The sequence below is a fragment of the Amblyomma maculatum genome, chromosome 4, assembly GCF_055883805.1.
Source record: "Amblyomma maculatum isolate TAMU_Amacu chromosome 4, ASM5588380v1, whole genome shotgun sequence".
Lineage (NCBI taxonomy): Eukaryota > Metazoa > Arthropoda > Arachnida > Ixodida > Ixodidae > Amblyomma > Amblyomma maculatum.
The window spans coordinates 115,375,707-115,662,150 of record NC_139347.1 but is presented as its reverse complement, the minus strand read 5'-3'; the positions used below and the strand labels follow the sequence as shown (position 1 = coordinate 115,662,150).

General features: G+C 45.9%; 2 protein-coding genes and 1 pseudogene across 2 annotated transcripts; 1 reads left to right on the top strand and 2 right to left on the bottom strand.

The window, feature by feature from the left end:
* Positions 1 to 42,999: 42,999 nt before the first annotated feature.
* On the bottom strand, positions 43,000 to 140,172 carry LOC146192192 (uncharacterized). The gene is made up of 7 exons (XM_084600423.1): positions 140,010 to 140,172; positions 125,108 to 125,211; positions 104,007 to 104,199; positions 73,568 to 73,741; positions 61,578 to 61,684; positions 52,843 to 53,056; positions 43,000 to 43,041 (listed from the first exon to the last, which is right to left on the bottom strand). The coding sequence occupies exons 1-7, from the start codon at positions 140,109 to 140,111 to the stop codon at positions 43,000 to 43,002; spliced, it is 936 nt and encodes a 311-aa protein (XP_084456549.1). The 5' UTR covers positions 140,112 to 140,172.
* LOC146192193 (uncharacterized) lies at positions 127,234 to 128,366 on the top strand (annotated as a pseudogene).
* Positions 140,173 to 152,743: 12,571 nt separating the features above from the next.
* LOC146192191 (uncharacterized) lies at positions 152,744 to 190,867 on the bottom strand. The gene is made up of 4 exons (XM_084600421.1): positions 190,817 to 190,867; positions 185,202 to 185,408; positions 164,470 to 164,586; positions 152,744 to 152,950 (listed from the first exon to the last, which is right to left on the bottom strand). The coding sequence occupies exons 1-4, from the start codon at positions 190,865 to 190,867 to the stop codon at positions 152,744 to 152,746; spliced, it is 582 nt and encodes a 193-aa protein (XP_084456547.1).
* Positions 190,868 to 286,444: the final 95,577 nt, after the last annotated feature.

Below are 286,444 nucleotides of genomic sequence, written 5' to 3'. Positions count from 1 at the left end.
CCATGAACGTTTATTCTCCTGTCAAAAAGCGTTGTATCAGCTATTTGATTTCGTGGCATTTTTGACTGCTTCGTGCGAGGGAAGACACAGTTTAAAAGACAGATTTCGCGTCAGAACATTGGACAAGCTCCTTCACTATTAGATAACGGTATCCTACTATATTGAACTGTAACCTCAGAACTTAGGTTGATATTCGTCAAACATGTCTTGTTATAGAAAACGCAAGCTTAGCGTAATGCTGCTGTCATTTACATAATGAAACGTAATACGCTTTATTCCCGTGTTTTCTTTTAACTTTTCGCTTTTCGCTAATTTATGTACGGACAGTAAATATTACATTTCTTGAGCTGACTTCGCGGTGTTTCGTCTTCTTGTATTGTGATGTTTCACCGATTTAAAATGCTTTGCCTTAGCAAGGTCGTTTAGTTGTCTAAAATATGAAATATGAATGCTATAATGTGAAATGCTATTTTGCGCATGCAGATGAACTTAAATTTCGGTGTATAGCTCTGCTTCATGGACATAAAGGTAACAACAATGCAACTAAAATTTCGCTCAGGCAGGGGGAACTTTATGCCAGCATACTCCTCGTAGGCGCTTCTTGCATGCACATTTCTGAGGCGGTCCAATAATGATGTGTGAAGTGCCGCCTACTTGCAGCGAGATTTACATGCGGCTGCAAAATATAGCAATAATATTTGGAAGCAACAAGATTAATGCTATCGGCACATTATGAAAGTCAAGTCTGAAATCATTACGCGATGGAAAGAATGTGTAGCTTTCTGCTGCGATTTTATTATAATGGCGCGCACACCAGCTTAGGCCAGCTAATCGCCAGCTAAACAAAATGGCGACACATTTTTAACGTGTCTAACCACAAATTTTAAACCTCTCTATTGACATAAAAAGCGGACAGTCGAAATCTTCCACTAAGAACGAAGGCCCTCCAGAAACTCAGGGATCACAAAGTATTTTCGAAGCAGCACCTTTGCACGCTCATACCAACAAAACTGCGATTTTCAGTTCCTTCCACGGGAGGCCAGCGCAAAATCAGCATGTCTTTAGAGGGGACTTTCATCTGGACATCTGGGCATCATTTATATTTTCTTGTTTTTAGAATCTCGTGGTACACTCGAACAGGCTCGAACAGGGCTTCATGTGTCACTTTTCGAAAGTCTAGTTGCAAGGTAACAATAGCAGGGGAACGTTAACACTGTACTGGTTGAAATGCAATGCTACCCGGCATCATGGCTATAGAGATGACAATATATGAGAGAGGACACTATGATTCCATGACCCAAACAGTGTTTTGGCCTACGAGCACGCCATCACCTCTGTCGTTTTATTTAAGCAACCTTTACTAGCCTCTTCAAACCAAACAGACCATCGCGTATCATCGCATCAATTATTCCAAGCGATTCTGAGAGTGGCTTTGAAAATTGCGCCAAGAAATCAGCAAGCGGGCTTGCAACGAGAATTTTGAGGATCTGATTTTTCGATCACATATAAATTTCAAATGGGTGCCGGCTCGCGCGGGGAACTGCGAAATTTAGGGGTTGATCGTCTAGTCCAAGGCTATCCACCACGGGCTAAGGGAGACCTCTGGAGAACGGACGTGCCCGCATTCCTCCTCCGATGTCACTCTTGCCAACTCCTACGGTGGAGGAATGGGACAAGCTTTTGGCCAGTTCAAGGAAAACCAAGCAACTGGCCCTCATCACACTAGCTCAACAGATTGAACCCGTGTGGAGGCCACCTTGCATGAACTCGTCCAGCCACACCTAATCACTTTCCTTTTGTGGCAATAAACTTGCCAATACCCGCAAGGTCGTCGGCGCAGTACATTTCACCTCTGGGTTGGCGCGAAGAGCCGGCGCTGCCCGCTTCTTTTGCTTCTTCGCACTTGCAGCGTGTGGAGCCGGCGGCGCTCGCTTGTCCTACTTCACGTACTGCTGCTGCTTGTTCACACACCTGACAAACTTTATTTGTATCGGTATATGCCTCCACAAATGTCCTCCTGACACAATTCCACACAGCCTTGCAGTCCCCTTGCCTACCCTTTCCATCGCCCGCCACCTGTGCCCATGGCTCGCCTCCTGGAATCTCACTTTCTATATTGTCCTCGATACCTTCGTGTCATCTAGAGCCGGCTGTGGTGTCCTTGAGGTCCACAGACAGCCATGGAGGAGTCGCCGACTGGAACCAGTACTTCGGCTGCCTTTCTTGACGTTCGCACACAGCCGTGCATTAATTATACCACAGCAAACTATGTCTGACAATGGTTAATCGAGCTACTGCTCTGTAATCGAGGTTATGTCCTATATGAGTCCTACCTGGCTCAGCAACACAGCGTAACCGAGGTTAACAAAGCTTCCGCTTGCATAAGCGAGCTAAGCTTGAGCGAAGCCGCATCCATTTTGCACCCCTAAAATATCGTTCGCAGGCAAACAATAATCATGCTGTTCGATGAAAAAACAAGGTACTAATATTACGACGGTGAGTCAAAACGGCAAATTATAGAAAAAAAACCTTCAAACCCCGATATTTTTGTTTGCGACTGCGATGAAGGATGACATAATTGATTCGTTCATGGGTAAATCATTTGGTGCGACGCATGACTGGACGTTTCGCCCACACAGCTGAGGGCGCTTATCACTTTTCGCTGGCCCAGTACGGCACAGGAGCGGTCAGGAGCACTAAGGATCCGCATCCAACTTGTTCACGTTACCAATGGCAGAAACATGCTATCCCGCTATGAAATAGTTTGTCACCTCCCTTTTGAGTGAAGGTAAGAAATCTTGTAGTCAGATGTAAGCGAAAATAGGTTCGGAATGTAGATCACACTGTCATCTCAAAACCTTTGCTACGTGTGCACGCTTCCACCTGATTACGGCGTTCATTGCTCTTCGTACGGCGGCAGTCGCTTTTGTGAACCCTGTCGGTATCTCTAGAGAGTGCCGACGCTCTTTCCGCGATGCACATGCACATATTTTCTATCTTGAATTTGCTGTATTCTATTGCAACGTCTAATTTTAACATCCCAGAAATAAAGTACGCCCTTGTTGCGGTGTCAATTCATCGCATACTTTTACAGGAAGCGTACTGAGCGCTTTCTTCGAAGAAGCCATCGTCGGGAGCTTTCGAAGATGAGCCAGAAACGGGCAGGCGAAAATATCTGAGTAGTGCCGTCATGCGGCGGACATCGCATGTCCAGATATGATACATCTTTGCCGGGATAGATGGCACGTTCTCGTTCTCCGCGCGCTGAAAAAAAATATGATGGAGGCCTAGTGCGGAGTGTATGACATAGGGTTGGTTGGTCAGCTTACTGCTCGCAGAATTTGAACCTATCCGTGAATGTCGGGTCCCTGTGTTTTAGTAGGGCGGGATTTAGAAAACACCCGGTTTGGAGCCGTCTAAAATGGCACTCCTCAGATCTGTCGAGACCTTTGGCGGGTCCCGGGAGTGCCCTCCTGCAGAGGCGTAAATAATTTGTAATGTCCGCATAAGTTATGAGCGGGATTGGTATGGTTGCCTCGGTAGAACCGGAGGATTGAGTGGAACCCCGGTGGAGGAACGCTTGGGCAGCTGCGTGAGAGGTCTCGTTCCCCTCCACCCCCTGGTGACCGGGCACCCATATGACCTGTTTTTTACTAGTAGCCGAACCTGAATTTTTCGTATGTGCCAATAATATTCTGCGGGCGAGTGGCGCTATCCTACCCCGCACGTAATTTCGGCAGGCCTGTTGCGAGTCCGACATTATGTAGGCTGTGAGGAGAAAGCCGAGCTCGTCAGAAAACTGTTGAATATAGTAAACCCAGGACCGGTTTCGTCTGTAAAGCGAAATATGCGTAGCTGAAACGTCAGCATCGCCGCGTCAGAAAAGACCTATCGACGATCATGTACACATGATTAAAACAAAATTGAGTCATAAAGCCGAATATGCTAAGCTGAAATGTCAGCGGCGTTTAATAATAGGCAAAGAGAAGGTGTAATCAAAGTAGCACCAGAGTAGGAACAAAGAGGCAATGAGTTCGCTCGCGATCGCACCTACGGCTAAGGTGAAACTTAAGCGTCCTCCTAATTTTATTTGGGGGTCGTGCTCGTGTTCACGCCGGTGTGTAGCGCAGCGACATTGCCAACATTAGTGCCTCTCTTGACTATTCCGGGTTTCTGTCCTATCTCTTTGACACGGGTACGCTCATGTTCTTTCATCTCTGGACTGCAGCCTGGAATACAGACCACGCGTACATGCAAATCTACAATTTTCTCTCTTCACCGTCTCTCGCCTGTTGCAGCGTTTTCTTTTCGGCTCAACAGCTCGATCCTCACCTGCTGTGCTCGTTTCGCTTCTTACTTCCATTGCTTACTCTTGTTCCCTTCCCCCTTTTGGGCCTTCGAGGCGAACTTTGGCAACGCCTTTCATTATCTCACTGCCTGCCCACTAACTTAAGACATAGCTCAATCCTTTCCAATCTATGGAACATATCCGCCTTCTTACCTTCCACAGTTATTGTCCACGTGTCCCGCCGTGCAGTTTTAACTAGTTTTGTGGCACACATTTCTGGATCCATTCCACCATGTGTCTGTTATCAACCTTTCTGGATGCACAACAGGTCCTTTCTCACTCATGGAACATCGTCCTGTCATAACGGCGGTAGCCGTTGGCACCATATCGTCAATATTGACGGGCTTTTGCCCTGCTCCTGCTGTCCTGGAATATTATTTTATTCCTCTGTTTAAGGGCAACTTGGCGGTTTTTTCATCGTTTTGTGTTTTTAGTTGAATGACATTCCTCGGCACGTCCTGACTCCAACACAAAAACAGTTTTTCGAAATTTCAATTAAAAGTATTTTTAAAAAGGAAAAACTGCAAACCGAAACCGAAGCTGCTTTCACTGCCAGAAACGACGTCCCAGTTGAAGAAATGGTGACGTCACACTCAGTATTAGAAAAACACTCGTACGTGCGTCGGATGGTGAAAATAAAGTATGGAAATCATGACGCACTGCATAAAATATCTGAGACAGTTCAATAACAGCCACACTATTTCATAATCACGCGGGAAGTGGACAGTAACACCGGTATACGTTTGTGACGTCAGAAATTCAGTGTTGCCCGCAGAAATAGTCTCAACTTAAAGGGCCAATATCCAGGGAAGGATCTTCTGAGCAAAGAAGCCCAGTGTTTCGATCAGGTACCGGAGGTAGTCTGTGCAAAATACTACAGCGATACGCGCGCCGCAATAGCAGCAAAAATGCAAATCAAAGCTTTCATCCTCCCCGTCGGGAAACCAGCTTCCTCCTTTCTCTACGAGCCGCAAGGATGACGTCGTAGTCGAAAACGATATCCATTGGTCCGTCTCATTGTCTGAGGGTGAAGGATGGGTGTCTTACACTCGCTGCGCGCTTTTCCCTCGCCACGGCTGGACTGAATCCAGCAGCGCGTGCTCCCTCGCACGCTCTTTTTTCTTTCGCGCACGCGGAGTGCCACGCCCCACCTCCCGCCAAAAGCGGAGGAGGAAAGCGAATTTGTCTTGAGGAGGCTAGACGACCGGGCAGGAGAGTGAAAAACCTTTGCGAGGGTAGGTCTACATGGCACTTGGGTGCTCCCTCACTGTGAGGAGGGCACCCTTACAAAGCGGAGGATAGCCCTTGGAGCGCTATCCTTCTCATAGCGCTGGAGATGATCCGGCGCTGGTCTTGAGCAGAAGTGCTGGTCAGTAGAGTTTCCCAGTAAGACTCCGCCACGGTCGGTGATGGGGGATGAGGGAAGGTGGGGCATGTGAGGAGGGTGTGTAGGAAATCTCCTGGTTTGCCGCAAAGTTTGCATGAGGAGGGAAATTGGTCTGGGTATCTGGCATGTAGTAGTATGGGGTATGGAGCAGTGCGAGTTTGTAGTCGTCGCCGGTGTGCGGCCTGCGCTATGGTAAGGGCCGGGGCTGGGGGTGCGTATTCTCTTCGTTTGTCCCGGTAATATGAGAGAATATCGCGGAAGGAGAGCAGACGCTCCTCGGCCTGTAGAAGGGGCTCATCTCCTCTTGCCCGGAATGTGAAACCTCGGGCTAGAGAATGAGCCTCTTCGTTGTCAGGGAGGCCGGCATGTGCTGGCGTCCAGATAAGGGTTACAGGGTGCCGGGGCTGCCAGAAGCGTAGTAAGCGAGCAGCGGTGCAAGATATGTAGCCATTGGCATAGTTGAGAATGGCAGATTTGGAGTCAGATATAATTATGTTGGCAGATGTAGAGGTCAGAGCAAGCGCGATGGCTGCCTCTTCTGCCTCTATGGCCGAATTGGTGATGATTGAGCTGGAGATTAGAAGTTTTGCTTGATTGTCGGCTACCGCAAGGGCCATACGGTGGCCTGACGTATATTCCGCTGCGTCCACATAGACCACCTCATGGTCCTCGCTATACTGTTTGCGGAGGGCCCGAGCCCTTGCTATTCTGCGGTTCCCATCTCGCTCAGGGTGCATGTTCTTGGGGAGGGGGGGTATATTGAGGTTAGAGCGGAAGATAGAAGAAAGGGGGACACCCTTGGTAGGGTGTGTAATTGGGTTTAGGTTTAATTTGAATAATAGAGCACGGCCAGCCTCTGAGTTCGATAGACGGTATATTTGTGCCGTAAAGGTGGCTTCTGTAAGTTCCTCAAAGGTGTTGTGGACACCGAGTTTGAGAAGCCGATCGTTGGATGTGCTGGGGGGAAGGCGTAGAGCCATCTTCGTGCAACTCCGCAGGAGCGCGTTTACCCGGTCTCTCTTCTTCTGTCGGAGGGGTAGGTATGGAAGGGCATATACGGTGCGGCTTATGATGTAAGCCTGTGTGAGGCGAAGGGTGTTTCCCTCGCGTAGGCCAGCCCGGCGGTTCGCTATGCGGCGAATCAGTCGGGTGGCCTGTTGAGCGTGTGTTTGGGGAGCCTTTATGACTTCTCCGTGCGCGCCATGGGAGTGGAGCATTAGCCCTAGCACTCGGATTTTGGATACTAGTGGGATGGAATGGGTACCTAGCGTGAGGAAGATGAGAGGATTGACGTTGTCCTGTTGCTTGGGGCGGTAGAGAAAGAGCTCTGATTTTGAAGGGGAGCAGGTCAGGCCACGCTCCCGTACGTATGTGTCGATGGTAGTTAGTGCCAATTGTAGGTGCTCTTCTATTTCGGCGTCACTGCCGTGGTTTGTCCAGACAGTGATGTCATCGGCGTAAAGGCTGAAATGGATGTTGGGGATTTGAGCTAGTTTTTGGGGTAGGTGAAGAAGTGCTATATTGAATAAAATAGAGGAGAGGACGGCACCCTGGGGCGTACCTCGTGCTCCCAGCGTGATGCTTGGGAGGCGGTGGTCGCCGAAGGTAAGTGTGGCTGTGCGGTGGCTGAGGAAATCTCGGATGTAGTTGTACATCCTGGCGCCGACTCCCAGGGTTCTAAGGTTCTGTAGGATAGCTGAGTGCGTAACGTTATCGAATGCCTTAGTGAGGTCCACACCTAGGATAGCTTTGGTGTCGTAGGTTTGGGAGTCGAGAATGTGCTGTTTGAGCTGTAGAAAGACGTCCTGTGTGGAAAGCCCAGGACGAAATCCAAACATACAAGTGGGCGTTGCCTTCTTGGTACTGGCACAGCCTAGTCTGGAGTACATGCTCCATGAGCTTTCCAACAGAAGAAGTAATGGAGATGGGTCTGAGGTTAGAGGTGAGCAGAGGTTTCCCATGTTTGGGTATGAAGGCGATTTTGGCCTCTTTTCATTGCGGTGGGAGGGTGCCCGTTTGCCAGCACTCGTTAAAGTATTCAGTAAGGGCGGCAACAGATTGAGCGTCGAGATTCCGGAGTGCCTTGTTATGAACCCCGTCTGGACCGGGGGCTGAGGATGTGTTAAGTTGCTGGAGTTCAGCCTGAACCTCTGCTTCTGTAATGGGTTGGTCGAGGAGGTCGTTAGGGGGGCCAGCATAATCGGGGTGCTTCACAGGAGGGTATGTAGGGAAGTACTGATGTCTAAGTTTTTGGAGAAGTTCCAGTGGAGGTGTATCGGAAGAATGCATGAGTTTGGTGAGGTTATGTCTTTGGGTAGTCTTTGACTGCGTGGAGTTGCGAGGGAACGGGAGGAGAGAAACACGACCTAATCGGGTGATTGCAGTGGCTGTAACTGCGTTATTAGCTACTCTTTTCAAAAACATTTTGCTGCCCTGCGTTCTGAGGGTGTATAGCGGGCCTTTAAGCCATAAAAACGGCATATCTTAAAGTCATGTTGCTCGCGAACGGATGATCGTATGGCGCCCAAATTTTGTGGAATGCATTAGGACGGAGAGGAGAACGTACAGTAAAATGCTTATTGGAGTATTCGAATGTGAAAAAACCTTCGGAGTTGCCGTTTAAGCACCGGTCGTTCTAGCCACATTTTCTTCTCCAGCTCCGCTATCTTCCAACCAGCGTAGGTTTTGTCTTGAAATGGACACTTCCCTACTGTTTTTTACTGACATTGGTTTTCCGCTACGTGCTATATCTAATAATAACTCTTTTACTCCATTTTTCTCTTTTTTGTTCAATGCTGTCCTCATCATCCAAGCAATAATTTGTATTTTGTTGCCCTCTTGTTTCCTTATTTGCTGCCGTTCACTATTGTTTTTTCTTCCTCCGATTTACAATGATCTTGAAGTACTTCGGCACAATAGACCACTTCGCGACTCAACATAGTTAGGAACGCATGCTATAAGAGGGGCTCTTCTGCCCAGACCTCTTCGCTTTTGGACAACTTTTATTTTCTCGTCTCTCTGCATTTTCTTTATTCATTTTTATTTTAAAAATTTCTTTACACATTTTTCTTCTTTTGCTTCGCTTCACTTGGTTTATGTCTAGAGCGGAAGCGTTCTCTCACTTTCTTTTCTGTTAATACTTTCTATGGTAGAAGTTTAATACGAAAGCTTGCCATTACGTCACATGTTCTATAGAGGTAAAATTGAAAATAAAAATTGTTAAATATTGGAAAGTGGGTAACAAACCCGAGTCCCATATATCGCGAACAGATGCGATACCTGTACAGCACGGCGGCATACGCATTACGCAGCCATAAAGGGAGGCGATGGCGTGTCGAAACACTGCCTATCATGATTAGAATTATGAATGTACAGGTATTTCTTCGCATCGGCCGTGCACCACCTGTGCGGCTGTGAAAGCGAAGGATGAGTGAAGTAAGCGGTTCTGCTCGCATGTGATGGGTCCTTGCCATCCCGTGACCATCAAGATGTACCAATAGACAGTTACTTGGAGGATTAGCGAAGGCGCCTAATCATCTAGATCTTGTCTGATTAAATGCGAAGAGCAAGTATAATAAAAAAAACCCTAATGTAAGCAATCGAAATGGCTATTCTCGCCATACTTACTTATCGTCCTCTTTTTCAGCTGAAACACAGAGGTGAATTTGTTATTACTGTTTGGTGGTGCTTTCAATACTTCATTACGTTAACAGGATTGGTGCTTTGACCAAAGGAGAGATGTGAAGAAACAATTTTGCGAGATGTGTTTTAGTACAGCTTTATTCGTCATATCGATGATAAGGCTAACGTGAACGTATGGTCAATCTTCTGCAGATGCCAAGTTTTAAACTTGATCGATCAACTTGCTTTCGGCTTGTGATATACATTACAGTAACAGGTGGGTTGTCCATTCCGTTTCACCTATTCGAATATAAGGTTGAGATTCTTGTTCTCAAGAGCGCACCATTTCTGATACGGTTCTCCATAACGGGGCTCAGTCATAGCATTGCTGAGATTTTGTACTCATACAGATGGACATGTGTTCATCTGACCACTGACGGACTGATTAGTACAACTATTCCAGGCTGGTAAAAATAAAGCAATACCTCTTTTGACCTTAGGTAAGAGGGAAAAGATGATTACATGAAAAACAGGATGCAAACGAACCAAGAAAGCGTGCGAAGAATAGTGAGCCGTCAGAAGTTGGTAATATTTATTAACAGTAACTTTATTATAAAGATATGTGCTTTTTTCGACGGGAGCACTCGGAACTTTAAATTGTATCTTCATCGACAAAACAGAAATGTTGCAGCTAGCCCAGAGAGCGAAAGGGCTTGAACAACGCCTGAGTAGGAACCGTAGAAGGTTACTGCTGAGAATTACATTTGGCGCGATTTTACTTTTTGCAGGTGACATGCGCGCACTGAGTTGACAAGGGTCAAAGAAGATGGGTATCGATGATTTTAACACATCATTTTCATTAGAAGGGTTCTTAGTGCATTTAAGCCAAATGGAAGTACGCCGTACACTCTCCGGTGTAGTACTTCGATGCCAGTGTGGCCGAAGGCAGCGCATAAAGCTCACCGTTTCGAAGGTGACATATAGTAATTGAGCGCTTCAAAACTTTTACCTCTGCACAAAAAAGATCAGAGCAGCAACTTACCAATGTCGCTCACTTTGGAGGATTCCACTGAAGACATCTCCATGGAAGATTGCTCCATGGCGATAGCAGTAGCGGTGTTCCAACCAGGCCAGAAAGGACACCTCGTAATGTACAGGACTGTAGTGAAAACAAGAGGTAAGTAACTGGCGATCGGTTATTGCAAAGCCATGATTCAACAAACAATATCGAGACGATGATAATATACTGAATCGTAATGGTACATAACCATGGCAGGGTGTTGGTCAGGGTGCATTCCTGATACACACTCATAGCGAAGGGATAGATAGGTTTGTCTTAGACTAGAACTTGAACAAGAATAAAAAAGGAAAAAAAAAGAAAGTAGTGCATTCTCACCATAGAAGAAGGCTCTAGCTGATGTAATTATATAGACGAGTATAGAATTGCACACTGGTTTCAGGGCATATTCCTTGGCGCGAAAGGGAGAATCAGAATAGATAGAGGAGTTTATTTGGGAAAATGTACCAAATTTGTTCTGGTTGAGAAGGCTAAATGCATTTCCTCCTGACGAGGCCATCTCGCCTTGACAGCAGTGACAACTACATATAGACCACATGTGAACGCACGTATCGCACAGCAAACAAATTTGGAAACCCAGTATCTCTACCAGTAAATTATGCCAAGAGAAGCAAACGGTCCAGAGGAGATTAAAAAGTGCACATCTATTGATTCAATTTCGCGACAAAGCTCGCACAGTTGGTACTAGATAACATCGATAGACATAGAGAGAGATTCAGTGACTGTATTCAGCAGTGCGAGATGATCATGGTCAACTCACATTGCCATGGCCTTCACATCCTCAAACTACATAAAAATACCAGTAAGACAATTTTTGGGAAGAAACGGGGCAATGAATGCACTAAGGGCGGGCTTTGCTAAAAATTCAGCCGTATAATTAGGTGCAATGCCACAGTGTCCAGCGTGCTTCTGTGAGATGTACTAGAATAAAGAATAGAAATGAACAGCTCATAGGAGTACTCCTCAATTTTTTTAGCGCTCTCAGCACGAAAAAGCTATCTGAAAATATAATAACCTGAGAAAAACTGCAGTGAATATTTAGTTAGGCCAATTGAATCGCAGAAATTTCTGTGAGAAAGCGGCAAGGTGACGGGCTTGAAACGAATAACTCCTATCAAGTTCCTTTCAGTAAATGCGAATAGCCGCCTTTTAATTTTGTTGGGAAGCATATTGATGGGAACGCAGTATGGTTGGGAAAATTACACAGATACTTCTGTTCGTTTAATACAACGGCCGGCGAATTCTTTGCATTCTCTGGGAGAGTGTCCTCAAAGGAGATGCAATATCAGCCAGCAGATGGTTAACCTTTACTAATTAGTTTATTGATACGAAAACTTTCGACAGCAAGAAATTAGTGGCCACACAGTGTGGAAGCTCACGCCTAGGCTACATATTACCAAGGAAGAGAGTTGGGCTCGTTGTAAACATGGGGTTAGCCCCACCTGAAACAGGCTCCAAAGACCTCGCGCTCCTACGGTGAGATGCTGGAACTGGAGATTTAGATCATGTATCCGTGCCTTAAAATACAGCACAACATTAGCTACTGTTTTATGTAGACTTAAACAAAGGCGCAGAGCAGAATGATCTAACGGAAGCAGAGCACCAAGTTTGTATCTTGGTCACCCAGAAATAGAACGCAGTCAATGCAGCGATTGCCCGCACATAGGTCTTATATAGGAATAGCAGTGTCCCGACGCATACCATATTGCTTTTGTTGCTGATTCTCACAAACCTCTTAAGGGCACGCTCACCTTAAGCATAACGCTAACAATTTAGAGCAGCCAGTCTAATTGCAGGTCGCAAATTATGCCCAAGTGTTTATTAAAAGCAACCTTTGCGATTAGGATGAAGTGACATGTCCAAGAAATCTAAAGCGCCGATGCCTGATGGAAAACGTGGACGGGACACATGTCGATATCTGCTGTTATGATTTCAGGCTGCCCAGGAAGACTATAAACATTTAGATACTATTGCAAAAATTGATACAGACTGTGATAGTTTTGACAGTTACTATGAATGCCTGGTTAATAGCTATATTATAAGACAAAAACAGGAGGCTTCTGGTACACCTCGACCGAGCGAGACGTTAGAACTTAAAGTACCCGTTAGTAAAAAAAAATCCGTAAGGACTTTCTTATCATCACAGGCATACTTTTAGCGCAAAACGTCGGGACGACAGATACACGACACGAATAAGGGCGCTACTAAAACTGCTTTACTGAAGAGGGAATGAGGCATATAAATATGCTTCAGGCCGGCGCTAGAACCACCTAACAAGGAACTTATATTCGCTTCAGAGATTACAGAACGCGCTATAGGAAATTTATGCCTGCCTTGTATGTACAATACGATAGATGTGTTACTTACACAGCATGTCTCTCCTTCCTGACAAAAAAAGCTTCCAAGGTTTCACGGGCAGTGTTTTGGTAACTTCTGCGAAGGACTGATACGCAACAGAAATATGGTTCACAAATGGTAAACAAAATTCGTGCGTTCCTTGGTGTAGAGATTGTTATCATGCTCCCGGAGTCGGTCGTTCGCGCAGCGACCTGTCTGGCCGATGCACACTTTACCACATGACAGAGGAAGTTTGCACACGACTTTCCAAGTGCACTGCGCAGAATACTTTTTATTGTTCTTTTGATAGCCCTTATTTATCTTCGGAAGTAATGCGATGGCTAAGTTGAGCAAGTCTCGTAGGGGTGGAAAAACCATCGGCACGTCAAACAAATGAGCCACCTTTTAAAGGTTGTTGGATACCTTTTACAAGTTTTTTTTACTTCTGGCTTTTGCTCACCATCCAATTCCTCAGCAATCGTGCGCTTACCGGAATTCATTTTCTTGACGAGCGTTTCCGTAACTGCCAGTGAGACCAACCCAGGGAAGCTAGCTGAAAATAGCCTACCCAGCTGGTGCTCAAGACGTGCTTGCATCTCGTGGACAAATGATTTCCGTAGCAGTAAATTCAAGCCGAGAGTTTAATTGCCCCTCTTTACGATCTTGAAATGAGAAGAGTCATACGGCAAGACCTCTTTATGTGCTCAACGTGAAATATTGGAATCTCTTTTGATCATGAAAGGTGGACAGACTGCGTTAGTGACCAATCCACATCCATGTGAAATGCAGACATACATTTTCTGTCTCGACTTCTGTCATTTCTACATCGAAACCAAGTTGTTCTTGTTAGACTGCGCTGGCCCAGGCTTGATGCATATTTATACGCCTCGTTTTCTTTTCAATAAAACAGTTGTCAGTAGCGGCCGCATTCGTCTTGTCTGTCTGTCGTATTGTCGTTTTGAACTAAAATATGCTTATGAAGAAGTGTGAACACTATCTGGCTTACAATTTCACCAATTTGACTCTCTTATCCACACGAAGAGTCATCAAAAAGGTTGTACGAGAGCTAGCTTGAGAAGCAAAATACTGTGTTCTAGACGGTCGTACGCTTTTGTAAAATACCCATGCACAAACTTCAAGGGTTCCGGGGCATGTCTTGGGTTAGTATTTTCAGCCTACCAACTGCTCCTTAAAGTCCACGGGAAGCGAATGGCAGGCAATTAACTACAGACACTAATTCAGATATAGCGACTTCAGTGAGGTTGAGCCCAAATGCAATGGGGCAGAAGGAAAGGCACAGCGTGCTTGAAAATGGGTGGCAAGGCCTTAAACTGGAAAATAGAGCTGTCTATTTCCATCTCTAGAGCACTATACTGTGAACTGGGCGACATGTCCAGACGAAGGCAACACGTAACTACGTTTTGTGTATCTGTAGAGAGGCTTCCGATTGAATAGGTTTTAGTTTAGTTGTCTTAGTTGTCCACTGTATTCTTGCTAGCCTTAGATATTCTTTTCAATTAGGCTGCAAAGAATTTGTAATTTATCCTTGTAATTTATCCTATTGTTTTGGCCCCACTTACGCTCTGGGCGCAAACACGTGGAATTTTTCGGTCGACAGGCTTTTTCGAATTCCTAATTCCACCAGCTCGATGGACTAATGGTTTTCAAGGCTTACTGAACTTAAACCTGATCACTGAGTGGCATCTAACACTGTAGTTAACTTGTGAGGATCGCGATCCGATTTATCAGAGAGGGCAGTGGACGAAAAGGCCTCACCTTTTTTAGAGAGTGTAGTATTGACAAATATTTGTGATGAACTAGTTGCTCTAAGCAGACTGCACGGAATGGTGAAAGTTATTAGGTAGAACCTCATCTAACGTACCGCTGTCAGTTGTAGACCACGAAGATACTACAATACCATTAGCAGCTAACCTTAACTCAGTAGCTGAATGAAAGTTCGCCCACATATAAGTCATCGCGCGACTGTTGCAACAGCAAATATCATTTTTGGACGTCCAAGACTAAAGTAACTGTCCACTGTTGGCTGTTCGCAGCCAAACCTACAATCTTACTTATTACGTAGTAAATAGTTAAACTAATCTGTCCTGCAATCACCTGCGAGGAAGTACGCATATTTGTCTATAAAAGGAGAACAGTGCGAAACAAGGATTTCAATTAAATATATCACAACCAGGTCACATAAATTCACGAGACACTTTCTTGCGAGGACAGAATTTTATTCAAAATAATGTCAACAATCGCCCTGACCTGCAGTTTGGACAATAAGATCTAAAATACGGTACATTTAACTTTGAAATCACTATTAGCAGTGAGCGATGTTTTGTGGAGTAAGATAAAATCGGGAGTAAGTTTAAGAATAAGCTGCTGTAGGTTGTGGAAAGTAGACGAGATAGAGCGACAATTCCACTGGAGTTTAGAGGTTTGAGCTATGATTATGCTTTAAAACTAAGACAGAAACAGCCTCTTTCAACACATCTGATTTCATTGAGAGGAGCAGCGCGAGGAAACACGGAGACAAGAACACACGGAAAAACTGGACTACGTATTATCTGATTTCTTTGTAATTCCTAGTGAACTCTTTTTAGACTTGACATGCTGTTCATCTATTTAGAAGAGGAGGAGGAAGCCGCTGAGATAGACTCGTCATCTCAATGTCTTACTGACAAGCGTTAGAGAGGGAGCCTGGATCCAGTAGTTTACCGCCACAAGCGTTGACGCAGAAGAGATGGTTGGCTGATTATACTGTACAATTAGAAGGGTGAATAGGCAGACTGAGTTAGTGCACCTAAAGTAGACTGCGCAGACTTCGTGGAAATAAGCTGTACTGGTCATGCAGTGCTGATCATACGGTCAGGTACACCAGCTACAGTCTGCTTTGCTGCAGCAAGGTCCGAGTTTGGTAAGCTTGCTTCAGCATAGGTAGCCATCGGGCAAACGGTATTTGCGTACAATCACTATCGTCTGTCCAGAAAACCAAAAGCACCCGCGCACAAGCCCGCTTCGCTCAGTAATGCCTAATACAATCTTATTATGGAGATGCTTCAGACAGGCGTGATCGTCAGTTGAGCGATCACAGTGGCAAATACAGCAGTTAGTCGACTCCAAAGGGCGAACATCTGATGAATGATCACCAGAGGTGCGTTGTTGATTTACAAGATTGGTTACTGTGACCAAGCCCCCTCAATTCTTACGACGGTAATGGTCGGGCTGCAGTATGTCTATACGGCATACTAAACCAAACCATGTTCTCAAACGGTCAAGAGGACCATGCATGCAATATCTAGTTCAGATGGTATACGAGAGCTCCTGCCTATCTTGTGCAGCGGTAAACTGAAAAAATGCAGACACCAGCAACATGGAAAGCTTCAAGAATTTCTCCTGTCGTAGCGGTGGAATACATAGCGTGGCTCAATCCTTTTACGCAGACAAGTTGCTCAGAAATAAAGGCTTTCGGTAGGAATGATGCGAAAACGGTACGCTGCAGCAACTCTTCAACATAATCCAGCCAAATGGGCGCACCTCAGAAATCTCAAGATAGAGACTGGTTGCAGCTTTAAGCTGTTCCGAGATCACACAAAGAGTTTGATTTAAATAACAACATCGCCTACAGAACCCGCGCTACAGCGCTAAGTTTGACACCATATTCCCCTTTTCCAGGTTTCACTACCTGTGGTCGGGGAAGACAAAGCCATGGTCGTAAACATGAACCCTACATCCAAAGCACAAATGCCTGGCCAAACCAACCACTCACGTAATGGCCTTACCAGGAGGTAATCAAGCCAGGAGACGCAGAGGCGGGCAGTGGATCAGCAGTACCAAGCCACACCTCAGCACCGAGATGCGGGCAGCGTAGCGAACAACAGACCGAACTCCAGGCGGACGCTTCTTCTTCTTATTTGATAAATAGTACATATCAAAGAAGGAGGATTGTCCAGGGCTCAGTGTGGACTGCCATATGTACTATATATATATTGGATCAGTGTAATAAATCAATTACCAACTAAACAAAATCTTAACATTTAAGATCAGAGAATTGATTGAAAGAAAATAAATACGGAGATGCTTACAAAATATCTTGTACTTCTTCCTCTTCGGTTACCTCTATCTAGTACGCGCTACTATCATGTCACATGAAGGTAACCTGTGTCAGGAACGACAATGCAAAATTAGCTCAATAAGTGAAGTAAAGCCAGCCAGAAATCTGCCAGGATATACATCGTCTGGCGGCTCGCATCTCGCAAATCATTCGAATTGAGTGGGTCCAACGTGACCTACTCAGTTCACAAACCTCTGCAGATTCCGCAACAACCCCAGGTGACTCTGCCTTCATCAATGTCACGATTCCACAATCCGGATAATGCCACTCTGCTTCCCACAAGAAAGGAGCACCTCCGGCACCGCACATGTGCTCTTGTCCCACCATGTGCGGTAACCCTCCCCAGCGGCCTTACCCGCGCAGAGGAGGCTGCGCTACGGATTGGATTGGAAAATATTTATACATCAAAATGCAGATGCAGACGGTCCGCTCTAGATGGCCTCCAGTCCATGGCTGGCGGCGACCTTAGTGGCCTACTCGGTGGCCAAGGCTTGAATGCCCGGGTCCGAGCTGACCAGAACGGCCTCCCATCGCTCAAGAGAAGGAATTTGTACTAGATCCACCTGTGGAGGTTCTTCTTTACATTGCCATAGTATGTGATCATACGTGGCTGTTTCGCCAAAAAACCTGCACGCGGAATTAAAGTCATCCGGGTACATTTTTGCTAATAGGTAAGGGCTAAGAAAGGATCTCGTCTGGAGTCTCCTCCAAGCGGTCTCCTGTGCCTTATCCAACGTTTTGTCAGGTGGTGGAAATTTGTGCCGTTCCAAACTGTAATGACTTGTGATAACGGGAAAAGATGCCAGCCCCTCCTTGGAGTAGCCCATGGATACGAAGGACCCACCGACTCGGTTGACGAAACCTCGAGCCATGTTGTGGGCCGCCTCATTTCCCGGATTCCCCGAGTGAGCCGGCACCCATATCACCTCAATTTTTCTGTATGGTTGCCTGGTCAGTTTCAGTATTTTCTGCGCTGCAGTTGAGATTCTGCCCCCCGCAAAGCTACGGACAGCAAATTTAGAATCGGAGAAGATTGTATCCGCGTCGTTGCTAGCTATGGCTAGTGCCACAGCTGCCTCTTCCGCGGTTTCCGAAGATTTTGTCACTACCGACCCTGATGCCTGCAGCCGCCCGTGCACGTCCACCACCGCCAGTGCGAACGCTCCTCTTGTGGAGGATCCGGGTCGGGGTTGCTCTCACACCTGCTTTAACATGAACAATGCCTCAATATTGATATCTATATCAACGTCCAGGATGTCCTGTCTGCAAGTAAAAAAATTATGAGGCAGTGTTGTTGTGGGTTTGCCCGGCACTGAAGCCGACGAGAATTCGGCACCTGACGGCAGTGGGATTTTCGCCGAACAACTCATCATCGTACATTGCTTGGACAAAACGGCCTCATCATCGCTCTCTTTTCAACTTTATTAGAACAGCCAACCTTTTCTTTCATTTATTAACCCCCCAAAATATTTATATATGCCGTTATGCCCTGATGCAATAACGTTATTAAAAAACCTGCTCGGCAGAATCTGCAATGGAGCAATGCGAAAGCACGGATACTGCTGTGGGTTGCTTCTCGTTGCTTCTAGTTGCCTAATTCAGTTTTAGTTTGCCGATTTTAGTCTTTCGTACTTTCAAATTGCGCTCCAATCCCTTCGTATGCCCTTTTTCGGCTCTACGTCCGGTTGCGTGACATCACGTGCTCTACCTCGCAATAATTCACTTATTTTTACCCATTTTAGTCTGGTACTTTCAAACTGCACGCCAGTCCCTTCCTATGCCCTTTTTTGGCTCTACTTCCGGTTGCGTGAAGTCACATCCTTGACGTCATATCCACTAGGGCACCCCTTTATTTCCGATTTCACTTCCACCTTCCTCTCTTACGCACGGTTCAGGTGTCTACAGAATAAGTGTGGCAGATACTGCGCCTTTCCTTTCCTGTGAACCAGGTATTGTAATTCATTACCTAATAAATTTATTGGCTTAATTATTTTTTCGGAAACCACATTACGTAACCCTCTATCGATTGACACCACTCATTAACCTCTACCACCTCTCAATTGCAACCACAATGGACACAATTTTGCGGACACGTTCAGCGGACACAGCCATGCGGGCACGGTCTGCGAACAGAAATTTGTGAACATAGCGAAGTAATGCGGACACAATTTTGCGGACACGTTCTGCGAACACAGCCATGCGGGCACGGTCTGCGAACAGAAATTTGTGAACATAGCGAAGTAATGCGGACACAATTTTGCGGACACGTTCTGCGAACACAGCCATGCGGGCACGGTCTGCGAACAGAAATTTGTGAACATGGCGAAGTAATGCGGACACAATTTTGCGGACACGTTCTGCGAACACAGCCATGCGGGCACGGTCTGCGAACAGAAATTTGTGAACATAGCGAAGTAATGCGGACACAATTTTGCGGACACGTTCTGCGAACACAGCCATGCGGGCACGGTCTGCGAACAGAAATTTGTGAACATAGCGAAGTAATGCGGACACAATTTTGCGGACACGTTCTGCGAACACAGCCATGCGGGCACGGTCTGCGAACAGAAATTTGTGAACATGGCGAAGTAATGCGGACACAATTTTGCGGACACGTTCTGCGAACACAGCCATGCGGGCACGGTCTGCGAACAGAAATTTGTGAACATAGCGAAGTAATGCGGACACAATTTTGCGGACACGTTCTGCGAACACAGCCATGCGGGCACGGTCTGCGAACAGAAATTTGTGAACATAGCGAAGTAATGCGGACACAATTTTGCGGACACGTTCAGCGGACACAGCCATGCGGGCACGGTCTGCGAACAGAAATTTGTGAACATAGCGAAGTAATGCGGACACAATTTTGCGGACACGTTCTGCGAACACAGCCATGCGGGCACGGTCTGCGAACAGAAATTTGTGAACATGGCGAAGTAATGCGGACACAATTTTGCGGACACGTTCTGCGAACACAGCCATGCGGGCACGGTCTGCGAACAGAAATTTGTGAACATAGCGAAGTAATGCGGACACAATTTTGCGGACACGTTCTGCGAACACAGCCATGCGGGCACGGTCTGCGAACAGAAATTTGTGAACATAGCGAAGTAATGCGGACACAATTTTGCGGACACGTTCTGCGAACACAGCCATGCGGGCACGGTCTGCGAACAGAAATTTGTGAACATAGCGAAGTAATGCGGACACAATTTTGCGGACACGTTCTGCGAACACAGCCATGCGGGCACGGTCTGCGAACAGAAATTTGTGAACATGGCGAAGTAATGCGGACACAATTTTGCGGACACGTTCTGCGAACACAGCCATGCGGGCACGGTCTGCGAACAGAAATTTGTGAACATAGCGAAGTAATGCGGACACAATTTTGCGGACACGTTCTGCGAACACAGCCATGCGGGCACGGTCTGCGAACAGAAATTTGTGAACATAGCGAAGTAATGCGGACACAATTTTGCGGACACGTTCTGCGAACACAGCCATGCGGGCACGGTCTGCGAACAGAAATTTGTGAACATGGCGAAGTAATGCGGACACAATTTTGCGGACACGTTCTGCGAACACAGCCATGCGGGCACGGTCTGCGAACAGAAATTTGTGAACATAGCGAAGTAATGCGGACACAATTTTGCGGACACGTTCTGCGAACACAGCCATGCGGGCACGGTCTGCGAACAGAAATTTGTGAACATAGCGAAGTAATGCGGACACAATTTTGCGGACACGTTCTGCGAACACAGCCATGCGGGCACGGTCTGCGAACAGAAATTTGTGAACATGGCGAAGTAATGCGGACACAATTTTGCGGACACGTTCTGCGAACACAGCCATGCGGGCACGGTCTGCGAACAGAAATTTGTGAACATAGCGAAGTAATGCGGACACAATTTTGCGGACACGTTCTGCGAACACAGCCATGCGGGCACGGTCTGCGAACAGAAATTTGTGAACATAGCGAAGTAATGCGGACACAATTTTGCGGACACGTTCTGCGAACACAGCCATGCGGGCACGGTCTGCGAACAGAAATTTGTGAACATAGCGAAGTAATGCGGACACAATTTTGCGGACACGTTCTGCGAACACAGCCATGCGGGCACGGTCTGCGAACAGAAATTTGTGAACATAGCGAAGTAATGCGGACACAATTTTGCGGACACGTTCTGCGAACACAGCCATGCGGGCACGGTCTGCGAACAGAAATTTGTGAACATGGCGAAGTAATGCGGACACAATTTTGCGGACACGTTCTGCGAACACAGCCATGCGGGCACGGTCTGCGAACAGAAATTTGTGAACATAGCGAAGTAATGCGGACACAATTTTGCGGACACGTTCTGCGAACACAGCCATGCGGGCACGGTCTGCGAACAGAAATTTGTGAACATAGCGAAGTAATGCGGACACAATTTTGCGGACACGTTCTGCGAACACAGCCATGCGGGCACGGTCTGCGAACAGAAATTTGTGAACATAGCGAAGTAATGCGGACACAATTTTGCGGACACGTTCTGCGAACACAGCCATGCGGGCACGGTCTGCGAACAGAAATTTGTGAACATAGCGAAGTAATGCGGACACAATTTTGCGGACACGTTCTGCGAACACAGCCATGCGGGCACGGTCTGCGAACAGAAATTTGTGAACATGGCGAAGTAATGCGGACACAATTTTGCGGACACGTTCTGCGAACACAGCCATGCGGGCACGGTCTGCGAACAGAAATTTGTGAACATAGCGAAGTAATGTGCCCCGCCGGGGTGGTTCGAAATACCCGGGTTCGAACCCGACCTCGGCGGCTGCGTTTCGATGGAGGCGAAACGAAGAGGCGTCCGTGTGCTGTGCGATGTCAGCGCACGTTAAAGATCCCCTGATTGGCTGCGGGTTAATTTCTTATCCGGGAGGGGAAATGCTCGTCTGCCTAGATAAAAGTGCTTAGTGAGCTCGTTGTACGTGAATAATTGATCTCTGTACTCGATATGTGGAGTAGCAGGGGAAACCGGAGGGACGCGGTCGATGAGTCCTCGCGCCGCCTCGTGTGCGATCTCATTGAGATTCCGCAGGCCGCCCCCTAAGCTGCCCCTGTGTGCCGGGAACCATACGATGGAGTGATCGGTGATGTTACTTTCGCCTAAGATCCCTAGCGTCGTCGTGTCTATCCCGCCCTTGGCGAAAGCTCGAGTGGCTGCTCTAGAGTCGCTGTATACAGTTGTGAAGTTCGAGTCTTTTAGAGCTAGTGCTATCGCTGCTTGTTCAGCTACCTCTGGCTTCTTGGCGTAAAATGTGAGTGAGTTGCGCGTACGCCCGTGTCCGTCGACTACTGCTACCGAGTAGTCATGCTTTCCCGGTATGTACGCTGCATCCACGAAAGCTGTCTGGTCGGGAAACTGTGCCGCGTCCGCAGCGAGGGCTTTGTCGCGGGCGAGCCTTCTTCCTTGATTGTGGATCGGGTGTACGTTTCTTGGGAAGGGGGACACTTTGCTTCTCGCACGACTGCAGGACGTTGTCCCTTTCTACTATGGTGTTCAGGCCGAGCTTAACGAGAATCTCTCTGCCCGTTTTGGTGCTTGATAGGCGTGCAATCTGTGCCGTGTGCTGTGCCTCGATGATTTCGGCAAGGGTATTGTGCACTCCTAGCTGTAAGAGTAGTTCAGTGGAGGCATTATCGGGGAGCCCCAACGCTGTCTTGAATGCTCGGCGTATGTGTACTTCAAGCCTTCTCTGATGTTCATTTTTCCAGTTGAGCATTGCAGCCACGTATGTGATGTGACAGAGTACAAAAGCATGGACCATTTGAAAAGCGTTGTCCTCACTCAGTCCCCTGTGCCTATTCATGATGCGCCGAAACATCCGGATCGCGTTTGCAATCTTGATCGTGATGCTGTCAAGCATCGCCCAGTTGGACCCGTTGCTTTGGATGATTAATCCTAGAATTCGTATTTTATCGACCGTAGGTATGCGATTTCCATCCCTGTCATGTAACTCTAAGCAAGGTGTGTGGTGTCGGCGCCAGTCGTTGGACGGGCGCCCTGGTCTTGGGTGGTGGTAGATGACAATAATAGACATTTAGTTTACGACTACCCCTCACCGCTACCGTCTACCGCTACTGCGCGAGCCCCAGTACGCATGCGCAGATAACACCAAGGCCGATAGATATCACCACGTTCCTGTCAAATTTCGCCGGACTCCGCACGCAGGGACCATGGCGCGCGGTAGCGGCAGATGTCCGCAGTAAGAGGCAGCGGTAAACTAAAAGTTCGCAATGTGGTTTGGTTTGTGTGGTTTAACGTCCCAAAGCGACTGAGGCTATGAGAGACGCCGTAGTGGAGGACTCCGGAAATTGCGACCACCTGGGGTTCTTTAACGTGCGCTGACATCGCATAGCACACGGACGCCTGGCTTTTCGCCTCCATCGAAAAACGGCCGCCGAGGTCGGGTTCGAACCCGGGTATTCGCACTGTGTTTTTTAACTGGCTGCCGCTGTAAACGTGGCGAATGGCGTAGTTAGTAATAATTACCTTAACCTTAAAAGCAATAATTACCTTATCTTAAAAGTAATAATTACCTTAACGTTCTTGTTGCTTCCAAATGCAATTACCGCATTTGTTATTAGCCAAAACTGCTTTAGCACATAACTGCCTTCAAAAGTAAGTATGAGTTAAAAGTTTGAGCCCTTTTTAGCTCGTTGTCAGTACAACGTTTTACATTCCGCTGTAACTCGCATGTATATGTCATCATTCTCAATATTCAAATAACAAAAACGTTATTTGCAGCAGCGCTTTGAGTGGATGCATGAAGCTGCGCAAGCCATATATGTGGGCCGAAAGTGCAGCGACCTTCACTGATGCCACATAAAAGCTAAGACAGACACAAGAAAGTGCTATTAAGCATGTTTGCGGGCTAGCTGCGATGTGTATGTGACTGAAGACTTGTCTCAGAAATATTGGAAGGCGTAGAACGCCGCTAAAATAAACAAGACATACCTGACCTAAATAAAGAACAAACCACCAAACACAATATGTGCATTGGTTGAAAAGATTATTTGCAACTACATTCAGCAGCAGGTGAGAGGAGGGGTGCTGCTAAACATCAGATCATACATATCACTGATATCCTAATGAATACGAATTGAAAAATATTAAAACTGTAGCTGTTAATCATAAAAAGGGCGGTAATAAACATTGGAGACAAATCTATTTTATTGTCTATAAGTTTCTTGCGTAGAAGCAGTGTAGAAGCAAATGTTGGCGCGTGTGTGTGACACCATATTTTAGGGTTTCCATGTCGTGTTTACGATAATTGCCTTGGCAGCTGCCGCTGGCTACCATTCCGGGCCGGCGAACGTCGTTGCACAATGTTCGGGGTATTGTAATGTGAGAGGCTGGAGGAATGGACCATCAACACAAATTATCAGTAGGATCTGCTGACGTCACTACGAAGACTTGCTTTCCGTTAGAGGGAAAAGGATTCTGCGTTCCTCGACAGTGCCAGTGCTTATAAAAAAAAAAACAACAACAGTTGTTTTAGAAGATCTTGAAGCAAAGAGCTTTGGCAGTTGCGATGAGCGCATCAGAAACGTTCTAATCAACATCTGCCTACATCGCATTAGTGCACGGAGTACATTGGTGAGACGCATAATTATTAGTCGCTTGCCGCAGCTGCCAAGTTCTTTGCCAATTTATGTTGCTTTAATTTTGTTTGCCTATTTTTAGCAAGTGTACAGTCGGCTTGTAGTGTGCTACACGTTCACAGATAACTAGAACAGAAGTAGCAAAATGAAAGCGGACATTGCAAAATCGAAAGAGGAAACCGAAGGTGAAATGAAGCACCTTCGTCCCAAATAGCACAACAGCATTGGACCAATACCGGCTCAGCATTGTAAAAAATTGGCACAAATATTGTACTTTCGACCCAAATATTCGACCCAAATATTCGACCGAAATGCAACCCGAGCGAATGTATAACCGGGCTTCAAAACAGATGTAGGACCTATATTTACACATTGAAAAACTTGGCATACCTACGATGCTGGTTTGCCAGTTTAAAACCGATATTTATATATATTCTTATTGAATGGATGTTCTATATTGGCAACCCAGCCGTAATTGTCGGCTGTCGTAATATTTGCCTTCGCATATTGTTCACTGGCTTCTAAATATTTGCATACTCTCGAATTGATTGACGCCGCAAAATTTGTAAGCCAAGCCTACATGCTGAAATGCATAATGTAAGTATTGGGATTGATATATTGGTTTCATGAATTTTTTCCAATCGGTTGCTTGGAGCCATTCACATGCATAGAGCTGTTTATGCAACTCATTGGAAAAGTGCCTTGATGCAAAACCAGAAATATGTATTGTTAATGAGATTTCTTTATTTAGTAATAAAAGAGCGCGCATGTCGCCCAGAGGTTTCTTGAGTAAGATCGGGTGCAGGAGTTCTGACCGGCGCCAGGCTCCAGGCTCAATGGAAGGGGAAGCAGCATTTGTATTTAGGTGGCTGGTGAGTGGGGAGTTTCTGAAAGGCGGCGCAATATTGTTCAAGTGCAGGGCAAAGAGTTAAATGGTGGGAATTTCTAGATGCCACCTGAGAAAACTCAACCAGATGTCTCATTCATTCTCTCCCACGGTAGATTGCTCTGGGATGCCATCTGATGATGAACACCTGTATTTCAGCGATGTCGATGTCGCCCTTGTAATAGATATGGTATCTGCAGAAACAGAGAAAATAAAATCAAATATACTGTTAGCGCGGCTTCACACGCACAGTTATCGTACGTCACTGCTCCGTCAGGGAAATCTCAGCAGCACCTGTCACTACCTTGCAGGACTGGTAATGTATACGCTTAATTATTTTAATTTGCAGCGAAGTTTCTAAGTTTATAGTCACGCTACCAGGGATTTTTTTCGGCGTTTCGGCGTTAAAAGCCAGCAATGCACGGAAACAATAATCGAGATATGGGAAGCCCGCAGTACAGTAAGCATCAAGGAAAGCTCTTTTTCTGCAAAAAAATGGCCTCTTGTACTGCATATGAAAGTTATGCGAGTGCGAATTTAGTAAAAATGTGGCAGGTTACATTCCTGCATTATTTCCGCTAACCCAAAAAGCGGAGCGCTTTCCGGCTCGAGAACGAGCCATATCGGACGTCGCGAAACCGCAGACGATTAGCAGGAAAAAAAATGCAGGACACGTTGACGTAATTTATTTCAGGCGCATAACCAAGTTCCTGTGCAGGAATGGAGTTTACGGCAAAAAAACACGCGAAGAGGTCCATGGAGGAATAATTATTATGTAGTTTCATGGAAAAGAAATGCACTGAGACAGCTCGACTGCTAAGAGGCATTGGACACCTGTTGTGCGTTAAAGATACTAAGCACTGGCCAATAAAAAAAGCAGGACTGTTATAAGCTGCAGTTAAGTACGAGTAGCTTATATAAAGCATCACCTACAACCGCTCCACACAGCTTCCAAGTGCCTAAATGCTTGTTTTCTTTCTTCTTCATGCTTCATTACGACATCAATGCTGATGATACTCAAGGTATTGTACAGCAGTCGCCGAAGGGATGGACAGCACAACAGGAAATGGTGCTAACCCTGAAACCAGAATTTAAGATCAGATGGGCATTGCAAGCAAAAAGAAATGAAACCTGCATGCAGAAACCGATCAGTATAAATATTTCCGGTCATACGAAATGTGGGAGCTAACAGCATTGTATGCGTATATCAAATACTGATTGATCAAGAGTGCAAAGCAGCAACACATCACTGCGTAATTGTACGCTCGAGTCTGATTAGAATTGTTAGAGTAATGTTCTTTTGCAAAGGAGACGTGAAAACAAATGTCATACAGAACAACCTTGAGGTTGGGAAATTCTCGTCACACTACAGCATTTTATTTCAGAAAATCATAATGTTCACTCAATAACATCTGCGCATTTTCGGACCAAACTGCATCTGTGAAGAACGCAAATTATTACAACAAACAATACTATTGTTTTCAGTTAATAAAGACCTAATTTTGGGAAATACTCAGAACTTGAGTAGGCTGAGGCTGAGCGAAAAGAAACTCTGTCGACAATCGTTAATGATGACCTGTGCGGTAATGGCGTAAAAAAGAAAAACTGCTTCATGTTAACTTAGGATAGCTTGCTTTTGTATGCGGTCCCTCAGGCATAGTGTACAAGAGCGTGCAGCACGAACACTTAGTAGAAGCAAATTTTTATGACCATGTTCCCTGGGAAAATTGTGGTAGAGCATCCGCCTCGCATTCGGGAGGTACCGGGTTCGATCCCTGGTGCCGCCGGTTACCCACCGGTTTTTCAATGGGTTCAAGCTTTCCCCCGGCCTGGTGCTCGGCTCTTCTGGGGTGAAATGCTTGGGAAAAGGTGTCACGGCCTAAATAGTTGCGCCGATGTGGCAGTGATCAGTTCCGCCATCGGACAACAATAAGCCCGCCTCGCGCGGCAAAAGCCCAGTATGTGGCCTTTTTTTTTTCAGCAAGGCCTTTGCAGGCCATGGTTGTTCGAAACTAAGCCCCCGAGGGAGCACAGCAGGGTTAGCAGAGCGTCTTCCAAACGCACACCCCTGAAAGAGCCGGGCGCCGGGCCGGGGGACGCTTGTACCCAATTTTACCGGTGGGTGTCCGGCGGCGGGTTTCGAACTGACCACCTCCCGCAGCCGAGACGGGCGCCCAAACCACTCAGCTATTTTAGCTTAAGAGCATATCTACCCATACACGCAAAAAAAAAACAAAAACAAGATAATCTCAGGATCTAAAAAAAAAAATAAAAACCTGTTCGAATCACGTAAAGAGCTTGGTGAATTGCAGAATTAAATGATTAGAAATTAGAATTTCATCTGCTGAAATAATAAGCGAACATTTAGGTGCCCTTGGAGACTAAGGAGCGAAAAATTATTATTAATGTTTTTTGCATTCTCCATTCTGTAGCTCGCAACACTTTAGGTCACGAATGTGTGCACAAAATATAACATTTAAAATAGAACTAAGAAATATAATCACTCATTTGACAGCTATAGCTGATAAGCGTATTGATGGAATGTAAAGATTTGGTTGCGCTCAGAGAGGAGAGTCTTGGACGAAAAGGCACAAACGTGTTCTACCGTCTATTTTTTCAGTCGGCCCTGGCGTGCACAAGTGCTGGCGCGTAGCATAGAGGGAGAGCGCAGTTTGGGGATCGTTCGTAGAGGATTAGAGGGTGAAAGGAGCAAAGAATGTAGCAAGGGTCAGTAAACGGTCGAACAAGGCAAGCGCGTTCCGTGCGTGAACAGTAACATGGAAAAAGCAGGGGGGTTTCGGCGAGCCAGCACTGCTGTCAGGTGTCATCATTCCCTCAACATTCAATAACTTGAGGTTATACTTCGTCTTACAAGAGGTTTGCAGCACTGCGAAAGGCAGAGGCACCACGGTCCAATCAGGATCACGCGCACTACAATAGGGAATTGTGTTCCTACGCGCCTCTCATCCCCCAAATCGGTGAAGGGGGGGGGGGGGGGCAGTTGGATTCGTTCGTGAGAGCAAAAATGATAAAACTATTACCGAATCTGTGTAACGCAGTTCGGTTAAAATGTTATCATGCATATCGTATAAATAGTGATTCTTTCCTTGAAAACACTTGCGACCTTGAGTTGAAAAAGACATGTGACACACGAAGCAGCCAGGCTTGGGACAGTGCCTTTTAACAGTGCCAACGGTGGCTGACAAATGTAAGTTGATGTACATGCTACGAAAAGGTCGTAGTTCCTCCATTAACATGCCAAAATAATCTATACGACAGTATATGTATAATTACTCAAAATATTGTTAACACACGCAATTATGTTATACTCAAATTTGTCCTATTATCTAAACTGACTCTCTTATATATTTGAAAGCCATCGGTATGCTCATAATGCATTTTCTCTGTTGCATTTTTGTCCACTGCTGTACTGCTCTGTAACTGGGGTGCTAGCCTTTGTCAAGCTATCGCAGGCGTTTTGATAGCGCCTGTAGTAACCCGAGTATTATGTAATCAGTTTTGATGCTAAATAAAATTATTTGTATTCGTATTCGTTTGCCGTAAACTGAGACGCTTCCAGATTGTATGCAAGCATGGAGGGTAAGGTGCTGAATATAGACAAGCGAGTTGTTCTATATGAACAGTAATTAAGAATATCTAACCATGAATTTCTGACGGTGCTGAAGAATGACAGCAAGACTGCGATTTAAATTGTTACAGACTTTGGAGACACAATTACTGAGAAAATTCAAGAATCTGACATTCAAGTGTGCCATCGTGTACAGAGGCTGGAAGCATATAAGTATAAAAATATGGTTCAATTGCCACATACAATCAAACATGACACTGCCCCATAAGGCCAAAAAAAAATTAATTTCACAGACAAGGATTTTGGCCTGGAGAAATGACCTAATGTTCGTGAGTGAACAGCTCATTTTGACATCAAAACGCTTCTTGCCTTCGTTTTTAAAATAGCATGGCCATCAGTGGAAGTCTGTGCGGTCACAGAACGGAAAGATTTTCATGAGGCAATCGAATGTCTCGGCGGTTGTGCCGATAGCTTGCGAGAAAGACCTTGACACGCGCTTCTCACTGGATAAGCATTAATCCTAGTTCACCATGACAAAGAAACAAGTGCTCCTGCTAGGCAATCGAAACTCCGGAAGCGCTGTTGACTATACTCATTAGAAATGCGAAAGCCTGAGCGTTGCTTGTGTACACGGTGCATCACGTTTGCTCACATTATCTACATAAACTAAATGCACCGTTATTATCATTGCTAATGCAATCATTGTCATTATCACTAATCACTTTGTCATTTTCATCGCTACATTATCCTCAATGTAGACAAGGAGCATTATGATGTGTGTTCACTGTCCTATATTCACATTGATAAAAGTTTGTTCGACAAGTACATTCATTTTTGTGACATGTTGTATCGCACTTTATTCTCTTTCAAGATCAATAGGATGTATCTTTAAGGGCATTCAATTACGGTTGGGCCTTCTGATACCCGAAATTGTTCACTCGTCGGAAACCATGAGCAGCACAGTAAAGGGGCACCTGCGAGAAGTTTTACTCACTTAGAGGATGCTGCATGTACGGTTGTCCATAGGAAAAAAATGGTACACAGACTTAGTGGACATAATGCTTCCAGTGCCGATGTACCGTTCGATGCACTGTGGAAGCACAGGAGGAGACGTCCTCAAGAAAGGTAAACAAATGCCAATCTCACCATCATTAAAAGCATTTTTCTTCAACCTTCACACTAATAGATTATCTGTAAAAACATCGATGCATGACAAAGGTCTTTTTGTACCTTGGTCGGCTACCTGTTTCATCCGCAAAAAATCGGAAACAATAGAACACGCGCTTTTGGATTGTTGGGATGCGATTTTTTTTTTTTTTGGGGGGGGGGGGGGGGGGGGGGGGAGTTATACTTCAAAGAACATTAAAGAGAGAGTTTCCGTTACATCTCTATGGCATCAGGTTCATATCTTTACAAACACATTACATTCCTGCTGTTGCTAATATGCTCCTGGGCCCCCACAGTGGGTGGAAAACAAGCTACACCTCGACGGAGCCGTTCCTTCGTTTGCACCAGCCAAATCTCGCGTGCCCGAACTTGACAACGTTCTAACTGCGGATGCCAGCTTGTATATGAGTGACCTCGGCCCCCACAGAGTGTGCGATGGTGTTACGGTGAAAGACTTTTGTGTATGCTTGTCAGTACCGACAGGATTCGTGCGTCCGCGGAGCGTTTCACACAGTCATTGTCGGTAAATGAACTAAATGATGTGTAAAAGGATGGTTGGGAGAGGCGAAGTACTCCATTGAGATTATTTTGCGACGTCGACTTCAGAGATGTTTCACATTAACATGGTGATTATGGGGAGCTCTGCTTGTGAAGGCGCGGATATGTCGATAGCTGAAAATAATATTCTGTTAACATAGGCTGGCCACTGTGTTTTGTGTAAAAGCCAGAGACTACAAAGCGGGATACTGTTTTATTTTTTTTGTGATGTCGTATAGTGAAATTTGCACGAAAAAGCTTTTCTTTCAAACCCTCGTGGATGTCGGGTTTCATCTGCTGAGAATGATGGCAAAGTTCCGTTCGGTATGATAATTCTATCAGTTTTGCATAGGATGTTGAAACGCCGAATAGCTGTCCGCCAATGCTGATTTTGTCAAAGTCCTCCGAGAGTACGTTAGGTATTCTGCCCGACAGGTAACTGATGTGAAACGTCAGTCATGTATACCTGGGTTGATCAGTGCATTGGTGAAAGTAAGGTAGTACTTGCATCTTTCATAAAGGGATGTGTAGCCTCTAAACTGGCTCATTTGTGACAATTCGACTAGTCTGTTTTTCGTTTTTAAATGAAGGCAATAAAGAACAAAATGTCGGAGTTTTTAGGTAGGTAAAACATTCGAGTAATGTTCTGAATGGCTGACTTTCAAATTGTTTTAGGTGGAAGGGGTTTATAGCATTTTATTTTCTTAATAAGCACCCATGCAATTTTAAATCTTGTCTCGTTTTTTCTGCCTCCCTTATTTCCCCCTGGAACTAGGGCTTGCATGTAAACAAGGTCAGCCTCACGGACAGGTACACGCGGCTTTGTGTAAGTGTTTCCGGCACAATAACCCGATAGACTTAATCCTAATTTTGTACCAGATGTTTTTATAGAAAAACGCTTACCGGGACATGAACGCCGTCCGATAACAAATTTATATTCTTCCCCCCGCTTGTAAACGGATGCGTGTGAAAAACAAAACAGCGTGGCTTGAAAGTCGATAGGTATGATTGCAAAGCGCCCAAACAGAAACATTACGAAAGGAAACTAGTCGCGTGTGGCGACACCAGGTTCTCTTGGTCTTCCAACATTTAGGCTGTCTGTTTGACGTCTTCGTTGAGTTATAAAAGTGCACACGCAGTTTACAAAAACTTCATAGTTGAGACATGCAAGCGTAACGAACATTAGTTAGCCTCAGGAAAGCCTTGTACGAAGTTGTGCTTGTCCGTACGAAAATGGGCTATGGTAGTGAAGTCTGTTTCATCGCGAAAGCAGTACAACGCCACGTCTAACCGCCCGTCGCTGTGTGTTGTGTCCGTGACCGCGGTCCCCGAGCCGGCGTTGCGCCTAACAGAAGAAGATGAAGGAGAAAAAGAAGAAGGAGGAGAAGAAGAACGATTGGCCACCCGCACCTAATGCTTTCGCTCCATAATCGGTTTAGCAGCGTTGAAACCTTTTATTTTTTTCGGATCGTGCTCTTTGCTACCTTATAAAAGCTTTAGTATCCCTAAAGAAGTTTTTGTTTTCTTATTAGGAGCGGATATAGTATCCATACGATGCTTCTTTATTTTTCTCTTCATTGCACTTTTAAATGCAGACGTGGTATTGCCGTTAAAACCGGTTTTGCATCGCGTAAAATTTCGACATTGAGAGGCTGGCGCACATTGTGGCCCACTCTTGAACGTCTTTGGTTGGTTTTGAGTCTGGGGAGAAAGAAGAGACAATATCCATCTCACTTCTCGATGAACACCTGCACTTACAATTAACGTCATAAACTTGCATCGATGCATGCCGTCAGTTCGAATCCGTATCGCCAATAAGACTTGAACTTCAGTACCAGACAGATGATAAACGGAAGGCGAAATGGTATGACACCACGTTGAACGCTGCAAAAAAACATCTGAGTCACAGTTTTGATCAGAAATGTGTACCTACAGCGGTGGCGTAGAGGTAGAACATCCACCTCGTGTGCAAGAGGGCCGTGGTTCGAATCGAGGTGCCGCGCGATCCCCCACCGGAATAAATAAAATAAAGCACGCGACGATAGAATTGCTTAAACAGGTTTGGGGCGCGACCTATCGGGTGAAAACCTCCGGAAATGCACTCCCTCACCAGGGCAGGATTTGGCCACTGTGGTGTAGTATTCGGCCACAAGGTCCTATGAATACTCTAACAAGCCCACGACCCCCCCAGCGGCTGCGAAGCAACTGACCACGGCGGCGGTCAAAACTGCAATGCAGCAAAGGGTGCTAATGATCTCTGGCTCCAGACAGGTCAGCGTTTAGCGCTAGAATCTTAGCTATTGTGAGGTTACGTGGCGTCTGCAGGCGCAGCCTGTGCTGTCCCTGCAACACACGCGAACCCTCTTCCGTGAGGCGCGAGAGTACTTTGTCTCTACCCGGCTGCCCGGTCCGCACTCCGGGGTGCCGCTCTGTGCCGGCCCTCTTATTGGGTACCGCGAACGGGACGTACGCACGGAGTTGCGTCCTAGAGGCCGGGTTGCGGAGCGCGGGGGAGTTCGGATGTGGAGGCGACGAGCGCGGGTCACGGGAAACGGGAGCCAGCCGCAACGACAAGGTACGTGAGCAACCGTTTCCGCTGTTCCGAAGGCCTGTGCTGACGGACATTCTCATATCTGCCGTGTGGCCTCCACTGCTGAACGGCCCGGCGACGGGGTTTTCCCGCCGCACCAGCCTGCATTCTCCAACCGTTGTCGGGGCGCGCTGCCGCGGTGGTCTGTTTTCGGGCTGTGGTGGACGCCTGGGACCAGCGGCATATGAGTGTGTTACCGCTCAGTGTCTTTGTGACGTAGCCCTGGGCGATTAAATGTCTGTGCAGTGAGTGTCGCTGATTCCCTTAGGGCAAGAGTGCACTGGCGCGGCGAGAGCAGACCGGACCCCTTCCAGCTCGGTGCTTGAACCCTGCGGTGGGTCTCCCTCTCCGCACAGCGTCGGGATACGCAGAGACCCAGTGTTGGGCTGCATGCGAACGCCGGACGCGGAGGGATCTAATTAGATGCCCACACTATTGAGGGTAGTTTAGAACTACTGTTATAGAAATTAGAGGGTATGAAACAGAATGTGATAGGGCTTAGTGAGGATAGGATGCAAGAGAGGCATATATATAAATATTACCGCATACGTTATCAAGCACTGCCGCACTTTTGAAGCTCTTATACTTCGTCGTATTGTCCCTAAATTCAGCCGACTGGCCAACGTCACTTCCGTAGCAAGTGTAGATGTTGATGCTTCCGAGTCAATGGCTGGCCTGATACGCCGGATCGACCGAGAACTGCTTCGAACCCAGGACTCTATCTGCAGAGATGAAGATCAATATGAAGGTTGCACGCTACAGCCAGAGCCCATAACCCTATCTGCTGTTTGCACTTCAGCTCGCACTGCACCCAACTTCGACAACCGCGGAAAGTATGGCACTCTCTCTCCTCAGCAGCGCTTGGGACGAATGACCACCGGTACAGGTAGAGTCTTTCGCCAGCAACGCTGGCCTGGCTACGATTCCCGCCCTGATCAAGTTGGTACCTACGTCCCCGCTGACCGGTGTCACCCGACACCTGTGTGCTACAGCTGTGGAATGACCGGATATACTCCTCGCTACTGCCGTCGACGGCGCATACCGCTCCAAGCCTACCGCCCCTGGCCCAACGATTTTCATCGGATCGACACTGAAATGAATGACCCCGCACCTCCACCAAACTGTTACGTACTGAGTACGTAACCATATATATATCTTTTCTGGAGAGACGAGAAATAGGGGTAGGGTACCTTGACAATAATGATATAGCTGGTAATATAGAGAAATTCTACAGAATTAATGAGAAGGTGGCAGGCATCGTGATTAAGTTTAATACGCGGTATAAGCTGAAGGTTGTACATTTCTACCTGCCTACATGTAGTCATGATCGTCAAGCAGCCGAATCTTCTGCGAAGATGTAGAATTGGCAATAGGGAAAATAAAGACGCAGTACTCTTTACTAATGGGTGACTTTAATGCCAAGGTAAGGAAAAAGTAGGTAGGAGACCAGGTAGTGGTTTACTATGACATTAGTTGTAGGAGTAACAGGGGGGAGGTACTAGTTGATCTTGCACAGCGCAATAACTTAAGAATCATGAATACCTGCTTCAGCAAACGGAAGAACCAGCAGTGGACAAGGCAGTCTTAATGGGGAGACTAAAAATGAAATTGACTTTATGCTGTTTTCTAACCACGGCATTATGCAGGATGTAAACATAATCAGAATGGAACGATGCAGTGACCGCAGTATAGTAAGATCTCGAATTAGTCTAGATTTGCAGCTAGAATGAAACAGATTAGTAGGAAAGAAGTCTATCAGCGAATTAGCTGTGACGGGGAGGGCAGAAGAATTCAGTATCTAACTACAGAATAGATATTCAGCTTTAACGGATGATGATGACCTTAGCGCGGAAGTAATGAACAATAATTTCAGAGATATCGTTACCCAGTTCGCGGTGGAAGTAGATTGTAGGATAGTTAGGGTTAGAGAGGAGCAGGCACTCAAGAACGGGGGCAGACATAAAGCGGTGTAGAGAAATTGGACATAGGCAAAATCAGATGTATGCGCTAAGGGATAAGGCGGGGAAGGCCAAAATGAATATAGACAAGATAGTCGAAGTAGCCGAGGAGGTCTATACTGATTTATAAGTAGCCAAAGTAATCCGGACAATAATGAGATAGAAAATTGTGAATTACAGTCACAAGTATCCCTAGTGACGAAGAACGAGGTTAAGCAAGCTTTAGGAACTATGAAAAGGGAGAAAACAGCTGGGGAAGAAAAGGCAATTACATATTTGTTGAAGGGCGGGGAGGGGGGGTGGATATCGTGCTACAAAAACTGGCCCCCCTGTATATACGATGCCTGGCGTCATCGACGGTACTGGAGATATTGAAGAACGTCAACATTATTATAATTCATAAAGGGGACAGTAAGGTCTTGAAAAATTACTGGCTGATAAGCTTACTTTCAGTGATGTCAAGGTGTCGCCTTCCGAAGGTTCGGAAGGGTGATTCGGCAGACAAAGGAATATACCAAGTCAGGCATGTATGAAGAAGGAAGATATATTTACAGATTATATACAAAAGACAACTAAATATACACTGGTGGCCTCACACAGAGCTGCCACCGTCCTAGCAAAATGATACACCACATGCACAAAACATATCTCACACAGAGAACCGCTAACTCACACACAGGAAAACTTAGGGGCTGATTACAGAGTAGCCAGTTCTGCTCGGCTGGACAGAACTACTCAACCGGGCGTGATGGCTGCTTTTTCATGGCAGCGACAAAGCCATGAGAGCGGTCACTTCAACATGATCCGCGTGAAAATTACGCAGCGAATAAATCCGTTGTTTAAGGAGACCCAACCCTGGTGGGTTGGCATTAATCTAGGACACAGGTCCTTAATTATTTAAAATACAAACGCAGCATACACGCTGCACGCTCTCTCGACTCGAGGCTCTCAACCTCTCCCCGCAAACCTCATCCTCCTTTCTCTACCTCACGGTCCACATGGGGAACCAGTGGTGCCGCTCGCTGCCGTATTTCTCGAAGATGCGCGGCGGGGGCATTGAGACGAGCATGCTATCCCATTAGCCATAGGGGACCAGTGTGACAATTCAGTCAGTGGCCATTAGCGGGAGGGGCTCGTCGCCGTCGCAGCAGGAGAGGCATAGCGGGGGGGGGGGGGGGGGGGGGGGTACTCGAACCCGCTCTATTAACAGCATCGTCCTTGTGTTAGCCGCGCCGCGGGAGGCCATCAATGGAGAACTACTGTAAAGTGTTCCGAGGCGTGAACCCGATTTCCAATCTGAATAGAGTGCAGCTGGAGTGCGTTCGAGACGCTATGTGTCGAACAGTTTCATTAACAGTCAGTTCCTTCGTTAGCGGTGCCACGTGGGGGACCGCCGAGAAAGCTGCTGCACAGCGTGTCCGGGAAACGAGTCCTCCCAATCAGAGTGGAACGCATCTATCAGAGAGATTTAGATCAGGGGGCGGCAATAATTAGGGCCCCCTATTCTAAAGCTAATACATGCGCTCCCCTTTGCTGGGTGGGGCCCCCAAAGAGCTTGGGGCATCGAAATGCGCATGCGGAGAACGTAAGGCGCGCTTAGTATATTGGGTTAACGCTTGCGGAGGCCCCTATTTTTCGAAAATAGCTTTCTCCCCAAGCCACCGTTGGGTCGCTTGGATTGCGGCAGCGTGGCGGCGTCCGGCCTAACGGCGGCCGCTCGCTTCGGCGTACATTCGTCGTACCGCTCTATGGTGTGACGTGTTCACGGCAAACGAAAGACCAACAAAGCTTCTGCTATGTCGCATGATGCCCGCACCACCAAATTTTAGCGATAAAACGTACCACATTCTCTGATTGCTTCCGGATTTACCGAGCTTCTTGGCTTAGCAAGTTCGCCTCGTTTGGTTGCCGTGGGGACCAGACGGTGGAAAGCGCGGAAGGTTCAAATGAGGTTTCCCGACTCAGCCTGGATTGACTATGGGCCGATTTCGTCTTGTCTGAAGAAAACTACTTATTTAACTGGTAGTTTTAATATAGTTTTGTACAATAATAGCACTGTTTCATAAAAAAATGTATTGCTGGCTTTAATATATTTAAATGCCTTTTCATAGTTTACCCACTTTACTCTTGAGGTTCTGCAATAGACGAACGCAAGCCCGGCTCTTCTGCGTCGGGAAAATCCTTATTCTAAAATTCGCCGCTCGGCTAAAACTTAGCGCCGCGGCACGCTATATTCCTGGGGGCCCCAAGCCAGGGTTCTCCTATTCTAAAACACCCTATTGTCGCGTCTTCAAAGTTTTCCAAACGCCGGGGAGGTGATAAAAACAAGAAGTTCCCACATTCCAAGCGGGCTCGCGGCGCGGGCGGTGCCGGAGCGAAACAAAAAACGAAAACAAAATGCTGTTGTCCTGGTTCTGAGGAACAAGGTCCAGCTTCCCTTTTGTCGCGCGCGGGCTACGCATGTAAGCGCCAATAAAAAAAAAAAAAGAAGCTGCTGTTTATCGCGGCTTTACACTATCTGTTACATATAAGGTGTCTAGTAAGAGAATCGCGAACAGAATCCGGGAAATCTTAGACTTCATTCAAGCAAAAGATCAAGCAGGTTTTCGGAAAGGGTACTCTACAATTGATGATATCGACACCATCAACCAGGTAATATAAAAATGGTCGTATTATAACCAGCCCTTAGGCGTAGCATTCATTGATTACTCAAAAGCGCTTTACTCAGTAGAAACCTCAGCAGTCCTCAGGCATTGCGAAATCAGGGGGTAGACGAGCCGTATGTGTAAGTATTGGAAGATATCTGGAGTGGCTGTACTGCAACTATAACTCTGCATAAATAAAGTAATAAAATTTCCATAAGGAAAGGCACGATCCAAGGAGGCACGATCTCCCCAAAACTATTCTCATCTTTCTTATGGAAATACTCAGAAACTTGGAATGGGAGCAATTAGCAGTAATGGTCGAAGGAAACGACCTCGGTAATCTACAATTCGCTCATGAAATTGCCTTGCTATGCAACTTAGGGGATGAACTGCAAAGAATGATTGATGATCGAGGCAGGAATAGTGGAACGGTAGGTCTAAAAATCAGTATGCACAAGACTAAGGTAATGTTCAATTGCCTCAGGAAGGAACAACATTTCAAAATAGGTAGCGAAGCACCGGTAGGGGTAGGCGAATATGCCTACTTAGGACAATTAATAACAGCAGATCCAGACAGACTATGAAAGGGAGATAACTAGGAGAGTATGATTGAGATTGAGCGCATCTGGCAAGTATTAGCAAAGATGACTAGCGGCTTATAGCTATCGCTCAAGAGTATACAACAGTTGCTTAATACCTGTGCTCAACTACGACACTGAAACGTGGAGGCTAACAAAAAGGATCTTACGTAAGTTGAGGACCACACAGAGGGCTATGGAACGAAAAATTGTAGGTGTATACGTTAAGAGATAGGAAGCGCGCAGAGTGGGTCAGATAAATACCTTGAGTTAATGAGATTCTAGTGGAAATCAAGAATAAGAAATGGGCATGGACAGGGAATGTAGTGTGTAGAGACGACAGCCGATGGTCGCTTAGGGTAACAAACTGGATTCTAAGGGAAGGAAAGCGTAGCAGGGGCGGCAGAAAATTAGGTGGGCGGATGAGGTTAAGGGTTCTTAGGGGTCAATTGGATGCAGCTAGCACAGCACCGGGTTAAGTGGAGGAGTATGGGAGAGGCCGTTGCTCTGCAGTGGGTATAGTCCAGCTGCTGCTTATGAGGATGATGATGTGTGCAGTTTTTTCGGCAAGTTTCTTAGTTCTGGGTTACTACAACAGCGACGCTTTCTTTATCGAATGATAAAGATTCAAAAACGTTGTGTCATATTGCGTTACTAATTATGTGCCTACCAAGACTAAGAGAACACGCAGACGTAATCCATGGATAAATCGAACCGTAATCCACGCCAAGCGAAACGTTCGACGGCGAAAAACAAGTGCAGAAACGCCCTCCGTCACCAAAAACAGTTGAAAAATTAACCTCAGCCATCACTGATTTAAAATACAAAATAAAAACAGCTAAAACATTTTACTTTACTAATACGCTGACTCGTTTCTTAAACGATGCTCCCCAAAAGTTCTGGCGTCACCTGAACATTAAATCCCGAAAAGAAAACCAAGCTTTTCCAGAGGAAAACAGAAATATTGCAACCACGCTGAACAACTACTTTGCTTCTAAATTTTCACCACAGACAGCGGATGTAAGCCTCGTACTAGTTTTTGTTCAGGAAATAACTTGGAACCTCTTACTGCTACACAAGCAGTATTATTATACTTCTTATTAAACTTTGACACAAAGAAAGGATCAGGGCCTGATGGAATCTAACATTTTCTTCCGTAGATATGCCGCATTAGTAGCAAAATTTTAGTGATATTTTTACAAGTTATCGTCATCTCGTACCCTCCCGAAAGAATGAAAAATAGCTAAAGTGACACCTATACACAAAACAGGAAGCAAATCAGATACCTCAAATTTCAGACCGATTTCACTAACGAGCACAGTGTGCAAGTTACTAAAGCACATTATCTTAAAGCACATAACCACCTACTTACAGGAAAATCAAATTTTAATACCTTATCAGCACGGCTTTCGGAAAGGTGTTTTCACAGTCACACAACTAATCGAACTTACACATGACATATTCTTCGCTATTGATCAGCAGAAACAAATTGATATCATTTTCTTAGACTTTTCGAAAGCTTTCGACCGCGTATCACATTCCAAAGTTATTGTGCAATTTAATGAATCCTTTGGAGCTGGCCCTATAGTAGATTGGATTGTTGATTATTTGCCTGGCCGTACTCAATTCGTCGAAACTAACAATACCAAGTCCGAAAAAGCTAATGTTACATCCGGTGCACCACAAGGAAGTGTTCTAGCCCCAGTAGTATTTTTAATTTTTATAAACGACTTCTCTACTGGTATTTCTCACAATATTAAACTTTTTGCTAATGACTGTGAGGAAATTAACTGCGTCAATGACCATACAGCTTTAAGTAACGCTTTAACAGTAGTAACCAAATGGTGTGAAGAATGACAGATGACTACTAATGTTATAAAATCAGTTTCATTATCCGTAACCAAAAAGATACACCAATCAATTTTTCAGTACACATTAAACAACATTCCTCTTGAATCAGTATCCGAATATAAATATTTAGGCATAACACTGACCTCTGATCGCAGATGGGATTCTCATGTTTGCAATGTCACATCAACCGCCTTAAAACAGTTATTTTTCATTTACAGACGCCTCAAACTAGCACCATCGGAAACAAAGATCCTTGCGTGCAAAACATATGGCAGACCAATTCTAGAATATGCTAATGCTGTTTGGTTTAATTTCACTAACAAGCTTATTAAATAATAGAAGCAGTGCAGAGGAAGGCGGTCAGATGTATATTTAATAAACACAGGTTGGCAGACTCACCAACAGAACTACTCAAACACGCAGGACTACTAACCCTTCAAAACAGAGCAAACCTAGCGCACATTAAAACCATATACCAGCTCATACATAGTCAATTAATAGTCGCCACTTCACGATACATATCAAAATCACAAACGCGACAAACACGTAATAATCACATGCACACTCTAAACAAGTTTTCATTCCGTACTGACACTTTCAAATATTCATACTTTTCTCGTGCTACACGCGAATGGAACACCTTGAACACATTATTTGTTAGTAATCCATCATTAAATGCCTTGGGCACACGTGTGGAAAACGAGCTACTTAAATCTCAGTAATTATTGAGTTCTTATGTCATTACGAAGTCAATCCTTTCGTTCGTGTTTTCGCTTGTGGTATTATTTGTCCGCCAAAATCTTGTCATATGGTCCTCATTCCGGTTTAATTGCTATACGTATCTTCTTATGTATAATCTCGTGTCATATTTTTTATGTACTTCGATTAATTACCATTGTAATTTTTTGTGCCTCTCTACCTTTGAATACCCTGCCTGTTACCATCCCTGATGGGATTGACAGTATAGAATAAATGAATAAAATAAAACATAATATAACTGCGTACACTACTGCGTAAAACCTCGCCTTGAAGTCGGCAGTCAGCACAGGGGCGGCGTTAGTGCCCTCATCCGCCTTTGTTTTGGGTAAAACAATAATTTTCGCAATGTATATTTATGAAACTGGAGTATTGAACAAACAAAGATTGCCTTAAACTTCTCTACAGATTCTGAAGGAGTTCACACCTACGCGAGTCGATATCAGTGTTAATAAGGTCGTCTCAGAATTAATTTTAAAATCGCTCTTGCGTTTCTAAGTAGTAGTGCTAGGTGGATGAAGTCTCGGGGAGAAACTGTTTGTGGGAACTTGCGACATGCAAAATAGTTCAAAACGAAACGCTTACCTTTCTCAGCTCTGGAATCTTGTGACAATTGTGAGTCACCGCTGGCGCTAGGAAATGGTGTTCAAACGCTTAATCAGGTTTGTTTTCCATTGTTTTTGTGTTGATTTTCATGCTTGAAGATAGTGTTAGTATTCTCCGCAAGGAGGTGTTCACGTCGAGCAAGTCGTCATCTAGGTTCACACCATGAATGATGCTATCTAAAGCAGAGATTTCTTGCTTGGCAAGCACACTATGCAACTTAAAGTCTAAAGATACATGTTTGCGTTTTATTCATTCGCCCACGAGATAGGTGTTTGTCTGACAGCTTGCAGCTGTCAGAGAGGACATCCAGTCATTTCGTGTACAGTTGCGGAACGCTAACGCATAGAATCTTCAGAAAGGACACTCCATTACCCGCGTAAGCATTGGTGGTCATTCGGTTGCATTGTTTAGAAATGCTTGGAGAAAATATTATTGTCGCCTTGAAGCGACCAGAAGATGCCTGTAAAATCAATGGCTGAGGTAAAGAGAAAAGTAGGCGACTCCTGCGTTAGAAGGCAAGGAAAAGAGAAGTACTTGCCTTTCGCATTTGGAACTATGTTTGATGCCATCGTATACTAATTGTAAAAAACATAGCATACAGCAATCGTGCTTCAATGTATCATGTCTTAAAATGCCACAGCCTACTCATCGGTAGAAAATATTTTCTTCTCCGGTGAGTGTCACGCTTAGCCCCTGAGAAGCAAAGGAGTAAACATTTTTTGAAGAGAGCAATCATTACCGCACTTACAGCCACCGCTATCAACCGATTCTGCCGTGTTTCGGTACTCCTGTTACCTCGTAGGTTTTTTCTCCCTGCCTGACCGTCTAGCCTCCGCCATGCCTCTTCAAGACAACTTCCTCTTCCTTCATCCACCGCTTTTGGCGGGAGGCGTGGTGCCTATTGGAGGGCTTTAGAAACGGTGCAACCCATCCAAAGGTCTTCGTTCCTAAAGCCCTCCAACAGGCACCACGCCTCCCGCCAAGAGCGGTGGAGGAAGAGTGGTGGAGGAAGAGGAAGTTTTCTTGCGGAGGCATGGCGGAGGCAACACATCCAAAGGTCTCGGATAGCTGACCGGGTTTCTGACACCGGCCTCTAATTTTCGGCGTTGTTTCGAAGTTTTATAGTATTCAGTGTTCTTGTGGCTTGTGTCCTCAACGTGCGACAACCTGGGGGTCCCTGGCCACCCGCAGAAGCACGTAAAGCGACCTCCTAGGCGCTCTGCGCCGTATCCACGTCAACACGAAGTACCACCATGAGCTGAATTCCATGCTGTACTGATGGCAGCAGAGCCATCGGCTAGTCAAGCGGCATCTGCAGTGGCGGCAGTAGATCGCGGCCCTGCGAACAAGAGACCACGCAAAGAACAAGACAGCGATGCGCCTTTGGGTGACCACGCATCCTTCAAGGCTGTCCACTACAAGAAAAAGAGAGCTACTAGTGTTCCGGTTGTCTTCAAGCCCACCGAGGTAGGAGGCAATCTATTGAAAGCGAACCCTAACATCGTGGCTTCAGCAGTTGTAGCATCGGCTCAAGAAAAAGTTTTTAGTCATCGTCTTAACACGGACGGGAGCTTGATGTTTACAGTATCGACATTGCCTGCCGCCAATCTTTTCTCACGGTAACTAAGCTAGCTGGAGGGGCTGTAGAGGCCCGGGTACAGTACTCTTACACAGCCAGCTTCGGCAACATTCAGGACAACCTACTCAAATGAAGATCTACAGGATCTGCTACGTGACCAAGGTGTTCTTTCAGCAAGGAGGCTAAAAAGCTACATTCCTGAGGACGGTGGCAAGTTCAAAGAGGTACGCCGTCGCTCTGTTAATTTAGACACAATGCTACAAATGCCAGAGGCACAGTAGTACTTGCGAGCTGGCTAGTTGTCTATATGACTCCGACGACCTCCGGCGCTGTTTTAACGCCCTGGTTTAATTCTCTTGTGTGTGCATTGTTTTTTGTGTATAATTATGAAGCGCCGGAGGTCGTCGGAGCCAGAGGAACGGCCTCATATTGAAACATTGTACCGGTACCGTGTGATGCAAAGTGTGTGCGGGCCCCCATTCGCACAAAGAGTGTACCTCGAGAGTGCAACCTAAATGCGCAAACTGCGATGACCCACAGCCTGCTGCATGCGGAGGGTGTGTTAAAAAAAAAGCTGCTACACTTGCACGCACATTGGAGCAACCACAAGGAAAACCGCCAAAGCTTCATTATCCACCACCTAACCCCGACGTGATTTTTACGAATGCGATAGATCTATCTCAAAATCAACCACCACAACGTGAAAAAAAAATCTGATGACACATACGCGGCTGCAGCCAAAAAGAAGCGTGGGAAGTCCATGGGCTGTTCGTCATCAAAACAGCACTAGCACTCCGCCCAAGACGCAAAAAACAACCCCACTAGTTCTAAGCCTAAGGCAGTGAAACGTAACAAGATCAGCGAAAATTAGCTAAGGGGAATCACCGAACAAGAAATCACATGCCTATTAATCCTTACGCTGTTTGCCGCTATCAAGGCTTTTGTCCGCGCTAACCCCTCGTCTCGAAGACGCCCAGAAGTAGAAGCTGTCCTAGCAATGAAACCGTTGTTGTCTGCCTCTAACGCTTCGCAGGGAGTAATATCAAACACCTGTAGTCCTGATCTCGACAGGAATAGCTTCACCACAGCTGACGATCTATAACATCTTTCGCACATGCACCATTTTCCAGTGGAACGCTCGTGACTTACGTCCGAAACTCGGATTTTCGGCATCTTGTGCGAGATTACCACTTCCCTTTCATAGTCATCTCTAAATTGCGCGTGGGGAAATTTTCAGACTAAACGGATACTATTTTCATCATTCACAACGACCACATGACTTGAGCAGATTGTTTATAGGCTTTCGCAAAGATATCCCGGCCTTTCACAGTAATTGGGAGACAAGAGTACACTCTTATTGGAGTATACTTAGAGCCAGACAGACCTTTCGACACACTGAGGCTTGAAAACTTGATAAGGACGCCCAGTCCACATATTATGTGCGGAGACTTCAATGCTCACAACGAAATTTGGGGAAGCTAACGCACGTGTGCCCGAGATGCCAAGCTTGCAAAACTTCTCCCAAAACATTCAATTGAACCGCTAAATGACGGCCGCATAACCTATCTCCGAGGCCTGACGACTGCTAGCAGCATTGACGTGACTTTTGTAACAAGTTCAGCTGCCCACAAATTTGGCTGGTGCACCATCTGGAAACACGTGGAAGTGACCATTACCAAGTTCTCTGATCAGCTGTCTGTGCGCAGAGGGCACCAAAAACATTTCTCATAAAATCTACAAATTGGGATGCATACAAAGATGCTGCAAGCTGAGGAATTACGGCTGCAACTCGAAATGGCTTATTGCCTGAGAAAAAGCACACAAACCAGAGCTAAAAACGATAGCTTACCCTCTAATGAAGAGACATTTCAAAGGCTCTGTGCTATTCGCAGGCTAGCCGAAAGGAAAGCTTTGCGCACAGAAAACCTTGAAGACCTTCGCGCCTGCCGACGGACACAACGTCACATTCAACGATACCTGGATAAGCTTAGCCGGTAAAGATGGCGCGACTTTTGTTCTACGCTTGATGTGCGCCAACGAGTAGCCAAAATTTGGTGGATAGTTCGCGGTATGCCCTCGTCCCACCAACAGCTTCATTCTTTCACAGCAATACCTCTGCATGAACTAAAATATACTAAAGAAGTCTCAGAAGAATACTGCAGACTACTACGAACGGGGTCAGGGCCTTCCGCACACTCCACAGATGGTCTGTCAGACATCCCCCAGACGGCAGTGCCAGCGATGGACCTACCTTTCACATTTGAAGAGCTATCTTCAGCTATCGCGGAATTCAACAGACGGACGTCTCCGGGTCATGATGAAGTGACCTATGATGCAATCGCAGAGCTACCTCGCAATTCCCGCCTTCGACTTCTGGAATATTAAAATTCTTGCTGAATATCTGCTAGGTCCCCACGGAATGGAAGTTGGCGAAAATTGTGCCTGTTTTGAAATCTTCTAAACAACCAACAAGTTACGCATCCTTCCCACCCATTGCCCTACTGAGCTGCGTGTTTAGGCTTATGGAGCGAATGATCTGCAAACACGTCACCTGGTTCCTCGAGAGCCGAAAAGAGTATCTTCAAGAAATGAACGGGTTTCGCCCTGCGACTGATAATGTCATCGCACTTGTCTCATTACTTGAAGAATACCTTCACGCCGGGTATATCCTGACAGCCGTTTTCCTTGACATCGAGGCTGCGTTTGACTCAGTGTATCGTCATGCTATTCTCGCAGCCTTGGCCTCGGTGGAAAGCTTTACAACTGGATTGCGCACTGTTTACATGAGCGGCAAATCTTTATGGCCGCTGCACATGGTCCAGCTCCCTTTCAGGCGCTGAAGAGGGGCGTACCTTAGGGAGCTCTCCTCAGCCATCTCCTGTTCAATATTGCCCTTATGCATATAACACTAAACCTTCCACGAGGAGCACGCATACCAATTTTTGCGGATGATATTTGCATCTCGAGTGCATCACGCTCGCGTTATACTACGCAATAGCGAATTCAGAGAGCGTTACTGCACATCTCAATGTACCTGACTTCGCGTGGTCTTCTTCTCTCATCAGAAAAGTGTGTGGATATAGCTTTCGCACGAAAAATAATGACTCGATACCAGCTCCTTTTGGGTGGACGGTCACTATCGTAAGTATGATCACACCAATTTCTAGGCGTCATGATTGAGAGTAACCTCTCTTGGGCACCTCAGATTAAAAACCTCCGCGAGAAAATTTCTGCAGCGACACAGGTTTTCAGATTCATGGCGGGAACAAATTGGGACAGCAGCTGCCGGTTGATGGTACCGCTTGAAAAGGTCTACGTTGAAGGAGCGTTGCGCTACTATTTACCGATGCTTCAAACATTACGTCCAACACGCCAGAAGATCCTTGAAGCCGGGCGGAACAACTGCTTGCTAATATGCCTTGGCCTTCCAAAGGGATCCTCTACATCAGGAACAATTGCAGAGGCAGATGTCTCCCACTAGAGGTAATTTCTACCCAAGAAACTATGCGCGCCCGTCCCCGGCATGTCCTTCAAGAGAAAAAGCACGTGTCCGCATTACTCAATGTAACTCTGGCTTTGGTCAAGCTGTACAGCTTCTGTCTCTCCGTACTGTTACTCAGCCACGAAATCTACTACCACTAACCTTTCCCTCATGGACAATATTGTCTCTTAAGGTGAGTATGTACGTTCGTGGCGTGGATGCGAATAGCCGCATGTCACACACAGCACTTCTGAAAGCCGCTCTTGCCTACGTATCAAAGTAATGTACACAGTACACCCACATGTTCACAGATGGTTCAACTATTCAAGACACGTCCTCCTGTGGCCATTATGTGCCCTCATCAAACCATGTCCTGTCTTACCGGATGCAGCGGATACAACAGCTCAGCGGATACAACAGCTCAGCTCCACGGCATCAAAGAAGCTGTTTCCTATATCCTACGCCAGGCTCCCGGCCGATGGGGTTTTTTCACGGTTTTCAGAGCATGTCGGCAAATCATGTATAATCTGCTGAAGAAAAGCAACCATCAGCCTGTTTCCCTTGACATCGGCTCTGCATCATGTGGCTACTGCTGCAAGACACTGCATAAGATTTTAGTGGATACCAGCCCATTGTGGCATTAAGGCCAATGGAAAAGCTGATGAAGCGGCTCGTAAAGGCCACCAACATGAAAGATACACTGGGACCTACATCATGAAATCTGATGCATCCCAACTGGCTGCAAAATTTGTATCCGATTCAAAGTATCGGCTCTGGAGCTTGCCGACAAATCACTATTAATTTCTTTACTCGACTGACCCACATCTAAGGTTAAGACTCCCTCCAGAATTTCCTCGCCAACTAGAAACTTCACCACCGACTCCGCCTGAACTGTGCATATACAAATAGATTGCGACACCGTTTTGGGCAAATGAACAGTCCGCTTTGTGACAACTGTGTTTCGGTTGAAACTGTGCAACATATCCTGCTTGAGTGTTCAGTATACGCTGACGAGCATGCGTACTACGAACACAGCATGAAACTACGAACACAGTGCCTTTAACAATGGACATTGTTTTAGGTCCCTTTGCCTGCCCTAGGCAACAGAGACTCGCAATGAACTTTTAGTTACGTATATAAAAGACATTGGACTTTTAGACAAACTTTAAGTTCACCTTGAATGTTACCCTTCGGCATTTTGCACGCTGGGAACCCTAAAGGGCACATTTATCAGACTATGCATTTCATCATTTCATTTTATACCATTACTCCACGGTGCACCTTAGAACACACTTAATGGCCGCATTTTATCTCCCCTTCATTTTCTTTTGTTCTTCTCACGATTCTTTTTCCATCTTTTCCTCCCGAATTCCCCTTCCTACACCGAATAGCATGTCAGCGAAATTTAAACGAAAGCTAAAATCTCTGTTCTCCATCAAATGGTCTCTCTCTCACTCTCTCTCCAAATGTCTCGAAGCAGTAACACCGCGCGTGCGACAACGAAACAAGCGACACAGAAGCGCACAACGAGCGGCTCACAGAATTAGTGGTGACCACTTACCTTTCACCGCCAGCGAGAGAGACAGACCAGTGGATGCCGTCTTGGGTTTCGGTTTCTCTCGGTGGCCAGAGTACAGAGCAGGGAAACTGGTTTTCAAATGGGGGGCATGACAGAGCTCTGATTTGTATTTTTGTGCCTTCCGGCGAGCGCTTCGCTGTAGTATTTTGCAGAGATTGTCTCCGATAGCTGATCCAAGCTTTGGGCGTGTTTGTTTAAAACGACATTAAAATAAAATTGGCCCTTGAGGAACAAGTTGATAATGGCTAATTTCAGCTGTCGCTGTTTCTATTATTCATGAGCTCAAACGAATAGTCGAAGAATAACAATCGTGAATGAATATTTTATTTTAAGAAGTTTAATAAAGCAAGAAATGAAGCCTGCTTTTGGCCATACGTAAAGCATTGCAAGTGCGTTCTCATTTATCAAAGTCACCAATAACCTGGAAAGTATAAAGTAAAAGCAAATCATGCTACTAGAATATAGCATACTTATAAAAAAGCACAGAGGCTTATATATGTCTACACGTCTTCGCGTCTAGGACAAAGTGATCAACTGGCTGTGTAGAGCTCCTGCGAGAGCTCTGCGAAGGGACAAAGAGCGTAGACGTGGACAGCCTGACTCAAGAGCGATATCGGTATAGTGCGTCACTATCTCTCTCCTGTTCGCACTGGCCGCACTACGTTATTAAGGCGAAAGCCTTTAATGGCTCATGATGCCTTAGACAAAATGGGGCCCCTTTTGCGGCGTTCTAATTGGCCGAAGCGGGATGACATCATAGAGGTCTCGACCAATCACAGAGCACCACAACAGTATGCGCGAATGCGTGCCTTATATGGCCATGTGTAAATGAATGATCAATGACTAATAACTAATTATTACCAATTGACTAAACAAGTAGGGCATTAAATAAATAATTACCGAATAATCAATTGCATAAGTTATGAATTACCTGCTTAATTACTAATCAGTAAATAAATAATAATTAGTGCCAGTAGCGAAGCAAAATGCGGCATTCAGGCTTTCGCCTTTCACTGCTTTATTGGCTAAAGTTCCTCGTAATTGTTTTGCTTCGGATCAAATAAGTTTGGCATACTTTGTGCCTAGCACAGCGCAGTAGGAGTCCTTAATAATTGCGCAAGCATATGCGTGTCCTTGACATGTCTAAACAAAGGATGCATTGACGATATAGTGAGGCTCAGAGTGCTTTAGGCATGAATGGCGCGGTATTTGAGAGGGCTCCGGAAGCTTTGGCGCAGGCATCGCGTGTGTCACAGAGGTTGAATAAGCACGAGTGTGGTGATGGAGGGTGGCATTAAGCAAAGCTACAGGTACCTAATTATAAGAGCGAAAAGTCTGTTAAAGGGGGCATGAAACGGCTAGAAAGGTCACTGACAAACGTGTTCAATGTGTAGAACAAATGCTTCCGAGCATTCGTTCAAAGTAAAACTCATCGAAAAAAATCCAGCGATTTATTATTAATTTTTAAAAACAGCGCTTTTTGAAATTCGCGGGCTGCGCTATTTCCGCGTGGCGGCGAGATTTGGGACTACTCTGCCGTGATTTCCTACGTCACCAGTCACAGAGTGACAGGCAACGACAGGCTGCCATTGGCTGCAGCCGCGACGCCCTCTACGTCACTGACACACTTCCGGTAGCTGCGAAAGTCGTCTGCTCGAGTGCTGCAATGCATGCGTGAACCCGAGCTTGGCGCTTCGGTTCGCGATGTTAACCGAAAAGGTGGTGGCGTCCGACTGAAAGTGCGCGTCGGTGCAGGAGTGCGAAAAGAGCACTAGCTGATTCGATTTAACACCGTACCGATTAAATAGGCACCGACCGACGGCGCAGCAGCGTACTGTAGTCCCGTCTCGTCTTTGCCGCATCGACCATTTGTGCGGCGTGTTAATAATTAAATGGAACGTGCGTCAAAAAAAAAAAAAAAGGTGTACCCTCAGCTTCATCGCGAAAGTACACAAATTCGCACCGCTTAAGTGCAGCACCCGATGCCGCCAGGCGCGGGCGCTGCGGCCGACGGCACTCCGGTCGTGCGCTGCTCCCTGCTCGTCGCTAGGCCTTGTTTCTTTTTCATCGCAGTCACGGCGGACGGCATTTTGGACTCGTCCGCTTCGCTGCGTCTCTAGTGTAGTTGCTCGCGTGCTCCTGTGCACGATTCTTGCGTGTAGCTTCGGAAAACAGTGACAACCTGCGCTGCCGAACTGCATGTGGCGAGCTGCTTTGCTCATGTTTTGCGCCGTTGTTTCTGGATCGGCCGATGCGTACACATGAGATAAAACACGCGTGCACGTTACGCATTGACACTTCCTAAACTATGTGCGTCCGACTGAAAGTGCGCGTCGGTGCAGCAGTGCGAAAAGAGCACGCAAGTCCGATTCAACACCGTACCGATTAAAAAGGCAGGCAGCATCAACCTTCGTGTAAATGAAACGTGCGTCAAAAAAGGTCTGTCCTCAGCTTCATCGCGAAAGTACACAAATTCGCACCGCTTATGTGCAGCACTGGATGTCGCCAGCAGAGATGCCGTCCGCGGGCGCTGCGACCGACGGCACTCAGATCGTGCGCTGCTCCCTGGTCGTCGCTAGGCCTTATTTGCGTCGAAGCCACGGCGGACGGCGTTTTGGAATCACCCGCTTCGCTGCGTCTCTGGCGTAGCCGCTCGCATGCCCATGTGCGCGATTCTTGCGTGTCGGTGCAAAAATCAGTGACAACCTGCGCTGCCGAACTGAATGTGCCGAGCTGCTTTGCTGATGTTTTGCGCCGTCGATTCTGGCTATGCGTACACATGAAATAAACACGCGTGCACGTTGCGCATTGGCACTTCCTAAACGATGTGCGAAAGGACGTCAAAAAAAAAAACACTACACTGTCCTTTTTGTTAATCTCAATTTTAAGATTCGCGGACGAATAATTTGTGCTCACCTGTCACCTGTCATCCGATATCCAAACTCTGTAGCGATCATCAGTCCGTGCTCTCGTCGGTGATACGTACGCGTATACATTCCATTCGTTATGCACAAGAGATGCCTCTTGCCGACCATAATGAAAGCAGCTCCGGACTAAAAGCGACGACGGCATATGTTTGCACCACTGTTTGCACGCGGGCAACTCGCAAGCTCGATCGTCTGCCAGCATCCATGCAGAGTCGATGCTATATCGCTTCAACTCCGCGAGGGGTCACCGGCCGCCGTTGGTCAAACCGCAGAAGACGGTACCAAAGTGACTGACCCAGGCAGCGCGAGAGAAGAAAGCGGTCTTGTAGAAAGCCGTGCTCGGCAGGAGTGCACGCTAATTTGCGCTGAATGGGACAGGGATATGAAGGAAAGTGCTCCCTCCGCGGCGGCCGCCGGTATGTGTGGACTCCCACCTGCAGGTATGCGCTCGCGAACGACCCGAGTCGTTCGGGCTGCTGTCGCACACAATTCCGAGAGGTCAAGAAACTGAAGACACCGGCGGCCGAGGAAGACAGCAGACAAGGTTGAAAGCTATGCAAACGCAGACGGGACGGGAAAGGCAGACCGTGAATGCATGGGCGACGCTCGGGGGAAAACAGGCGCGACGACCGGAAGTCTGAGAACCGAGCGTCACCCGATGACGCTTCGTGGGCGGGGCTAGCGGGGCGGAGTTCCCGAGCTGACTTCTTCGTTTTTTTTTTCTGGTGTCTCGGAGTGTTGAGTTGAGGGGAGCGAGGAGGAGCGCCATTTTTAATCGCCGATATCTCTGGTGTTAATGAAGCTAGCTAAAAAATTCTTGCGGTGAATTGACCTGTGAGGGAGTACCTATCTCTCGACCGATTTGCTTTACCCCGTTTTAGGCATTGCATGACCCCTTTAAGAAGGGCTTTGCATCTTTATGCAAGATTGTACCCGGTTTCACGGCTTCAGATAAGGGGTGACTTAAGCTTCGCCTTCCGAGGAAACGCAATTGGTCAGTTAACATTACATTTTCGTTTCGTAAATTTTAAATTTTTTTAGTCAGTTTTTGAGAGAAGGAAGGTGCACTATCCGCCTCACATTTTGGTGGGTGCTTATAAGCTCGTTTTGTTTGTACACGAGTTTATACGAAAGAAAAGGCGCAGTATTTGTAAGAGTTTTGGCTTGAAATCTGAAGCGTGCTGCAAGCGCAAGAAAAGGGTTTGAGGTCTAAGGTCAAGCTCACCAAGACAAAGTGTTGCGTGATTAGAAGTTGCAACGCGAGTAGTAGAGCTTATGCTCTAACAGCGTTGTTGCAGATGACGCGTGTTTGATAAGGCATTCCACAATGTGTCAATGTGTTTGCGTATCAGCTTGAATGGGCTTCTCTTGCCCTCCTGAGTGACATTCAACTAAAAATTCAAAACAAAACAAAAAACAAAGCAGCTAGAGCATAAAGCTATCTCGTAGGATTTCAGCGATATTTACAGTACTTTTTCCCGGCAACACCATCCGTGGCTTTGAAACATAGCTGTAATGATGCTAACAGCACGAAATTCGCTCCTTTCATTGACGTCTTTGAGTGTTGTGCTCACCAGTTTGTATTCAAATATCTTCTGGAAGTCGGCAACCAAGATCCTAGGAAGCTGACCCATAAGGTAATTCACAAACACCTCGGGATTGCTTCCACCGTCTAGGAAGATGATGTTGATGCCGTTGTAGTAATAGCCTTTCAACAAAATGGCCATACGACCATCTGGTGGCGCGGTGTGTGTCGCGAGCGTCTTTCTGCCGTATCTCACATCGACACTGGGCGGAAAGGTAAAAAAAAGGAAAGAGAGCAGAAGTTTAGTCGTCACATATCCCCAATTCAACGAAGTAGAATAAAGACGAACAAATATTTATTTTTTATTTGTTATAAATAAAAATTTGTTAAAAATGCTACGAAGTAGAGTAACGATGAACAAATGACTGTGAAAGAAAATGCAACGTGAAGCCACAGTGAAGTTAGTTGCTGGAAGAGTGCCCATAGGTATACATTATTTTTTTCATTAGGTACGGTAATAACATGGCTGACCACTCCCATTGTTGGTGGTAAGGTGAAGATCTTGGCGAATGCTTGTTGCATCCAGGGTAAGAAGGCGTAGGCTTCAAGAAAAAGCTTTATTACCAGTGCTGCCGACGGGCAGCACGAAAGCAACTTATTCCAATACAACACATGACAAGTTCATCAATACGCATTTAGCTACGCTGACACATGCGCAAAAAAACAGAAATGAAAGTGATGTCACTTTATCAGACAGCGGTAAATGCACGTGTCGCATTTTAGATACCGACTCAACATTCTCTCCCCTGCTATTTGAAAAACGGTCATAGCACCAATTCTAAGGAGGCCCAGTGCTCTAGCTTTCAAGGTGCTCCACCTTAACGGAATCGGTACTTTACCAGGTGGCAACTCGTCTAGTAGACTGGGTTTAACCTGAGGCCCTGGCAGCGGTGAAGGCAGCAGTGGAGAGGCGAACTCTGATTCAAGTGGCAGGTACTATTTCCTGTTAGTGTTTCATCGTGAAAAGGTATGTCGCAAATGATCTGCGCGCATCAAACGCAGTTTGTTTACAATAACAAATAAGCCCGTAGTGGGGGACTTTACACACATAGCTTTTGCGGGACGCTACTTCACCGAATATCCACTCACGGAATACACATAGCACCCAGTCAATTGTTATAAAAGACCGCGGCTTCGCTCAACGCTTATTTGTAGCCTGTTCCAGCTTTTCGATTTTATCTCTCACTGCACTTGTCAGCATTGGTCTTAATAAAAAAAATCTGGTTCGCATCTTTCGTAAGAACGATTCATCTTTCCGGTGAATACGTGCGGTGTTTGACAACAAAGAATGGTGACGTTGCCTATGCTGCGCTTCAAGGTTCTTGTAGTTACTTTTTATCTTTGATTTAGCAAGTGTTTGAACAATGCTGCTTTTTTAGTCTGTTGTTAGCTGAGAGACTAGCAACATCTACCGAGAAGCGGACGAAATGACAACGGAGAGGGTGTATTGGCGAGAAGAAAGGAGGGACGGAGGAGAGCGTCCATGACGGACGGACGTAACGTCGGAAGATCCATTATGTAACCTGTTCAAATTCAATTCAATCGTCATTAAATTTCGTTTCTTTGAGAAAATCGATCGTGTCATCATGGGTGGTAGTGGTGGTGAAAACATTTATTATTATAATACATATAGGTATGTACACTAGGTGGGATGCCTAGACAGGCACTCCATTGGCGTTTGCCGCAGCCCGGGCGCGCTGCGTTAAGACCTTTTGGGCCTCTAGGGTGCAGCAGCCGGACAGGGTCGCCTCCCAGTTCTCTCGGGTGGGGTTGGGGATAGGGGGCAAAGATGGGGTTTTCTGGCAGGCCCACACCATGTGGTAGATGTCAGACACCTCCCCACAGTGCGAGCACAGCCCGTCGAATTGCGGATCAAAATGTTTTAGAATAGCCGGGCACAACATTGTATTGGTGAGCAGGCGCAGGAGCACCCGCTCGTTAGCCTTCCCCAGCCCTTTGCACGGGGTGGGAAGAGTTTGGTGCGTAGATCTGTAATATTCACATATTTCTTTAAATTTGTACACTGGGCTGAAATCAAAATCCCGGTCCGCGTCGGGTCCCGTGGGAAATGCCCGGAGAGAAAGCGCGCGGGCGGCGGCGTCGGCTGCCTCATTCCCTTGGAGACCTTGGTGACCTGGAGCCCAAACGAGAGATCGGTACGCGGGATCCGAATCTCGACTGCAATTTTTGTATATGCGGTAAGCTAGAGGAGCAGTCCACCCTTGCTGGACGTTCCGACAAGCCCCTCGCGAGTCGGTTATGATGTATTTGGAGGAGGAGTCAGAGGCTGCGAGGGCGATGGCAACCTCTTCTGCGTGTGTTGGTGGTGTCATCATGAGCTGCAAAGGCTGACATGGCGACGACGATCATTCATGAAAGAAAACCGACGCGGACAAGCAACGAGAAAAACTACGAATCGTCAACGGCAAGCAACGCCACTTGCAGCAGAACCACGAAGACGCAAAGGCTGACATGATGACGAGGACCCATTAACTAAACCAGTGGAGATAAGCAACCAGAAAATACGATTCAACAACGGCTGGAATGAAGGCGTCACGTGCTTCGGACTTGCGTCAAAGTTGGGAACGACGCGGAAAGAGATCGTACAGTTCTCGGCCTCCACGGTTTCAGCGAACGAAAATGCAAAAAAAAAGGGTACTCATGGACCAACGTCAAAGCTGAACGAAGTAAACGACGCGGCACGACATCGTACTGTTCCCGGCCTCCACTGTGTCAGCGAATGAAGACGCAAAAGAGTACTCACGGGCCTGCGTCAAAGCTGAACGAGGTAAACGACGCGGAACGACATTGTACAGTTTCTCGGCCTCCACGGTTTCAGCGAACGAAGATGCAAAAGGGTACTCATGGACCGACGTCAAAGCTGAACGAGGTAAACGACGCGGAACGACATGGTACTGTTCCCGGCCTCCATGGTGTCAGCGAACGATGACGCAAAACAGTACTCACGGACCTGCGTGAAAGCTGAACGAGGTAAACGACGCGAAACGACATCATACTGTTCTCGGCCACCACAGTGTCAGCGAACGACGTCCAGGTTCTCAAGAACGGGAACGCACGTAACGAGCAAGCAAGCGTCATGGCTAACTACGTGGCGAAGCACTCAACGCTCAACCAGGAATACGAAAGCGAAGAGGACCTAAATCGAGGCCCACAACCAAACGTGCTTTTCGATGAAACTTCCACGACCTCACGAATCAGTACTTCGAACGACACAACAGAGCTCACGATGCTCGCGACAACGATGCTGATGATGGCACGACTCCTGGAAAGACAATTGGTATCGGCTGGAAACTCATTCAACGCAACAGACAGCAGCACCGATGCCACACGACAGGCTAACAGTGCTGCAATCCAAATCACAACAATGCATGTTCTCACGCAAGTCTCCCAGCGTTCTCCGGGACAGACAACGAAAGTGTAGGCGAATGGGTTACACCCGTAGAAAACATGCGCGAAAGATGTGCATGGAGCGAAATAGCTATGCTCAACGCCGCGATTTCCAGACTTCGCGGACGCGCATCAGCTTTTGCACGGAACGGATGGCGTAAGTCCCAAAGACTTGACCAGCTAGATAACGGCGTTACCAAAAGAATTAGACAAACAGCCACTTTTCTGCGAGTGGGTCGACGACGTTAACGCCCGACGACAAAAAGAAGACGAACCCCTTACCGACTACATGTACAGCCGACTGCAACGCATAAAACTCGGCAAGTACGCACTAATCGACGACGACATCGTGGGTTGGTTAGTTCAAGGTGTACGCTCGGATAACGCGAGACTCATGCTAACGGCATTTTATGACCTGCGAAAAGGAAGCGTGTCTGAATTCATCAACTACGCCCGACAATTCGACAGGCGCACGATTGCGATGAACAGCGAAGGCACAAGCGCGAACCCATTTCCACGGAACGAGTAACCGAAGAACGCATTGAAAGACGATCACGGGCCACGTAATCACACGAGACTTCCGACGGACACCTTCACTCGGTGCCTGCCAAAAGGGAACCGCGCTCTGGATTGCACGAAACCTGACATACGCACCGAAGAGAAGGTAACCGCGCGTCGAAAAGAAAAGGCTACGCAAGAGCAACGAACTGCATCGTGACAGCGCATTCAGAGGGTTAGTGATCCTTGTACCTGCAAACATCAACGGCATAGAGACCCCGATTTATTAGGACATAGGTTCGACTACATCTCTACTATCGGCAAAAACATAATTTCAATATTGTGCCAGACATGGACTGTGTACTGAAAGGGCCATTCGGCAAATCAACGGCACCGTTTGGAGTATCACAAAGACATATCGCCATCTGGGATGCAAGCGCAACTGTAGATGTGAAAGTTGTCAAAGCCGTGCGACATGAAGCTGTCATAAGCACAGACTGGTGACAGTGCATCAAGTTCGACTACATTCAACGCTACACGAATGGAAGTCATACACTTGAGGGGATAGCGAAGAACAGCTCGCAAGAACTGCAGATGGAAGTCGGCCGACATCACGACCTTCCGCAACAATCGCAATGCAACACTCGGTACGGAGAAACCACTACAACAGTGTGTAGAACTATTAAGAACAACCTGGAGAACCAAGAGAGTCCCAACTCCAATCATGGGAAGAAATCGTGCAGCTTGTCAAGCAAGCGAAGTCATGAGACTTCACAGAATACGAAACAGGCAAGCTCCAATCCGCACTTTTCGACAACATGGATGTTTTCACGAGTCCTCAAAATGATCTTGGACTATGCATACATGTGGAGCACACAGTTGAGCTCAATGATGACAAACCCATCCGCATGCCGCCATATAACGCCAGTGAAGCAAACAGAAAGGTAACGCGAGTGGAAACAGAATAATGACCGAAGAAAGGGATCATAACGACCGTAAAAAGCACCGTATGCATCACCTGTAATTGTTGTCGAGCAACCGCATCACGAGTCCACACCGAAGCGGTGTGTAGACTACCGTTGCTTGAATGCGAAAACTGTGAAAAACGCGTACTCGATGCCGAAAGGCGGCACGGCAATCCGCAAAGTTTTGGGATTACGTTATTTCACAAAAATGACGTAAAAAAGGCCTTTTTAAAGATACCTCTACGCGAGGAAGAACGAGAAAAGGCAGCCTTCGTGACAGAAGACGGTCACTGTGAACCTAGCCGCATGATTTGTGGGCTATGCACCCTCAACCATGCAGAGAGTGATTAATGAAGACCTACAAACGCTGATAGACTAGGGCCAAGTATATGGACGACGTACGCATTTTCACGGACACAACGGAAAAGCACATCGACACTGTCACTGAAGTGCTCAAAACTTTGCAAAATCTAGGGCTGAGGGCAGACTTCAAAAAATGCCAGTTTGGAATGCAGTCCATTCCTTTCCTTGGTGCCAAATCTCGCGATGGAGTGGTAATCGACCCAGAACGGAATGCCGCTATATTAAGATATGGCAAGCCAAGCACAAAGAAAGAAGTGCGATCGCCAAACCCCCCACAGAACTGATGAAAAAGGACGCCTTGATAACGTGGACTATAGAAAGTCAGGCAGCAATGGACAAGCGTAAAGAATGTTTGACGCAAGTGCCGATACTCGCTAGCTTTGACCCATTTCCTGGCTCTGAGGTTCACGTTGACACCTCGTACACAGCATATGGCGCCGTCTTGCCGCAGAAATACGAAAGCGAAACACGCATCATCGAATACGGAAGCCAGAAAGTTCTAGAATCGGACAAGCACAAACACACAATGAAGCTCGAAGCAATCGCAGTGTACTGGGCCGTTACAGAGAGATTCCGTCATTACCTACAAGGACTCGACCACTTCGTCGTCTATACAGAAACGTGGGCAGTCTCGCACATATAGTCCAAGAAAAATCCGAATAGACGTTTAGCCCGCATCGTGCTAGACTTCATATCTTACAACTTCAGCATCCACCATACATCAGGGAAGACATATGTAGTTTCAGACGCCTTGTCAAGAATGCCTGAAAACGTGCACGGAGTCTTCAGCTTCAGAGCCGAAGACGGCAGACTAAATAACGCACAGCGAGCGGATCTAAACCTTGCGACAATCATTCAGAAAACGCAACAGCCGCAGGTAAAGGAGACACCATACAAACTTGTCAATGACAAACTCGTGATTGTGACGAAGAGCGGAGGAAAGGAGATGCATTTTATTGTAATACCAGAAGCTGTGAAACCAAAACCTGTTATAATTGTACCACATCAACGACGGTCATGGCGACGTTACCCGGACATTATCGAAAATTCAACGATTACATTTATGGGAAGACATGAAGAAAGAGGTGGAAAGATACGTGAGAGGATGTGACACATGCGAAAGGTTCAACACGCGAACAGTTGTGCAGACTGGCTCGTTGAACCCGCTGACGGCATCCTCTAACACATTCGAAACCATTGCTTTGCTCCACGTTAGGCCCATCAATTCCCAGCACTACAACAAATATTTTATAACAGCTGTTGACGTGAAAACACAATTCATCGTCACGCGTGCCGTACCCGATAAGTCTACAGAACGCGTACTTCGTTTCGTCGAAGGAGATATTGTTCCCACGTTTGGCACACCGAAGAACGGGATAACGGACGACAGAGTATTGACATCGAGGGCAGCAAAGAGGTACTTTGCAGAGAAAAAACATTATGCGCAGTGTCACAGTACCCTACGCTCCTGACACAAATGGTCTTGTCGAAAGAGCAAACGGCAAAATCCTATCCGCATTGCGAAAAAACTTGGACGGCGACATTGACCACAGGAGTAAGTATATGAAAGAGACGACATTATAACCAGCTCCACATCGGGTTGCAGACTTCACCATTCGAGCTGCTGTACAACTACGGGCCTCGCCGATCTGTCGACAACGAGCTGTCAGTGGCTGCGAATCCGCAAACCCCAGTCGAAAGCTAACGTGAAGAAGCACTCGCTACGCTCACCGACTATTTGCCTGACATCAAGCGCAAATACGATGCCAAACGCAATCCACCATGCTTTAACGTGGGTGATGAAGTCTGGTGTCACAAATATTCACGGCCAACGAAACTAGGGCGCCCCGCCGATGTGGTGCAGTGGTAAGACGTCCGACTACTGTGCCGGAGTACACGGGTTCGATCCCGACCAGAGGAGTACTCCCCTGATGGGACTGGGACAGGTAGGTCACCGCCGCTTGCGGCGGGGGTCAGCCTGTCACAGAATTTTTATCTGTTGTAGGCCGTCATTGCACCCCCCACCGTTTCGGTAGTGGCCGACGGCTGTTGTTGAGGCGAGCGTCTTTCTCTCCCTCCTTTTCTTTCTTCTCTATTTTCTCTTCTGTCTGCACGAGGCAGCGCACGTTAAAGATCCCCAGGTGGTCTAAATTACGCCGTAGCCCTCCACTACGGCTCCTCTTTCTCTCTTTCCACTTTCACTCCCACCTTCCTCCCTTCCCTTACGGCGCGGTTGCAGTGTCCACAGAAAACAAGTTACCGCGCCTTTCCCTTCCTATAAATAAATAAATAAATAAATAAATAAATAAATAAATAAATAAATAAATAAATAAATAAATAAATCAGGCAGCGAAGGTGGCTCAGCTACAGAGCCAGTAGCAGGCCCGTGAATTTTCTTTTCGTTTTTCCTACAGCCACAACAACAACAACAACAACAGCTCGCTAGCCAGAAGCTCTTTACCATTATACAGTACGTCGTGCTCTTTAAAATCCATAAAATCATTGCCCCATTGCCATACAATTTCATTGCGCAAAAAGGCGCGCAGGGGTCCCAGAACTGTAGCCAGATAGGCAAGCATGCCGATGAAAGAATAATGAATGCCAAAAATACTTTCGGCTGCGTTACTTAGCCTGGTTTTCGCGCCTTCATTATGGTCGCCACTTTATCCGCAGTAGGATTAAACCGACTGTGCCCAGACACCCTCATGATACCCGACTGTGTCATCACTTGCCTTTAACACAGACAGCTCGGCAGACATGTCTCCTCTTTTTCTTGTTTTACCCTGTTAATTAGTGTTTCTGCAATAGAAGTAGCCCTCGTTTCTGAGACCTCCAGTAGGAGAATTTGGCTGCTTGGAAGCGATCGAATGCTTTTGAAAACAGACTCTAATATAATCGTCAATTTTTACCAAGTAAGGGCTTCCTGCACTTTGAACAATGCCTAATTATTGATCTGAAAGCAAGGTACCTGTAACTTCTCTGGAAGCTTGGTGGTTCTTATGCATGGTTGAAGGGAGTAAATATAAGTTACGCTAAGAAATATAACCAGTGCAAATGGCTCAGCTAAGAAAAGGTCACACAAAAGCTCACCTAAGGGCACGAAAGTAGGATTATTAAAACAACAGTATTTACAAATATAATAGCAATGTGATTTGTGAACGTTAATGTACATAAAAAGTCTTTCTTGGTTCGTTTATTTTCATTTTTTGTTATGGCAAGAGTCAGAGTAGGATGATCGCTGCAATGATTGTGTGACAAAAGCGCTCGGCCCCATTTCGGTTATTTAGAATATTGCTGTAACACCACGTTGGAGTAAGAACTTAGCAAAAATAGCAAATATAGCAAAAAACTAAGGAGATCTCGCAGAAAACCCTTCAGGAAATGTCACATGTTATTCTAATTAAATCGACGCATTATTTAGATAAATATCACATTTTCATTTCACTCAGTTTTTTTTTATTTCAATTACGTGCTATGCAACCCTACTTACTCTGTGCCAGGAGTCCACTCTCCGTCGAAGAGAATGAATCCTCCTCTGCCGAGGCGAATCCACTGGAAGAAGCAGAATTTTGGCGCGTAGTCCTGGATTTTCATTTCCTGCAAATGATCGCATGCATGAGTTCTGCACTGAATATGCCACCTCCCCGTAGCGATACCCACGAACAACGGCGCAAAGAAGATAGCGCCGAGTGCGGTCTTTGTTGCGCAGCTATTCCTGGGTGCCATGAACAATCTGTCACTCTGAGGTTCCATGGACTCTTAGTCATTGCATTTGTTCGTATTGATTCTAGATAACTTCCAGTTAAACTATTTGAGTGGGCGTGGGAGCAGCTACGTGATGCGGCTCTTCAATTTTGTCCGTTTTTTTGCCCAGGTTACTTCCTATCTACAGCTTGGCGCCCAGTGTACTTCGGATGCGTGGAATTGCAGTGACGCGCCTGTGCGTTTCGTCGGCCTTCACGATGAAAATTTTGACGACCAACACTGGCAACCCTGCTGGATAACCTCTCCGTGGATCAAGGCGTCCGGATCGACTATGCCATCAACACCCGTCGTCGATAAGAACTGCTGGCGTGCTCCGGAACTGTTCAGTGGGCGTGGGAGCAGCTACGTGATGCGGCTCTTCAATTTTGTCCGTTTTTTTGCCCAGGTTACTTCCTATCTACAGCTTGGCGCCCAGTGTACTTCGGATGCGTGGAATTGCAGTGACGCGCCTGTGCGTTTCGTCGGCCTTCACGATGAAAATTTTGACGACCAACACTGGCAACCCTGCTGGATAACCTCTCCGTGGATCAAGGCGTCCGGATCGACTATGCCATCAACACCCGTCGTCGATAAGAACTGCTGGCGTGCTCCGGAACTGTTCAGTGGGCGTGGGAGCAGCTACGTGATGCGGCTCTTCAATTTTGTCCGTTTTTTTGCCCAGGTTACTTCCTATCTACAGCTTGGCGCCCAGTGTACTTCGGATGCGTGGAATTGCAGTGACGCGCCTGTGCGTTTCGTCGGCCTTCACGATGAAAATTTTGACGACCAACACTGGCAACCCTGCTGGATAACCTCTCCGTGGATCAAGGCGTCCGGATCGACTATGCCATCAACACCCGTCGTCGATAAGAACTGCTGGCGTGCTCCGGAACTGTTCAGTGGGCGTGGGAGCAGCTACGTGATGCGGCTCTTCAATTTTGTCCGTTTTTTTGCCCAGGTTACTTCCTATCTACAGCTTGGCGCCCAGTGTACTTCGGATGCGTGGAATTGCAGTGACGCGCCTGTGCGTTTCGTCGGCCTTCACGATGAAAATTTTGACGACCAACACTGGCAACCCTGCTGGATAACCTCTCCGTGGATCAAGGCGTCCGGATCGACTATGCCATCAACACCCGTCGTCGATAAGAACTGCTGGCGTGCTCCGGAACTGTTCAGTGGGCGTGGGAGCAGCTACGTGATGCGGCTCTTCAATTTTGTCCGTTTTTTTGCCCAGGTCAGTAACGACTCTTGTCTATACGCTAGTAAATCGGACAATGCCTGTTTGTTGCTGTTCCCACACCCGGGAATACTTTTGTCTTTGCTACGCGAGTGTGTGATGGTTGTTAAAGAGTTGCTTTTGCTGTCTGGTGACGTGGAAGAAAACCCAGGACCCGGACGCAATACGCGTTCCCAAGAACCAGGAGCTAATGACGATACACAGCAGAAACAGTTAAGTGATCTGTTTTCATTGCTACAAGATATGAATACTCGAACCGCCAAAATGGAGAAAGACCAAGTTGACTTAATCAGTACTGTAAATGAAATCAAGAAGAGCCAGGAGGCTATTCAGAATCATCTATCAGATATTGACAGAAGGCTAACTGTAGTCGAAGGCAAAGCTGCCGCTAGTGAATCTTTGCAGAAGGAATGTCAACGACTGCAAAGTTTTGCTGATAACCTAGCTTGCGAAAATTTGAAACTGAGGGCTAGTCAGGCAGAGCTCGAAGATAGGCAGCGCCGTGATAATCTTCTGTTTTTTGGCCTTTCTGACAGCGATTCTGAGTCCTGGGATGACACTGAAGTAAAGCTTCTGAATGTACTTTCATCCGCCTTGAACTTGACACCATCGGAGCTATCAATTGAACGGGCTCATAGACTTGGTACTTTTTCTGAGGATAAAAGCAGGCCGGTTATTGTGAAGTTCTCACCTTTTAAAACTAGGCAAAAAATTATCTCTTCAAGTTCTAAACTGAAAGATAAAGACATTAAGGTAAGCGAAGATTATTCTCTCATGACTCGGCAGGCACGGAAAAAACTCGTAGAATTTGGTATCGCTCAAAAGTCTAAATTCAAACTGCGCTATAATAAGCTTTACATGAACGGCAAGTGTTACTGTTACGACCAGCTTAATGACAGCGTTTCTGAAGTTCGCAGTACTACAAGCTTTTCACCGGAAACTACTGTACAATAACGATGCGTGAGGGGTAGTGGGCGCTCCTCGGTGTCTGAGCGTTCATTATCGTTCCTTTACACAAATATTAGAAGTGTCGTGCCTAAACGTGATGAGCTATGCGCGACTATCGATGCATGCGATGCTGATATTGTTTGCCTTACTGAAACGTGGCTTTCAGCAAAAGTTGATAGCTCTGAAATCTTTCATTGCAATAAGCATTTTACCACTTATCGGTGTGATAGGGGTGACAGAAATGGTGGTGGCGTTTTGATAGCTGTTGCCGACACACTTTTTTCTTCTCCTGTTCATGTCGTCACCAGTTTAGAACTTGTCTGGGTTGAACTGCGCACGCGCTTTAAAAAACTGATCTTGGGAGTTTGCTATCGCCCTCCCTCGTACAGTGCCACGTTTGTTGAAGAACTTCATGATGCTATTTGCGCCATTACCGTTCGTTTTCCAAACGTTCCTACTGTTTTGGTAGGTGACTTCAATTTTCCAACTATATTTTGGTCCAATGAACGTTCTTATGTTGATCCTTTTTCTACAGAGTGCGATGGTTTTTTGCGCATGTGTGCCGACTTTAATTTCTCCCAACTTGTTACCCAGCCTACCCGTGTTACATCTTCTTCGTCAAACTTGTTAGACCTTGTTCTCACCACGTCGCCTGATATCGTTGCTCCAATATCTTGTTTGCCAGGTTTAAGTGATCATTACATTCTCCATTTTTCAGTAAATGTCGCGATACCACACCGATATAACACTTCTAAATATATCCGTGACTACCAAAAGGCAAACTTTGATGCAATTAATCGTGAACTCGCTGCTTTTATCGATGAATACTTGCCCTCTTTTCATGACCGCCCAATTGAAATTAACTGGACCCTTTATAAGGATAAAATATCCTCCCTGACTAATTCTTACGTTCCGCTGCGAAAAATATTAACTAACAACTGTTCGCCCTGGTATAATTCTTCACTAAAACGGCTATCAAACAAAAAGAAACGTCTGTTTCGCTCCGCCAAAGTGTCTAATTCTATGCCCCGATGGGACGCTTACTATTCTGCTGCGTCTGCATATAAATCGGCACTAAAACAAGCTAAGGAGTCATTTTTTAGTCATACTCTTCCATCGATGCTAATAAATAACCCAAAACAATTTTGGAACGTGGTTAAGAAAACTGACCCATCTACAATCAATCTGAAAACTACAGATGAACAATTAATTCCTAGTGAAATGTGTGCTGATGTTCTTAATGATGTGTTTACTGCTTCTTTTACGAACAATTTAATTACCGAAATTCCTCATTACCCACCGCGTGACTTCTTTGTTATGGACCCCGTTATAATGGATCCTGTGGGCGTAGAAAAAATAATTGAACAACTGAAGATGTCATCATCATGCGGAGTGGACAACATTAACTCAAAATTTTTGAAAAATACTAAAGTGTATAGTGCCATTATTTTTGCCGAACTGTTTAAACAATCTCTTGAGTGTAGCTGTGTTCCTAGCGACTGGAAGGTGGGCAAGGTGGTTCCCCTGCACAAGTCTGGGGACAAACATTCTCCTAATAACTACCGACCCATTTCACTTACTAGCATCCCATGTAAGATCATGGAACATGTCATCTGCTCTCATCTCGCCAATTTTCTTGAATCGAATTCTTTCTTCAGTCGTTCCCAACACGGGTTTCGTAAAACATTCTCATGCGAGACTCAGCTTCTATGCTTTTCACAAGACCTTCATTTCATTCTTGACCGGGGTTCCATAGCAGACTGTATATTCCTCGATTTCTCCAAAGCTTTCGATAAAGTTTCTCACCAATTACTACTTTTCAAATTAAGTAACCTCAAACTTGACCCTAACATCGTTTCGTGGCTTCAGTCTTTTCTCACTAACCGTTCTCAATACGTGACAGCAAATAAATCGAACTCTCGTTCCTCTCCAGTGGGCTCAGGCGTTCCCCAGGGCTCCGTACTTGGGCCCCTACTTTTTCTCATTTATATTAATGATTTGCCTAACAGCATTGCTTCTTCTGTGTGTCTCTTTGCTGATGATTGTGTTATTTACCGTGAAATTAACAGTGACTCTGACATTTCTGTTCTTCAGTCTGATATTAACCAAGTTTCAGAGTGGTGTAAATTATGGCAAATGGAGCTTAACATTAACAAGTGCAAACATATGCGTATTTCTCGTCGTAACAATGAAGTAGCTAATTACAACCTCAATAATACTCCTCTTGAAACTGTGTCTTCGTATAAATACCTTGGTGTGCACATAACTTCCAATCTTTCTTGGAATCTGCATGTAGAATCTATTACTAACAATGCTAACCGCATGTTGGGGTACCTGCGCCGAAACTTTAACCTTTCTTCTAGTTCAATAAAATTGCTTCTTTATAAAACCCTTGTTCGTCCTAAATTGGAATATGCAGCCTCTGTCTGGGACCCTGGCCTTGCATCTCTAGAATCTGAAATCGAATCTGTTCAAAACCGCGCGTCACGTTTTATACTTTCCAACTATCACCGTAACTCCAGTGTTACCGTTATGAAAACAACATTATCATTACCACCGCTTTCACTACGCAGAAAAATTTCTCGCTTATTCCTATTTCACAAAATCTATTACCACAATCCTGTCCTTAAGAGCCAGCTACTAACTACCCCCACATATGTTTCAGGTCGCATTGATCATCTTCACAAAGTAGGTGTTCCGTCATGTCGTACTAAACACGCCTCTTATTCTTTTGTTCCAAACACTTCTGTCAGTTGGAACCACCTTCCTAGGCACATTGCTGATATTACGGACCCAAATTCTTTTAAGACTGCCGTATGTAATCTATATTTATAGATGGTAGTCAATTGTTTTTGTTCGTTTTCGGTGACATTGTTGACTGTCGGAAATGTTTTTTTTGCCTCAACTGCTTTTCCGCTTTTTTTTTTTTTTTTTTTTGCGCCAATCCTCTTTTTTTTTTTATCACTTTTCGCCGTGTTATTGTTTCTTCTATGTTGTTTTATGCTGCACTGTACCCTGTACCAATGTATCTTTCCCACTCCCCTCTTTAATGCCTTCGGGCCCTGAGGGTATATGAATGAATGAATGAATGAATGAATGAATATCTTGTATGCGTAACGTAAACATTTACGCCTCCTTTTCGCTCACGTTTCTAAATAGAATCCGAGTCAAAGGTGGTGATTTTGACTGCAACAGCGGTCTTTCTGCTTTTTATTTGATTTAATTAATCAAGTTTAACGTGTCAAAGCGACTTATCAGATTATAGTAGACGCTGTAATGGAGGGCTCCAGAAATTTCGTCCACCCGGTGTTCTGACAACGTGCACTGACATCGCACAGTACATGATCCCGTTGTCATACTCCTCCATAAAAAGCGGCTGGCGCAGCCCGGATTCCATCTCGAGTACCTTGGTTTCACCTGTCGAATGCCCTAACTCTTCAACCACAGCGGCGGGGCCTTGCTGTTTTTCAAACACAAAAGCTCGTTTATGGGGCGGTTTGTGTCCTCTTACTGCAGGAAATATATTCTCGTAGGTCAATAAGTTTCATGCGGCCTATACACGAGAGCATTATAGCATGCTACATGAGTAGGTTATTGCGTATATAAAGAAATGACAGAGAGAATAATTCTGTATACTGCATTATGCGTGGCACGATAATAAGTTAGGTGACTTTCCCCATATGAGATGTCTCGTAGCCGTCGAAGTTTCTTTCAAGTCGATCATTCGATCTCAGTCAATGATTCGATCATCTTTCACCAGAAATCGAACACTGGCCTTTTGATCTATAACCAAACAGCGGTAACTAACTACGTCTCGCCGGGAACGAGAGGAACATATCTTAATTTTCATCGTCGAGTGTTCCTGTGTCGTCGCTATGGCAACATAGGTGGTGCGGCGACATCTCCCTACCCCCTCCCCCCCCCTCCCGCATGTCTTCAGGAAGGAGCGTGGCCAGCCGCAGCCGCGCGTCGAACAGCGCCGCAAGCCATTTGCGGGCAGCTCCCAAGACAAAGCGGCGAAACGGGCGCGCGATATCACCGCCGAGTGAAGCTACTGGTTGAGGTACCGAAGCAGCTCCCCGGTGTCATCGGCAGGGCTCTGTCAAAGACACACTACGGTAGAACTAGTCCCAATGATTTCCGCCTAGTCACTCTTAAATGGCCACTGTATTGGGTATGACCTTGTAAGCAAAGCAGCCCAATACTTCGGTCAGGCACTGGATATAGTCTGCAAAATGATATAGCGATAAGCGTGTCGCAAGACAGAAAAAATACAATTCAAAGCTCTCTCATACTCTCTTTCGTATACCAGCTTCCCCGTTCTCTACGCTGACCCGTCGAGCCGCGAGGCTGTCGTCAAGATCCCAACGACATTCATATATCCGTCTCACTGACTGACGGATGAAGGATGGACGTACTACACCGATAATTGTGTCCTTCGCTCACTGCGCGCTTTTCACTCGGCAGTTTCGTTCCCTCGCTTTCGTACGATGCGACCTCGTTTTGTCTCCGCTCCAACACCCGCTGGGACGCCATTTCTATTTCCCCGAAACTTTAATCGCTTGTCTTCTGATGCGATAATTTGTGCAGATTTTAACTCTCGTCATGTAGTGTGGGGATGTGCCACCACCAGTCGCCGGGGTAAATAACTACTAGACTCCACCCTCGCGGCAGGATTTCTTTATATCAATGAAAGTCAATTAACTGTGGCAGTGCACACGGAGCGTCCAGTGCAGTTGACCCCACTTCGCTGCCGAATCCTATGCTCGTGAATTTCTGTGTAAACCTTTCCCCGGCAGACTCAAGTGGGTCGGACCATTACTCCATCGATATGTGTCCTCGTATGTCTCATCCCAATGTGCACACATGTATGTAAGGTTTCTGGCCCCATTTTCGTGAATTGTGCGCCGGTTATCGCAGGGCGGCAGACTTCTTCGTCCACACAAGCCAATACGCGAAAACGGCTACAACCAAGTGTACAGTGGCCGAGGCTTCTCCGATGCAGGATATTAAACTACTAAACCTTCGGGCTGCTCACCGTGTTGCCCAGCGTCGCGCCATCCGCACTCGGCGACGAGAACTGTGGACAATCTATAATCGTCTTGACGCGGCTTGCCGTCGCCATGCAAAGCGCCTTCGCCGACGAAGCTTGGCCAACTGCGCAGCCCTTTCGTACGGAGCATCACCAGCATCGATAATGGCGCATAATGCGCTCCTTTGTAGAATCTGACACCCCACGGTGTCCGGTTGTGGCAGTGGACCTTCATCTGGGTATCACCAAACATGAACTTACGGAGCAGCTGGACAACAGTTTGCACCACCCTTGACAGCCACCAGCGCTTCTGCTCCTCCTCCTTCTGCAGTTCGGGTTTATGCCCTTTGTCTCACTGCTAATGTTGTAAGCCAAGTGTCTGCCTCGTGTGGTGCGGACTTTACCACATGCGAGTTTCTTCGTGACCTAGACGGCCGCAAAAAGCATAGCGTCCCTAGGCTAGATGGCGCCTCGTATCAAATGTTCCGTAAGTAACAGTAACTACCTATGACCCACCTATGATCGCTACCACTGTGGACGGTAGCGACGGGGCGTCCACTGCGGATATCAAGCCTGTTGTACGGGGTAGGTTATTTCACCTCTACCAAAGATGTTACGAGTGGAAATCACGCACCGATGGGCCACGCCACTTAACCGCACACCTCAACACTCACCGTCATCTTCGTCCACACACCCAGACACTTCGTTATTCACTTGCTTAATGCCAGCATGATACGCCACATAACAATATGTTGTGTTTGAGCATTTCGTGTCTGCCAGGAAACTACTTGTTAAATATGTGTGGTGTGTCATCATCATCATCAGCCTGATTATATCCACTGCAGGGCGAAGGCCTCTCTCATGTTTCGTCAGTTAACTCGGTTCCAGGCTAGCTGCACCCACTTGACCTCTGCGAACTTCTTAACCTCATCCGCCCACCTTATTCTCTGCCACCTCCTGCTAGGCTTTCCTTCCTTGGAATCCAGTTTGTTACCATAAGCGAACATTAGTTATCCTCTCTTCGCACTGCATGTCCTGCCCATGCCCATTTCTTCTTGATTTCCACTAGAATGTCACTAACTTGAGTTATTTCTCTGACCCACACTGCACGTTTTCTATCTCTTAATGTTACCACTAACATTTTTCGATCCATAGCAATCTGCGTTGTCCTCAACTTAAGTAGAACCCTCTTGGTTAGCCTCCAGGTTTCAGCCCCATAGGTGAGTACAGGCAAGATGCAACTGTTGTATACTTTCCTCTTGAGTGATACCGGAAAGCTGCGAGTGCTTGCCAAATGCTCTCCATTCGAATCTTATTCTTCTTGTTATTTCTTTTTCATGGTCTGGATCTGCGGCTACTACCCGTCCTAAGTAGACATATTCGCCTAATACTTCCAACGCTTCGCTACCTAACGTAAACTGCTGTTCCTTCCCGAGGCTGTTGAGCATTACCTTAGTCTTCTGCATAATGATTTTTAAGTCTACCTTTCTACTTTTTCTGTCTAGGACACTAATCATTCTTTGCAGTTCATCCCCTGAGTTACTTAGCAAGGCAATGTCCTCAGCAAATCGCAGATTACTGAGGTATTTTCCATCTACTCTTATCCCTAACTGCGCCCATTCCAAGTCTCTGAATACTTCCTCTAAGCAAGCTGTTAGTAGTACTGGAATAGCAAATATACACTGAAAATTGAAAGGCTGTTTACATTGTAATGAAATAGCCAGTAGCTCTATATTCCCGTCCCATGCGTGTTATGCCAGCAGGCGAAGGCATGCATCTAAGAATGGAGAAACACTTTTTTTCAGCGCTCTGGTTGCTTTCGGGTAAACAGGTTCATTGCACAAGTTGCCACAAGAAGATAGAAATGACACTATATATCATTGTGTGGGGATTTAACTGTGTGCGCTTCTTACACTCTAAAGTAGGAAAATGTAGTCGCATAACGAAGTAGGATATAGTGCTGCAAAGGTTTGCAATGCCTTTGAAATTCGCAGGTTTATCATGGGACATGAAAAGCCATTCATATGGTTGTATAGAGAAACCATTGTTTTCGCGGCATTGGGAATGCCATTGAATTAGAGAGGTCATAATAATGGACGCGCCAATAGCAAATTCATATAGGCAGTGCCATCCTGGATACCAGTAAAGGCATGAACAATGGTCATATGTAAGAAAAAGTAATTTCTGCTAGAGCCAATGTGGGCCTGATATTTTCTGGTTTTCTCTGGTTTCCAACATCGGACCACCGGCGCTCCACTGATGTTGTGCTGCTTTTGCGAGGGACAGATATTGCGCCTTTCCTTCCCTGTAAATCAATTATAGAAGCAGGTGAACCTTGATACCTTCAACGGAGGACTGGTTATGTTCGACAAGGGGCTGTGCCGCAGCCACGCTCAGCCTTTTGTCCTGCTTCACTACAGATTCAGCAGTGGTCTCGGAATTGTTCACAACAGTAATCTTCACCACCAAATACTACTTTGTGATCCGTGCTGAGAAAACAGGTGCATTTCGCGGATGCAAGAAATATGCTGTGTGGTCGGCTTGAAACCCTGCGAAGCCTGTCTTTTTGAGTTTCCTAAGCTCAGCGTGTTAGCCTTCGGAAGCATGTGCAATAACAAGCCCAGTTGTCCACTTGTTCTAAATCTAGCTCGGCTTGCGAATTGAGGCTCCCCTGGAATCCTTCCTCAGTGGTCTTATATATCATGGCTTCACTCCGTCGCTCGAAGGTTGTCTTAGAGAATACAATTCGCGACACTGGAACAGAAGTAACCTTTCAGCAATAGTACAGTAGATCTTTTATCTATGGTCGGATACAGGTCAACAAAAAAGCAAGAAACAGCCCTCAAAAAACTCCCTCCAGCCAGTGGCACCGGTTGTGCGACATCGCGGCACACACGAAAAAACAAACAGAAAAACGTGTTCTTCCCCGCTCACGGGCTCGCGGACTTTAACGAAACGGCCATCTCCGGCTGTCGCGTTCGTCCGTCGGTGCAGGCGCTGGTCGGCGTCGTCAGCGGTGTCAGCTCGTAGGGCTGAACAACGCAGAACAACGAAGCGGTTTCGTAAAAACTCGACATCTCTGGCATTCATAATCAGAATTCGTAGTTTTACGTGTTTTACTGTGATGAGCAAACGACTAGCCATTGAAATGAGTACTGGTATGAATGTTGCTGGTAGTTACGAAGCATTTAGAAACTATTTGCCTGAACCGACTCACTAGTAGAAACTATGTTCTAAGCGCTACTTGTAGATGAAAGGCAGCCGGCTGTGACCTCATGGTATAGCTCGACAGCTATTGGTTGAAGGGGGGTGCTTTGATAACGGGATGCTGCCTTTTATCTTGACCTGTATCCGACTATGGCTTGTTTTTACACATGAGGAAACGCGCGGTTGAATAGACGACGATGAAGAGAAGAAACACACAAACACATACGCGTAGACAAGGACGATGCTGCACGGACAACAAACGATTTATACCCGCACACATTCTTTCTCAACATCTTCCATGCACACCTCACTTCGCCTTTACTGTACTCTCAGTAATCTACGAGGACAGTGAGGCTTTCAACAATCATTTCAAATCAGTATTTGCGTAGGCTGAGGAGGATCGTCTTTTTACGCCTTCCGTTCTCTTATTGAAGAAAGAGAAATAACTCCTTGATTACTGGGAGGACATTGAAGGGCGAAGTGAGATGTGCATCGAAGTTGAGAAAGAAGGTGTGGGAATAAAACATTGTTGCCAGTGCAGCATCTTCCTTGTCTGTACATGTGTTTGTGTGTCTCTTGTGCATTGTCGTCTATTCAGCTGTGTACTGCATCCAAGCAGCCACGCAGATCCCAATCTAATACATTTCGTGTGCCCTGTGTTTTTAAGACCATGGCGTTCATTTAATGTCAATTCCCTTACTAACGCCCATGATATTTTTTATTGATAAAATTTCTTTTTAGTAAAAAAAAAAACGTGTTGTACAACTGTCAACTAGGTCCGTGGAGAGTGTGCGCGTGTTTCTCCGCACTAGACTTGAAAACCCCTACACATCACCCTGAACAGTGAATAATTTGCGTTGTGTTTGGTGTCAGTTTCCCATTTAAACCACTGTTTCTGAATTTAGCAGTAGAATGGTCCACACGTCCTTCACTTCAGAAAAACAGGGGACATTAGGAGATGAACCGGTACCGATTTACGGACACCCACGTTTCCAGTTAAGGCCCACGGCTTTGAGCTCTATTACAGTCCACGGCTGACAACTGAAATCATGGTCCTACATGTAATGCAAATGAACATTGTACAAAAAACGCGTGCTTCCAAGTCGTTTCGAGGCTGTGGACGTCTTTATGTTTGCATGCATAAGGTGACAGTAGGTGACAGTAGAAGAGTACACCCAAGACATGATCTTCGTAAATCATTTTGCTTTGAAGGGCAAAAAGGCTAAAGAAAATTATTTCGAATGGCAGCTGATAAACATGAATATTTTAAACTCGAAGTGCTTAAGGGCTACCTTTAATAAAAGTCGCTTACCGCAGATCTTCTTACGCTGTCTCCAGGATCCGCCATTGTGTAGTGTAGCTCGTGGAAGACGAAAGGACCAGTTTTCTTTTTTGAATCTCCTGGGCCAAGAGAGAAAACGATGTGCTCGCTGATTTTAACTTTTATGCTGTCGGCAGGCACCAGCAGAACGCCGTCTAAATATACCTGCAATTAGGAACAAATTCCAGCTCAGCATCGGAAGTAGAAAATAGTATGCTTTCATATAGCAATCGATATAGTGTTTTTTGGTTGTGCATTTCAACAATTAACAGATTTTTACATGGTTCACTAACTATTTTGCTTATTTTTTGCAGAGGTCCCAGTGAAAGCGAGGAATGGCTTTTTTTTTGCGGTTCTTGTAGAAGCAACGTCTTCTTCTACGCTGGTGATCTGGAACATGGACAGCAACGCTGTGCTCTGTGACGTTTAACGGCACAGAAGAATCTCCGCGATATATCCACTTGAGCATTCTTGTACCACGTACGACCTTCTCTGCCCTTCCTCCGTTACGCTTGTAATTTAGAAAAATCGTTCTCCAACGTTATTGCCACCGCATTTCACGGCTTTCAAGGATAAATTCAAATCTCTGCGCAGGACGAAAGCTCAATATGTAATTATTCCACGAATTATCGCGCCATTCAAGGGATTATGATGCAATCCTGAAGCTTCACGTAAACACCTTCCGGGCCAGATGACATTCACAATGCTTTTAAGCAGCGTTATGCAAGGTGGTGTGCCAAGAGTCTATGCATCTTGCGTAGCAAGCTATTAAACCAATGCTCATTACTGGACGATTGGGGAACGCCCAGAATTTATATCAATTCATAAGACTGGACAAAGTGTCTATTCTGATGTAATTACCATCTGGTATCATTACCCTCCCCACAGCATTCAAATATATAGAACACATCATTCATAAACACGCAGCAAATTCATTTGACGGAACGAGTTTATACTAATGCACATCAAGAACGTATTCAAGGATTTTCCTTCGCCAATTCAATTTTACGCATAAATAATGAATAACAGTTACTCTATGTTTATGGACTCAAAAACATTTGACAGGTTCCCATAACAAGCCTGATCACAAAGCTAGGTAATGAAATATAATGGCAAAGTAATGGCATGAACTGTAATGTGGCGGCACGTTTAAGGCGAAAGCCTTCAGTGGTTCATTGACGTCGTCAGCAAAGGTGCCACGTTTTTACGGCGGCTCTCCAATAATAAATAAATTAATAAACCTTGCCTCCCACCGGGCATTCGAACCTCTATTCCTTGGAGCGCTTTACTATTGCGCCACGCCCTGGATGTTTATTTTATTTAATGCCTGGATTTGTCACACAACATAACACGAAACTCAGAGCAAAACTTGAAAAAACACACACAAGGCAATGTACCATCTTTGCCAAAAGTAACCAGGCGGCATGTTTTGCTTCTCAATTCTATTATAAAGCCAATAAGGATTCCCACCTTATCACAACTAGCTAAGAAGTGAGGACTAGTGCTTACCTTTACATTGTACAGATTTAGAGCATCAGAAGTTGTATGAATCTGCTACCACATGGTTCAGAAGCATATCCTGCAGCCTGGTCACTTTTGGCAAAGACAGTACATAAATTAATGTCATGATCAGCCAGTATTAGACTGGCCGCGTCGCATTAAAACCTGCCGCAGTGACAACAAAGGCTCTACCCTTGAGAGCCATCGGGAGGTTCTGCACTCCCTTTTTGGATAGCAATAAATAACTGCGTACGCTCTCGAAAATAAATTCCAGCAGGTTTGGCATCCCTGTCACAGTGTTAGCCTGCCATTCTGGAGCGCCATATACAGCAGAGGCCAGCTATGTTCTCTTCTGTTTTAGGGTGTCCGCTCGTGAATGACAGCGGCCTCCAAGAAGGTACTCAGCAGACGGTGCCGATCAATGTAGCACAAGAGGCGTGTATTTGCTTGCGTTCAACACAATATAAGACACACAAAAAACACTCCAGCTATTAGGCAGTATGCCGCAATGTATTAGTCGTATCGCGCACGGTACACTCACGGCTGCCGTCAAATACGCGGAGGCCTCGGGCGACCGCGGGAGCTTCAAACCACGCGACTGCTCACCGTCGCGGCTCCGTTCAAACTCGAGTTCCCTCCCCGCCAGAGCGTAGCCCCCAACGCACAGCGCGCCCTCTCTGTTTTACGAGCCGTGTCACTCGTGTACGTTTTACTTTCACGCGGCAGACAGTAGAGATCATCGCCTCTACCTGCGGGGGCACTGCCCGCCGTTAGCAATGTTTAGTCTGGTGGTTTCTTCTGATAAGTTCCGCTCTTTGCAGACACACGCGAAACCGGAGAGCGATGCATTCCTACCGTCCCGGTGCTCTATCGCTGGGAAATACGGCTGTTCTATATGGGCTTCGAGTGCGTGCATCGGGGCCCGCCCGGTGGGGGAGAATCTCCCATTGCCGAGACGCCGACATCACTACAAGGCCCATAAGCATTATTACGTCAAAAGGAACCCCATTCTTATTTCCTTTGCTTAAATATCGAATGCCGTGAGAGTCTAGCGAAAAACCATTCTTTATGGTCCACTGTAATACAGCCCATAATTATACCGCTTCCCAGCAATATAAAAAAAACATTATCTATTTTCCCGGCTGCTTACAGAATAAACAATGTGCTCCACACGGTAAAAAAGCCCCTGCTTGCCCGACACGGCCAGACTTTCTGCCACATTGAAAGCGGCTATCGTTGACCGAGGCATTCTCGAGGCATTGCATATGAAGCTATGTGATGTTAAGAAGATAGTGAAAGACCGGAAAGCGTGGCGTGACATGGTCCATAGGGTCACGAAGAGTCGGACACGACTGAACGCCTGAACTGAACTGATCGTTGACCGCAAATCAGCATCCGAGCGCAGTCGACTCTAGCAGCTCCTTACCGGTACACAACTCGGTGACAGCCGTCCCACGCAGCTCCTCCATCGCATGCGACAGCTGCTCGGAGATCCCCTCGAGCCCGGACAGTTTACTACGCGAGTTGTTTGTCCAGTGACTTTCCCAGACCAGGGCCCTCGTCCTCGTGGCTGCTGGTGATGTCACTCTGAGCAAGCTCGCTGAACTCGCGGACCGTGTTGCGGATTACTCAAGGCACGCCAGCGTCAGCGCCGTGATCGCTCCGCCTTCCACTACTAACACAGCATCCCAGCTTGCCAGCATAGACGAGCAACTGGATGCTTTAGCCGGGCGGCTTGATGACCTCGCGCCCCTGCCACGCCGTTCTCCGCTGAGTTTCCAGTCCGGAGCTAAGACGAAGAATAACCAGCTCCGACCGCAGTCGAGTTCAAACTGTTTTTCCTATTGCGCTGCTCGCGCTGAGGCGCCTAGTGCCAACCTCTTCTCTGTGCCGTGGCTTGCGATAAGAGGGCAGCGCGAGGGGCGCTGCATTTCGAGGTGTTTTAAGCTGGCCGAATAATCAATAGCATTTTAAATCGAGCTCTCAAGTCCCCTGAAGCAACGACACGCGGTAACACCGGCGACGCTGGCCTGACATAGCGAGCTTGACGTCATGATGGGCGCGGCTAATTACAGTCAACAGCGGCGGTTGTTTGGAAGGCGGTCCCGCTGGGGCTCGTTTGCTTGTAAAAACTGCCGTTTGCTATCGTTTCTGCCATTTTTAAATATGATAGGGTTTTTCAGCGGATAAGAAGCTATAAAATGTCACACAAAACGTTTTTTTTTGCTAAAAATGTTTCAGTTTACCTTCAATGCCGTAACCAAAAAAGATGTGTATCCGCTTCAACGTATTGACGATGCAGTCGACTGTTTTCATTTAGCGTCATATTTCTCCTGGATAGACTTGAGATCAGGGTACTGGCAGCTACCGATGCACCCGAGCGACAAAGAAAAGATGGCATTGTGGACACACGACGGTCTTTACGAGTTTAACGTAATGGCATTGGATTGTGCAAGGCGCCCGTCACGTTTTAATGATTCATGGAGAGCATTCTGGGTGGACTGAAGTGGACAATTTGCGTGGGCTGTTTGCAAGACGTTTTGATCTTAGGCAAGACTCTTTAGGTGCACGATAGCTGCCTCGCCATTGTTATTCACTGTATTAAAAGAGCAGGCCTCATCCTCAACTCTAAAACATGCCGCTTTGGCAAAAGCCAGACAATGTCCTTGGGCACTTGGAAGATAAAGATTGTGTTGTGCCGGATCCTGAGAAAAGTTAGGTGTGTAATCAAATTCACGGAGCCGAAATTGGTGAAGGAGCTTAGGGGCGTTTGAGAACTATGTTCCCGTTTTCGGCGTTTTGTGCCTAGAGTCGCTGACATCGCCTACCCACTCACGCACATTTTGCACAAAAATGCATCGTTCAATTGAACTGCTGACTGCGATTCTCCCTTCCACCATGTCAAATTTATTCTGACATCGGGAGCTATTCTACGACACTTCTCCCCTCGTGGCTCCATTGAAATTCACACCGACGCTAGCGTTGTGGGCGTTGGCGCTGTGCAAATTCAGCGCCATGGTTTTCGCGGTGCAACGATTTTATTTCTACCTCTATGAAAATGTTTTTACCACCTTCACCGATCATCCTTGATTCTGTTGGCTTGCAAATCTCCATGGTCGACCCTTGCGGCCAGCTTGCCCGATGGGCTTTGCGCTTGCGAGAGTAACTGCACGGTGGCACACAAAAGCGGTCAACACGCCGACAGTGACTTGATTCCACGCTTGCAGCTTTCTTCAACTGGCAATGACAGAGACAACTTTGATGACTACCTGGCGCCTATCTCAGCAACGTTTCCTGATCCTGAGCTGTTTCAGACAGAACCAACAGCGATCAGTCTTTGGCGCCACTCTTCGCTGCCGCTCATTCTTCAAGAGATGAGCGTTTCTACCTTCGTGTCGACCTACTTTGCAAGTTTTGTTTCCGAAGATGCGCGCTTTCTTCTCGTCGTGCCGAAAAATTTCCGCATTCTTGTTCTCGAAATGAGGCACGACAATACCACGTATGGGGTGTCGCCCCGACCCTTCACCGCATGCAGGAACAATTTTGCTCCCCAAAATGTGTTAAATCATGCAGCGCTATGTAGCCAGTTGTGTCAAGTGCCGACACGCTCCACACGATTTAAGCCGAACGCGCCGGTAAGATCAAAGACGTCACCGCAGTCCAACAGGGCCACCTCCATGACATCCGCTCATTCTTCAGCCCTGAAGAATCCACTGTCAGCTAGTACACCACTATCCGCGGCATTTCCTTAAGAACTTGTTGAACTGCGCAACGACATGCGTAATTTACAAGATCAAGTTGTTGGCGTACTGGGGTGCTCCAGGCAAAGTATTTCTAGTCTCTGAGCTCGTCTCTATCAGAGTCCTAACAGCAACAACTGCTTCCGTTCCTCCTCTTCGCTCATCTTTTGGCACCCTGAGGAGCGTCACGATGAGCCACCCCGCTGGCTTCACTGGTGTTTTTGGCCCTGCAGCGGAGCATTGCACAGGCCTCTGTGAACGGCAGGGAAACGCGCCTAGAAATCAGTATAATAGCGACAAGTGGTTCACCGGGCTATCAAGGTCGCCTCTTCTACACTGCTGACCTTATCAGGGGACTCAGTTTTCTGGTGGACACCGCTGCCGAGGTCAATGTACTTTTTTGCCAATGCTATCGACTGTACTGCTCAGCCGCTGTGCCATCTCCACGCCGTGAACAGCTTACGGATTCCAGTATAGAGGAAACGATAGCTCCTCGGCAACGTTAGTCTGCGCCGGTTATTTCGTTAGATTTTCTCGGTTGTAGTTGTTAGAGTCGAGACGCCGGTGGGAATGACCTTATTCTCGACGGCTTCTCGGTACACACACTGAACATCAAAGAACGCGTCTCCCTGCCTGGGCAAGCTATTTACCGCTGAGGTACAGATGACCGTGACCCTTGCTGATTATAATAAGCAAGACTTTTCCTCCTCTTATTTTTGATCGCTACCAATCGATAATTGGTACCCATACGTTTCGTGCACTCGCTGGTTCCTAGTGATCGCCGCAAGGGCAGCGGATCCTACTGGCTACTTTGTGGAAGTCTGTAGCGATGCCACGGACAACTGCACAAACGTGCCCCTTTCTAATGCACCTTCACTCGGTACAATTTCGGGTCCCTTCTTGCTTCTAGGCTCTGTGTTCATAGACAGCGGCATCTCGGACCAAAGAACCCTTGACGATTCTACTTTACTTCTGATGGAATATGCATGACAAGACCGAAGAACTCCGCTTAACCGTACTAGGAAAGTCACTTTTGACACCTTCTTAACAATGTTTTCAAGCCACTAGTTCATCCTTTCGCTGCGAACGGTGCGTACATATATCTCTTCGCCTAGAGTAAACTCGCGTCCATTTCCCCTTCTCGCATCTGCCATGAGGTTATTTTGCTCACTTCTGTTTTTCCTCACTATCATTTTGCATGGTTTCAGCAAGGACAGTCTGGTTCGAATTTTTCGTCCGAGAAACAATTCGCAGGGCAGTGATTCTGTCAATAAATGAGGCGTTGTCCTGTATAAAAACAGAAAATTATGATTTGGTGCTGTAAGGACCGCCTTCGGCCGGCTCTCTCATTTGAGCTGCAGTTTCAAGATACCCCTACTTGTGGTTTGCACAAGTTTTTCCACTACACCATTGGATTGAGTGTGATATGGGGACGTGAGAATTGACATTACACCATTGCGCTCTAAGAAGTGTTGAAATTCACGAGATCTGAATTGCGGGCCGTTGTCTGTCACCACATTCATAGGTAGGCCATACACCTCAAAACTACTCCTGTTTGCCTCCACCGTAGCCAAGGCTGACGTGCCATGCATTACTTTTATTTCGAGCCATTTTAGAAGGCGTCTACCAGAAGCAGCAAGAATTTCCCTTCTACTTGCGCAAATTCCAAATGAACCCTTTTCCAAGGATTTGCAATTATTGACCAAGGTTGAATTTGTACTCACTGAGCAGAATTTCGCACACTTCGACAGACCTCACATGTTCGTACTATATCCTCAAAATCTGTATAAATATTTGGCCACCAAATCCAACTTCAGGCCAGCATTTTTATTTTTGTTATTCCTGAATGGCTCTCATGAATAAAGACAGAACACTTCGCCTGAGGGCTGTCGGGATAACAACTCAATTGTTCCACAACAAGCAACCCTGCTCTATCGACAGCTCATGTCGACGATTAAAATAAGGGTGGTATTGCTGTGCTGTTTCTTGCGGCCAACCCCGCCACGTCATATAGACTATTGCTCTGAAACCTCACCCTTGCTTGTTTCTTCAGCTACTTCCGCGGCTCGGAAGGGAGCCTCCGATACTGACGAGAAAAGTTTTATTTCTTGTTTGTCGCCAGCAGTTGTATCCAGCGGAAGCCTTGATAAACCGTCTGCGTGGCCTACTTGTTGACCCATCTTGTACTTGATCACATACTGATAAGAGGCCAAGAAATTTTTTCATCGCTGCACTTCTGCAATCGCTACTTGACAGCTGTGTCTCCTCGGATCGAATATGTGCGTCGGCGGCTGATGATCAGACACTATTTCGAACTGCCTACCGAGCAAGTATTTGTGAAACTTTTTAATTCAAAAGAATATGGCTAATGCCTCGCGCTCAATTTATGCATAGTTTCTTTCGGTCGCTGTAAGCGTGCGCGACGCGAAGGCTTCTCGTCGTGACCCTCAGTATGTGCGAGCACCGCTCCAAAGCCATGGCAGATGCGTCACACGTCCGGCGTGGCGGTTTCTTTCTATCGTAAAACTCTGGCACTGACTCCTCGCTTAGAAGTAACTTGCATTTCTGAAAGCTGCTCTCACAGTCGTCTGTCCACTCCCGCGAACAATGTTTTCTGAGCAGCTTCTAGAGTGGTTCTAAGATCAAATCGTTGCTGTTTGAGAAAGGAACCTAGCGCAAAAATTTAACAGTCCTAGGAAAGCCTTTAGCTCGGAGATGCTAGTCGGGGTTGGAGCCTTCAATATGGCTTCTACTATATCCTTCGTGGGATGAATGCCGGCTGCATTGATTTCGTGACATAGATATAGAACGCAGTGTTTCATAAATTGGATTTTATCGGCGTTGGCACGTATGCCATGCATTCGTAGTCTCTGTAGTACGTGTTCAGTATGTCCCAGGCACTCGTGTTTGGTATTTCTTGCTGTGAGAACATCATCGAGGTAGCACACTGTGCCCTCCAAGCCAACCAATATCCGTTCTATTACCGATTGAAAAGTGGTAGGGACGGCCGCGACCCCAAACGGTAAACGCGTGAAGCGAAAAAGGCCGCAGTGTGTTTATCGTTAGCAGCTGTTGCGAAGGGCTATCCATTTCAAGTTGCAAGCACGCCTTCGATAAATCCAGTACACTGAAACAAGTCCCCCTGCCAATGACGCAAACACATCTTCTAGCAACGGCAGTGGGTAATGAGCTACTGTTATACACGGGTTCAGAGACACATGGTAGTCGCCACATAGCCTGAAGGCTTCTCCGTCACTCTTCCGAAATGCTGCAACAGGCGTTGCCCATTCGCTTTCGCGTACTGGGTGCAACACACCTGTCGCTTCCAATTACTTCACCTCTTTTTCAGCTTTGTCTTTCAGGGCGTACGGCACTGGCCAGGCTTTACAGAATACAGATTGTGCTCCCTGCTTCCCAACAACAGAGTCCACGAGTCCTTTTATTGTTCCGATTGGGCCCGTGAATACGTCCTTGTACTTGTCTAGCAGCCCTTCCTGTTTAGTGATTTCGTTCATTCGGAAGATCTGTGACTTGGGCGAATGCGATTCAACCAGTCTCGGCCAAGCATTGCCGCTACTGTGCGCCCTTGTTCATTTGCAGCTACCACTAGCGGCAGTCTAAAAGAAGTGCTCTCATGAGTTACAGTGACCCTGTCCTTCAATAGCACACTTGAGCCGTTGTATGTCCGTAATTGAAATGGCACGCGCTGATATGCAAGATGTCCAAAATGATTCACAAATTCATTTTCAGGAATAATAGATACCGCTGAGCCTGTATCTATTTCCACAGCAATGGTTTTCCCATTTACGTTCATGCCAGCTTTGTACGGATGAATTTTTTCTCCTAGCGCGTACAACTCAAAACTAGACACCTCCTCTCCTGTGAAATTGATTTGCCTTGTAGCACACATGCTAGCTAAATGTCCTGTTCGAAAGCAATTGCAGCACCTTGTATTGATGTGCCGACAGTCGTGCGTGTGGTGGTGGCCCCCACAACGAAAGCACGACGGTATCCTGTCCTTGTCAGCGGACACTTTCCTTGCGCCCGGCGTCCCACGTCGGCGATTGTGGTTTGTCGACTGTATCGTACCAGCACTGTCGCCACGTTGGCACCTGACCTCCTCGTCCGATTCTGGAGTCAAGCTGGGTCCTGGTAGCATCTCCCTCACGTGGCTCTCAGTGGCTCATAGCGACTTCCATAGACGTTGCTATAAAGCACGCTTTATGCTACGTTAAGACTTTGTCGTCTTCAGCGACTTCCACCGAGTAGCCTCGCTGCGCACACCCACGACAAGCTGGTCCCTGAGTTATAGAGAAAGAGAGTGGTAAAGAGCGGACACTCAGCGAAGCCTGGCCCCAGGAAATGATGCGCGAATTGTTGCGCTGCAACCGATTGATGACAGGCGGCACCAGCGCGGACGCGCGCGGGGCGGCACTCGATGCAGCGGTAGCCCGCTGGAGCAGACGACAGAAAGTTGTCGATGGGGCTGGTTATCTGCGCGTGCCTCGCCTGTGCGGCCAGACTGCATATTTTTCTCTCGCGGGCTGCTACGCGGAACAACTGTGGTTTCGAGCGACGGAAAGGTGAGCAATGGTTTCTGCTGAACTACGCTGCATTTCAGGTAGTTTACGCTGACCGCGCCGGCCGGTGTCGATAAGGTTTCGCAGCTCGTGAACAGGCGCACCGGCTTTTCAGGCATACAGAAGTTCAGGCGTGGTTCGTGACGCTCCGGCAGTTTCCAACCGCGGCGGGGTGTAATATGTTTTGTTCCTGCAAAACTGCGCTGCATTTCGAACAGTTTAGCTCAGCACGCTGGACAAAGTGGCATGTGAAGCCACCAAAGCACGCCGTTGCGCCAGCATGGCGTATTCGCGGCCGGTGCGGCGAGGCCTTAGGCGGTTTGCCAAACTGCTAGTTTTGCCTAGTGTCGCGTTTTGCCTAGTGTCGCTTATGGCGCTGGCCGAAAGTCATGCGGTATGGACCTGGCTACAATCCATCTGATGACCGAAACGCAGTGCCAACAATTGAGGGGTCGGAGGCTGCTCTATACACCTCTGGATTAGGGCCCTCGTGACATGCGCGCGGACAGCAGCGGCAGCCTTTGAAGTCCCGGACTAGGTACCCCTCCTTTATCCCTGTCAATAATGTTTTTTAATCAGTCACGCTCTCGTGAAATTACGAACAAGTGACAAAAGACACATGTAGCTGTTGTATACCATCACAGCTATGCGGTGCATCGACAACTACCTACCAGGTGTTGCCTAGGTGCTCACCCTGGTCGCCAGCCTCCTCGTTTTCTACAGCGTTGACCGGACCATGGGGTGGCGGTCTTGGTGACGGGCTCGCCAGCGGGTCAAACCTGTAATGGTTGTGTGGGCCCGCATTGGCGGCAAAATGTTCATCCCATGCATCTTCGACGTCGCTTGATGACGGCGAGGATGGCCATGAAGAAAACGACGATGACGACGATGAAGGCGAAGACGACGATAAAGACGACGACGACGATGCCGTTATCAACGCGGACGTATGTTGTGTATCACGCACATGGTCGCACACGTGTTTGTTAAAGCAGAGGAGTGCTTACGCCTCCGCGTCACACGTTTTGGAGGTCACGTGATCACTAACTTGTTGCGTTCGCGCATCGTCGACGTCACGTGGCAGTGCCTGCTGCTGGGACTGGAAACCGAAACTGACTGTTCTATATAGCTTCGTAATTAATTATTAAATGGCGCGCTGGAACTTGTTATGCCACATATTATGATCAGTGGGTACCAAGGCATAGTAAAACCATAAAACCAGAACTCGAAACGTTGGTGTCTCTACTCCTCTAAGCGTAATGCGCTCGAAGCGCCCATTACTCTTAAGTCATCAATATGATAATTTAATAAAACCCTAATTGAGCTTTCTCCACCTAATATTCCTTACTCGATCAATATTCCAACTTTATGCACGCTTTATCCGACTGAACACGCTATCACGGTTCACGACATACGACGTCGCTGCCTCACAAGCACCGCACAAGGCCTCCGTAATGTTTCTGACACGTTTTTCACAATGTTGCGGCATAGCGGCTTTATGACCGAAATATCAGCATACGCTTCCCGTAATAGAAGCGCGCAGATACATCAGCCATCCACTATTTATTACAGCGAAGAAACTGTGCTAAACATATAATTATTTATTTATAACAATGCTGCAGAGCCACATGACTCAAAGAATTACTGGCGCTTGAAGCCGTTCAGGGAACAAAGCCGGTACAAAGCGTATGCTCAATGATGCCCTTTGTATAGTCCAGTCAAAAATTCTAGAGCAAATTGAACTGAACACAAGCAGTCTGCCTTTTTCGTGCCAGACCTCGCGGCGAACAGTTCGTTTCGAAATAGTTTGCACCTCAGGATATTTTGGAATCATAGCAGAAAAGAAACAGCCGCTATATGCCCATACGTACACGCCTCAGTGCAAGGAGCACAGTGAGTTCGAAATGAACTTTAATGAGCGAATTTTTGAAATATGACTCCAGGGGTAGTTTTCATATGATTCGTGCGGCCATAAGCCACGCATAAGCCAACAATGTTTGTCTTTATCGTGTTACATGCCGCACACTTGAACAACTTCCTTTTCTCCGTGCGCTCAGCGGGCGCGCAACCGGTTCGCTGTTCTGTCCCAAGACGGCGTCATGGAGGCTTCACTCGACGGACGCTCCTTCAACTCCAGCAGGTTTTTATAGCCTCCTTGAACATGGCCAGCGCGAGAACGTTTAAAGCGGATCGGTCGGTCACCTGGAGTGCGCAATTCGTCAGGATTGCGGTAACGTTGAGGACAGTAATAGGAAGGCTAGAAAACAGGGCGACGAGGTTGATGAAGTGGTTGACTGCTGAAAACTCACACTGTGGAAGGTAGGTCTCCTGCACTACGGGTTGAATCAGCCGCATGACGGGGATAGTGGTATTTGTAGTGGTCTGTGACAGTGTCACAGGTGCCAGGGCTCCCAATATTCCAGTGACGTTTCTTGCCACTGTGTCCGTGACGTTGCGTGGTTCCAAAGGCTTTCGAGATGATGGTCGCTGTCCCTTGCAGCAAAACGCCACTGCTGCGTTCAGCAGCCAGAAAAACTGCTGAGAAATACGACGGCTTTTCACCTGCTCAAAACGGCGGCGCCCTTCAATGGTGCGTCGATAGTGGAGGAACCCTTGCGGACGAGCAAATGAAAAGCACCGCCGGCGATTTCTTTGAGTACGTGGCCAACCTTGTCGAAATCAATCACGGTACAGTCGACCTTGTAGCTAAACGCCAAGACTTATTCAATGTAGGCCACATAACTCTCCGCCGAAGATTGGCTGCGACATAACAGCTGCTACATTGTGGTGAGCTGCCGATAATTCTGAAAAGCGCTCGCAGTCTTTCTTTGCAGATTTCCCAACCAGTAAGTTATTATATATGGGCTTCATACCATACCCTTGGCGTCACATTGAGATCAAATATTACATTGGCGAGCATAACTGAGGATTTCAGCGTTTGTAAGTGCTTACTGTTTTGTACAGGCTCAACAAACCCTCGATGTCGGTGCAGTGAGTGGTAGAAAAAGTGCTATAGGTCGCGAGGTCGCGCCATTATCACAAAACGAGCGGTATTCTAGCTCCATGAATCGCCGTGTTTAGTTATTTTGGCGGTCTCGGTCTGCCGACCAATGGAGGGGTCCTTGGTGCGAAGATCGCACTACGCACCTCCACCAAAGATGTTACGTGCTTCGACGCTAGGTCTAGGGCACAAGACAAGACGCACAGCGGAAGGTGACTGTCCACCAATGCACAGATATAAAGACACGAGCCAGCACTTCGTCCTCTTCGCTCGCCTTCTCCGCAGTAATATATTATCAGCATAGTTAAACGAATCAGGATTCGTTTGTAGTTTACGTATGAACACTGTATTATAATTAACACATTAGTCGCATTATTTTATTTTATTAGCGAAATCTTTAAATTTGTGAGTGGACGTATTCACATGTGCTCATTTTTTGTACTTGATACAACCGTAAGCGCAAAATTTAGTACAGACTGATATGTTGTCGACCATATCATAAAAAATTCCGAGAACAGTGCAGAATATGCACTGGAGAAATACTAAAGCCTGAGTGTTGCTGGGCTGTCCACTACGTTTGCAGCGACATGCCAACTTTTGAATTGACACGCAACTTTCATAATTGTTGAGCGTTGCCAAAACAGCAACGCTCAGGCATACACATTTCTTCAGCGCAGATTCTGCAGTGTTCTCGGAAAGGGTTTGCAGCGAATTGCCAATTCTTTTTTGTGATATCACACCCTACGATATATTACACGACGTCGAGATAACACTTTCCACACTTCAGGTCCGCTGAGACACGTGACAGGAAGCTCAGAATCAAACCGAAAGTGAGCTGGCGGCATTCGTTGATCCCAATTACACAAATTGGTTTAATATTGACCTAATTAGCCCACATTACCGATTTTGCATTTGCATATCATTTCTTTAGGCTCTGTTTGATGTCACCACTCTTTTTTGACATACCAAGTAGTTCAATTTTTTCCTCCCCGAAACGGTCATGCCGATGAGAAATTCGAGTACATATCCATACATTGCTTACGCATTAATAAAAACAAAGCAAAGATGCGGGCGAAGAAATAAGCGTACGAGATCGCCGGAATGAACAGGAACTAGGAGGGAAGAAGGATTGTCTATTACCGCATACCGAATAAAGTTTTTGAAGTGAATTGTCACTACACCATGTAAAGCCAAGGTCGCCGTGCACGGCACGAGCTGGTACTTCGCATGCCCCGTAACCAGGTAACCAGCTGCTCCGTTCCCAGGTTTTCCGCCTCTGTGCTCACGGCAGAGAGGACAAAGAAGGTTGCAGCATCGAAGTAGATGCGCGCGCTGGCGCCGAGTAACTGCATTGCACATACGCACGTCCCCGCCAAAACCTGAACGAATGGAGCAGAAAAGCATCTTTGGCATCGCATGCGGAGGGCATGAAACCAGATTCTGCCTATAACCGAGTAATTTCGACCAACTATGTCTTAAACTTGCGCTGGCACCGCACAGCACATGGACGCCTCACCTTTTCGCCTCCATCGAAACGCAGTTGCTGGCGTTCCGCTTCGAAACTGGGTACACATTCGGTTCAGAAGCATTGAATCCGTCGTGTTGTTTGTTTTTCATTTACAATCTTTGCTAGTAAATTTCCCTTTTCAGTTCATTACCTGGTTCGCGAAGAAATGTGTTTGTGAAACGTTTTTAATTGTTTTTAAAGGTCATAAATATAGCGTCAGTCACCTTGGCTTCATTGATTACCCTCATAATATTGAATAGCTCGTACTACATGATTCGCAGAGAAAAGCATCAAAAGTCGTGCTGTTTATCAGTTAAGTTGTACATAACTGTGCATAAATTATAAGAGAAACGGCTCCATGTTAATAAACAATTAGTTCGAAATGATTACATGGTGTGGGACAAAGATATGGGACGGCAATTCACAACAGATATTGCAGCGAATCATTCATATTGTTACCGAAAAATGCGTAACCGACGAAGTGGTGTGCTCGCAGACGACGACGATGACCGAGGATCGCGTGAGCGCTGAAATGTTGTGTAGATGGCGATGACGCAGACAGTGGAGATGCTTAACTGCCCCTGAAGACAATGCGCCAAGTTCCGCCCGTTACAGTGCAAGTCTGAATAAATACTTCCCCGTAACATCTTGGTGGAGGACAGTGGTTCGAGACGAACTCACTCTGGATCTCCGCAGCGACCTTCACTAGGTACAGTCGCGATAACAACCAGCGCGGCTCCATCTACCGCTGCAAAACTAACTGCCATCGTGGCCCTCCCCCGTGATCTTGGCGCATTCTGCGGTACAGATGAGGTGGATGTCGAGGACTGGCTCTCGCGTTGAGCGTGTTAGCCAGCACAACAGGGGAGACGCCACACTGATGCTGGGCAATGTTATTTTCTACCTCACCGGAACCGCACGCTTGTGGTTCGTAAAACACGACGAAGATATTCCCTCCTGGGATGTTCTCAAAGTAAAACATCTTGACCTGTTCGGAAAGCCTGTTAGCCGTCAGCTCGCTGCCGAGAGTGACCTTGCCCATCGCGGCCAAGAATTCTACCGAGGTTTAAATCACCTACCTCCAAGACGTTTTGGCACTGTCCCGTAAGGTTGATAAAGACATGATGGGGCATATCCTCAATGGCATAGCCGGCGATGCCGTTGATCTTCTGCTCAGTCGGGACTGCTCTACGGTTAGCTCCGTTCTACAGGTTTGTCTACGCTTCGAGAAGGCCAAGCACAGATGCATTGCGCACCGCTTCGATCGGCTTACTAACTCCACCGGTGCTCCATGTGCAAGTATCTGCCGACCCTATCCCAGCCATCAAAACCTGAAAACGTGACTCGCATCGTGCGCCAAGAACTTGAAGCACTTGCTCCAGGTACATCCAACGCGCCCTTCTCGGACATTAACCTGGAGGCTATATTTTTTTTATTCAGGCCATCGTCCATCAGCAGGTTGCCAATTTAGGCATTCCTTGTGCAGGTAGCATACTCTACTGCCCATTGTTTCACCCTGTAATCTCTTCTCTCTCTTTGTGGACGGTGCTTCTGTCGCTGCCCTCATTGATACTGGCGCCCAAGTCTCGGTCATGAGCCCATCCCTTTGCCGCCTTATCAAAAAGTGCAGACCCCGCTGCTTAGCACACCGCTCGTGTTGCCGATTACAGTACAATTGCCGTCACTAGCCTGTGAACCACTCGAGTGACCCTTGCCGGTTATCAGATCCCTGTTTTGTTCACCATCCTCAACTAGTGCCCTCACAATGAGATCCTCGGTGTTGACTTTTTAACGGCCCACTCTGCCTATATCGGCTGCTCCAGCGACCTTCTTCCTATGGACCTACCTGTCTGCTTAAAAGATCCTCAATCTACACCTCGCCTTTTTTCTACCGAGTTCACTCGCCTGCCTCCCGTTGCTGCGGTTTACCTACCTCTGTCACCATTCCCGCCTGCGCCTCAAGGTGACTATATTGCTTGCCCTATCATCGACGTCTTCACTGCAAATTTGTTCTTTCCCACCTCATAGTACGCTTTAACCACAATAGCACCTACCTTCCTAACCTGAACTTCAGTCTGTCACCCAAGTGCTGCCCGAAGGAATATCCCTTGCTACCTTGTTACCTCTACCCTTTCAGCTCTCACGCCTGGCCCACCTTCAAGCTGCACCCGCATTCCCAATCACCATTACCGGCCCTCTTTTCCAGGATGCTAGCCTCCGGCCTCAGCCACGAGCAAGTTCGGGACCTGCACAACCTTTTGCTGTCCTTCGCCCCATTTTTTACTTTTCCACCGGTTCTCTGGGTCAAACACCAGATGTGACTCACTGCACTGACACTAGTGATGCAAGACCTGAACATTGGAGGCCTGATAGTTTGCCCCTTTCTAAGTGCGAAGTCCTCCAGGAGGAGGTCGACAAGGTGTTGGCCAACGATATCATCGAATCTTAGAACAGCCCTTGGGCATCTCCTGTCATGCTAGTTAAAAAAAAACAGTCGGCGCATTTGCGTCGACTATTGCTATCTGAACAAGATCACAGAAAAGGATATCTACCCGCTACCGCGAATAGAAGATGCTTTGAATCGTTTACATGGAACACGATACTTTTCCTCCATCGATCATTGTAGCGGCTACTTGCAAATCTCTGTTGACGAACAAGACCGCGAGAAGACAGCTTTCGTCGCACCCGATGGACTTTCCCATTTTAAGGTCATGCCTTTTGGACTTTATAACACCCCTGCCACGTTTGAACGGATGATTGACTCCTTACTCCACGGCTTTAAGTGGGCGACTTGTCTATGTTACTTGGATGACGTGATTGTTCTCTCACCTTCGTCTGAAAGCCACCTCCGTAGCCTTTCGCCCATATTGCCATTTTCCGCCGTGCCGGATTTGAGCTGAACTCGTATAAGTGCAGTTTTGGTCGTCGCGAACTTAAAGTGCTTGGCCATTTAGACAACGTCACCAGCGTGCAACCCGATTCCGGCAAAGGTCCCACTGTCAGTGCTCTTACGTCCTATCGTTCACCCCGTTAAATCCGCAGTTTTACAGTACCGTGTTCCTATTTTCACCAATTCATCCCGAAGTTTGAAGCTGTTGCTTGCCCTCTCACCTATCTGCTGAGGAAATGTATTATTTATTTTGGGGACCGATCAGGCTAACGGATTCTCCAGCCTCATCGCTGTTCTCTACAAGCCTCCTGCGTTGGCCCATTTCAACCTGTTTACCCCGACGGAACTTTGCACCTACGCCAGCGTTCACGGGATTGGTGCCATTCTTGCACATCGACGATGCGGCCAACACTGCGTGATCGCTTCGCCAGCCAGCTCCTGTTTTCAGCGGATCAGAAATACTCCGGAACAGGAGTGCCTGGCTCTCTTTGGAACATTGGAAAATTCCGACTCTGCTTCTTTGGCCTACCCTTCAGAGTTATTACAGACCACCACGCCTTATGTCGACTGTCTTCCCTCAAGGATACTGCTAGCCGCCTCGGCAGCTGGGCACTACGCTTGCAGTATACATTTTCAGTTGTACACAGATCCGGCCGGTTTTACCAGGATGCAGGCCGCATGTCACGTTATCCCGTCGACTCCCCTTCCCCTAGAGACCATAAGTCGAAGCCCTGTGCCTCCTCTATATCTGACTTCTCCCACATCGCCTACGAACACATTTCCACTCCTTATTCTTGGATGGGTGACGGCATCAGGATTGACGCCTATAATGACAGCATCACAGGAAAGCATCTTCTTTTGTCTCGGAGAGGACGCTGGGCAACAGACGTTCATCATGCATCTTTTCTTTGCTGTACAAGTTTGTAACAGCTCTTCAATCCGTAGCGACGACAGATTCTTTGTTGTCCTCCTTTGCCCACAGAAGTGTGTGAGTATTGCCTTTAACTCCTTTTAGGCTGGTAGGCTGGTGCTGTGTGGGAATATTGAGTTTAACCCTGGTCCCTGGTAGGACGAACGTTTTCACAGAATTATGAAGTGGCAATAGGCAGTTAGGATTGACATCACGGATATTAAAACAACTTAGAAAGCACAAAACAAACTCTGTCTAGCCTTGATATACGACTGAATAATCTTGAATTAAGCATTACAAAGTTGCAAATAATTGTAAGGGAGACAGAACAACTATCCGCATTGACAGCTATGGTAAAATATATGATGAGGAAGCAGCACAAAAATGTTCGAGTTTAAAGACACCAATCAGAAGTCTAATTCCTTTTTATTTTGGGAATTTCAGAGCTTAAAAGCGAGTCTGAACTTATATTGCGTAAAAAAGATAGTAAACGAATTTATTTCACAAATTGTACGTGTCTTGTTTGTCTGTTGTAAATATTCGAAGAATAGGAAAGTGGTCACTAAAAAGCCCGGTAATTTTACGTTTTTAGAATTACGCAGAAACGAGCAGTTTTGCGAAATGCCGAAATGCTAGGAAGCTGAAAGGAATTGGAATATCTTTGCAGCAGTAGTACAGTGCCGACACACAGTACAAAAGGAAGCAGCAGTGGGATTGTGCCAGAGCGGATAAGGCAGGTGGAAAAAAGATGTTACTTGTACATGATGAGCTTCGCATTGATGGAAAAGTTTACACGTGGGATGAAATTCCAAAGACTCGCGGCTTAGTATCTGATCTGCGCCCGGCGCTTTCGCGCCGCTAGCAATTAAGGTCGCACCAGCGTTTTTAGTATATCTGAATGCCCGAAGCTTAGTTAATAAAGTGGATGAACTTGAACGTGTGTTACTACAGTGTGATTCACACATCGGCATCCCAACTGAAACTTTGATACACAATTTGATTAGAGATGATGAATATAAACCACCAAGGTATCAAATACAGAGAAGAGCGCGGGGCCCTCATGAAGGAGAGAGCGATTATTAAAAAAAAAAGCTGTATCGATGTTTCCGAAATTGATCATATACTAGACCATGAAGCTTTGTGTTTGAAGGTGTCTGTTTTTAGAAGATTTAGCTCCTTTGGGCATTGCATCGAGCATCGGACTCAGATGATTTGTTTTTGAGCAAGTTGTATGGTTACTTGAAGAAATTTCGTGGCAAGAATGTACTCAAAGCCGCCTATTTGTATCGGTCATCTGTTAACTGTCATGAATTGAACTATGGCCTCTCTTCGTCTATTCATTTTATCCTAGGCATGGTGTTTTCTCTTAGCCTAGAGCAGGTTGTTATTGACTATACGTGGAGTGGCCACCTTGGACCTGTTTGTGAGTGATTTGTTCAATGAGGGAACGGTTCCTGTTGAGAGTGGCATCTCCAACCACAAAATTATATGCTTGTGCTGATAGCATACTGGTGGGAACACTGATAACACCGTGAAAATATTCATTTTCAGAGACTTCAGTAGAGCTGACGAGTTGCGATTATGGATGATTTGGAATCACATCTTGGCTCGAATACCGGAGATATTCAGGGTTGCTGTTCCGCAATGCAGTTAATTTCTGTATTGATAAATGTTTTCCTTTGAAGAAGGTCGTTCAAGGCAGTGAAAAGCCCTGGATCTTATAGGAAGATTATCGAAGATAAATGTAAAATGAAAATGCTTAGGAAGCAGCACAAAATAGGACCTCTGCTGTTTGTTTATATAAAAACAACTCTTGGCAGAAAAAATTAGAGAGGCCAGGAATGGCTTTGAAAAAGGCTTGAAGGTGTCATGAGGACGGACCCGCAAAAATTCTGGCGCCACTTGAATCATTAAAGGCAGGGATTGACTACGATCAAAATTGAGGATACAAGTATAACAGACGCAAGTACGATCCCAACGCGTTTCAACAATTACTTTCAGAGTGTGTTCAGAATGCATGGTGAATGCAAATCAAAGATCCTTTCCACTTTAAAAAGGGATTTAGTAAATAGTAGCGCTGGAGTTACAGCAATGGTACTGAATTTTAACACTAAAAGGTCTCCGGGACCAGATGGGGCTCCGAATACGTTTTTGAACCGCTAAGCTGAAAAAATAGCCCAATACTTGAGTGACATGTTTAACTTGTCCCTGACCATAGGTATTATACCATATGTTTGGCGTAAGGCTCGTGTTGTCCCAGTTTTTAAAAAAGCAAACTGTGACCAATAATTGCCCAGTTTCTTTAACCAACAATTAGTGAATATTGTTAGAGTATGCTATTTTTTGTTATATGGTAATTTGTTGAAGACCATACAATTTTGTCACCTTATCAGCATGGGTTTAGCAGAGCAATGTCAACTATTACACAAATTGTATCAGCGGTGCATGAATTTTTAAGAATACTGGATGCTTCTGGACAAACAGACGTCTTAATTTTTGATTGCAGTGGGGCCTTTGACAAGGTGCCTCACTAAAGTTGTTTAACCTCGACACATTAGGGTTTCCTTCTTTTATTATTCAATGAATCCGCGCCTATCTCACAGACAAGCAGTAATTCTCGTCTATCCGAGATTGCTGTCCTGACATACTACATGTGAGTTCAGGGGTTCCACAAGGCAGTGTCTTGGGGCCCCTGTTATTTTTTATCTTTGTCGATGACCTAGTGGATGTTGTTGAAAGGATGTTTCTTTGAGGTTATTTGCCGGTGACTGTGTTGTGTTCAAGGAAATAGTGGGTGATTATGACTACCAGTCGCTGCAGAAAACCATAGTACAATCGAAGACTGGCGTGCGCTTTGGGTGGGGTTATCAACCAAGAAAAACCGTTTTGTTACGAATCAGAAGCAAAAAAAAGTATTCAGGCAACATAGTTACATACCTGACGACTTTCCTATTTTAGAAGTAGAGAGCTATAAATACCTCAGAGTTACCGTCACTAACAAGCTTATTTGGAACTCGCATATCTCGGACGTGTCTACGTCTGCAATGAAGAAATTATGTTTTAATAAAAGGAAACTCAGAAATACCCCATCAATACTAGAATCACCGTATACAAGGCGTGTGTTAGGCCCCAACTTGAATATGCGGCAGCAGTCTGGGATCCGTCTAAAAAAGATATCGCCCAACTGGAGCGTGTAGACAGAAAAGTAGATCGTCTTATTTATGGTAAATACAGAAGGAGAGATTCACCGAGTTCATTAATCTAAAAGGTAATTTGCAATTTTAACAGTAAAAATAATGTTTAGGCGCCTAGTATTGCTTGACGGTTATATCTCAAGTAACCTGAAGGCAGATATTTCAGACTGTGTGAAATTAGCAGCCTGGGAACAACTCGACATGTACCGTCTATGCCAAAAGCAACCAGGCTGCGTGTTCTGCTTCTCATACGGGTAGCAGAAAATTCGTAACACTTCTGAAGCGGTAAATATGTGCAATATAAAGGCGAGCTCCTGTCCTCACTTCTTAGCAAGTTTTGATCCTCTAGGAGTTAATATTGCCTTTATAATACACGCGAGAAGCGACACATGCAGCCTGGTTACTTTTAGCAAAGACGGTACTTACATGACCATTCTATGGCGCCAAGTTTCGCAAGAACGAATGGGTTTCCGCTCAGTTGTTTCCCGAATATTGTCGCGGATTGGAATCAACCTTTTTCAGGTTTAGGTCGATCTAATGTTTTGTGAAGGAATTGAAGGATTTTTTGTATGGCTCCTAGTGGTGAGGTTTTGGTGAATGTAGGATTTTTTAATCTTAAAGTGACTTCCATCTGTTGCGGCTAATGGTTTTATGGCTTGTATAGTTTTGCAGTATGCCCCTCTTGCTTTGACCAGTATGTATAAATAATAAATTTTTATTGTCAGTCATAATTCACCGAGATGTATATGAAATGATTCCAGACAACACATCTCTTTCCACAATGACCCAGGTTTGTATGGTCATCATTGGAGTCTTAACTAGATGCGTCTTTGCAGATTATAAATTGCGCTGCTAACTAGTGCAACATGTATTCTCAATTCGACAACCGATGTGCACGGTTGTTCATAATGCCGCAGCCGTGTTGCTTAGTTCTACTGTGGGCGCAAGGCAGCCCAATAAATAGTTCATTAAAGTGAAACTCCTGCCTCCTCGTCGGTTGCCTTCGGCATCGTCCCAACCACGTAATATTTGGTGGAGTTGATAGATTGCGTCAACCAGGAATACCAACATCCTCGCTCGCGAAATCTCGCTTTCTTGCCGGTAATCTTCTTCCCCCTCGCTTACGGTGTGAGAAGAGCAGTGCTAAAGATTTACCAACAACCACGGTACCAGAACCCTGGAAGAATACTAACATCGCCTTAATCCATGAGAAAGGGGAAGCTAAGGATTTGGAACATTAAAGACCAATCAGCTTATTATCTTAAATGTACAAGGTAATTACTAAGGAAACTAACAGATTAAGGACGATTTCAGACTTCAGAAAACCTAAGTACTAGGCCAGCTTCGCTTTCGGAAAAGACGCTCTACTATCGATCATATCCATACTATATACCAGGTGATAGAAATGTGCTCGGAATATAAGCAGCCCGTATATAGTAGTCATTGACAACGAGAAAGCATTTGACTGAGTAAAAACGTCCGCAGACATGCAGACATTGTGAAATCACGGTGTAGGTTAACCATATCACAAAGACTACTTTGAAGTAATTAGACACATTCAAGCAGGCGCCTTTGAGGACCATCAGCAATGACTTCATGAAAGAAAAACCACAGTGCCTCTTCCATTCAAGGATTCAGCTCATCAACAAACCGATCCTGGCTTATGTTAAGGAAATGAAGCGCCTCCTTCGCAGTATCGACCCTCGCTCGACTAAAGTAGAGAAAGCGAAATTTTTGATGTGAGGTGTTAAAGAGCTGCTTTTAGCCAGACTTGTCAGAAATCAGCGAAATGTCATGGCTGAACCGGAATACGAAGCGTCCAGCATCGAGAAGACGTTGGACACCCGGATGCGTAACTACAATTGACCTCTTTAACCATCCTGCGCAAGTCACCACAACAGCGCATCTGCAATCGCTGACAGCCTTCGGGACCTTATCTTTGAGCCTCTGCTCCTCACTTTCGATGTTACAGTAAGTTATGAGTAATGTGCTGATAGGCTTGAAGTGGCATATTTATCTGATACACTTAGACGACGTTGTTGCATTATTTTCGAAGCTTGAAGGTCAATTGGAAACGCTTCGATAGTTCTGAAAGCAGTGAAGTCTGAAAGGCTAACACTGAAGCCAAATCAGTGCCATTTAGTCTACAACGAGGTGCAGCTCCTTGGTCCCATTGTAATGAAGCAGAAGTTCACCCGGACCAGAGAATACACCTGCGATCGCAGTTTCCACCGCCTGCTTCTAATGCTTCACGCAGATCTCTTAGACTATGGGATTGCCACCAACGATTTGTCAGGAACGTTTTCCGCAATACCGAACCTTTGATCCAACTTATGAATGCTGACGCGCATTTAAAGTTGAAGCGCCGCAAATAAAATCTCCCAAGGGGTCTCAAGCCCCGCCTAGAGTCGCCTCCTGTTCTCAAGCTCTATGATGAAAACCCCGAGACTGAAATTCATACGAACGGGAGCAGCTTGTGCTTAGGAGCAGCACTCATCGAGAAAAGTGGCAAGAGAGTAGAAAGTTACGGCGTACGCTAGTCATTGTATATCGAACGCCTAAGCCAAATATTCGACGACCGAAAAAGAATGCCTCGCCATCAACTTGGCCTCATTGATATTTCTCCCCTACTTGTATGGACAATTCAAGGTTGTGAGCGATCACCATGCTTTATGCTGGCCCGCCAATTTGATATATTCATCCTACCGCTTTGTTGGATGGAGCCTGCGTCTTCAAGAATTTGCAATCTCTGTTGTCTACAAGTCTGGTCACAACCATTCCGACTCAGACTGCTTATCACAAGCCCCCGTTGTAGCGCTTCCGAATGAAGACAATGACAAGGCCTTCTTAGGAGCGCTGAGTCCTAGTGATTTCGCACAACTGCAGAGCACGAACTTTAGGTGGAGAGATCTGGTCGATTATATGAAAGGCCCGAGGGCGTCTCCTCCTGCTGTGTTCAGACGTCAATATTCGTCCTTCGCTTCGCTCAGTGACGTTCTCGTGAAGAATTTCGCCTCCAATAAGACCGCACACATTCTTGTGCGTGTAAATCTCAGAGAGGAAAATCTACAGGTGTTCAACGATACGCCTCCCACCGAGAATAGCGAGTTTATAGACACGTAGCACCAAATCCGGAAGAAGTGCTATTGTCTACGTTCAACTGCAGACGTCGCCCATCACGTCAAAAGGTGCGGCAAGTATAAACGACCCAAGACATCTCCTATGAGACCTGCTGGGCTACTGAATCCCACACCATTCCCAACTAAGTTATTTTAAGCAATAAGGAATGAACCGATGAACCTCCTCGGCTTCTTTCCAACTTCATCGATGGGCAACAATTGGGGTATCGTGGGCTCCGATTACATGATGAGCTACGCTGGTGCAAAGCCCTGCCTAATGATAGAGCAACAGAAGTTGTCAATTCTGTTGCCAATTTCATAATTTTTTTTTCTGGCGATTCTCCAGTCATTTGGTAATCAGCGTTCGTTTAATGGCTTGTTACGCAAGATGCATAATTATTTGAAACACCACTGTGCATAACGCTTCAGACATTCATTGGGAATGTCATCTGGTGGGGGTTTTACGCCAAGCTTCAGAAATAAATTGAGAGCATCTGCCTCAGAAATTAAAGCATCTGAAATTCAGGAAAATTTTATGCAATAGGTAGGAAGAAAGCTATCTTCCAGCGTAAATGATAATTTGAAATAATTTTGTCACACGTGCGCACCAAAGCATCATCAAACTGGAACATGGAATTTTGTTTAAATATATTTTATGATCGTGAAGCTGGAGTTATTTGCCTCCAGATTTTCTTAAGGTAGGCTTTAATGAAATCGGAGGGGAGCTAAGTAGAAAAAGTATCTTTCATTGTGATGCGGAATCTGGAGATTTAGTTTTCCCGATTTTGCATCAGGGTTTATTAGGGAACAGTTTCTTACTGTTAATCTTTTTTTTTTCTTTTCTTTTATTTTTTTCCGAGCTTAATGACTGTTCTGTTATCGTCATGCTACATTTAAAAATCATTTTTGCAAGTTTTGGCACAAAAAGTTCTATTCTTTGATGTTAGTACAATAATAAATACCGCTATTTACATGCTATTCAACTTTAAGGTTGCGAACACCATTACAGAAAAATGAATCAATAATGGAACTTGTACCATTGCGAACAATAATAAAGCAGTTAAGGGACGATTAAAATATTATGCATAATTTGCAGTGTAGTGTAAGTAGAATATAAAAATCCCATTCATTCTGTGATGGGGTAATTAAAATCACCAAGGTCACCAGGCTATAATTCAGTTTCACAAGGTGCTTTCAGTATATTTGTCTACTTAGCGGTTCCGTGGAGAAGTTAGGCTGAAATGTCGCGAACATTTTTTTTTTGTAAATCACACAGAGAGAGTTCAGTGTAGCGGCTAATGTGTTCATGAGGCAACGTTGCGAAATCAGTGACGACAGCCTTTAAAAACATCTCCTGTTAAAAATTGACTGCTTGTTAAATAATTCAAACAGGTCGCACTAGTTGATTGCAGTTAGAGCAAGTTTGAGTCATTGCAATGAAATTGGAAGCTAAATCATGCAATAATAATCGATTGCTGTTCAGCAATCTTTCTTTGCTTTTCTAAGGCTGGATGACCACTCTGATCGGGTACATGTGACATGGATTACTTTAGCATTATTCGGTTACTTGTTTTCTGTATACGTATATTACAACCCCTGCTGTAGGGGCCCTGGTCATATATTCGGGCTTCCGCACGTATGGAGATCACTCCAAACCACACTGGATTTGAAATTATTTCGATATTACACATTGAACTTCGACTAGTAGGCCCCAGCGGAAGCGTATCGCTATTGGTTACCCTTGTTCTGCGGTATCTGCGAGATATTGCGATGAAAAGTAGCACCACAATATTCACGGAGGCTTTTTTCGCTTTTGCACCTTAAAGAACTAAATTTTGCAGAACTTTGATCCTGTAAATAAATCGGGCGAATAACCAATTAGAGACAAGGAGCTCTATACCAATTTTTTATTGAGCAATTGTGCCAACCGTCCTCAATGCAGCCCAAGAAAATGAAACAATATCAACTTGCGAACATATGCTGTCCAAGCCAACTGCGCACCATCACTATCACTGTATATGACGTAACTCTATGTGGTTCGCAGCACAAGGTCACGCCCTACCACTTTGAAGAAGGAAAAGCTTAGAGAAACGACGAAGCGAGAAATGTATTAGCTGAAGATAAACATGTTGTTGTTGGAGGTTGAAAACGGGGAAAAGTGGCTACGAATTTGACATGAATCGCGTCAATTCACGTCGCATCAATTCACATTAATTTGTTAACAAGGCTATACATTGGTTTTGTAAAAAGTGCGCATTTTATGTTTTTACACTTTTTCCGCAACCTGTTGCATTTAATGTGATTACACAAGCTAGTCGACATTCGCTTTTTATATTCTTGTTGTTTCGAAGTAATATGCGTCGGGTTGTGCGACTTGTTCTGTTGTTGCTTTGCAGTATGCGGGCATGTCAAACTGCTGCCGTAGCTTTTTGTCTCGCCTCCCCCGTTATTGATGGAAATAAATGGAATAATGATAAATCGTAGATTCGATTCGGACAAGCGATGGCGTAATGTGCATTGAACCATGACGCAAAGCACCTGCTTTGCTCTTTGCATGTCAAAGAGCCTGCAGTGACGGAAATTAAGCGTAGCCCTCCGCAAAAGTGTTGCGATATTTTGAATAATTTTGGCACATTAAATGTTATAAGCAAAGCAACGCACATCATGAATAAGCGATGCTGCTTTGGTTTCGAATGAATCCAGGTGCTTCTAGCAACCTGTGGTGTTGCACAAGAAAGCAATATTAATCTCGTTTTCCATTACCTAATAGGCCACGCAGAGTGCAAGTGCCCCCAATACTTATGAGCCTTAAAATCAGGTGATGAAACGATTCAAGATAAAATTCTACACGCACCATACATTGTATAAGCTGAATCGTGTGAAAGCCTAGTACGAGTCGGGTGAGTTACGGGCCAAATTGTTAAAGTTTTGGTAAAGATGACAGAAGTAGCCAGCGGAAAAAGGAAGTACTTCAAAAGCCGAAACTACCGCTTTGGTTTTCACAAGCATCTCACGTCAACCTCAAAAGGCCGCCGCGACCACCTTGGCATGAGTTTAAACTCATATTGATTGAGTGATTGAGAAGACTTGTCAGGCAATGCTAACTTAATGTGCTCGGCGTCATGTAAAACTATGACTAAGCATATCAGACAGGCAGCAAGCACTGTTTTCAAACCGCCAATCCTTCTGCCCTCTTTTCCGAACGGGAATGTTTATTTATTTACAATACCATCCAGGCCTCTAGGGAGGCATTGTGTAAGGGGGGGGGGGGGGAGGGGGTACGGAAGATGTATATATACATATAACAGTGCCTAAAAAGCAGCAAAATCCGCAGTAATGAACAGGTGTAAGTACAAAAATACAAAAAGCAATTATTACAAATACAACAACAACGCAAACAAAAAAAAACCCATAATGAACAAAATATTTAAATAGGAAATCATACATAAAAAGTAGCCTGGCACAAAAACACGCGCATATCTTACAGATGCGGAACTATAAATAGCAATACATAGCAACCACATGCGATAAGACAGGGAAAAATAAAATGAAACAGTCATAACTTCCTGATACAGTTGGGAACGTCCTAATGCAATTGTGGATAAAATGTTTGAATAGATCATGGAAAATTTCACTATTGGCCTGAGAGGCGATGTGGTTTGGAAGGTAATTCCACGGGCGTAGAGCACATGCGAGCGCGGAAAAGGTAAAGGCATGAGTGCTGCCATAAATGCGTGTAAAAGTGTAATTATTGTGGGATCTGGTTGAGGAATAAGAGGGTCGTTGCAGGTGCGATAACGGTGAATGAGTGGCATGGATTAATTTGTGAAGTAGAAATAGAAGGGCAATATCTCGACGCACGCCTAACGGAGGGAGCGAAACTTTCAGCTTTATTTGTGTTGCGGTTGAATGATAACAATAATGGAATTGAACGGCGGCACAACACAGAAACGGACACAGACAAGAAGGGAACACCACATGCGCAGTGTGCGCATGTGATGTTCCCTTCTTGTCTGTGTTCGTTTCTGTGTTGCGCCGCCGTTCAATTCCATCATGCACCAACTCGCCCCCCAGGCCGTTATTCTGATAACTATAATTTCGTGTATTAAAATGACTGGCCCTGTTTTGGATTGATTCCAGCACATCGACTAAGTATTTCTGATGCAAATGAAAATGCAAACCAAATGCAAAAGGAGGTCTAAAAAGTGTTAAATAGGCTTGTTTACGCAAATTGGAAGGAGCTTTATGTAAGTTGCGGCGCCGGAAGGCGAATGACCGGGAAGCATTAGCTGGAATTGTAATTTTGTGATTCGCCCACGAGAAATTTTGTGTTAGGTGAACGCCTAAGTATCTATATTCAATTTTCCGTGCCAGTATGTTGTTACTAATGGTGTAAGGAAAGTGAGAAGTAGGTTGCTTTCGGTTAAAAGAGATTATGTTACACTTGGAGGCATTCAAGGTCTTTATCCATGTGTTATAACAATTGTTAAGAATATCCAAGTCATACTGAAGTGTACTGTGGTAGCCAGTACTCTTTATTATTCGATATATAATGCATTAATCAGGAAATATTCGCATTTTAGATGAAATGTTGTTCGGTAAGTTGTTAATATAAATTAAGAAGAGTAACGGACCAAGGACGCTTCCTAGCGGTACACCCGATGTAACATGAGACAGAGGAGAGGAGTAATTATTAACAATTGTGAATTGAAGAATGGAAGTTGCAAATCCATGACAAAGTTAGAGTCTAAGCTAACAGCAGAAAGCTTTGATATTATGCGCCAGTGTTCTACGCGACCAAATGCTTTGAGTAGTCAAGAAAGGCGCAGTCAGTTTGTAAGTTGCAGTTCATACTGGAGTGAAGGTCGGTAGTGAAATCTAAAAGCTGTGACTAGCAGGAAAAGCCTTTCCTAACGCCATGTTGATTGGAAAAGAAGAAATTATTAGATTTAAGGTGACCATAAATATTAGACGCAATAGTGTGCTCAAGCATCTTGCAGCAGATGCATGTTAGTGAAATGGGGCGGTAGTTTTCGCAGGAATGTTTAACGCCACTTTTGTAAACTGATACCAATTTTGATACTTTCCAAATGTCAGGGAGCATGCCCGGTAATAATGATTGTCGAAATATATGAAGTCAGAGAGTACCAGACACGGAGATAGAATTTTTTTAGTATTTTGGAATTGATCTCATCAATGCCACTTGAAGGCTATTGATAAAATGGACTATGCCATCGAATGTGATGTCAATCGAAGCCATATACGGGTAGTCAAAATCAGATACGTGGGGAACATTAGAACTGTCTTCTGTAGTCAATACTGATGTAAAAAAGAGTTATATGCTATTGGACAGTCAACATCAGACTAAGGAATGTTATTGATGTCGTGTATTGAAATGTCGTTATTCATGCTACGCTGACCGGTTATCTTCCAGATTTTTTTTCTCGGATTATTCTTTGGAAGAGAAGGAAGCTCTTGTAAAAAATATTTATCCTTAGCGTCACAAAGAACACAGCTGTATGCTTCCAAGTAGTTTTTATACTTATTCCAAGCAATCGGAGAATTCAGGCGTTTTTTCATATTTGTACAGCCGTGTTTTATTATTCCTCATTCGATGATAATTTTTTGTAAACCGAGGGTTGGATGTAATATGGGTTATAGTGACTAGGGGAACATGGGTTTGCACCAAGCTTGCCAGCTTCTCTCTAAATAGCACTCAGTTGTCATTGATATACCGGTCATAGTAACCAGGAAGTAGTATCTTGTCTGAAAATTCCTGAAGTTCTGTGTTGAAAGCATTGTAATCAGCTTGTAAATTACAGCTCATGTTGGAATCAATGTCAGTAGTGCAACCAAATGGTAGCGGAATTTTAATAGTCATCTGAAACAAATTGTGGTCACTAAATCCATCTAAAAAAATTATGTTACTTTGTAAAGGTGAGGTCCAATATGTAGATATTCATGCGACAATCAATAAAAAAGAATTTCTTACCTCAATTTTATCTTTAGCACCAAAGTACTGAAGTACGTGTGTTCCTTTTACAGGTGTGGAAACCTTGGAGACTGCAACGTGTTCCACCGGCGGCGTGTCAGACACTCTGAAGCCATAGCGGTCTGTCAAGTCTAGCGCTGCGTACGTTACTGTGCTGTGGTTGATCCTTCCAAGGCAGAGTCCTGCATTATTGCTTAGAAAACAAAATAAAAAGGCCCTTATAATCACCATAAAGCACAGCGTAAGGGACTGTATTTAGCCTAGAGGCGCGCTTTTTATATAAATTTAAGGCCTCAGGGTATCCGAGGGGTATGTGAGGAAGGATGAAGAAATTATTGAACTTATAGAAAAATGTTTGCCTATTTCATGCAGTCCATGAGCGAGCGTTGGTGTGTCCCGGCGTTCAGGCAATATCTGACGCAGAATTTCTCAGTGAAGGATGCGCTACCGTCAGGTCTTTTGTAGGCTTGAGTGGTGGGCAGCCGCACAGCTACTGATAAAGTCGGCTTCAATATTTTCGCATGTGCATATCAGACAATCCGGGCGAGAAATGCCTTTCCTCCTCCTCCTCCTCCTCCTCCTCCTCCTCCTCCTCCTCCTCCTCCTCCTCCTCCTCCTCCTCCTCCTCCTCCTCCTCCTCCTCCTCCTCCTCCGGGTGGGCTTATGAATGTCGGAAAGGAGTCCAAGTCTGTGTGACGGTAGGAGTGCGGAAAATCCTGACCCGGATGCTCTGAAGTACAGCCACATCGGAGGAATAAGAGCACGCGTGCTGCGTCAGAAGTGTTTCTTGATGAAAGGAAAGTAGCGTTGTCCACTTTACCGGGCCGAGGCAGTATGAGCCTTTGGTCATGTGGCGGCTAGCTAAATTTGTGTGGCTCTGAGAAGGCCGTTCGTCCCATAGAATGCACTCAATGCGCATAGACATTTCAAACTTCGCTCATGAATGTCGCCAAGTGCAACGCGCGCGACGCCATTCTGGCGGCCAGGCTGAACTGTGAAATGATTTTTGGCGGGATCGCGTCGGTATGCTCAATACCCCCAAAGCTTCAGTCCTGCGCCCTATGGGAGTGAAGTCACGTCCGGTAGGTGGGCGGCAGCTTCGCAAAGCCAGATTGTCCTTGCCGCCGCGCTCGGTGCCGGCACGAGACTGCGGTCGCATGCGAGCAAGACAATATTACTCGAGCGCTCTTTTATAAAGGGAAGCGCAGGTAACCTGCTTTGCAAGAGACATTGAGCTAGGTGCAGTTTGTTAGTTCTCAACGTAATACGAGTCAATAACTGCACTACAAAAATGCGGTGATAGCTTTGCAGCTACTACGTCGGATTCGACGCCTCCCGCGTGCATCAGATGATTAATCCACGGTGATCGAAGCCACAACAGTCAGTCGTCGCCGTCGTGCTAAATGCATAGTCCATGCTACTGCAGATTTCAAAGGCTATTTTTCCCAAGTGAATGAAACAGAATCAGTACACTAGGAAAATGGACTGTACTGAATCCGTGACCTGTTTATTACTTGCAGCAAAATAATGAGTAGAGTAACTATAAGCTCATCATACAAAATACAGGCTGCCTAAATGGGAGTTTATTGATAATGAATATTCAACGACGCAAAAAAATAACCATGGAGAAACAAAAATACAGATTCAAAAAATACAAAACGTGAAGAAGCACGAAGGTAGTGAATTTTTATTGGCAGGTAAACACCACAGCATTTTTTAACCGACACAAACACAGCCCTTAAATGTAATTAAAAAAAGCTCGACACATGAACGCTAGTGCAGCTGACGAGAATCTCACAAATGGTGACAAGAGAAAGAAATACACGTTGAAAGGAACCGCTTTAAAGTAATGAAGCAATGTACAGCATTCATATACTCAAAATATGCGATTTGTATGCATAATTAGTGCAAGCTGCATATACTGTAGGGACACAGATATTGACATCTTCCGACATCATGTAGCACAGTCTACAAACACTAAATACAATTGCAATAGCTGTTGCAAAACGATAGCAAATAACCGAACTATAAAATCTTGAACTCATTGTACTACGTATGAAATTGCAAAACCAAAACAGTGAAATAAACGCTCAAATTACCATTAAATGCATCCATAGTGAATTGGAAAGAAATATACTAAGTGACAACTTTTTAAACTGCTATTACAACAAAATACTCATGGACTTCCATAAATAAAGCATTACTAAAGATGCAAGAACTAGTGCACTAACGTTTTGAAAGAACCGTTAGTTTTCTCTTAGCTTCTGAACTTTGAGATGCTGGCGACATAATATCATTCTTCCTTTTGCATGTTATTGGGAAAAATATTTGCTACTGAATGCAGCAATGGGTCCAAGACTGTCAGGACTATGGACATTCATGCATGTGTCAACATAATCCAATTCGGGCGTGATTCTCGCTGTAAGTTATTTGGGAACCACTCGCTGGTCTGTCAACAAGATGTTCAATGAGTGTCGTTCAGGTAGACGTTGTTCTATAACAGCGTGTACATACATGACCACACGTACGACACATACAGCTGGAAAGCAAAGACCGCCTCGTTTAAGGGCGTCAATGAGGCTATTGTCTCCTGGTGTTCCCTCCATACTTCTTGCCAAAACTAGAATGTTTCTCCATTATTCTCACCTCAGTGACTTGGAAGCTGCATGAGTACAATACGGGGCTACGTAAGTCATGACTGAAATTTGAAAATACAAAGCTTCAAGGTCGGATCCTATTGCTTCAATGTTGAAATCTTAATGAAAGTTTTGCTTCTTTCGTACACTCGTATCAGGAGTCCAGATGGCTTCTGTTGGTAGAACTGGCAACGAATTTCCCAAACGGAGTTTAGCCTCAAACTCAGACACTTGCCTAAAGGAAACGCGGCACTGACCACCCGCCAGTTGCCTATAATGGCCGAACTTCGCTTCGAGCGGGTCCGACTGAGCTTTTCCCAGAAGGACGTAGCGCAGCTTAAGCTCATCAGTGCAATTCCTAGAGAATTCTGTAAGCCCGCAGAATGCAAGTCGCAAGGCAGTAACTGTTTCAGGAATGAAACCTCCATTGCCAAAACGTAGTACGATTCATAAATCTAACAGTCAGCAAACCTATCAAGCAATTGAATTCTTTCGTTGTTGACAACTCCTCTGACCGGTTCTGGAAAGGATCACGCTTCTCAAAACTCTTTGAAAGTGTTTTTACATTCACTACCAGCCACCAAGAGACAATAGTGTTCATAGCCGGCCGCAGTTCCTGCTACTCGCTAAATGTCCCAGGAATGCGCCAGAATCCCTTCTGCGATAGATTGACTGAAGACTTGTAGAGCGATCTTCACATTTTGGTGCTATAACGTTGACATATTCGAAATCTTTGAGGTGAGTTGGTTGCCGTATTTAGCAAGCGCTCTTCTTCCAGCCTGTCAAACTTGCGCAGTGCCTGAAACGAAGCCCACATGCTATGGCCGCGGTGAATTTAATAATTGACCATCTCAAACATAGGGTAGTAGAAACTCGTGCCGTGATTTTCTTTTATTCATCGAAGTATTTCGCAGACATTTTAGGAGGTGCACCGGGTCAACAATGTAAAACAATGGTCCTGTTGGGTCACAAGGATGTGGATACACAAAGTGTAGTTTTGGTGGACTGGAAAAGCTTGAAAATTTGTCTTTCTATTGATAGCATTATTGTCAGTGACAATACATACTACTTGGTATCTGAGTGACTCCAGACCAGTGACCTCTCTTCGGGTGACATTGTTGCGATACAGTAGCGTACATGTTTTTAACAGGAAGGATGTGAGCGACCTCTTTGATAGAAGGAACCAAACTTTGTATCAAGACAACATGGGATCTTGTGCCATCCTCAAAGCCGTTATAGTCAGCTCCGCAAACATTTCCTGCGTTATTATCGAAGAAGGCCTTTAGGTGAATTTTGTACAAGCGTTAGAGTCACTATGAATTCATGTGGCTGCAGATACTTCACACATTTCACCATGGAAGATAAAATGTTGTCATCAGTCTCTCTTTGAGGTCAGAGCTCACATGATGACCAAATCTTTGTTATGGTTGAGGGGTGAGGAAGTGTAATAACACCTCCGTGTCGCAGGAACTTGTAGGCATGCGGCGATATAGTGAAAATGAGACTTTTAATAACCATGGAATGTGGTCAATATCTGGGCGTTTTCATAGTGGTTATTTGGAACTGTTCCTTTACACTTTCAGTACGCTACGGCTCTGTAATGGTAGGTGTTCCAAAATCTGAAGCAGGTAGTCTACAACTTTCACCGCATCTTCAGCAACTTTTCATTTTGCCTCGGATTTCGACACATCCCAGGCAGGACAGAATGTGGGTCCCCACTAGGTTGGTTCGATGTAGACAAGTAGGGCTGGGGCAAACCATCATAAAACCTGCAAGCCCCATTTGGACTTTACCCTGTTCCTACATGGGCCTTATAACGGCTTTGCGCGGGCTATTGCAGAATATATTCCTGCACCCAGACCACAAGGATCCTTTGTATGATATGTGGGGGCAAATCTAATCTAAATGCAAAAGGCCGTATAGATCTGAAAGGAGAGCGTCCCCATTAAATTTCTGCGGGACCTACATAGGCCGTAGTGGAGCCGCAATGGGCATGCCCACATGCTTCCCCACTCGGCCCCTTCTAGGTTACTTAGGGCAGGTGGAATATGAACTAGAGCTCTATTTGGGCGAGCCCTCGTAAAGCCCAAATGAGGCAGCCTTAGGTAAATCACTTCAGGTCCCACATCGGCAATAATGGGGCTGGAAGGCGGGCGTGCCCGCCTGAAATCGAAATCGTTTTTTTTTTTGGAATTCGAAGGCATGTGGAATATCAAGTGGTCTCTTGGTTCAAAAACAACACCCATCACAACTGGGGCTGGCCACACAAAACCTCGGAAGATCCCACATTTTCCTTGGTGGAGATAGAAACTCGAGCTTTCGCCTGTTCGTCAGATTTGTTAAGAATACTGACGCAAGGTAAATGCGGGCTCTTGTCGCGAGAAATAGCGCTAGCCTAAATGGGGCTGCCGAATCAGTCACGCTGTGGGTCTGGCCGTAGCGGAGCGGAAAACACCGGAGTGTCCGCATACTGTTATGCGCACAATCTTTCCATCATTTACTTATATTAGACGTTGTCCTAAATTACTATTAAAATGAATCATATAACAATTGTAGCGTATTCATTTGGTTAGAAATGTTACATGGCTTTAGTTCTCGCGCTCACGCAAATTGCCCTAAAAAGACTGAAACATATTGATTGCTAACTGTTACTCCTTATGTGGCTGCTGTGGACAGCCTGCAACTCTCATTACAATATGACTGGTGGCGAAGGGTTGTTGCTCCTGACCCTATGGGACTAGGGCTACAGTGAACTAGAATACTTTCTAGTGGCGCGACCGGCGGCTGCTGGGGCACGGCCGCTCAATGGAGGCGCACTTGGTGCGGCCCGTCGCGTCGCGCCTCAATGGCTGGGGAAGCGCGTATTGGGAGAAGTTACAGTTTCCGCCGTCATTCTCCGCGGGGGCGCCACCACTCCAGGACAAAGCGCCGCCGGCACACCGGGCACGGACGAGCAGACGACGCGGAAGGAGCGCGCTGTCTGGGTTGGCGCGTGTTATCGTTTTGACTACTCATCATAACCGCGTGGTTCTGATAGTTCTGCATGCGTGTCATCGGTGCCTGTGTCAACAGCGTCCTAAGCGTAGGCCGCACCATGCCAGGCAACTGCTGTGTGCCGCTGTGCACCACGAAAACAAGAAAAGATCGGTTATCATGAGTTCCCGAGCGATTCACAACGTCGAGCAGCATGGCTGGAAAACATATCTCGGGAGGGCTACGATGGAAAAGGAAGCCGGTGGGAGCCGAGTGACAAGTCACTGCACTTCACTCACTGCAAGTATACTCACTGCACTTCACAGATGACGATTACAGGAAGAACATAAAATTGAAGATCCTGCTTCCTTCAGCTGTCCCCTCCGTATTCCCGAACTGCCTACATTACAAGTTAAGTTACTCACGCGGGCTCATGTTGAGCCAAATAATCTTGAAAAAATTAATGTGCGCAGGTCAATAGCTTTATTTTCCCCACTTGTTATAGCTAGATTTCATTTCCTCCTGGACAACCCCCCCGTGTCATCCTGAAGCATGTGTGTTTCAAGATAGCTGCGCCACGATCACTTTTATGACGATGATATCAAAACGGTATGCCTTGCCCAACATCGCATAAGTGAAGCCATGGAGACACCAAGAGGAGCCGCTCTATTTATAAGATGACGAGCGGCTCTCTTGGTTAGAGTTGGACTTTGCCATATCGAAAACATCAGGTCCAAAGAGGCACGTCGAAGCAAAGGCTATCCAAACAAACGTACGAAGTGACAATCATGACAACCAGATCCACAGTGGCGCAAATTAAGGACCTTCTTGATCACATCAAGTATCTTACAACAATGTTTTCTGAGTGCCTTACTAGTGCATTGCATTTACCCGAATCTTATTTTCAGCTTCCGATACGCCCTAAAGCAGGCTCTGAAAGCGGGTCTATAGTATTGCTTTTTAGCAGCCTAAGGCAAGTCAAAGGCGGGAACGACAAAGTTGACGCAAGGCCTGCAGTTTTCACCTCGGAGAAAATACTGAAAGTACCACTAGCAAAAAAAAAAAGAATATATCGACTGAGATTATACACATTTTGCCATGCTTTGTGCAGGTTGGCATCTTGCAAGCATCAGTCTGCAAATGCATCTATCAACAATAGACAGCTATAAAACTTGGCATTCGTGATTATGAAAGTACCTTGCCAACTGCCATATCACGTCTTCTGCGAGAGAGTTTTCGAGTCAGCTTGGATTCATTCATGTGTGGTGTGACATAGAGTTAGCACCGATTGCATTCTTGGCTGGTTACTTTGCACGTTCATTTGAAGAGAAATTATACGAATAGTTTTACAGAATCTCACGAAACATTTTTATTTGTTCTGTTTTCAGTGCCTGCCCGTGTTTTCATTATTTATATATTCATCATCATCATCATCAGCCTGACTATACTCACTGCAGGGCGAAGGCCTCTCCCATATTTCTCCACTTAACCCGGTTCTGTGCTAGCTGCATCCACTTGACCCTTGCGAACTTCTTAATCTCATCCGCCCACCTAACTTTCTGCCGCCCCCTGCTACGCTTTCCTTCCCTTGGAATCCAGTTTGTTACTCTAAGCGACCATCGGTTATCCTCTCTTCGCACTACATGTTCTGCCCATGTCCTTTTCTTCTTCTTAATTTCCACTAGAATATCGGTAACTTGAGTTATTTCTCTGACCCACTCTGTACGCTTCCTATCTCTTAAAGTTAATGTTGGGGGGGGGGGTATTTATATATTACCAAAGTTTAAAAAACTTCTAGCGCTTACTTTAGAGTGTCAATAATTTTATTTTATTAGCCCTATCCATTTATTAACTTTGTGCCTTGTGATTCCTGCAAAACCCTGGACTTATCAAAATTCTTGATGATGGACGCCTAAGGTATCTGAAAATCACCATGCACCTTTGTTAGCAAGGTGATGAAGTGCCCGCAGGTCATAAGAAGCAGCAAGCTATGCCACATGTCAGTTTCATTCCTTCTTCCCTATTTTGTGCAATTTCCGGAGTTGATTTGCGAGAGAAAAGACCGCAGTCACACTAAGGACCTAACCAAACTAATGAGACCACTGCTGACCAACTGGACAGGCAACATCAATTAGACAGTGGAAAAAATCACGCTTGCACGTAAACCTTTTTCGAGAAAAGTTCTTCGCTTGTAAAATAAGCTTGCGTGTCTTCTGTGCATCACGCGGCTTCATAATATCAAACGAGAAAAAAAATTGCCTGAGCCTGCGGGCGTGTCGTCGAACTGGCTGTCTTGTGTTGTTTCTTTTGCAACAGTTTGTGTTAGCTAGTATGTTTTGGTGATGGTACCCACTTGAATATTATTTCCAGTGAAAAGGGAGGAACAGGCTGAACAATAATAATGTTGAACGCTACGTCCTGAATTGTAAGTTTCCAGAAAAGTGCACGCTGAATAAATGGCCCCAGACCATGTCCCGATTTCAGGATTGCAATATCTAATACGTTATTACAGTGGTTGAAACGCAACTAAATGGGTGCGCACTCAGCGAAGCACACGACTGCCTCGTTCTCGTTGTAAACGGAAGACCACGAATGACTTGGAAAAGCCTATTGATGATGACTTGCCTCTATCACCTTATCAATAGCAAACTTGCACATAGCATCACATAATGTGTGAAACGCCGCTCATAATCCTAAATTGAGCAAGCGCCGACCACGCGGACGCCGAAACGAAAGCACAGCCACGGCCGCTGCGCGCTGCTCTCCGCCCGGACTCGTCCCGGAGCGGTGGCGCCGCAGCGGTGGCGATGAGAACTAGGCGCAATACGGCTCTTCTGGGCGACGCGACGGGCCGCACCCAAGTGCGCCTCCATTGAGCGGCCGTGGCTGGGGCCAGCTCGCGTGAAGCGAGTTGACACTGACGGCCGGCAGGGACGCTGCTGCGCCTTCTCCTAGCCTCCGACGGGCGCGTTGGCAGCACATGGCCATGCGGAGTGTGAGTTAGCTCGCTTTGTGCGTGCGCTGTCACGCAGTTAATTTCACTTTAGCGTTTGTATCTTGTTGTTAAGTGTTGACAGCAGTGAGCGATGACCACGTAGAACCTGTGACAAATAATTTATCGGAGCTATGGCGAAAAGAAGAACTGATTCCCACTGCTTTACGCAGGCTGCCGCACCGGCTACCCGGAAGCGACAAAAGCATCTTTGTTTGCCGCACCAAGAGACGACGAGTTGCGAGGAAAGTGGGAGCGGAACATACGAGGGATTACAAGAGACTCACGGAACTGTCAGCCGTGTGTGAGCATCATTTTGAAGCCCATCTCATATTGCGCGATTAGGTTCATGTAATCGACGGCACTGAAGTGCGTATATCCAGAGGAAAGCCATCGTTAACTCCCGGCGCCATACCGACGTTGCTGCCGGAGAGCCCAGCCTACCGCTCTGTTAAAACTCCTAAACAGAGGACCGAAAGGAAAAGATCTGCTTGCGAAACGATCCCACTACGAAGCAAGAAGCCGTGTCAGGATGTGAGCAGCGCTGACAGCGAACATCAAGAGCCGGGAGAGCTGGCTGCTACAGAATCCTCGCCTTTCTCCTTTTGGGCGCTCCGTGTACTTGCGCATTCGCCGAGCTGGTGCAGCTTCGAGGATGAACGTTTTGACTTAGTTTTCGCAACGTCGTCTTTGAAAATGGAAGCAAAGCTTGTGATAGCGCATGAGCGAGCTGTGGTTTTCAAGCCTGTCGGAGGCAATGTTTCTGCTGCCATTTATTACCAAGGAGTTATGTGCACCGAAAGAACAGCTGCCTCTGCGGGATACTGCGGGATACCAAAGCAGATTTTGTTTGCAAGAGAGCAATGATGGATGATGAATATAGGCAAATGTTACCGAACATGATGGTGAAACCCAAGACAGCATTGGCCGACTGCTGACCTATGGCCGGTCATTGGCAGCTGGTCGGCAGCCGACCTACCGGCATTCGGTGCTCGGTCGAATGACGGCCCATGGTTGGCCATGTACTAGGTAGGGCGGAAGTCGGCCATCAATCAAGGCTCGGGCACTCGACTGAACGCCGACCAATTCGGCCATGGTAGCTCGGCCATTGGGCGGCCGATGATCGGGCTTGTACTTGGTTGGGCAGAAGTCGGCCAGCATTCACGGCCCGAGCTTGTAATCCCGACTGAACGCCGCCTGTTTGGCAACGGTTGCACGGGCATTTGGCGGCCCACGGCCGGCAGCGTGCCATGTTGGCCAGGAAGCCGGCTAGCACTCACGACCCAATATGCCTGTATTGGACGTGAATTACATCCTTGGATCCACTTAACCTCTAGTACAAAGGGAGTAATTACTCATTGCATCCACCCAAGCGCACCCATACGGCTACAAAGGAAAGCTATACAGCCTTCTCAAAAACTTCGTAGTTAAAGAAAAATTCGTCCTGATCCGGGAATCGAACCCGGCACCACCGCCTTTCCGGGGCAGTCGCTCTACCGACTGTGCTAACCAGGACGGTCAGCAGATCAGATGGCAGGGCGAGAGCGAATTAATCTATAACTCGAAGTGGGAATGGTGTTGGTCAAATATTTAGGGGAATCCCCCAAGGTGGAGTAGATTTGTAATAAGGGAGTAATTACTCATTGCATCCACCCAAGCGCAGCCATACGGCTACAAAGGAAAGCTATACAGCCTTCTCAGAAACTTCGTAGTTAAAGAAAAATTCGTCCTGACGAATTTTTCTTTAACTACGAAGTTTCTGAGAAGGCTGTATAGCTTTCCTTTGTAGCCGTATGGCTGCGCTTGGGTGGATGCAATGAGTAATTACTCCCTTATTACAAATCTACTCCACCTTGGGGGATTCCCCTAAATATTTGACCAACCTCTAGTACAAATATAGTTGTCAGTGAGAATGCGCATACAAAACGAAACCGTGTGGTCATAGCACGATCATGTGACAATAAATTAGTGATTAGAAGGCAGCTTTTTTATTGCCGAGAAAGAAAACGTTGCCTTAAGTTGATCGAACAAAGGACCATTTTCTCGGCCGTTTTTTTGTCCTAGTGCTTTTGCATTATTTATAAGGAACTACGCGCAGCATCGTCTGTTTATATGGGGAAAGGACCGAATACAATGTGTGTACTTTCTAGACGCAATCCCTAGAAAATGAAAAGCTGGAAGACTCGAGTTTGCCATTCTAGTTTTAGGCATTCACACGGTGATAAAAAAGAAAAAAAAATGGCAACTTTTTGCGCATACTGCGAGCATGACAAGCCTCGGTACATTTATATGGCGCACAACATATATATCGAAAATAAAAAAGAAACTAGTTTGTTCCGCCTATTAATTTAGAGTCCGATCATTCCAACCGCGCTAGGCGGTGTCAAAGGACTAAAAAAATAGTAGTCTGTTTCCACGTAAGATGAAAAAAAAAGATTTTCGGTCGACCTTTTACATTAATTTCAAAACTTTATATAATATTGTTGGATTACTGGAAAGAAGAGATCTGCAATTGATTTTGCTGCCAAAAAATTCTTTCGGCCACACAAAATTAATAATGAATTACGCAAAATAGGTTACAGTTAATTGAAAATTATGGGACTAAATATATGCATGTTTTTATTTGTATTCAGTTATTTTTCGCTTTTCAAGGTAGTGTAGATGTTTTTATAAAATTTCACAAATCGGCCCTAGAAACGAAATTTTCCTACTTTGAAGTCCTAATTATTTCAAAAAGGTTTATGGCAGAGCAGTAATAATGCCACACTATGTTCTCAGCATAGTTAGGTATTAAACAGCTAAAGCTTATATTTATATAACGTTTCAATACACAGATAAGATCGCGCAAATTTAAAGAAAACAGCGAACCTCAAACATTTCTTAGAAAAGTAAAAAATAAAGTTTAAACATTGTTTAAACTTTTTCCATGTATTCTCCACTACCCCAGCTTTCGAAATCATTACAACACCTTACATAATTTTGTTGCGCGAGTAATTACGGCCACTTCAATAAGGCCCTGGTGCAAGGCGTAGCGCACCACGCAGATCTGAAGATTCTACGGCATTTGCGAATTGCCCACGATCTTGAAATTGTGGCATATTATTGTAACAGGGAGAAATATATTTACAAAAGAGGATTAAAGATATATACAATGAGAGACAGCCAAGGAGCTAGGCCGTTCGACGCACTTCTTTTTCTTAATCTTACGCAAACGAGCGCGCCACATCGTCCTCATCGTTCTCGTCATCATCCAGTAACTTTTTGTCTCGACATTGCAAATTAGCTGTGACAGACACAGCAATGAATGGTTCGGAGTCAGGGCAACTGCACAGTGCAGCACAACAGAGCCAGCACGCGTGCGAGTCACGGCAGCAGCGTCGTCGTCTTTGTCGAAGCGATCGCGCTTCTTTTTTGCAGGACTATATGCATTTAATTGCTGTCAAGAAGAAACACAACGTAAAAATACGCTTAAAGAAATTCATAAAAGTAATATGACAACAGTTCAAACTCCGAAACGCGAAAAGGAGGAAAAATACAAACTCGACCAAATAAGCGAATAAGCATCAATATCTATATACTACAAGCAGTAATAGCCAGATTATATATCGAGACAAAATCGAAAGTGAAAAGAAAAAAAAAACGCACTCGGAGAATCAACATAAAGGGACCACAGCGAAATGTTCGGCGATTATCGACATCGTGCGAGCTCGAAAGCAGCAGGCCCAGCACGATGAAACGCGCTCCTCGGCGCCTGTAATCTGGCCTCAACGCGCCCGCAGAGTAAACATCCACCCTCGTCCTCCGCCTGTTTCCCACCGACTGTGCTGGCGCGTCTCACATGCGCTGTTGGCTTGCGCACGCTCTGCGCAGACTACCGGTGAACAGCAGGGAGGCGAGAGAGGCTGATGAGAGGCTAGAGGCAAGAACCTCCTTCGGTTTCACGTTCCAGCTTTAGCACGCAGCATTGAATCAACACGTACAGCTTCGAGCAAATCGCCACGATTGCGTTTTTTTAATTTTATACAAAACGATGCGCCCGACAAAATTGTTTGGGCAAGATGGCAAGTACATTTAGGAGAGTACCTCAAACAGAAATAACCGCTTCACCGTCAGAAAAAGCGGACGTGAAGACTTTTCAAAGCGCGTGGCCTCTCCACTTTGTCTCGCAGGTGTGCATACCTCGCTAACACACGTCTCAAAAGGAAGGTCGTTTTTGTCGTCCTGTGACCAGAAAAGTCTAAATTGCCTCTGCCCAACATTTTTTAATGTCTATGCTCAGTTGTTTCGTCGCTTCCAGAGTGAGGCCTATTGAGCCTTAGGAAGAACGGCGAGAAATTCAGCCGATGCATGCGCGCTGTCGCTTTCGGGACCCATCATAAGTAGAACATTCGCCCACACTTCACAACGATTCCGCGACATGTCTACAAAATTGATATCCTAATCTGAAGCGTAGAAGGCGTGATGGCTCAGTGGTTGCGCTCGAGTTCTGAATACAAGTGCGAAGGTAGTTGTATTCAGCCAAGGAGCCAAGGAGCCAGGCAATGAGTTCGACGCAATTGTTTTTTTTTTATTCTTCCACAAACGAGCGCGCCACTTCGTCCTCATCATCCTCTGTCATTTTTTGTCTAGACGTTGCAAACTAGCTGTGACAGAGAAAGCAATTAATGATTCGGAGTCAGTTTTGTTTGCGTAGAGTTCCTGATGCGCTGTAGCATAGGGCAGCCCACAGACGTTTTTCGCAATCACCTTCACCATTATTACAATGAAAAGTTCTGAGGACAATAAAAAAAAACCGTATTTGATATCTTTTTAAGCTTTGTTCACGTATTCTTCTCTACATCAATTTTCAATATCAATAAAAACATATTGCACATTATTGATGCCACTAGTAGTTACGACCAGTCCAATAAGACCCTTAAACAGGAATTTGCAATTGGTGTAGGCCTGACTTCTTGGCCACTAGGCGAATAAAATGCAAGCAGGATTGGATATCAGGTTCTAAAAATATGTCTAACAGTAGGAATGTCGACGGAAAAGAGGACAGTAATGTTGAGATGACCGGAACGGCCTTGAGCGCAGGGGTGTGCTCAACCCAGGCGTTCGTTTTAAGAGGCGGAGCAGTGAGAGCTCGTTTTTGCGTCTTCAGACCGACAGACTTCGGTATATATATTATGGTGAGGCTACCCAAAACTAATAAAAAATAATATGCCTCAAAAACGGCTTATAGTAACTCCCTTGTAGCAGTTCAACGCACCTGCACTAGAGCTTCACTATTCTATCCGCCTGTTTTTCGCACCGCAACCGGACGCCAATAACATGGGGGGAAGTAAATGAGATGCGACCCCTTTCGGGGAGTCCGATTCACCAGCGTGGGTGACAGGGGTCTTTTGTGGTGTTATGTTTAGCCATAAAAGTGGAGTTGATAAGCTGCGTTCGGGGTGGTTCCTTGAAAATGTTTGAGCTAGAAGCGCCACAAATCATGATGTATCTAACAAGACAGCTGCGCGCAATAATTTTTAGGCAGCATGTCACCCAAATGAGCTATGCCAGTCTTCCCGCATTGCGTATGTGTATTCATAGATTTTATCATTACCAGTATGGTTGTTCGCACAGTGGTCGAGTGTCCTAACCACTGCGCGGCCCCGGCGGGGCTTCACAACGTTTAAGATTCTCTGGACGACACAGGCAAGTAGATTAATATGGGTTAGTTAAACATTGCAGAGTATTTATTATAATAAAGATATGCGACTTTCGGCAGGTCTTCAATTGCAAGGCATTCGACACGTGTAAGTTCCTAACCTGTCTGGGTGGGTGGGTAATGTTTCACCCGTAAAGTAAACAATAAGGCGATATTTTTAAAAGCGGCGTGACACCATTTTAAGCTACCAGTTACAAGTTGCATCGTATATGGGAATCAGGGAGGCCAACCGCGTGCGTACTCACTGGTCGTAACAAAGACGACCGGATGACCGAGGCTATAACCTTTGAGCCGAGACCGAGCATGTGTACTGCGTTCATCTCGTTGTTCGCACACCAACAAAGTTACGCGAACACACACACACACACACACACACACACACACACACACACACACACACACACACACACACACACACACACACACACACACACACACACACACACACACACACACACACACACACACACACACACACACACACACACACACACACACACACACACACACACACACACACACACACACACACGCGCACGCACGCACGCGCACGCACGCACGCACGCACGCACACACACACACACACACACACACACACACACACACACACACACACACACACACACACACACACACACACACACACACACACACACACACACACACACACACACACACACACACACACACACACACACACACACACACACACACACACACACACACACACACACACACACACACACACACACACACACACACACACACACACACACACACACACACACACACGCACGCACACACACACACACACACACACACACACACACAAAGATGGTGAAACGGTCTAAGTGTTTTCGTTTGAAGCTAGAAATTCACTATAAGCGCAGTTTGGCCGGTGCGGATAACCGGTGGAGCGTAAACATATCAGACTGACATGTATACCTGGCGCAATGCCGAGCTGGTGACACAGAATGATGCCTAAACAAATCCTTCCGTGTTGATTTATATGGCAGCCGTACATATAGCTATGCCGGTCAGATGATGTGAGGTGCAAGGCATGGCTGCGCATAGCAAACGCTAACACTACAGGCGAGTCAAAGGATGCTTCCCTGATGTAGCAGCCCAGGTAGGATTGGCAACTCTGACATGATACTCTCCGCGCCAGGCGCGTCACTACAGGCGTGCCTGATGAATGGTTTCTCCATGAAAACACCTATAGATCGCGGGATGTGTGCCCCAAACTCGTGGATGCCCTAACATATTACTGGGCAGAGAATTACACATCTGAGTAAACGTACTCGTTCAAGGGCGTCAGCGCGGTGGAGAACGTGGACCACAGATGGCATAGATTTGAGGGCCACGGTGCAGAGCACCTCTGAAATTTACAAGCTCAGCGAAAAAAGATGAATCGATGAGGTCCCGTAGTTGAAACGTGGATGTCTGATTTAGGACAAGCCAACTATTATTCTGCGCTACCTTGGAGGCTTGTATCTACATACACAACTCTAGACCCTTGAAGCAGGTCTGTAATTACCTGTTGGCTTGTCGCTTAGCTGTACAAACATCCATGCAGGAAGATCTGGCGCTGGCGGCTGAAGAATGGAGTATGTAGTTACATAGGCCATCAGTGCTTGCGCGGAGGGCGATGGACTGGCCTTACGTCTATGAGCATCACTGCACTACTTAATGAGCTCATCGATGGGGTTGATCTGCGGACTGTCCTTTACACTACGATCACTGTTATGCGTCAAAGGCAAGTAATGGTCCTAGCAGTCAGCGCCAACTATTTAGGAGTAGTTCTAATCAAACCCAAATTAGAATAGCTGCATTTTTACCAGATAAAGCCAAGCAGTCGCTGACTCTGACTGGTGAATCATCAAACCCAGAATTTTCAATCTTTGGCTTTCTTGTAGTGGGGTCCCTAATTAATAATTAATTGGATTTGCTGCAAGTTTACGGCATCCCTAGAGGTGGGCGATAACAGAAAGTAATCCCGTGAAACGCTAATGCCAATTGATGAAGCGCTATTGCAGGTAATATATCAGGCTGATGAAGGGTACCCTCCTAGAGAAGGAGGTCTTGCTGAGTGCTCCGCATGCGTGATATCATCCTCGTAGTTTAAAACATAATCTCAGGGATGTCACCTGAGCGCTATGCCAGCAGGATGGAAGCTATAATAAATTACGTCTTTGGCATTACCGATTCCTCCTCAGAATTTACAGGGGCACTCAATTATCATCATGAGAATAAAATTCACCATCTATATGGTTTCTTGCTTTCAAAAGCTTGATTTTTATATAATCTATAACCTTTTTTTGTTCTCAAAAACGATCTGCCCAACTACGCTAGGAAAATGTTGTAGCAACTGTTCTGTCATGTTTGAAGGGCACCTCGTAGTCATCACCAGTTCTGCTGTGTAATTCGTAGTCTTCCTGCTGACTATCAATTTCGCAATATCTCGTGTAGAGGCAGCTTCCTATGGAATCCACGTTCAGGCCTCTCCCTCCTCTTTCCTAGAGAGGAAAAAGGGCCTTTCCGTCTCTACATTTTGCCATCTGCCAGTCGTAGAAGACGACTCTTCGGCGTAACAAACATGCCTGGTGACAGGTGGCAAACGTGGCAAAGCGAACATCGACTGTTTTCCCTATGGACTTTCTAATGCAGCCACGTTGCAATAATGGAAGAATAGACAATGGCAACGACAGTGTGGAACAGTTCAATGCTGGCAGCAGAGAAGGAATAATGGGCAAATGTTTAAGCGTGCGAAAGCCGGCGGGCAACTTGAAGCTTCACCGAGTGCTGGAGGACAGATGCAGCGAGGAGGGTAAAGAGAAGAGTAAACAAGTTTCTAATTACCTTTTGCAAGTGGAATACGACATAGGTGCGGAAAAATGGTTTACAGTTGAATCCCGCCACAACGAATACCGCCACAACGAAATTTCCGCGACAACGAATAATTTTTTATTCCCGCGAGTATCCTATAAGAATTAATGGCCTAAATTTCTCTGCACAACGAACCATTTTTGCAGAGCGTTTCCGCTTCAACGAAATTTTCGCGTTCAAAATCGAAACCGAAACTAGTTTTATTGGCGAGAAGTCCAAGTCAAATCCAAAGCCACATTAAGCATGAAATCACGTGATTGCAGTTCCGCCACTTTGGCTTTGTGTCGTGGTCGCGTTGTTCACGTCGCTGCCTTTGCTCTTCGACAACGACGAGTTTTCATCCGCAGGACACGATGGCAACGCAAGTGAAAAAACGCAAAACTCTTTCCCTTGAGCAAAAAGCTCAAATAATCGCCCAAGCAGAAAGCGGAAGGAAGAAAGCGGCAATTGCTGAAGACTTCGGAATTCCTGCAAGTTCGCTGTCAACGATTCTAGGCAATAAGGACGGCGTGAGAATGGCACTTGCTTCAGGCACATCCTCGAAGCACAAAAAGGTGACGCGGCCCCTCCATGAAGAGTTGGACAAAGCAGTGCATGCGTGGTTTGTGGAAGCACGAGCCAGCAACGTCCCCCTGTCCGGAAGCATCGTCCAGCAGAAAGCCTTGAACTATGCATGCCTACTTGGCATTGATGATTTTAAAGCCAGCATTGGCTGGCTAAACCGTTTCAAGGCCCGCCATAACATCGTTGGAAAAGTGTTGTGCGGCGAGTCAATGTCAGCAGACGTGGACGGAGCAGCTGCTTGGAAGGCGAGTAACATGGCCGGAATTTTAAGCAACTTCGCGCCTGCAGACATTTACAACGCCGACGAGACCGGGCTATTCTACGAGATGTTGCCGGCTAGGACGCTCGACTTCAAGGGGCAGCGCTGTCACGGCGGCAAACACAGCAAAAAACGCATCACAGTGCTGCTTTGCACAAACATGGATGGCTCGGACAAGCGTCCGCCGTTAGCCATAGGCAAAAGTGCCAAGCCGCGCTGTTTTAAGGGAACTCGTAGCCTACCTGTGCAGTACAAGGCGAACAACAAGTCATGGATGACCCGCGCTATTTTCACCGAGTGGATGATGGCATTCGACCGCGACATGAAGCGGCAGGGCCGTAAAGTTTGCTTGTTTTTGGACAATTGTTCAGCGCATCACTCCGACGAAGTCAAGCTCACTAACACGGAGCTGAGGTTTTTCCCTCCCAATTGCACGTCTGTCTTACAGCCTCTCGATGAGGGCGTGATTCTTAGCCTGAAGCGCGCTTACCGCGGGAGGTTAATTCAGCGGCTGCTTTTTAACACTGAAACCGGCCGAGACACGAAGGTGGACTTGTACGTGGCACTGCAGATTATGTCTGCTGCCTGGAGCACACTGGGGCGCTCAGTAATTGTGAACTGTTTCAGGCACGCCGGATTTGCCGAAGGTCGACCCGTACACTCTGCTGGCCTAACACCAGGCGTTACAGACGACGACGAAGAGGCGTCACCGGCTCCGGGGATCGCGGCCGCCTGGAAAACGCTGGGAGAAATAGGAACCGTGCCGCCTAATCTCGAGCTCGACGAATACATCGGCGCTGACGCTTGTGTTGTTGTTCACGAAGATGTGAGTGATGAGCAGATCATAAAAGCTGCCCGGAATGATAAGGACTCTTCCGATGAAGAAGACGACGACGTACAGGAAGCGCCGGCTGCGGCAACCGCCGTACAGGTGATGGACGCTTTTGATGTCATCAGGAATTTCGTTGCTGTCCGAGACGACGATGTTGCAATGGGTTTGCTGACCGAGTGCGAAAATCGCGTGACGGCGTTGCTCGCCGTGAAGCGTAAGCAAACCAAGCTTACAGATTTTTGGCATTAAACGCCTTTGCTGCTGCTTGGGCAATTCTTTCTGCGTTTCACGTCAAATTTTTGCGATAACGAAGTTCCGCGAGAACGAATTTTTTTTCGTGCACCGTGAATTTCGTTATAGCGGGATTCAACTGTACTTTTTTAACTTGAATACCTTGGGTTTCCTAAGTTTACCTTGGTTAGCCGTTCTTTATCTGGCTTTTAGTTAACCCAATAGAGCTTCACGTAACGGCGTCTGCGTAACTGATGAACCAGGGATTTTATGGGCCTGGCCAAGACGGCAGAAAGCCTAAGCGTCGACGATTAGCTGGAGAAACGCGTCTGCATGTTTAGAACAGAGATGCGCTGGGCGCACGAGTTACGTCAATAGTGTGAGGCCTTTGTTGACGCCTGCCCTAAAAAGACCTGTGTGGGCTAGGCTTAGTATATATACCTCAGGTTTTGGGGGGTTACGGGTCAATTTCTGTTTCACTGTAACTTCTCTTCAGTGCAATAATTTTCTCTCCGAACTAATATAACCTAAACAATTCGCCTCGAGAAGTGGCTGAATACAAGACACGAGCGTGGTGGGTGAGGTTTGTTGCTCGTAGAACGGACGTCTGTGCGATTACAGATTTTTCGTTAATGACCACCTTGGAGTGGCGCACTTCGAAATTATATTAGCATATACTGGCAATCCAACCGCAAATGATGAAGATTTTTTAGGCGAAACTACTGAATGAACGAATGCTTTTACTGTGAGCGGAAGTAAGCTCTTTGTTCAATATGACTACTGGGGTTCTAGCTCAGAGACACACTCCTGCCTACGTTAACGGGTGTCTTGTCCCTAAGCATATTTAAGGCTATTAGTGCATGAAATAGCAAGGTTTCATTAGGCGAAATATTGTTTAGCGAATTATATACCACTAGTGACATGCGCGTTCATTCATGTGTCCGGTCGTCAGGCGTATTTCGCCCGGGTAACTTCGGACAGGTGCCATGGCGGGGCATAGATCATAGCACCCGGCTTTTCCAGATTTTTATCGAGGAGCTTGGATTACAAAGTCTAAAATGAAGGCCAAAGAGGAAAGTAAACAGCAGTTGCATTTTACCTGTACTCACCTATGAGGCTGAAACATGGAAGCTAACGAAGAGGGTTCTACTTAATTTGAGGTCAACGCAGATATCCATGGAACAGAAAATTGAAGAGGTAAGTTTAGGAGGTAGGAAGCATGCAGACTAGGTCAGAGAAATAATTCAAGTTTCTGACATTCTAGTGGAAATCAAGAAAAAGAAATGGGCATGGCCAGGACATGTAGTGCAAGAGAGAATAACCGATGGTCGCTTAGGGTAACAAACTGGAGCTCAAGGGAAGGAAAGCGTATAGCAGGGGGCGGCGGAAAGTTCGGTGGGCGGATGAGGTTAATAAGTTTGTCAAGTGGATGCAGGTAGCACAGGACCGGTGTAATTGGAGGAATATGGGAGAGGCCTTTGCTCTGCAGTGGGTATAGTCAAGCTGACGATGATGATGAAAGGAAGACATTTCCCCTGGTGAGTCTATGGGATTCTGGAAGGATCGCCCAGGCAGGCGGAGCCTTGATTTCGCCTAAGACTCCTCATAAGAACTGCAGGCTAACTGCCCCTGCCGAACAGGGCCTGTTTTTTTTCTCGAATGGCCTTTGCAGTCACATAACACACCGCGCCGTTATAAATGTCAGCCTTGTCACGCGCGGCGCCGACGAACTGTGGCGCTAACGTCTGCGAACGAAAGATTGCGAATCATTACGCATCGGCATCGTTCCTCGTCTTTTTGTGTCCGCGAGGGCAATTTGCCGCACAGTTCCTACCTGCTTGAAAATCAATTTCATCTTTTGGAAGGACATACTAGCTGTTCAACGTATTGCGTGGATGTTTCAATATGAAAACATTTTAGGAACAAATAGTAATAAGGATGATATAAAAGACGTTGCAAATGCGTTGCGGGCAGCCCAGTTGAGGCCGCGCTTCTGAAAAAAAAGGCCAGGAGAAATTGCCTCGACTCACTTTTCGTCACCAATGAACTCGAAGAGCACCGTGAGCATGTTCCCGTTTTCCATGAGCGCAGGCAGAATGACATAGAAACCATTTTTTCGTGCATCAAATCCTCCCTGCGCAGAGTGCAACATAGCGCGGCAAATGAAAAAAAAAAAGCAAACCGAATTTTTGGCTAGTGAGCGATAATCTTCCCAATACCTTAACAACATGATTATCTCTGTCACCCAGAATTGATTAAAAGTCCTGGACAGACGTGCAGCTATCTGCTAATCCGCTTTCATTTTTGCTCTGGAAAAAGCGTCGTAGAAGCCCTGGTGGTTGTGTTAGTAGTGGTTATTTATTGCATATACAAAACGAAAGAAAAGATGTTTGCCGGCCCCGGTATCTGCTATCTGATATCTGAAGCACCTGAACTGGGGCGGCGGAAATAAAGGGATAGCGAGGAAGACGTAGAGGAAATCAAAGAGGTGCGCGATAGGGAGAAATAAAAGGGTAGGTAAAAATGAAAGAAATATATGCACTATGGTACAGTATGCAGTAGTTTGCTTGAGGTCCGCCCGCAAATGTCTTAGGTCACTGAGCACTCGGCACATCGTTCGGGTCTCCGCAATAGCTCTTCGTCCAGGCAACTGTTCACTACGCACGCAGTTGAGCACTGTACACAGCCGTCAGTGTTTTATATAGTGTGCAAGTGCGTGCGTAATGAACAGTTTGGACGCAGAGCTATTGCGGAGACCCGCCCGATGTGCCGAGTGCTCAGTGACCTAAGACATTTGCGGGGGGGCCTCAAGCAAGCTACTGTATACTGCACCATAGTGTATATAAGCCCTGAGTGTTTGAATAAATGGAGAGGAATTTTCTCATTCGTGATAATAAAATGAACATAAAAGTTTTTCGCGACAAAGTTTCAGTAAGAATTTGCATCGCGTAGGAGAATTCCATCCATATAGACAAATGTAGTATTCTGGCTTGAAATTCATAGGGGTTTGCATATATTTTCTCTATATGATGAAGGCCATACTGACGGAGAGTGTTAGATGCCAGAAACAATAAGCACGTTTTAATACTAACCGCGCTGTTTTTCTCGGTGGTGAGGCTTCTAATCCTGTGGAATTATAGAAAACCTGGTCAGCAAGTGTCTTAGGCTGAGAGAGACGATCTGACCGGTACTGACCTCCAAGACTTTAGAGGAATGTCGAGATTTAGCAGATGTACGAAAACAAATTCAATTAAAAATTTAATACTTCGATAATCAGTGATTTGTTGGCGCCATTGCCTTGTTAAGTATCTCATGACGGGTTTACAGTGTGAGATCGTGGACCTAAACTAGCAAGGCAGAATGGTGCATCCGATCTTGATACGCAGAAAACAAGGCTTTCGTCACTAGTCTCAAAACAGCAGTTTTTCTTAGGCGCTCGAGCTTTGGCAGCACAAAGAAGATGCCCTTGATTTAGGAAACCAGTAATTGCTGGTAATTAAAGTATCAGTGAAATATCTATAATAATAGGAATAAACACGTGCGAATTTGGGCAGGTATTCTCATATGCTCTGATATGCAATATCGTCAAACATCTTCCGAGATCTTTGATGAGGTCTTTAGTTTTTTTGCATATTAAAATCGGGCTTTGACTTGTGCTTTCCTTGCATGGGTCCTCAATTCAAAATCATAATCATGAGCCAGACTATACCCACTGCAGGGCGAAGGCCTGTCCTATATTCCTCCAGTTAAACCGGTCCTGTGCTAGCTGCATCCACTTGACCCCTGCGAACTTCTTACCCTCATCCGCCCACCTAACGTTCTGTCGCCCCTGCTACGCTTTCATTCCTTTGGAATCCAGTTTGTTACCCTAAGCGACCATCGGTTATCCGGTCTGCGTACTATATGTCCTGTACATGGTGTAAGATAGGGGAGGTGCCTGAACGCGCGGCGCTACTCTCTTTGGAAGGGGCGTGCGCAGTAGACGTCCGCGGTTCGCGCGCGTCCCGACAGATGGTAGTTGCACGCTGCGGGCCATCGTAGTGCGGGCCTGCGGAACCTCCTACAGCTCTTTCTCACTTTTGTTGCTGGCAGTGCTGCGTCGTGTGTGGTTAATGGTGTCGTACTTACGATTGTTCAGCGAGCGTGTCTTCAAACAATGGGAAGAAAGTGCTTTGTACCGCGTTGTAGCACCGGCTACAAGTCATGCAAGCAAAAGGTTTCACTATTTTCGGCACCGAAAGACGAAGCCGGCCTGAAACTGGAGGCACGCCATTCCGCGGAAGTATCGGGTTCTCCCACCGTCGGATTATGTCTGTGAGAGATATTTCGACCCTCGTTTTGTCTCGAAAACCTGGACTCCTGAATACAACGGCAACGTCCTGGCAAGTACTGCACGTAGAGCATGTTTGGCTGAAGACGCTGTGCCGTTGAATTTTACAGATTGTCCAGCGCCCTTATCGAAACTAACCAAACAGCGGAAAAGACCAGTGGTCAGGCAGCTCGTCGACGTTCCTAACAAAAGGCGCGTTCGTCGCACTCATGAGGACGAGAGTGCTCAAGAGGCAGGCGATTTGAGTGAGGGCGACCGTGATCGTTTGGGACGTCCATACTGTGAAATATCCGATGCTGCTCCAGTAGAGGTTGATGCCACGGAAGTCACACAGCTAGCTGAACGGCCCCGGGAACACGTTTTCAAGGACTTGTTTGAGCTCTCACCACCCTCGATTCTTCCGTCGATATCGTAGGGCTATCACAGGCGACACACGAACTGCGTCCGCAACGTAGCGTTTACGGAAATGCAGTGGAGCACAAGCCCAAAGGTGCCTGGAATGACGACAAACTGCTGGAGAAAAAAGTCACTTTCACCTCAAATATTGTTGACATTGACCAGACCGTGCAGGTGTCAGTGGTAGTGATGGGAAGGCGCTTATCCCCTCCAGTGACGACAGTGCTTTGCTTCAATTGAAGATGTCAAGATGTCTTTGTAAAGCTTGCGTGAAATGCCCATCTCTGGGAGAGGACCAAAGACGAATGTGTATCCACTGGCGCATCCAGAAAGTGCATTTGTCCATGGTTGCAACCGGTGGCGCCACAAAAATTGTCCCCTTCTTGTCCCACTAAACAACAGCACATGCAAATGGTGCTCCAGTTTTTCTGACAAGCTTCGTATTTGTTGGAAGAGGGTGATTGACATCAAAAATAGAACCAGGCTGATCAGGCGTTTTAGTTTCACATCTGTAATAAATCAGGACGGCATGCTTGCTTTCCGTAAAGCAAAGAATGCACTGAAAAGGTCGAAGAACCGCTTAATGAAACGTGTGAATATTCTGAGCGGAAAACTGAAGCAGGCCCAAGCAAAGATGCAAGACATGTCTACTGAAGTGCTGAACGAAAAACTGGAGGCACTAATGCTGCCTGCAGCTCAGTTGGAATGAATTAAGGAATGTGTGTCAGCTGCTAGATGCCGAAATAAAAAGAACAGGCGGTACACGGAGCACTGGATTTTGATATGTTTGCTTTTGTATATTTGAAGTCTATCTGGTTATTCATTTCTGGGAGACAATGAGATCTTGCCACTGCCTTATGTGCCCACGGTACGAAAGTACCTGTCAATGGTTCGAATCAAATGCAGATTGGATTCTCGTTTCTTTGCGGCCTTCATGACTATTCAGAACAATTCAGTTGGTTGTCAAGCGGACAGTTCGTGTAATGCAGAGCGACATTTGATTATGGTGCGCCCTTCAATAAAGTCATATGTCCCCCTTTTTAATGAAACCAAAATTCTGTACAAACACAAAGATAAACTAACCAGAGAAATCAGTGAAGCGTTTCATATTCATAATAATCATGACTCGTGTGTAAGCACTCCTTCTATATCGGTTCATGACTGTGAATTAATATATCTTGATTGAAAAGACTGAGGTATATGTTTGGCGGTTGGTGTTGCACATGCGCTTTTGGTTGCGAAGAGAGTATATTTTGCGCGTTTCTTACTAATAAACTGTAGTTGTTAGTCAGCGCAGGTACGTGTTGTCTTCTTCCTTGTCCTTTGTTCTTCATCTCCGCGCTGTTATTCCTTAAAAATGTACCAACTAGCTCAGCTCTCCGTTTTATTGAAATTTAAGTTAGGAAGGAGATGAGAGTAAACTCTAAGACAATGACGTATGCTAGCTTTGCGGACTTTGGTGAACCGGCAAGCCCTTCGAACGAACTTGCAGACCATGGGCTTGTGTTCATGTTACGTGAGTTTCGTCACAGCTACTCTCAGCTGATTGCCGTCTTCGCAAGCATAGGGCCTACAAAAGGGACAGTGCTCGCACAACTAGTACTGCAAGCTATTTTGTTGCTTGAGGTTGCGGGAGTGTTTCTTGACACCATTGTTTGCGATGGGGCAACAGCTAACAGAGTCATGTGGAAGCGTTTTTTGTAAGTGGCTGACTAACATGTGCAAAACACTCATTTATTCACTCTTTTCACAATAAGCGCAGTGATTATGGTTTTTCTGATGCACCACATCTGGCGAAATGTGTAAGAAACCACCTGCTGAAACAGAAAGTGTTGTTAACTAAGGTAGGCCGCGTATTGTGGGTGCATAACGACAAGCTGTACGTTGAAGACAGCAAGCTTCCTGGCTAACTTAGGGGTTGTCCAAAACTGACTCTTGCTCATCTGTGCCCATCTAATACGGAAAAAATGCGGGTTAAATTGTCTACGCAAGTATTCAGCAGGAGTGTTGCTAAAGGTCTGGAATACTACTAAAGCAGAGGAGTGTCAGGTCTAGAAAATGCGAAAGCCACTGTGGAGTTTACACTCAAACTGAATGACCTCTTTCATGCGCTCAACCGATGTCATTCGAAAGAGGGCCTGAAGCTAGGTGGGGAAGATCTGAGGGTGCTAGCGTCCTCTCTGCAATGGCTGAACACATGGGTGAGGGAGGTTGTTTCGGGCAGAATATCCCGCGATTGCTTTCTAACAGAATGAACTGCTGAGGGCTTGCGTGTAACAATCCTGTTCGCAATCGAAATATCTAAATATTTGCTTGGGGTCTGAGGTTTTAAATACGTGCTCACTGGGAACTTTAATGAGGATGTCCTTAAGGGGTTTGTTTGCAGAATTCGCCAGGCAGGTGGTCAGAACGAGACCCATCGATGTCAACATTCCTTCAGCTCTATAACATGCTGTCCATAGATGGCCTGATCAAGCCACACAAATTTGGTAACTGTCAGATCTAGAATGTAAGTGAGTTAAACTTTTTATGCTGTCAGATTTTACATCAGCATTTCAAGATGATTCGGACCAGGAAAGTAAACTTCAGAAGCTGAAGCGAACCCTTGATGGCCTTGTGGACGCAGAAGTAGAATGTGAGGATGTGTTTGATCATGTTTAACAATCTGCAAATGTGGAAGACTGTATTATAAACTACGTTGCTGAGTTTTCGTGCCGAGAACTTCTGAGGCATATGACATGTTCAGAATGCAAGCAGGGGCTTGTCGCACCAATAAAGCTATCAGAAAAGCCTGAACAACCTTTGTAAACTGCAAGACCCATGAAAAACTGCTGCATTCCATTACCAATACAATTAACCTCGTTTATGCCACAAAAACGACCTTTCAGAAGCACTCTGAAAGCAATTTCGCTTACGAGCAAACTCTGGATGAGGTCATGGACACCGTCTATTTCGCGTTCCCCGGCCTGCACCACTGATAAGATTGACATAACTGCAAAGATCCTGTACTCTATATCTCAATGAGAATGCGTCAATACTGCAAGCAAAAAACCCGTGACATGACTATGAAAACAAGAGAGCTGAGGAAGCAATCTAAATTGGTCTAGTGTGATCAATTTTTGCAGAGATGACTCATTGTGTAGCCAGAGATAAGCACTCTTTCAAATGCAAGTAATGATGTGTATTTTGACGGAAGAGTAGATGCGCAGTATTTAATGTCATTTGGGCACCTTTCATATGTTTCATAGCGTATTAGGAGATGAATTGGTGATTGCATCCAAACACTGAAAAGAGAAAAAGAAGCGAGATACTTTTCTGATGCATTGTGAATTTTTTCGTATTTAAACGAATTCTTTTTTGCGTTAGCATTGTCACTTAAAAGCATATTTCTATGTTGCATATGATACATTATACGAAAGTGGTTCCAGTTTTGTCACAGTTTTGCCCATAGTGTTCATGCCTGTTTTATCCCTTTGGTTTTATTTCTCTATGCTTTCGACTACTCTTAATTGTGCCATAAATCTGAGCACACCGCTGTGTGTATCAAATAAAAGTTGTGTTCTTTCGTTTCAACCTCTTTTGAAATTGCATAGTAATTAGAGCAAGAACAAGGAACTGTATTACCCGGATTCTTTATCTGAAAAAGGCAAGCCAAGAAAGTGCATAGCAACGATATCTGGTTGCAGTAAATAATAACGGCGGGTTGCTTTGTTTCTGAGTTTTCTACTAAACTGCAATACGTCTTGGAGACATTAGCATCCGCGACGCTAACGTATTTGGTGTGCAGGAATCCCAACTTCGCATTGCTATACGACCACGGCACATCGCGACTTATTGTGCCTTGCCTTATAGCCGCTTTACTTTCCCCAAAACACAGAAGTATTGAAATATATTCAGTTGCAAATTTAGCACTGTTGTTTTTCTGCCCATCTACACGAATGAAGTTTAATAAGCGGGCCTGTCGATGGAAAATGTGTATTCTTCAAACACTTTCACATGCGCCGCTCCTTCGTCTCTGAGCTCGCAGTCCGCTGCCATGGGCCGCAGTGCTTCAGTGTCATTACCTGGTAAACCGAGAACACCGAGCGAGAACTCGCCACGCTGCCGCCTCCGTCGACACAATGCCAAATGCGTGCCATCCCAGTCTTATTCTCCTTGTTATTTCCCTTTTATGGTCTGGATCTGCGGTTACTACCCGTCCTAAGTAGACAAATTTGCCTACTACTTTCATTGCTTCGTTACCTAACGTAACCTCTGTTCCTTCCCGATGCTGTTGAACATCACCTTAGTCTTCTGCATAGTGGCTTTCAAGCCTACCTTTTTACTTTTCTATTCTATTTCATCAACTATTCTTTGCAGCTCATCCCCTGAGTTACTTAGCAAGGCATTGTCACCAGCGAATCTCATATTACTGAGGAATTCTCCATCTACCACTATTCCTAACTGCTCCCATTCTGTCTCTCAATACTTCTTTTAAGCAAGCTGTGATTATTAGTGGGTATATCGTGTCTCCATGACTAACACCTTCTTTTATAGGATTTTTTTTTACTTTATGCAGGACTACGATTGCTGTGCAGTCAGTATAGGTATATATCTTCCAGCACTTTCACGTACGACGCGTCTACACCCTGCATTGGCAATGCCTGCATGACCACCAAGGTTTCTGCTCAGTCAAATGGTATTTCGTAATCAATAAATGCAATGCCTAAGGACTGATTATATTCCGAGCAGTTTTCGATTACCTGGGTGATGATATGCATATGATCGATAGTAGAGTACCCTTTCCGAAAACCTGCTTGATCCAATGGTTAGTTGCTGTCTAAGGTTGGCCTGTTTCTATTAGCGGTTACCTTGGTAAATACCTTTTACATAACAGACAGTAAGCAGAATGGTCTGCAAGTTTTCAAGTCCTTAGCATCCCCTTTCTTATGATTTAAGATAATATTTGTGTTCTTCAATTATAAGGGTACCGACGACACCTGGCACTGCATATACAGGGTGGCTAGTTTTTACAGCACGATATCTCCCCTCTCACCATTATTCAACACATTTATGGCTACCTGATCCTCTCCTGCCGCTTTCCTCCTTCTCATGGTTTCTAATGCTTCCTTAACTTCGTCCTTCATCACTGGAGGAACGTCTGACTGTATATTTGATTTCTCTATGCCCAATTTCGTCTTCATCGCTTTAAGGCTCCCCCGTTCTTCAATGCATGCTTATTTTTCTCCATGTTCTACCTCCTTATATCGGCCACTTTGCGCTCATTGATCAACTTTGATATCTCTGCCAATTCTATCTGGTCTGTTGGATTGGAAGCGTTCATACTTAGGCGTTTCCTGTTCAAATATTTTGTCTCCATAGACAGCTTACCGGTATCCTGTCACGCTACCCTGCTGCCAACTTCTACAGCCTACTTAGTAATGACATCTGTGAAGTTATTGTTAATGGCTTTTAGGCTATAATGTCATCATCTTCGGTTAGAGCTGGATATCTATTCTGTATCGAGATCATGAACTCTTCGGTCCTCCTTCTGACCTCTTCAGATTTAGACTACTTCAAGACCTTACCATCCTGTCGTCACTGCATCGCACTTTCCAGATTACCTCTACATCCTGCATAATGACCAGTTTAGAACACATTATGAAGACAATTTTCTTTTCAATCTCTCCGTTATGACTTTTCCATGTCCACTGCAGGTTCTTTCGTTTGCTGAAGAAGGTGTTCATGATTCATCAGTAATTGAGTTCTTGCAAACTCAACTACTAACTCCCCCTACTATTCCTAGAACCAATGCCATAGTCACCCACTGCTTGGTGTCCTGCCTGCTTTCTCCCTACCATGGCACTGAATTCACCCATTAGTACTGTATACTACATCTTTCGTTTAGGCATTTCCAATTCTACATCTTTTTAGATGCTTTAAACTGCCCGGTCGATATGACTACATGTAGGTGCGTTGGCGTGTACAACCTTAAGTTTATGCCACTTATTATGCTTAATTACGAGGCCTGCCACACTCTCAATAATTCTATAGAATTAATCCATATTATCAGCTATTTACTTATTGATAACGAGACTTACTCTTAGTTCTCGCTACTGCGGTAGACCTCGATAACCCATGCCCGTACTTCAGTACAGTATATGCCTCATTCGGCCTCCTAACCTCACTAAGCCCTATGACTTCCTATTTTGTAACCTTTAGTTCCTCTAACAGCACTGCTAAACAAGCTTCACTAGTTAGAGTTGTAGTGTTAAACGTTGCCAGGGTCAGTTTCCAATGGCGGCCTGTCCAGCGGAGCCAAATATTATTAGCACTCACCACTGCGTCCCAGGTCTGACCGCCACTGTGGTCAGTTGCTCCGGAGCCGCTGGTGACTGAGGGCTGGGGTTTTATAGAACTAATCATCGGAGGTGGCGGCCAGTTACTGCACCAGGGTGGCCAACTCCTGTTCTGGTGAGGGAGTGCGTTGTCGGAGGTGCTCGCCGGCATACATCGCACCCCACACCAGTATATGCAATTCTCTTGACACGCAGATTTTTTATTTTTTTTCCGGTGGAGAATTGCGTGCCACCGGGATTCGAATCTTGGTGCTCTTGCATGCGTGGCGGATGTTCTACCTCTACGCCACCACTGCACACTACGAGGCACATATGGACGCCGAACGTTGGACACGCGACCACTGTGCACTCGACTTTGGCATCGCAAAAACCAGGTAGAGCTTTTATTGGGCCTTCTTTTGAGCAACGTTCTGTGTGCTGTGGAAATCGATAAACCTTGCGGTTGAACTTCAAACCCTGTAACTCTTTGCGAGCATCCTTTCGGCTGCCTTTCTGGCCATGTTCACGATGAATAGACGTCATACAGAACACTGTGTTCTCCCATTAGTTACTTAGGCAGACAATATTATCAGCGCATCGTAGATTGCTGAAGTAATAAATTTCTAAATCAGCCACACTTGTGCTCATCTGTAGATAAGGAGGGGAAAAAGTTAACGCAGTATTAATTATCAAGAACTTCATTGATTGTAACGAAATGGTTTAAACTTAAACTGAGGGATGCGCAGCGACCTGTGGACAGGTGGTGGATGTATCGCAAGTGGAGAAGAAAAAGTAGAATGGGGGAGGAATAAGTGAGAGGTAATGGTAGTGTAGCGAAATATTAGAAAATATAGGTGTGCGCCGGGCGGGATGCGAAAGTAAGATAACAATAGTTGCCAATGGTAACGAACTGGATTTCGCAGTCTGGCAGGCAGAGCAAGGAGGGCCGAAAGTCAGGTGGAGGGAGAAGATCAGGAAGTGTCAAGACGCCGCTTTAGTCCGCTCCTTCGATGGTTTATCCACGTCGCCGTTGGTGGCCCTGCTGTTGTAACAGAGAAAAAGAGTAGCTAGAGACGAGGGAGGCACGAAGTTAAGAGACTTTCTGACAAGAGGAAGAGCAAACACCTCTGCGGCGCTAGATCGTGGCTCTTATTTTTCTTCTTTTATGAAGTTTTTTTTTGATTCGCGAGAAAATGCAGATGCATTGTAACGGGACATAGATACATACGAGTATTTTTGACATTCTTTGCCTCAATCTATATCCCAAAAACGCTTAAATAGCTGCGCTCAAATTTCACCACAGGCAGTACAGAAACCTTGATTGGACTGTTTTACTTTTTAGATAGAATCGGCACAGCTGGCACATGATCATGATGAGGAGGTGTCTTTTGGCAGTGTAGTGTAATCATAGTTATGATATACGTAATATAGAATCATTCATATGTTGCCTAATATTGTGAGCGGTGTCGATGCATCCTTTGACACTTGCTCACCCATTTAACTCTTGCGCTGTCAATCTGTCGCCATTCATTGATGGAGGGTAGTTCATTAAAAGACTAGCTTTGCGGACCACTTTGAGACTGTTTCCGAGGCGCTCGAGTGCTGAGCATGCGCTTCCCAACTTTGAATTTAGCCATGTCAGCTGCATTTAGAGTGGCAGAAGAATGAAATACGAGTGTGCTGGTCGTAAGTTACTAGGGAGGCGCCAAAATAATGCTGACTCTCTATTGCCACGTGAAGCATGAGTTTGCGCAAATGTTTCTTGTAACAACGATTTAACATATTGATATGCATGTGGCAGAAGGCTAGTTCAGGGAAAACCACCACAGCTGATGACAGACGTAAATGTTCTTGCAAGCACCAACCGTGGCTTCAACTTCATCGTCTCTCACTCGGTTTTTTTACATTGTCGTCCTCTTCCGTGGCATATACGTAACGATATTTTCCGGCATTTTCCAAGTGCGCCTTGGTGTCATCACTAATAGATTGCATATCTACGCTTTCTTCAAGTGTTGAATAACTTCAGAGTCAATGTAATCTTGAGCGATAACCATAATACTTCAGGTACAAATCCAAAAAAAGCCATCTTTCGTCAGTCTCCTCCAAGGTCAAACTGAGACTATGCCTCTAGCCACAAGTTTAGCTTAGCATAGTGTTCTATGGTAAACTGGTGCATGGCAGCGTGACTTATAAAGCGATTACAAGCACATGTCTAATTAACCTGTGCTCAAATTACCGTAGCTAATTATATTTAAATAGCTTTTTGTTAATCAACAATAAACTTTGGAGTAAATGCAATGAATCGCTGGCTAGCTTTAGTCGAGTATATTTGCACTGTAGTCATTTAGGTCCTGAAATTAAATGTACTCTTATTAGTTAGATTGAAACTAGAAGTTTGCTCCATTAAACCAAGCCATATTCTGTTGGTTAGCTTATAATACGTGCTATTGCACTGCACTAATTGACCACTTAAAATAGTGCTAATAATTTATTTCAATAAAAAATTTAACTTATAATTAAAACTTTGAGTCACATAATGTTAAATATATTTCGAAGAATGGTATCCGAAATCGAACACTAAATCACGAAATACAAATAAAAGCCAGTTAATTACGCTCGCTTAACTAGCCTTAATCGTGGTAAAGCCACTATGACTTTTTTTAACCCTGTCCACTGCGGCTATATCTTGAGATTTGAAAAACATATCGACTGCTTTTCAACATAGCCAGGCACTCCTTACTGAGCGGTACGTAATTAATTAATAATGGTGATCGATTACGTCTGCCTAAATAAATTGTGAGTAATTTCGTGACATATTTGATTAGTCTTGGTAAAAGTAACGCTTTGGCGATATAAAGTTTATTTCATTAATTGATTACCAGTTATCAACTACTTCTGTGCAGAAAGGCTACAGGGCAAAACGTCGGTGACGATGTCATTGCTTCAAAATTTTCGGCTCCGCGATAGAGCGCATGGCTTCCTGGCAAGTTGGACCCTACGTGGCCTTCGTGCTTATGTAGCTTCTGTTGGCATCTGTTGCAATTGCTCGCGTTAAGCCAAATAAATGTGCAGAGAATTGCGCCGTGAGGAGCCATTGGAGCGCTTGGTCGAAGAATCCAACTGGCCTTGCTATGTCTCTAGCAAGAAGCCTCCTCCGATGTTCAAAAAAAAAAAAAAAGCAGCCTCACATTTTTTGTCACCGATTTAATGATCTTACCTCCACTGCCTTTTCCACGCGCCAACTGAGCATGGCTCTTCTTATGGGACTCTTGTCTGTAGTGTTTAAGGTATAAAAGCAACTTAAGCTACCAGCGACATCGAAGTGGAGGGCTCCAATAGCCTCTTCATAAACGACAAAGACATACATGAAGCCGAATTTGCTGACGGTTTTAACAATTTCTTTGTCAAAATAGGTGAATACATCCGGCATAGCAGATCTACAACGCAAATATCGATAAATCGTAACAACATATTTCTTCAGCCAACCTGCGCTAACGAAGTCAGTACTGTGTTCCAAAGCTTTAACAATAGTCGTAGCACAGACGCAGATGGTTTGGAGATAAGGCTTATTAAACATGTAATTGATCACATTGCACCTTGTTAGCGCATATATTTAATTCAGCACTCTCAGCAGATGTGTTCCCAAAGGATATGCAACTGGCGCGCGTTATCGTAATTCATATGGAAGTGACAGAAATAATATAAATAACTACCAACCATTATCTATTCTACGAATATTTTCTAAAGGGCTAGAAAAATTAATTATCGAATGAATAATTTTTCTCAAAAACACAGTCTCAAAACTGAATGTCAATTTGGATTCAGGAAAAAGCGTTTCACAGAAATTGCTTTGCTCACCCAAAAAGACATAATCTTGAAAACATAGAAAAGAAACTAATGACTTTGGAAATATATATTGACTTCAGCAAAGCCTTTGATCGTGTTAATCACAATCGGTTAATAGACAAGCTGAAAAAATATGGTTTCCATGGTAAGGGCACTCGACTAATTTGTTCATACTTCTATAATCACGCTCACAGTTCGTTGAAATTAATGACCATAAGTCACAAATACGACCATACATAGCGGTGTGCCTCAAGGCAGCATTCTTGGTCACGTCCGTTTCTTCTTTTATATAGATGATATAGTGCTAATTGACAATTTGTCAAAATTTATAATTTACGCTGATGATTGTGACATAATTTTTAGTGGAAAAAATGTGACTGATATTCTACCACTCGCAAGCTCAGTTTGTTTTCGGCCGCAGGAGTGGGCTGAGAAAAACTACCTCTTATTAACTGAATCGAAAACAAAATGTGTTTTGTTCCACGCACCCGGTACATGTCTGGAAATGCCTGAATCCATCATTGGTTCATATATATTTAATCGAGAGACATCTATGAAAACACTTGGAGTTATTTTCTCTGAACACATGCTTTGGAACGACCATGTCGATCATCTTTGCTCAAAAGCGCGAAAGGTATTTGGCATTCTCAATAGAAATCAACATTTATTTGTATAATTCCTTATTTGTATAATTTGTATAAGCCAAACTTCTGTATAATTACTTATTCAATACCGTCACCAGTTACTGCGCACCTGTGTGGGGAAACACTAGGGCGCATAATTTAAACAAACTGATCTTACTACAAAAGAAAAAAAACGCTGTTAGGGCAATAGAAAATGTTTCATTCAACGAGCACACTAAACCTCTATTTTACAAGTGCAAAATAATAAAAGCCGATAACATATACAAGTAAAAACTAATAAAAAGTCACAATGCAGCAATGCAGGGCAACTTAGATACATTCCTCTCATTCGCCAATCTGCATAAACAAGAATTCCTCTCATTGCCATAAACTACTATGGAAAGTTCCCGCCACGCTCACAGGTTATGGCCGCCAACGCGTTGAATACACACTCCCCCGTACACTCAATGACCTTGCGAAGCAAGACATATACATTACGACAATTAATAAAGGTTACATAGAACAGGTATTTATAAAAGAGCATTAGTGTAACTAGAGGTTTCTTTTTACTTTCTTTTTGTGCAGTTCTTAGTACACTGAACAAAAATCTGAAATGGTACTGTGCTGTCATTGTTGTCAGTGTGGTTAGAGCTTTGTCAAGCGGCTATTCTGCAGCATTTTCTTTCACCCCGTTTTTTCACCATGTATATTTTATTTCGGTGAAAATAAAAAATTGATTGATTTATTCTTTGATATTGCCCCCCTTTGGTACTTATTTTCCGATGATATCTTAGCTTCAGTAGTAGAGCGCCTTAACTAATCACTGTGTCACTGCAGTGTGTCATATAGGATGTAGAAATTGCCATGGAACCACTGTTTCATCATCATCATCATCATCATCCGCCTGATTATACCCACTGCAGGGCGAAGGCCTCTCCCATAATTCTCCACTTAATCCGGTTTAACAATGTGTGAATGTTTAACAATGAGTGAATGTTGAAGTTAGTCGTAAGGTGTAATTCTGCCGTACGTATTAGGGCTTATTGGTGATGAGTGTTCATTGTAGTCAATTATGACTTCTCAATTAAAGATTGCAGAATCAGCGACAACAATTTGGAAAACCCACTCGTGTTTAAAATTAACTGCGCGTAAAGGAAGTTTTCGAAAACCACACAAGATTTAGTAGCACTTTGTTCAAGTTTGTTTTATGGCAATAAATTTATATGACAAGCAACGTATTTGTATTCGATTACTGTTGAGTATTATCAATTACGTTTATCAGACTGTGTTTGACTACTAAAATTACTTACATTTCAGACTAATTAATTGCATTTGTAACCAGTTACTCATTTTATTTCCCGTGTACAAGTTTGCGCCTGATGTCGCAGAATATCAGGGAAAATATATTCAAATTACTTACAGTGTAATAGCAGTGGAAGCCTAATTTGGCCCTTTCCTGCGACAGCCGGTCTATCTGTTCGGTGGTGCATTTATCTAAGGATGGCGCCAATGCGAAAGCCATGCCGAAGGGTTCAATACTAGTAATATGGTAAAGCGATCAATGCAGTAACTCGGTTGTTACGTTTAGGAACAGTCAAAGCGGATACTGAAATTTCCTTTGAAAGCTCTCAGATCTCCTTCGTCGATGATGGAGAATCTACATGGCCTGATATTTCTGACGCTCAAAATGCCCCACAGCAGAAGAGCAGAGCTTGATATTACGTCCACCAGGTGCATGCAGTGACAAGGAATATAACTCACTGGCGTTGATTTTGTGCCTCTCTTCGCATAGTTGTGGCGTCACGAGTCATGATCTTGAAGAGGATATTTTCAAAGTCCTTTTTCCAGCTTGAAAAGCAACGGAAGGGAAAGCTAACCACGGCGTTGGGAGTTTATATTCAAACGGAGGTGAGAAATAGTGGTAAATAGCAGGTATAATTAACATGTAACCTTAAAATTGTTCATGTGGAAGGAAGCACGAGTCAAGAGCCTTTCTTATAGGTGGACACAATCGCCGAACATTGAGGGAAGTAATGATTGCCAGTATGAGAGAGGAAAGAGGCGCCATACTGTACAACTGGGAATGTTATACAGCACAAGAATACTTTAAAAGGCACTGCTATCACACAGCACAGGGGCGTTTTTGTGTATCAATTACACAAAAATGCGGCGCCGACGGTGCGATCCAGTATTAAGATCACTAAGTCAGGCAGGAGGAACACAGAATTCTTAGGATGCACTTATCCCGCAACATTGCGCCCTATATACTCTTTAGAAGAATCGATTTATTCAGCCTCTTTAGTTCGGCAGGGGGCAGTTGAGAGAAGCTGCGCGTTGTCTCCGGCAGAGGTCTGAAATGGTGTATTATTTTCAACCATGACAAGGCGTCACGGCGGGTCCGCTGTCGCGAGCTATCAATAAGCTAGAGATATAGCTGCTGTCTTCATTTTAAAAAAGCTGCAGCAAGAATGTTAAAATGATTCCGGTAGGAACTAAACAACCATTTTTCGTAACGGCAATATTTCCTGTCCCAGTGGTCCTTTAAACAGCCTATATATTTTGCTTTCTGTGCTGGCCTTAATAGAAACATGAAAGTGAAAATGAAAGGATAATATCCGTACAAAATATCCTTAGAGGCAAAAGACGATTGTGGTGAAATATCCAAATCCAATTCCACTTTATATCGAACCTACAAGTTGGGGGTCTCCCAGAGAAAGAGCTGTCACAGGCAGCTTGACTGGGCCCTGGGGGCCTACAGGCAGCATCCCGTAGCGAATTTCACAGTAGAATCAAAATTGGATATGAACATGAGATCATTAGCATCACTTACACTTCCTAACGAATTATACGCATAGCAGACATCAGCCTCTCTTGACCTTTGCTCCTCAATCTCGCCTCCTCGAAGTCCTTATGGATGGGGTTCTTGTCTCTGCCTTTATTGACACCGGTGCCCAACTCTCTGTTCTCAGTCCTCGTGTCGTCATCGCCTGACGAAAGTCCTGACGCCAGCAGTTTCGCCCACCGTTCGTGTCGCCAATGGCAGCCCTGCTGCCGTGCTTGGCATGCGTACCGCCCGCGTAACCAGTGCTGGTCTTCACACATCACTATTAATCACCGTGCTTCAAGAATACCCACATGACCTGATCTTTCGCCTTAACGTCTTGACCGCTCACTCAGCCCTTATTAACTGCTCAATCGACATTCTACGCCTGGACTTTTCCCTCTGCTCTGAAGATTTCTTTACGCCACCTCACCTCCGCTCAGCAAAATATTTCTGCCTCTATCCTGAAGCTGTTCTTTGCACTCCTATGTGCCCTTTCCCGCCCGTGCCCGATGGAGACTACCTGGCGTGCCCCACTACAGACTTTGTCTTGCAACGCCACGTCAGCCTCCCACGCCTCATCGTACAAGTATCTAAGAATCGCGCCCCTCTCCTATTCCTCAAGTTAGTTTGCAGCCCAAGTCCTCCTCGACGGAATTTCATTAGCAGAACTTTCCGCACTGATCGACAGTAAAGTTTCAGCCATAACTCTCGACCCCCCCTCTGCACCCCGTACAGGCCCTGCCGCTTCTACGTCGTCTCCTTTACTCCGTGATCCTGATTGCGGCCGAACTGCAACACGATTCTATCGACACACTCTATAAGCTGTTGCTTTCTTATAGCGAATTTTTTTTTGGACCTGACCTCTTTGCCAAACGCCTATTGTAGCCCACCGCATCGACACCGGCGACGCTGCTCCTATTCACAAGCGACCATACCGTGTCTCTTATTCCAGGTGATTCAACGTGAAGTCGACAAGATGTTGGCTGAGACATCATTGAGCTTTCGAACATTCCCAGGGTAGCACCTGTTGTGCTGGTAAAGAAGATCGGAGCTGGAGATTCTGCGTCCACTATCGCCACCTCCTAAATTAAGAAGAAATGGGCATGTGGAGGACATGTAGTGCGAAGAGAGGATAACCGATGGTCGCTAAGGGTAAAAGACTGGATTCCAAGGGAAGGAAAGCGTAGCAGGACCGGCAGAAAGTTAGGTGGGCGGCTGAGGGTAAGAAGTTCGCAGGGGTCAAGTGGGTGCAGCTAGCACAAAACCGGTTTAATTGGAGAAAAATGGGAGAGGCTTTCGCCCCGCAGTGGGTATAGTCAGGCTGATATTAATGATGATAATGAACTAAGAACGGCGTTTCTATGGAGGTGCCAATGTCAAACGAGTGCGCATTGTTTGGCTTCATCAAGCTGGGCTGTACCCCCTGCAGGGCGAAGGCCTCTAAAAGCTTCCTCTAATTTAACGGGTCCGGTGCTAGCTGCATCCACTTGACCCCTGCGCCCCTGCTACGTTTACCTTTCCTTGGAATCCAATTGGTTACTCCTGGGGAGCATCGGTTATCTTCTCTTCGAACTATTTGACCAGGCCATGCCCATTTCTTCGTAATTTCTGTGATTCTAGAATGTCACTAACTTGATTTATTTCTCTTACCCACTCAACATGCTTCCTCTTAACGTTACACCTACCATTTCTTCGTAATTTCTACGATTCTAGAGTGTCAGTAACTTGATTTATTTCTCCACTCTGCACACTTCCTGTTAACGTTACACCTACCATTTTGCGTTCTATGGCCGCCTGTATTGTTACTGTTGTAGGCTTTGTTACTGGTAGAGCGTCTGATTGTTCTTCATTATAGCCAATTTCATTCTTTTTCTCACTACTACGGCTACCATAGAGGTCCGTATAGAACTCCTCGGATACCTCGATTAACTTGTCCGTGTTAGTGATGGATTTGCCTGCCTACATACATTTTATTGTTGTCTATTCATAATTTTCTCCTTACCGCTTTCAGGCTACAACCGTTCTTTAGCGCATCCTCAATTTCCCCATTTTACTTCCTTATGTGGGCCACCTTGCGCCCATTGATTAGCTTTGATATCTTTGCCAGTTCTATTCATCCTGCTAGGTTGCAGGCTTTCATACTGTGGCGTTTCTTAAATTTGGCGTCTCTTTAGGCTGTTTAAGGGTATCCTCTGTAGCAATTCTACCACCTACTTCTACTGCGTACTCAGTAATGATATCTCTGAAATTATTGTTCCTTGCTTCTAGGTTAAGGTCGGCTTCCTCGGTTAGCACTGAGTATTATACTGCAGCGAGAGCTTGAATTCTACTTTGCCACATGGTTTGTCTTGGGTTTTGTTTGTTGGGTCTTGACGTCCCGAAGCGCTCGGGCTATGGAGAAGACGTATGGAAGAGCTTCGGAAATTTTGACCACCTGGGGTTCTTTAACGCGCACTGACATCACACAGCACAAGCGCGCCTGTTGTTTCGCCTCTATAAAATAAGCGGCCGCGACTGGTGGGAAATGATCCTACATCTTTGGGGATTGAAGTCGAGAGCCCTAACCACTGCATCACCACGGCGGTGCGAACACGAGTGCCGGTGACGTAATTTAACTGCACGTTAAATATCCCCAAGTAATCGAAATCTCTCCCCCTCCCCACTATGGCAGATTTCTCGCTCTTATTTCATGCCTCCGTCATCTTATCCCATATGGGGAGGTGTCACCAGGAAAGATTCTTCATTGTACCATTCTCAGGACCGCTTTATTATGCGGCTTCTTCTCCATTATAGCCAATTTCATTCTTTTTCTCACTACTACGGCTACCATAGAGGTCCGTATAGAACTCCTCGGATACCTCGATTAACTTGTCCGTGTTAGTGATGGATTTGCCTGCCTACATACATTTTATTGTTGTCTATTCATAATTTTCTCCTTACCGCTTTCAGGCTACAACCGTTCTTTAGCGCATCCTCAATTTCCCCAGTCGCGGCCGCTTATTTTATAGAGGCGAAACAACAGGCGCGCTTGTGCTGTGTGATGTCAGTGCGCGTTAAAGAACCCCAGGTGGTCAAAATTTCCGAAGCTCTTCCATACGTCTTCTCCATAGCCCGAGCGGTTCACAGCGGTGTCGGTTCACAGCCTGCATGAACTTGAGTGTTGCATTGACCAATCTATAGCATAGCCCCCATATCCAAATTATGTATAGCATAGCATAACTATGTCCATCAAGTGAAGCCTTGGTGGATGTCGTGTCCTTTGACACAATTCCTTTCACCTAGCTATCACAGATATTGCTTTTAGATGAGCACTTGCTGTGTATCTGTTTAACGTAAGCTGTAACGCGGTTGAGCAATGACACTCGTCTGTGTCCCACGCGTGTACACGGTTTAGATATGTAAAAAATCTTAGCACTTCTACATTTATAACTTTCCCTCATTGTGCTGTTGAGAATCTCACCGGAAAGCGACGCTTAGGCGCCGTTTCATTTTTTCAGCAAGCAAAATTGTTCCCTTTTATTTCTCACTGGTAAAAAATTGGCCTCAGCAGTGCCGCGTTTCGCGCCTGGACTCTGCGCATCCTATTCGCTTCGGTTACAAACCTTGATTCTGGGAAAAGCTAGCTCGCAGCAACTAGCTGTAAGCTCCTTTTTAGTGGACATCTAACCTGTAAAGAAATGCGAAGGATCACCAACCAATGGAGTTAAGGTATAGAAAGAACAAAAATAAAGGAGGCCTTAGTCTCCCCGTGTGCATAAAACAGAGTTAGCAGTATGTTTAGGTAAAATCAGTTCAGTTCAGGCGTTCAGTCGTGTCCGACTCTTCGTGACCCTATGGACCATGTCACGCCACGCTTTCCGGTCTCTCACTATCTTCTTAACATCACATAGCTTCATCTGCAATGCCTCGAGAATGCCATCTAACCATCGCGTTCGCTGCCTACCCCTTCTCCGGCGACCCTCAACCTTTCCCAACATCAAATCTTTCTCCATCGACTCCTCTCTTCTCATCAGATGACCAAAGTAGCTGAGCTTTAACTTTAGAATTTGACCCTCCAATGAGCAGTCAGGGTTTATGGTCGTCAATATCGACTGATTTGATCTTCTGGCAGTCCAAGGAACTCTTAAGAGTCTTCGCCAGCACCACAATTCAAACGCGTCAATTCTTCGGCGGTCAGCCTTTTTCACAGTCCAACTCTCGCATCCATACATCACAACTGGAAAGACCATAGCACGGGTTATACGGATCTTGGTTGGCAGACTAATGTCTCTGCTCTTTACTAGGCGGTCAAGGCTAACCATTGCTCTCTTTCCCAGAAGCAGGCGTCTCCTAATTTCATGGCTGCAGTCTCCTTCCGAGGTAATCTTGGCGCCCAAGAACAGAAAATCTGTCACAGCTTCCACTTCTTGTCCATTGATGCTCCACGACTTGATAGGGCAAGACGCCATGATCTTCGTCTTTTTAATGTTCAGTTTAAGCCCAAACTTCTCACTCTCTTCTTGTACGCGCATCAGAAGTCTCTTGAGTTCCACTTCACTTTCTGCCATTAAAGTGGTATCATCCGCATATCTAAGGTTGTTGATACGTTTTCCAGCAATCTTCACTCCAGCTGAAGACTCGTCCAGACCGGCCTTTCTCATGATGCACTTTGCATATAGGTTAAATAGGCAGGGCGACAGTATGCAGCCTTGCCTCACCCCTTTCTCAATCGGAAACCAATCAGTAAGACCATGCCCAGTTCTGACTGTGGCCTCTTGCCCTTCATAAAGGTTCCTGAGGAGACAGATGAGGTGAATTGGAACTCCCATCTCTTGGAGAGCTTGCCACAATCTGCTGTGATCTACGCAGTCAAACGCTTTCGCATAATCAATAAAGCAGAAGTAAATGGGTTTCTGGAACTCTCTTGCTTTTTCCATGATCCAGCGAAGGTTGGCAATTTGGTCTCTAGTTCCTCTGCCCTTGCGAAACCCAGCTTGCACGTCCGGAAGCTCCCGATCCACATACTGCTGCAGCCTACCTTGCAGGATTTTTAACATCACCTTGCTAGCATGCGAAATAAGCGCGATCGTGCGGTAGTTGGAACAATCTTTGGCACTGCCTTTCTTTGGAATGGGGATGTAAACTGACCTCCTCCAATGCTGTGGTCACTGCAGGGTTGTCCAAATCTTTTGACATAATGTATGCAGTGTGTTAACAGCGTCGTGGTTGAGGTTTTGAAGCAACTCAGCTGGAATACCATCAATTCCGCTAGCTTTGTTCTTAGCAAGGCTGGCTAAGGCCCATTCAACTTCACTCTTCAGGATGCCCGGCTCGAGATCAGTAATCACAACCGGCTTATGTTGGGTTTGCACATCCGGGTCCTTCTTGTACAGTTCTTCTGTGTATTCCTGCCACCTCTTCTTTATCTCTGAGGCTTCAGTGAGGTCCTTGCCTCGTTTGTCCTTTATCACGCCCAGCTTAGCACAGAAGCTTCTATTGATATCTTTGATTGTCTTATACAGAGCTCTTGTGTTCCTTAATTGGCTGTTGTCCTCAACTGCTTGACACTGTATGTTCAGGAAGGCATTCTTATCTCTCCTTGCTATTTTCTGAAAATCCGCATTGAGAACCTTGTATCTTTCTCTTTCCCCCATACCTTTTGCCATCCTCCTTTCCTCAGCTATTTGCAAAGCCTCTTCAGATAACCAGTTTGCTTTTTTGCATTTCTTTTGCTTTGGAACTACCTTAGTAGCAACTTCTTGTATTATATCACGAACTTCAGTCCACATCTCTTCGGGCTCTTTGTCTTCTAGATCTAATTCTTGAAATCGATTCCTCACTTCCACAGCATATTCTAATGGAATCTGATCCAGATCATACCTGAAAGGCCTTCTAGTTTTCTGCGTTTTCCTAAATCGAAGCTTAATTTTGGCAACAAGAAGCTGATGATCGGTGCCACAATCGGCCCCAGGCCTTGTTTTTACTGCTTGTATAGCGCTTCTCCATCTCTGCCGGCAAATAATATAATCGATCTGATTCCGGCACAGCCCGTCCGGTGAAATCCATTTGTACAGGCGCCTCTTGTGCTGTTGAAAATGAGTATTCACTATGGTCAGGTTGTTTTCTTGACAGAACTCTACTAGCCTCTGCCCAGCTTCATTTGGCTCATCAAGACCGAACTTGCCTGTAATTCCGGATATTTCTTCACTCCCGACCTTAGCATTCCAGTCTCCTATGAGAAAAACGACGTCTGATGATGGGGTGCGGTCTAAAAGGCATTGTAGGTCCGCATAAAATCTCTCAACGTCAGCTTCTTCAGCAGCAGTGGTCGGTGCATAGACTTGGATAACTGTTATGTTGAAAGGGTGACCTTGGATCCGAAGTGAAATCATTCGGTCGTTTTTGGGGTTGTACCCTAGCACTGCTTTGCCCATTCTTCTGTTTACTATGAGAGCGACCCCATTCCTTCTCTTGGATTCGTGCCCACAATAAAAGACATAATGGTCGCCGGAGTTAAATTCTCCCATTCCGGTCCACTTGAGTTCGCTGATACCCAAGATATCAATGTTCAATCTGTCCATTTCTCGCTTGACGATATCCAGTTTACCTTGCGTCATAGATCTTACATTCCATGTTGCTATGTGAAATATCTCCTTGCAACATCGGACTTTCCGGTCGCTTCCCGACACATCCACAACTGAGCGTCCTTTTGGCTTTAGCCCAGCCGCTTCATTCGTCCTGGAGCTACTAGGAATCGCCCTTTGTTCATCCCCAGTAACATGTGGGACGCCTTCCAACCTGGGGGGCTCATCTTCCGGCGCCATATCGATAATGGTATTGTGACTGGCCATAGGGTTTTCTTGGCAGGAAATACTGGAGTGGGTTGCCATTACCTTCTCCAGGGAATCACATTTTGTCAGAACTCTCTGCCGTGACCTGTCTATCTTGGGTGGCCCTACACAGCAGAGCTCACGACTTCATCGAGTTTCGCAAGCCCCTCCGCCACGACAAGGCAGTGATCCATGAAGGGGTTTAAGTAAAATAAAGAGTTGAATTTTTAAAGGATGCTAACGATTGAAATCCCCTTCATGGATCACTGCCTTGTCGCGGCGGAGGGGCTTGCGAAACTCGATGAAGTCGTGAGCTCTGCTGTGTAGGGCCACCCAAGATAGACAGGTCACGGCAGAGAGTTGTGACAAAATGTGATTCACTGGAGAAGGTACTGGCAACCCACTCCAGTATTTCCTGCCAAGAAAACCCTATGGCCAGTCACAATACCAGTAATGATAGGGCGCCGGAAGATGAGCCGCCCAGGTTGGAAGGCGTCCCATATGTTACTGGGGATGAACAAAGGGCGATTCCTAGTAGCTCCAGGACGAATGAAGCGGCTGGGCTGAAGCCAAAAGGACGCTCAGTTGTGGATGTGTCGGGAAGCGACCGGAAAGTCCGATGTTGCAAGGAGATGTATCACATAGCAACATGGAATGTAAGGTCTATGACGCAAGGTAAACTGGATATCGTCAAGCGAGAAATGGACAGATTGAACATTGATATCTTGGGTATCAGCGAGCTCAAGTGGACCGGAATGGGAGAATTTAACTCCGGCGACCATTATGTCTTTTATTGTGGGCACGAATCCAAGAGAAGGAATGGGGTCGCTCTCATAGTAAACAGAAGAATGGGCAAAGCAGTGCTAGGGTACAACCCCAAAAACGACCGAATGATTTCACTTCGGATCCAAGGTCACCCTTTCAACATAACAGTTATCCAAGTCTATGCACCGACCACTACTGCTGAAGAAGCTGACGTTGAGAGATTTTATGCGGACCTACAATGCCTTTTAGACCGCACCCCATCATCAGACGTCGTTTTTCTCATAGGAGACTGGAATGCTAAGGTAGGGAGTGAAGAAATATCCGGAATTACAGGCAAGTTCGGTCTTGGTGAGCCAAATGAAGCTGGGCAGAGGCTAGTAGAGTTTTGTCAAGAAAACAACCTGACCATAGCGAATACTCATTTTCAACAGCACAAGAGGCGCCTGTACACGTGGACTTCGCCGGACGATCTGTACAGGAATCAGATCGATTATATTGTTTGCCGACAGAGGTGGAGAAGCAGTAAAAACAAAGCCTGGGGCCGATTGTGGCACCGATCATCAGCTTCTTGTTGCCAAGATTAAGCTTCGATTGAGGAAAACGCAGAAAACTAGAAGGCCTTTCAGGTATAATCTGGATCAAGTTCCATTAGAATATGCTGTGGAAGTGAGGAATCGATTTCAAGAATTAGATCTAGAAGACAAAGAGCCCGAAGAGATGTGGACTGATGTTCGTGATATAATACAAGAAGTTGCTACTAAGGTAGTTCCAAAGCAAAAGAAATGCAAGAAAGCAAACTGGTTATCTGAAGAGGCTTTGCAAATAGCTGTGGAAAGGAGGATGGCAAAAGTGTTGGGGGAAAGAGAAAGATACAAGGTTCTCAATGCGGATTTTCAGAAAATAGCAAGGAGAGATAAGAATGCCTTCCTGAACAAACAGTGCCAAGCAGTTGAGGACAACAGCCAATTAAGGAACACAAGAGCTCTATATAAGACAATCGAAGATATCAAAAGAAGCTTCTGTGCTGAGATGGGCGTGATAAAGGACAAACGAGGCAAGGACCTCACTGAAGCCGCAGAGATAAAGAAGAGGTGGCAGGAATACACAGAAGAACTGTACACGAAGGACCCGGATGTGCAAACCCATCATAAGACGGTTGTGATCACTGATCTCGAGCCGGGCATCCTGAAGAGTGAAGTTGAATGGGCCTTAGCCAGCCTTGCTAAGAACAAAGCTAGCGGAATTGATAGCATTCCAGCTGAGTTGCTCCAAAACCTCAACCATGACGCTGTTAACATTCTGCATACATTATGTCAGAAGATTTGGACAACCCTGCAGTGGCCACAGGATTGGAGGAGGTCAGTTTACATCCCCATTCCAAAGAAAGGCAGTGCCAAAGATTGTTCCAACTACCGCACGATCGCGCTTATTTCGCATGCTAGCAAGGTGATGTTGAAAATCCTCCAAGGTAGGCTGCAGCAGTATGTGGATGGGGAGCTTCCGGACGTGCAAGCTGGGTTTCGCAAGGGCAGAGGAACTAGAGACCAAGTTGCCAACCTTCGCTGGATCATGAAAAAAGCAAGAGAGTTCCAGAAACCCATCTACTTCTGCTTTATTGATTATGTGAAAGCGTTTGACTGCGTAGATCACAGCAGATTCTGGCAAGCTCTCCAAGAGATGGGAGTTCCAATTCACCTTATCTGTCTCCTCAGGAACCTGTATGAAGGGCAAGAGGCCACAGTCAGAACTGGGCATGGTCTTACTGATTGGTTTCCAATTGAGGAAGGAGTGAGGCAAGGCTGCATACTGTCGCCCTGCCTATTTAACCTATATGCAGAGTGCATCATGAGGAAGGCTGGTCTGGACGAGTCTTCAGCTGGAGTGAAGATTGCTGGAAAACGTATCAACAACCTTATATATGCGGATGATACCACTTTAGTGGCAGTAAGTGAAGAGGAACTCAAGACTTCTGATGCACGTACAAGAAGAGAGTGAGAAGTTTGGGCTTAAACTGAACATTAAAAAGACAAAGATCATGGCGTCTTGCCCTATCAAGTCCTGGAGCATCAAGGGACTAGAAGTGGAAGCTGTGAGAGATTTTCTCTTCTTGGGCTCCAAGATTACCTCGGAAGGAGACTGCAGCCATGAAATTAGGAGACGCCTGCTTCTGGGAAAGAGAGCAATGGTTAGCCTTGACCGCCTTGTAAAGAGCAGAGACATTAGTCTGCCAACCAAGATCCGTATAACTCGTGCTATGGTCTTTCCAGTTGTGATGTATGGATGCGAGAGTTGGACTGTGAAAAAGGCTGACCGCCGAAGAATTGACGCGTTTGAATTGTGGTGCTGGCGAAGACTCTTGAGAGTTCATTGGACTGCCAGAAGATCAAATCAGTCAATATTGTCGACCATAAACCCTGACTGCTCATTGGAGGGTCAAATTCTAAAGTTAAAGCTCAGCTACTTTGGTCATCTGATGAGAAGAGAGGAGTCGCTGGAGAAAGATTTGATGTTGGGAAAGGTTGAGGGTCGCCGGAGAAGGGGTAGGCAGCGAACGCGTGGCGTGACATGGTCAATAGGGTCACGAAGAGTCGGACACGACTGAACGACTGAACTGAACTGAACTGAACTGAACGATTGAAATAAAAACAACTATACTGCTTTAGGTGTAACGGAGTTCGGTTCAGATGTGGGCTTCGTTCTTTTACTGCTTTCAGAAAATTTATTTCATTTCCTTTTTCAAACGTATTGGCATAGTGCCTCCTCAAGGATATGTTTGCTACTTCTCATCGCTGCCTTTCAGGAGGCCTGTTTGATAGTAGGAGATGCGATCAAGGAATTTGAACCCTAAATCTTCTGCTTCCCAAGAGAACGCTTTCCAATTTTCTACTGAAACATTATATGAGGGAATAATCTCACATTTTCTCACACAATCTCACTCAATTCACATAAGAAATCACATACAAGTTGCATATAATTGCATAAGGTCTCATAGCTTCTTGTACATTATCATTAAGTATGTACAATATTTTATGATAATGATGTGAACCGTATGAGCGTCTGTGCGATTAAATGAGATTTTATGAGGTTATTGCCACGTAGAAGGTCTGGTTTTTCAGTACGGAAGACTCAGGATGGTTTTCACATTGGTGGAAAAATCCATTCGGCATTTCAATGTGCGCTAATATAGCACACGACGCGGGTGCCGTTTTGCGTTTCGTCTCAGTTGAATAAACACAAAATCCGCTGCTGACATGCGATACTCCGTTCTTCTACTATGCGAGGGGATTCCGCCACCACAAAGTAGTTTCAGCCGGAGTCTGTGCAACACTTTCGCCATGTCTGATGACCGGCAACACGATTTGAACTCGACGCAGGGCGCAAAAAAAATGCAAAGAAAAACAGATTTTATTTGGCATCATTTGGAAAAAGCCAATGGGATCAACTTCATTTATTACATTCATATCAAAAATAATTTCTATATCATTACAAACGCTGCGTCAGCAACCATAGAAAAGTAGGGTTGATCTATTTAATTATGCTTACGAAAAACGCTAAGATGAACAAAATATTTCAAACAAAGAGTAAAACCTAACCTCAAAACTCACAGGAAGAACGCACTTATGCAAAAAGGTGAAGTCACTTCGGCACGAGTTTTGGAAACAGTCCATGCGCGGAAGCCGTAGACGTTTTGCACCTATACATGGTGCGCTTCAGCAGAACTGTCTGGCCAAAGTTGGACTGCCTTGCCGATTCACGTCACTTGATGTTCTCGCAAGCAGTCCGATCAGTCACGCGCCTGAAAGATGTCTCGAAAAAGTCCCGCAGCTTACGAAGGAGCATGAGACGCCTGTATCGGCAGTAGTACCTCGCTCTCCCGCAAGGGTCGTCGTGCAGGTCGTTCTCGATGTCGTATGCGGCAATGCCGAAATCCACGCCGACGAATCTCGCCTTCGCTGCGCACAGCTGCATGAACCGGGAGAGGAAGAAAACTTGGTGAGGCGACAGCGCACATGATTCTCTAAACATTTCGTCCTATTAATTTGCTCTTTCATCTCAGTCCTGTAAATATTCACAGGGAGTGCGCCGCAATTTACTGCAAATATGGAGCTAATGGAGGACTATTTCGACGCTTTTTTTATATATAGAACAGAGTTTTCGTTTCAAATTTTTGCTAACATAGCCAACAATTGTTTCTGAATGATGGCAACCACGCGCGAACCAAAGAATCTTTTTCGCGTGGTTGTGGCAGACAAAAATAAGAAAAAAAACTTGATATAGGGCCTTTATACAGGGCCGGCGCGAGAGAGGATCGGTAGGCGGTCGACGCGAAGTTTGACAAAATTTTAAAACGCAAAATAAAAAAACCAAAACAATGACGATAAACGTAGATCTAGTAAGAGTAGGACAAATTTTACACCTGTTATGCTTCTTTGAAAAAAAAAAAGAAGCAAACTGGCAGAATGGCTAAATTTTCTTTCTTGAGATTTGAAGTGAGAGAGCTTCGTTACTTCCCATCTCTGTTTCTTGAGTCTTATTATCCATGCATTTTTTACATACTGCTATAGTTATCTAATGGTGTGTGTAGTGGAAGGAGAGGACTATGGGATCGCTGTTTGTGAGCTATGCAGTCGGAGTGCTAGCCGTATTTGGAAAGTATGTAATGATTTAATTTCCCCTTTGATCGGACTTGCTTCTAACAAAAGACCCCATTTTATTTGTTTCTTTATATCCGCGCGCCTGTTTCACAGATGTTATTGGCAGAAATCATATAGAGCAATTATGTACTAAGACAACCACAATGAACTGCAGATCGTATCGCTCTATTTAGAGATAGAAACTATTACAGCATACCGGAAACAGCAATAAGACCTCTAATTAATCACACAGTCATTCACAGTACTCTGTCATTAAACATTGTGCATTAGTCATGATCAAAACGTTTCTTAGCACAGAGCACCTCGAATTGGCAGAAATCCCTGTGCATCTGTCCTATATGTTTTTATATATCTAGGCTTAGCTAAATCCGTCGCCATATTCCTGCAAAACCTTCACTACTACATGGAAGCCTTCTGTCCGTGTTTTGCTTATCGCAGGTGCTTTATGACAACGATTTGTATAGCACGTTTATAGAGGGATTGTAGCCTAGAGAAGGATAGGACACACAAAGAAACGAACAATACGAGCGCAAACTTCTAACAAATTTTATTTCACATATGCAGCATATGTATACGCTAAAGATAAGCTATCACTTCTGCTAAAAGTATCGTTGTCTGAGAAACGCGGGTTCTTCATCATATAAAAAATAGGTGTGTTTAAACATGTACCTCCCGAAGCATTTATTCCTTCTAGATCGATTTGTAATCACGCGGTCATGTCGCTACTTTTTGCTAGCACAACGGCATTTTTTCTCGAACAATAGTTTGCCCGTTTCAGATTCGCATGAAAGAACGGGTTAAACGTGTGATCTCCCTTTCCCGTTCTTGGCGTCGAGTGCGTGTTTAACCAATCGCTCCTTTAGGAATCTCGCGTGCGGTCGATGCAGAATCCTTCTCATGACAACGGTATCTTAAACACGACACCTTCAGGGCAAGTCACATGAGGCTTCTGATGATGAGTCATGCATCCACGCGTTTTGTTCTGTAAGAGTGGAAACATCAGCAACAACAGCACACGCAGATGCACGACTCGTAATCAGAAGCCTTATGGGATCTGCATGGAAGGTGTCGTATATAAGATACCGTTGCTATGTGGGCGTCATTTTACCGGCCAGACAGGAGACGAATATATGATTCACTGATGGAACGCGCACGCGACGTGAAAAACAGGAAAAGGAGACCATCTGTTGACCAGATTCTTTCATGCGGATCTAAAACGTGCAAAACATTTTTTAAAAAACTGCTGTGGGCTAGCAAAAAGTAGTGACATAACCACGCGATGAATAATTGAAGCTGAAAGGATAAATGCTTCCGGAAAGACATGAGTAAGCATTCCTTCTATTTTTTAAGTGATTAAGAACACTGGTTTCTCACATAACGATTGTGTTAGCAGAAGTAATAGTTTGTCTTTGGCGTATATATAATGCTCCACGTTTGAAATAAAATTTAATGCCAGTTAGCGCTGGTGTTGCTCGCTTCTTCATGTGCACCGTCTTGTTCCGGCTGTAATTACGCTACGATCATGCACGAACAAACCAAAAGTCATGGTGATGATTCTTGGCTGTTTATAGTTTTGGTTAGCTGGTAAAATCTCCTACAAAGCGCTACTAAGATGCACTCTTACAATCGATTGTCGCGCAACCTGAATGAGGCGGCAAGCCACTCTAGCAAGAGCCGAAAGGACTGTTCCACACGCAGCGGTCCTAGTACAAGGAAAGAACGCATTCGCAAAGTGGTTATGCGGCGTTTGCTTTTACTTTTTTTTTTCGTTTCGCAAACACATTGTGTTTAAAAAGTTGCCGCCGAAATAGATACCAGTGAACGTATTTCACAAAAGGCTCTGCAGTACAGGAAAATGTCACGTTAAAGCTAATTTAACTTATACAAATACCCAACAAGTTGTTCTCGATATCATTGAGAACTGCCTGCAAAACCTACATAACCTGATCCTGTTAATATACTACTGCGATCCCGCGAGTCGTCTTTGCCAACGTTGCCATTATGGTGTATCACGCAAACCCCAGAGTGGTCCAGTAAGGAACAGCAAAGCCGCATATTAATAGGCTTCCTCGCAGCAAAAGTGCCTTGGAGACCCTTCCCATTAGGCTGCTGCCACATCATTAACGCTTCTAGAATTATTACAATTGTGCGTCATAGAAGAGTAGAAGACCGAAAAAATGTCTGTACGATGTAGCCAAGATTTGAGCCACGTAGCTATTAAGGCCCTAATATTGATTCTGATTGCGGTATATGAATTCAGTCTAGAGAAAGAGGCGGCCAAATATCACAATTTGCCTTCGAACGCCAGCGTACCTGTCAGTTCACTGTAGCGATTTCTCAGTTAACATTTTTATTCAGTTCACTAGGTAGGTCAAACGAAAAGCATAGCTCTGGATGCTGTGTAGAGTTAAATGAAAATACGAAAGCTTACATTTTCTTAGAAGCGCAGGCGCAAGTAAGATTTTTTTTTATAGAATGGTTTCATAAGGGACTGGAGTGTCATGCCCCGCATTTAATTGTTGGAAAAGTTACATTTATTGTTACCTACTTTCATATCGTGAGAACACTGGAACACTGAGAAAAGTCGAATATTCGAGTTTTATTGTTAGGATTTGCAGCTGCTACATTGGTTCAGTAAACAAAAGTGCTGCGCTACGAACTCACAATCCCAACTCAACGCTGAAGTTGCCACTTCATGCTGAATGTATTAAAGTGCGGTTCTCGTCATTTGTCGCATTTCCTGACCTCAAAGGGTGGCGTGGAATACATTTTTCCACACCGCAGTCCATGCAGTAGTCCATGCAGTATGTAAGTTTCAAGGGTGAAATTTGACGCTTTGCAGAAAAGCTACAGAAGCTGCCTATAAAGAATATATATATATATATATATATATATATATATATATATATATATATATATATATATATATATATATATATATATATATAAGAAATGCTCGACGTGCCTCCAGTATGAACGTCTCTGATACACTTCGCTTCTCCTGCCATAATGATGCGATTTCTTGCAAGTTTCTTTATTGGTACTTGTTAACTCCCTCCCTATCGCGAGAAATGGGTGAATTAGAGTGAGTCAAAGAACGAATATTTTTACAGAAAGTGCCAAACACATTGTACAATGCCACGTATGAAATTATTCAGCAAAGTTGCTTGTAGAAAATTTTTCGGGCACTGATTAGTTAAATATGCAACATGAAATAGAATGCGAATGATACAAACACCACGAAATGGACGAAAGACGTAAAAGTGTTTCTCAGATCCAGTTTTCTTGCGTGATAGCTGAGCTCACAATGTTTAACTCATTACATTCGAAGATGTGGTCACATCTGCATCATGAAAGCAACCTGGTGAAATCTGGATATTGGTCTCTTTTGGAAACTGGGCAGAGGATAAAATGATTTACACATTCAAGTTTCACACTGCAGCCGTTGAAATATCATGCAGGTGAAAATGAACCAACATTTCCGGATATCATTTTAGAGAGCGCAGGCCAGATTAGATGACTCCGGCATTTAAACAAATGTTCAGCTGCGGGATTTCAATGATGCTCATGTAGATGATGATTTCAATCAACTTTAGCATCTCTAACGGAGTGACATCTTTCCATGACCCCTCATACCGAGCGTATGCCTGCTTGTTCAGAAACTTCATCCATTGCGCATATTGGAGTTTTTATGAAAAACAGCAAGAAGTCCAGAGCTCCAGCGAACCTCCGAGAGCCGCTCCGCAGTATTCAGCCGCTCCGATATGTGTCCCCAGCGGCCGTTATACGAGAAACACGACGCGAGCTGCATCATTGCCAGGCTATCATCTGAAATGAGGTCTCTTTCAGAATAGAATCTAAAAGGTCACGTCGTGTTCCGACCACTTCCATCGCGAAAAATGGCCTCTGGACCTTCCGATGGGCTCAGCGTCGACTCTCGCTTTTGAGGAGCTCGCGGCGTTGTGGTTCGCCGACCGACGCTGCTACAGCGAGTCATATTGTTATTATTCACAGCACCCGCTCCCTGTGAAAATTAAAAACGAAGCCCGCAATCGACAATTTAGATGTATGAAGACAAACTAGAGGGAATAAATTTTGAAAAAAAGCCGACTTAAGATTTTGCGGGTTATATGAAAACATCAGACGTATACGTCTGGACGCACTATGGCGCGGTGGCGAAAGAATTTACCTAATCTGTCATAACTACATGAACGTTCACAGAGATACGCTATTAGGGAGTGGAATCCTGCAAAGCTACCACCTGTCGAATTATTGTCTCTGGTGTTCCTAAAGCCTGTTGACAAAGCCGACGCGTTACGAAGAGAATAAGGAAGTTATCCAAGACAGAACCAGTTTCACTCAATGCAAAACAAGGTTCTCAAACACGTGACCTGCGGAGCATTGTGGCAGGGTCTGCTTCCTTTCGCAATAAAAGTACTAAAAGGCCACGTCTCGAGATGGATGAGCTCTTTTTGAAAGTGGAGAGAGGCACTGGTCTTGCAACACGCGGCAACTTCGGACGGACGTTTTGAACAACGACGCACCGAACAACCCGCCCTCCTTATGATTTTTAAGTCCACTAAAAGTAACAGTTTTGAAATTCTGGGCTATTTGCGTTCGAATCTAATGATTTTTGCAGCGAATTGCGATAGTCGCTTAACTTGAAAGATCGCCGAATTGCGTCACGATATCTAGCTTGCTTGAAGCCTGAGCGCACTGTTCTAAACAAACAGCAGCTCACTCGAGTATGAAATTAGTAAATAATAATCTGAGCCTTCAAAACCGGAACAGTTGGCAAAGCTCAAGTGTGTTGTGTTAATGTCTTTTTTTTCTAATGCTGTAACCCACATGCTCTAGTGCCTTCGGACGCTGCGGGGTAATGTCTGTATAAAGAATGCAGCTATTTAACTAAGTGGTAGCTGTTTCGCAGAGCGCGTTCAATAACCTCAGCTTAGAAGACAACCTTCACTGCTCCGGTGGTGGGAATGACAGAAGTTAAGTAAGGACACATTCAACTTGCGGAACTATCGGTGTCGGCGCTTTTCGTTTCCCCTTGAATCCTAACAACATGAAATTAGTAGGCACCTACTTCTGAAAAAGAGGGCCATGGCTTGAATTAAACGACTGCTCAGTAAAAGGCAGAATATCGCACTGCCAAGCATGTTACAGATAATTTTTTTTAATTGATATGTATGGATGCCAGAGTTATTGTGGTGTTGGCGGAGAATCATCAGTTCCGTGGATTGAGAGAAGAATAAATGAGTCGATGCTGGCGATCATAAACCCCGACTGCGCATTTTAAAGTCAAATTCTGAAGTTAAAGCTCAGCCACTTTGATCATCTCGTGCAAAGACAATTCACAGGAGTAAGCCCTCATGATGGGAAAGATTAAATCACACAGGAGAAGGGGTAGCAAAAAACAGGGTGATTAGGTGGCAATTTGAAGGAATTGCAACTAAATCTATAATATTCGAAAAGTAATGGGTGGCCGGACAGCTTGGCATGATAAGGTGTATAGCGTCATGAAGAGTCGGACACGACCGAACGGCTGAACTGTCTGACTGACTGACACTATTGTCACGTGGTGGTGACCAGGGTCGATGACACAAGTGGGGAGTCGGTGATTGCACTGAAGAAACTCTTTATTGTGCTGACTTGGGTCCGCAAACGAACTAAGCAACTCGGTGTCAATAGCAACAAAAGTGCTCGTCGATCGTCGAACAAAGAATGCCCGTCGCACTTCTCAACGCCTAATTTAAAGGCTGCTCAGAACAATCTAGATAACGTCGAAACTGCTACAAGCACAAGCTGGAACATTGTGGAAAGACACACGAGTGGTCGGAATCTTCGAGACAGATCTCCGTGCATCATGCGCTACAACGAAACTGACAAAGGTACATCTCGCGATATCGAGCATTAACAAACATAGAATACAGACCTGACACGTGATCCAGAATCAGAGTGATAAGGCCGGATGCCGGCGGCTGTTAAAAAACAACAAATACAGTTTTGAAGGTTTCGCGGCATTACTCCCCCCTTAAAAAAACATCGCCTCGATGTTCCAAAACAAAGCAACGTAAACATAAACACTGCAAAATTTAAACACCTCAGATTCCTTAACGCGCGTAATATGGCTTCAATCGTATATGTACAATTTCTGGGCGTGCGCGTCGCCGTTGTGATGCTGACGTTTCGTCGGGAATGACTTCATAGTCCAGTGGTCGGACGCGGCGAACGATTTTGTATGGCCCAAAGTATCGGCGCAATAACTATTCACTTAGTCCGCGACGGCGAACAGGTGTCCAAACCCACACTTGGTCTCCTGGATTGTACTCTGCGTGGCGTCGTCGTAAGTTGTATCGTCGGCTGTCGGTGCGCTGTTGGTCTTTAATACGCAGCCGTGCGAGTCGTCGGGCTTCCTCTGCACGCTGCAGGTAGGAGGCGACGTCAAGGTTGTCCTCATTGGTTACGGGCGGCAGCATTACGTCGAGCGTCGTCATGGGTTCCCTGCCGTACACAAGCTTGAACGGGGTCGCTATGGTCGTCTCCTGGACTGCCGTGTTATACGCGAAGATCACGTACGGGAAGATGGCATCCCAGGTCTTGTGCTCGGCGTCGACTTACATTGCAATCATATCGCAATAGTTTTGTTGAGACGCTCCGTAAGTCCATTTGTCTGGGAATGGTACGCAGTAGTTCGTCGATGACCTGTATTAGTGTATTCTAAGATGTCTTGCGGCAGGTCTGCCGTAAATGCCGTTCCCCTGTCCGTGATGAGGACTTCTGGGGCGCCGTGTATAAAGAGATTTTGTTCGCCAAAAACTTTGCGACTTCTGCCGCAGTACCATTGGGCAGTGCTTTTGCTTCGGCGTATCGGTTAAGGTAGTCAGTGGCCATGATGATGCACTTGTTACCCGCAGATGAAGATGGAAAGGGGCCGAAAAGATCAATCCCAATTTGTTGAAAAGGGCAGAGTTGGGGGCGGTATCAGGTTCAGTAGCCCAGCTGGCCTGATCGGCGGCGTCTTGCGTCGCTGGCACTCACGGCACGTTTTTACGTAATGGCCAACGTCGGCAGGCAGTCGCGGCCAGTAGTACTTCTGGATTCGGTGCAACATACGCGCAAATCTGAGGTGTCCTGCTTTTGGCTCGTCGTGCAACGCATGAAGAATTTCCTGTCAGGTTTTTAGGCACGACAAGAAGCTGCGCTGTCTTGTTGGGAACGAAGTTCTTTACGATGACGTCATTGCTTAAGGTGAACGTCGACAACTGACACCTAAACTCAACAGCAGGAGAAGCGGTCTTGCCTTCCAAGTAATCTGCCTTTCAGCTGAGGATCTGATCGCTGTTGTTGTGCAAAGCTGCTGGCGCTTACTGGTCCCAGAAAGGCATCGTCGCCCTCGTCCTTCGGAGGAAAGTCGACGGGAGCGCGGGATAAGCAGTCTGCGTCTAAATGCTTGCGGCCCGACTTGTAGACTACTGTAACGTCAAATTCGTGAAGTCTTATGCTCCATCGGGCAAGGCGGCCGGAGGAGTCTTTCAAATTAGCCAGCCAGCAGAGAGCGTGGAGGTCGCTTACCACCTTGAATGGTCGACCGTATTGGTATGAACGGAACTTAGAAATTTCCCAAATGATAGCGAGGCACTCCTCGGTCGTCGAGTAATTGACTTCGGCTTTAGTGAGGGACCTGTTAGTGTAGGCGATTACCTTCTCCAGTCCGGCACTCTTCTGGATGACAACGGCTCCTAGGCCCAAACTGCTTGCATCGGTGTGAATTTCGGTCTCGGCGTTTTTATCAAAGTGGCTAAGGACAGGAGATCATTGCAGGCGGCGCTTGAGTTCGTCGAAGGCTGCTCCTTGCAGCGCTTCCCATTTAAAAGGTACGTTAGCCTTTGTAAGCTGCGTCAACGGTTCGGCGATGCGTGAAACATTTCTGACAAATCGTCGATAACAAGCGCACAGCCCAAGGAACCTGCGCACAGCTTTCTTGTCAGCAGGCGGTGGAAATTGTGCGATTGGAGTTGTTTTCTCCGGCTCTGGGCGAACACCATCCTTGCTAACGATGTGACCTAGGAACCGCAGTTTTTCGTAGGCGAAGTGGCACTTCTCTGGTTTTAACGTTAGTCCCGATGATTTGATGGCTTCTAAAACTGTCTGCAGCCGTTTCAGGTGGTCTTCAAAGTTTGACGAGAAGACAACGACCTCATTCAAGTATACCAAACAAATTTACCACTTCAAGCCTCCCAGAAGTGTGTCCATTACTCTTTGAAACGTCGCTGATGCGGTGCAGAGGCGAAATGACATCACCTCGAGCTCGAAAAGGCCGTCTGGTGTGATGAATGCGGTCTTCTCGCGATCTCTTTCGTCGACCTCAATTTGTGAATATCCGCTCTTCCGGTTTATCGATGAGAAGTACTTTGCATTGCAGAGCCGGTCAAGTGTGTCGTCGATGCGGGGAAGTGGGTAGACATCCTTCTTAGTCATGCTATGCAAGCGGCGGTATACTATGCATTCTTAGCCAGTCTAACAAATTATAGTCGTTACAATTCGTCGTTAGGCACATGGTTCATTAAAGCAAATTAGTAGTCATTATTTGTAATTATTACCTCAAAGATTGTCTCTTGTGATCTTTATTAATCACTCTCACTAGCATTCATTTTTTCTTTAATCAGTCTTCGTATAGCGGACACACCATCCGGCGGTCACATCCAACGAAGCATGAGCCTAGAAAGAATTTCGCTTTAATAATTATGAGACAGTACCACGGTCGATTTCCGGCCACTGTTTAGTTAAGGGCTTGATGAGGATGATAAAGGCAGGGAATTTCTTTTCCTGTCAATTCTGGAAATTCAATAATAAACTACTGCAGGACGAACTGTATAATTGTGTAGATATAAAAAAATTGTGGAAGTAGACTCCCGATAAAACGTGCGTGTTTGGCAACAGTTCCAAGAGTGTAAAAAAACTTTAAAGAATAAAACAATAAATAAGGTTTGATGGAAAACAAAGAAACGTAGCTAAGGGAACTGCTCCTTAAGTTGCTTCAGTGGTAATCTCGAGCGCCTGTCGAATGAATGGCAGATGGGAAAACAAAAAAATAGAATAATGAAAAAACGAAATTGAGGATTGTTAGCGAAGGCAAGGGCAGAAGACACAACAAAAGCCGAGCCGCCATGAAAGCTAACATTAAGGTTGAAAAAAATGTACCGCTGAAAGAAAACATATCGACAAAACAGACGAAGGCGGGATCTTGCGAGCGAACGACCAAATCAGAGAAGCCTTCAACGAACATTATCCAGAGCTTTTTACGCCGAATACAGAAGGTGATATCACATTTAAATATAATTTTCTGGAGGCGATACCGCACCCGAGCAAAGAAGTAAAATAGCGATTAGAAAAGTGGATATGTAAGACAGAACTCAAGCCCACAATTGACAGTTGAAATCCCAGTAAATTACCGGGACCAGAAGGGTTTAGCACGGGATTTCACGCACACTTTAAGCCATAGATTGCACCTAACTTGAACGTGATCGTTAATGAAGCCTACAAGGTAAATGAACTTCCTCGGTCATATGGTCACCCCGCACGGCACAAACAGATCAAATACAAAAATTACGAATGTTTCTTGCATACAGACCCACACAGCATGCACACGTTAAATACGAAATGCTTATGATTGTTTTGGCACGAATGTTACAGACCATGATTAAAGATATAGTTGGTCCCCACCCGATGTGTGGTATAAAAACGAAAGTCGATTGTGTCACACATTAATAAGGCGCGAAGTGTTCTTACAGTGTTATGACGACTGGAATGGTCGAGTGGCCATGCTCAATTTCGACTTTGAGAAAACGTTGGATTGTGCTGCCCACGAAATTTCACCTTCCAGTTTAGATCGTTTGACTATAGTTTCAGTTATCCCAAAAGGGCTTGGCTTTGGCCCCTCGCAACTGCACAAGACAGATGAAAAACAACAGTCTGTTGGCCCCCATTTACGTCCATCGATCGTTCAAGCATCCCTCTTTTGGTCCGCATTTGCATTAATATTTGTCGCATGAAAATGATAAAAATGACACTCATAATGGGTTTAAGGCACAAGCAGCCGAGGTGAAGCGACTGGCGTACGCAGATGATGTTGCTCTTTTTACGATTGACCAGGAGATAATTCAGGCTGTCACTTGTGTACGTGACTTTTCGCGTTACCGGTAGTGGGGTGAACTGGTGGGTTAAGTGCCTTGGGCTCTGGCATCAATGGTGACGTGGGCGAAGAACATGAAAAGGTATTAGGCGTCGAGCTGGGTGGTTACCGCCAAATTTGGCGATACTAGAACGGGCAGATGAAAAAGCTTCGAGAGAGAACAGAGAGGTGTAAATATGCCAACATATCGCTGTTTTCATCTGCAAGCTTTGGCAACAATCGCAAGTACTGCATCGTTTGTTTCATCGAGTATAAGTATAAAAAAGTTCCACAGGATGTTTGTCATCTTAGGCTTCGAAATGGGAACGCTGCTGCGGGACGAACTTGATTGAAAGTGTCAAAGATAGGCGCTTTGGGGCTCAGAACCACCTTTTACGCCAGGTGGTAAAAGTATTTTCGTTTTGTTCGCGTGCATATATTATTGGATATACACGCGTGCACATACTATAATTTTCTGTATATATAGGTTGGTACAGCTCTGTGGTGAGGTCACATTTTAAAAATGCGTAAGAAGCTTAATTTAGTTCTAAATGCGAAGAGACAAATCCACAATATTTTTGATAAGCAGAGAAAGAGCATAAAGATCGTAAAAAAAAAAAAAAAGACTGATGACTTGAAACTATTCATACCTTTTTCTTGAGAGCTTCCTCCGTTTCAAATGTGAATACACGATTGCTGCTGACAAAAAGGCTGGCCTGGTGGGTTTGGTCAAAGCGGTAATTCCCAATGACATTTGAAGTGCAAAGCTGCAAGTAAAGAAACGAAAACACAATCATTTCACGTTATTAGCAACCCTATGCGCGAAGATGCGGGCATGCGGAAAGTTTCGTTCGAGGCTGTCACGTGCACAAAGCATAATGAAATGAAACGGGATGTCATCCTGCGGGAAACGTATACTGTTCTGCTAACAGCGGAAGACGAGCTCAATTAATCTAGGGAAAACTTTGACAAGGAAATGATAAACAGAAATATGACTATGACAGAGGAAATGTAAACATTTATTTCTCATTGTGCCAAGAAATAACTCCTACCTGAAAACACTTGTCGTTTATGACCCTAGCGTCGTCGAGTGCTATTGAGCCTATGCGGCCCATCCAACACATAATTTTAAAGGCGGCACTGAATCCCGCTTAGCGGTTACTTTCAAAGGTGGGCTGCAGTTGGTTTTTCTTGCCGTTCTTTCGTAGCAAAAGAGTGGCCAAGTTTCTTTCTGTCCATCCTCCTTTTTTTCCCTTGAGCGTAAATTTGTCATGCACTTGCAGGCAACAGGAAACGAGCGCCCTTGGAGGCACAATAAATAACCTAAAAGCACTGTAATCATCGTATTTTTATCGCAGATTGCCACCAGATTAGTGATAAAGTATGGAACAAATCAAAAGAAAGGCTGAATGCAAGAAGTACCATCCATATTGATAACCTTGTCGGAGGAAACAGTCACGCATGCCTCATAGATGGCACACTGTTTAACGACTCTTGCACTGCAATTGGAACCATTTCCATACCTCCCCGCTTGGGTGGTGCAGTGCTAAGGCGCTCGACTACTGTGTCCAAGGATGCAGAGTCGAATCCTGACCCCGGCGGCCGCTTTCCAGTGGAGGCGAAAAGCTAGTCGCCTGTGCGCTGTGTGATATCAGTGCACGTTCAAAACACCCTACATGTGGCCGAAATTTCCGGAGCCCTCCACTACGGCGTCTATCGTAGCCTGAGTCAGTTTGGGACGTTAAACTAAACCAAACAAATCAATCAAGTACCGCCTAATAACTTACTTCGCCAACCAACATCTACAACCCGCCATAAGTTTTACTTTTCAAAGCTTTAAATAAGTCGCCGTACAGATACAGATGGCTTGGAAGTCACGTTGGTTAACCATCTGTTTAACATTTTTTTCACCTCTGTTAGCACACCTATACAATTTTGCCCTTTAGACAGTTGTTTTCTTAACGAAAACGGAGTTATCGCGGGTTTCACTAACACGCAGGGAACGGGATAAAAGAAAAAATGACTCCCGTCTAACATCTATTTGGGTAGTATTTTCTAAACGCCTAGGAAAATTACTAACAACCAACATAATTTTTCCAAAACGAGTTAATAACTGAACAGCAGTACGGCTTCAGAAAAATATGGTCTACTTAGGGAAATTTGCAGACCCAAACGGAAATTGTTTTAGTGGCTTAAGTAAGGAAACTACTGAAATCTAGGCAGACTCCCGAAGTTATCAATGAATTTGATTGCGTTTTTGCCGACCTCATAATAGATAAGCAAAGCCAACATGGATTCCTTTCACTTTCACTTTCACAACCTGTACAATACTATTTTGCTCGCGCTCACGTTGTTCAGAATATTGCAAAACATATCCTACAGAAGTTTGTGAAAATCTGGGGTTACGACAAGGTGGTACTCTGGGTGTGCTCCTTTTTTATCTTTTACGTTAACGATATAGTGCTGATTCATAAATCTTCCAAGTTTGTTACCTATGCTGATAAATGTAATATATTAAGCCGAAAGCCTTTTTAAACTCACGCAATGAAATCCAGTGCACGAGAGGGGTACTCGAGATCTGTGCGTGGATCTGTGCACGGTATCTGTGCGCTGATGGGTCACTTGCTAATAGCGGATATATGAGGAGGAAAACTGGCAATACAAACGATTGATGGTGATTGGCAAAGAATAAAAGTTGTGCGATAGATATCGATACAGTTCATGAGTAATGATAACGATTAATAAATTATAATAAAATGACTAAATATCCCTACGGAACGACCAATCACTCAAACGGTGACTCAATCTCCACAACTGACAGGTAATGAAAAAATATTGCCACGAATCATTGAAAACCTCCCCGTGAATCTTGAGCGCGGATCAATTCTGCATTCTATGTTTGTTCATGCTCGTAGTCATGAGACGCGGCTTTACCATTCCCTTTGTTGTGGCAAAAGATTCGAGGTGTATCCGGAAGGATTCCAGCCACGCGCATGTATTTCTACAATGGCCTAGGTTATACTAGTGACTATTCACGGTTTTATCTAGATCTTTGTTGGCCCCGTTTAGATTGAGCGCTGACGAGTGAAAGGGGCATCCTTTCTTTGACAACCGAGCACGATGTTGCTATCACCGTCGCCGGTTGCTTAGTTCTTTTGCGGGTGCAAGTAAGCTCAATAAAGAGTTTATTCAAGGGAAGTTCAGGCCTCCTCATTTGTTACTAACGGCGTTGTCACCACCACTACGTGATAATATTGTTACGTGGCGCCAAGCGATGACAACAGGAGAACAGAGAGAAGACGCTCGATGGTCGTGAGATGACATTTATTGAATCTGTGTGCGGGCAAAGCGCGCGCGCTCCTGCCCGCGCCACTGCTCTCTTCTTCCTCCTTCGTCCGTAACATGACCCGGGGCCAGCGAGCGATCGTCCCGATCGTAGACGAGGAAGTTTACCGGTGATGATCCCATGGCATGATGGGCGTGTCTGGATGCTTGAAGAAGAGGAAGAATAAGAATAGAACGGCTTGCCTGTACGATGTCTGATGCGTGAGTGATCTGCCTCGATTGAAGCTGTCAACCATCTGTCACCAGAGTCCATGTGATCGATGGCTCGAGGTCACGTCGGGCAGCTTGGGCGGGGGTTGCGTGTTCGTGTCCATCGGTTCCTTCGGGTCATTCGGGTCTTTCGGAGCCTTCGTCTGGGTTCTGATTGGTTTGTCTGTTTTCCTTGTCTTCAGGTCCCGGCTGGGGGCTGGGCGGTGGTAGTCGGTCAGGTATGGGCTTGAAGGGCTGGGGCGAAGCTGCTTGGCGATGCGCCCTCGGTCGATGGTCCCGGCTTACAGATGGCGTCGATGCTCCAAGGCGAGGATGGGGATGACGTATATCGCACCTCCAACCAAATGTTACGTGGTGGCAAGCGACGACAAGAGGAGAACAGAGGGCAGAGAGAAGATGTTCGATGGTCGTGAGATGACGTTTAATGAATCTGTGTGCGGGCTTAGCGCGCGCGCTCCAGCCCGCGCCACTGCCCTCTTCTTCCTCCTTCGTCCGTAACAATATGCTTAGCTATGAGTTGTAATCAATAGGCGTGACTCACCATGACTTGAAATAAACTTCTTCGCTATGCTTGTTAATGACTGGGCGCAACTAGCTTAACTACGGAATAACCAATATGCCAAACGACGACTTGTAATGGCAGCAACTAACTGGAAATAAGCAAATGATGAGACAAATAACAAGAGAGGAAAGGCAGCCTTTCGCAATTCTCCTCTTGAGAGATATTTTAGAGGCGTAGTGTTTTTGCCTTAAGTGATCAGCGAAGTAATTTACAATTGCAAGCTCAATTTGCTTTATGTACTAGAATGACTCCAGAACAGCAACGTCCTATTAAATTAGCTGAAAACGAATTGCGTCCTTCTTCGTGTGCCAGGTAAATCAGATGAAGTCCCTGACAGCCTTTTAGTTGGTCCATATGTTAATAACGATGTGACATTTAGTGAAAACGGCAGCCCTTTTTTTCCAGCAACTGCTCTGGCACGCACATGTTTACCACATTTGCTGCAAAGTGTGGAAATGTGTCCTAAATATATATCGCCATTCTTTTAGGAGAAAGAAAAAAGCTCATGTATAACGACTCGCAAAGGTCTAGAAGAGTATATTCAAACCGGTTATAAAAACTGGTCAAGAGAAAGGCGTGCCCATCGAGTGAAGCCTCCGCGAAGCCATATCAAGGGGGGGGGGGGGGGGAAGCAGAAAAGCGAGCCAGTTGCCTCAGAGCGCGCCCGCTGAGCGCACGGATAAGTGGAGATTGTTCAAGTGCGGGGCATGTAACACGGTAAAGACAAACATTTTTGGGTCCTGCATGGCTGACGGTAGTACGAATCGTAAACAAACTACACTAGGAGTCACATTTCATAAATTGCGCTCGTTATAGCTCGTTCGGAACGGACCGTACTCCTTGTACACTTTGGAATATAGCGGCTGTTTCTTTTCTGATAGGTATCCAAAGCATCCTGAGGCACGATCACTGGGAACGGGATGCTTGCCGCGAGGACTGGCAAGCAAATGACGGAGCCCTTTTGTGTTCGGTTCATTTTACTCCATATTTCTTTGCATGAACTGTACAAATGGCACGGTTGCGCTTACGCTCTCTGCCGGCTCTGTTATTCTCGGGGCGGCTACAGGCGCGGTAATCAGTATATGGGCTCAGCACAGTTTCTTCTTTGTATTTAAGTATAGATGGCCGATGGATCTGCGTGCGATTATTACGGGAAGCGTGTACAGATCGCTAGGTCTGAAAGCCGGCGTCGTACCCCGAAATTAAGAAAAACATGCGGAAAAATTATGGAGCCCTTGTGTTGTACCTGAGGCAGTGGCGTCATATGTCGTGCACATGAATAACGTGTTAAGTCGGATAAAGTGCAGATTAAGTTGGATTGTGGTCGATTAAGAAAGATTAGGTGGATGAAGTTATATTATGTTTTATTAAGTTATGATAATGATGAGTTAGTGGGTAAGGGATGATTATGGCGTTTTACGGTTTATTAAGCTCGATAATATTAGATTAGCGTTTTCTAAGCTAGAATATCACAGTTTGCGTGGGATTATGTTTGATTACTCTGGATTCGCTTGGGTTATAGCGGATCACATTTGAATGAGTGTGATTGCGTTCAATTAAGGGTGATCGCATAGAATGTTGATTAGGTTGGATTAAAGGCGACTTATTGGGTTATGCCAGATTACGTTAGAATAATGAATTACTTGCGCATTCATAGCTGCTGCCTTCTACCTAAAAGTGCTCATTTAAGTAAGTGGTATTTGAGCGAAAAGAGAAGAGGCCGCATCGGTTGCAAGCACAATTTTAAATCATTCAGACAATTTATTTGAAAAGAAAACACCCAGTGCAGAAGTGCTAAGCCTGTGGCCAGGGAAATATGTTTTCACAGTTGAATCAGCATCTCAGACTACGGATCCTAGGCAAACATGTCTTCAAGGTTCACAAAGGTGTGGTCGCTCTGAGTAAATTTAGGATTCATTACACAAATAGTATGGAATATGTTTATTAAAAATGACGAACTGAGATCAGTCTTTTCAAAGGTTACCTTATTTAGGAACCAATGAAATTTCAGTATGCAGCATCAGGTGTATGGCATTAACTGCGACTAGTGCCACTGATTATAGTAAAAAGAAGAATGCATGTAACGATGATGCCGCACTTCGGTTGGCGGCTCCGTCCAAATCATGGGAGTATTGATGAATAACGTAATCCGAAACGATCATACCTTGTTTACACTTAAGCAGAGTAGCACATCTTGAATTGTAATAATATATTTACTTTGCTATTTGCAAGTTTTACATCTACTTACTATTTCATTTCTAAGTATCTTTCATCCGGTGAATTCAATGTTTGTCAAAATATAAACGCTTTGAGGCTCGTATTCATGTTGCTGACAATGTTCTGTACCTGGATAACCCACTAGAAATAATGTTCAAAGGTGTAATCCTTTGTTGTTTTTCTTTGTTGGCTGGGCACAAATGCTAGGTCACAGGACGTGATAGCACGTGCTGCTTTCAAGCTTAATTTGCCTTTATTAGTGTGATGATCAGGTTTATTATATATAGCAGTGTGGGTTTCTGTTTGTGATGTTACGCAGGCTGTGCTCCTCCTCTTGATTTTTTTCTCAGAAAACGGAATTCTTTTATCATTCTTATTTTTCATGCATTGAATTACTTTTATTTTGACAACTTATATGACTGTTCGCTTCTGTGTATCACTAAGGGGCATAAAAGAATTTGAAGAAATGCTAATTGCTGCGCATATTGTTTTCTACTTTATGCCGGAACTGAGTGTATTTTAAGCTTAGAGGGAGCTTTAACTCCAGGTCATGTACCCGATTCCAATCGATGAAGCTGACTACTGGTGATGCTAAAATGGAGAGAAATTGACCGTCTAACTCGGATGAACGGAATTATACGAACCTTAGTCATGATCTGCTTAGCTTTTGCGTTGTTTAGCGTTTCATTTTGGATTCTATTCGTCGAGACAATCTCAAGGATATATAATCTGAAGTTTTAGCAAAAAGGTCAACTTTAATCATGATTTCAAATCATCGCAATTTACTTTAGTGCAGTGCTATTGCATGAATTTAGTATAGTGGTACTACAGTACTCGATACGGTACTACGCTACTGCGCATGTATGGCGCGGCAATCGCAACGGCGGCGGCAATCGCAACGGCGGCGGCATCTCTGAGCCACCCGCGTAGCGGAGTCGGGAATGGGGGGTGGAGGGGGGAGAGGTGATGGAAGGTGGCTGCTCTTGGCCCTACGGGCCTTGGACTTTCCTGGAACTGGTAGTCACCGCCGCTTGCGGCGGGTGCTAGCCAGCCACAGAATTTTTATCGGCTGTAACCGGCGGACGACGGATGTTGCGGGGCCCGTCTTTCTCTCACTGTTCATTTTCTTTCTTCTCTACTTTCTCTCGTCCGTCAGTTGTTGTTGTGGCTGTAGGAAGAAGGAAACGAAAGTGCACGGGCCTGCTACTTGCTCTGTAGTTGAGTCACTTCCGCTGCCTCATGCGGACAGAAGGGAAAAATTAGAGAAGAAAGAAAAAATTGGCTGAAGGCTTAGCTTGGTTAAGCCTGGTGATTGCGAAAGCAATACCGTAGCTACGCTTAGTTCAGCTGGTAGTGTTGCTGGTGGTGGTGCTTGTGAGTGGACTTGTGGTTATGCAGTGATAATACCTGGTTATTCTGTGTACAACTAGTAGCGATGCGAGAATTGCTGTGGCTGCAATGATATACTTGGTTATAGGCGAGGTTAATGCAGAATGCATAACTGCTGCTCCGGCACCGGCTGCAACGGCATTCTTGTGCAGCGCGGCACACTGGGCACGCCGCTTAGAAAGTCTCTGTTCACGCTCTTCTTCGGTCTCCGTAGCTCGCCATTCTTTTCTCTTCGCATTTTGCGGAGCGGCTTTCGCGGTAGGCGGCATCGCAACGTCTGGCCGGCGGCGCGCCGCGCGCCCGGTTTTACAGCAAATAGCGTGACGTCCCCCGCCGCGCGCGGCGCGCGCAGGAGTGAGGCAGCAGCCACCGCGGCCTCGCCTCGCGACGGCACAAGATGGGCCCCTTGTTTTTGCGACAGATGGTATGACGTCATAGAAGAGGTCAAGAGGTCAATGGTAGCTACCGCGGCCTTGCCACGCGAGGAGCTGGAAGTGAAAGTAGTATTGCTTTCGCAATACAAGAAGAGGGGGAGAAAGACCCGCGCCGCAACAGCCGTCGTCCACCATCTAAGTGGTGGCGGGTGTAACGATAGTCTGCAACAGATAAAAATTCATTGGCAGGCTACCCCCGTCGCAAGCGGCGTTGACCTACCTGTCCCAGCCCCTCGGAGTCAGCGGCGGCTCCGCGCAGCTCTTCAGATGTGCGCCTTGTGACATCACATCGCACCTCACGAATGCTCAGTTGCAGCTCTCTGGTCTCCGCGACATCGCTCAGACCTAGCGTAGTGTTGCTTCCGCCACAAAAGGCGCTAAGTCTAGGCTTATATCTTAAGAAAGCTTTCGAAAACGTCAGCCAAGACGCCATTTTCGGCGGGCTCGCTGAGCTAAGAGTAGGCGAAAGAACCTACAACTACATTAGATCATTCCTGCGAGACAGGACGGCGGTCATCAGCTTTCAGGGCCTAAATTCGGAGGAGTTCCCGCTGGGTAACACAGGCACTCCGCAGGGGGCTGTGCTCTCACCTGTCCTTTTTAACACCGTAATGAAGAAGCTCCCCATAAGCTTGGCCATCTCGATGACTTAAAACTAAGCATCGACGCGGACGATGTGATCGTGTGGATGTGCGAAGGGAACGACTCGTACATCACATCAAGGCTCCAAGAAGCAGCAGATATAATCAGCAAACACGCAGAGGACGTAGGTCTATGCTGTTCGCCAGAAAAATCGGAGCTCCTGGTAATGACCTGCAGTAGTGGGAAGATAACTGCAGATATCAAAATTAAAGTCAACAGGAACGAAGTCCCGAAAGTAGATGAAATTAGAATATTAGGTATGATTATCAACCGCAGGGGTAGTGACAAATGCCTGATTAAGAAATTAAAAGATCAGGCGGAGATCGCAGTCAGAGTATTTAAGAAGACGTCCAACAGAAGGAGTGGTCTCACGGAGGCTAGTAGACTCAGACTCGTACAAGCTTTTGTCACGAGCCTGCACGCGTCTCCATTCCTAAATATCAACAAGACCGAAGACCGCGAGTTAAACAGCATAATTAAGAGATGCACGAAGTGCGCTTTAGGACTCCCCATAACTACTTATAACGACATTGTAGAGAAAATGGGGTTGCATAATGAGTGGAAAGAGCTAGCTGCGCGGTTAGGCTGTCCCAGAGAGAACTACTTGCAGGAATGGCGGCGGGTAGACTAATCCTCGACTGGGTAAACCGACTAGCGTCCGGGGAAGGCGAAAGTGTCAGAGAAAGCATAGATCGAGAAATCAGAAAGCATCTATACGTTTCGCCCATAGCGAAGAACATGCACCCTGTACACGACGAGGGGAGGAGGAAAAGCAGAGCTAAGTACCTCGCTAACGAATTGGACAAACTCCCGCCGGGATCGGTCGCCCCCACTGATGCAGCGATCGGGAAAGAAGGCGACGTAACCTCGGTTGCCCTATTAGACACCGGGATCGCCATAGGAATCGAAAGAAACCGAGATCTATCGCCGGTAGAGGCGGAGGAAATTGCAATAGCCATTGCCATTGCATGACCAGGCGTGAAACACGTCATCAGTGATAGCAAACCGGTGGCTAGGAATTTTAGCAAGGGTAGAGTCAGCATCCTTACATCACCACTGGAAAGACCATAGCAGGAGTTATACGGATCTTGGTTGGCAGACTAATGTCTCTGCTCTTTACTAGGCGGTCAAGGCTAACCATTGCTCTCTTTCCCAGAAGCAGGCGTCTCCTAATTTCATGGCTGCAGCCTCCTTCCGAGGTAATCTTGGAGCCCAAGAAGAGAAAATCTGTCACAGCTTCCACTTCTTGTCCATTGATGCTCCAGGACTTGATAGGGCAAAATGCCATGATCTTTGTCTTTTTAATGTTGAGTTTAAACCCAAACATCTCACTCTTTTCTTGTACGCGCATCAGAAGTCTCTTGAGTTCCACTTCACTTTCTACCATTAAAGTGGTATCATCCGCATATCTAAGGTTGTTGATACGTTTTCCAGCAATCTTCAATCCATCTGAAGACTCGTCCAGACCGGCCATCCTCATGATACACTCTGCATATAGGTTAAATAGGCAGGGCGACAGTATGCAGCCTTGCCTCACTCCTTTCTCAATCGGAAACCAATCAGTAAGACCATGAAGACGAGTAAGACAGATGAAGTGAATTGGACCTCCCATCTCTTGGAGAGCTTTCCACAATCTGCTGTGATCTACGCAGTCAAACGCTTTCGCATAATCAATAAAGCAGAAGTAGATGGGTTTCTGGAACTCTCTTGCTTTTTCCATGATCCAGCGAAGGTTGGAAATTTGGTCTCTAGTTCCTCTGCCCTTGCGAAACCCAGCTTGCACGTCCGGAAGCTCCCGATCCACATACTGCTGCAGCCTACCTTGGAGGATTTTCAACATAACCTTGCTAGCATGCGAAATAAGCGCGATTGTGCGGTTGTTGGAACAATCTTTGGCACTGCCTTTCTTTGGAATGGGGATGTAAACTGACCTCCTCCCATCCTGTGGCCACTGCAGGGCTGTCCAAATCATCTGACATAATGTATGCAGAATGTTAACAGCGTCATGGTTGAGGTTTTGAAGCAACTCAGCTGGAATGCCATCAATTCCGCTAGCTTTGTTCTTAGCAAGGCTGGCTAAGGCCCATTCAACTTCACTCTTCAGGATGCCCGGCTCGAGATCAGTAATCACAACCGTCTTATGTTGGGTTTGCACATTCGGGTCCTTCTTGCGCAGTTCTTCTGTGTATTCCTGCCACCTCTTCTTTATCTCTGAGGCTTCAGTGAGGTCCTTGCCTCGTTTGTCCTTTATCACGCCCAGCTTAGCACAGAAGCTTCCTTTGATATCTTTGATTGTCTTATACAGAGCTCCTGTGTTCCTTAATTGGCTGTTGTCCTCTACTGCTTGACACTGTATGTTCAGGAAGGCATTCTTATCTCTGCTTGCTATTTTCTGAAAATCCGCATTGAGAACCTTGTATCTTTCTCTTTCCCCCATAACATTTGCCATCCTCTTTTCCTCAGCTATTTGCAAAGCCTCTTCAGATAACCAGTTTGCTTTCTTGCATTTCTTTTGCTTTGGAACTACCTCAATAGCAACTTCTTGTATTATATCACGAACATCAGTCCACATCTCTTCGGGCTCTCTGTCATATAGATCTAATTCTTGAAATCGATTTCTCACTTCTACAGCATATTCTAATGGAATTTGATCCAGATCATACCTGAAAGGCCTTCTAGATTTCTGCGTTTTCCTCAATCGAAGCTTAATTTTGGCGACAAGAAGCTGATGATCGGTGCCACAATCGGCCCCGGGCCTTGTTTTTACTGCTTCTATAGCACTTCTCCATCTCTGCCGCAAAGAATATAATTGATCTGATTCCTGTACAGACCGTCCGGTGAAGTCCATGTGTACAGGCGCCTCTTGTGCTGTTGAAAATGAGTATTCGCTATAGTCAGGTTGTTTTCTTGACAAAACTCTACTAGCCTCTGCCCAGCTTCATTTGGCTCGCCGAGGCCGAACTTGCCTATAATTCCGGATATTTCTTCACTCCCGACCTTAGCATTCCAGTCTCCTATGAGAAAAACGACGTCTGATGATGGGGTGCGGTCTAAAAGGCATTGTAGGTCCGCATAAAGTCTCTCAACGTCAGCTTCTTCAGCAGTAGTGGTCGGTGCGTAGACTTGAATAACTGTTATGTTGAAAGGGTGACCTTGGATCCGAAGTGAAATCATTCGGTCGTTTTTGGGGTTGTGCACTAGCACTGCATTGCCCGTTCTGTTTACTATGAGAGCGACCCCATTACTTCTCTTCGATTCGTGCCTACAATAAAAGACATAATGGTCGCCGGAGTTAAATTCTCCCATTTCGGTCCACTTGAGCTCACTGATACCCAAGATATCAATGTGCAATCTGTCCATTTCTCGCTTGACGACATCCAGTTTACCTTGCATCATAGATCTTACATTCCATGTTGCTATGTGATATTTCTCCTTGCAACATCGGACTTTTCGGTCGCTTCCCGACACATCCACAACTGAGCGTCCTTTTGGCTTTAGCTCAGCCGCTTCATTCGTCCTGGAGCTACTAGGAATCGCCCTTTGTTCATCCCCAGTAACATGCGGGACGCCTTCTAACCTGGGGGGCTCATCTTCCGGCGCCATATCATTAATGGTATTGTGACTGGTCATAGGGATTTCTTGGCAGGAAATACTGGAGTGGGTTGCAATTACCTTCTCCAGTGAATCACATTTTGTCAGAACTCTCTGCCGTGACCTGTCTATCTTGGGTGGCCCTACACAGCAGAGCTCACGACTTCATCCAGTTTCGCAAGCCCCTCCGCCAAGACAAGGCAGTGATCCATGAAAGGACTGTGAAAAAGGCTGACCGCCGAAGAATTGACGCGTTTGAAATGTGGTGCTGGCGAAGACTCTTGAGAGTTCCTTGGACTGCCAGAAGATCAAATCAGTCGATATTGTCGACCATAAACCCTGACCGCTCATTGGAGGGTCAAATTCTAAAGTTAAAGCTCAGCTACTTTGGTCATCTGATGAGAAGAGAGTTGTCGCTGGAGAAAGATTTCATGTTGGGAAAGATTGAAGGTCGCCGGAGAAAGGGTAGGCAGCGAACGCGATGGTTAGATGGCATCCTCGAAGCACTGCAGGTGAATGTATGTGATGTTAGTGAGATAGTGAGAGACCGGAAAGCGTGGCGTGACATGGTCCATAGGGTCACGAAGAGTCGGACACGACTGAACGACTGAACTGAACTGAGAGTCAGCAATCGTGCTGCAAAAAGTCTGAACGAGTCGTCTCTCGTCGAAAGCCTGACCATAATCTGGACCCCAGCACACGCCGGTCTCGCCGGCAACGCAGCTGCCCACATGCTCGCCCGCTCCTCGCTACCTCGGGGTGATGCGGACGCCTCCACAACAACATCTAAAAGCAAAGAATATATTGGTATGTTTCGAGATGTAACTGACAACCTGAAGAAAGAGCGGAGGATATATCGGCCACTGGATAGATCCCTGAGTAAAAAGGAATCATACGACTGGAGAAGACTTCGAAGCTCGAAGTTTCTTTTCGCCCCTGTGGAGGAGTTGGACGGGTGCCAGAGGGCGGAAGAGGGGCGGTGCAGAAACCGAAATTTGCAAATTTTGCGGCCATGTGGCAACATTAGATCACATAATATGGAGATGCGTTCGTGCCCCAGGTCGCAACGCAATTAGAACTAGTGATGAATGGGAGACGACGCTAAGAAGCTCCGACGAAAAAACTCGGAGATTCGCTGTCCGCCTGGCGGCTGAGGCTGAAGACCTCTTCTAGACGGGGCCGGGTGTCCTCCGGCCGCGGTGCGACAGACTGCCTCCCCGGACGCCTGCGTGCGAAACCGGAAGTGGCTGCCGCGCCATATTCGGCGGACTCCTCCTCTGTCACTGAAAACATTTATTTATAGGAAGGGAAAGGCACTGCAACTGTCTCACTTGTTTTCTGTGGACACCGCAACCGCGCCGTAAGGGAAGGAAGGAAGGTGGGAGTGAAAGTGGAAAGAGAGAAAGAGGAGCCGTAGTGGAGGGCTGCGGCGTAATTTCGACCACCTGGGGATCTTTAACGTGCGCTGACATCGCACAGCACATGGACGCCTCTTCGTTTCGCCTCCATCGAAACGGAGCCGCCGAGGTCGGGTTGGAACCCGGGTACCTCCCTCCAACGACCTCGAAGCCCCAGTACGTGTGGCGCCTGAAGGACTGCGAACAACCGGCTCTTATGCTTCCACTGCGGTGAGGCCGGACACATTCTGCGCCACTGCCCGTACTGACGAATCGGTCTCCGCAGATTTGCAGTCGACGCTCCACGACCACGCCCACGGGAACGACCGCAAGAACTCGACAACTATCTGCTTAGCGGTGACATTGCGCGACCAAGCCGTCGGTTCAGGCCCCTGCGTCGCCAGGCCGTAACTACGATGACAGTGTGCGTGCAAGATCCCCATGCCCCCTCAGGGGAAACTAAACGCAACAACCTTTGGAGGTGAGGTTGTTAAACAGCGAAAACACGAAGATCCTCCGACGTCGACGACGAGTGACGACAACGCAGCCATTAAATCGGTGCTCCATAAGACAACATCGACGAGATCACGACTAGACCAAGTTCACATCGCCGCCCAGCAAAGTGACGGCGGTATGCCCCGGCTGCGACCTAAGCACGAGACGAAGCAGAAATCGAACACCAAAGCCAACGTGCAATACGATGACGCGAACAAGCGACCTTGAGGTTGCGGTCTACGTTCGTACAGTCACTGCCCTAGTAAACACCGCAGCTGACTATTCAGTAATCAGTCGGCCGTTTGCCTCCCAGCTCAGGAAAGTATCGACCGCTTGGGATGGCCCGCTAATCCGCACCGCTGGTGGTAACCTTATTACGCCGTCCGGACGATAGACCACAAGAGTGACAGTGAATGGACACGTTTACCATACGAGCTTCGAGGTCTTGCAGAAGTGCTCCCGTAACGTGATTTCGGGTATAGACATCGCTCTAAATGTCCTCATAGAAGCATTGAGTATACCGCCCCGATCAAGCATCGTCGTCTCCGTGTTTACGAGCGACATCGAAACTGCCGAGAGTGTCATCGAAAGAACCACCCAGTTGCTTTTGGAGCGCGGACTGGAAGTCGCAAAAGGAGTCGCCCGTTTCTGTTATGGACAAGCTCAAGTGCTCCGTCACGAACTTCACCTAAAAATACTTGCACACAAACAAGGACATGACAATTTCTTTCCTTGACATACTAGCGGACAGCCGAGAAATGTTCGCCCTCCCCAGCCAACTTGAAGATGATGCACCCAACCGAGCCAAGCAGCCCAATTTTGACAATAACCCAGTGCTTCCTCGAGACAGACAAGACAGGATTAGCACTCTTCTTGAAAGAGCGAGTGTTTTATTCAGAGTCAAAGGGGCAACAAACTCCATTGGCAAAGCATCGCATCATCAAGGACGAACACGCTCGACCATTACGTCAAAGCCCCTACCGTGTATCGCCGCGATAACGCCAGGCCATACGCGATCAAGTTGAGGAAATGCTGCGTGATGACGTAATCCAGCCATCGAACAGCTCCTGGGAGGCACCAGCTTCTGCGTTGATTACCGCCGCTTGAATAGCATAACGAAAAAGAATGTCGCTACCCGCTTCCCCGCATCGACGACACACTGGCCGGCTCTGTAACTCTAAGTACTTCTTGTCGATCGACCTGAAGAGGGGGAACTGGCAGATTGAGGTCGACGACAAAGACCGCGAGAAGACCGCGTTTATAATGCCAGACGGCCTCTTTGACTTCAAGGAAATGCCATTCGTCCTCTACTCTGCACCAGTGACGTTTCAGCGTCTAATGGATACCGTGTTGGCTGGCTTGAATTGGCAAATTTGTGTAGTGTACTTAGACGACGTTGTCGTCCTCTGTTCGAATTTTGAAGACCATATGAGAAGGCTTCAAACAGTACTTGACGCAATCATGTCCTCAGGTTTAACGTTGAAAGTGTCCCTTCGCCTACGAAGAGATTTTTGTGGGTCATATCGTCAGCAAGGAGGGAATTCACCCCGACCCACAGAAAACAGCTGCGATCGCACAGTTTCCACAGCCCGGCGACAAGAAAGCTCTGCGTCGATTCCTCGGACTGTGCGCTAATTACCGACGATTCGTCAATAACCTTTCACGCCTCGCCGAACCTTTGACGCAGCTTACAAAGACAGACGTGTCATTTCAATGGAGAGCACCGCAAGTGGAAGCCTTCACGGAACTAAAGCGACGACTCCAGTCCCCTCCTATGCTAGGCCAAGTTGATGACAACGCCGAGACTGAGATGCATACTGACGCGAGCAGTGTGGGCCCAGGCGCCAATCTCATTCAGAAGAAAGCCGGACAGGAGAAAGTAATAGCCTACGCTACTAAGTCCCTCTCGATAGCCGAAGCCAATTACTCAACGACCGAGAATGAGTGCCACGCGATCATCTGCGCCAAAGTTTCGCCCATAGTTATACGGCCGACCATTCAAGCTGGTAAGCAATCACCGCGCGCTGTGCTGGCTGGCAAATTTGAAAGAGCTCTCCGGCCGCCTTGCCCAATAGAGCCTACGTCTTCAAGAATTCGACATCAGTGGCGTCTACATGTCAGGTCGCAAGCACTCCGATTCAGACTGCTTGTGATGAGCCCCCGTGTCGTGCACCGGCGAATGAAGACGACGAAGACGCCTTTTTGGGAGCGGTGAGCTCCAGCAGTTTCGGAGAACAACAGCGATCAGACCCTGAGCTGAAAGCGCCAGCCGATTACGTAGAAGAAAAGACCGCTTTCCCTCCTGCTGCGTTCAGCTGTCATTTATCATTGTTCGCGTCAAGCAATGGCATGCTCGTGAAGAAGAACTTCGCACCCAACAGGACCGCGAAGCTTCTTGTTGTGCTTAAAAGCCTCAGCAGGAAATTCTGCAGGCGTTGCACGATGACCCGACACCAGGCCTTCTCGGATTGGCGCTCGTTACGTCAAATTCAAGAGAAATACTACCGGCCGCGACTGCCTGCCGAAGTTGCTCAAAACGGGAAGACGTGTCGTGAGTGCCAACGACGCAAGACGCCGCCGATTTGACCAGCGGGACTACTGAACCCAATTCCGCCCCCAACCCTGCTCTTTCAACAAATTTTAGATGGATCTCCTCGGCCCCTTTCCATCTTCATCTATGGGTAACAAGTGGATAATCGCGGATACTGACTACCTTACCCGTCACGCCGAAGCAAAAGCACTACCAATTGGTACCGCGGCAGAAGTCGCCAGTTTGTTTGTCGGACAAATTCTCTTGCTGCACGGCGCCCCAGACCTTCACATAACGGACAGGGTAACAGCGTTTAAGGCGCAGTTGACACAAGCCATCCTGGAATACAGTCATGCAAGCCATCGAAGAACAACTGCGTACCATCTCCAGACCAATGGACTCACGGAGCGCCTGGGCAAAATGATCGCGGGCATCATCGCCATGTACGTCGACGCTGAACACAAGACCTGGGACGCCATCTTGCCGTACGTGATCTCGTATAACACGGCAGTCTAGGAGACGACCAGAGCGACCCCGTTCAAGCTCGGGTAGTGCAGAGAGCTCACGACGACGCTCAACGCATTGCTTGCGCACGTAACCAACGGGGACACACTTTGACGTCGCCGCCTACCTGCAGCGTGGAGAGGAAGCCCGACGCCTCGCACGGCTGCGTATTAAAGACCACCAGCGCACCGATACCCGAAGATACAACTTACGACGACGCCACGCAGAGTAGAATCCAGGAGACCAAGTGTGGGTTTGGACTCTAATTCGCCAGCGTGGACTAAGTGAAACCTTACTGCGTCGGAAATTGATGCTCGTTGGGATAATCGTTAACCATGACTTCAATAACAGCGTAGGTATAAAAAAGGGACGAGAAGGCACAAGAGAATAGAGCGCTGACTTCAGCGCTACCTTCGGCCATACAAAATCGTTCGCCGCGTCGGTCAACTCGACCATAAAGTCATTCCCGGCGGTGCGACAGCATCACAACGGCGACGCGCGCACCCGGAAATCGTTCTTGTTTGTCTGAAGCCTTATCACGCACGTTAAAGAATACATGGTGCTTCAACTTTGCAATATTAATGCTTAAGTTGCTTTGTTTATTTTGAAACATCGAGGCGATGTTTTTCTAGGGGGGAGATATGCCGCGAAACCTTTAAAACTGTATTTGTTGTTTTTAGCAGCCGCCGGCTTGCGGCGTTATCACACTTTTTTCCGTCACGCGTATCAAATCTGCATACTTTGTTAGTGGTGGATGTCGCGAGACGCACTTTTGTCAGTTAGTTTGTCGCACAACATGCACCAAGATCTGTCTCGAAGATTGCCGTTGTTGTTCTTGTGGCTGTAGGAAGAAGGATAAGAAACTTCACGGACCTGCTAATGGCTCCGTAGCTGAGACACGTCCGTTGCCTCATGCAGACAGGAGAGAGAAAGTAAAGAAGAAAGAAAAAGAAGAAGGAGCGAAAGACGCGCGCCACAACAGCCGTCGTCCACCACCGAAGCGAGTGAAATGACGGCCTACAACAGATAAAAATTCGGTGGCAGGCTAGGCACCACCGCAAGCGGCGGTGACCCACCTATCTCAGCCCATTACGGCCACTCGCGTATCTTTCTACAATGTTCCAGTTGTGCTAGTGACAGTTTGCGACGTTGTCTAGATAGTTCTGAGCCGCCTTTAAATTGAGCGAGTATTTATGTGTTCGACAGGCATTCTTAGTTCGACGATCGACGACCACGTTTGTTGCTATCGCCGCCGCCGAGTTGCTTAGTTCTTTTGCGGGCAGAAGTCAGCCCATTAACCATCACGCCTGTCTTTCTTTGGTGCGTACGGTTTTGTAACCACTACGGGACAACATTTTGTTGCCAAAGCAACTCTACGCTAAACAGTGAGCCATTTCGCGTCCCCGATGAGCCAAGGTGCGTATGCGAAAGGAGCAGGTGACGTTATGCTGAGCACAGCCAACGGAGGTGTTGGCAAAGCTGGAGAGCCGTGTCGGAGCAACACTGAGCGGTTTGTGTTTTGGATACATAACAATTAATGCGAGTGGAATGACGCCTGCGGTCTTTAAGAGACAGAATTATTAGCCTAACTAATTCCCAAGTTCCTAGTTTATGAAATGCTAACCGGGTAAAAAACGCTTTAGTCGTGCACGATTTGGCATACGGTGATTCCTGCGCAGAGAAGGCATCTATTGTAGAATCAAATCTCATGGCTAAAACGTTTTCAGAAATGTTCTATACAATGAGAAAGGGCCAGAACATTACTTCTAAATTGCACCTCATTCTCGACAGGAAACAAATACAGGGCGCACTTCAGTTCCGACTTTGAGGGTAACAAACAATAACCCAGGCTGTCGTCTGACATATAGTTAAGGCCCCGGTGTAACCATGCTGCATGAATCTGCCTGCGTAGTCTATGAGTGACGTAAATGGAAGGGTCGTGGCAGGCTGATTCAGAAATCAGACTCTCATTTGAAAGGAAAGGTCCCATTTGGCAGCTGCGGCCACACGTAATGTCAGGCAACCACACGCCCAATCCGTGCGCGGCCACACAAGTTGCAAAATGCCGCCCGCCAGCGCCACGTTCGTGATTTTTTGCTCACAACGGTCACGCTGACCAAGTTGACGATAACAGATTTACTGGTGAATGCGAAATTTCCCACTACCGCTTCTCCAGGCCCATGATTTATGCGCTTCTGTCATGAATTTAGCCCTGATATTTTTTAATGATATATACCACGACGGAATCTGTCATGTCCTTTTTGTTTCTTTCCGGAAATTATATGATATATTGCGAAAAAAGCAGTTTTTCCTATTACGGGATTGACTATACGTATATTCGTAAATATCAAGTATGAGAGAATGTTTCGGTTTCTCACCTAACATATAAGGAAGATTTATTTTCTTGCCACTCTGACAATTATCTGCTTGGAAAAATTTATTAATGCTGTGTTCCTCGAAGTCATAACGAAAGAGAATTACTTTATGCCAACTCCACATCTGATTTGTGCGGCCTCCTAAATGTCTCCACCATGGGAAGGGGGAGGGGGGGAGTAAAAGCTTGACGTGCTTCTTTTTGTATTTACTGTTAGCACATAAAATTTATTCATAACGGGTTGTGCATTATTATTAGGTCCTTGCAATGCTTCAGGGGACCCACTGGGCAACATCACCAAGACAGAGGACATGTTTGTAGCTATTCCTGGATGTGGATATTGATGGTGAGAGAAATATTTCAGTAATAGTATATGCAATACTGAGTTAATCGTATAAAATTAACACTAAGATTACAATTATAAAGTATGTATTCTGTATAATCTCTTGTGGAATAATCTACACTAAAAGCAGCCATATTAACCTTGGCTATCACTTTTGCGGAGGTCTGTGTGATTGCAAATAAAACCTAAACTAGGGGAACAGAAGATAGTATACAAACGATAAGGAGCACTCCATCTAAGAGTAAATTTCGTACTATTACTGCTCGTATATGCAGAGGAGTAGTGGAAGCATGAAACAACAGAACATGAGGTGTGACTAATACAGCTGATCACTTTCCCTCACTATTAAGCAACTAACACCATGAGTTTGTTTCTTGAAAGGGCCCGCTGCACAATGCTTATCTGCTGCCTGCGTTCGCAGTATTCAATGGCTGGGCCCCGTGTTGGTATACCATCTGACTCCATTAAAGCAAAGCCTTCCTTTGAGCAGCTATGAAGTTCTGCGGGATCATGCAAACTTAGCACCGTCGACTGGACGTACGGTGATGCAATGAAAGCCCGCTACTACTTCGGCGGCGTCGTATTACGCTGGTTAAATTACCATCTCGCCGCCAATTGCTTTGTTTGTTGTGATTTCTACCTGTTTTGCGGCACCTAGGCAAGTGGCGAAGGAGACCCCGCGCAGCAATGAGAAAGAGATGAACTTCACTAATAGAGTAGGAAAATATTTATGAATTTTCTAGTGAACGAAGCATGTCCGAGTAGATGCAGTGGAACCCAGCTAGGTGTTCTATTGACTAGAATTCCCAGAATATAGGACACAATGTGACGCTCATTCCTATGAGGATAGCCAAGCAGCTTCCGGTGAGCACGCAGTTCAAGGTGCACTCGACGCCTCGCTCAGGGCTGTTTTCTTGAGTTTTCGAGATGTACGACGACAGTGACGTGATTTCCACCAAAACTAGCTTACGAATTCACTAGCAGCGCCTTTTTTGCCAATATATATACTTGTGGTAACTCTATACCGGCTCAAAAGTACAGCAATATTTTTCTTTTCAATTAACTACTGGTTCACTTGCCTAACTTGCTCATATGCATCAGTGGACATGCATGCTAGAACTCGGGCTCGAGTTTAACTATTTAAGGGACGTTTACAAAGCATGGTGTTCTTCTTCCTGGGTGCAGGGAATACAAATTGAAACTCTGCAGGGCCACTAACAAGCTGCTTCAAGTGCGTCCATACCCCGCTTTTGGCCATCCAAATGCAGCATCGCCAAGCGCTTGTGCAATCTACTCACCTTGTATTTCTATTTATTGCTTCCCAATGAAATCAAAGAATCATAACTCACCGTGGAAGGCGGTGCATCCATAGTGTCGTTAAGGTTAGTGCATTTTTCGTACAAGTCGGCTTTGCCGCCCGACGATCTATACCAGCGGCCTTTTAAGGTAACAGACACAGCAGCGTTGTAAGTCGCGTAACTTGGGGGAGTGCAGACGAAAGCTGATAGGTACTGCCGGAAATTTTTACCCCTCTGCAAGAAGGTTAATGACTGGATCTGTAAGAGCGAAGGAAGAAGACGCTATACTTGTTGCTATGATAGGAATTGAATCAACGCAAATCCCCCAGAACTGTACTTCAGAATAGGAATTCCCACCATTATGACAATAATAGCATACTTCAGTATACTAGAGATGGCTGACAAACTAATGTGTTTCAGAATCCTGAGTTGGTTTTAGACAATATTTCTTTGTTTGTATATTCTACATCACGATAAAAGTACTGATTTTACCACAGCTCTCGACAGGATTAGACATATGATAATATGCACAGCTAACTAGAAGGCTTTGTGACAGTGCTATGCATGCGTCGCTTTAGCTACGCGTCAAACATTTGTGAATGATGTGCTGCGGACTGCTGATCTCTCATGAAAGAATGCGAAAAAAGTGGAGATCCGTCCGAAACCGACCACCATAAATACTGGTGACTCAAGCGGCCCTATCGACGTCACGTGTTGAAGCCAGCAGTTAAAGGGCTACTCTCCCCATCCCCTCTTCCTTCGGCAGGGCGCAAGAAGGAAGCAACGGGGAGTGAGCCCTGAACACTAGTTCTAGTCGCTTTTGTCCATTAGCGCGTGCGGCCAGCTAGTCAGCGCACCTGGTGACATGTTTCGGAGCCCACCTTCCAATAATATCGCGCCGTCAGGATGCGCACCTGGTCAGGTCGAAATTTGACGCTACTAAGAAGCCGTTGAGTGAGGAACCTCACTGACCAGGACGCAATGTGCGCGCCTCTAACGGAGGTCCGGGGGAGGAGAAAGGAGGGCGCCGAGAAAAAGGGGAGCAACGCAGTCTCTTGATACGATGATGAACGGCCGCAACTCAACAGGAGCATGTGAGCTTCAATACCTCAGCCTCTGCTGTCCTATCGGCAATTTTAATGCTCGGAAATATAGGAGTTTTGTGGAAGCAGAGCTTTTGGTACCGTGTCGATTCATGAGCATGTAGGGGTCGTCACAAGATTCAGGTAATACATGTGAGTGTGGGCATCACTATATTTTTTCTGTTTCCTATTAAACTTCTTAGAAAAAATATGCAAGCCTCCAACAACGAAGGAGAAAGCTCGACTCGCCCATCTATAACAGACCATTGTGTCAATACAGAGGTACCCATTGAAGGTAATTATGCACAGTTATTTTTATGTGTGTGCATCCATGAGGTCACAGTATTGATTGCCCAAGATGTTTACACTATAAAACGTTTTTTTTTTACTTTGGAGGCCAAAACATTCATTACCTTGCTGTAAACTTCTTTTGAAAAGCTTAATGGTATCTACCTAAAATCGCAGTAGCCGCTATAGATTCAGTATTAAATACTCGAAGGAGACTGTGGGCCAAAGTTGAGTGGCGTAAATTGCATAACATTGAAGGGCCACGAACAGCGAGCCCATTCTGTTTAGATACTCACCTTTCTTGGATAATGTATGGAAGATTTCATCCAGCATCAAAATTTCAGTTAAAGTGCTCCGATAGAATTTTGTAATGTTGGAATGCTTTTAACGGCTACATGATCAGCTCCCATTGTCCGTCAGAATACCGTCATCATCATCATCATCAGCCTGATTGTACCCACTAAAGGGCGAAGGCCTCTCCCATATTTCTCCACTTAACCCGGTTCTGTGCTAGCTGCATCCACTTGACCCCTGCGAACTTCTTAATCTCATCCGCCCACCTAACTTTCTGCCGCCCCGTGCTACGCTTTCCTTCCCTTGGAATCCAGTTTGTTACCCTAAGCGACCATCGGTTATCCTCTCTTCGCACTACATGTCCTGCCCATGTCCATTTCTTCTCCTTAATTTCTACTAGAATGTCGGTAACTTGAGTTATTTCTCTGACCCACTCTGCACGCTTTCTATCTCTTAATGTTACCCCAACCATTTTTTGTTCCATAGCCCTCTGGGTTGCCCTCAGCTTAAGTAGAACTCTCTTGGTTAATCTCCACGTTTCAGCCCCATAGGTGAATACAGGCAAGATGCAACTGTTGTATACTTTCCTCTTGAGTGATACCGGTAAGCTGCTAGTCATAATCTGCGAGTGCTTGCCAAATGCGCTCCATCCCAATCTTATTCTTCTTGTTATTTCCTTTTCATGGTCCGGATTTGCGGTTACTACCTGTCCTATGTAGACGTATTCGCCTACTACTTCCAGGATTTCGCTACCTAATGTAAACTGCTGTTCCTTCCCGAGGCTATTGAACATTACCTTAGTCTTCTGCATATTGATTTTCAAGAATACCTTTCTACTTTTCCTGTCTAGGTCATCAATCATTATTTACAGTTCATCCCCCGAGTTGCTTAGCAAGGCATTGTCATCAGCAAATCGCAAATTACTGAGGTATTCTCCATCTACCGCTATCCCTAACTGCTCCCATTCTAAGTCTCTGAATACTTCCTCTAAACAAGCTGTGAATAGTACTGGGGAGATTGTGTCTCCTTGCCTAACACCTTTCTTTATGGGAATTCTGTTACTTTCTTTATGCAGAACTATGGTTGCTGTGCAGCCACTATATAGATATTCCAGCACTTTCACGTACGGCTCGTCTACCCCCTGATTTCGCAATGCCTGCATCACCGCCGAGGTTTCAACTGAGTCAAATGCTTTTTCGTAATCGATGAATGCTATGTATAGGCGCGGTTATATTCCGAGCATTTTTCTATCACCTGATAGATGGTATGGATATGATCAATAGTAGAGTACCGTTTCCCAAATCCTGCTCGATTCTTTGCTTGGTTGCAGTCTAAGGTTGTCCTGATTCTATTAGCGATTACCTTAGTAAATACCTGTAACAGACAGCAAGCCGATTGGTCTGTAATTTTTAAGGTCCTTAGAGTCCCCTTTCTTGCGAATGAGGATAGTGTTTGCATTCTTCCATGGTTCCGGTACCGTCGATGACACCAGGCACTGCGCATACAGGGTGGCCAGTTCTTCCAGCACGATATCCACCCCGTAATACAGTAAATCTGTAGTTATCTGATCCTCTCCAGATGATTTCGCCCTTTTCATAGTTTCTAGTGCTTTCTTGACCTCGTCCTTCGTCGCTGGTAGAACGGTTGACTGTTTTTCTCTACCGCCAATCTCATTACAGTCCTGACTACTTTGACTATTGTAGAGATCTGTATACAACTCCTCGGCTACTTTGACTATCTTGTCCATATTCGTGATGACGTTGCCCGCCTTGTCCCTTATCGTACACATCTGGTTTCTGCCTATGCCCAATAACATTTTTGCCGCTGTAAGGCTTCCCCCGTTCTTTAGAGCATGCTCAATTTTCTCCATGTTATACTTCCTTATATCGGCCACCTTGCGCTTATTGATTAGCTTTGATATCTCGGCAATTCTATCTGGTCTGTTGGATTGGAAGCTTTCATACTCTGGCGTTTCTTAATCAAATCTTTCGTCTCCTTAGACAGCTTACCGGTATCCTCTCTAACTATCCTACCGCCTACTTCTACCGCGCACTCAGTAATGATATCTCTGAAATTATTGTTCCTTGCCTCTAGGGTAATGTCGCCATCCTCAGTTAGAGCTGAATACCTATTCTGTAGCGAGATCCTGAACTCTTCTGCCTCCTCATCACCGCTAATTCGTTATGGGTTTCTTTCTTACTAATCTGTTGCGTTACTTCTTCAGATTTAGTCTAATTCGGGACCTGACCATCCTGTTGTCCCTGCATCGCACTTTCCCGATTACCTGTACATGTTGCATAATGGCGGGGGTTGAACGCATTATGAATTCGATTTCATTTTTAGTCTCTCCGTTAGGAATTTTCCATGTCCATTTCCGGTTCTTCCGTTTGCTGAAGAAGGTATTCATGATTCGTAAGTTATTGCGCTCTGGAAACTCAACTAGTAACTCCCCCCTGCTATTCCTAGACCCAATGCCAGGATACCATCCACCGAGTTTATAGGATGTCCTTAGGTACCTTAATGAGGCTCAGAGTAGTTGAAAAAAATTCTCGTTTGTTGGAGGTTTTACTTCAATATCTTCAAGCGAAGCAGTACTAACTGTGAACGGGTTCTTTTAAATAGTATTAGCAATAACATTTCAAAGACACAAGGCGGCTATTGTAGGAGAGTTTTTAGCCTGTTTACTCGGCACAAACGGTAACCACCGTCACGCGGCACACAGTCGTTCAAATAAGAATCGCCTAGATGGCGCCAGATGACGCTACGTGTCTGAGAGGTGGCTGAAATTAAGCTACCTCAGCACCAATTACCGCGTATGCAATTGCTGCTCAAATAACTATACGCCGCTAACTAGACGCTCGACTTATATGACCATTTTTGCTTTGGATATCGCACAACTGCCAAACTTGTTGAGAAGATGCTGTGACCTCATATAATGTCGTCCTCGGCGGAAATTTCCACGGCTGTTGCTGCCAATCTTCAAGAAAAAGAAAGCTGAGAACGCGGTGGAAGAGGGAAGAGACAGGGAAAACACTGACCACGGAAAAGGACAGGCAACTCGATGGTCTGTTTGGGACAGAAGAGGAGTGAGAGTTATAAAGCCTTGGGAAAAGACAGGTGAGGACTTTGAACCTTCACAAAAATAAGTAAAAGAATGCCTTGAACGACCTCGGAAGCAATAATCGAGATCATCTACTTCGGATGTCGACGCTGTAAGAGAACGCGTGCAGGAGGAGCAGGCAAGAGTCCACAACAAACCCGAGATGACTGCTGCCGTTGCCGCATCGCTTGCTGAACATGTCAGTGCGGCGGAAATACAATTAGTTTTGTGTACTCTCGCACTACCACCAAACAGGAATACTCTTCAAGATGATGTTGGACGTAACCTTCAGTTCCTGTTTGCACCGGGTGTTAACTCTTGTCGTTCTCTGAAATATGTATCTTATTTCAGCTACTGATGCTTATACTCGCTGCCCTGCTGACCAGCGCAGATAACAATTGAGAGTAAATGTAATTTGCCTAAAAAACTGTATACTGCTGATAGCTACAGGACCTGTGCAAGTGCGTATAAACCTCTGCTGTGGAAGAATTCGGCGTAAATGAATTGGACTTTTTTCATGATGCTAAGAGCGCCATTTACGCCCACAAATGTTCCCATGCGTATGCTTCTAATAAAGCGCCCACCGAAATTCCTTCATTCTTCGAGCAGACAACGTGAATAATTTCATTTCGCCTTTAAACGCTCGCCCACTGCTCGCAAATTAGGTACACCCTTTCTGTGCTCTGCAGCAAAATGTCGAGGCTGGACATATGTGCGCCTTTCGTCCTAACAGGCCTTGAAAATGATGCACTGGATAAATTAGGGCCGAGTATTCATTCGCAAAGCCGACTACCTGTCATGTCTGTGCCTTCCTTGGCCACTGATCATTTGCCATCCTAGCCTGCCATAAATGTTCAATACAAAGTACCTCCATATATACCAAGAAAAGGAAGGACACTTACCAGGTGGTTGGTATAGGCAATGGGCTCCGTTGTTGGAGGCTTATCGAACATTGTTGAGGGCACAATATTGCAGGTGCTTAACTTTTTTTGATAATATGATGGGGTTCCGTTTATTGAAACTTTAGCGAAGTTGTCGAAGGTCGTGTGGGACACAACTATCGTAAAATTAGGACGTTGGAAGCACCTGAAAGAGTGGATCGTGGATGGAGACATATCGTGCCTATAATGTTCTGGAACAGAATCGCAGGTCAGCTGCGAGTGTGCAATGAGAACGTTTTGACAGTTATCTCTAGTATGGCACATGAAAGTTTCACAGACATGTTCTTATTCTTCGCGTAAAATCAGACAGCCATGAGGAAATTGTGGTTTGCGCCGGTCGGCTGTGCTTCTGATCTACCTTTGGTTCTAATATATTTTTCTACCGTTATCATGGATCGTTGGTTCGCTGGCGCTAGACGCAATATGGTCGCCTAGAACTCATCTCATACACTGACTTGACCTTCTGTTCGCTGCCATATGTTGGTTGCCCCAATTCGTTTGTGGGAATCCAGTTGGCTAGCCTTAACCCCACCGTTTACTTCCCCTTCGCTTTACACAATGCGTCCATGTTCCACCTCTTGATTTTGACCAGGAGGTAATAAATACCTGTTTCTTTTCCACTCTTTCGAGATCATTGTCGGTTCTAAATACAGCGTTCCCAGTGGCAACGCGGCATTGTTGAAGGCCTCTTTCTAAAAAAACAACAACGTCGGCGTTGTGAGAGAAAAATTGCGAGCATGCGTGCGGCAAGCGGTAGTTTGCCGATGAAGTGTCCGAATTATAACTGGTTGGTGGGTTGCGTGATACCACAATACCGCGTGTCTCGTGACGTCAGAGTTGGAAAGCTAAAAGCATCTTCGGATTCTCCTTAGATATAAAAGATGGGAAACAAATCCTCCGGGAGCCTTGGATCCGGCGTCAGACGAACTATGTCACATAGGCCCGCTGTTCAGGCTTGGTTAAGTGAAGATTAGTCTATATCAGGCCGCCTTTTCTATAGTGTTTTTTAAAGAGTAAGTGTGTGAAAACAGAGGCAGAAATGAAGAAATCACTGCTTAAGCGATGAACAGGCCGCATGTAGGCGAACAGATTGTGACGTCAAACGTGAAAGATGGAGCTCAAGCACACGCTCCATTTTTTTTTCTGGCATACTCCGCGCCCCTCAATAGATGTGTTGTTGGTGATGTTCGATAAGCGCTTTCTTCTTTTGCACTGCTTCTATGCCATTTTTAGTACTTCATTCGTTACCATCTAGTTGTCCAACATCGTTCTACTCCCAATCTATCTCTTTGACCCCTGCAGCAACAGCAGAATGCATTTTTATCCAGTATTCGGGACTTCGTTTGTTACAAAATACTTAGTTGTAAGCATTGTGCCCCGCATCGAGCGCAGTAGAGGAGGTTGAGCATATTCATCAAAATAATTTTAAGGCAAAGGCCTCATGATATGCTGGCAACGTCATCGGCTGGTAACGTCATCGGCCATGACCAGTCATGAGCGATGACGTCACCAGGCGATTAACGCTAAACTAACCCCTAAGGCTGCGACTTCCACGCAGCCTGCGGCACCGGAGGAGGAAACGATGATTGTAGAATCGGCTAGACCGCCCCGAATGAAACGCAAAGGGGAAGACGCTGATCCATTGGTGGCACTAGAAAAAGATTAGAAGCCAAAATTGAAGCTAAATTTGAATCTGTCACGACCCAAATTATGGGAGCAATAAACCAAATTCAAAGCCAGATCCAAACCCTTACGGGCGAAGCACAACTTCAAAGAGAAGGATTAGTTGCCATCGGAGAATGGCAGCAAAAAGCTGAGGAAGAATTTGATCAGCTTCATAATGGCCAGAGGCGCACCAAGTGAGTCTTTAATCTGGCAGTGGAACTGTCGCGGCTTCCAACGCAAGCGTGCGTTTGTGCAACAGTACTTGACGCTATTAGATGAGAAACCACTAGCTATAGGCCTGCAAGAGACGGGTAAAGCAGCAAAACTCTCGGGATACCAATCTTTTTCAAGTGACAGAGGTGAGAAATCTCGCGTCACAACATTGGTTAAGAGGAACATTGCTGCAATCATGCACGAAATCAATTCGAAAGAAATTGAAGCAGTGCTATTGGAAATTCTTACGGGACGAAAAGCGCAACCAAGCCTGTTCCTCTTAAATTTATATAGTACGCCACAGCAGAGAAAGGTGAGATTCAGGGCCCTCTTTCGCAAAGCGATATTCACAGCCTGGAGTAACCCCTTGCTAATAGCCGGTGACTTCAATGCGGCGCACCCGGAATGGGGTTACGCTAAACAAGATCCTAAAGGCAGGCAGTTACGGGAAGACGCGCACGAGCTGGGACTCACCTTGCACACGGATCCTAGTTTTCCATCCAGGGTGGGTAACAGCGTCTGCGTAGACACTTCCCCTGACTTGACCTTCTCTAAAAATGTGAAAGATCTGAACTGGCAAATTTCGGAGCAAAATTTTGGCAGCGACCATTTTATTCGGGCCTTGATCCTTAAAAAAGTAGTAAAGACGCGCCGTGTGTGTCAACCGAGGGTTACGCAATGGGAACTATTTATGGAAAAGCGAGAGAAGGCTGCCGAAAGAAAGATTAGAAACATAGAAAAATGGACGAAGACCTTCATGCGTCACGTTGGAGAGGCAACAAAGAATCTTGAAGGGGACGATGCCCCGGAGATAGCTGATAGCAAACTGCTTCACATCATCATCATCATCAGCCTGATTATACCCACTGCAGGGCGAAGGCCTCTCCCATATTTCTCCACTTAACTCGGTTCCGTGCTAGCTGCATCCACTTGACCCCCGCGAACTTCTTAACCTCATCCGCCCACCTAACTTTCTGCCGCCCCCTGCTACGCTTTCCTTCCCTTGGAATCCAGTTTGTTACCCTCAGCGACCATCGGTTATCCTCTCTTCGCACTACATGTCCTGCCCATGTCCATTTCTTCTTAATTTCTACTAGAATGTCGGTAACTTGAGTTATTTCTCTGACCCACTATGCACGCTTTCTAACTCTTAATGTTACCCCTACCATTTTTCGTTCCAAGCCCTCTGGGTTGTCCTCAACTTAAGTAGAACTCTCTTGGTTAGCCTCCACGTTTCAGCCCCATAGGTGAGTACAGGCAAGATGCAACTGTTGTATACTTTCCTCTTGCTTCACATGTGGGAGGCTAAACATGGTATGGAGCGCAGACTAAAGAAGCAAAAGTGGAACCGTAATCTTAGAAGGAGGATAGCTAGACATAATAAAGAAATTGAAAATTATGCGGTTAAATTATGCGGACAGAATTGGTGCAGCAGATGCGACGAGATGGAAGGGGGCATGATCCTTTCCAGAACGTGGGGTCTGCTGAGACATCTATCAGATCCGACCAACTCAAAATCCCAGTCAGGAATTAGATTAACAAAAGCCAGGCACGCGTTTATGGGTACAGACGCGGAATTTATGGATGCACTAGTCAACATGTACATTGGCGATACTCATAGTGCCCCCTCCCAGAGTATGACGGAGCTCCCAACGAGGAGCTGGACGCACCCATCACGGAGGCGGGGGTCAAGGCAGAAATATTGGGACTAAAAACAAAATCGGCCCCGGGCCCTGACGGGATAACTAACAAAATTTTAAGAAACCTGGATGATGACTCCATCAGCGCTCTTACTGAGTATATGCAAGAAATTTGGACTAAAGGGCACCTGCCTCGGCAGTGGAAGTCGGCAAACATAATTCTAATCCCAAAACCGGGCAAACCCCCGAAACTAGAAAATCTAAGACCTTTTTCTCTAACCTCATGCATGGGAAAATTGATGGAGCATGTAGTCCAGACACGACTGACGCGCTTTATGGAGAAACACGCCCTGTGGCCGCACGAGATGGTCGGCTTTCGACCGGGTTTGAGCACGCAGGACGTGATGCTCCGACTCAAATACGACATAATCGACTCGCGTTCTAGAGACGCCAAAGTGATTCTCGGCCTGGACTTGACAAAGGCTTTTGACAAAGTTAAACACGAAGCGATCCTCCACGGTCTCTAAGAAGTCGGAGTAGGTAAACGAACATATGAGTACATCAAGGACTTCTTGTCAAACAGAACTGCCTGCATAAAGTTTCAAGACATTCAGTCCCCCACAGTGAAGTTAGGGAGCAGGGGGAGCCCGCAGGGCTCGGTTCTCTCCCCGTTCCTTTTCAACGTGGCGATGAGGGGCCTCCCAGAAGCTCTGAGGAGCATAAAAGGGCTAAATTTCAGTATTTATGCGAATGACATCAATCTCTGGGTTAACCAGGGTAGTGATGCGAGCATTGAGGAGCGCCTGCTGGCGGCGGCGGACACTGTCGTAGACTACGCTGCCAGTAGGTGTCTATCATGCTCGCCGCAAAAATCAGAATTATTCGTCTATAACCCAAAGGCACTCCTATGCAACCGCAGCTGGGAATTTGACATTAAAGTAGACGGAATACCAGTTCGAAAGATAGATCAAATCAGAATCTTAGGACTATTCATTCAGGAAAATGGATATAATGATGGAACAATCAGAAAGCTAGAGGGATTCGCCACACAAGCCATTGGAATATTTAGAAGAATTGCGTTGAAAGGACGAGGCCTGAAGGAAAGAAGCTTGCTTAAACTCATCCAAGCTTACGTAATAAGTCACGTGAGCTATGCCACGCCGTTCTTAAATATCAGGTCGGAGGAGAAGAAGAGGTTAGACTCTCTCATTCGACGGTGCATAAAGAGGGCCCTGGGCTTACCAATTACCACATCCACAGAGAAGCTCCTTTCTATGGCAGTGCACGATAGCTGGGACGAAATAGCGGAAGCTGTCAGAGTTTCGCAGCTGGAAAGATTAAGTCGAACGACCACGGGCAGAAGTATACTCGAAATTGTAGGCCTGCAGACAGATAGGAGACTACGAGAAAAATCAAGTATCCCACCGGACTGCCGAGAAAATCTAATCATTCCCCCCTCCCTCGTAACATGCATCCCATATTCAACACAGAGAAGAGGGAGAAGAGTGCAGAAGCACTAATCAGACGCTTCGATTCAATGGACAGCAAGTCGGTTGCGTACGTGGATGCGGCAAGTGGCAAAACGGGGACGGCGGTCGCCTCGGTGGTCGACGGCCGAGGTGCCCCGGTATCAGCTGCCACCATTAGAAGCCCCAACGCTGAAACGGCTGAAGAAGTTGCAATAGCGCTCGCTTGCGTCGGAACGGAAGCCAATTTCATAATCAGCGATAGCAAAACGGCTATTTTGAATTTTGGAAAGGGTAGGGTCTCGCCGGAAGCGGCAAGGACTCTGACGAGTAGACGACTAAACAGGAAAATTCGTCGAATTTGGACCCCTGCACACGCGTCCGTTCCTTGCAACGAAGCTGCCCACGAGTTAGCTCGAGCTCTCTACTTCCGGGTAACTGTGAAGCCGCCCGATTGCCGAAACATGGACGAGCATCTGCAAAATTATACGGAGGTTCTTCAAACTTGCAGGAGACTGGTGCCACCACCGGATAAAAGTCTAAACAATAGGGAGGCAGTCACATGGCGGGGCCTGCAAGCTGGGAACTTTGTAAACCTGGTCTGGACATATTATGTTCAAATGGAAGATAGGAGAAACGATAAATGCAAGCACTGTGGGGATAGAGGGACCCTCGACCATATAATCTTGTAATGTACTAGCTCCCCAGGGGCTAAAACAAATATAAATTGTACAGAAGCCTGGGAAGCCCTGCTGCGGAGCAAGGTCCCTGTTCCACAGCTACAAGCCATCCGCCTGCCTGGCGGAAGAATCCGCGAAGAGCCAAGACCTCTTTGCCTGCTTCTGATCGCGGAGGTCTCTGCTCCCGTCCCTTAGGCCTGCGTGCCGGGGGCGGGAATTGGGGGCCTCCTTATCTGGTGGAAAATAAAGTTATCGTCATCATCATCAACGCTAAACAAAGCTGACCTCGCCGAGCGTCCTATTCAGGCGTCCGCGCGGCGCCTTTCATTTGGCTCTTCTTTGAACGCCGCACCACACAGCATGCACACGCAATATATCAGGAATCGGTGGCATTTCGAAAAAAGGCCATCATCTCGTCGCACTTTAGTAGTCCTAAGTTCACACGCATTATATTCTTTACGCGATCTAGTCGCTAATTTCCCTGTTGACATTTCGTCCCAGCGAACGTGCGAATGTAGTTGGGATGAACGCGTCAACGTTCATGGCAAACTCAGCGGTGAAATCTAGAGGCGCCATAGGTACACGAAGAGCGTGCCTATTGCGCACTCTTTTGTCTCCAGAATGATTGTTTTTTTTTCGCCCAGCGCATGGTCTTAATGCATGGATTATAAAACTGGCGACAAGCGCTCGCTGAAGTCTTCATCAGTTCCAAAGCACAAGTGGAAAAGCAATCGGCTGTATCCGCCGGCTTTTTCGGCATAGATCCGAAGCAGCACAAAGCATTGGCCCAATATTGGAGATGGTTGGCACTGTCGAGGGCTAGACATTGGCAGCACAGAGCCAACATTGGTCCCAAAGTTTGCACGCCCGCCGATTTTAGCTTTTGTTGTTCCCTAAGTATTGTCCCCGCTGCTTAGAGTTTCCTACAGTTTGCTACTTGAAACCGATAGGTTACGCGGATATAACTAATCTGCCTAGTTACTCTTTTTTTTTGCCGCAAGACTCCTCAAATAACCTCCCACTTTTTGCAAACAATGTGACGTCAGGAAATGGGGAGATGGAGCGTCCCAAGAAAATCAGCTTGGTGGCGAAAGGGTCCCCTTCTGCCCCGTACTCTTGCTCTGCGGAGTGTCGTGGACATGGTCGACGGTGTGTAGTTTTTGTGTAAAATTGTGCTTCATTCATAATAAGGTAAATGCAAGTACGAGCACTCCTCCATGCTGCCCAATAATGATTTAACCAGCAAAAATGATCGCAAATACGGGCAAATGGGCACTTGGCAATATATTTGTTGTCTGTGATTTCTTAGCGCTTCGTGGAGCCCGTCAGAATAAAGCATCGAAAATTTTCATTTTACAACCCTTGAGCACTGATATCCTATTTTGACGCCACATTGCTAACTCGGTAACTATTTTCATTACAAGGTTGAAACTTTCTGAGGATGTTATTTACCTAATATAAACGTGAAACAATGAGACAAAAAAAAAATCTGCAGTAGTAATAAAAAATTCAGGGCAGAAAGGAATTGTATTAGGCCTATTTTTTGTTGCTTATCGCCCTGTCACCACAACGTGACATCGGTGGAGGTGCTTGCTTTTGTTTTCCGGTTTACCACTTCAAGCCAAAGCCGCAGCCCTGATTCTGTCACCCTGGGGGACCTGCCAACAGGCCACCAAACCAGCCGCCGATATCAAGGGCTCCAACCCGAGCATGCTCTGCTTCCGGACCCCTTTCGACCCCGGAAAAGCGTCAACATTGTCAATGACCCATTCTACAGCACCGGTTTCTTTCATCCAACCCCGTGAGCCCATAGCTTCCACGGAGGACCAGATGAGGATGGGAAAGACTAGCTCGACTTGTTCGAGCACGTGGCAATGTTCAACACATGGAATGACGAAGCCAAGTTAAGGCAAATCTATTTGGCACTCCATGGGTCTGGTCGAATATAGTTCGAAAGTCATGCGGCTTCTTTGAAGGATTGGGAGACATTCAAGACTGATATTTTGATGCCCTCTGCAAGTCCCGTCCAAAAAGAAAGGGCCCAGGTCGTCCTCCAGTAAAGCATCCAGCTCCCACATGAACCTATCCTAGCTTACGTTGAGTAGATGAATTGTGTGCTCCGTCGCGCTGATGCTGGTATGACAGAGGAGACGAAGGTGAACCTGTTGGTGCGCGGTGTGGAAGGTCAGCTATTTCCAGGTCTTTTTTGACAGCCGCCTATGCCTGTGGCGGATTTCTGCCAGGATGCAGCGAATATAAAAACACCTAGAAGCAGGGACGCGACTCTACAACCAGCCTCTTTAAACGCTGTCTGCACGCCAGTACGGCACCACACCTACAAGTGGAGATAACCTCCGTGAGGTCATCCGTCAAATCTTTCTGAAAAAGGTGTGTCGTATCTGCCTTCTCAAACGCAGCCGCAGGTTATGTCGCTCACGGGCGTCATTCGCACGTTCAGCAAGCATTGGGCGTTACTCAGGCGGCAGCTCCGACAGCTCTAACATGAAAGGTAACAGATACATACTTTGCTGCTGCATTACGCCGTCCTACACCCCAACGCAATCCTCGCAGCCTCCCTCGACGCGAACAAGGTGCACCTGAACGCTGCCCCTAGACCTCCACATAGCAAGCCTTTGTGTCACCCTCAAAGCCCCGAAAAATGCGACACCTGCAGGACTTCCAACAACCAACCGCTCTGCGCAACCATCGCCAAGACTTCTGTCAAGCTCCCCATCATCATACAACGGCCTACTTGCGTCACCGGGCTACGGTTTCGTGCAAGGACGTTCCCGTAGCCCCATAGGAGAAACTAAAAACAGCAACCCTTGGAGGTGGAGTCGCTACATGCGAAGACAAAATCTTCCGCCACCTCTGCCGCTCTGCGCAACCGTCGCCAAGACGTCTGTCACGCTCCCCATCATCATACAATGGCCTACGTGCGTCACCGGGCTACGGTGTCGTGCAAAAAAGATCCCGTAGCCCCATTGGAGAAAATAAAAACAGCAACCCTTGGAGGTGGAGTTGCTACAATGCGAACTCAAAATCTTCCGCCACCTCTGCCACTCTGCCTCAACCAACCGCTCTGCGTAACCGTCGCCAAGACGTCTGTCACGCTCCCCATCATCATACAATGGCCTACGTGCGTCACCGGGCTACGGTGTCGTGCAAAAAAGATCCCGTAGCCCCATTGGAGAAAATAAAAACAGCAACCCTTGGAGGTGGAGTTGCTACAATGCGAACTCAAAATCTTCCGCCACCTCTGCCACTCTGCCTCAACCAACCGCTCTGCGTAACCGTCGCCAAGACGTCTGTCACGCTCCCCATCATCATACAATGGCCTACGTGCGTCACCGGGTTACGCTGTCGTGCAAAAAAGGTCCCGTAGCCCCATAGGAGAAACTAAAAACAGCAACCCTTAGAGGTGGAGTTGCTACAATGCGAACTCAAAATCTTCCGCCATCTCTGCCGCTCTGCCTCAACCAACCGCTCTGCTTAACCGTCGCCAAGACGTCTGTCGCGCTCCCCATCATCATACAATGGCCTACGTGCGTCACCGGGCTACGGTGTCGTGCAAAAAAGGTCCCGTATTCCCATTGGAGAAACTAAAAACATCAACCCTTGGAGGTGGAGTTGCTACAATGCGAACACAAAATCTTCCGCCACCTCTGCCGCTCTGCGCAACCGTCACCAAGACGTCTGTCACGCTCCTCATCATCATACAATGGCCTACGTGCGTCACCGGGCTACGGTGTCGTGCAAAAAAGGTCCCGTAGCCCCATTGGAGAAACTAAAAACAGCAACCCTTGGAGGTGGAGTTGCTACAATGCGAACTCAAAATCTTCCGCCACCTCTGCCGCTCTGTCTCAACCAACCGCTCTGCGTAACCGTCGCCAAGACGTCTGTCACGCTCCCCATTATCATACAATGGCCTACGTGCATCACCGGGCAACGGTGTCGTGCAAAAAAGGTCCTGTGGCCCCATAGGAGAAACTAAAAACAGCAACCCTTGGAGGTGGAGTTGCTACATTATGAACTCAAAATCTTCCGCCACAGACGACGAGAGAACGCTGCAACAATTTCACCACAGCTGAGCACGATTACATCATCGACGACAACAAGACCAATCTTTAAGTTGACACCGCCACCCTGAGAAGAGAGGATGGTGGGACTCGATCGCGATCTGAGTGCACGAAGAAAGAGGGATAGAACATCTAAGTCAACATGCAATACCAGAACATGCACAAAATGACCTCAAGTTGCTACCGACTGTCGCATGGTTACCACGTAAGTGGAAAGAGGAGCCGGCTATTCAGTAATCGGAGGACAGGTTGGCTCCAGCCAACGAAAGTAATGACCGCTTGGGATGGCCTGCTGATTCGCACCCCAGGCGCTAACCGCATTAGTCTGTCGGGAAGATGAACTGAAAGTGTGCACGCAAATGGACGCGCTTATCCTACGAGCTTCGTGGGTCTACAGCTGTGTTCGCGCGACGTGATTTTCGCCATGGACTTTCTAAATGAACACAGGGCGAATATCGAGCTCCGATCAAAGCTCATCATGCTCTCAACGGACAACGCCATAACTGCTACGGCGACTTCAGTGCATCGCGCCGCTGTAAACATCCTCGTCGGAGACTTGACCGTGTCGCCCCGACCTATCATCGCCATCGTGGGCGAAGCAGATATCGAAACCGCTTAAGGAATCATCCAGTGTAAAGAGGGTTCGGTGTAGCAAGAGGTGAGGTATCACCCATATCCGAGCAGGATAGGCGTGAGGTGCTGGTCACGAGCTTCTCCGAAAAATACCGACACCTTGACAAGGGCACAAGGATCTCTTTCCTCGACGAGCTAGCGGACAGCCGAGATGCCGTCGCCCTTGAATGTCAGCCCAAGCACGAAGTACCAAACCTACCAAAACTGCTGCCATTAGACATCAACACATCACAACCCCGACACAGACAAGTCCGAATTCGGAGTCTTATTGTAAGCTACTGCGAGTTCATTTCTACACCGTGAAAATTTCATCGAACATCGTTGGCAAAGCACCGCACTCTCACAGACGAACACGCCCCACCGCTTCGTCAAAGCCCCTACCGTATATCGCAGCGAGAACGCCAGGCCATATTTTATCAAGTAGAGGAAATGCTTCACGACGTTGTCATTAGCCATCAAAGAGCAAATGAGCGGCACCAGTCGTTCTAGTGAAGAAAAAACACGACACAAGGTGCTTCTGGGTAATTACCGCCGCTTGAACAGCATAACGAAGAAGGATGTCTATCCTCTCTCTCGCATCACCTACACACTGGACCGGCTGTGCTATGCAAGGTAGTTTTCATCGATGGACTTAAAGAGCGGCTACTGGGCAATTGAAATCGATGAAAGAGATCGCGCGAAGACCATGTTCATTACACCACACGCCCTCTTCGAGTTCAAGGTGAAGCCCTTTGACCTCTCGTCACACCAGTCAAGTTCCAGGGAGTGATGGACACGGTACTAGCAGGCTTGAAATAGCAGACTTGTCTAGTATATTTTTGTGACGTCGTCGTCTTCTCAGTGAGCTTGGAAGACTACCTGAAGAGGATTCGAACAGTACTCGATGCATTCAAGTAGATAAGTGCCATTTCGCCTACGAGGAACTGCGGTTTCAAAGTCACGTCATTAGCAAGGATGGTGTTCGCCCAGACCCAGAGAAAACAGTTGCGACCACACAGTGTCCAACGCATGCCGACAAGAAAGCTGTGCGCAGATTCCTTAGGCTGTGCGCTTATTATCAGACGATTTGTCAGGAACTTTTCGCACATAGCCAAACCCTTGACGCAGCTTGCAAAGACTGGTGTACAATTTAGAAGGGGAGTACCACAAGCAGAAGGTATCGCTGAACTTGAGCGCCCCCTATAGTTCCCCCCTGTCCAAGACCAATTTGAAGAAAACGTTGAGACCGAAATCCACACCGATGCAAGCAGTGTGGGTCTAGGCGCTGTCCTTGTTCAGAAGAGCGCCGGACAAGAGAAATTTATCACCTAGGCTAGCATTTCTGTCTGAAAAGCCGATCCAATTATTTAACGAACGAGAAGGGTCATTTCAAAGTTCCGCCCGTACTTATACGGTCGCCCTGTCAAGGTGGTAAGCAATCACCACTCGTTCTGCTGGCTGGCAAATTTAAAAGACTCCTCCTGCCGCCTTCCCTGATGGAGCCTATAGCTTAGAGAATTTGATGTGACTATCGTCTACAAGTCTGGCCGCAAGCATTCTGACGCAGACTGCTTTTCCCGAGCTCCCATCGGCGCTCTCGCGAAGACGACGCCGCCTTCTTGGCACCAGTAAGCGCCAGCATTTTCGCAGAACAGCAGCGATGAGACCCTGAATTCAAACACATGTCCGATTACCTAAAAGAAAAGACCGGTTCCGTTCCCGCTGTGTTCAGGCGTCATTTGTCGTCGTTCGCCTTAAGCAATGATATCCCCGTGAAGAACTTCGCGCCCAACAGGACTGTGCAACTTCGTGTTGTGCTTAAAAGCCTCAGGCAGAAAATTCTTCATGCATTGCACGATGAGCCAACAGCAGGGTATCTGGGCTTTGCGCGAGCGTTGCAGCGAATCCACCAGTACTGCTGGCTGCGACTGCCGGCCCACCTTTCCCATTACGTGAAAAAGTGTCATGAGCGTCTGTGATGGAAGACGCCAAAGATCAGACTGGCTGGGCTACTGGACCCGATACCGCCCCGACCGTTCCCTGTCAGCAAATTGGGATGAGCCCCTCGGATCCTTTGTAACCTCATTTGTGGGTAACATGGGAATCATCGTGGCCACTGACAACATTACCCACTGCACTGAAGCGAAAGCACTGCCCAATAAAACCGCGGCCAACGTCCCCAAAGAGTGTCGAAAGCATTCTTGTATGACGTACGGCCCACCCGATGTGCTAATAAGGACAGGAAGAGATCATTTACGGCGGAGCTCACGCTAGCGATTTTGAGCTAGAGCTATACAAGCCATCGGCGTAATACAGCGTATCATCCGCGAACCAATGGATTTAAGAAGCGCCGCAGCGAAACTATTGCTGACATGATTGCTATGTGCAGCCTCGTACTCTTCTAGCTATAACACCTTTACTGATTTTAAAGCGTCATTGCGTCGGACCCGGCCGCGCAATAAGGTTAAGTGGCAGGATATGTGAAGCAGCACGTCTGGCTCCCTGTGTGCTTGCATCACTTCGCATCGATATGCCCCTGCATCGGACGCAATGTTGCTTTGAATGCAGTGACCGTGTTGTAGCTAGAAATGGATGACCCTGTACGTCGATAGCAAACACAAAACCTGGGGCGCATTACTATCATACGCCATCTTGGAGTATAACATGGCTGTCCACCACACAAGAGAAGCGACCCCGTTCAAGCTTGCGTACGGCAGGGAGCCCACGACAGCGCTCGACGCAATGCTGCCGCTCTTAATCGACGAGGACAGCCTCCATGTCGCCGCGTACATTCAGCGCGCAGAGAAAGCCCGATGACTCATCCGGTGCGCCATAAATACCAGCAAAGCACCCAAGCCCGATGACACAACATGCGACGACATGATGCATAGTTCAGGCCAAAGACCAAGGTGGGTTTGGACGCCGATACGTCGCCGTGGGCTGAGTGAAAAGCTCTTGGAGCGGTACTTCAGCCAATACAGAGTACCTTCAACGCATGGGACAGCTCGACTACGAGGTCCTCCTCGACGGAATGACCACATTCCAGCGGCGACGGGCTGGCCCAGAAATTGTACATGTTGTACATCTGAAGCCGTATTACGCGCGTTAAAATATACATAATGGTTAAACTTTGTAATGTTTGTATTTATCTTTCTCTGTTTATTTTGGGACATCGACGAGATGATTTTGTGGGGAGGAGTAAATTCGTGAACCATTCAAAATCTGTTTGTTGTTCATTAACAACCACTAGTATGCGGCCTTATCACCGTTATTGTAGCGCACGGATCGATTATGTATTCTTTGCTTGTGCAGGCTCGCTGTCGCAAGACGCGCCTTATCATTTTCTTTGTTGCATAAGATACTTCGAGATGTATCTCGAAATACACCAGCCACGCGCATGTAGTTCAAAAATGTTCTAGGCCATGCTTGTCACCGTACATGGCTTAATCTATATCTTCCTTCGCCGCTTTTATATTGAGCTCTGCCGAATGAACTGATACTAGTAGTTCGAAGATCTAGATAGCACGTTTGTTGCTATCGCAGCTGCCTAGTTGCTTAGTTTCTTGCGGGCGAGGCATTTCAGCGTTATTATTTGTCTTCGTTTTGATGCCTGTTCCTTTGTCAACACCACGTGACAGTATGTTCAAGATCGAATTCCCCTGATGATTCTTCGAAAGCCGTCAGATGTACACTAACTTCAAACTGCCGGCAATGCCTTGATTTCCGTTTCAAAGGGACGTGAGTGTCATTCATGGCAATCACAATGTATTTCGTCATTGAAGCTTTTAGATGTTTAGGCAGTACGCGAATCTGGCGTTCTCCGTTTTGTTGCTTTTCTGTGCAGTCATGCGCCAGAAGAGTGCAGCAAAATGCGGAGGAGAGCTTCATACGAAGCTTTAGTCGTACCATAGGGACTGCTCTGCGTCCCTACGTTGGGAAAGATTATCAATAAGAGTACAATGGGGGAGCGGCGATCACTGCTGACCACCCCATGACTTAGACTGTAGTAGATGCTTGCAAATAAAAGTGCTTTGAGTTGAGAGCTGCGATATCGTGAAGTGTGAACAAGACCTCAGTGGTGGATATATTCCATCATTTTACCTCAGTTGTTTATAGCGCGGCGATATCGTTTCGTTAAATACGTGCGCGAGTGCGATGCGACTGAAGTAAAGTTAGTTTTAAGAAATTCTACTTACTTGATATCATTGAGGTAGTATTCCGTCCTAGGATTATCTGTCGGGGGGGTTATGGCAACAACAACACCATACTGCTTGATATCCAAGTCCCTTAGCGATCTGTTAATTACCTGCAAAATTCAAGTGAACTGCTTATTAAGTGCATAAAAGTTGCGTAATTGAGCTGGTTGGCATAGCGTAGTTAAACACTCAAAGCGCAGACAAAGAGAGGGTGATGAAATAAGACAAAAATGGCATCTCGTGGTCACGCATGTATTTCCAAAATGTTATATGTCATGCTTGTCAACGTCCATGGCTTAATCTATATCTTCCTTCAACGCTTTTACATTGAGCTCTGACGAATGAAACTGATACTAGTAGTTCGCAGATCTAGAGAGCACGTTTTTTGCTATCGCTGCTGCCGAGTTGCTTAGTTTCTTGCGGGCGAGGCATCCAAATAAAGTTTTCAGCGTTATTATTTATGTCTTCTTTTTGATGCCTGCTCCCTTGTCAACACCACGTGACAGTATGTTCAAGATCGAATTCCCCTGATGATGCTTCGAAAGCCGTCAGATGTACACTAACTTCAATACATATTGTCCTGCCTAGCTTTTTTTCCTCTCCTTATTCCTGTGCTTGGAATGCTTTGCAGTCTTTTTTACTATATGTAAGCCGCGTTAACCAGATGGTCATTGAGAGTCAAATGCAGGATCACAGATAAAATTCGTGAGAGCCTGCGCATGACCTCAGAGCGCTTCCTAGTTACCACGTGATCCCCACAGCTATTTAGCAGACTTTACACAATCCGTGTGAAGCGTAAGATGTTAGTTAATCAATTTGTTTTAAGGTTTCACTATGTGTACAGAGCATCCGTTGTCCACATGCAAACAATGAAGTACCAGCCGTTTGTTAGAAAACAATGCTTATATATTGTAGCGGCGTAAAATGCTGACACCTAGAAGACATTCACGGGCGCAGGTACAGACACACCGCCGACCACCCGTTCTTGTCCTGCACGCCCTTCCACTCGCTAACGCCCCACCCTTGCACTGCGCTTCGTCTTCACGCGCTGCGCTCTTCCTCGGTGCTCCGGTACATTTTTCATAAGGGGGGGGGGGGGGGGGGCTAAACAAAGCACACACAGGCTGAATAAAGCACACGATGCTCACGACGTGGCTGCGTATGATAAGTTCATTCGGGAAACAGCTGCGAAAAATTGTTCTGTCGACAACCCAGTTGCTGTTAAGGATCGGGATTACTGAGTGCGCAGGCGACATATGGCTTCATGTTCCAAACGTGCACTGGAAAAATGCGACGCACACAGCGTGGTCGACGTTCGGGCGGGTCTTAGCGATGGTATTTCACTGGGCCAAGACGAGCAAAGACAGGGTAAGGCCCGCAGTACCGGGACAAAAACTTCATGGCATGACATGTCGTGCCGAGGGTGTGACGAAAGACGACCAAGGCGCCGGGTCGGAAGGAGGGAGCTGGTGGAGCCGCTTTATTATCATTTTTGCACGCGTGTGAGCTTTGTAGATGTGTTGTGCATCGAGATAGGTGGTTCGAAGTTGCTGGCCGGACTCAGATGCCGAGACATTAGAATGCGTCAGACCCAGTTGGATGCCGAGAGGTTTTTTTAATAATAATAATACTTTATTCACTTAAAAAAAACAATACAGGACGCGGACGCGCCAAAGCCGCAATTGGGCTGGTAGGGCGCCGTCCGACAGCAGCAACAACTTCTGTTACCAAATCACAGAATTATTATTATTTTTTTTTTTGTGGACGAAAACAGCATGAACTAGAGCTGCACAAGCTCGGCAATAGCACCCCGTAACTGCCTGCGAGTGTCCAAGTTGAAAACGTCATCAGGCAGTTCATTGAATATACATGGGATATAAAATGACCTCACAGACATACCAAAATAAGTTCGCACTGTAGGCACGAAATATCTAGGAATGTTCCGTAGTGGAATAGGTTTAACATTAGGCAACCTAAATTCGGTGTTCCGGAAATATCTAAGTACAGTGATTTGTTTGAAAACAGTGTCAAAGGATGGCAGACCTGAAGAAAGGAATACACTTTGCAGTTTATGGGGTGTTGAATAGATTACACTCTTAGCCATATTCTTGAGAATACGGTTTATCCTATTTTTCCATGTTTCAGCACCAGGTACCATATCTCAGCAAAATATATCCCAAGGACTGTGCAATTAAACGTCTTATGGATTATGGATTTATTTCAATCAAGTTACATTGAAACCAATCATATAGCTTGGTGGCATCCTCTTGAAGTTGTCGGAGTGCGCACAAAAAATCTGCATTAGCTGAGATGAGGAGGGTGTCATCAGCATATTGATAAATCTGTGATGAAGTTATAACACTGGGAAGGTCATTAACATAAATATTAAATAAGAGAGGTGATAAGATGGATCCCTGAGGAACAGCACTATGTAAGTCTATAATACTGCTTTGCACAGGTCCAAGTTCCACCATTTGGGATCGCTGAGACAAATAATTTCTTAATAACATTTGAAAAGGACCACGAAACCCATAGCAATACAACTTTTCACATAGAATGTCGTGGTGTACAGAATTAAACGCCTTCTTAACATCAAGAAAAAGACCAAATGCCACTTCATTTCTATCAAAATTAGAATGAATAGAATCCGACATGTTTTCTAATAATGTTTGGGTACCAGAACCAGCAACAAATCCGTATTGATGCGGGCTGAGCAAATTATGCCTCAGCAAAAATGCTGACATAGTAGATGTTTTTCTAAGACTTGTGATACACATGACACGATAGAAATTGGGCGATAGTTCGAAATATAATTCCTTTTGCCACCCTTGTAAAGTGGAATAACACGTGCTTGTTTGAGAGAGTGTGGTAGGCAGCCACTTTCAATGATACTATTTAGCATAAAGAGGAGGACACACTTTAAGCTTTGAAAGTTTCTGGAAAGGTCGCTGATAAATATCCCATCAATTCTAGCCGATTTGTTGTGCTGTAGGCTGGAAATTATACCGAAAAGATCTGGCTCTGTTATGGGTGGAAGAAATGCCGAGTCAGCCACAGAAGAAGGAAGTAACGGCGGACGTGATGCGGCAAGGGTAATGCGCTGTTCCTTAGAAAGAAAGTTATTAAAATCATTTGCCAAAGATGACGTCAAGTGACCAAAACTAAGCTCTATTGCGTCCTTGACAGGCCTACGCTGACGCCCACGTAGTTCGTTCACGATAGCCCACGTTTTGGCCACGTCATGGTGGCAACTGTGAAACTGGCTAGCGTAGTAGCGTCTTTTAGCGGACCGAAGAAGAGCGGTTACTTTGTTCCTAGCAACCCGAAATTCAATTCTTACGGTTGTATTTTTCGGTGAAGCGCGGCATTTCGACCAAAGGGCTTCTTTCTCTTTGATGGCTGCGAGAATGTCAGGTGTAAGCCAGTAACATTTATTATTTCGTTTTTTGGTAATTATACTTCTTTTGCAGGATTCCTTTAAATTTTTAAAAACCAAAATGAAGTTATCATACGCCGTATCTTTGTTATTTCCTGATAGAAATGAGTTCCAGACGAAGGATGACACCTTTCTGTCAAACAGTTTTCGGTCTAGGAGAGTAATGACACATTTGCTATCATCGGGTTTCTGTGCAGAATCAACCTTAGCAACGTGGCATAATGTAAAGTAATGATCTGCTAATTTCTGTTGAATGACAGCTGCCATAGCGTGAGACAGGTCCGAGGCGCGAACATTACCGTGATCTATGCAAGTTTTAGGCATACTGTTATTTACGAACTCTTCTCTAGTAGGATCTGAAAGTAGTGCTTCTATACCATGGTCAGCAAGGGCATTTAGGTTTATTTCCGCAGACGCTCTCTCAGGCTTTATTAGATCTATATTCAAGTCACCCATTATGCATAGGTTACCTTGGCTGAACCTTTGTTTACAAATGTCATGCAGTTCTGTGATAAAAGTAGGCACGTTTCCAGACGGCGGGCGGTATATGATAAGGAGGTGACTCGAGATGTTGCAGTATGAAATTTCAAATCCCATCGCTTCTGCAGCGTTGAAGGAGATGCTAATACGGGCAACCGATAATGAATCTTTGAAGAAGACAGCAATTCCTCCACCTTTACCTACTTGACGGGTAAGGAAATGCTCCGTATAACCTGGAAGCTTGAACATGCAAGTATTATGATCAGCAATATTTATCTCTGTGAATGCAAATATGTCTACGACTTGGTAAATGTCTTGTGCGACTACCAGAAATTGATTCCAATATTTTCGAATACTTCGAATGTTAATATGAAGAATTGTAACTCAGTGAAGCTGTGGCAGATTTTCTCTTCTTGGGCTCCAAGATTACCTCGGAAGGAGACTGCAGCCATGAAATTAGGAGACGCCTGCTTCTGGGAAAGAGAGCAATGGTTAGCCTTGACCGCCTAGTAAAGAGCAGAGACATTAGTCTGCCAACCAAGATCCGTATAACTCGTGCTATGGTCTTTCCAGTTGTGATGTATGGATGCGAGAGTTGGACTGTGAAAAAGGCTGACCGCCGAAGAATTGACGCGTTTGAATTGTGGTGCTGGCGAAGACTCTTGAGAGTTCCTTGGACTGCCAGAAGATCAAATAAGTCAATATTGTCGACCATAAACCCTGACTGCTCATTGGAGGGTCAAATTCTAAAGTTAAAGCTCAGCTACTTTGGTCATCTGATGAGAAGAGAGGAGTCGCTGGAGAAAGATTTGATGTTGGGAAAGGTTGACGGTCGCCGGAGAAGGGGTAAGCAGCGAACGCGATGGTTAGATGGCATCCTCGAGGCACTGCAGATGAAGTTATGTGATGTTAGGAAGATAGTGAGAGACCGGAAAGCGTGGCGTGACATGGTCAATAGGGTCACGAAGAGTCGGACGCGACTGAACGACTGAACTGAACTGAGAAATTGGATGGAACGATTGAAAACATGCATCAAAGCTTGAAAAAGAAGACATAGCAATAACAATCTTCCTACATCATTTTGTCAATGTCTGAAAGAGACGCGATTTTGATGGCAGAAGCCCCCACTGCTTTCCTGGCAAAACTTTTGCCATTCTTGACCCAGACAAATTTGAAAAATTTTTCCTTTCCTCGGATTCGAGTTTTCCAGAACAGCTCACTGTTCATTCGAGTCAAGTTTTCATTGAAGAAGACTGAAGAGAGCTTGTCGGAGTTGTTTAGCGTCCTAAGTTTGCCTTTAACCTGCAGCCATTTCTCCCGTATGGTCGGGGACGAAAACCTGACCAATACGACCGGAATCTTCTCTTGACGCGATGGCAGGCGGTGCACGGCGGTTATCTCCGAAGGATTGAAGTCATGCACTTCAAGCGCTTCAGCCATCTGCGCAATTTCAGCCCCCAGGTCTTCCTGTGGCTGAACTGGCAGTCCGCTTATCTCTAGATTAGACAGACGGCTGTACTGTTCACTGTCATTGAGCTCTGACTGAATTCGGTTAATCATCAAAGCTTGTTCGCCAATAGTTGCTTCTAGAAATGCTACCTTTTGCTCAAGTGTTTTTGTTGCTTGCACGGCATCGTTGCATGTCGCAGGGAGCGTGTCATATTTGGATGCCAGGAATTCCACTGAAGTTTGAACCTCAGTTACTGTCGTTTGGAGGCCTTCAATTGTTGCGACAAGCTTCTCGAGCTGGACCGGTAGAGCCAGTAGGCTATCTATGCTTATTTTCAGCTCTGAAACAACCATAAGTTTTTTTTCCAAAGCAGCTACCTTTTTAGAAACATCTGATGGTTATTCTTCCGTTGGTTTCCCATTGGAGGCCACCGAGATTAACTCCCCGCGAAAGGCGCGACATCGCCGTTTTTCACGTTTTCCAGGTCCCATTGATTAAAATGTACTCTCAAAAAGACCTGAACATTCACCGAGATGGTACCCAATGCTACACTCGCAGCAAACAGTTCGTTTTCCATCTGTAGGTAGAGCCTCATTACAAATCCCACAACGTGCCATTGTGAACAGTCGAGGGGAATTGAGGGTGTCCGCCCATACAGGACTAAAATACGAGACACATGCGTTGCATCTTGCGCCGTCGTTGATGGAGAGGCTGCTGCAGGGATACGGCAGCCCCAGTTCGTTTCGGAGGAGCTGTGCAGGATAGTATATCCGTCAGGTTGCGACTGACGTGCTCCGGGATGCCGTTGCAGTAAGGTGGTTGACCGACATTGTGTAGTGCTGTATGCCAAAAGAGCGGAGAGCTCGCTCAAAATCATGTCACATAAAGCAGCTCCTATGGTCCATTACGAGACGGCGGAGTACTCTATGGGAGAGAACAAGGTACAACAAACAAACGGCATGGGTATACGATGTATCTTGGATGGTCAATGCTTCCACCCACTTGGATAAATGGTCGATTGCTATGAGGACGTATCTGTTTCCAGCTCGCATCTTCGGAAACCTGGCCAAAGTGGCCTAGCCTAACCAATTCGAGAGCAGAACTCGGGGGCAGAAAAAGCTGCAGAGTTGCATTTGGTGTCTTCACAGACAGTTTCCTGTACTGGCTTGTCTGTCAAGATGCCACGTTAAGCTTGACGTCTCGATACATACTAGTCCACCAAAAGCGCTCCAAGACGTGAGCGTAGATCCTGCTGCGCTCTAGGCGACCTGCTGCTGGAATGTCGCTTAAGCCGCGCAACACCTGCGTCCGCAATGCATCAGGCCCCAACGGCAACTATAGAAGTGGTCGGCCCCGAGACGTTTCACATGGTATAAGAGGGCATCCTTCACCCGATAGGCCCTGCGCAGTTTTCATTTGCTTCTGTCATCACTCTGAGAGAGTAGATTACAGCAGCAATGACGGCATTCAGACTTGTGCAGTCCGTAATTCGGTCAGGGGCGTCATTGAATAAGGATGGCGAGAAAACAAAAATCGGAGTCTTGATGAGCAGCATCGCGTCGACGCATGATAGTGAAATCTTACACCTAAGGTTGCAGGGACCAGCGGGAAATTTTTGCAGTCAGGTGTTTAGAGAACTGAAGTCATGTTAAAGTACTATTGCCTGTTACAGCGGTAAAGTGGTGCCCGTAAGGTAGTTACAGAACTGCTCGTCGGCCCAGACAACGGTGAGACTGTGTAGTTCCGAAGAGTGGCAGCGGCGTTAAACATCCTGTACTGGCAGCTGGCATAATCAAGAGCCATCTGCCCCCTAGGCTCGTCTTCCTGGAAAAGAACTGCTGCCAAACCAGCTTGGCTAGTGTCCGTGTGTAAAATATTTGGGGTCGATGCATCATAATGGGCCGCATGAGGGCACTCTTGATGTCCGGAAAAGCGCGCTGTTGGGTCGGTGTCGAATTCCACGCAGCATTTGTCTTGAACAGAGCGGTCAAATATACGCTGCGCTTAGCAAAGTTCTGGATGGATCGATGAAAATAGGGAGCGAACCCGAGAAAACTTTTGAGTTATTCGGGTGTGGTTGGGGCTTCATAAGCCATCAGCGTCCTAGCTTTTCATGATCTGTATGAATGGCATGCCGGTTCACGATGTTACCTAAGTACGTAACTTGTGGAATACCGCGTAGAAGCATTTTCATTTGTTTCAAGCGAAGCCCAGTAGAAGTAAAGTCTTTGAGGGCAAATGTGAGCATGCTTGATGCTCTTCAAATGTAGCCACGTCGACAGTGACATCATGTGGGTAGACCAGCGCCAGAGTTCACTTCATATGGCCCAAGACGCGATCCATGAGGCGCTGGAAGCTGGCTGGAGCATTGGAGAGACCGAAGGGCATGCGGTTAAACTAATAAAGGCCACTGGGAGTGGCAAACTCCATTTTTTTTCGTCGTCGGGATAGAGAGACGTTTGCAAGTGTCTCGAGATCAGATCTAGGATGAAAAAATGATGGTATTATTTCAGACGATCAAGTGCTTCGTCGAGGCAGGGCAGCGGATACACATCGAGATGAGTAATAGCGGATAGCTTGCGATAATCGATGCTGAAACGAAATGTTCCATGCTTGCGCACATGAACCACAGTGGAGGACCAAGGGCTGCAAAAAAAGAGCAATAATGCCCTGGTCAATCATATCGCACACGTGTTGCTAGATGACTCGCCGTTCGACTAGTGCTAAGCGACGAGGTTAGTGACGAAGGAGTCCGCGGCCCTAGGCATCGATCCAGCGTTGAGCCCAGGATGTGCTCCCGAGTTCCCCTGCAGTGAGAGCAAGACAACTGAAGTGATCAAGCAGCAAGTTCTTGAGAGAGGGAAGCTCCGCTAGGATAAGTTAGGTCCAAAGTTATTGTTTCCCATGGAGGGACCGACGGCTCTGGACACGCAACCAGCGAGCCAGGGCTCAAAACTGGAGATGTTCCCAGTTGTGTACCGAAAGTCAGCGCGAGAGGTACGAGGCTGATCATGAGCAGACATACATAGGCCTCTTTTTGAGCACAGGCAGGGCTTCGAGTGGAGGTCATCTTATGGGCTGGAGCTGAACACCGGACGGGTTCGAAAATCATCTCAGCTGTGACGGTGCTGGAAAGCTGAGCACGCATCCAAGTTGCCACGCTCGGTGGTAGAATCAGGGCGGGCACTGCAGTCACGGTTGTCCTGTCACATCGCTTGACTCGACGGGGACATTTCGTTGCCAGGCAACGTAGAAAAACTGAGGCATGTTTGGTCGCCCACATCAGACTGGCAGAGGGCGATCCTTAGGTCGGAAAGCCGGCTAAGCCAATCTGACCCACAAAGTAGTTGGTTCGTGCCTGGTTTTGATACTGTAAAACTGAACATGATCCTCACTTCTTTTCACCACCCATACGCGAAGACCACCGGCCAAATACGACTGTCTGCAACAATAAATTCTGTAGAGAAGCTCTTGCCAAGTGCTTGCACTTGACGATTATGCGTCCGATTTGCTCCACCGGGACGCCGTTAAAGGCTAAGTGCCGGATTTCAGCGGATGACAGAAGCAGGTGTTGTGAATCAACAAAACGCGATTTGTCCAAGACATTGATAGCTGCTCAGTTTCAGGTGTATTTGAAAGTGATGAAAGGAGAGGACGCGGAAAGCTAAGGAGCGTGGGGACGAACTTTATTCGACGGAATGGGGCCCCTTGAGTACTGCCAAATCGTTTCCCGATTTGGGAGGGCAGGCACAATCTCTAGCATAGTGTCTCTGCTGGCTGCAACGAAAGCAGGCCACGCTGAGGTCGCTGCGATCACGTCTCACAGAGGCCGCAATAGGGGCCGCGGTTCTAAAAGCCAGCCCAGGGACGCTGCGCCTGGCAGATGGTGGCGCCCCCATGTGGCCAGCAAAGTCCTCTCTGCTTCGATTGAGGTTGCCATGGCAGCGCTGAGAAAATTAGACACCCAAAGTGGACCAAGCGCTGCACGTCAAGATCCCCCTATGGCATCCACAAAAACTTCGGTGCCGATCAGGGCCGCGACGTTCTGAGGTGCCCTCGGTAGCGACATCAGAGCCAGCCGCTCAACGACTGCAGCGAGGTCCTGTCTCCATGTCATGTCTCCCCGGGCTCTTGACGGTGAGCCTGAAGGTGGTGGCAGTGCACCAAGAGATGTTCTGAGGCACTGTAATGGTCGGCGAGGAGGCCCGCCAGCATGCAGAAAGAGCCTAGATGGTCAGGAGGAATGTTCGGCACGAATTCGGTCGCGCTGCCTCTCAGTTTGGAAATGGCCATCCTGGTTTTCATTTTAACGTCCAAGCCTCTTGCTGCCGCAATACCATCCAGCTGGATGCGGGAAGCGTCCTAGGATACAGCTCCGCCATATGTAGGTGAATCCACAAGCTACAATGAATACTGCGGAGATGACGTACCCGCGCCAAGTAGATGATTGGCAGCTGCGACCGCAAGCCCAACGACAGGGAAACCAGATTCAGCAGCAGCGGCGACGTCCAAAGGCAACGAAACTACTGCGTGCAGGCCCGCACCCGCAGTAAGCTGACTTCGCGTCGAAAAGCGTCACCCTCATCATCGTGGCAGTCAATCGGGCCTCCTGTGCATACAGCCGCTGACCAAATAAATAAATCGAGGAGGTGCTCAGCATAGGTGTCCGGCTGCTGGGAAGGACCGAGCCCCTCCTCGCGCCTAGTTCTAGCGACGCCGGCTGCTGCATCGTCGGCACCATCACCTGTGAGGAAACTGTGGTCGTCCGTCCCATCAAGAGCCTGGTTCTGGCAGCGGGTTAGTGGTAGGGTCCCGCCATTGCTGCCAAATGTAACGGCATGAGATAGATGACACTTGGGAATCTGTCACAGTAACAGGCACTGAAAAACCGCCGGCCAAACTTTGTCCTGCGCGCTATTCAACACGCTAGCGCCGCACACTCGCACTTCGCATCGTCGTCTTCACGCGCTGCGCTGTTCCAGAGTTAATGATACGATCAATTGAGATTTTGACAGAATTTATACCATCACAATCACTCCTAAATATCTTCAGCTAGCAAATACGTTACGTACAGTAATAATTTACCATTCCCACTTAGCCCTTAAAAATCGTTTGCTGGAATGGTCATTTGCCGTGCTCTATGCCAGTCCCAGAAAACTAATGACAGTCACACGTTGTAAAAGAACTGTTAATCAGTTTCATATTCAGTTTTTTCTTGTCTCTCGGTCGAGGCAGTTCTTTCAAACAATCCGTCGAAACCTGTTGACGCCCAACAATCATAGCCAGCATGATGTCAAAGGATGTCTAAGGTCTCCATCTCTAATCGACCTCGGTCAACTCAGATGTGCTATCGCGATTCCGCAGAATTGCCACTTGGCTTTGACTAAGCTGCTGTGCAAGCGCCAACAGTGCGTGAGGATGGCGACATTTTGTTTGACCTTCTGTATATTTGTTTTCGCAGCTTTGGTAAAAACTGGCTGGCGCCACAGCCTCAATAGCGATACCGCTTCTTTGTCAACCCTAACTTAACAGATTTCTGTAATGCCTTGCGATGTATCTTTGAACTTTATTGCAAAATAGGCGAAAGCACATTACATGAACCATTTACTGGATGGCAAGTCTGGCAAGGAGAGCTAAATTTTTAACTTAAATATTAGTTTGAGATAGTAGAGAAAAACTGCTTTTCTGTTTGAAGACAGTTGGTGGTTATAACAGTTTGATTGTCGCAGTTAAACATTTTTTCTGACGACACAGTACACATCCTGTTCTTACTTGTATCATTAAAATAAAACCTCTAAACTAGATTTTTCTCCGTTATGAAGAAGCGTCTTTTGCTTATGGGCGGCAAGAACGACCATAACATTAACTGGACCGAACGAAAGTAGACGATAAACACCTTACGTCCTTATTGCCCCTATGTCACTTGAAAATAGATAATTAACCCGCTATTAGCTACCGAATTGACGATCTGCACAATGTTTTTAAAATGCTTGCCCCAATCTAAATGTAATACATACGCAGGGTATTAAGACTTCAGGGTTTTTATTTCAATACTTAGAGGTACACGCATATTTTTTGTACATTGGTAATGGGGCTACGCGGACTCAATTAGTGCGTAATTTTTACATCAGTATCAGTAATTGACAAAATTCAATTTTCTTTTTACAGCAGTTAGCATGATATGGAAAACTTAGACGCAGTATCATTCGATGACGATTCAATTTTGTACATTTTTAATAGCGAACCTCTACTTTGAGATATGCCCTTTATAAAATTTCGGCCTAATCCGCCTAACTACGCAATCGAGCCATCGGGACTCGGTATAAAGCTCCTTCTCGGTGTGCTGTAGCGGTTAAGCTCGGTCTAACCAGAATGTGGTAGGGGCAGGAGACGGCGATTACATTTTTTTGCAGTTTTTGTCCAGCGAGAGCAAACGAGGACTGTGCGCTACGTGGTGTGAGCTCTATTGCGCTAAGCTGTCGGCAGTGGAACGTGGGATAAGCCTTGGGGCCACATCAAGCTTCTTAAAGGGCCACTGTCCAGAGAAGGCCTTTTAAGAAAAGGAGCCCAGTGTTTCGATCAGGTACCGGAGATAGTCTGTGCAAAATTCTACAGCGACACGCGCGCCGCAAAGCATCGAAAATACAATTCAAAGCTCCCTCATGCTCTCCTTTGAGAAGCCAGCTTCACCGCTTCCTGCGCTGGCCCGACGGGCCCCGATAATGACGTACGTACCGGGAACGACGTCCATTGGTCCGTCTCGCTGACTGACGGGAGAAGGATGGGTGTCTACCGCTCGCAGCGCGCTTTTCCCTCGCCACGGCCAGACTGAATCCAGCGGCGCGCGCCCCCTCGACCGTTTTTTTTTCTTCGCGCTCGCGGAGAGCCACGCCCCACCTCCCGCCAAACGCGGAGGAGGAAGGGGAATTTGTATTGCGGAGGCTAGACGACCTCGGGCAGGAGAGTGAAAAACCTTTGCGAGGGAACGGAAGGAGAGGGGCAGGATAGAATCGGGTGATTGCGGTGGCTGTAACTGCGTTATCAGTTACTCTTTTCAAAAACATTTTGCGGCCTTGCGTTCCAGGGGTGAAATCTCACAGTCACCGGGGAAGAAAATATTTTCGACCGGAGGGTGGACAGTGGGCCTTTAAGCGGCCGACCGCAGCGACATGACGGAGATTTGTTTACTGCAAACACGGAGGCTTTATAGTGCTGTCAGAAAATAGATGGACAGAGCATAAAGCGATGGCGACAGCTGCCAAGCATTATTTTATTAACCACTAAAAATTTCGGGGCGCTGTGCTGATTCATGCTCAAAACCAATTTTACAGCTTTGCATTGTCTAGGAGGCGTGAACGATTGTCCAGTAACCTCCATGTAACCATTTTTTTGCTGAACTGAATCGAGCACTTATGTCCTAGTAAAACGCCAAATGGTTCTTCTTGTCTCTTCGAATCTTCCGCACCTCTCCAAGGTGCTCCTCGATTCGGCAGGCGACGTGTAGTTCACACACAAACACACAATGACGTAGGACGACCAATTTGCAGTAACAAAACGAAAATTAACTTTATATAGCAAGAACACGAAGCACAGGGTACAGAAAAGTTAGTTACACGAGACAGAGAGGCGACACACTTCACAAAAGAGACTGGGCGAATAACTAACGGCAAAAAGAGCGCATAGCTCTTTTAACGACTTCTCAGTCGGGGCCTGCCTGCTACACTGTCTTCTCCGAGCGAGAATTGAATCAGAACCAGAACCGTCGGTGACTGCGCAGCGCGCTCTTAAATAGCGAGCGCAGAACCTTCTAGGCGCGGAGGAGGAACGGAAAACAGCTTAGCGCTGCCAAAGCTATGCCTTCCCCCCTTAGCCTTCTGGAGAGGCCTCGAATTTTCTCGAACATGGTCAGCACGCGCGGCCCTCCCGCGCGAAGCGAGGAGGGCCGGGACCGTGAGGAGGAATGCACGCGTGACTCCGCGCATGACGACGAGGGCGAGGAGGCGCAGCGCGGTGGCCGAGATGACGTAATCGGTCGCGTCGCTTTCTCGTAGCTTGGAGAACATTCCATCGCCGTTTTCTGCGGCGCGCGCGTCGAAACGTTAAAGAAAGGGCCACCGCGGCCTTACAGTCCTTATGGGAGAACACAATTGTGTTAGTGGCCTAAAATTGTAATTTATCCCTAGATAATAACGCCTTCATATTGGGCACCACTGGGGGGAGACGGAATAAAATTATCAACGAAATAAGTTCAGTACTAGTCCATGGTCTACGTACAAGTAGCTAAATGCATTGCAGTTTTCTAGTAATTATACCATTGTTGGCAATATTAGTTATAATCGATATCTTACTTGAACTAAACTTCTGATATTTGTTGAAAAAGCAAAAGGTTAAAAATGTCCGAAATTGTTGCTGCCCGGCGCAAGACGATACGTAGACTCAACGTGAGCGGCTCTCCCGTTGAATAGTCCGCTCTACGCAGCAGTTTCGGGCTGATGCAGCTTCTATTATTCTGTTGGTTATGTTGATGACATGAGTGGGCTCAACTGCGTAAACACGGTCTTTAGCATACATCAAAAACATTCAGGCGGAGAGATCAGGGGACATAGGCGGAGAGCACATGTCTTTCGCGTCCAATCCACCAATCCACTGTCGCGTAAAGTTATAGCGCAATCAATTCTTTCAAGCCGTCATGTGCCGTCATGTTGGAAACAAACTTTCCGCACTTCGTTGAGATGGTAACTGGACGGAACTCTCTCCACAGTGCCAATAAGAATTTCTAGCGCATATGTACTTCCATTCGGCTTGTGTTGTAATGGTCAAAAATGTTGACCAAAAGTACGTCACAATGGACATTCTAGAACCAGCTAGCTTGGCCATTGTGTTGCCGCAACTAGTGAGGATTGTCTTGCGATCAATAGTAAGCGCTATCAATAATCCCTCCGCTGTTGCTGCTTCATCGGTCAAAAAGTCTGTGTTTGATATCCATAATTTGGTCTAAGTTATTGAAGGCCAAATTACAGAAGGTCGCTCGTTTTTCAAAGTCAGCTTACTTTACGTACTGAAAATGGTTTACATGTTAGGGAAGTAGTTTGTATTTTAGAAATTCGTGTTGCTGCGCTGTTGCCGCATCATTTACACATATCTCGGATGCCTACAATTGGAAATGTGTGCACGCAGGCAAGAAAGTCAATTTTGAAGTCCTCAGAGATGATGCTCAGCTATAGCTCTCTTTTTTGATGAACGAAAGCTTTTGAGAAAACGTCGGAAAGTTGTCACAAATTGTGGTCTGGTTGGGACTTGAGGGTATTTCGCCAGATGCATACAGCCTCATTGCTAATGAGGTGTTACCTTTAATCTCCGCCATTGATAGACCATGTCAACCTTTCTGCTTGAAAAAAACATCTCGATCGAGGCGAAGCAGCCATTTTTCATATTAAAACACCCAACGCGGAACGTGCCTTATTGGCCAAGCTTAGCAAAGGCAGTCAGCGGCGATAGACAGGTTAAGGGGAAAGTCCATGGCTCACTTGACGCATTTAAAGATGATGCAGATGATGCATTTAAAGTTTTGCAACACAAAGAAAAACAACCTCGATATACGCCACAATAAAGTGCATGCCACACAGCACTTCAAAACTGTTTTATAATTATGCACGAGCTTCGCAGATAAACCCAAGACATTGCCTTCAAATCACACTCTGCAGATATGAACAGCGCTCCCGGAAATCTGTATGTATACTTAAGTGCTGCTCGGCAGCTGTCACGCTCAATTTAAGCTTTGCGATAGCATGATTTCGGCGGTTCTACGAAGCGTCCTTCCCCAAACCAAACAAAATCATAATACAGCATCGAATCCTTTTATTTCATAGTAAGTAATCGCTTCAAACAGTTTGGCCACGCCACTCTGCACTGTCCTTTTTCGGTTTAGTTTGCAAAGAATGAAAACGCTGACCTAAAACCCAAAGTTAATCATTGTCGCAGTGTCATACGCAACAGCTACGTCACATCAGGCAGGGGCTCCATGCAGAGTGCCGCCTTCTCGCATGCGTGCACGGATAAAGCTGAAAGGTTAAGCCTGCATATCACAGGGTAGGCGCTATTAATATTGTACAAAATACAATGGTCATCAAATAACACTTCCTCAGTTTACTTTATAAACATGCATGCAAAAGTTAGTTGTGGAATTTACTTAATCGCTCATATTCCGATGAAAATCGCACACTGTCTGCATTAGCCTGGCCGCATAACCAATGTGCAAAAACTACTACAACGTGCAAGTTTTAGTATATTTCTTAAAGAAAAAAGCGGAAAATTTCGGGAAGTCTAATTTTCCACACGTTACATATATATATATGTGGTGCTTCAGAAAAGGGGGTCCCTAAATTACAACGAAAATACTTTTGAAGTAAAAAGCAGATATTTGCGACATGGTAATAGCAGTATTAGCGATCGTCAATGAACAATCGAGTCATATTAACTAGCTGAGTGAATAACTAAATTTTGATAGTTAGCATTTTAACCTTATTAGATATGCATTTGACTGCAATTAGCAGTTTGTAGCCGGCTGTTAGTAATACCCATATCAGTTTTTAGCATTTCGAAAACGCGATTATCGCCGCTGCGATTGAATTATTTGGGGTTTTTCACACTCATTTCCAAACCCGCGCGAGCCGCCGGCATGGCAAACCTTTGCTTCATTGGAATCGCGTCCCTGTGTCCTGTGCTCCGCACTGTCCCCCCCGGGCTGGAGAACCGTGACAATGCATGCGTCCATTGGCGTGCACCAGCAGGCACTCAATAAGTGATAATCTGCTCTGATGGCACCAGCCGCGAGCATACCCTTTGCTAATGCATAGAGATAACTTAGAAACACCGATAACAGATTTAATTATTTAACGCAGCATAAAGCCTTTAGAAATACAAGAATGAAAACAGTGGACGCAGCTTCGGAAATATCTTCGAGTGGTCACCTTGTCAGCAGACTGCCTTCGCGCAATTTGAGCGTTGACATGGCCGCGAAGCTACCGCGTACGTGCAGACGCAAAATGCCCCTTTATCAACACGGTTCCACGAAAGTGCGCATCCTGGCATCCGTATGCCCATCGATACACTTTCAAAAGAGTTTTCGATCATATTGAGAGAACAGTGCAGGTGCAGGCTTAGCGTAAATATTGGGCTCAGGTTCAAGCGAGGAGTTTGAACCTGACGTCTTGAATATATCAACGCCAGCCCACGTGTCGGCGTGCGAGATATCACCGATGATTTGGGAAGCAGTCTTTCTTCTGTTTAGAGAGTTCTCAAACAGCGCAACATGTATCCGCACAAGGTATGCCTGCACCAAGCACTAAGGAGGGGTGCAGGACGGTCTGTAGCAATGGCATGATTTCATTATGTGGTGCCTGATAAAATGTGATGAGAGCTGTAAAAAAAAGAGCTTAGAGAAAATGATATAAAACAACGAAGCGCAATTGTTCAGAGAGTCCACCGTAAATCTTCACGAAGCTCATTATTAGTTGGCCGCCAGACAACTTTGAGTGCAGCGTCAAAGATATCAGGCTTGGTGGAGCGCAAATGCATGGGGCGGGATATTTCAAAGACGCATTTTGTTGGCCCCTACTTTAATTACGGGAACCTCACCGGCAGAAGCCGCACAGAGGGCGACCTAAATAATCTGGGTATGAACTTCGCATCAGAACCTCCGCCTAACATGCTGAATCTGATGTGGTTTCATCATGACGGGTCCCTACCGCACTCCTTCCATCGTGCTGTGGACGTTCTGGAAACGAACATTCCGATTGAGCTGATTGGAAGTCACTGACCGATTGCTTGGCCTCCGAGGTCGCCTGACGTATCTTCCCATAAACTTTTTCCTCTGGAAATAAGTGAATAAGGTTTATGCAACGCCGCCCTCCAGCCTTGATGACTTCAAGTACATGATTTAAGAGGCCATGATAAGCATTCCACAGGTCATAATTGAACGCTCTGCCTCTGCGATGAAAGATCGTTTTAGCTCTGCATTCCCATGGAATGGCAGCTTTTCGACGCCATGTAATACTCCTGTATTAGGCAAGGGTGATGGAAATAAATGAGAAAAGAGCAGAGCCTAGGGGCTTAGCAGTTCGCATTTCTTTACATCGAGCTGTTATGCGGTGGTAGCAAAAAGACTCAAGAGTCGTTGGTGATTCATTGCATGACGCTGTAACATCTTTGTCTTACCACCCATGCAAAATTACCTTGAGAATAAATTTGAACCACGGAACATGTAGGCATCGCATTCTCCATGTATCTTGCAATCAAAATAGCACTCATCGCGCAACTGCTGACGGAGACAGACATTTTTCTCTTGCTTTGCGCATGCGCAAATTATGCGGGCTCATAATTACGGCATTGTCGATTATTTTTGGCACAGTTTATATAGGCTCGATATTATTTAGACCGCTTGAACACCATTACCGTCCGCCTCAATGTCATTGTATTAATGTTAATGTAAAAGCATCTAACAGTCTATAGGCGCCTTCTGCTGAAAGTGTGCGCAGATATTGAGCATAGAATGTGTCTGCTATAGCTGCAACTGATTTACAACAAAACTGGGTCTTGGTTGGGAATGGAACCCAGGCCCGCCGTTTCAAACGAGGACAATTCCACCACGCCACTACGACTCGACATTTGACTATGAAAAAGGCGCGTCTACTAAATGCACGAATTTCTAAAAAAAATGTATTTTCGAAATTCGTATTGAGGCATACGCGAGTACTTCTTGATACAGCGCAACGGATGCGGACGAGAAGGAGACACAAGCAAATCAGCCACGGGTGCTGACTTAAAACTGAAAAGCCCTGGAGTAAAAGCCCATATTTTTTATAGGCGAGCTTTTCCGCATATCCGTTGCGCCTTATCAAGAACTGCGGATCACCAACTTGCCTACACACCGAGAAATTTAAGCGAATAGCCTGCGCTTCCTATGAAGGTCCTCCGTGGCTCGCATGCAGCCGTAACGTTATCACGTGAAGCCCAGCGAGACCAGAGCGCCCCCCACCCCCCCCCCCCTGCCTTGCATGGCGCCCACATGATGGCGTTTAGCGGCGCTTAGGCGTTCCAGAGCAGATCCTCTTATACAGCGCCTCCGGGCAAGCTGTTGAGTCATTAGAGGAGTAAAAAATGCCAGTTTGCTGATGACATAAATGTTGTAAACTATGTGAAGTTATGCAGCTCATCATATAAAGCATTTATAATAGAAGATAGGTGGTATACTTACGTAGGCATTATAATTGATATTGCTGAAGCTCCGGTTGTAATCATAGGCATCGGTTTCTGCCTCGAATATACCGTAATATGTTAGTTTAAAAGCCTCGTATGCTTTCTTTATATCCCTCTCAATGTTGGATGTACTGAATTCTTCTCTCCACTCACGGTGGCTGGAAGGCAGAATGAAAATTCTTTAGGTGTTGCACATCTCCTAGCTCTTTTTAATGCTGCCACGAATTCTGACATGCAGCCTGTAGTCTGAACATGTTGAAATATTGTTTTGTGGTCTGCATATCATTTATTTGAAAAAATTGTCGTATATAGTATGACGTGCCCTGTGGTATTCAGAAAAGAACTTGGCTACTGCTCACCATACATCAGGTGCGAGCTAGATACCAGAAAGAAGCGTTTTTTTTTTTACTATGTGCCCTGAACGCCCAAAGTAATGAGAGGGACCGCGTAAGCAGCTCTTGAGAACGTGGTTGCTTAGTCACTCTGGAAACTATTCCACATAATGGCTACTCATGAAAAAGGGATGTTTCTGGGTAGGAGGTTCATAAATATGGAATCTGCCTTGACCAGCGAATATTTACTGATCTCGCTACGTGCTAAGGCATGCGATCCTGCATAGCTGCGACTCTGAGACAGGATTTGCCTCCGTGCGTGAGTCCTGAGCCTACTTTATTTACACGGCAATTGTCAAATACGGCCTATCTGACCTTCCGCAGCCACCTCCTGTTTTTACTAGCTATTGCAAATACTCTGCTTTTGTAGGGAAGAGATACCAGCAGTCTGGCGTCAAACGGTTAAAAGTGCGAAAAACAATTTCACGTAGTTCTCTCTTCCTTTGTAGGGTGACGCTGAGGGGTGGTGCTGTGTCTCCGAGGGCTATGAAGGCGTTTCAAGACATCGTTTGAACATTGAAATGAGCCAGACTGGCTGCGGTTTGTGCGGAACTGCTAATAGGTAAACGAAATGCTGTTTAGAGCCTCTGCGATTCCTGAGGACGTGGCCGCTGTGACGATCCACAGTTCACTGGCGCTTCGAATAAACACATATAACCTAAAGCAGCCTCACTTCCTGTCCCTAGTCTGAGTCTGGGGTTTTGCAGTAACTCTTACCGGCCGCAGTGAAAGACAGCATGAGCCGACCATGGACTTTTGTCTCGGTCGCCGTTCTCTATACGGACGACCAAAACGTTAACATTTAGCAGGTTTTCTGCCAGCGCTTCAGCCGTCGCTTTTGCAAGTACCGTTCGATGAAACGAGCAACGTCCTCTTACACTAAAAGAACGTCGGTGTACATAAAACGACATAGCTACCTGGTTGTCATTTAAACAGAGCTTAGCAGGTTGCCCGGTAAAGAAAACTGCACGACCAGCAGCGTTGTAAGGAGCAAGCGGCTCATAAGTAGGACGAGGAAGACAACGAAGAGGAGAAAGCAAGAAACATGTGGAGCATCAAGAAGGGGCCCCCTCGAGAAAAGCAAAGAACGCGCGGCGCATCAAGGAAGTGCCACGTGGTGCAAGCAGCAGGTGGAGAAGAGAGCGCAGGCAAAGTACGAAGTCGGGACGGGGACACGGATGATAGCAGTCTGCTGGCACCCCGATTGAAGAGGCTTGGGCTTCTGCCACAAACGTCTTAGGTTCCAGGCTAGGCTTGGCATGATCCTAACTCCAGAAGCATCTGCCTGAGCTACAGCACTGAGGAGCAGCTGGACTTGGACCTTCCCAGTAGCTGTGATGACGTGGCCACCAGCCGGGTGGCCGAACCCAAGTGGTATCCTCCAGATGCTGTTCCGGCAATCTGAAGCACGCCTATGCGACGCGTAACAGATGGACCCTGGCTACAGCTTAAAGACCTGCTGTAAAGTGACTGTTGACTCGGGGACGCACTCAGAGTCGCCGCCTCCACCGACGACCAGACGAACCACTCCGGCGGAAGCCCAAGAGGCCTGTGTGCCTCACATTCTTCGTAAAATAAAGTTTTCTCCTCCTCCTCGGGATGCACTACCAGCCCGGACACGAACACATGAGTGCACCTTCCGTTGTCTTGTGTAAATCATTTTCCTAATCATTGGGCGTTTCTTGCCTTTTCTTTCTTGTATGTGTTGTTTTACTTCATTGGTAGATTAGAGTTGTTTCTATTCTAAATGCCGCTGCCTCCTCGTGTGTTTGAATTTTTATCTCCAGTCATAGAACCTCTTTACAAGCCTGCCTGTCTACTACCTTCGCCAGCTATATTGAGGGGATGGTTCAAATGTGGAATGTTGGCAAAATTATGGCACAAAAATGAAAAATAAGCGGCGTCTTTGTACGGCTCGCATATGGCGCTTTGCAAGCGCTCTAACACAAACGCAATTAGGGAAGTAGCGCGCTACTACGCTGTAGTTTTAAGGGCCTTTTAATATTAATGTTGACATCGCTCTGGGTATATAGTCCTCTCAGCGGTCCGGTCCCTCTTCATGCTGCTCGTCTGTCTGCCTGCGCAGCATTCACCTGCTAGGTTTCTCTCTTGCATCACGCTCAAGAACCCGTTAGTCCTGTTCCAGACCTATCGTCGCTCCTCGCGTAGATTTTTATCCATGGTATTCAGTAGCAGGTCAGTCATCTGCTGCAGTTTACACGACTTATTCTCTAGTGTCACCGAGCTAGAAATCGTCACGTATCAGCGAAATAAGTGTTCCCATCAGCTTGAGAGCCATGTGTCATCGCTCTTGCGTTGTTGAGATTCGTCCAGAGAGGCTGGCCATATATTTACCACACGGGAAATATATCGCAATGAAAGCATCAAACTGGTCCTCTCAGAGGATGTGCTCAAAAGGTTAACAGATACACCAATATTTCTCCATTCGATTTTGTTGTTATTCCAATCCACCGTATTGCTTTACGCTCACCGAAGCTGTTACACACAAATACTGCAGTCTTATTTCCTTTCGCCGTTATGATTATCGATGATCAATACGTCTTCAACCAACTATCTTCCCCGTTGCCTGTCCTTCGCAGCGAATACGTCAACTGTGTTAAACAAAAGGGCACTGATCTTTCCTTCGAGGTTTGTGATTTCCATGGATTTCTCCAGGTCACTGTTATGACTTATTGTGCGAATGCACTCAATACGGGTCCCGCCGATATGTTTTACCGCGTCGTTCCAACCGACGTCCGCTCGCTAAATGTATCAGATAACGGCACTTAAACGCTTGTTCAATGAGTCTTTATGCCTTCACCGGCCTTGCTAAGGTCGTGTGTTGTCTCAGTTCAGTTCAGTCGTTCAGTCGTGTCCGACTCTTCGTGACCCTGTAGACCATATCACGCCACGCTTTCCGGTCTCTCCCTATCTTCCTAACATCACATAACTTCATCTGCAGCGCCTCGAGGATGCCATCTAACCATCGCGTTCGCTGCCTACCCCTTCTCTGGTGACCCTCAACCTTTCCCAACATCAAATCTTTCTCCAGCGACTCCTCTCTTCTCATCAGATGACCAAAGTAGCTGAGCTTTACCTTTAGAATTTGACCCTCCAATGAGCACTCAGTGTTTATGGTCGGCAATATCGACTGATTTGATCTTCTGGCCGTACAAGGAACTCTCAAGATTCTCCACCAGCACCACAATTCAAACCCGCCAATTCTTCGGCGGTCAGCCTTCTTCACAGTCCAACTCTCGCATCCATACATCACAACTGGAAATACCATAGCACGAGTTATACGAATCTTGGCTAGCAGACTAATGTCTCTGCTCATTACTAGGTGGTCAAGGCTAGCCATGAATCTCTTTCCCAGAATTAGGCGTCTCCTAATTTCGTGGCTGCAGTCTCCTTCCGGGGTTATCTTGGAGACTCAGAAGAGCGAATCTGTCACAGCTTCCACTTCTTGTCCCTTGATGCTCCAGGACTTAATGAGGCAAGACGCCATGATCTTTGTCTTTTTAATGTTCAGTTTCACTCTCTTCTTGTACGCGCATCAGAAGCGTGTTGTCTACCTCTCAAAAAACGCGCACGTCCGCATGCGCCCAGCAAACGCCGAATGATCCGTGACAGTATTGACAACATGCTTGTACGCGGCATCATGTCCCCTTTCACAGACTTTAGTAACTTCCCAATCTGCTAGTGACGAAAAGTAACGCCGGAGCGGTTCAACCACGGTTGCATCCAAACGTCGAGCAATAGCTACGGCCTAGCTAAACATAGCTTTCCAGGGTTGTGAGCACTTACATTCAAAACCAGCTGTTTAATTTGAGCAGGTTCAGATGAATCTACATATAGATCGTGTTATTCAATGACATTTCGTGCCCACGGGCCCAATTCTTTCCTCCTCATGGAGATCCCTGCTCTGTAGTATTATATCTTATGGGAATTATAATGGCACTTGGGCACTGTTCTCAGAGCAAAAAGCTACTCATATACCTTGGGCCACAGCCATGGCTGCTAATAACGACAAACGGTCACGATTCGAGTCCATGTCCGGGTATCAAGGCTCCGGGTTCCCGAGATGAGGTGACAAAACGTGACTATGCCTTATTTTCACCCATAGTGCAAGGAACTACAACATCGGCATGGAGGCAGAAAGCTACTGGCTACACGCGACTGTCTTCGCACAGCAACGGCCAAGGAGATTCCTACATGTCCCGTGCGGGAGAGCTGCACCTACTGGCTACACGCGACTGTCTTCGCACAGCAACGGCCAAGGAGATTCCTACATGTCCCATGCGGGAGAGCTGCACAACAGTCGAATGACGCTCACGACTGCTTCCCCGATAAATGGCAGCGCGCCTTCTTATATAGGCCAGCAAACCGTTGGCAACTGAGCTTTGGAAGCCGGAGGCAGCAGTTGGCGGTGGCTGAAGAGTTCTTAGCAAGCGCGCTGGTCTCCGCCGCGGATGGCAGGTAGAGGCGCCACAGAGTCTGAGAAAATGGGTTCAAACAAGGCCCATGTCGAGGTTTCTACTCAGTGTTTCGGTGCCATGCGAAGCATACCCGGGGCTAGTAGAGGGGCATCAGACGCTCGCTGGCCCCCGCTTGTCTCCAGTCGTCGACCGCTGCAGTAGTCGCGGCAACCGCAGCCAGAAGCCGATCATAACACCGAGTCACAGGCAGCGGGCACGCATTCGCAAGCTTTAGGGGCTTTAGCAGTCGCATGTTGTCACCGACCCCATATCAAAGACTGCTTAAATTACAAAGCGAGGACACATTGAGCGGCAAGCGTCGAGATATGACCCTGTCCGAACGTGGTCATCGACCCCAAATCGACGACTGCTTACATTGAGTGGGAAGCGTCGATATATGTGACCCTGTCTAGCGAGCGCAGCCGGCAGCTGTCGGGGGACGCAGCATCCACGACGCTTCTTCCAGTGCAGTTGTAGTTTGTGAAAAAACAAAGGTGAAACTAATGCGAAAAGAAGTGAATAGTTTTGGTATTGCTAGCTTAGCTTGCATTTTATGCCATGCGAACGAGCAGCATACATCCAGTCATTGCAGAAGATATGTAATCAAACACGCTGGGAGAGCAGCCATAATTCGCGAGTTTAGGGTTTAGACGCCAAATACTAAATGTTGTAGGCTTACGTTGAAGCAATCACGGGTCGTTTGCTGGATAAACACTAGAAAAACAGAAGGTGAGGTTCGTGAGGCCGTCGCAATCGCCCGCGCGGCTGCGGGGGAGGCGAGACAGAGACGGCGGCGACTGATAGGTTCTTGCTCGGTGCGGGCATGCAGTGAAGAGCAATCGAATCGCGTTGGCTTTTGCGACGACGGGACTGAAACGGCGGCGGTGGCACACTCTTTCGTGCGCTGGCCGTGGCCAGAATGGACATAGTTTTGCGAAAATGCGTTACCAGCCTAAAATAATTGTCTGACTAACACGCGCGTATAACAAAGCCACGAGGTAGCGATTCGTCCAAACGTTTAAGCTGCTTCTCCAATGTCGCAAGGTATGCGCTCGCGTCAAGGTAGTCTTGTTTGAGATGTACTCTTAGTTTGTGGACCCAATTGAGCCACGGCAACAGCTCAACAATCAGGAACATGGCGCTATCCCCTCCCCGATTTCGCGCATATGTACACGGCAGAAGGAAATATTGGACAGGCGCTTTTTTATACGCGAGAGCGCTTATTGCTAAAACAAGCTGACTCTCATATTGTAAGAATAATACGCTTCTGATTGCGTGCTTAAATTATGCAGCATGAGCCCGTTAATCTCGGCCTCCTCGGTAATCTTTAGACGAAGCCCAAAACAAGTCCTAGGATCTCTAAGGTAATATTATAGTGAAGGCTTCTCAAAGAAAAGAGAGTATGTGAATGAAATATTTTTGCTGAAGAAAAAAACACTCAGTGACCACCATCCACGACGTGCATGCAAGCGTGCAGCTGGTGCCGCGAACAGCAGACGACATGGAGACGTCATCGTTGACGTTGGTACGTAAGCGGCTCATGGTTGCCAGACCAGAAAGCTGATTCCGATATTAATAATAAAAATTAATTTTGAAAATATCTACTGCACGGAACGAGCTCCAATTTCGGGGTTTTATAATTTAACGTGTGAGGAGTGAAATACAATAATCAGTTTTTATGCTCAGTTGTTAGCTGTCATGACCCCCTTAAGATCGGCGTTCCCAGCCACTGAAAGAAAAAATAAGATGGAACAGCGCGTGCTCGGTGCGCACGCACGCACGGGATGTCAGTTTGGGAAGCCTGCCACGCTGGTCGTTTTGTTGGGGTGCTCCGCTGCGGCCCCATAAATTATCTACAAACGCTTTGCAGATGCAGGCAATCTGCCATTCCGCTTTACTTTTGACTTCATATTCCTGATTTAGCTGGCAATAAAGACTCCGACTGGAGCTAGGAGACCCTGCCTTTTTAATAAATGTTGTGATAAGTTACTGTGGCACTCGGCATATCGAGATAAAAAGGCGTAGAGCTGCATAACGGTGGACAGTGCTCTGAAGAAGTAAAAAGGGGATAAATAAAATATTTGACTTTAGCTCACAACCTCTACGTGGAGCACGTGACATAAGTAACAGCCCCAGCTTTGATTCTAAGATATCCAAGATATAAAGGCTGCGCATTGAAGACTAAGTTACTCTTCTATTGCTGCAGGTGTGAAAGACTGGGAAGAGTGAATCATGAACACTTACTAAGGATTGAAGCCAAGGCCTACTATAGTACGGTTGAATATCTTGATGTACGAAAGGAAATGTTTGACCTCCATTGGCCAGTTCAAGTAGATGCTCATCTTGAAGAAAGTATTCATGTTATTCTTATATAACGAGTCAAGATACAGCTGGTCGCAGAGACCATCTGGAGGGAGAATTGAATCGTTGTTGTATTTGAAGATGCTGAAAGTGCAAATAAACGGGACGGAGTCCTTGACTGTGCCTGCAAAAAAAAAAAACCATTATCAACAGGGAGAGAAGGCATCTTAAATTGTAGCCGTGCTGGGCTCAATATCCTCGGCGAACCCATTTTAGTTTATATAATTTTCTTCTAGGGCTTTTTTACTGACATCTCCATTGGTGCTCCCATCAACATGCGCAACCAGATCGGTAACTACTTTGCGGAGAATACTTGACCTTACTTTACACCGAAAGCCAATGGCAGGGTTTTTTTCGCAAGTCATGGATATTGGACGAAAATAACAGAAGCATCTCATTCCCGATCCGCGGCACGAAAAATTACCGGGGACCTATTTCTTTATGTAGTACTGCTGATTGGAGGGTCAAATTCTAAAGTTAAAGCTCAGCTACTTTGGTCATCTGATGAGAAGAGAGGAGTCGCTAGAGAAAGATTTGAGGTTGGGAAAGGTTGAGGGTCACCGGAGAAGGGGTAGGCAGAGAACGCGATGGTTAGATGGCATCCTCGAGGCGCTGCAGATGAAGTTATGTGATAATAGGAAGATATTGAGAGACCGGAAAGCGTGGCGTGATATGGTCCATAGGGTCACGAAGAGTCGGACACGACTGAACGACTGAACTGAACTGAACGTTTCATTATAAATAGAATCATTATCCACAAGCGTTTTGCGCTGTGAGCCTATTTTACTGTCGTTTTGCCTCTCAGCCAATTCAAGTTTGACTTGCACGTTGGAATCAGCATACACGTACAGATGGTTCGAAGGAAAGTGAAGCTTAAGTGGAAAGCAGCATCTTAATTACCGTGCTATCACAATTACATCGTATGCGCTGAGAGGTTTGAAAATCGAAGGCCTGAAATTGAAGGCACCCGGCAGAGAAGCACCCTTAATTACCCATGGGTGGCGCCAGAGTGCTAGGTGTAAATATTAGGAGGTTTCCTTGAGACATAATTGCCTCAACTAATAAAATAAATTAAATTAATAAATTAAAGAGGTCTGTGACAATAGTGACCATAGCCTATATGATGATTATGGTTGTTCACATGGAACCTTTTTCATTGATTCAAAACTGACTGAGCCGAAATCGCTGGTTCGATTGGTTTATATTTCTTTAGCGCTAAACTCTACTATACTATGTTTTTCGAGATTATCGGTCTCCGTCGCTATGAACTCGAGCTCGTTCTGAGGGCGAGCTCTCCTACCCTAGCCTTTGCACGCTTTCTCGTCGTCCTCGTTTGTAGTAATGACTTGCTCTAAGGGGGTTAACAGCCGCATCGCGTCTCTCGCTTTTCCGTCTCCCTACGGAGCCCACATGTTGCTCCACCTGCCGGGTTAACGGTAGCGAGATATTTTGTCAGGGTTGCCTACATTGACCGAACACGGACGTTACGAATGGCGGGTCACCATTTTTCTGGCCTAGATTAGAATTGGCAACCTTTGTAGACATAAAACAAGGCTTCGGTAAAAGGAGAATTCGACCGTGTTTCTTAATTGTACTTAAGTGCTTCTATTTTAATCACAGCTTTGTAATTGAACGAAAAAAGATTACTTTGTGGGAGGTATTTTTCGCCGACCCATTGTACTAATGAGTAGTATTCAAATGTGTGTATAGGAAGTGCCCGCATTAGCTTTGTAGCTGTGTTTTATGGTGTCAACCACTACTGTTACCTCATTGGATAGCATATATCCAGCAAAATCTGAATAAATTACTTCTAGATCTCAATTACGGAATAGAAACTTCATGCTACACCGTTAATCATATACTAATGGATAGCGTATGACCAATTTTTTCGCTGCTGGGAAAAGGCCTTCCAATATCAGTTTCTAGCAGGGTCTATCAGCTCACAACTGGTGCCAAAACATTATAAGTGCGGACTTCTTGAGAGTGAGCACCAGGCCCTTCTCCATGTACTTTGGCACCAACATGCTGTAAGTGCAGCACCCAGTAGATCTTTTATAGGTGTTTAATCGCGAAAGCTTCTCGCTGAGATAGTTATAAAGCGTCATCCAGACAATTGCACTGCAAGCGGCAATCAATTCAATATATAACTATTATATTTGTTGCTGAAAAAAATGCAGATGATCGGGAATCAGTAATTAATGGCAATCGACTATTAGTCGCTCCCGTACAAAGGCGCAATATATTTGCAGCGTATACGCCACCAGTGTGGCTGAATCCTTCACAGCTCAGTATCCTGTTTGGATGGTGCTGTGACCGATATCGCGATTTTAAGAAATGTATCCTTAAGCTATCGAGAGGAACCACGTGTTGTAGGACGATTGTCACCTGCTATCTGGAACGAATCATTCTAAACGAGGTGGAAATTCATATACTCTAAGAATACACCGCATTCTTCATTGTAAAGAGTGGTACGTTGATATGCCCTCTTAGACAAAGTCAACTGAGGGCTGGTACTTCTTCCCTAGAGGAGCATATTGTGCACGCGCTAAGCGCTGAACTTTTTGGTTGCGGCATATAAAGTTACCAATATACATGGAAGCGATAGACATCCAGTTCAGTTCAGTTCAGGCGTTCAGTCGTGTCCGACTCTTCGTGACCCTATGGACCATGTCACGCCACGCTTTCCGGTCTCTCACTATCTTCTTAACATCACATAGCTTCATCTGCAATGCCTCGAGAATGCCATCTAACCATCGCGTTCGCTGCCTACCCCTACTCCGGTGACCCTCGACCTTTCCCAACATCAAATCTTTCTCCAGCGACTCCTCTCTTCTCATCAGATGACCAAAGTAGCTGAGCTTTGAGACATCCACTAGGTATCTAATACAGGCAGTGCTGTGCCACTTGCAAGTGCGTTTTGAGCATGGACTCACTCACGTGGTGCGAAAATTGTCTCGTTTGAGCACACAGGTATGGGGGTTGTCGTAGATGAACTACTTGTGGATGAAGTACTGGTCGTAGATGTAGTGGTTGTCGTCGTCGTAGTTGTCGTCGTCGTACTTGTAGTCGTCGTCGTGGTCGTCGTAGTTGTAGTTGTGGTGGTTGTGGTAGTCGTGGTAGTGGTTGTAGTTGTAGTTGTGGTAGTTGTGGTAGTCGTAGTTGTCGTGGTTGTAGTGGTAGTGGTTGTAGTTGTAGTGGTTGTGGTTGTGGTTGTGGTGGTTGTGGTAGTGGTAGTTGTGGTTGTGGTAGTGGTAGTGGTTGTGGTTGTAGTGGTAGTTGTAGTTGTGGTAGTGGTAGTGCTCGTGGTAGTTGTGGTTGTGGTAGTGGTAGTGCTCGTAGTAGTTGTGGTTGTCGTGGTTGTGGTCGTGGTGGTTGTGGTCGTGGTGGTCGTCGAGCTCGGGGTCCGTGGCAATGGGAGCTCTGTTGGAGCTGCACAGAATAGTAATAGTACTCGTTTATGAGCGGAACGTACCTGACAGAAAACAGTGATTGCAGAACAATGCTTGACCAAGGAAGGCTTAGGAAATAGTAGCCACTCCAATAGAGGCACTTCTTTTGTACCATATTTTGGAAATTAACGCGCAGTACCAATGTAAATTATACAGAGGAGTCAAATAATTTGAATTAGTGGTTTTTGTATCAGGCGTTTGAGTTCCCATCGGCTAAAATTGCCATACCTTCACACTTGCTGTCGAAGCAATGTTCGCACTTTTCATAACCATGTAGTGCGTGGCCTCCTTGAGAGGACGGATGAGATCTTTTAAAGCGTGTATAAATATTGTAATAGGGCGTTTATTGACGCTCAGATGGAGAGCTGTGAGGACAGGACCTTGCAACGGCGAGCCCAGCGTACTTCTTCTTCGTCGCACAACGCACAGGTGCATGTCGATGGCGATGACTATCACAGTACATTTCCCCCCCGGGTAAAAAAAGGAGCCATCCTGGCGACTTATGGCGCGGAAAGCACAGCGGGGTCATAGAATGGCTTCAATCGGTTCACGTGAACTGTTTCACGACCACGGCGACGCAAGTCCGCAGAGGGCGTGACGGGCTCAACTACGTAGTTGACTGCAGATGTTTGCTGGAGGACCCTATATGGCCCGTGGTAGCGAGCAAGAAACTTCTTTGAAAGGCCAGGGGTTGTGGAGGGCACCCAGAGCCACACCAGTGTGTCCGGGAGATATGGCGAAGCTTCGCCGGTATCACGGAGGTATTTTTGTTGCCACTGATTTTCTGTTGTGAGAGAGCGGGCGAGCTGACGGCATTCTTCTGCGTACGTGACGGCATCGGATAGCGGGGAAGATTCGGAAACGTCAGGGCGGTAGGGAAAAAGTGTGTCCATAGTACAGGGTGGCTCGCGCCCGTAAAGGAGAAAGAATGGAGAGAATCCAGTAGTGGCCTGTGTCGCGGTGTTATATGCGTAAGTAACAAACGGTAGAACTTGGTCCCAATTGGAATGGTCGGTGTTCACGTACATAGCCAGCATGTCACCGAGAGTGCGGTTAAAACGTTCTGTCAGTCCATTCGTCTGAGGGTGGTACGAGGTAGCGGTGCGGTGTATGATGCGGCATTCTTTCAGGAGAGCCTCAAGAGCGTCTGATAAGAAAACGCGTCCGCGGTCACTGAGCAGTTCGCGAGGGGCACCATGGCGAAGAACCAGGTTTTTCAGAATAAAGGCAGCCACGTCGCGTGCGGAAGCAGAGGGCAATGATGATGTCTCAGTGTAGCGGGTTAGATGATCCACTGCCACGATAATCCAGCGGTTGCCAGCTGAAGTTGTAGGAAGGGGACCGTATAGATCTATGCCGACACGATCAAACGGACGGGCAGGACAGGGCAACGGCTGCAACGAAGCAGAGGACTTGAGAGGAGTTTTTCGGCGTTGGCAAGACTGCCAGGAGCGGACAAAATGGCGGACAAAGCGGTACATTCCACGCCAGAAGAAGCGTAGACGCAAGCGCATGTAGGTTTTCAACACTCCGCCGTGGGCGCAATGGGGATCAGTATGGAAAGCAGCACAAATTTCGGCGCGGAGATGACGGGGGATGACTAAAAGCCACTTCCTTCCGTCGTGAAGATAATTGCGGCGATAGAGCAGCCCGTCACGAATTGAAAAATGGTGAGCTTGGCGGGCAAGCGCCCGAGACAGACGACCTGGAGAGTGACTTGAAAGAAAGTCCAGAAGTGTAGATATCCACGGGTCGCGCCGCTGTTCCGTGGCCATGTCAATAGTGGCAAGCGAAGACAAATCGTAGGCGCAGATCTCATCAGGCAACGAAGAGGGAGGCAGCGGTGAGCGCGAAAGAGCGTCCGCGTCAGTATGCTTGAGGCCTGAGCGATATATGACACGAATGTCATACTCTTGGAGGCGAAGAGCCCAGCGAGCAAGGCGGCCGGACGGGTCCTTGAGGGACGCCAGCCAGCACAGAGCGTGATGATCAGTGACCACATAAAATGGTCGGCCATAGACATACGGACGGAATTTGGCGATGGCCCAAATAATGGCCAAGCATTCTCTTTCCGTAACAGAATAATTGGACTCTGCCTTGGTCAAGGTGCGGCTTGCGTACGCCACCACATAGTCTCGGATACCATGTTTGCGTTGGGTGAGAACGGCGCCTATCCCAATACCACTAGCGTCAGTGTGAATCTCAGTTGGCGCATTCGGGTCGAAGTGGCGGAGGATGGGAGGCGAAACCAAAAGACGGCGTAAAGTGTTGAAGGCGTCATCACAAGCAGGTGTCCATGCGGAGAGGTCGGAGCTACCGGAGAGGAGCTGGATGAGAGGAGCAATAATAGAGGCGAAGTTTAGGATGAAGCGGCGAAAGTAAGAGCATAGGCCAATGAAACTTCGTAGCTGCTTCAGTGATTTTGGGCGTGGGAATTCGGCAACTGCACGAAGTTTGGTGGGATCGGGAAGAATGCCATCTTTAGAAACGACATGACCTAGAATTGTTAGTCGGCGAGCAGCAAAGGGGCACTTCTTCAGATTCAGTTGGAGGCCGGCGGTAGCGAGACAAGTGAGAACGTCCTTCAGTCGGAGCAGGTGGGATTGAAAATCGGTAGAAAAGACTACGATATCATCGAGATAGCAAAGACAGGTTCGCCACTTGAATCCACGAAGCACAGTGTCCATGAGGCGTTCAAATGTGGCCGGGGCGTTGCAAAGCCCAAAGGGCACGACGTTGAATTCATATAATCCATCTGGTGTGATGAAGGCAGTTTTAGAGCGGTCAGCGTCAGCCATTGGCACCTGCCAGTAGCCAGATCGTAAATCCAACGAGGAGAAAAACTCGGCGCCCTGCAAGCAGTCTAGTGCGTCATCGATGCGTGGCAGAGGATAGACGTCCTTGCGCGTGATCTTGTTGAGCCGGCGGTAGTCGAAACAAAACCGGAAGGAGCCATCTTTCTTAGGTACCAACACAACTGGAGACGCCCAGGGACTGTGGGATGGCCGAATGACACCCCGACGGAGCATGTCGTCCACATGATCAGCAATTACTTGGCGCTCCGAAGCCGACACGCGATAGGGGCGCTGGCGCAAAGGTGCAGTTTTACCGGTGTCGATGGTGTGCTCTACGACAGACGTGCGGCCCAAGTCAGTTTGAGGAAAGTCGAATGAAGAAGCGAAGTTCTGCAAGAGGGCGACAAGTTGATCACGTTGCGCAAGTGGAAGATCAGCATCAATAGCATGTTGGAAAACGTCGGAGGGCGTCGAAGCGGTCGCAACATCGCAAGAGCACAGACTAACGTCGAAGGAGGGGGTTGAGTCAGCAAGAGTGGTGATATGACTGGGATCAAGCTCTTCAAGATGTCCAATGCATTCGCCACGGAGCAGGACTGCTGGGCAAGAAAATGGGTTCGAGGCGTAAAGTGCACTCTTGCCGTCTTGAATTTCGAGAACAGCGAACGGAAAAAGGAGGCAGGGATGACGGGAGGTGGCTTCGGAAGGTGTAAAAATCGCAGTCAAAGGAGTTACCCACTCACAAGACAGTGGTACGAGGGCAGCAGAGAACGGAGGAATGTCGGTGTCATGGGCGACGAGAAGTTTTGCAGTGCGGGGAGGGGTATCACAGAAGGGGGCATCACAGAGGGGGGCGAAGGCAATTTGTGCACGAGCACAGTCAATAACGGCTTGATGAGTCGATAGAAAATCGTATCCGAGGATGATATCATGCGAGCAGTTCGGCAGAACAATAAACTCGATGGGGTACAAGACGTCTTGAATGAGCACACGGGCTGTGCAAGATGCGGAGGGGTGAATGTGCTGTGATGAGGCGGTGCGGAGCGAAAAGTCGGAAATCGGAGTGGTCACTTTGCGAATTCGACGGCAGAGCGCTTCACTGATGACGGAGACGGCTGCACCGGTATCGACGAGAGCGAGAACTGTGGCGCCTTTACAGAAACTTTGATAACATTAGCGGGACGGCATGGAGGACTTGAGGAATTCGAAACAAGCGCAGTTCTTGCCCCCGGAACTGCGACTGTTAGTTTCCCTCAACGGTGCTGGTAGAACGTCGCAGCATTGGAGAAAGCGATCGGCGCCGAGGAGAATGTGATCGATGAGTGGTATAGGTTTGGCGATCTTGTGGGACAAATTGAGAACCGGGCGGAATCATTTGCGAGCGTGAGTAGGTATCGTACGGATAAAATCGAATGTCAGGCTATGAAGGTTGGAGGCGCTGGCGACAAAGGCGCGCAACATGGCCCGGCCGACCGCAGGCATAGCAAATCGGAAGGTTGTCCGTAGTACGCCAAGGTTTCATAGGATGTGGGCGGAACCTTGAGGGTGGGGCTTGAAACGAAGGCTCAGCATGCGGCGGTGAACGGTAGGCAGGGACCTGCACATAGGAGCCAGACGTGGGCGAAGGTGGTGGCCTAGCCGTTACTTGGGCATACGTGAGAGGTGCCGTCACAGGCGGCACCACGGGGATGGACGGCAAGGCATCAGCGACGTGTTCTTGCACGACACGGCGTATAGCAGGGGCCAAAGATGGAGCCAGTTCAGGAACGAGGCGGCCCGAGTCTTGAAAATGGGGAAGGAGTGAGATTTGACGTGCGACCTCTTCACGAATAAAATCTTTGATCTTTTGATTCAGCGGGCTCCCTTCAGAAGTTGGCGAACCACCCAGGGCTAATGCGGATACGCCTTCGTCGCACACACTGGAGCGGCGCCTAGAAGCGCGCCGCTTGCGGAGCTCGTCGTAGCTCTGGCAAAGCTTCACGAGTTCACTAACGCTGGTGGGATCTTTCGCTACCAGCATCTGGAAGGCGTCCTCAGAAATGCCCTCGAGGATGTAGCGGATTTTGTTTGCTTCCGGCATGGCCGGGTCGACTCGTTTGCAGAGATCAACGACGTCTTCTATGTAGCTGGTAAAGGTCTCATCAGCGCGCTGAACACGATCGTGTAAACGTTGTTCGGCACGAAGCTTACGCACTGCCGGGCGGCCGAACACTTCCGCGAAATTCTTTTTAAATGTCGACCAAGATGACAGGTCAGCCTCATGGTTGCGAAACCAGAGGTTCGCCACGTCCGTCAGATAGAATATGACGTTACTGAGCTTGTATGAGTCATCCCACTTGTTGTAGGTGCTTACTCTTTCATAGGATGACAGCCAGTCGTCGACATCTTGATCGGCCGTGCCGCTGAACAGGCAAGGGTCACGCTGGCGCACGACGCCAGCACACATGATCGTGGGTGGAACGGCCGGCTGCGTCGAAGTGTCTTGCATGGCGGTCGTAGAGGGTAGTGTACGGCTTCGCAGTTCCAGTTTGGGTGGGATCGTTTCCGGCACCTCCGCCAATTGTAATAGGGCGTTTATTGACGCTCAGATGGAGAGCTGTGAGGACAGGACCTTGCAACGGCGAGCCCAGCGTACTTCTTCTTCGTCGCACAACGCACAGGTGCATGTCGATGGCGATGACTATCACAGTACAATATCCTTTTTTTAACTTTTTTCCAGCTCATTATATATCGCAAATGAAATTTAGGCCCTTTACACCACTGTTTTTAGTGATATTAAAGAGCGAATGCATTGTTAGGCCCTATACACCACTGTTTTTATCCCTTCATGAAACATCACAACTATCACTGAACTTGAGTACACCGTTAAACTTGTGTTCGGCGCTCTTTCGCCTGAGACGCCATTGCGCCATTAAAATCTAACATCATCATCATCATGTAGTGCGTGGACGGGTGCAATGGTCTGTGCATGGCGATTTTTAAATATATATAAATAAAAATACAACACTGCATGACACCAATTTGGTTTGGTTTCGTGGGATTTTAACGTCCCGTAGCGACTAAGGTTATGAGAGATGCCGTAGTGGAGGGCTCCAGAAATTTGCATGATACCAATTTAGTCATGGACATAGCATTAGGGGTTCCGGCGGCCCAAGAAAATGAACAATTAAAAGATAAGTATTGAACTGTATTTTAGCACCCTTAAAATTGCACACCATGCGGCGGGGATTGATTTAAACTGATTGATTTATAAGAAGGGAAAGGCGCGGTAACTGTCTCACTTGTTTTCTGCGAACACCTCAACCGCGCCGTGAAGAAAGGAAGGAAGGAAGGTGGGAGTTAAAGTGGAAAGAGAGAACGAGGAGCCGTAGTGGAGGGCTACGGAGTAATTTCGACCACCTGGGGATCTTTAACGTGCACTGACAACGCACAGCACACGGACGCCTCTTCGCTTCGCCTCCATCGAAACGCAGCCGCCGAGGTCGAGTTCGAACCCGGGTACTCCGGCACAGTAGTCTGGCGTCTTACTACTGCACCACCTCGGCGGGGCGTGGTGATGTGGAAGCGCTATAAAGACATGCATTTATGCCATTACTCCCAAACAATAAAACAAACAGAAAATTCTTCATTAGGCTCAATGTGCAACTGGACAGCTTTGGGATTGAAAACGAATAGGCAAAGAGCGTCGGCAGACCTATCAGTCCACGGCTTTTATTCTTCGTCAAACTCATTTCGTGCGAAGGGGAAGGAGGTCACATCGTCATTGCTTTTATCTCCTTGGATCGGCGTAATTGCTATGTCGCCCCTAAACCCATGGTAGCGAAAGAAATCGTGTGGTATAAGCTAGCCCTCACGTCCACAGCGTGTCACTGCTTCCTTCCGTCGCCTTCGGTCTTCTTACTAAACCGTGCATACCAGCTACTGAGCTATTGTCAGATATGTAGTTGTCGGCATGCTTTGTGATCGTGGGAGGAGCTACGCTTTTTGCGAGCGTCTAATAATGATTGACGTAGTCTAAGGGACCATAGGGAAAAGCTTTCCGGTTAAGCAACACTGGAAAGCAAGCTTGAAGCGGCACTTTAGGTTTCAATCATTCGTTCTAAGTGCTCCACAGTTATGCCTAGATCTCCCGGACATCTTTGTACTTCGCGTATTCGAAGGCGTGCTGCGAATCGCAATTGGGAACACATTATTCATTTCTCCACAAAGTCGCTGCATTAGAGGTATGATCTCTAAGTAGAGAAGGCGTGGACGCTGCTTTAATGAGGAAGGTTATTGGTCAGCCAAAATTTAACGCGCCCACAGAGCCACGTTGCATGACAGTAGTATAGCGAATACTGGTCGGCGAAGGAGCGCTATTCAATCTGCAACCCAGCAAGGGGTAAGGTCGTCCATGAATCATAGCATTGCGGAACTCAAAAAGAGAGGATGTGAATACATATCGCTCATTCAAGCGCGCTGTTTGGTTTTGAAAAGAAAGTTCAATTCCTACCGCCAATTAGAATTCGTCATTTGTTTTGAGCAGGGTTACTTCGTGCACGTCGACTCTATAGAGCATTGTTCTTTTCTGCAAGCGTTCGCCGATTCTATTGTTTCTCTCAAATGTTTCCAGCTAATCTTGAGAACACCCCCTTGGATACCTCGGCGCGCATTTTAAGACCGAAATAGAATACAAAATCACAATTTAGGCATTTCTTTCGCCTCATGAATGCGGGGTTTAACAACGCGCAAGTGAGTTGCATTAACTATGCAAGAAAAAACTGAGCGGTATGCGTGTTCGCCTTTTAGGCAAGTTACATCCATGTAGTATAAAAATTTGAAATGAAAGAAATATCTCGCATGACTATCCTAGCAGAATCCCACAGACGTCGGCCGACCAACTAACCAGCAGTGTTCGAAACGGTGTTTGTTGAGGAATTGGTGCGATGGTGATTTGTGCCAAAACATTCCCCACAAGAGCAGTTTGGGTGTAGTGCAAGAGGCTTCGAAATCAATCTAAGATAGTTTTAAGCTATGGAATGAGATGAAACAGTGTCCGCCATGTTAAACTGTATGATTAGTCAGAAAGTTGTGTTAAATTGCGAAATGAGAAATCCTTGGAATACATTATCTGTCTGCTTTATGAAGACCTGCGCATTCAGTTCCTCACTACGAAAACTGAGGCTTCCTATATTTCTTTGGCTCCAGAGTTACACCAATGTTTATTTAGAATATCCCTTAGAGTGTTGCATTTTCCACACTTTGCAGGTCGAAGGGAAACAGTGGGGAAACAGTGGCTTGTTTCCAATTTCGCTGACTGGCGCAGCCTTTAGTGCAAAAGCTCTTACTCAGCCATGCCTCGAACACTTGAAGGTATCCATGAGCGTGATCAGTGCCAGCCGTCGCCTATAAAACGGCGACACAAATCGCCTCGACGGCTAACATAGCAACTCCCAGTCGAAAAAAAACTACAGAACTGTGCCAAAAATACGACAAAATATCCTGTAGTTCTGTCGTAACCATCAAATTTTTCTGTAGTTCTGTAGTATTTTTCTGTAGTACTGCAGTTTTTCTGTAGTATAATTCTGTTGTCTGTAGTTCTGTAGCACTATTTTGTTGTAACTACCAAAATTTCCGATGTTACTACAGTATGTTCTGTTGTCACAACAGGTTTCCCGTCAAAACCCGCACAGAAAATCTGTCGTAACTTCAGAAAATTTTCTGTAGTTTTTGTCACTTCCTGTTTTCTCGAGCTACCAAAGCGGCTAGTGAAATCAAGGCATACAGAACAGATACCTCTCTGCCATGTCACCCTCCTCTGCTGCATTTCGCGAGTCCTCTCCTTTTACTCCATTACTAACAGACATTGACGTGACGAAATATTTCCCTTGTTCCGTAACAAAATGTTAACGCAGCACTGTATGGGCCTCAAAGTTTGTGCAGTGAAATATACGCGCCTCAGTGCAAAACCGTCGAGGAAAAGCCATCAAGCGGCGCTCATGGATCGTTATTATGTGGTCACGCGACCCGAAGAACAGAGAGAAAACGTGAGAGGCAGAAGAAGGCGCTAGCTATTTTAAGACCAGAAGAATGGGTTGCCTTTGATAGCTTGCTGAACGCGCTGCTCCACCGGATCCTCCGACCACTTTCGCACTACTGGTTCTGCCTTGCTTAAACCTGCTTTGTCTCAGCTTGAATTCTTCAAATACTTTGCAATATGGATGCGCACAATAATGATGCGCAAAAGGCAGAAACGAAAACGGCCTTCGTTGCAAACAAAGGGTGAGTTCTTCCTGTGAAACGCAGTTCATAGTTCCTATGCTGGATATGAATTAATTGTTCGTGTGCCTTTTAACGACGGTACTCTTTGCAGCTGTATTTAGCTTGGATTATATTTTATTTATTTTTGTATTAAAAAAATCGCAGTGTAATCTCAACGCTATTTATCATCTGCTATGCCGCTCTGATTTTGCCCTTGGAACCTAGAACATCCATACATGATATAATTTTATTCATTAAATGTCGCAACAGGGGATTTTGAAATGTAGAGGTAATGCGCGCGCACGTTGTTACAGGTTCGTGTAGCACGACTTTATAATAGCTCGAGAGATCCAGGTAGTCACTTTTGCTGTTGAATGCACAAACACACAAAACGTTCACTTCAGTATTTAGTGGACGACGTTATTGATGGTGTTTTTATTTTTCATTTTTTTTATTGGCTGCTCAGCTCCGCTTTTCTTGCCCGTAGGGCGCTTCCTGTCCAGTTTAGGTTTCGATGTCAGTGAAGCAATCACCCGCAAAATTTTTGAAGCAGTGCTGTGTGCGCGATGCAGTCGGATCAAAGCTCATGCTTGATCACGGATATTCAGTAAAAACTAATGGCCTGTTGTTTTTATGGGATGCTTTGACCGTGGCAGTTACCAATCCTAATAAATTCAATTGCATTTCGTCATGCGACCCTCATCACAGGGACGTCTCTTAGTTCACGTCACCTGCAGCGATACACTGCGAGTGACTATGGCGTCGTGTACATTCGACTCATATTGCAAATTAAGGGGGGAATAATAGCGCATAAAGTCGGATGGTACGAGCGAGTGGACACGGTGAGCACTATCATCTGACGTTTTACTGCATGATCAGGTGCAATTATATACGCTCCCAAAAACGCGTAAATAAAAAAAAAGGGCCATGATGCCCTCATCTGTAATGCATACTAAGCACGTGCCAGTACCACCTGTTGGCGCCAACCAGTCAGGTTATCTCAGTGATAAAGATATAGAGGGTGTACTGACACGTCCATTCCCTGCTCGCGTAACCCTAGAAGCTTCAACTCTCTCTCAAATGATTTAGTCGCGGTGAAAATAAATTACAACAGTTCCAAGACATCTGTCGACAGGAAGGCTGGCTGTCGCACGTTCTGCAATGCTCGGCTAAATGCCCTTCAACAGCAACACTGCTAACCTTCTTTGCATCCTCTTCATGGCGTACATTTCAGTATCTCTCCCTTTGCCCAATATACAATTTTTCCGATGACAAGGGAACCTCATAGACGACTCCCTGCCTACAAGGAACAGAGGTCTCCATGTGCCTGATAGTAGAGACAGGCTTACACCTCTTAATAGAGAAAGCCACTTGAACAAGCTCTGCAATATGTCATGGGACATAACCACTATCTCCACATGTAAACGACCGAGACCTGCCTTATTTAGGTTGTGTGAAACTTTATGTACCTAAGGTATCACAGCTAACTTTTTTTTTTCTGTCAGCTGCACTTTCTTCGTCACTCAAACGTGACGCTTTTCTTTTGCTAGCCAAGATTTCAGCTACTGAAGCAATCGTTTGTCTAGGACAGCCCGCCGCATCCAACTGTGCGTCTCACTAGCATGCCGATACTTTATTCTTACATGACGCCATGACTTAGGTATAGCCTCTGTCAGGAAAGAAGACGCTATTTTTTTAAACAAGTTTGGAATGTGCGGAACATTAAGGCAATGACGGCTTATTGGCTTTGGGTTGATAAAGCCAATACACATGATCATATCTAATGCCGCAAGAGAAACTATAAAACATTACAATATCGAGGTGAGCGTGAACAGTTGAAACAAGCAAAAATGGTCCGAAATTCATGGGACAAAAAGGGCCATTAAAATGAATCGAGTTTCCCCCATCCAACAAAAGTGTCGGTAAAAGCAGAACTGTCTAGTAGAATTAAAATAATCATCGAAATAGCCAAAAAACTTACAATCTCAAGATCAACTAGCCGCTCATAGTCTTGTCACAATGAGATAAAAACAAATCACTTAATATGGGCACCAAGCAGGGGCCGATGCAAACACCATGCTTTTGCAGGAAAATGCTACTGTCGTATGGAACAAAATCTAATGCCAAGTGTACAAGTAAACGCTATAAAAAACGCTCCGTCGTCACACTACATGTGTTTCGAAAGTTGGTAGTCCTGCTTTGGTCGATCGCAGCTCCAACTCAAGAAAGTAAGCCCTATGAAGCAATGAGAAGAACAAGTCCTTATTGTCCAAAAACCTATCTGCGACTATTTTTTTGTGATTGTTGGGTTTAAAGAATCAATAAGAGCTGCGGAATCTTTCGTTAGGCAGGGATCAATCAAACTGAGTAATTTCAAGTTTGTCTGCAGATAGTACGCCACACATGTGCCACGAGCCAACGAGCCAGGCTCAGAGATAATGACATGAAACGGGCATTCTATTTTAGACGCTTTAGAAGAGAAAAACATCTCCAAAGAAGCTGGTTTGGTTTGTGGGGTTGGACGTCCCAAAGCAACTCAGGCTATGAGACGCCGTAGTGGAGGACTCCAGAAAATTCGACCACCTGGGGTTCTTTAATGTGCACTGACATCGCACAGCACACGGGCACCTTGCTTGTCGCCTCCATCGAAAAGCTGCCGCCGAGGCCGGGATTTGATCCCGCGTCCTTGGAAACAGTAGTTGAGCGCCGTAACCACTGCGCCACCTCGGCGGGTAATCTCCAAAGAAGCCTTGCTGTATACTGTCTATACGCCTAACCAAGTACCTAGATGAAGCTTCACATATCTATCTTACCCACGACCTTACTTTTTTTTAGTGAAACACGTTGGGTAAATGCATAAACACCAATTGGAAAGCTTGGCTGAGCATTTCAGAATGCCTGACAGTGAACACCTCCGCCTAGCGATGTTCGAGACTACTGTTTTAATCTATTTTCTTAGCGATCAACTCACTCGAGAGTCTGTTGAGTTTCAGTCTGCGCGAGAAGGGATGGGATGTCTCAGACGTGCGTCGTCTATATCTGCCACTAACTTGCATTTTGCGCCTAACAGGCAGTGCCGGAACGTGCTGATTATGCGTATAGGATGTGGGGGTCAATGTTGTCTTGTTTTGTTGTACAATTTTCGGGAGTGTATGCATTTGCCCATTATCATGCAATAAACCATTAGTTGATAGCGTTTGGCTATGTCCACTCGCTCATCCCGTCTTCCTTTGTGAGCTATTATTTTTGATTTAAGAATGAATCACCAACATGCCCATACCAAACCTCTTATCCACTCATCTCGCCACGTCAGCTTCCAGAAGGATGTGAAGTCCGAAGTACCCTTTGGCCGGCATATAAGCTTTGTTTCTATCATGGCTATTTGGCAAAGCAGGTAAAAAAGCGCTAGTTCATCTATCACTCATTTCAAGTCTTACTGAGATTGCAGTGTTTATCTACCTCATCGTTCAGCCAATACCCTACCAAAAAAGGGAAAACAAAGAAAAAAGGCGCATTGAACCACCGTCTTCACATTCTTCTGGATTACAGTGTGGCATCCACATACTCATGACGTCGCCACCACGCCTACCATGTTACTTTACTCGGTGCAAACGAAACAAGACTGGGGGTGGCAGTGTGCTCTTCAGAATTGCGGAATGCATTCATTCCCGATAGGATTGTCGACAACCGAGGTCAAATCTGGAAATATTCAAGCAAAGCGCTTCATTTTTCAGCGAGCCTATGTCCTTCATTCTAAACCTAATTGGCCCTTATTTTCGGGTAGAATAAATGCCCTATATTAGCTCCCGCTAGCACCGTAAATGCGCAATATTTTAGTGGTAAAAATTTGTATCTTAAATATAACGCCTATCTATGGGGAGGACGCTGATAGTGAAGCCATTTATTTCATTTCAAATTGGTTTTTATGCACAGGGTATGGTGTCTGACTGCGGATCTAGGCTTCACAGAGCATTCGCCTGCTACAACAAGGGAAACGTCCAATATGCCAGTGGCTGTGAACGTAACCGTGTCGTGTCTTGAGAAGGTTAATATAGACGCCATTTATTACGTTTTTGATTCGTTATTATTTACTGTCAAAGTACTGCCTATATTTAGAGCAGTGGCTGTCACCGCACCCGTGTCATGTCTCGTGACGTCACGGAACCACCACCACCTCTGTGCCCTGCTATGTCACCTGCTAGCTAGCCCATGTCAGAGGCATTGTCCTGATTTCTTGCATACAACATTGACTTAGATGCCAGAGTTTCAGAATAACAAGACATTTATTACTAAGCGCAGATAGCTGGGCTTTTTGGTTATTAGCACACTTGCGAGACATTATTCAAGCGACAAAAAAAAATACGGATGACAGTAGATAAGACAGCACGAACGGTGTTAAAAAAAGGTACCGCAAATATGTTTTTACCTGCTTGGTTGCTTCGGTTTGAACACCAACGTTCGATTGGCATCTGCATGCAAGAAGGGTGCCCTAAACCGAATAGGAAAAGTCGGGTTACTTTTCATGAAGCCTCCTGAAGCGCGAATAACCAGAGCACCGAGCCACCCTTGCGAGTGGAACAAGCAACGCTCTGTGCCTTAACTGGGACTCGTCATCTTTAATGCAACTTGCATGGAAATTACAATATGAAGATGCCAGGCCTCAGCCTTCACGAAGTATGTACATGGCGTAAAGTGTCGAAAGCCTTGCTGATTGTTGTGTATTGGGCCGCCACACTATGTCATCAGTTAGCATGGCGTCTTGCAACTTGGATAGACGAAGAGTTATTAATCCGCTATTACGTGGCACGCTAGATTTTACCGTCATTTTCAGGTCTCAGGTAATCAACTGCACAATTGAGAGACGCAAGAAAATATCAAGAAACGGAGCAGAAAGCAGAAGCGGGAGAGGCACACAATATATGATTTGTTGATTTTGCTAAACTAGTTGCTGTCACTCCGGACATTTCGGTTTCAACAGGATTAAGTTCTGATGTGATGTAGAAAGGGCAAACAACTCTCTCTTTCAACGGCTTAACCCTTTGATGCCCAGTGTTGCTCTGAAGCAACAACTCAAATACACTTTCGATCCGGCAGGGACATCTGGTGTAACTGTGAAGAAGCCTCACCTATGCAATCAAATTCAGATTGCAACAATAATCTATACTAGCTCAGAAATGAGTCAGTTCTCGGCCTCCTTGGAGCCACGTGCACGCCGATCCACAAGGGGAGATATTTTGTCTCCTATGAATATCTGGAAGATATTTGCGAACTGTAGTGTTCTACGTATTAGACACGAAACATTCGTGCGTAGGAAATTTTTGAAAAACGTCAATACCCTTCTAACACACGACGTTCAAACTGTGATGTTGCTCGGGAGCAACATCGGGCACCTGTGGGTAGAGGCAGCAAGCCATCACAACTGATAAGCTTCTTTCGATTTCCATGTTAGTATGTTAAAATGAGATGAACGGATGAAAATTCCTCTAGATTTTGATAGAGATGAAAACATCAGTGGCCACTCACAAACGAGGAGATCCAGATCACTTTTTTTCGTTGCCTGAGGAGAACTCTCTAATATGGACATCGCCTAAGACGACCAAGAGTATGACCCCAGGCGAGAAAACCCTTTCCTTGCTCCTTGTCCTCTGGAATTCATCACCTAACTTTCCAAGTTGGAATATTCTAGAAGACGAAAATAGCGGGACGCCAAGCGCGTCTTCTGAAATGGTTCCAACCACTTCAAATCCGAGGAGGCTTAGGAGTAAAAAATAAAAACTCGAAGAAGAATAAGCAGCGGAAAGGTGAGCATAGCTGCAGGAAGAAACCACGCGTCTCTGAGGTCAATAATGTGTCCCCTAGGACCACAGACAGCTGATGTCCTACATGACGGAACGCACCACTGGCCTCAGTACAGAGAAAAGAAGAACCGGTGGAATTTCGGCAGAACAGGCTACACGTACTTGTTATGCTGAAATGCAAGATCCACCTTTGCCTTGTACCAGCCAGAAACTGCTTCCATACCATTTATGCGAGATAGCTCCTAAAGTGCCCGAGTTTGCCCAGGACAATATTCATTACCTTAAAATGAATAAAACAATTTTTTTTGTTTCAACTCTTTCTTCTTTATTCAAACTATGCTTTAGACGTTATCTGCGTAAATTGAAAAATAAATTTGTGAGAATCAAAAGATTACAACCCTAAAACCGTCTTAAAAACCCAAAACCTTCCTTTGAATTGCTTCTATGAACGCTCGGAGCTTTAAAGAACTCTACGATGAAATATATTCACTCTTAGCATCCCTTGAACACAACTTTTCCTTTATGTCTGTCTGAGACATGTTGATCATGTGACGATAAGAAGTTATTCTGCTTCTCACCCTACCTTCTTGAAAGCTGTTATCGCCCAACTAACGCTCTTGGCGGTGCCGCCATTTTCATTTCAACGGGTGCCACCTATCAGCGAAACATTGACCTCAGTGTTTACGTCGAAGACGTTGAATTGTTTGGATTGACGAGCAAGGGAACATATGTTCTGGCAAATTTCAGCAGCTTAACTATTGACTACATCTCTCGTTCACAATCATCCCAAAATCCTGATTCCTTCTCTGAGGTTTATTGTGTACTTGGCATTTTAGCATTCGAAAACAAACATGTGATAATGGGAGACATGAACATTAATCATATTGACGACAACACTGCTACCATTGAATATACTAACTCTTTCTATGGGTTTGGGAACGAATCACCCTTGAACCACCATCGAACAGCACGGCGAAGACCTCTCCTATATTCTTCCAACTAACCCCACCCTGTGCTAGCTGCATACACATGACCCCTGCTAACTTCTTAACCTAAGCCGCCCACCTAACTTTCTGCCACCCCCTTGCTGCGCTTTCCTTCTCTCGGAATCCAATTTGTTACCCTAAGCGACTTTCGGTTAACTTGGCTTTGCACTATAGGGCCTGCCCATGCCTATTTCTTCTCGAGTTCCACTAGAATGTTATTAACTGTAGTCATTTCTCTGACCCATTCTGCCCGCTTCCAATCTCTTAACGTTACAGCTACCGTTTTTAGTTCCATAACCCTCTGCGTTCTCCTCAAATTAAGTAAGATCATTTAGTTACCCTGCACGTTTCAGCCCCTTAGGTGAGTACAGGTAAGATGTAAATGTATACTTTCCTCTTGAGCAATACTGATAAGCTGCTAGTCATATTCTGCGAGTACTTGCAAGATGCGCTCAATCCCAATCTTATTATCGTAGTTATTTTCCTTTGATTTTCAATCTGCGGCTACTACCTGTCCTAAATAAACATATCCGTCTACCACTATTGTGCACTGCTGCTGTTCTTGTGTAGTCATCAATTATTCTTTGCAGTTACTTAACGCCCTGAGTTTTTAGCAGGGCAATGTCATCAGCGAATCGCAGATTACTGAGGTAGTCTCCATCAACCCTTATCCCTAACTGTCCCCGTTTGAAGTCTCTGAATACTTCCTCTGACCGAGCTCTAAGCGAACTGGGCACTACCGGGGAGATCGTATCTCCTTGCCTAACACCTTTCTTTTGGGGAATTTCGTCACTTTCCTTATGCAGAACTATGATTGCTGCGCAGACACTATAAATATCTTCCAGCACTTTCACATACTGCTCAACTCTCTGATTTCGCAAATGCCTGTATGACTGCCCAAGTTCTATTTGAGTCAATTGCTTTTTCGTAATTAATGAATGCTACGAATAATGGCTCATTATATACCGAGGATTTTTGTATCACCTGGTTTATGGTACGGATTAGATTGATAGTGGAGTACCCTTTCGGAAAACCTGCTTAATGTTTTGCTGGATTGAAGTCTAAGATAGTCTTTAATTTATTGGCGAATACATTTGTAAGCACCGTACATGTAACAGGCCGTAAGGTGATTGCTTAGTAATTTTTCAAGTCCTTAGCGTTTCCTTTCTTATAAATTAAGATAATGTTAGCGTTCTTCCATGATTCCCGTACCATCGATGTCATCAGGCATTGCGTATACAGGGTAGCCAGTTTTCCTAGCACGATATGCCCCCCTGCAGTTACCTGATCCTCTCCAGCTGCTTTCCCCCTTTTCATAGCTTCCAAGGATTTCTTAACCTTGTTCTTCGTCACTGGCGTAACACCTGACTGCGGCGAAGGACGAGGTTAAGAAGGAAGCAGTAGTTCACGAACGGCAATTGATCATGTCCTATCCATCTTCATTCCATTAGAAAACTGTTCTGTTCTACAGGCAAATATCGCAGACCATTATTCCGTTTTCGTTCATTCCGACCTCTACTCTATTAAGCACGACCACTCATTTGTGAAGATACTTGTCAACAAAAGAATTTGTCACGCACGTAAGTAATGTAGATTGGACAAATCTGGGGTTATTAACTGACCCTACTCTTGTTTTCGACCATTTTAAAAGCGGGATAAAAAGTGTTTAGAGGAGTACACTGAGCTTAAGAAATGCCTGAAAACGTTTTCGGCTCCTCATAATGCATCGGCTACCTGCGGCTTGCATTTAATGAGGAAATAGGAAAACTTTTACAGAAAAACTAATCAACGTCCTTTCAATATACGACCTAAATCACAATACATTATATATTAAATGGTACTATCATTCAAAACCTAATGAAGTTGGTAACAGCATGAAGCAAAACTGGAATCTTTTCAACTGCTTTTTGAACACATACAAATTATACAAAAACTCGTGTATGGTCACCCAGCGATTCCATTTGCGATCAACCTTTAGACACAGCAATTGTGTTCTACTATCACTTCGCAAACAGTGCATAACGCTGCGCGGTCATATTTCGCCAGTCATTTACTCGAAGCCCCCAGTACGTTGTGCTCTTTAGGGCAACCCCTAAGAAAGTTCTAAAGATGATTCTTGAATTGAAAAAGACCGGAGCAGGTCTCTATCGTATTCGTCCAATCCGCATGAAATGGGTCGCTCCTCTCATTGCTGAGCCAATCTGCCAATTTTTTTTTTAAATTGGAGTATTTCCTGTCTTTTGAAGAAAACCAATTATACCTGTTATTAAGAAAGGGGATAGTCCTTTTGATTTTCAACTATCGTGATATATTCCTACTACCATCCTATAGCAAGACAATTGAGAAGTGTGTTGCATTTCACCTGTCAAAGTATAATTCAAAAATTTAGCCTGCTACCCCACATCAATATGCATTCCTAATAGTTACTTCTCCATTTCTACTTCTTCAATACAAGCCCTTAAGCAAAGTACTTTTTTTGGAATTGTCCTTGATTCCCATTTGAAGTGGACTGAACATATCGCGCACTTGAAACAAAAATGTGAGTATTTCATAGGTATTATTATTTAAAAGACTAGCGCATGTAACAAAAAGGACAAATGCATGTGTCCTTGTTACATGGCCTAGTCTTTTTAATTAATGGTGACACAAAATATTCCAGCATTCTGCCTTGAGTGTCATCCTTATACTTCTAAAAGCGGGATACTATTTCTCGAAAAAACATTGCGTTGCCTCCATTTTTCTTTCATTCATATCCACATTACATATTTCATCTCTTCCTGGGGTAACACATATGAAAGTCACCTAACTCCGTTACAATATCTACAAAAGCAAGTCATTCGTATGATATCACGTATCATTACATTTAATCTACACCGAAGTGGCGCACTTCCAATTCTTCATGACCATCACACGTTACCAGTTTGCTCCCTGGTGAAGTTCAAACTTTTATTCGTTCTTTTCAAAGCTGCAATGACCTTCTACCTGTCCGCTTACTTGACAGTTAACAATTCATTCCACGAGATTTAGCACCAATAACAACCACAGACTCCCAAAAGCACCTATTAATCATGAAAACCAAACAAATATTTTTTCTGCATTGTCAGTTTCTAACGATCTCCCTACTAATATCAAACGTTCAGCATCTCCGTGTATATTTAGGCGTTAACTAAACTCGTATTTTATGACCATTTATGAATTTTCTGCTGGCCCGGGTTTCGGCACCACCGGAAAATGTGACCAGGTTCCCCACAGTGGTAGCAAAGGCGGCGGCTCCGAGGGGCCTGCCAGACGTCCGTTCGTCGAAAATTTGATCGCGGTGGCCGCACGTATCGCGTTGGCTGCTGTACAGGAATGTATTGCATTGGCTGCTGGACGGGCATGCACTGGGTTGGTGGTAACGTAGACAACGGAGCTTGGACGGGAACTGGGCGTCGGAGAATGTCAGCGTAAGTCGGACGAGAATAATCAGGCACAGGGGTACTTTGAGCTTCAGCAACATGCAGAGATGGCTGCGTGACTTGCTGAATCTCTTCGCGGTTCATACGTGCGAGAGAATCACCCCTGGGTTGGAACGTGCCACAAACCTTCTGCAGTTCCTCGCGTACAATCGCACGAATAAGATCTCGGAGCTGTTCAGTATTGCTTACAGCAGCTGTAAGAGGCTCGGCAGCAGTCGTAGCGAGGATTGGGCTGTCGTAGACCGCCGAGCGGCGCTGGTGTAGGATCTTTTCCATGGTGACCGCCTCTGTTAAAAATGAGGTAACTGTAGTTGGTGGGCTACGTACAAGACCAGCAAAAAGCTGTTCTTTAACCCCATGCATGAGGTGGCGCAGTTTTCTCTCTTCAGACATGTTGGGATCCCCACGTCGAAATAGTTTCGTCATGTCCTCAACATACATCATGACGGACTCGTTTGGCATCTGTTTTGGAGATTGTAGAGCACGTTCTGCTCGTTCGCGCTTATCCAGGCTGATATACGCCTCTACGATAAGACGGCGGAACTGAGGCCATGATGTTATTGTGCCTTCTCGGTTCTCATACCATGTCAAAGCATGGTCTTCCAGGCAGAAAATGGCGTTCCGTAGCTTTAAGTTGTCGTCCCACTGATTAAAGGATGCGACTTGTTCGAACTGAGTTAGCCAATCCTCAACGTCTTCATGCGCTGTGCCATGGAACGATTTTGGCACTCGGGGGTTTTGAACGTAAACAGGAGTACCTTGCATGACTTTCGTAGTGCTTTGCGTGGCTGGCCGGAGGCTCGTTGTTGAAGTGGACTCCAAGGGCCCGTGTTCGGGAGGAAGGCCCAGGTTCCTCCGGCTGACGCGATGAACTGGCTTGTCCACAGGCAAAAGCTCGGTGTCGTTGGTTCGCGGAGGGGTGTGCGACATTGAGAGGACAATTACCCAGCACCTCCACCAAAACTGTCACGAAGACAGGGATTTATGGGTATCGGCAACAGGGGCAGATACACACAGTCAAGAGAGGTTCCCGAGAAACGGTAACACGAAGACACAAGCTCAAGAGTCCACTGTCCTAACTAGCCGAAGCGCGCGAGAGTCTCCAACTTCTTTGTCGTTCAAGCGCTACCTCGCACCGTCAGGTGGCAATATAATGTTTTTGTTGTGATCCTGGATCCCTTATTTCATTTCGGATATAGGAAATGTTTTTTCCCACTCACTGTAACGTGCTGTTGTTTTCGTGTTCGCATCTAGTTTTTTAGACCACCGATGGGAGGTCCGATACAACCTTAGTGCTCTTGGACCGTCTCCTGTATATTCACTGATATACTGTTGTATATATCCGAACAAAGAAATGGCGATAGCCCAATAAACAGCCATTCATTGGGCGAATAGATAGCTTCAGGAATCGCTATGAGGCTCCTGTAGAAGACGCGATCTGCCTTGTACACATGGCATACGGACTGCTACGTCTTTTCTGGAAACTCTGTACATCGCCTAGTTTGAGACACGAATGTAAGACAGGGAGCCCTGGTTGAACGTTACCACTCCGTCGCACACAATGAGCGTGTGTTGGGAAGAACATATTTCTGCGGCTCGCTAATATATGAATGTCAGGTTTCCAGCCGTAGATAGAGAAAACCTGAAAGTGCACATTCCGCATCTCCAGAAGGCACAACGCGTTAAGGGAACGAAATGCATTGTTTGCCACAGAGTTTTCACTGGTATACTGGGAAGATGCAAAATGGGAAGATATCAAAGAGTGACGTAGACCTGTATTGCAAGCTTTCAGGGTTTGTAAACCTGGGTGCTTCTATGAACGGCAAGTCATGGGCCCGCCTCCGGATACTCAATTTCATTACAGCTTGAAGCGCATGGAGAAGCAAGGATATGTTTTATGCAGCATTCCTGTAATGATAGTGCCAGTGAGCTCACTCTGGGTTTGTCTCGGAGAAGCCAGCATGGCACTCGAATATACACTTATTATATACCTCTCTTGCAAAGCATGCTGTGAAACCTTTAAATTCTTAATATACTATTATGCCTCAGAACGTAAGGGCTTCGATACAGGGTAACATATAGCAGAGCACTCACTTATGCCTTGCAAGATGAAGGTAGCGAGGATCAGGGTTATCACTCCAAGCACCAGTACACTCAACGCTGCACACCAAAGGCACCATGGAGCTGACTCCCTGAAATGATAACGGACATGCTTCCTGCTATGATAACGGATACGCTATTCCCTCAAAACCCACTCCTGCGATAGCCCAATAGAGCTGCAGTACGTTCACTTAAATAAATAGATAATCTTGTTTATTGTTTCTAAATAGATGATCGTTCTGTGTTCAAAGGAAAATGAGTGTTTTCATGTTCATCATGTTAGAACCCAACCCACAGTACATGACCCGTAGTGAAAACACTTTAGGCATATCCTAACAGCTGGTGTATCGACCTCGTACATACCTTTGTGATGGCATGATCACACACTCCCAGGACTATGCCTTTAGGGCACTGAGGCTTCATTTCTACGCACGGAGTGAAAACGGGGAATTCCTGGCATGCAAACGCCATAGTCGAAAACACGTCGCATAAATAATTTTAATTGCGAAAAACCTTCCTTCTTTTATTTAAAGCAACGTGTGCTAGACAAAACCGCAAAGTTGGTGCTAAGATAGAAGCCTCCAGGATTTAGAGCAGCTCTAAGAGCGATTTAATGAATGCCAGTTTACTTTGCTTCGCAAGCCTGAGGGGCTCATAAATCGCAGATTCTTTAATTCGTTAAATTATGACTTCCTGTCATAACTAGAATCACAGAGCGTATGACATATGCACAAAACCTATTGCCAGGAGATAATGTGAACAAATTACATCTCCACAGAAGCAATGTATTAGGCTGACAGAAAACGATTTTTTACTGATCATTTTTTCCTTGCTCAATCCTAAAATATGAAGACTTGAACCATAGAAGCAGCACTCGTTCTCACCTCTGCTGTCTCCGGCCGCGATGTGCAACAGGGCGCACAACACGGGTCTCGATGGATGGAGTTCCGGCGCTCACTCTCGAGGGCGCGCTGGATTCGGTTCCGGTTGTGGCGATGGACGTTCCACTGGTTCCTAGAATGGTGCTCTGTAACCATCAGATGTGCACTTCTCACTAATACAGAAAGCGCGTCTGTACCTAATTTACCGAAACCAAGGCACAGTGCAGTTCAGTTCAGTCGTTCAGTCGTGTCCGACTCTTCGTGACCCTATGGACCAAATCACGCCACGCTTTCCGGTCTCTAACTATATTCCTAACATCACATGACTTCATCTGCAGCGTCTCGAGGAAGCCATCTAACCATCGCGTTCGCTTCCTACCCCTTTTCCTGTGACCCTGAACCTTTCCCAACATCAAATCTTACTCCAGCGACTCCTCTCTTCTCATCAGATGACCAACGTAGCTGAGCTTTAACTTTATAATTTCACCCTCCAATGAGCAGTCAGGGTTTATGGTCGACATTATCGAGTGATTTGATCTTTAGGCAGTACAAGGAACTCTCAAGTGTCTCCGCCAGCACCACAATTCAAATGGGTCAATTCTTCGGCGGTCAGCCTTCTTCACAGTCCAACTCTCGCATCCATACATCACAACTGGAAAGACGAGTTATACTGATCTTGGTTGGCAGTGTAATGTCTCTGCTCTGTACTAGGCTGTCAAGGCTAGCCATAACTCTCTTTCCCAGAAGCAGGCGTCTCCTAATTTTATGGCTGCAGTCTCCTTACGGGGTAATCTTGAAGCCCAAGAAGAGAAAATTTGTCACAGCTTCTACTTCTTGTCCCTTGATGCTCCGGGACCTGATAGGGCAAGACACCATAATCTTTGTCTTTTTAATGTGCACTTTAAGCCCAAACTTCTCTCTCTCTTCTTGTACGCGCATCAGAAGTCTCTTGAGTTCCACTTCACTTTCTGCCATTAAAGTGGTATCATCCGCATATTTAAGGTTGTTGATACGTTTCCCAGCAATCTTCACTCCAGCTGAAGACTCGTCCAGACCTGCCTTTCTCATGATGCACTCAGCATATAGGGGCAATAGGCAGGGCGATGGTATGCAGCCTTGTTTCACTCCTTTCACAATCAGAAACCAATCAGTATGACCATGCCCAGTTCTGACTGTGGCCTCTTGCCCTTCATACAGGTTCCTGAGGAGACAGATGAGGTCTCCTCTGACATTAGCATATAAATCTACTTAAGATGTGGCATGGAATTCGGTCAGCTATGAGCGGCGCCAGCTACAAATACGGAACTATAGAGTAGCGCACGCATGCTTACAGACTAGAGGAAGGCATTTTGTGGGGCCTACGCTATATATGACCTAACAATGCTAACTCGTCGCGTCTGTATGGGCACATACGCCCGACTGAACACTTAGACTTGGAATCCGGGCGCTTGTTAAAGCTAAGCCTAGTACCGCTTTTGGTGCATGTTCCCATCGAAAGTAGCTAATGTTTACCATATTGGCGCGAACCAAGGAATCTTAGGTGCACACGTCGACGCGTAGGCGCTCAGGGATGTGAAGGGTGACACAAGAATAACACTTTGAATCTTCGAACACTATCTACTCCCGAGCACTCCTCAGGCACCAACAGCTGCTCCGTTGTCGTTGTAGCTCAGAGCGGAGGCTGCGTGGTGCCAGGCATCAGACATTGTTTCCTCCGCGAAAAGGAGGCCCCGTTTTGATTCGAAATGAGTTACGTACACGAAGAAAACAAACATCGAGTGAACAAAACCCCACGACCGATGCTAGATGGGAGGCGGAGAAAACAAGACTCAAATACAGCGTCAATGATGCTCAGTAACTTGAGAAGTAGGGCTTCATATTCGTCGCGTGCACATTTTCTAGCCGCAGAGGTCAATGGCGGACTGTCACAGTTCCGTCACAAGCAACTTCATACTTAATATCATCGATGCGGAAGAGGATATTGTATTACCAAAACACCGATGCAGAAGGATTTCACAAAAGCGCTTGTGACGCTCGGGGGTCCAAACCCACACCCTGTTAGCCTGGTCCGTGTTGCACAGTCCTGTGCCAAAGAGCAGTATCGGGAATCGGTTAATTGCTACTGCTTGATGTGTAGGCGGGCTATCTGGCGGGAATAAATATTTGTTCAAAGAAATGACCGCCGTCTGGTGCGATGTCTTGATCGCCGCACGACAGCATGAACTCTGGGACCACGTTGACCTTTCTACCATAGAATATTTGAATGGGGCTAACCGGGTTGTTTCCAGCCTCTTCATACGCGCGCCGTACCTGCCAGATAGAAGATTATACGTTGGCGAGCATAAGGGTAGCGTCTGAACGGTTGTGCTTGCTGACACGCTCATACATAGCGAGCCAGTCGTATACGTCGACGTGGTCGGTGCCGCAAAAGGTGCCTGGATCCCGATGCTGCGTCATGGTGAGGGTGGGAGCTGATGGTGCCATTGAAGAAGGTGTCGCGTCGGATGGCATAGCCATAGTACCAATCTGGCGGCCACTACGGAGATCCAGGTTTGGCAACTTATGTACTTCCAGCAATCCTCCACCAAAGGTTAAGGAAACGTACACAGCGGTAAACGCTAGTTTACTGTTAGACGCACACAGCACCAGAACGAACCCAGCTTAGCCCGAGCATCGTCTTCACTACACCACACCAGCACATCGTCCTCTTCTCGATACTGCGCTCCATAGCAATATTGTAAGCGATGGTTATGTGCCGCAGGATTACGTCCCACGTCTTATGATAAACATCCAAGTCCTGTGCGGCATTTGTTTGCGGATGATACACTGTTATTCCATTTTCGGCATGGCTCAGCGTCGAGATGTTGAGCAGAAGCTGGTATGAGAGCAACTTGCCCGGGGTCAGTAATTAGGGCTGATGGGATACCATGTTAATAGGCAATGCCGTGTATAATACATTGAGCCATTATTCCGAGAGTACATCGTGTAAGGGTTTCGCCTCGCCATAGCCGGTCAAGTAGTCCGTGGCAAACACATTTTACTTGTGTTCTGTCGCCAACGTCTATGCCTACTTTGTCGAGCGGCAGTTGTGGCGGCTCGATAGACTGAAACATGCCGGGAGGCCGCAGCCTAAGCTTCTTTGACCACAGACATATTTGGCAAGTCCTTATGTAATACTTTATGTAATACAGGATGGAAACTGTGCACAATAATATATCTGCCGCATTCTGGAAAGGGTGCGTGTAAAATCAAGATCACTGGACGCTGGTTCATCGCATGCATGGAGGATTTCGTCCCACAGATCATACGGTACGGCGTGACGTTCTTGCACTGGAAGCAAATTTCGCGTTCCAAAAAACAGCCCTCCAGAGACCGATGGATCAGGGACAGCAAGCTAGGTGCAATGACATAACAGGATGCCCTCTTCGCGATGGTCTATCAGCAGTATAATCTCGGGGTGGACTGCTCCGAGGAAGCTATCGTCATTCGCTGTGTTTTAGGAGTGGGTTCATTGGGAGTGCAAAACAGGCTATCAGCATCTGTGCGCTTCTGAACAGAACTCTAGAAGATGACCAAACAATCCTTGCAGCCGTAAAGGCCAACAAGATAAGCGGTCTCAAATGTATTTTATACCGTTCAGCCAAAATAAGGAGCGCTAACCACTGACTATACGAAATGATCTGGAACACAGGTACCGGTGATAGCAGTCGCCGACACCAAAGCCAACCATTCTTATTCAGTGGTAGGATAGTTGTACTCTGCAAGTAAAAGGGTGCAGCTAGCGTAAGAGACTATTCAGCCAACGCAGTCTTGCGGCTGTACGAAGGCGGCACCAATATCGGCTTTGCTCTCATCTGTATCCACCTCTCTAACACCATCGTCGTGGAAATGCATGAGTATTGGAGCCGCATAGTGGATCCCTCATTAGGGAGTAGGATGCGTCCTTCTGCTGGTCGCTTTAGATCCACTTATTCTTCTGCTCGTGCTCGAGATTAAGAGGGAAAGCGCATTCTTTTAAACGATTCGGAGAACCATGCAGCAAGTTTCCAGGCCTCAGTTATTGTAAATGTCTTAGAAACTGCAACTGCTAGATGACTCAAAGCTATCCCTGGTATTACCGACTCATAAATCGGGCAACCCTTCTTTAGCATCCAACTTTAGGCCGAGGAAACTGACAAGCACTACGTATATATTGCTAGAACATGTAATTCCAAAGCATCCGAGTTCTTAGCATGTTATCACGTCCTCAGGATGGGTTACGCTGCAGCTGATCAACTATCACTCAATTAACGGTAGTCGATTTTCTCGCTTTAGGTATTATTAATTGCAGCCACATTTTACCATTTTAGCCGATTTCACTAAAACGTTTGACTGCGTGTGTCATTGTAAACTAATAGCAAGGTTACAGGAACTCACTGATGATTGTGAAGTACTGGCTCGGATAGAGGGCTTTTTGTAGCAAAGTTCGCAATTCCTATTTGACCACGTGGAACACAGATCGGTGTCAGTCACATCCTGAGTTCCTCAAGGCTCTGTTCTTAGACCTCTGTTAATTCTGATCTCTATCTAACGATATTATCACAATTATCAACTCTCAGATCAAGCCCTTTTCTGACGGTTGCATATTATACAGAGAAATAAGAAGCCATGAAGTTCATGTCATTCCTTACAGATCATTAGTAAAATTGCAAATTTCGTAATAACAGGAAGATGTGAATTAACACAAGGAAATGTTTAGAAATGGCAGTAACCAGAAGAAACGTCCTTTTAATTTTGCGTACAAACTGAATGAAGGTTAACTTAAATTTGTAAAAGGGAACAAACATATCAAGTTGTCGCACTGACTAAAAGATTTCAGATTGGGCGAACCCATAATTAGCACAATTTCTACATCACTTAGCAAGTTATTTTAATTTACAAGATGTATTTTGTCTTGTCGAGCACGAACAAGACTTTTAGCATATAATACTTTCATTAGCCTTGTACTAGAACGTGCTAACGCCGTTTCGTTTCCCCAGTCTCTAAAATATCAAGGCTTGAGAGAATACAACATAAAGCCCTAAGATTCGTTCACAACAAATACAAGCGAGCGGATTCTCCAACCAAATTAATTGTAATATCCATGCTTTAAACGCTATCAGCAAGAGCAAAGTTTGCGCGACTAAAATTCCTCTATTAGCTACTAAATAACGCCTCTAACATCGCCTTATCGCAGTATGCTTCATTATCACATAAGCTAGACTTATGAAACTAGCACATGTGTACGCTAACAAAACATTCATGTGACAGTGATGCGTTTCAACAATCATTCTTTCCGCTGGCAGCAAGCGAATGGAACCACCTGCACAAATCTGCTACTAAAGTTGATTCATTTTAAAATTTGTGCTTCAAAGCAGATCTACTGTTTGATGAGAAATTATTCGGTTACGAAATTCAGTTTATTTTTCGTTCCCTTGTTTAGCGCAGTAGACGGCCTGTCATGCCATTGTTTCTCTTTTTTTTCAACCTGTATGTGTTCTTTAAATATGAATTGCTCGTGTGAATTTATTAACTAATTTCGGTTTTCTTGTGCTGTATGAATCGCCCAATACAATGTTTCTGTAGAGCTGCTTTGAATATATTTATTACATTTTGTTCGATGTTAAGATTAGCATGTCACCTGCTATCGTATCATCTAGAGACTGGCCGCATTCGAATAAATACATATTTGTTTACATGCAAACTCATATTTACCACAAACATTAATTCGTAAGCAAAAAATATGTGATCTTTGCTCGCCGATAACTTAGCAAAGTAAAAATTTCATTTGAGTACTTTTCCCGCTCAAGCGCAAACACTTTCCGGTTCTTCCGGACACAATGTCACTAACACAGCAAACATCGGTTCTAATGGCCACAACTTAACTAGAAGTGTGCTGGCACGTTATTATGCGAATATGCAGCACGCGCTCTCTAGCAGATGGTTAACGTGCCATCTACTACTTTGTGTTAGTGCGAAAAAGAAAACCATTTTGTTAAGCCAACGAGACAGGGTAACGTTGCCCGTAACCGCATCGCGGAATAATTAGGCCGATGTGCGCAGGGCTTTACGTCTGCGCCAAACCACCTGCAGATATTCCGCAATGTCCAATGGTACCAAGATTCAGTGAAAATATTATTCGCCTATATAGGCCCATGCTTACTGTGGACTGTGCCGTCCCGTCTGAAAGAAACAGGTCGCACAATTCTTAGCTAGCGCTTCAATGATTCCTTGTTGTAATATTGATGACATAGCAAGGTAGCAGCGCCGGAGCCGGACACAAAGTCGCTAAAAGCCTAAGGTGTGAAGTGGTACCTGCGGTTTAAAGCCCCAAAGCATCATCAGACGCGAAGGACAGCATAGTGAGGAGCTTTGATTTTTTTTTTCGGATAACATATCGTCTTTAACGTGTACTTGCATAGTATATTATACGAGAGCCTTGCTTTTCACCTCATTCGATATGCTGCCCCAATAGAAGGGCGTACACAAGATTAAGTATGGGACCCTCCTGTGTGCCAAATATAAATAACAAGGGCCCCGCTGAGATAGTGCAATGATTAGCGGATATAAATGATGATTCTAACAACGCAGGTTCGATCCCTCGCTCTGACGGCAACGTTTTGATGAAAGTGAAACTAAAGGTGCCTATGTAGTCTGTATGATCAGTGTAGGCTCATGAAACGCAGGTAAGCGAAATTTCTAGTTCCCTAAACTGTGGAGCCCTTCACAGGCGACATTAACCTGTGAAATAAAACCCTATTCAAACGAAGTCAGTCCATCATTGACAAGGACCGCGGGGACCTGACAGGGATCATAATTTATTTGTTCAGCCATCCAAATTTGCTTTCTCCGTGAAGCGGGTCTGTTATCGGCGACTACAAGATAAAGATTTCACCCATTTCAACAGAGGTCTGGAAAATGCGCAAACTATCACAATGCAATCGGTCGAAATGGTGGAGCATTAGGATTAAGCACCGATACTAATTTATTTAATTATTTCTTCGCAGGCAAGAAAATAATTTTACTCCATTGAATTCCAAATCCTTTGTAGTACGCATAGCATTAGCTTAGTTTTAATCTAACCGGCTCACCACTCGTTTGAGTCGGTAAATTGACAGGCGCCGCAAACTCAGGACAACAGGATGAGAGGGTAAGCAGAAATCAGCTTTGTAGCCTTCCCAGTTTTTCGCGCTGTCTCTATGTCACGGAGGCATGCTCTTACGGCGAGATTAAAACGGGGATCTATATCAATGTAACATCAGGCACTTTAGACAACATTTATAATGATTCTCATGAGCCTGCGTTTAGCAGGTGATGAAGACATGTGACCCGCAACGTCATTTACCTTTCACATCTACCAACATAACCCAGGCAAATCTATTGCAACTACACATTTTGGCAAGCTCAGCCGCGCTGAGCAATCTGCAGTGTTAGGTCTCCGCATCTACTTATTTAAACCATAGCGACACTGTCAGGACCTGTGGTTAGGAATTTTTTATTTGATCAGTGTGCAATATTGTCCCACCTACGTAGTTCCTCATTTAACGCCAGTGTTCAGTCCGAGAGCGCTCATCAAGCCATAACTGTCTCCAAGATTGTATGATGCGTCCACGATAGTGGCCAAAGCAACTGTGAAGCCAGCCTCCACCTCGATGGTTGCTGTACCTGAGCGCCGGTCGAATCGTGGCTTGCTACAGAAACTGCAACACAAGCTTTGTGGAGGCACCGAGGCGGCGTTTGGCTTATGACGGCACTCATAACTGATAACTCTGTAACATGGTCCCCTCCTCTGCTATTTTTGTGCTCTATTTGCATGTACGACATGTGTAAAAGACCTTTACGTGGCATCATATTGTCTTTCTTGTCAAAACTACGATGCATCAACTTGCGGCATAATGTATAGAAAACCTGCACTGGCTAGGCGGCGTTGCATTTGTTCCGCAGCACGCCTAAAAGTTTGCTGTTAGCCGCTTGGTTCGCGATAAACGACCGAGCATATTCATCACTGGTATAGATACGCATGTGACAGATAACGTCCTTGCCCAGGCGCTCTCGATGTAGCCCAGTTATCCGGCACAGACCATGCAAAGCTTCGACAGAGAGTGCAATTTGATCCATGTAAGCTCATGCAGGTGGCGCGAAAATGCCCTACGAAAGTGCCTTAAAAGTTTTTGCTGTTCTCGCTGGGATATGTGTTACGGCGCGGAGAATGATAAAGCAAATTTTACTGCAGGCTGCCTATGCCCTGAAACACAAGTTTAACACTTTGGCAATAGCTTTGCCACTACGTCACTGCTAAAGAGCCAAGAAAAACCGTGAAATCTATGGATCTTGAGCTTGTGGTCAAGTGAATAGGAACAACTGAGGATAAAACGCGAAAGGCAGAATATTCCGCGAGACGCTCAGACACCAGACGAATAGGTTGTCAGGCAGGAGACTGGCCGTAATTGAAAAGGTGCAAGACGCACTTTTTAACCAGAAGCTCGTATCGCTTTCGCACTGCCATTGGTTAACCTGTGGTCAAACCAGTATAAATTTTCTTGTTAGTGAAACGTTCAAAAGTTGTTTATCTTTGTAGATCCCGTGCTTCGAAAAACAGAATGAGAAAACGTTAATAAACAAAAAAGAGAAGCATAGCATTTATACAACTTGTTTGCAAAATATATGATTCTGCTTTATTCGAGCGTATAAATTAGCCACAAATTAGGTCAAATAAACGTTTTAAGCTAAAGCTCCTTGAAGAAGGTAAACAATATAGCCTAAATCAGCGATTGCAAGAGGTCATGATGGTTCACTCTATAGGTAGTTTCACTACTCCGGCGGACACCATTCCTTGGAATCACAAGAGTAGCATAACGCAAGCCACCTTTTACTTCACTCAGCTGAAAAGTCCATTTTTTTATTTCTCGACATTATTTCTGTATACTTACATGTGGTGCTGGTGGTACCTGTTCAAGGAGAAAAATATACGTTTGTAAAATATCAGAAAACAAAATGACCTGCTCTGTAATCAGTTCTCTTCGGCTCACTGGCATGTACACCGTTGAATATCCTTGAAAACAAATTAAAGCACGATATTTGTTAAAGCACGAATATTGTAAAATTACGTTGAATAAGTTGTGCGGGGAATGCTTAATAAAATTAAGACTAACAGCTTGTGGGGCGAGTTGCTGAATAATACCCAGAACAGAGGCTGAACGGAGATATGCACAGAGAAGCATAGCACAGGCACTCGCTACCAACTGTAATACAATACGGAATTCAAACCTCCTCTTTCACACCCAAGCATAACTTCTTATCCTCAATCCCAGCACACAAAACTCGCACACCTTCTTTCCCAAGTATGTATGTCCGGCGAACAATAAATGTTATCAGCCCTCATATCCAGGGTAGGCTCCAAAATTCGAATACAAGACCAAGCCCACCCCTCATATCGTCCCAAGACCGTCAGAACTTCCACCCCTTAGACACAAATTAAAAAGCGCCACATACGTCTAACAACCAGGAGGCACGTTCAGATTGTGGGATGGATTGCTTGCAACAGCGCTACTATTCGTTGAGAGGAAAATAATTCTGAAGGGATCAGTAAAGTAGAAACGTCGACCAATTGGTAATAATCCATGTTAAAACGGCACACATACAAAACAAAGACACAAAACAGAACAACATGGAAAGGAGCGCCCTAGCAACTGATGCTTGGTCAAATAAACACTTCTCTCTCAGTGAACATGCGCCAGGAAATTCAGCAGTATCAATAATATAAAAATCAAATCAAACCATGCCGTAGCTGTACCATAAATGTACGAAAGAAAGAAAACAACAAACTACTCTGCAAGGGTTACAAACAAAAAAAGGGTACGTGGATAGGGTACTGTGTGTCTCCTGTTCTTGCCCAAATGGTCCTGGCCCAATTTGACAGAAGGCTGGAGCAGGAACTAAGATCTGGGGATGTGGGTGTGGTAAATATTTCAGATATGTAGATGATTTTTGGATTTTCTTATATTCCCTGATGAAGAAGCCCTGGGATCTGTTGCCGATGCGGTGTTGGAGTAGTTAGCGAATTGCTCTCATGCCCCGAGTTTCACTGTCCAATTTCCGGAAAGTGGTTGTATTGAGTTTCCTGACGTGCGGATGTACCTTCGTGCGGTGGGTCACGTCTGTTGGGCCTACAATAAGAGGTCGAAGGAGGCAACGCTACCTTTAACATCCTCTCATTTCAGGTTAGTAAAAATGAGCTTGGCGTCTTCATGTCTGCTGTCAGCCTTGTCTATAAGTCGTATGAACACAAGGTAAATGAAAGTTTTTCCTAGAACTTAGTAAATTCAATTGGTTGGGTTTCCCTTTGAAACTCATTAGTGCCGTGTCCGAGTCATTACTCAAGGAATATCGAAAGAAGAAACCGGATAATAGTCTGCGCACTCAAGTACTGAATCTTACCAAACAGGCATTCGAGGTGATACCCTTCATGTACAGGGTGTCTAACAATCTTAAGATCATAGCACAGAAGGTAAGATTTCATCTCGTGTTCCTCGCATCGCATAAGCTTTCCAAAATATACAGGACTGTTTTCTTTGGGCCCACGAAAATATCTTCTTGTAGAGTCAACCACCAGAATAGGTTCGCGCCTTGTGCGGCAGGTGTCGTGTGTCGTATTCCCCTTAGTCGCGGCCGGATTAACGCGGGCCAGATGGATAAATGCGCCAAAGATAGCATACGCAAAGATGCTGTGACGCTAAGTTCAGGTCGTGGTTCGAACCTTCCCCCGCACTGCAAAAAAAAGCAAGGACTGTGAGAGCGGATGTGTGCCCGACAAGATTGAGACAAGTATTACCATGCGCGGAAGACAAAGGGTAGATAGAGGGATATCAGAGGCCTCAAACATGATCGCTGCAGGTAGTGACTTCTGTGTAAATTCAGCATCGGTTTTCTTGCTAGAAAGAACGGTTTTTCGGTATTTGAGAGCCCATCTTGTTAGCGCTTTCATTCTATTTGTTTTTAACTTGTGCAGAGTAGTTTTTCGTTTTCTTCTTGGTTTATATGGTGCTTTTATAGTATAGCAACGTAATGGTTTGACTTGACTGTTGTGTTCTTGACAGTGTTGTTTTTCCTAGCGCATGCTCACTGTGTGAGAGGTGTTTCTTTGACCACGCTTCATTTATTAGTCCGCTCCTCTCCGTGTTTTTCTCTCCTGTGTCTTCGTGTTGTATGTGCGCCATTTTAACATGAATAATCTGAAGAGAAACTCTAATTTTGGGGAGATTCTCTGCTGAACATAAACATCAACGAAATATTTTAAGTAATTTAGTGCCAAACAATAAATGGAACACTAAAATATATATGAGTACCTTCTTAAGGTTCAATGTAACGCAGGATTAATTACAAAAAAATCTGATGAATATACGTAGCCTACTACGCAGCGGTTTTCTTTGCCTTTCCTCATATTTCCTCTGGGAAGGGCCCCACCTAATATAAACAGGTAGGAATGCCAATTTAGCCTGTTCAGCTAAGGAACGAATTAAGGTTGAAAAATAACGCATGTTTCGGTCACAACAAGAAACAAACAGCGAGATTTAGGGGACGTCCGGGTTCTTTTTTATAAGTATTGGGCATTCAGTATATTGAGGCAGTCCCAAGTCAGTTGAGCCAATCGTGATGTGTGGATTTATTTTGCAAAAGGGCACCCACAGGAGCTCAGGCTAGGCAATCACCATAAGGCTGAATCGTAAGCCTGTGTTCTCTTCAGGGGTTTTAATGTACTGAATGCACTTCGCGTGCGAAAGCGATCGGATGCAAGATGTTGATAGTGGCATAAATTGACTCACAATATTTTTCACCTTAACCGGATGATTGTAATAGGACAGGTTTTATATATCCGCTTTTTAGGTATTGTCCTAAGGTGGCGCTGGCAAACACTCCTAATCATAGGTTACACGCCAAGTAAACAACTAAGAAATTTAAAAAAATTCAACCGCAGTCGTCGTAGTTCCGTTGGTTCAGCATCGATAGCGAAATTTGAATGTTAACGAATTTCCCGGCCCAGGGACGACATCTGATTCTTTTGCAGCCTAAGTTGCACACTTTGAGGCATAATGCGGTCTCCTGGGACAACCAATAGGGCAAAGGGAAATATAGTAATGATGGCATGAAGCCACTGATGAGTGAGAGGGCGCTCCAGCACTCAGGGTACGTGAACATATGTATTTCCCGCGCCTGTTACGTGTCCAGCTAAAGAAACGACACAAAACAGCCACACGCTGACTGAAAGAGTGTACCGGATCTGAAATGTATTGATTCAGCTTTGTCATAAATCCACACCCTAAGATAGTCACTCCGGGCTCTCCACCTGAACCCCTTCCTCTATACATGTCGTCTGAAAACTTCGCAACACTGTGCAATCGGCTGCAAATTTGCAACACTTTTTTACATTTTAGATATCATGGGAACGTGCTGGCCTTTGCAATCGGGTCACGTGCTCGAGAGCCAAGAAAGACAAGTCCTAAATTTGATTTTATTCCTGTGGACCGCGGGGCCCCTCTCACTCTCTTTGCCACTCAACACCGGCTCACAGCAAACGTTAGGCCATGATAGTGAATCTTCAAGGCTGCGAACTCGATGAAAGTTTTCTCTGAACCATGCCACCAGCGGCGACGTAATTTGCTGGTGGCTTGGTTCAAAGAAGTCTGTCAACGAGATCGCAGCCTTGAAGATTTCCAACCGCGGCCAGGCATCTCCTTCGGGAGAAGTCGGCCCCTGGCGGCCTGTTTCAGCCAGCATGCATAGCGAAGCACGGGACTGGACGGCTGTAGTTCGTCAGATCCTGCTGTCACAAGAATTGACGGGGTTCCGAACGGCCGCTCAAAGACATGGCTTCTATAGGTCGCTTATTTGTGGCCATGACACTAAATAAGTATGCTACGTCATGAGCGGAAAACAGGCGAGCCGCTGTTCCAGCCCCTTCGGCGACACATGCCGTGGAACTCGCGCTTACTTAAGCACTAAGCACTGATGCTTAGTTATAGCGGTCCTTACTTTTGTTTTGTCCTCAATTTTCACCATGACTACAAATTATTTTCTTTACATTTGCTAACACCAAAAACAACCTTATATGGTTTCCTTGCTGTCAGTGGCTGGTGTATCTTTGTTCAGACCCCACGTTAATATGCAGAGATATACAGCGCCTTGAGAACTGCTTTCTGCGTGATATCGCGCAGGCATATAGCCATATTTCTGCGCTGAAAAAAGAACAAGACAGCGAATTATCACAAACGTTATCTGTCTTTGTTTGAGGATTACTATTGTGCTGCTATCAAACAAGCGATAAATGAAGTAGGCCAGCTGCAGTGTGGCTGTGACCACTGGGTAGTGGCAGGGAATTACGTCGGTTCTACCTATTTTGTTATTCTGCTTCTATCGCAAGACAGGTGGAATGAATGTTCCTAGCACTGAGCGCGTTTTTTAGTGCTTTTTTTGAACCGCCATCAGAAGCTTCTTGTTTCATTTCTTATGCAGTGTTGGATGCGCTATCGCTTTGGCAATGCACGGCCAACAGCATGGATTTCCTCCGCCGAACGACATGAACCGGCAGCCCATGTAAAACCGGCATAATACCCTCTCGCTTACTCGTGTCCCCAGTTGAACTACAACCGTCTTTCTTCTGTCGAACTGTGGAGGGTAGCACAATAGCAGCCCACAATACCTCGTCGCGTGGTGTTGAGTCATATTTAGTATTTTTCTTTTTTTGAGGGGAACGAAGGAAACAGCACTGCATCCTAAATATCGTACAGGAAGCCACTGCGAAATTTTGGAAACCATTGGCAGCTGCTGAAATCATCTTTGCGATCGAAAGATAGTACCTGAAAAGTCCTGACTTAGCACAAATATGCAGTTAAGAGGAAAATAACTGAAAAATATTAATTCTAGATTAGTTCTAAATCTCTCATATGGGTTAGTTTCTTTTCAAAATGCATTACATTTTTGATATCCCTACTGCAATGCCTATATGCACAGTTACGAGTTCCCGTTCTTAGTGAACATTTCAACTCTCTCACCTAGATCCGTGGTGACTGGAGGAGACATGAAAGAGGAAGAAACGAAAACAAAAATAGGTTAGTAACACAGTGTATTCGGCGTTTACATGTCAAACACGTAATGCCAATATCTTTAACCAAAACAATTCCATCGCCAGGAAGATTTCTCTTGGCCCGCAAATAGTTCTGTAGACCCTTAGGATGACATGAAATTTAAAGAAGGTTTTAAAGGAGCAATGGTTAAGGGGCACCAATTGTTCGCCATTCACGAAAAATGTACAAATACATTATAGCAAATTTATAGTGGAAATATTGCTCTAAACGCTTCCTCAAATTTCCACCTTCTCGCCTATTAGTGCAGGGTCTATTGCCCTGTCAACAACATAAAGATGCAAACTCACTGTATCCCGATGTTGACAACATACGTATTTGGTGCAATAAATTGCCCCTGTTAATGAATACTGAAATACTAGAGCTTCTCAGTATGCACCGCTTACAATCTCATCATGTCCGCAATACACGCTTATTAATTCCGACCTCAGACCTGTGAGTGCTTACAAACTGTTTAGGGCGCTCGATTTCTATGCCCAAGGATGCGGGTTCGAATTTTCGATAGAGGCAAAACGCAAGGCGCGCGTGTTCTGCGCAATCTCAGTGCACGTTAAACAGATCCAGGTGGAGTAAATTTCCGGATTCCTCCACTACGGCATCTCTCATAACTTGAGTCCCTTTGGGGCGTCAAAACATCACGAACCAAACCTAAAAACACTTCCGCTTTACCTGAACTGTCGATCTTTTTTAGACCTATGATGTTAATAAATTAATAAATGAAGCTAATTGCATTATCGCCCTCTATGTCCTAGCCTTTAATTAGCTCCTCATTCAGTGAAATTACTGCATACAGCATGATTTTTGACCTAAACCTGAATGCACGCACGCTATCGGGGACTCCTACCAAGGCGATTGCATTCACTTAAAATTTGTTAACATGCACCGCATTTCATTTTTTCTTACTATCACTGGAGCTGTTCCATAGCTGCCAACATCAAATCAGAAGATAAACTTACCAACCTCCAACGTCGTCGCAAAGTCGCCCTCCTAATCTTTCTAAAATTCTACTACGGATCCCCTCAAACTCCTGCTATTTTACCAGCTCATCACCTGAGTTATAGCAAAGCCATGTATGCTGATTCAGCCTGTACCTCAGCACATCTTTCGTTACTTTTGGTGCATACCCCTAGGCAGTGGAATGACCTTCCTGCTGCTGCTGTCATCATTAAAAAACGCTATCATAAGTCTTTACTTGTAGAACCGTTGTATCAAGTATGTACACGCCTAATGCAAAGCTTCTTCGCAGGATTATTTGACGTAATGAACTGCGATAAAGTATTTTAGCTTAAAACATATTAACGAGCGTTTAAAAGAAGCAAGCTAATGCAATCTTGCTTGGAAGTGCAAATTCTGGAACCATCGTCTTTCGTGTCGGCACCGATTAAAATCAGACAGGACTCGGAACTAACATTTGCTCATAAGGCTACAAAAACAAAGGCATATTAGTCGTCGTCAATTTATGCCAGAATACTTAACTTGAACCGAGGTGAATATTTGCTTTACGATAACAGAATGGCAGCATTCTAAATAATTTGAATTTGTTTACTTTACGACAGCAGAATAAGCGTTCTGCCCATTAAAGTTCACCAACACTTAAAAAGCGCTTTTTTATACAGTACAATTATTTGCACATATTTATTTTCTTATCGAATTTACAATACTGCTAGTCTCAGTACGAGACCGTAGCAGATGGACAATCAATACAATAAAAAGTTCAACATAAAGAGAAATATCAAGCGTATCAATACCAATCGAACTATCACAGTTGTTTATAACTGCTAGTAGGCAGATTACAATCAATAACATAAGACTTCGAAACAGTGGGAGAAAAATTATTTGTAAAACAGTAGTCGTTCATACAAACAAGCAAGATAGTACTCTATGTAATTAACAATAGTGCAAAAGATAATATTTGCAAACAACAATATAGTGGGTCCCAGTAGGCAAAGCAGTCATCCGTAAAAACAGCATATGAAATAGGGCAATAAGTCCAGGTTGTGCAGTCATCTGATAGAACGTAGTACAATGAGCACCTCAAGTTTGTTATCTTGTAAACTTGTTGTGAATGAGGATAGCGAGTATGCAATTTTAATGAATGGGTCTAATTGATTCCATTCGTTGATCGCTAATGGAAAGACGGAATACTTCTAGAGGGTTGGTTCGACATCAATAGCAAGTAAGCCTATTCGCGTGCTTGTTCCTCCTTTGCCATGACACTCAGGAGAATGCATTGTTGTGTAATAGCTGGTATAGAAATTTAGGGCGAGATTCCTTTTCTCTAGATGATAGTGTTGAAAGGCCAGATAATGCGGCAATACCGGTAGGGGAGTCAGATGATTTGTATTTGTTATGAATGAACCTCAAAGCCTTTTGTTGCACTTTCTCAAGCCGAGTGACGTCAGTGATTGATTTCAGGAACCAAATAGTGCTTCCGTATTCTAAAATTTGTCTTACAAGGGTTGTGTAGGCTGAAAACTTGGTATTATGCGGAGATAAGCCTAAGGTCTTCCTCAGCAAGACATTACGCGAGGTGTCAGCGGTCATATTTACTATATGCGCGTCCCATCTTAGATCAGACGTTAAAGTTAAACCTATAGGTACTTATGCTCTGATACCCTCGAAAGCGTTGATCCACTTGCACTGTAGTTATAACTGTATGGCTGTTTTTATCTGGTGACTGTCATGCAAACTTATTCCCTATTTTAATGTTAATGTCATCTGCCGTGTAGCACACCATTCAATAAATTTGTTAAGGTTGCTGCTTTTTACGGTGGTCTTCTGCAGGTTTTTTTTTTGCTTTGCTTTGTAGAGAATACAGTCATCGGTGAAAAGTTTTATGCTGCTGTCAATATTATTCGTAATATCATTCATGGAGACTAAAAAAATGTCGGTCCTATAGGACAGATGACTGTGGTAGGTGCTCATGATGTAACGGGAACTGGTTTTGATTGAGCCTGTTCGAAAGATTCTAATTGTGAGAGGTTGGTGAAACATCCCTGACCAAACGTAACATTGTCATCTCCAATTACGCTTTATAGTTTCGATGTTAGTTTGTTGCGGTTGCACTATCAAATGCTTTACAGATTACAGATGTAATGCTTCACAGGTGTCTAGTAGTATGATTTCCGTTTGGCTGCAGTCGTCATTAGTGAGAGCGAGGTCATGCACGACGATGTTAGTCGAGTGACAGTCTACAAACCACGACGAAAATCATGTTAATGGGCGATAATAAGTTACGCGACTCGAGAAGTTGCCTTACGTGTTTTGAAATAACATGCTTCATGGTTTTACACGACGTGCTTGTAAGCGAGATGGGTCTGTAGTTACCAGGTGAGTTTGTATCTCCGGATTTACGAATGGGTAGAACCTTCGGTTTTTCCAATCGTCTAGTAACTTCGCTGTAGCAAAAGGCTACGAAAAAAGATGCCCCCATATTTGCTGCACCATTCTTCATATATTTTAAGCAACTTGTGGGTGTCATCTAGAACATTAGTTTTCTTTGTGTCTAAATTCAGAAGCCCGTTAAGAATACCATCATCTGCTAGATTGAGACGGCTGATACACGACGTAGTTGTGAGGCAGCAGTTTGGATGAGAGCCATTATCTTTTGTAAAACCTGACTTGAAGAAATCGTTGTACATGGTAGCTTTGACCTGGTTTTCCGTCGTGTAGAGTGTGGATGTTGGTGTTTGATTTTTGTGGAAATGTTTTCCGGAATCTATGAAGATTATATATAGCAAGTGTAGGGAACGTCACATTAAAGTATTGCTCCTTTGCATGTTTTGATGCCTCTTTTAACCTCACGACTACAGTAGATAGTTTGAATGATTTCCTAGTATTTTCTCTTATCTTTAATTAAGCTACGTGGTCCTTTAACTTCGTCGTTGTGCGTCAATCATGTGCCGTGTAATTCACGGATTGTTTCTCTTAGGACGTTTTATTTTTTTTATAGGACGTATCGACCTACCCAGTAGGTTACATATTCTTAAACTGTTCCCATAAAGTGTTTACATCAGTGGCGCCACTAGAAACAATGTTAAAAATGGTGGAAATTTGGGAGCGAGGTGTGTTAATATACCAGCTTAATCATCTATAACAAAAATAGTTACGATTAGTATGCTTTCCAGATATATCGCCGCAACCCATTAAAACAGCCGCCAGCATGCGGCCTTAACACTTCGATTCCAAGGCACGAATTGATTATGTATTGTTTGTTTTGTTCATTTCCTTTGTCGCGAGAAGTAGCCCTATCATACTCTTTGTGGCTCAAGATGCGCCGAGATATATCTAGAATATTCCGGCCATTCGCTTGTGTTTCTACAATGTTCCAGGGTATGCTGGTTACCGGTTCTAGTTTTATCTCGATCTTTCTTCGCAGCCTTTAAATAGAGCGATAACGCGTGAAACGGGATTCTAGATCGGCGATCGCCTAGCCGGCTTTCTGCTTTCGTCGGCACCAACTGCGTAGTTCTTTTCGGACGTAAGTCAGCCCAATAAAAAGTTCATTGAAGTGATATTCAAGACTCCTCATTTGTCGCCAATCGCATTGTCATCACTACGTGACATGCCTTTCGTGTTCCCGTTATCCCTTCAAGCCAAGAACACAGCCTTATTTCTGCCGCCCTGGGGGATCAGTCTACAGGTCACCCAGCCATTTGCCAACTTCAAGGTTTCCAACCGCTGACGGACACCGTTCGACCATGGAAGAAGGTCCCAACATTGACAATGGCCCGGCCACGGTACCGGTCATCATTCAGAAATCTCGCCAAGGGCCCTGTTGAACTGGCTGAGCGGTTAAAAAACTCGGGTGATGATCCGACATTATAAATCATGAAGCGAACTCTTAAATCCTGAAGATGTGTCCAAGCGACACGAAGGACTAAGCAGACAGCTTGAGAGGCAGAACATGGTAGGAGGTGCTGAAACAAAATAACAGGCCACCGGGCTCTAGGCTGGCCGTAATCGAAAAGATGTTAACAGCACTCTTCAAGCACTCCTAGCGCTTTCCCAATGCCATACGTTTTAGCCGCGCTTAAACACCTGCGTAACCTTTCTTTATTACTTAAAAATTCAAATGTTATTTAAATTTTCATGCTCCGCATTTTTTAAAAAGAAACTGTGAAAACATTTGTAAAATCAGTTTGATAAAAACAAAGAGGCATGTTATGATTTGCCATCATTGTTTTGGCAGGGTATCTCTCACAATATACCGGTCCTTGAACGGGGGACAGGTTGCAGCCTAAATCAGCGATTGCAAGAGGTCATGATGGTTCACCTTATAGGTACTTCCAGTCCTCCGGCAAACAGGACACCCTTCCTGTGTACCACATGAGTAGCATAACGCAAACGCATTCTTCATCACTTACGGAACACAATGCAGTCTTTTGTGTTTAGCGAAAATGTGTATGCTTACATGCGGTGCTTGTGGTACCTGCGCACGAGGAGAAATATGCATGTGTAAGCTACCAGGAAAGCAAATGACAGCTCTGAAATCAGCATTTGTGCGTCAGTGGCATGTACATTGCTACCTACTTTTCCAAATACATAGAAGCTCTTAATTTTTGCATGATAGCAAGCTGACCTTTAATCAAGTTATAAGGAAAATGCGCGCGGTAAATGTTCAATACGGTTACAGATTGTGGGATAGATTGCTTGTGACAGTGCTACTATTCGCTGAGAAAAGAAAAGCATTACCGTGAACCAAATTTTCTTTGAAGTCGATATTAAACATAACTCATAACGATCATGGCTCTAAGCCGCGCTTTGCCAATGCACGGTCAGCATCATGCATTTCCACCGCCATGCGACATAAACCGGCAGACACGACACCTACAACCAGCATAACCCCCAGTCACTTCCCCATGGTCAAAGTAACATTGCAGCCGATCTTGTTATTCCATACCACGCTTGAAAGCGGCTCAGTGAGCAGTCAGCAAGCACACAGTCACGCGGTTTCTTCACATATTTCGCAAGATTTTTTTGGAACACGAAAAAATAGACGTCATCTAAAATATCACACAAGACGCCTAAGAGGTTTTTAAATTACAGAATCACTTTCGAACTATGAAAAGTTCACTATTTAAGCATAATTATTCAAGTATTTAAGCTGAAAAGCCAAAATTTTCAAGAGTAATTCTAGAGTAGTTCTAACATAACACAATTTCAATTCGTCTCTGAAGTGCCCGATATTTGTCTGACTGGCTTAAGTAACGTGGTAGATGTCATGTGTATACCCAAGGTCCAGCTGCTATGAATATTTTTACTGGCTCACCGAGTTCTGTGTTGACTGCAAGAGATAAGAGGAAGAAATGAAAACAAAAGTAGTTAATACAGCAGTATGTTCCACTTTGATAATTGAAACACGATAATCATGAAACAAATATTTTAATACAAAAATTTACAAAGCTAATAAGGCCTCTTTTGGATCGCCTCGTTCTGTAATAGTGCGGGCACTAGAAAAATTAGGAAGGGGGGAGAATACAGTTAGGTTTCACACATTTTCAGCAGTGTCAACTAAAACACTTTGTGATGTTATTGAATTTATTTACGTATGCTTCATTTAGCATTTTCTCAAATATCTGCTCTTTAGCATACTACTGAGAGACCTACTGCGCTATCAGTAACATAACCAATACGAATGCACTGCATATCAAATATGAAACATGCCCAACGGTTCGATAAATTCATCTCTATATACGGTATATTAAACAATAACATTTCAATTCCACCGTCTCACATAATCCGACTATACACGCTTATCTGCCGATATTTCATACACCCATCTCATCAAGAAACTGATGAATGATGTTAGTATGCACTTTTATTTATCTAGGTTGAACCTTCTATCAGTCCCTCGATCTGTGATATTACTAGTATACAGCCGCATCTTTAAACGGAGATGAGTTAAACATAGTTATCAACCTGTCATAGTGCTTCTGCCAGCATACATTTAACAATGCTTAAACATATAGAGGAAGATATGATTTCTTCCTGCCGAAAGCTCGAAAGTTGTTAACCTTTCCATTATCTGTACTTTTAAAAAGAAAATGTGAAAGCGTTAAACACAAGTTTAATAAACGCTAAAGAGAGGCATCCATTAACAAAACTTTTTTGACCGCAATAAATGTATACTGCTGTTTATGGAGGGCAAAAATTATCCAATCCTTTAAGTCAAGCGCAAGTGCAGCTGACAAGAAAAACTTCTTGAAGGAGGTAAATATTAATATAAATTAGCCAGCGTAAAAGATCATGACTGTTCACCCTTTCTGTGGTACACATCCTCCAGCAGACGCTCTCTCGTACTGCTTTCCATCTGTAGCATAACGCGAACGCTTTTTTGCATCAATAGTGAACATAAATCTTTGTTCTTCTAAAATAACCCCGGATCGACGCTTGGCCAGTGTCACGACGCTTTAACTCGTGGTTTGCCGGCTCCTTAATAAAGTTATAAATACATACATATTGCTTATGCTTACACGAGGTGCTCGTGGTACCTGCGCGCGAGGAGAAATATAATGGGTGAGCTACCAGCATGCAACAAAGCCTGCTTTGCAGCCATTCCTCTTCGGCTCACTGGCATATAAAGCGCTACGTATATTTTCAAACACATTCAGGCACGCAATTGTTTAATGACAGCGCGCTGAGTTCAGATTGTAAGTAAACGTTTGTGTGGTCAATAAAAAGTACAGATTGTGGAATATATTGCTTGTGAGAAGGCTACTATTCTTCGAGAAAAAAGTTAATGAAGGGAACAGTAAGTTTTTTCTAGACTCTTTAACTGTAATGGATATAATCCATGCGAAATACCAAAATTGTTGACAACCCGATACGAAGCTCTCGATATTTTGATGCCTTATGTTTGTAGTTGACGCAGTCTTTCTTCATTTTCATTACGTCCTGCACTGAAACGTATATGCCAAATTGTTGTCATATCACTTAAGCCAGGTTTAAGGAGTCGCTTAGCACGTATTGAAAAATGAGATTGTTTTAGTATCACGCAGCCGCTAGCTAGTAAAGCGAGACGACAAAAGATGAGGGTGCATCAGAAGTGTTCCAGGTATGTCTATTTTGCACTTTGCACACTTGGAGCTTCTCACCGCAGCTTATTGGCTGAATTTTAATAACCGCCAAAGTCATCTATTATTAAAAAAATATATATTTTGAGGAGGCGCGAAATTTTGAACCCCATACATTGCCATCCCCAATTCTAGGAGATCAAAGCATATTGCTCTCAAACCAATTAAATGTGAAGGCTTCTGTTTTGTGCAGAACATCCCAGGCTCATGCACTTCTGCCGAAATGGGAGTGTGAAACATCTGCGGGTAGCATCTTTACATTAGCCGGTATTCACTAACGCGCCGTGCGCAGTGCATTCTGGGTAATTATACTGTAGTTGGCCATTTTTGTGCCTATCGAAAGAACGTACGTATATCAAGTGCTGTCGTGCGCGCGAGTGGTTCCGAAAGCAGTGGCATCCGCAGCTATGGTTTATTGAGCTGTCGTAGGCTAAAGCCGTGCACACTGCAAGCAATGGCAGCTGGAGAGCTGCGCGAGCGACCTCGGCTTTTTTAATATTCCGAAAGTACGCACGAACGACTCCGTCCGAACGAAACAACTAACCGAGATGCGACATCGCGTGCGGCTGCCACAGCTCAATCGAGTATCACAAACGATGCAAAATATATCAGAAATAGGCTGGGCTGGACTTTCCCGCATATGCCCTCGCAGAGAGCAGTTGCCACGATTCGTGCACGACTGCTGCCGCGCGGCAACGCAGCAACATACATCACCGTGTTTATCCATACGCATGCACTACGCCGCCAAATTTCTCGCCGTGTTTGAGGCAATATAAGCCTTCAAAGGTGGGCTCGACAGACTCTGCGTTTGGACTACCTGCCTCATTAGATCAGAAAACTCGGATGTTGATATTGTCTGGGTCGGCTGCGAAGCAGTATCCGGCGATGGAGCGTAGGCGGGCAGAGTTGTTTTGTGGAATGTCCGAAGAGCTTTTTAAACTTATTTATAAATTAAAAGAAGCGAAACTTAATTCGACCAAAACTTCAGTGTTTTTGAATAGTTTTGTAGCAAAAATTGTTTGAAGCTCGCAACACAAAGCAGTGGCGGCAACAGGGTCATCGCTGTGGTAACGGCTTTTGCTTCGTTCCAGTCACAGACGATGCAAACATTCGGATTCCTCTGAGCGAATGAAGCAAGTACAACAAACACGTTTGGTATAAAAATGCTCACTACGAAGTTCAATTTCTGAGCTGAAATTTCAGCTACAAGAACTCAGCATTTAGCTGGGGTAAGCATTGTACGGCACGCATGTAATTGCGCAAAGCGCGGCTTTGTTTGCTTCAACCGCGGCTCTTTAACGCTTGTAACGTAGCTTTGTCCTTCGAGTGGTCTGTCGCTTTTCACTTGGTTTCTTGTGACGAAGCTCGTCCGTAGCAAAAGGGACTCATGAATGTCGCACATATTTATGTGAGTCCACAGGTCGACGCTTATTAGGCATGTTGCGCATCAATGGTAAACGAGTCAGTGCCACAAGTGTTTTTTTTATGTACCTACCCAGTCGAAAAAACTACAGAACTGTGTCAAAAATACGACAAGATATCCTGTAGTTCTGTCGTAACCATCAAATTTTTCTGTAGTTCTGTAGTACTTTTCTGCAGTTCTGTAGTTTTTCTGTAGTATATTTTTGTTGTCTGTATTTCTGTAGCACTTTTCTGTTGTAACAACAGAAATTTCTGATGTTACTACAGAATGTTCTGTTGTCACAACAGGTTTCCCGTCAAAAACCGCACAGAAATTCTGTCTTAACATCAGGAAAGTTTCTGTAGTTTTTTTCGACTGGTCTCTGTCGACTTTGCAGATAATTTGAACTGTCACTCATAATTTCTATTTAGATTTAATTACATGAGTGCTGATACGAGGTGGAGTGACAGAAAAAAACAAACGCACACGAGTAGCTAAGCCGCCGATCGTACTAGTCAGAACAGGACACAAAGATGGGGTCCGCTGCGTATACTAACGTCAGCTTTGCGGTCTGGTGAATACCCCCTATAGGTTGATGTCTTTTTGAGAGTGATAACATTATCGTATACGATCTCAAAGCCTGAGAATATCACACCAAAGGAACTTAGCGTAGAACTCGTGCTTTCTCAAAAATGCTTGGGATTAGTTTCACACTCTTTTAGTGCTGCTCGCAAATTGTACTACACGCAATGGAGGTCTTCAGTAACACTTACCGGTATGTGCTGTGTGACGTTAAAAAGAAAACAGGCGCAGGTTTATCGAATGCGAACTCTTTATGGCTCGAAATCTACAATATGCATCGTGCTTGCGGTACGACCTGAGTTTTTTTTTATTTAGAACTTGTGATTTAAAACAGCGAACTATTCAAATAAGCATTGTGAGTGGTAGTGGGACGACGCGTTAACAAGCAGGCTGGTTGACTAATCTTAAATAATTTATACCTTGACTATTGCACGCAGGCTATTCCCTTATGAAGAGAATTGCAGGCTGCCGTAACTATAGCTACATGAGGTATAAGATTTTCGAAAATTATTTTTTCTGACTGCTGCTGCAGAAAGGATCCTGAGACCGCATACAAGCAAAAACAGAACAGAGTAGCAGGAGAAAGTCCTAGCCATGACCGCGACTAAGCGTACCTGCAAAGGACCAGTCTGATTCCCGCTGCAACATCGGCGGGTCGAAAAAAAAAGCGAACAAGGGTTCTACGTCGTCACGTGCACTCGTACGCGTGAAAAGTTCTTTCTCTGGCCATTGGGTTGGCCTTTCGGCATTAGACGACCTCAAAATGTTTTTGAAAACTAACTTTACCCACGTCCAAATTTGACGTGGCGCAAATCATTAAAAGCTGGGCCATCCAAAAATTTCAGTTTTGACCAATTCGAAAAATTAGCGGACCCTAGTTCAAAAAACACTTGGCCCACCCTCCAAAGGACTTGACTTACCTCCGCAATTTGAATAATCCCAAAACAATTCTGAAGGCTGAAGTCGACAGTTGAGTTGACCGGCCATTTACAAAGCCTAGTGCGCCACTCTCAAAATTACTTTGCACATGAAACACTTATTGGCGGGACACCCAAAAAATCGAATTTTTCCATTACGTGAGTGGAATAACTCACGGTGAATATAGAGTGGACGCGCCCCCAAAATAGACTCCAAAATCTATGCTCCAAAATACAGGTTGGCCAGTCATGAAATTAGGTTCTAGAGTGTCTACATGCGGAAGGACAGTTTGATTTGGACGCTTCCCAATTCTACGTTGGTTGGCGGAGTCGTAGAGTTTATCTTTTCTTTTTGTTTACACGCGCCAAGTGTACTACAGACAAGTTTTAGCAACACGTTTTTTCGTCGTGTCTGGGCGAGCTGTAACGAAACACGAATTGGTGGTTTAAGAAAACAGATGGAGCACAGCGCAAGTTCAAGTTCGTCCAATCGTCGGGTGAGCATGTGAGCACGTAGCTGCCTTTAAAACGCCATTGCATTTGCGCCCTCCATGGATCGAACTTAAGTGACTGGCCATGCAGATCACCACAGCAGCTTCCTCAATGCCTGCTCGACATCGCTCCTATATGCGGCCGCTTTGGACGCGACGATGCTTTAAAGTTACCTTCTTGCGTGTTCACCTTAAGAATGGATGAACTGTGTATGTCACGTATATATCCAGTGGAACCCTGATTACGGCACTTCTTCACGGTACTACACAGGTTGTCGGGCATGAAGAGTTTCTCATTTCGTTTTTTGTTTTCGTGTACCAAGTGCACTAGTGAAAGTATGTTTAGCAATACTTACCTCTTTGGGCCGTGCCTGGGCGACCTGCAAAGGACCTCATTGTGTTGCTTTAAGACGGCTGATAGCGTACTGCGCAAAATATGTCACGTATACATTCAAGGGAACCCTGATGAGCCCCCTGGCATATTCAGACAGTTTTCATTTGGACGCTTCCACACGATACTATGGGAGCCAAGCATACTATAGGCAAAATATTTACCAATACTTACTCTTTGAACGAGTAAAACTGCGCGAAAAAGACGGGACGTAAGAAACACACAGGCGCCTTGTTTGTGCCTGTGTGTTTCTTTCGTCCCGTCTTTTTCGCGCAGTTTTCATTGTTCAATTAATATGAACCATCTAGCCCTTCAGAGTGTATTACTTACTCTTTTGCGTCACGCCCGGGCGGCCTGTAAACAAAGAAAAGGGCTCAAATTATTACGTTATGAAAGCAGATTCCACACCGCGCAAGTACATGTGATGGATAGTTACTGAGTGACGACTCTATATCCCACACGAGAAAAGGGCATTTAGGGAGGGAGGGAGCTTCTACGCTTGGTAAGCATCTGCCACCAACTGAGCCCAATCCAGTATCTAGTCTTGAAGATAAAGCGATGATCTGCGCAGAGTAGCTTCTCACTTCTCCTTTGAATGAATATTGAGTGATTTTGTTAGGCGGCGGCGAGCACAGCCCCAAATGATGTGGTCAAGGTTGGCCATGACCGGGCAGAAATGACAAGCTCGCGAGTATTAGGTAGCTGTGTGAATGATGTGGCGGAAGGCAGGAGCGGGAAAAGTGTAAATATGAAGCTGGCGTTATAGAGTATCACGATAATGAGAGTTTTACTCACTGCGCTGGGAGATTTACAAGGCGACAGAGGAGTTAATGGTGGCATATGTCATGAAAGGTAAGGAGGCGGTTCCGCGCAGTAAGGTGGGCCACGTGGCCGAAGGTGGACTACATTGCTTGAAGCGGGACAGTGAAACCTCGGGTGGAGGCGGATACGCCCGGAGAAATTCTGATGAGGCCTCCCCCATCTCACCTCTAACCCGTTCTACCTTCGCCAGGTTCCTCGGTCTCGGCAATGATGCTGCTGTTGGGAATGTCTCTCCAAATTACACACTCCTTGTACATTGCAGAAAAAGCCTTTATATCACCTTCAGTTTTCTTCCGAAAAACATTCTGGCTACGTATCGTTCCTGTCTTAAAATTTTGTCCTGAAGCTCCAATGTTTATTCTCTTAGTAGGCCGATAATGTGCGTTTCCTTATTTGAAGCTACGTCAGCAAGTATCAGCTATGGTAAAATCAGGCCCATAGCTACTGGTGCTCTCCCAAACACCCTTGTCTACATATCATTGAAAAAGAAATGAGATGACAAGATCTCAGGCTTACCAACTCGGCTCATGGCTCGGTTCTGTAGACAAGAAAATGTTACTTAAACCTGACATGTCGGAAAAAGCCGTACGCAGCCAAGATATATTTACGAACCCATGCTAACATAACGCAATTTTGAATGAGAACTGTAGGTAGCACTTATATAACCTTCCTAAAGCTTTAGGTTTAGAAATGACGCAACCATTGCCTCAAGATGTTTGCCATTTTAAACGTGTTGATACTTATAAAAATACCTGATAATACGGCGTTACTAATAAGGCACTTGCACGCTCGAAATGTGCTTTTAGTACAGGAGCATTCGTGAATACGACTAATAACGATTTAATTGCTCTCCGCGTATATTGCCACAAAACAGCTGTCACCATGAAAAGTTAGTACATCACACACTTCAGCGTAAGCAAGTAAAGGAAGCACTGGTGCAACGTAAAGCCCGTTCCTTTATTTTAATCACACATTTTGTTGGCTGTTGGCATTATGGCCCGCTGGCGTCAGTATGCAGAGGAAATGATTACGTGCTCCCACTCTACGACTCTAACGCGCGGCGGCATATCTAATCTACTCTGGGATATCCCTGCTTTTTCTGCTGGATGCTCAGAGATCAAACCCTACCGCCTGAACTACCGTTCCCTTCTAGAAACTGAAGTTATTACACAAATGATATTTGCAAAGTATGGCTCGCTTAGTGGCCTGGTTAGAGCAATATGATTTGAGTGACGACCTAAACAATGAAGATTCTGTCTACTGCTATTTACCCCCATCCATGGCCATGAGCCTTCCCATTCAATAAAGGACATTATATCAATCAAATATCCCCAGCCCCGCCGGGGTGGCGTAGCGGTTAAGGCAATCGACTATTGTTCCCAATGACGCGGGATCGCATCCCGGCCTCGGCGGCCGCTTCTCCATAGAGGCGAAAAGCAAAGCGCCCGTGTGCTGGACGATGTCAGTGCATGCTAAAGAACCCCAGGTGGTATAAATTTCCGGAGTCCTCCACTACGGCGTCTCTCATAGCCTGAGTCGCTTTGGGACGTTAAACCCCACAAACCAAACCAAAACCAGGTGGTCAAAATTCTGGAGCCCGTTACTACAGCACTTATTTCTCTCCTCTTCGACTCCGTTCAGGTGTCCAAGTTACATCCCGGGTTAGAGAGCCCCGCCGGTGGGGTACCCGGGTTCGAACCCGACCTCGGCAGCTGCGTTTCGATGGAGGCGAAACGAAGAGGCGTCCGTGTGGTGTGTGATGTCAGGGCACGTTAAAGATCCCCAGGTGGTCGAAATTGCTCCGTAGCCCCCCCACTACGGCTCCACTTTCTCTCTTTCCACTTTCACTCCCACCTTCCTCCCTTCCTTTACGGCGCGGTTGCGGTGTCCACAGAAAACAAGTGAGACAGTTACCGCGCCTTTCCCTTCCTATAAATAAATCATCCCGGGTTAGAGAGGGTGGCTGTTCCTGGCCCTACGGGGGGGGGGGGGGGAGGTAGGTCACCGCCGCTTGCGGTGGGGACTAGCCTGGCACCGATGTTTTATCTGTTGTTGGTCGTCATTTCACCCGCCACCGCTTAGGTGGTGGACGCCGTCTGTTGGGGCATGTCCCTCTTCTTTTTTTGTAAATTTTTTTCTTCTGTTCGCAAGAGGAAGCGGAGGTGCCTCAGCTACAGAGCCAGTAGCAGGCCCGTGCGATTTCGTTTTTTTCTTCCTACAGCCACAACAAAGTTAAACCCGATGCAGTGGTAAGACGCCCGACTACTGTGCCGGAGATCCGTTTAGCCCGTCGTTTGGAACGCAACGTCAATGAATGCATGAAACGTCACCGATATTGTGAATACGATATGCAAGCACAGCGCAGTGAGCCACGAAGGTCGCATCTAAAAAGAGTGCAAGCTTTAAAAAGTAGTCCGGCGAGAACAACTGTAAATGGTCGGGCAGACCATAGCGGAAAGCGGCACAAAATGCTGTGCGTCATTACACTGAATAATAATAAAACAGGGGTAAAATACGCTGTAAAACGCGTGCCATAGTACCTACGAGCTAACAAAGCGATGTTTTATGTTCGCCCTGGTAATTTCAAACTAGTAACGGTCGCACTTTACAAGGCACCAGTTCTGACTCCATACGCCTTAAC

Excerpts from the sequence above, each read along its gene's own strand:
- LOC146192191 (XM_084600421.1), bottom strand. The coding sequence starts at position 190,867 with ATGTTCGATAAGCCTCCAACAACGGAGCCCATTGCCTATACCAACCAC. Across the intron at positions 164,587-185,201 it reads TGGATGCACCGCCTTCCACG|CTTTGCACTTCAAATGTCAT; the intron begins GTGAGTTATGAT and ends CTTTACTTGCAG. Across the intron at positions 152,951-164,469 it reads AGGAAGCTCTCAAGAAAAAG|CTGTGCGCAGCGAAGGCGAG; the intron begins GTATGAATAGTT and ends CGGTTCATGCAG.
- LOC146192192 (XM_084600423.1), bottom strand. The coding sequence starts at position 140,111 with ATGGCTTTCGCATTGGCGCCATCCTTAGATAAATGCACCACCGAACAG. Across the intron at positions 125,212-140,009 it reads GCTTCCACTGCTATTACACT|GGAGGATTTGATGCACGAAA; the intron begins GTAAGTAATTTG and ends CACTCTGCGCAG. Across the intron at positions 61,685-73,567 it reads ACAGCGTAAGAAGATCTGCG|GAAATGAAAATCCAGGACTA; the intron begins GTAAGCGACTTT and ends GATCATTTGCAG.